This window comes from Bos grunniens, chromosome 15, assembly GCF_055505025.1.
Source record: "Bos grunniens cultivar Pamir isolate PY7600 chromosome 15, Bosgru_T2T1.0, whole genome shotgun sequence".
In the NCBI taxonomy this organism is placed as follows: domain Eukaryota; kingdom Metazoa; phylum Chordata; class Mammalia; order Artiodactyla; family Bovidae; genus Bos; species Bos grunniens.
In genome coordinates this window covers 29,520,952-29,787,710 of record NC_141179.1, presented here as the reverse complement: position 1 = coordinate 29,787,710, position 266,759 = coordinate 29,520,952, and the positions used below count along the sequence as shown (strand labels likewise).

The 266,759-nt window shown below is 42.2% G+C and overlaps 10 protein-coding genes and 2 non-coding genes across 52 annotated transcripts; 4 read left to right on the top strand and 8 right to left on the bottom strand.

Moving 5' to 3' along the window:
* Positions 1 to 3,914: 3,914 nt before the first annotated feature.
* Positions 3,915 to 33,762, bottom strand: ARCN1 (archain 1 coat protein complex I subunit delta). Its single transcript, XM_086339562.1, has 10 exons — positions 33,606 to 33,762; positions 20,925 to 21,188; positions 20,264 to 20,443; positions 19,929 to 20,134; positions 18,921 to 19,085; positions 12,969 to 13,134; positions 10,498 to 10,645; positions 10,092 to 10,200; positions 7,510 to 7,714; positions 3,915 to 5,856 (listed from the first exon to the last, which is right to left on the bottom strand). Exons 1-10 carry the CDS (start codon positions 33,606 to 33,608, stop codon positions 5,767 to 5,769), a joined length of 1,536 nt encoding a protein of 511 aa, XP_086195688.1. The 5' UTR covers positions 33,609 to 33,762; the 3' UTR covers positions 3,915 to 5,766.
* An 8,061-nt stretch (positions 33,763 to 41,823) lies between these two features.
* IFT46 (intraflagellar transport 46) lies at positions 41,824 to 55,961 on the top strand. 3 transcript variants are annotated; one of them, XM_086339530.1, is made up of 12 exons: positions 41,824 to 41,950; positions 42,883 to 42,979; positions 43,613 to 43,692; positions 46,859 to 46,989; positions 48,525 to 48,599; positions 48,756 to 48,849; positions 49,249 to 49,377; positions 50,448 to 50,569; positions 50,935 to 51,001; positions 54,346 to 54,406; positions 54,688 to 54,773; positions 55,478 to 55,961. In XM_086339530.1, the coding sequence occupies exons 3-12, from the start codon at positions 43,648 to 43,650 to the stop codon at positions 55,571 to 55,573; spliced, it is 906 nt and encodes a 301-aa protein (XP_086195656.1). In that variant the 5' UTR covers positions 41,824 to 41,950; positions 42,883 to 42,979; positions 43,613 to 43,647; the 3' UTR covers positions 55,574 to 55,961. The 3 variants fall into 3 exon arrangements, with proteins under 3 accessions (XP_086195656.1, XP_086195657.1, XP_086195658.1); XM_086339531.1 differs by having other exon boundaries at positions 42,766 to 42,979; XM_086339532.1 differs by having other exon boundaries at positions 42,721 to 42,979.
* Positions 55,962 to 58,382: 2,421 nt separating this feature from the next.
* On the bottom strand, positions 58,383 to 63,081 carry TMEM25 (transmembrane protein 25). Of its 20 annotated transcripts, none has more exons than XR_015141913.1 (9): positions 62,821 to 63,081; positions 62,180 to 62,273; positions 61,627 to 61,938; positions 60,907 to 61,197; positions 60,573 to 60,704; positions 60,242 to 60,272; positions 59,988 to 60,117; positions 59,762 to 59,848; positions 58,383 to 59,622 (listed from the first exon to the last, which is right to left on the bottom strand). XR_015141913.1 is itself a non-coding variant. In XM_086339523.1 (9 exons), exons 1-9 carry the CDS (start codon positions 63,079 to 63,081, stop codon positions 59,549 to 59,551), a joined length of 1,749 nt encoding a protein of 582 aa, XP_086195649.1. In that variant the 3' UTR covers positions 58,383 to 59,548. The 20 variants fall into 20 exon arrangements, 7 of the variants coding, with proteins under 7 accessions (XP_086195649.1, XP_086195653.1, XP_086195652.1 ...); XM_086339523.1 differs by having other exon boundaries at positions 59,988 to 60,088; positions 61,627 to 61,955; positions 62,472 to 63,081; XM_086339527.1 differs by having other exon boundaries at positions 59,988 to 60,088.
* Positions 63,045 to 67,726, bottom strand: TTC36 (tetratricopeptide repeat domain 36). 2 transcript variants are annotated; one of them, XM_086339533.1, is made up of 3 exons: positions 67,288 to 67,726; positions 66,153 to 66,341; positions 63,045 to 63,367 (listed from the first exon to the last, which is right to left on the bottom strand). In XM_086339533.1, the coding sequence occupies exons 1-3, from the start codon at positions 67,400 to 67,402 to the stop codon at positions 63,105 to 63,107; spliced, it is 567 nt and encodes a 188-aa protein (XP_086195659.1). In that variant the 5' UTR covers positions 67,403 to 67,726; the 3' UTR covers positions 63,045 to 63,104. The 2 variants fall into 2 exon arrangements, with proteins under 2 accessions (XP_086195659.1, XP_086195660.1); XM_086339534.1 differs by lacking the exon at positions 66,153 to 66,341.
* A 360-nt stretch (positions 67,727 to 68,086) lies between these two features.
* Positions 68,087 to 146,144, bottom strand: KMT2A (lysine methyltransferase 2A). Of its 10 annotated transcripts, none has more exons than XM_086339518.1 (38): positions 145,585 to 146,074; positions 143,383 to 143,481; positions 120,464 to 120,533; positions 114,979 to 117,632; positions 113,511 to 113,688; positions 112,424 to 112,658; positions 110,830 to 110,894; positions 109,820 to 110,197; positions 109,421 to 109,494; positions 108,314 to 108,445; positions 107,067 to 107,180; positions 103,250 to 103,396; positions 102,772 to 102,867; positions 102,447 to 102,567; positions 100,818 to 100,940; positions 100,204 to 100,388; positions 97,686 to 97,859; positions 96,897 to 97,007; positions 96,524 to 96,597; positions 95,720 to 95,913; positions 95,259 to 95,365; positions 94,278 to 94,415; positions 93,102 to 93,260; positions 92,734 to 92,851; positions 92,536 to 92,614; positions 91,314 to 91,474; positions 89,902 to 90,087; positions 86,870 to 89,688; positions 85,452 to 86,299; positions 84,694 to 84,774; positions 83,732 to 83,796; positions 82,317 to 82,487; positions 81,332 to 81,406; positions 75,805 to 75,983; positions 75,545 to 75,648; positions 74,149 to 74,232; positions 73,545 to 73,674; positions 68,087 to 73,080 (listed from the first exon to the last, which is right to left on the bottom strand). In XM_086339518.1, exons 1-38 carry the CDS (start codon positions 146,014 to 146,016, stop codon positions 72,805 to 72,807), a joined length of 11,436 nt encoding a protein of 3,811 aa, XP_086195644.1. In that variant the 5' UTR covers positions 146,017 to 146,074; the 3' UTR covers positions 68,087 to 72,804. The 10 variants fall into 10 exon arrangements, with proteins under 10 accessions (XP_086195644.1, XP_086195645.1, XP_086195646.1 ...); XM_086339519.1 differs by having other exon boundaries at positions 85,452 to 89,688; positions 114,979 to 115,115; positions 117,309 to 117,632; positions 145,585 to 146,070; XM_086339520.1 differs by having other exon boundaries at positions 85,452 to 89,688; positions 100,827 to 100,940; positions 102,772 to 102,864; ... (1 more) ...; positions 117,309 to 117,632; positions 145,585 to 146,070.
* Positions 101,632 to 101,765, top strand: LOC147357542 (small nucleolar RNA SNORA70). Its single transcript, XR_015142558.1, has one exon. It is a non-coding gene; the product is annotated as a small nucleolar RNA SNORA70 (small nucleolar RNA).
* Positions 146,145 to 151,061: 4,917 nt separating the features above from the next.
* Positions 151,062 to 176,391, bottom strand: ATP5MG (ATP synthase membrane subunit g). 3 transcript variants are annotated; one of them, XM_086339505.1, is made up of 6 exons: positions 176,279 to 176,391; positions 169,908 to 170,068; positions 157,759 to 157,900; positions 156,962 to 157,066; positions 155,403 to 155,525; positions 151,062 to 151,182 (listed from the first exon to the last, which is right to left on the bottom strand). In XM_086339505.1, exons 1-5 carry the CDS (start codon positions 176,328 to 176,330, stop codon positions 155,452 to 155,454), a joined length of 534 nt encoding a protein of 177 aa, XP_086195631.1. In that variant the 5' UTR covers positions 176,331 to 176,391; the 3' UTR covers positions 151,062 to 151,182; positions 155,403 to 155,451. The 3 variants fall into 3 exon arrangements, with proteins under 3 accessions (XP_086195631.1, XP_086195633.1, XP_086195634.1); XM_086339507.1 differs by lacking the exon at positions 151,062 to 151,182 and adding an exon at positions 153,439 to 153,664; XM_086339508.1 differs by lacking the exons at positions 151,062 to 151,182; positions 155,403 to 155,525; positions 156,962 to 157,066; positions 157,759 to 157,900 and adding an exon at positions 168,301 to 168,503.
* Positions 176,392 to 178,828: 2,437 nt separating this feature from the next.
* On the bottom strand, positions 178,829 to 221,520 carry UBE4A (ubiquitination factor E4A). Of its 7 annotated transcripts, XM_086339504.1 has the most exons (22): positions 221,451 to 221,520; positions 212,221 to 212,386; positions 211,317 to 211,478; positions 206,874 to 207,047; positions 206,150 to 206,262; positions 204,547 to 204,699; positions 203,890 to 204,049; positions 203,468 to 203,670; positions 202,942 to 203,133; positions 201,670 to 202,003; positions 200,494 to 200,614; positions 198,416 to 198,720; positions 196,721 to 196,853; positions 195,202 to 195,389; positions 192,932 to 193,032; positions 192,709 to 192,822; positions 191,069 to 191,243; positions 185,433 to 185,613; positions 184,809 to 184,956; positions 183,560 to 183,717; positions 182,953 to 183,012; positions 178,829 to 181,828 (listed from the first exon to the last, which is right to left on the bottom strand). In XM_086339504.1, exons 3-21 carry the CDS (start codon positions 211,435 to 211,437, stop codon positions 182,964 to 182,966), a joined length of 3,123 nt encoding a protein of 1,040 aa, XP_086195630.1. In that variant the 5' UTR covers positions 211,438 to 211,478; positions 212,221 to 212,386; positions 221,451 to 221,520; the 3' UTR covers positions 178,829 to 181,828; positions 182,953 to 182,963. The 7 variants fall into 7 exon arrangements, 5 of the variants coding, with proteins under 5 accessions (XP_086195630.1, XP_086195628.1, XP_086195627.1 ...); XM_086339502.1 differs by lacking the exons at positions 182,953 to 183,012; positions 212,221 to 212,386 and adding an exon at positions 217,308 to 218,172; XM_086339501.1 differs by lacking the exon at positions 182,953 to 183,012.
* On the top strand, positions 214,768 to 214,874 carry LOC147357539 (U6 spliceosomal RNA). Its single transcript, XR_015142526.1, has one exon. It is a non-coding gene; the product is annotated as a U6 spliceosomal RNA (small nuclear RNA).
* A 1,604-nt stretch (positions 221,521 to 223,124) lies between the features above and the next one.
* Positions 223,125 to 235,745, bottom strand: CD3G (CD3 gamma subunit of T-cell receptor complex). The gene is made up of 7 exons (XM_086339509.1): positions 235,627 to 235,745; positions 232,177 to 232,200; positions 231,260 to 231,475; positions 230,577 to 230,708; positions 229,438 to 229,481; positions 228,590 to 228,657; positions 223,125 to 224,769 (listed from the first exon to the last, which is right to left on the bottom strand). The coding sequence occupies exons 1-6, from the start codon at positions 235,685 to 235,687 to the stop codon at positions 228,607 to 228,609; spliced, it is 528 nt and encodes a 175-aa protein (XP_086195635.1). The 5' UTR covers positions 235,688 to 235,745; the 3' UTR covers positions 223,125 to 224,769; positions 228,590 to 228,606.
* Positions 235,746 to 237,665: 1,920 nt separating this feature from the next.
* On the top strand, positions 237,666 to 241,626 carry CD3D (CD3 delta subunit of T-cell receptor complex). Its single transcript, XM_086339510.1, has 5 exons — positions 237,666 to 237,797; positions 239,545 to 239,754; positions 240,175 to 240,306; positions 240,585 to 240,628; positions 240,872 to 241,626. The coding sequence occupies exons 1-5, from the start codon at positions 237,743 to 237,745 to the stop codon at positions 240,935 to 240,937; spliced, it is 507 nt and encodes a 168-aa protein (XP_086195636.1). The 5' UTR covers positions 237,666 to 237,742; the 3' UTR covers positions 240,938 to 241,626.
* Positions 241,627 to 246,161: 4,535 nt separating this feature from the next.
* CD3E (CD3 epsilon subunit of T-cell receptor complex) lies at positions 246,162 to 256,592 on the bottom strand. 2 transcript variants are annotated; one of them, XM_086339498.1, is made up of 7 exons: positions 256,508 to 256,592; positions 254,392 to 254,409; positions 249,622 to 249,639; positions 248,975 to 249,196; positions 247,963 to 248,130; positions 247,573 to 247,619; positions 246,162 to 246,832 (listed from the first exon to the last, which is right to left on the bottom strand). In XM_086339498.1, exons 1-7 carry the CDS (start codon positions 256,554 to 256,556, stop codon positions 246,776 to 246,778), a joined length of 579 nt encoding a protein of 192 aa, XP_086195624.1. In that variant the 5' UTR covers positions 256,557 to 256,592; the 3' UTR covers positions 246,162 to 246,775. The 2 variants fall into 2 exon arrangements, with proteins under 2 accessions (XP_086195624.1, XP_086195625.1); XM_086339499.1 differs by lacking the exon at positions 256,508 to 256,592 and adding an exon at positions 255,093 to 255,221.
* Positions 256,593 to 266,759: the final 10,167 nt, after the last annotated feature.

Genomic DNA, 266,759 nt, shown 5'->3' with positions numbered 1-266,759 from the left:
CTGTCTGCCCTCTGTCGCCCCTTCTCCTCATCCTACTCCAAGCCCCTCCGCCAGGACGAGCTGTAAATGGGGTTAATAACCGTCCAGATAGGGCGTCACAGATATTTCTAAAGATACATATAAAAAAGGCATGGTAAAATGCCACGCCAACTGTAAAGCATAGAAAAACCGAATGGAATTATCACCTTGCCCCCGTGTCACTCCACCCCCACCACAACGCGCGGGATTACAGTTGGGAGGCAAACTGGTGCTCAAACTGGTTGAGCACAGCATCCTGTAGCAGTTTGGGTCTCTGTAGGAGTAAGGGTTTAATAAGGAAGAAGTGGGTGGGGAGGACCTGAAAACCTTAGAGAAGCCTGGAAACTGAGCCTGGGAGAAAGTCATTCTCCTTTTCAACCACCAACCGAAATCCAAGCTGACAGCCGATCCTTACCTTGTAAAGCCAGCTCTTGCCCCAGGAGACTGATGGGGGAGGACCTAGGGATCTGAACTCAGCCAGACTGGACCTTTGAAACCTGCAATGGAGGGATCCCTGAGACTGTTCCTCCCTGAAGGATAGGAAGCAGAAAGCCCCCAAGGCTGTGACATTCCAGTGAGCAGGGGACAGCAGAAAATAATTTGTCCTCTTTGGGTGGACAAATCTTGTTCTGATTCAGTGCTTTTACTGTGCACCCTCCCTGTTTAACCCAGAAACAGCAGGAGGCTGAACTGCAGGAACCTTTGGTCACTCATTGACAGGGCCAGCACCAGCAGGGGGACCCTCCCCACACCCAGCTGGAGGCTGGAACCAACAGGACTAGAAGCAGGAGGGGGTGGATGGCTCTTTGCAGCTACCTGCTGTAGCTAACAGAGGTCAAAATATCAGGCTTCAGCATGTGCCAGGGTATCAGGAAGCCCCAGGATCTGTCTGGGGGTGGGGGAGCAGTGTTGAGAGTAGAAGCCTCTTATTCTTTCTTCATATCGTTTGAGGATCATAAAAGTATTTTAACTTTGAACACCTTTCATGAAGCAGATCACAACAGTAATTTTCAGGCTATTCTGTTAAATAAAAAGAAAAGGAAACAAACCCCAAACTTGTATCTTATGTGCCAAGACCCAGCATTTGAGGGAAGAGGCTCAGATTGGGGTGCCTCACAGACTTCACTTAACTGTGCTTCACAAATCCAACTCTTCCTTACTGTCTTGGTCAGGAGGAATTTTGGGGAATAATCAAGCCTGTCACGGATGCTAAAGCAGGGGGTTGAAATATCACCCAACTGCTGTCCTCCAGCCCAGCAGTCCGCTGAGCCCATGACAAAGGCTCTGTGCAGTGTGTCCTTGCTCCCGCTGTGTCGGGGCCCTGTGTTCCCACAGTTAGAGCACTCAGGGGACTTCAGACCTACCATCACCACCCTCCACCCCCACCCCGCTCCACATCTGGAGCCCATCAAAAAGACTCAGTGCTCTCACACAGTTACGCAAGAGGTCGAGCAGCTGGAAGCTCAGAAAGGGGGAGGAAGAGAGAAGAAAGCAGAAAACAGCTTTCCAAGCGTGCTTCAGACTTTCCGAGGTGGAAGCAGGGGGAGAGGGCAAAGGCTGGGTGTGGAAGGAAGAGTGGATTTTTGAAGGCCCTCTGCACTTGGTTATGAATGCCAGGAGTGGATTTCCACACCCACCCTGTCCTAGCCACAGCACATTTCCCAGCTGTCCCTCCTCTCAAATTGTACTCCCTCCAGCCTCAGAAAGAGGTGATTATTGCTCATTACAGCAAGCAACCCCTGTAGATACACACCCTACCCCAGGAAGCTATCCCTTCTGGCGTCTTTGGATCCTGAACTCGGGCATCATTAGTGTAGGTGTGGTGGCACCAATGATGCCAAGTAACTAACTCCTCACTGCATCCAACCTGGGGAGAAATTTCAAACCTTCAGTAGCTGAAAAGAGCAGAAGCTCTCTTCTCAGCCTGTTTTTGAAATTATGCAATCTACACTTCTATTCACAGCTAAGATACTTCCAAGCTGAGAGGAAATTTTGTGTAGGATGGAAGACTGGACTTGTCTACCTTCCGTGGCTCTGAACCTTCCTATGAGCAGAAACGAACAAGGATTCATTCCGGCAAAAATTGGGAAACAAGACCTATTTCCATTTCTCTCAGGGCTTTGAATTTGTAACACTTCTTTCCCAAACAGCACATCAACCTGATCACAGAATTACATCTATGGAAGTTCCCATAACCCCTGCCCTATGAACAGCAAGGCAAAAAACTTTCTGGCCTGTGCAGGTAGGGGATAGGGGAGTGGCCTAAGCTTTTAAACTGCCTGGTTGCTTGACCTCTTGTGTTTAGAGGGGACAACAGCTCAGTTTGGAAAAGTAAACTTCCTAAAGACTTGTCTCCTCATCAATCACTAACTCCCTAGGGTGAGAGGTGAAACTGACTCTTGTAAAGATGTCTGCTCTTGGGTTAGGAGCAGTACACAGCAGCCAACCTACTTGTGGATCTTCTAGGAGTTTCAGAGCAGCTCTACAGCTGCAGGTGTATTTACCAAAGGGGGCAAAAAGAGGGAATGGCAAGAAAGGATGGTTGCAATGAGAGTTGTGCATAACACAGGGGAGTCAATTCTGCATTTTTGCTTCCTTAATTCCTTTAAAACCTACCAGACTAAAGCCCTCACCCTTAGAGACCTGCACCGAGTATCCCGGGTGGCAGTTGATGTGTGTCTGCTTTAGCAAGAAAGCTACACTTTTAAGGAGGTACAGCTGTTGCTTCCAGTTCAATTTCAATCTTCTTGAGGATGGGGACTTTCTATTTTCCTCTTCCTCCAATGAGCCCTGCAGATATAAACTTTTTTTTTTGGATCTTAGCTCACCAACCAGGGCTCGAACCTGCAGCCCCTGCAGTGGAAGGGCAGAGTCTTAACCACTGGACTGCCAAAAAAGTCCCATGTAACTTTTTAAACAGCTATTCTGTATAGACTCTGGAAATCTCTGAGAGGCTACCTAGTGTGTGCGATGTTAACTGAGGGCAATGTTTCCTGCAGCGATGTATGGGCTGACTGATTTGGGGTTTGATACTGAGTAGACCAATGACAGACCTTTTCTTAAAAGGAACTCAATTCCCTCCCTACCTCCTCTATGTGGAATTAATTAACCCAGAGCAGGAACCACAAACCTCCTACATCAAACAGAATGCTCAGTCAGATCTAATTATTTTGTTAGTCTTCCTCACAAGCAGCCAACAAAAAGTCCACTCGACACCATGGAGGTATCAGCTGCCAGAGGGTGTGGTGTGGGTTTGGTGTGCTTCATTTCACTGGATTAACGTTACAACCTCAGGGAGCCAAGCTATACTTTAGCAACATTAGACAAGATACTTGCTAGTTCTCTTAAGGAAAAAAAATTCAAAATCTTCCCTCTCACCAATAAAAACTTATTCATTCCAGAAACTTATTATTCATCAGAGATTTGCCTTCCAATTTGGTGACATTCTATAGTTTTTAAATTGAAATAGAGAGTAAGGAAGCAGCCTGTTCTGAGGCATTTCCCAAGGCATTCATCACTCATGCCTGCATCACTTACTTACCACTGTTTGTCTAATGGGGAAGAGAATGCACCGAAATATCACCACCTATGTTACTCCTTCAAGACGAAGCTTCATTTTTCTGATTCTACAACTGCCCCTGACAAAATGAGGATCAAAAGCCCACAGTGTCATCAAATTCAAAAGCTACTGTCAGGAGTACATGTGTGTGTGTCTCAAATGTAGAAAAATACACAAGGAGGTACAATACTTGTTATAGGGAGAAAAGGTAATGAATACTCTTAGTATTTCCTCTTAAAAGAAACATATCATTAATTTTTAATCTTAGATCCCATTACATCATTCTGAATCAGCAAGAAGACACCAAAGTATGAGAGGGTCAACAGTCTAAAAAACATTCATTTTATAATACTTTATTTGATTAAAGAATCTGTCTTCTTTGTGTACACTGGAATGTTATATTCCCTATGTATTTTACAGGGTTACAAAATGTCTCTCATTTTAAATATTACCCCAAAAGTAATTTCAGAAAAAAAAGTTTTTGTGAAACTAAATCTCACTTTTTAAAAAATCATATGGACAAGCAACTCTCCAACAAAACTGAATTAATAAGATTCCTTGTCTACATAACTACATGACAGATTTCTTGTCCCAGTCCCCTTCCTCAAAAAACCTTATGTGGAAACCAAGCTAGAGATAAGGATTCTTCCCTGATGCGATTAAGGGGAAGGGAAAGGCCAGAAATTTCTTTGGCAAACAATTCCATCCATGGCCATTTGTGTGTGACTGCTTTGCTTGAAGTACAGGACACTCTTTGCAGGGAAGGCCAAATGTTGTTCAGAGTGGGAGTGGTACTCTCCAACCAGCTGAAAGTGCAGGAGGTCGTCTCCTGTCATCTGTCTATTCCTCTGCCTATGGCTGCAGCCTGGCAACAACTCTACCAATCCCCAGTGCAAATTAAAAGCCAACGCTAGGCTGGCTGATGCAGTCTTCTCCACTGAAGAAATAATGGATGAGGGGGGCGCTGAGAAACAACCACTACACGATGACACTCAACAGAAAAGACATAGGGGAGAAAGAGGAAGGGTTTCAGAGATGGGAAGGATAGGCTGCTGAAAAAAATGTTGAGGCGGCTAGAAAGGAGTATTATCAGCAATTCCTATATAGCAATATAATCAGCTGCATCTTGAGAGGCTAAAGACCTGGTGGTGAGACTGGAGTCTCCTTGACAGTTTAGGGCCCACGGGATTGGCACAAAGACTCTCTGAGGGTTCAGCCTCCAAAATCATAACCTTATTTCAGATGGAAAGGAAAAACTGATGACATTTAGAGAACATTCAGGAAGAGGGAGGTGGTCAATCTCAGGAATGTGAATGGATTACAAAGACCATGAGCTATCATGTATTAGCTGAAGTACCCAAAATGTGGAGAATGGAAGTCTGGGTGGCACCAGCAGCAAACATGATTACCTGCGGGTATGAAATCCCTAACTGGACATGACCCTTCTCCTCCCGGACACCTTGAAGCTGGGGGGGCTATGCCATCTGAAAGCTGCTTCTCAGCTGTCTTTACACAATAGGATTCACAGTAGTGTTCTAAAGCAGAGCGACAAGCCTGAAAGTAAAACAGCTTGGCAAAGGAATGGAGGGATGAATAGATATAGGAAAACGACATAAGACAACCTTATCTTTTAATGTGTAGACCTCATACTTCTCAAGCAGTTTACTTGCATAGTCCACAAATCAAGGCTGGATTAGATCAACCTGTTACGGGAGTGCCAAATACAATGCCTATTTGCAGATGATCCCAGGGCTTGATTGGATATACAAAAGAAAAAAACTGAAGGTAAAGAAGTGTGAAAGATTAAAATCTTCCACAGAGAATACTTTTTAAAAACAAAGTATGAAATATAATATATTTAAGGATTCAAATAAAAGAACAACTTAGGCAAAGGGAGAGAATGTTTAACTGGGGGCATTCTCTGGAGAGCTTGCTTTCCTGCTGGCCAGTAAATCTGCCAAAGAAATCAGCAGCCTTTCCCTTTATGGTGTGTCATTGGTTTGCCAAAGAACGTCTCTGTGACACTGAAACACTGAGGGTGAGTTGAGGGTCCTTGCGCTCAGAGAATCGTGCACTGTGTTTGAAAAAAAAGGGTCTCCAATGGCTTGTGGGTTTGGAAAAAACTCTTCAGCCACTGTTGGCTTCTTCTTTATTTGAAAATTTTCCTTTTCGGTTCCTTCTTCTTGGTACTACAGAATTTCATACTTATCCACTAGGAAAGTGGTCTCTGTGGAAAACCTTACAGGGCTGTTTCCATCTACCTGGGTCACTTTGGTAACCTAGGAAAACAAACAAGGAGTAAGGTAAAGCAGAACAGCGGGTCTTCAAGGTGCTGGCTAAATTCTCAGTACAGAACAGACCAAATTCACCAAAGCAGTATTAAAAGTTTAACTCAGAAATACTAAAAAAGTTCAATTCACAACTGTAGCTCACAGCATCACTCTTCCCCATCAACATGATTAATCTGTTCTTTGACAGAAAAGACAACTCCTGGGATGATATGTAGAATGGTATTAAGTAAAAGGTCCAGAGTAAGCAGCCACTGCCCAGGCCCTGCCCTATAAAACCCATTAGGTCACAGACATTCTATAAGGATGACCAATTAACATTTTGACCCAAAAGGCAGTATTCTAACAACTCGACATTACTTGTTAAAAGTTCTCTCAAAGTCTCTCTAAGCTACTCTATCATACTTATTTTCCAGATATGGCTGGGTTGTTCTAATGAGATTTCTTTTTATTAATAATAATAAACATCCAGTTTAATGAATTACCTGTAACAATGGTGCCTGTAATGGCACCAACATAAAACCTGAACCACTGACTCACATTTTCTAATGAAATTCTGATAGAGCAATTTATACTCTCCTGTTCTTCAAATGGTCCCTAACAGGAAAACGTCTCGGGTTCAACAATATGCTCCAATACTGATGGGGCTGAGCCAATAACTGAGTGGGGGCAGGGGAGAGAGAAAACTGACAGAGGAAATTATAACTTTCCAAGCACTTAAGAGGAGAGACAGAGACCATCTGGAAAGGTAAGAGTGCAAATCAACAAGTCAGAGGGGAAGATGACAATATAAACTCGGTGCTTGTAATGCAATTTCAAAAACTAGAAAAACAAGGAGTTAAAAATAATGACCTAAACAGTTTACAGGGAATTTCCTGGCAGTCCTGTGGTTAGGATTTGGCACTTTCACTGCCATGGGTCTGGGTTCAGTCCTGGTTGAGAAACTAAGATCCTGCAAGCCATGTGGTGCAGCCTAAACAAATAAATAAGGAACAGTTCACAAATTTCCACTGTTTTGTCTACCTAAAGGACAAAGTTTACAGCAGAAATGGCTTATAATGATCCATATTAATGATGGGAAGCAGTCTTTGGGTTCAAATCAAGTGACAATACTACAAAAGGGATTACTAAGTCATGTGCTAAATGCTTTGGTAAATGATTCTAAGATACATGAGATTATTGAACACACAGGCAACTAAGAGATATGACTCCTGCACAACCCATAACACTTTTATATATAATCACATTCAATTTCTTTATCTGATCTAGAGAAAAAAACTGAAATAAAGCAGGTGAAGAATCTGACCAAGACTGTGGCTCAGCATTAAAGAATCTGCCTGTAATGCAGGAGACTAGGGTTTGATCCCTGGGTGGCGAAGATCCCGTGGAGGGCACAGCGACCCACGCCAGTATTCTTGCCTGGAGAATCCCATGGACAGAAGAGCCTGGTGGGCTATAGTCCAAAGGGCTGCAAAGAGTCGAACATGACTGAAGCAACTGAGCATGCACGCAATACAATGAGACAGCAATGGAATCCATGGAGGACATCATTTTTTCTGATTTTCTGCTCTATGAAGTCATATTGCCTATTAAACATCTGTTCTACCACCTTCCCCGTGTAAGATTTCTATTAAAAGGGAATACCTGTATGTTACAGTAATTTTTTTTGGAGATGAAGGAGACTTGAACAGGGAAGAAGTCATTGGGCTGCCCAGCAATGCTGAACTCAAGGCTGCCACTCTTATTTTTGGCATCAATCACTGGCAGGCACCACTCCAAGGTATTTCGTCGACTGTCATGTCGATACTCGCCATCAATCTCACCAATCACTGGAGCGCCAACACCAGATCTGCCACAAGAAACATCCGTGTCAAGTCAGCTGTCCAGAGTTAGAAAAACTCTGCCAAGGAAAACCAGCCCCAAATTTGATTATGCTTCTCAAATTCTTCCTGCTTTTATACAGTCCTAGAAAAAATTAGACTCCTTAATAACCTCAAGGACCCTTACACTGGTTAAGGGTTTCACTCATCCCTTCTGTAGGTACAGATATATGCAACCGTAAGTAATTGGCACACAGTCATGAGCTGTTCCAACTTATGGACTAGATCTGGAGCTGGCAGGGGACCGAGACTGACAAATGTGTGAAGTGGGATATATTTCAAAAAATCCTGCACTGATGGTTTGCTGCACTGTCAAGAAGGAATTTTAACATAGTGTTGTTCTCTTTATAGATGCCAACGAGGGGAAAAACAGGTTGATAGTAACAGTGGGGGAGAACTTAAAATGCCTATGGTTATTTAGAATGGAAATGAATTTGGACCTCTGAGAATGTTTTCAAAAGATTTCAGAATGTTTCAAAACTTACTGTAGTTGATGCCAGTGGGTTTATTTGATTTACAATCCAGGAAATGAACTTTTATTTGGTAAGTGAAAGAACAACTGCCCCTGGGCAAAATGTGAGCATGATGGGAAAGAGAGATACACAGTTGTCCTAAATCTGCAGGAGAACCAGGGCTAGTGAGGATGTGTTTCACACCCCCACACATGGCTGACAGGCAGTGTCACCTACTCCTACACATTCTAAATTTACCACCTTTTAATTCACCAGTGACATCCAATGTTTGCATTAGGGGCTCCGTAAATAAGGGAGACCAGAAAAACTTTGATAAAGGGTGAGATAACACAATTAACTCTTTTATGGTCCCAGTTGTATGTATGTTTCTTCCCTTTGCCCTTGTTCCCATTCTGGTTCTGAGCTCTAATTTGATCAGTTCTAGACAAAAGGGTAAAGTGCTGTCCGAGGGTCTCTTCTGGAGACTGTTGCAAAATTGAACTAAGACACAGGAAACCACCATAACCACAATTATAGGGTAGATGGAGAGGCCCAAAACTTGTGGCATCCTAAAAATAGTCTCACAAAATAAATCTTGACAAAATAAAACCCACACCTGTCACCAACGCCCAAGTCTCAGGACGGTTCAAGGCAGACATCTACTGTTCCGAAACAAAAACCAAGCTGTGAAGAATTAAGATGATTAGCCCATTAAGGGGGACACTGGTAATAACTCATATTTTAAAAAATGGAAATAAGAATGACTAAAACCAGACCTGGCCATGTCAAGACCTGAATCAAACTACAAATTAATTTAATTTTAATTCAAATTAATTTAAAATTAATTTGAATAAACCTGCATATTAAATTAGAACCATTTTCTCTGTAATAATAACTGGGCAATTTAATAGTAAAAACACACTAAGAATATACTTACTAGGTATTCATTATTAAGGCCTATACTTAATCATGGGGATGCTGAGAGGCAGAGGAGAGGAGCAGGGATTCAATGGTGAAATAATAGTAGTTCAGTCACTAGAAATGCTAGTGAGGAGATACAGTAGAGTATTTCCAGGTGATCCTAGAAAGTATGCCATTTAAGCATACATCAAAACTTACTGGAACTAAACTTCTGGGGGTGATGGATTTTTTGTTATTTTAATTGTGATCATGGTTTCACAGGTGCATATAGGTCAAAACTTATCCAATTGTACAATTTCAACATATGTAGTTTATTGCATGTCAACCATACCTCAATGAAGTTGTTAGAAAACTTTCTGAAACTAATGCAAATATCTTGTTTCACCAAAATAGTACCCTGAAATCATACTCTCATCTTTAGCTGGTAACTTAGCAAAGAAGGTGAAAAAAGAAGAATTCAGTCTGACAGACTCAATTTCTTCTTTAAGAGTTGCAAAACAAAACAGAGAACTGGCTCCTCCTTCTGGAAACCTTCATTACTACAGGAACAAACTGAAGACCAACATCTGAAAACACAGCTTTAGAACTACAACCAGCTTTGTATGTTTGGCTTTAAAGTCAGTAATATGCACTCCTTCAAAAGTATACAGTTGTATACATTTTGACAAATGTAGCTTGTAAGCACATTACAATCAAGTCACAGAATATTTCCATCATCTCCAAAGTTTCCTTGTGCTCCTCTGCAGTCAAATGCCTGATTTCTCTCCCAAGAGTATTACCTTTTCAGAATGTCTTATACATGGAATCATACAGTTAGTATGCAGTCTTTTGTACCAAGCTTCTTTCACAACTGGCCTTTGTATCTTATATATCTTAGCATGGACAGTCAGCTAAGTGTGGCCTCCAAAACTGAGTTCTAAAAGACTAGTTCTATAAGCTCACTAGAGAAAAAGTGATTATGTGGGGAACTTACGGGAGTGGAATGGTGATAACCACATCATTCAGTTCTAAATTATCTTCTTGTAGCTCATATTCTATGTTGACATCACAACCATTTCCACTTTCTGAGGGCCAGCAATTAACTGAAGACAAAAGCAAAGCAAGTATACTAGAACATTAGGAAAAGAATGAAGCAAAGTTAAGACTGCAAATCAAAACTGATACCAGCAAGCCCTAAAACATTCTAATGTAAACTATTGGAAACAATGGTTTCAAAATTAAAGATATTAAAAATTAAATCTAATCATTAAAATACAGTCCATTTTAAAAGGTCATTTTGTCAAAAAGAATTACGGCAATAAGGATAAAAGTGCACAAGTCAGGGCTATTTCTAATTCTCAGTGCAGACTAGCTTAGTAGGACTGGCCAGAGGCACTTACTTGTCAGTGGAATAAAAGATTCCTCTGTGGTCTGTAGTCTCCACTTTAGCACCCCTACATCACTGTTGACTGGAAATGACTTCTCTGGATTCTTCAAACCAATTAGAGATTCTGCAGTGAAAAGTTTTTTATCCACATTTGGATGGGTCTGAAATGAGAAAGGAAAGAAAATTTCTGAGGTTCAGACATGACAAGACAGGAAATAAATTCCTTTTGGTCTTACATGGCCCATAATCTAAACATCTAAAATAGGGTGCCTAAAAAATTCCAATTATTTTTGATTTTGAAGAAAGATTTCCCTTCTTCAAAGACTGTGTTTTAAAAAATTTTGACTGCACTGGGTCTTCACTGCGGTGAGCAGGCTTAGCAACCCCACAGCACATGGGATCTTAGTTCTCCCACCAGGGATCAAACCCACATCCCCTGCATTGGAAGGTGGAATCTTAACTACTGAACCAACAGGGAGGTCCCTGAAAGACTTCTAAAGATTTAAGACACTTAAAAATAGCAATAAAGTAATTTTTACTCTAACCATTTTGTTTGTAAGTAACAAGTTAGTAATTTTGTAACTGAAAAAGTTAAAAGACCATCAGCCAAGTCCTTTACAAAAATACTTTAGGGGGAGCAGCCTCATGGTGAGGCCAAGCTTGCCAAATAGAAGAGCAGGGTCAGAGCTTGATCCGCTGTCTTTGTCACACAGTAGTGCTCACCTTACACTAACGAAGGAGAGGGAAAAGCTCTGTGCAAAGTTTACTTGCAATTTTGTGTAGAGAGCTAAAGTTGCTCAAACTCAGGCCAAATAAGATGGACCAATCTTTTTTAAAGAAGTCATATTAGGGGAAAAAAGGAAAAAGAAGAAACTTTTGGATTGATGACTACATACACTTTACAAGCCAGCAATGCTACTATCAAATAATATAAGCACTACTTCCAAAAGACAATTGTGTGTTGGTTATGCTTTTCAACTGTGGTGTTGGAAAAGACTCTTGAGAGTCTCTTGGACTGCAGTGAGATCCAACCAGTCATTCCTAAAGAAAATCAGTCCTGAATATTCATTGGAAGGACTGATGCTGAAACTCCAATACTTTGGCCACCTGATGCGAAGAAGTGACTCATTTGAAAAGACCTTGATGCTGGGAAAGACTGAAGGCAGGAGGAGAAGGGGATGACAGAGGATGAGATGGTTGGATGGCATCACTGACTTGATGGACATGAGTTTGTCAAGCTCCGGGAGTTGGTGATGGACAGGGAAGCCTGGCACGCCGCAGTGCATGGGGTCGCAAAGAGTTGAACACGACTGAGCTGAACTGAACTGAACTATGAAAGAGGGAAAAAAGCAGACAAAATCATCTTCTTCTCTGAAAAGGCTTTGTTCTTGTGACAAGAGATGTAAGATCAACTATCTAAATAAAATATAACAATCTTCCTTGGTGGACCAGTGGTTAAGACTCTACACTTCTAATGGAGAGGAGGTGGGTTTGATACCTGGTCAGGGAACTAAGATCCCATACTCCACACAGCGTGGCCAAAAATTTTTTAAAATAAAATAAGACAGGACTTCTGTGGCTCAATGGTAAAGAATCCACCTGCCAATGCAGGTGACCAATCCCTGATTTGGGAAGATCCCACATGCCACGAAGCAACTAAGCCCGTGAGCTACAACTGTTGAGCCTGTGCACCAAAACTATTGAGGCTATTTCCTAGAGCCTGGAAGCCTCAACTACTGAAGCTCGTGGACCTAGAGCCTATACTGTGAAACAAAAGAAGCCACTGCAATGAGAAGCCTGCACACCATAGCTAGAGAGCAGCCTATGCAGCAACAAAGACTCAGCCAAACCATCAATAAATAAAATTTTTGAAAATAAGTAAATAAAATGTAACAAGAACAACTGTTATAAAGGCTTCTTAGAAAGAAGCCACATAGGTGGAACATACTTATTTTTAAGAATTCTATGTACATTTCGAATATACCATTAGATACTACCCTTCAGCTAACAAAACAAGCACAGGCAGTTTATAGAGTAGCAGAATGTGCAGTGTCATAATTTGTTTTAATAAAATACCTGCCCATTAAGTTTTAAAACTTGTTGTTTCTTTAACTATACTTCAAGCAAAATCCTAAATGAATTTACTTTTGCATAATAGTAACAGATAAGCATCTCTTTGTACCTCTGTGAGTATGAAGTCATTTATTAGATTTCAAAATGACCTTTCACTCAATTTCAATATTAAAAGGCCATACTAATACAGCTGCTGTCAATCACTCACAACTGGCTTGGGAAGGCATTTATCGACTCAAGGCATCCACTGTAGACAACAGATTAACTTTTTTCCTATGCATTTAGAATGGTACTAGTTACATAAAATAAATAATCATCTGTGTTCTATGGTTCATACAGGAACTCCAGCTGAACAAGACTGTGCTAAGTAGACAAAACCTTAATAATCCCTTATTAAAAGCCTCTATGCACCTGTAGCTGTACTCCTTTCTTGTCTTCATTTTCCACATGAAGACGAATTCGGCCAAATTTATCATCTGAGATCCTAAGCATGATCATGCCGTGCAGCTCCATGTTCTGTAATCCTCCATCTCGGCCACAGGTTAATGTGATCTTTTCCTCAATCTTCATGTGCACACTGTAGAGAAAGAAAAATGAATTTGTTCAGAAAGGTAAAAACCAGAATTCCCTTTCTCTGGGGCTTAATGTTGATTAGCCACCAGCAACTTGTTTTAAGGTGTTGCTGCCATATGTATCAAAATTTATAGCATTATACAAACTATTACATTTTGTTAAAAATTTATTTTTGATTGCTTTGGGTCTTTGTTGCTGTACGCCAAACTATTACATTTAGAATGGATAAAAAGCAAGGTCCTGCTGTATAGCACAGGGAACTATATCCAATCTCCCAGGATAAACCATAATAGAAAAGAATTCCTATATCTATATATGCATAACTGAGTCACTCTGCTGTACAACAGAAATGAATACAACACTGTAAATCAACTACATTTCAATTTTTTAAAAAAGGAAAAGAATACTTTATCACTATAGAAAATAAAATAAAGCATTATATCCTTAGGTTTAGCGATTCTTCAGTGTACAGATAAGTCTGCACCTGTACAAAACAATGTATGTTATTCACTGAAAAACTGTTTGCAATATCAAAAGTTTAGAAACAAATGTCCATCACTAGGAGGACGACTTAAATACATAAAAGTATGTCGACAAAATGAATACTGAGCAATTACAAGAAAAAGAGGAACAACTGACAAAGTTTTTTATTTGAAAATAATATCAAAAATTAAAAAATCAGGGACTTTTGTGGTGGTCCAGTGGTTAAGATGCTGCACCCACAGGGAGTGGGTTCAATCCCTGGTCAGGGAACTAAGTTTTCACACGTTGCATGGTGTGGCCAAAAAAGAAAAAAAAAAAAAATTAAAATGGTAACACGAATATATGTATACTTTTTTATCTATTGCTAATATTTTATCCCATTTGTTTGATCATTTGCATCTCTATGTAACTATATTTTACTTTTTCTCCTGAATTATTTACATGCAGATCATATACATCATGGTCCCTTACCCCTAAACATTTTTCAGAATGTACTTTGTGAGAATACGATATTCTCTCACATAACCACAGCTCTGTCATTAACTTCATAAATTTATCCGTTCAGTTCAGTTGCTAAGTCGTGTCCAACTCTTTGCAACTCCATGGACTGCAGCACGCCAGGCTTCCCTGTCCAACACCAACACCTGGAGCTTGCTCAAACTCATGTCCATTAAGTCGGTGACGCCATCCAACCATCTCATCCTCTGTTGTCCACTTCTCCTCCTGCTTTCAATCTTTCCCAGCATCAGGGTCTTTTCAAATGAGTCACTTCTTCACATCAGGTGGCCTAAGTATTGGAGTTTCAGCTTCAGCATCAGTCCTTCCAATGAACACCTAGGACTGATCTCCTTTAGGATGGACTGGTTGGATCTCCTTGCAGTCCAAGGGACTCTCAAGAGTCTTCTCCAACACCACAGTTCAAAAGCATCAATTCTTCGGCGCTCAGCTTTCTTCACAGTCCAACTCTCACATCCATACATGACCACTGGAAAAACCATAGCGTTGACTAGACGGACCTTTGTTGGCAAAGTAATGTCTCTGCTTTTTAATATGCTGTCTAGGTTGGTCATAGCTTTTCTTCCAAGGAGCAAGCGTCTTTCATTTCATGGCTGCAGTCACCATCTGCAGTGATCTTGAAGCCCCGAAAATTAAAGTCTGTCACTGTTTCCATCATTTACCCATCTATGCGCCATGAAGTGATGGGACCAGATGCCATGATCTTGGTTTTTTGAATGTTGTGTTTTAAGCCACTCTCCTCTTTCACTTTCATCAAGAGGCTCTTTAGTTCTTCTTCGCTTTCTGCATAAGGGTGGTGTCATCTGCGTATCTGTTATTGATGTTTCTCCCAGTAATCAATTGATTTTTCACTTAATTACAGGAAAAAATTTCCTTATAACACCCCAAAAAGATGTCCTTTTCATCATAGGGGATTGGAATGAAAAAGTAGGAAGTCAAGAGAAAGCTGGAGTAACTGGCAAATTTGTCCTTGGAGTACAAAATGAAGCAGGGCAAAGGCAAACAGAGTTTTGCGAAGAGAACACACTGGTCATAGCACTCTCTTTTCCAACAACACAAGAGAAGATCTACACATGGACATCACCAGATAGTCAATACCGAAATCAGATTGGTTATATTCTTTGCAGCCAAAGATGGAAAAGCTTTATACAGTTAGCAAAAACAAGACTGGCAGCTAACTGTGGCTCCAATCATGAACTCCTTATTGCCAAATTCATACTTAAATTGAAGAAAGTAGGGGAAACCACTAGACCATTCAGGTATGACCTAAATCAAATCCCTTATGATTATACAGTGGAAGTAACAAATAGATTCAAGGAATTAGATGCGATAGACAGAGTGCCTGAAGAATTATGGATGGAGGTTCATGACACTGTACAGGAGGCAGGGATCAAGACCATCCCCAAGAAAAAGAAATTCAAAAAGGCAAAATGGTTGTCTGAGGCGGCCTTACAAATAGCTGTGAAAAGAAGAAAAGCTAAAGGCAAAGGAGAAAAGGAAAGCTGTACCCATTTGAATGTAGAGTTCCAAAAAATAGCAAGGAGAGTTAGGAAAGCCTTCCTCTGTGATCAGTGCAAAGGAATAGAGGAAAACAACAGAATGGGAAAGACTAGAGATCTCTTCAAGAAAATGAGAGGTACCAAGGGAACATTTCATGCAAAAATGGGCAAAATAAAGGACAGAAATGGTATGGACCTAACAGAAGCAGATATTAAGAAGAGGTGGCAAGGATACACAGAAGAAGTGTACAAAAAAGATCTTCATGACCCAGATAACCACAATGATGCGATCACTCACCTAGAGCCAGACATCCTGGAATGTGAAGTCAAGTGGGTCTTAGGAAGCATCACTACAAGCAAAGCTAGTGGAGGTGATGGGATTCCAGCTGAGCTATTTCAAATCCTAAAAGATGATGCTGTGAAAGTGCTGCACTCAATATGCCAGCAAATTTGGAAAACTCAGCAGTGACCGTGGGACTGGAAAAGGTCAGTTTTCATTTCAGTTCCAAAGAAAGGCAATGCCAAAGAATGTTCAAACTATCGCACAACTGCACTCATCTCACACACTAGCGAAGTAATGCTCAAAATTCTCCAACCCAGGCTTTAACAGTATGTGAAGCATGAACTTCCAGATATTCAAGCTGGATTTAGAAAAGGCAAAGGAACCAGAGATCAAATTGCCAACATCCGCTGGATCATAGAAAAGGCAAGAGAATACCAGAAACAATCTACTTCTGCTTTATTGATTATGCCAAAGCCTTTGACTGTGTAGATCACAACAAACTGGAAAATTCTTCAAAAGATGGGAATACCAGACCACTTTACCTGCCTCCTGAGAAATCTGTTGTCCAGAAGCAACAATTAGAACTGGACATCATACAACAAACTGGTTACAAATACAGAAAGAAGTACGTCAAGTCTGGATATTGTCACCCTGCTTATTTAACTTTTATGCAAAGTACATCATGAGAGACTCTGGGTTGGATGAAGCACAAGGTGAAATCAAGATTGCCGGGAGAAATATGAATAACCTCAGATATGCAGATAACACCACCCTTATGGCAGAGAGTGAAGAAGAACTAAAGAGCCTCTAGATGAAAGTGAAAGAGAAGAGTGAAAAAGCTGGCTTAAAACTCAACGTTCAGAAAACTAAGATCATGGCATCCGGTCCCATCACTTCATGGCACGTAGAAGGGTAAACGATGGAAACACTGACAGACTTTAATTTTTTGGGCTCCAAGATCACTGCAGATGGTGACTGCAGCCATGAACTTAAAAGACGCTTACTCCTTGGAAGGAAAGTTAGGACCAACCTAGACAATGTATTAAAAAGAGACATAACTTTGCCGAAAAGGTCTGTCTAGTCACAGCTATGGTTTTTCCAGTAGTCATGTGTGGATGTGAGAGTTGGACTGTGAAGAAAGCTGAGCGCCGAAGAATTGATGCATTTGAACTGTGGTGTTGGAGAAGACTCTTGAGAGTCCCTTGGACTGCAAGGAGATCCAACCAGTCCATCCTAAAGGAGATCAGTCCTAGGTGTTCATTGGAAGGACTGATGCTGAAGCTGAAAACTCCAATACTTAGGCCACCTGATGTGAAGAAGTGACTCATTTGAAAAGACCCTGATGCTGGGAAAGATTGAAAGCAGGAGGAGAAGTGGACAACAGAGGATGAGATGGTTGGATGGCATTACTGATTCAATGGATATGAGTCTGAGTAAATTCCGGGAGTTGTTGATAGACAGGGAGCCCTGGCGGGCTGCAGTCCATGGGGTCACAAAGAATTGGACATGACTGAGCGACTGAACTGCAGTGAAAAAAAGCAAGTAGAAAATGTGTCAAGTACACCACCACTTATGTATAACAAGAGAAAAACAGAAATTATACCATATTTTTATTCATCTATACATATATTATCTCTCTTGGAAGATACACACAAAAACTAATTAATGCTAGTTGTATCTGAAGAGAGAACCTTGAATGGCTGTGTGGGAAGAAGTTTTAGTGCAACATCCTTTGAACCTTTTGACTTTTGAACAACTACATGAATGTATAATCTAGTTTTTAAAATAAGTAAAATAAAAGGTACTGCTGTTATGGGCCATTATTAAGTACAATCTATCCATATTCCTCACTAAAACAGGTTTAAAAAACCGTGCTGGCATCCTACTTTATTCTGTTCCAACCTCTAAGTCTTCCCAGAAACAAAAGCATGAGACTCAAGACCACAGAGACATGTATCTAAAGACAATGCATGGTGTCATTTACCTTCATAAGCATTCGCTCCATGCTCAAGAAGTATTCCAACATTCAGAAAAGAGTTTCAAGCTCTCTCTAGTACATGATAGTCTCCAACACCTTATTAAAATAGTGTCAAACCTGTCTCCCTCAGAGCAACAACTAGGAATAACACAGGAACTTCAGTGATTTGAAAGATTTATCCCAGCAAAACACTGTTCATTTCATATAAAATAAGACACACAAAATACTCCTCTTTGAAGCACACCTGATAGAGGTATCCTCCCAGACTCATCTTTCACCTGACCTCAAAATCATCAGTAACAGTAGAAAGTCTGGGCTTCAAGACAAGAAATCTGAGTCATGAAAGTGTGAACTTGATAACTACCACTTAAAAATGTTACCAACCAGTACCATAGTCCTGCGATAAGAGACAAATCAAAATATTCTATACTGGCTTTAAATACTTAAAAAGCAAAAATAACACATTTGCTACTAAAGATATTTATAATTTTTGTCCTAATTAGAGAAAGACATGCCAAAATATAGTACAGAGTGAATCACTGTTCTAGTACTCCAACTCAAGTCCATTTTAAGAGACAAAGTATAAACTAAGCATGAAGAAAAGTTATTTTTTGTTTAATTTAACCACCACAGAGTTGGTAGAAAGGTTAAGTTCTAAACAGAAAACGGAAGGCTAAGAGTCCCCAGTCATGGTTCGAAGAGGGCAGAGGGGGAATATCTCATGTTCATACCTAAAATTTTACTCAAGTGTAGCTGATTTACAATGTTGTGTTTAATGTCTACTGTACAGCAAAGTGACTCAGTTATACATATTTATTTTTTTCATATTCCTTTCCATTATGGTTTATCACAGGATATTGAATGTAGTTCCCTGTGTGATAATATACAGTAGAACCCTGCTGTTTAGAATATACTCTTAAGTCTTTTATATCTGGAAAAATTAAAAAACACAAAAAGAATTTATAAAGTATTGAGATAAAAAAATTTTTAACACCATGTGGTCTGTTCCTACTGAACAAGTTACCACTTACCTCTCCATATTAATGGGTGGAGCATGCACTTTGGTTGCTTCAGAGGTACGCTTGCCCATATTGGAGGATATGATATTTTCGCCTTCAGATTTCAATTTGTCAACGAAGTTATCTACTTCCTTTCCTTTGGCTCCCAGTTTCAGAGCCTTGCTAGGGCCTGAAGGTCTAAGTGGAAGAATGCAAAAATAAAAAAAATACACACATGATTTAAAAAGTTAAAAACTAATTAATAATTCCCTATCACTAAAGCTTTCCCTAAAGCTGTTCTTTAAGAGAAATGTGAATACCTCAAGGGATAAACTAAAGTTTCCTAGTGTTTAGTGGACCACTAAACTATTTCTTGTTTGAACTGGCAGCTGGATCACTATTAACATGTAAGGTTCAGAGATTCTCTTTGGCCCAGTAGTTAGGATTCCGTGCTTCCACTGCAGGGCACAGGTTCACAGGTTCACTCCCTGGTTGGGGAACTAAGATCTTGCATGCTATAGGGGCATGACCGAAAAACAAACAAACAAAAGAACCACATAAGCTTCAAGTACCCAAAGACCAAAGGTATACTTTGATAAGCATGTATGATCCGAGGAAAACTTTGTACCTTCTATCCAGATAAATATACTTATGTACAAACAAACTTTTTCATATAACTTTAGGTAGTTTAGATTCTCCCTGAAATCCATTTATGAACACTAGATTAAAAGTATGTGTCCCTTTAACAGTTAAATAACTCTTCTTCCAATATAAGGCAACTCTCATAGGAAATTGAGCTTCAAGGTAAAATTTGTAGAAGAACTCTCTTTCACACAAAAGGAAAAACACCGCCATCAGATTTCTCCCTTATCCCCATATTATCAATATGCAGCCAAATTTAATATTACAACTTACTTTATCAAGGCACACATTATTTAATAGTTTGCCTAGAAATCAGATATTGCTCTGAGATACACACATATAGCCTTCATCTGCCATTCTAGAACCACCTGTACTCTAGGTGATTACACTAGATTATACCTGGCTGGTGCGGGTGCCACTTTTGGTTTGTCAGTTTCAATGATGGTCTCTGTGATCATAGAAGTTGTGCTGCCTCCAGACACTGTGGAGCTTCCAAAGCCCCCAAATCCTGGTGCTTTTTTGCCCTGTCTCTCTGCATCTCTTCGGGCCTGCTGTAATTCTTTTGCTTTACGCCGCATCTCAGCCTTGGCTTCACGCTCTTGAGTCTACGAAAAGAGACATACTTGGATGCAGCTTTGAATTCAGACCAGACTAGTAAATAAAGAAAGGAAAGTCAGACAGAGAAGCCTAAAAGAAAGACACAAACCAGCAGTCTCAAAGAAGACCCTATTTACCTCTCTGACTGCTCTGAACACCTTCTCCTCATGGGAATCCATTTCTGTGAAGGTTCTGATCTGTGCCAGGTTAACATTCTCCCGGTATCCCAAGGCAACAATTTCGTCAAATGCAAAAATCAAATCAAAACAGTGCTCAGATATTTCATTCTCTTCTAAGGCTCGGCAATATTCAGGAATCTAATCATGAGGAACAATGGAAAAGAAATATTTAGAATGTATCAGCAGTTATGCTTTCCAATTCTTATCCTATAAAATACATATATTTCAATATGCCTGAATCGCTTTACTAGCTCCTTCCACTACTCTTTAAGCAAGTCTCTGGCATAAGCCTTTGTATGCCAGATGTGTGGCTACATCAACAAATTTCATCGAAAAGAATATTATCTAAAAATATGACCAAACAAGTGTCAGAACCACAATGGCAGGTTATAGTTACCGCTAAGGAACTGGGAAACAAAAGAGCAATTTTCATATTCTCCTCTGTAATATTTACAGTCTTAGGATATCCAGTAAAAGGAGATGTGACATAAGATGCTGGGACGGGGACTAGGTGCATAGAACACGCAAAATTATAAGCATCAGCTGCTTTGGGGAAAAAATAGTTTCACACAAAAACTTAAACTCCAAAAACCTTAATGCAATATTATAGGACTCTTACCACTCTTGAGAAGAGCCTTAGGGTCTCCAGATCTTCTAAGATGTTGCTGTTTTTGGTAGTGATCAGTACCATGTACAATTTCTCCATAGGCTGGTAAACATATCTGACACTCTCTGTTTCCACAAATGTATGTTGTTTTCCAGTGTTCATGAGCTTTGGAAAAGCTGCTAACAAGCCCTCAATCCGAGTTCGAGTCATCTCTACAAACTGTCGAGAAACAATAGCTTTTCCTGCTTTTGTACAGACTGCTGCTGCCAACAGCACCTGCAAGGAACATGTAAATAAGTACTAATCATTTTTTTACATGTGTTTTCTCAACATCTTCAGATCCGTAGAATGCCACACTCAGTTATTTAGTGATATAACTACTACTAGAATGCTGACTTTCAGATTCTACTTCATTGCTCTTTTAATTACACTATGTCATTCATAAGATAAAGGTGAAGTAGAGGAAAATGAAGCTATTACTCCTATTTTTCAATAACACATCTAGAGAAAAACTTAGTAAAGAAATAATTTTTTCTAAGCCTACACACATTATTAATCGGTACCCTGTGACTCAAAACTGGATTGCTCTCTGCTTTGGCAGACCCATAAATAGCTTAAACTTATTCAAGGAAAAACAAATTTCTACAGAGGTCTGAGCAGGCAGGCTGAATAGTTATACAAGGCCCCAAAACTTTCCTTTCATTTTTACCTAAAACATGGAACCAATCTAGTGAGTCTAAATTTATCTTCTGCTCTTTGATTAACCCACACTAACTCACCTCCAGTCACACAAACAATCTGTAAAAGGAAAAACTAAGTGGCTCAATGTTTCACACAGCTTTTGACACTGGGCAATGATCAAGACCAACAGCCTTTTTTTCAGAGTCTGGCATTTCATTAAACAAAACAAAGCACCAAGGAAGATATGACCAAATGTCATTAGCAGAGTAGTAAGAAAATTAAGTATAGTGTTAACAGTCTCTTCATTGCAGGAACCCAGAAGTTTATAAGGAAGGACAAGTAACAGAAAGACTATTTACACATATCAGAAGCCTCAATACTAGGATACGATTTCTGAAATATTAACATTCTATTGGTCAGGTTCCTCAGTTTTACAGAAATCTTTCCTCTACAGGTGAGCAGCTGGAAAAAAAACAAGTTAGTCAATTTGAGTATTCTTTTAGTTTCAAAACATCAATATAGTTTTACAGTGATTACAGGAGAACATAATGTCCTTATTCATCAAGGATAGGTCATCAGGTTATTTGGGAGATAGTTACTATCACACTTATGTCCAAGCAGCTAGGTAAAAACAATTTATAGTGAAAAAGTGTTTGATCTATATCTTGCACAAATAACTTTCCTCTACCAAACAGATCTTTATTTTTACTGATTGATTTATTTCCCATGAACATTGTGCACATTTTCTCACATGAAATCTCAAGAATAAATCCTATCAACTGCTCTATTTCCCAAATAACAACTGCAAGTTTAGAAAGAAACACATTTAAGAGAGTAATACAATTTTATGCTCCTGAGTCTATCAATTCTATGTTGAAACTTACCTTAATTATGCTGGCATAAAGTTATGTAGTATAGAATTCAAAAGTTAAAAAAAAAAGTAGCTCTACTTCATAAATAAATACTTTCAGGAAGAATCTTGCTTTGTAAATTATATCCTTTTAAAAACATGTGTGCTCAGTCGCTCAGTTGTGCCCGATTCTTTGCGACCCCAGGAACTGCAGTCTTCGAGGCTCCTCTGTCCATGGGAATTCTCTAGGCAAGAATACTGGAGTGTCTCCCACATTGCAGGCAGATTCTTTACTCTCTGAGCCACCAAGGAAGCCCAAGAATACTGGAGTGAGTAGCCTATCCCTTCTCCAGGGGATCTTCCCCACCCAGGAATCGAACCAGGGTTTTCTGCATTACAGGCGTTCTTTACCACTTGAGATACCAGGGAAGCCCCTAAAATAGCCCCTGTATGTCTAAAATATATTTTTGTATTTATAAAATATAAAAATATATCTTTGTATCTTATATTTAAAAATATAAGATGATATTTTAGACATATGGAAAAGTAGAGAGTATAAAAATTACAGTTGATTACTTTAAAAATGGTAAATAAGCTCACTTAAAAGTCCCAGAACAGTCATCTTTCCCCAAAATACTTATAATTTTAAAAAATAAATAAAGAGTTTTGTACTTAAGAAATGTATCATTCACCATCACAACTACTTGGGAGGTTGCTGTTATCACCCAGGCAAGAGGCAAGAAGATATACTGAGGGGAGTAAAAGATCCCCCAAAAAGAATAAAAATGCAACAAGGTTATGACCTATTCTTTTCAGAAGAAATCTTCCACTCCATGTCTTTATTATTTTGTTGCTGTTGTTGCTATGTAATTTTTTTTAAATTCAGCTTTATTGAGGCAGAATTAACATATAAACTTATAAGTGTATATGGTGATTTCACATCTTTCATTTTATTTTTTTCTTCCAGTTTAACTGAAATATAATTGACATACAGCACTGAAAGTTTAAGGTATGTAGCATGATGATTTGACTTAATATACATCACAAGTTTGGTGAACATCTGTCATCTCATATAGGTAGAACATTAAAGAAATATAAAAAACGGAATTCCCTCATGGTCCAGTGGTTAGAACTCTGCACTTTCACTACAAAGGACCCAAATTCGATCCCTACTCAGGGAACTAAGATCCTGTAAGCCGCCTGGCATGGCCAAAAAGAAATAGAAAAAAAACTTTTCCCTTGTGATGTGATTCTTTTAACAACTTTCATATATATATGATACAGCACTGTTAGTTATACTGATCATATTGTACACTGCATGTCCAGTACTTACTTAGCTTATAACTGGAAGTTTGCACTTTTTTGACTACCTTCATCCAATCTCCCTCCCCCACCAGTCCCTGCCACTGGTGACCACAAATCTGATCTCTTTTCTATGAGTTTATTTTTTTAACAATAAGATTAAATTTATTTATTTTTAATTGGAGGATAATTGCTTTATAATATTGTATTGGCTATTTTTAAAGTATAACTGACCTACAACACTATGTTGGTTTTTGGTATACAACATAGTTATTCTGTATTTCTATACATTTTAAAATGTTCACCATGTTAACCTAGTCACCATCTGTTACCATATAAAAATATTACATAATTATAGACTATATTCCCCACATTGTCCCCATTCATTTCTTTAATAGTGTGAAATACAGATTTCTTCAAAAAAGGGCAAGGACTCCTATAATTCTTGGTACAACACGTGTGCTTAGTCGTTCAGTCATGTCCGACTCTTTGCAACCCCATGGACTGTAGCCCACCAGGCTCCTCTGTCCACAGGGATTCTCCAGGCAAGAATACTGGAGTGGGTTGCCATGCCCTCCTCAGGGGATCTTCCTGACCCAGGGATAGAACCCAGCTCTCCCGCACTGCAGGCAGATTCTTTACCATCTGAGCCACCAGGGAAGCCCAAGAATACTGAAGTGGGTAGCCTATCCCTTCTCCAGGGGATCTTCCTAACCCAGGAATTGAGCCGGGGTCTCCTGGAGAAGGACATGGCAACCCACTCCAGTACTCTTGCCTGGAAAATCCCATGGACGGAGGAGCCTGGTAGGCTACAGTCCATGGGGTCGCAAAGAGTGGGACGCTGAGCAACTTCACTTTCATTTTTCACTTTCACGCACTGGAGCAGGAAATGGCAACCCACGCCAGTATTCTTGCCTGGAGAATCCCAGGGACAGAGGAGCCTGGTGGGCTGCCGTCTACAGGGTCGCACAGAGTCGGACACGACTGAAGTGACTTAGCAGCTCCTGCATTGTAGGTGGATTCTTCACCAGCTGAGCTACCAGGGAAGCCCTGGTACACACACAGTAATACCTTAATCTTGAAGAAGAAGAAATTGACCTACAATTATCACCAGTCAAGAGACTTAGACTTGTTTAGAAGAATAAAACCAAATATACTCAAAAATTTGCTTTCACATTAATTTTTATCATATGAGGTTCGTGTTCCAACCATCTGCATATTTCTGGCAGAAAAAGAAAAAAGCAAAGGTAGTTGCTGCTTTAGCTTATGAGTGATCAGCAGGTATGTCTTTGTATGTGTCATATTTGACACATATATCCAAATAAAGTAAGATTTCTGTCCCAATAGGAGCCCTCATAAAAGAACTACGTCACATAAAAATTTGTACACATGTTCACAGCAGCATTATTCAAAATACCTACCTAATACATAATAAAAAGTGAACACCAGGAATTCCCTAGCAGTCCAGTGGCTAGGATTTGGCACTTTCACTGCCATGACCCATGTTCAATCCCTGGTCAGGGAACTAAGATCCTGGAAGTCACAAGGCAGGGCCAAAAAAACTAAAAATCTGTGTATCTAAATAAGTAAATAAACAGTGAAAACCCAAATATCCACCAACTTATGATTGGATAAACAGAATGTGGTACATCCATACAATGGCATATTATTCAGCTATAAAAAGGAATGAAGAATATGCTATAGTATGGATGAACTTTGAAAATATTACACTAAATGAAAGAAACCAGATACAAAAGGCAACATCTCACATGATTTCATTTTCGTGAAACATCCAGAACAAGCAAATTCAGAGAGAGAAAGTAGATGAGTGGTTACCAGGGACTGGGAAAGGGGAAATGGAAAGTGAAAGTGAAGTCGCCCAGTCGTGTCCAACTCTTTGGGATCCCATAGACTGTAGCCTACCAGGCTCCTCTGTCCATGGGATTTTCCAGGCAATAGTACTGGACTGGATTGCCATTTCCTTCTCCAGGGGATCTTCCCAACCCAGGGCTTGAACCCAGGTCTCCCACATTGTAAACGGACGCTTTACCATCTGAGCCACCAGGGAAGTCCGTGAATAAAAACAGGAATGGAAGGCAAACCCATAGATTAAAAGAGACTTAAGAGACAATGTCAACCAATCACATTGTATAATCTTACTTGAATCCTGATTCAAATTACTGTTTAAAAAAATTATAAGACAAATGGGAAAATATGAACAGTGAATGAACAGTTAATGACATTAAGAAATTATTGATAAATTTAAGGTATGATATATCCATTAAAAGTATTTTTTAATATAAATTTATTTATTTTAATTGGAGGCTAATTACTCACTAAAAGCATTTTTTAGACAAGGAATATTTATTTAAAAAAAAAAAAAAAAAAAGAGTTCTATAGATTCAAATTCTTCTAGTCTTTCATATTAAAGACTTTCTCTCAATCACTTTACATTGAACATCTACATGAATTGTGTAGGGTAGATTTTATCCTCAGTCTCAAACTGTGCTAGTTTTACATGTACTAATAAAAGACCATCTGATTTATAAATTATCCGGAGGATCAAAACTCACAATTTCATGTGTTGGATGTCAGTAATGATTTTTTTTTTCTTTTTCTGTACTATGAGGTTTGTGGGATCTTAAAATAGTTCACCAACCAGGGACTGAACCTGGGCTCTTGGCAGTGAAAGCCCAGACTCCCAGCCACTGGACTGCTAGGGAATTTCCAATAAATATTTCTTTTAAAATCAACTGCTCTACTGTAATACAAATGGGTTTTTATGACTCATAATAAAGCTTCCAAAAGTATCAATATGGTACATGGATTCAAAAAGTGCTAAATATTAAAAATTGTATGTCAAAGTTCTAGGAGACCGTAATTCAAAAAGCACACCTAGTGACAATGATGCCTGTGAAGAATTTGGATAAATCGTTTCATGAAGATAAGAACAGAAAAAAATGAATTATTTTTCAATTTAAAAATCAACAGTATATTTAAGTAAATTATTAAATACCTTAAGAACGTAAGTAAATTTTAAAATACTTTAAGAACGTAAGTAAATTTTTAAATACTTTAAATATTTGTGCTACAGTCCTAAAAGTTTATATACTCCAAAAAGGTTTCTTTAATATTCTCATCAGGAAAATGAAGAATTTCCTTATATTTGAGATTATCTCACATTGGTTTCTTCTTTTCCCAAAGACTATGTGAATTAGAAATAATGTTCTAAATTTGCAAAGAATCAAGTTAACATATCAGGAAAGTTAAATGACTGGAAGTGAGAAGATCTGGATCCTAGTTTTTGTTTTATTTACTATCTGTCTGATTTAAGTTATGTTTCAACCTCTCAGCCTCAGTTTCCTCCCTTAGAAAATGGAGCATCATCTGACAATCTCACAAGTTATTATGAGGACCAAATGAGAATAATAAAACTGTAAGCCAAAGCACTTATACCACAACACTTATATACAACTTATACCACATATACTCACAATGTAAAGCAGCATCACTATTAACTTGCCAAGAAATGTATCTTATTAAAACCTTTGTCATTTCAAAGCAATGGATTTTTACCTTTATGGATTTGGCAATATTTTAACAGATTAAAAATGGACACATACTCCCTAAAAAATTTTACATTTAATGTCAGAAAATTCATAGATCCTCTAGAGTAGTAATTCTCAAATGATCCATAGAGAAATCACTTTATGCAGTGAGAAATATTACTAATAAATGGGAGCACATTATAAATTTAATACTTACAAAGGGCCTCCTCACCAAAAAAAGGCTGAGAATCACAGTCCTACAAAGTATGATTCCCCCATCCGAGAATTTTGCAATGTTTTGACGAATAAAATAAGCCACAGTAGAAATACTAAGCACAGCACAATTTAAACACTTGAAGTCAAAAATCTACCCAGAGAAAGGATTGCTCAGACCAAACCTTCAGACCTATATATATATATATATATGCTGTTTAACTACAAAGCCCATATTTAATATATCTAATAACAGTAACTCTATTAGAAACAATGTTTATAGGCTTCAGGGTACTTCTCAGGCATCTAGAATTCAAAACACCTCCATACCATACGGATAAGAGTTTAGGTAAAAATTAACATCAAGGCAACATTTAAAGGGAAAAAGAAATTAAAGACAGCCTCTGACCAGAGAGGTGTATGCTATCCATTCAAACTTTGCTTTATCAATTGGGCATGGTCAAAGGCTAACTATAGTACTGGCAATCTCCATTTTGGCTGTATTACTATAAGAATTAACTAAACAATTATTTATTGGATACCTACTATACATACTAGATGCTCTCTGGGACTACAATGAGGAAATTAGTAGGACTGGCAGTCTTAAGAAATCTAGTAGGATCCCCAAAGTTCTTATCTCAAGAAAAATAAATTATTTTCTAACTATGTATAGTGATATTAACTAGACTTATTTTGATGATCATATCACAATATATACAAATATCAAATTATTATCCTGTAAATATGAAAGTAATATGCTGTACGTCAATTACACATCAGAAAAAAAGGCGGCAGCAGCCTAGCAGGGATAAGACACAAACTAGGCAGAATGTGTAAAGTAATGCACTATGGGAATTCAGAGGAAGAAGAGATTACTTCTAGCTCACAAGATCATGAAGATTTGATGGAACAAACACTACTTAAATTATGCTTTGATCAATCAGGAAACTTGACTATGTAAAGATGAAGGAGCAGTAGGGTAAAATAGTAGGTCCTCTCTTTTGAGTCATTCCATCATTCAGACACAAGCAAATAAGGCTCCCAAAGTAGGACCGAAGTGCCCAAGACTAAGTATGACTCTCAACTTCAAAACACCCAAGACATCACAATCACAGTTCGCACTAAGTTGACATAGGTTTCTATTCATTATTATTCATGTTAACGCAGCAGTTAATAACTTGGTTGGGAGGTATGGTCAACAAGAGAAATTTAACCTATTCTAAATCAACATTCGTCTTCTTAAATGCCTTGAAATAATTTTCTCTTCATATCAATGTTTACCAATTATTAAAATACAGTATACACTAAAAGGTAGGTTAATTTTTCCTACTATAATTTGACCTGATTTTCTTTGGGAAACAGTGAATAAGTATAATTCTCTATACAGTTATTTTGCTTGTTTTTTACATTTTTGGAAAAGAGCATTTAGACCTAAAACAAACTTTCAAGAGTCCTTGCGTTTGTTTTTTTAAAAAATATTTATTTATTTGCCTGTGCCAGGTCTTAGGTGACAAGGGATTTTTTTTAAATTTTCCTTGCAGCATGCGAGATCTTAGTTGCAACATGTGGGTTCTAGTTCCCTGACTAGGGATTAAGCCCAGGCCCCCTGGATCCGGAGCACAGAGTTTTAGCCACTGGATCACCAGGGGAGTCCCTCTGGGCCCAGAGTTATGGAGATGATCTCCTCAGGATTGTTTTAAAAAATAAAGTTCCCCAATAGGTTAAACTTTGTTAGACAACTTTTCTCTTAATATACTTAAAATACTTTGAATATATTATCATTTGTTTTTGGATTAAATAACAACACTCTCCTATTCAAGTTCCTTGAATAAAGAAAGCTGGAGAATTAGATTTTTGTTCTGCCTCTACCACTAATTATATTACATTGGATGTCACTTAATCGCTTCTTGAAATACACCTAAAATACAGGTTGAAGTGAAGTGAAGTGTCCAACTTTTTGCGACCCCATGGACTGTAGCCTGCCAGGCTTCTCTGTCCATGGAATTCTCCAGGCCAGAATACTGGAGTGGGTAGCCATTCCTTTCTCCAGGGTATCTTCCCAAACCCAGGGATCGAATCCAGGTCTCCCACATTGCAGGTGGATTCTTTGCCTTCTGAGGTTAGTTTATGTGAAAGTGCCTTTGCATCTCTATGATACTGTAACTCTAAGCATTTGAAAACTATAGCAACAGAAAATTTGCCATGTTTCCATTTCACACCCACTGCTCCAGTGACAACTACTTTGGAACCATGTTTTGCATTAATATTAAGCTGCCGAAAGGCAAACTGCCTAACCAAAACAAACCATATGTATGTTTATAGTGTACGTGTGTCAGATAGCTGCCATTATCATCCCTTCATCTCTACTAGCTATAGAGGTCCAAAAATAACAGGAAAAATATGACCAATTCCTTAAAGAAAAAAGTCAAAGACTTCCTCAAACCTCTAAATGCTTCAGTATTCCTCACTTCCACAATTAGCCAGTAACTCTGTTCTTTGTAATTCACTGTAATGATGATCTCTATATAATTCATGATCATATTAAGGCTAGTTTCTACAACTGTCATAAAGGATCATTTTGTCTTTCTTGCTTGCATGAAATGATTACAGATAATATCAAATCGGGGGAGATTACAATAAAACATAGAGCACAAAACAAAACCAAAACTTGAAGTTACTCAGTAAGAATTTTAAGCTCATCACCAAGTTCCTGTCCTAAAACAAAAAACTTGTAGTAGAGTATAAAAATAAAAGGACATTGTTCTCAGTTTCTGCACTGTACTTCCTATTTGGAGAATAGACAAGATGGCAAATCAACAGAAACTCAAGAAATTATTTTCATTCTTTGCTCTCCTCTGAAACAACAATCAAAAAGATACATAAAGAATACAACAGGTGTGCAGCTGTTGTATTGCATATGAAAAAGAAAAAATACCCCCTAATTGGGAATTAGTTATTACTGTGTAGGATTTCCGGAGAAGGTGATGGCACCGCACTCCAGTACTCTTGCCTGGAAAATCCCATGGAGGAGCCTGGTGGGCTGCAGTCCATGGGGTCACTAGGAGTCGGACACGACTGAGCGACTTCGATTTCACTTTTCACTTTCATCCATTGGAGAAGGAAATGGCAACCCACTCCAGTGTTCTTGCCTGGAGAATCCCAGGGACGGGGGAGCCTGGTGGGCTGCCGTCTATGGGGTTGCACAGAGTCGGACACGACTGAAGTGACTTAGCAGCAGTGTAGGATTTCAGTGCCCCCTGTCCCAGCCCCCAATCTCAGCCATAGAAACCCAAATCTAGCTTTCTAATAACTAATGATTCTTGAGAACTGAACATACTGTGATCACTGATATTTAATGAGATCACTACAATAGATTTACTCACTCCCCATACTTAGTAAATAAGAAAAGAATAGCACTCTGTAGTTAAGCAAAGACTTCACAGATTAGGGCTACAATGAGACTTAATATCAAGTTCATTCAAATATAAACTTATTAAGGAAAAAAACTGACTATAATGATACCAGACAAATGTTAAGAAAGTAAGAACACGTTCTCATTAATTTGATGAAAACTAGAAAAAAGATTTTTTTTTGTACTTGATTTTATAACAAAGTCATCATAAATCATTTGTTTTTCCATTTGTTCATTTTATTTCTCTACTAGGACTTTGCAGTGTAGGACATTTTGCACCAAGTTCAGTCACTAAAGCTAAAGGAAATTTACTATTCAAAAACCAACATTTACATACTGATATCTACAATTTATTTTAAAGTGCATTTTAAAAATATATATTTATTTATTTGGCTGTATGAGCTCTTAATTGCAGAATGTGGGATCTAGTTCCCTGACCAGGGATCAAACCCGGGCCCCCTCCTGCATGGGGAGCGTGGAGTCTTAGCCACTGGGCCACCAGCGAAGCCCCTAAAATGCATTAAAAAAAAGACGACCACAGGATGGATGAATAATTAGATGTGTGATAAAGCAAAAATAGTGAAATGTTAATTACAGACTAGCTGGTGGTTACATGCGTGTTCACTGTAAAGCTCTCAACTTTCTTACATGTTTGAAAATTTTATTATAGATCAATTTTTAGAACTCTGGATACAGCTTTTAGATTCAAGAAATCTTTGCAAACTGTTACCCTATTTGGACATTTCTTTGTCCAGGGATCTCTTTGTAAAGGAACGGAACCCATAAATATTACACAGAAAAATACTTAATAATGCCTTAAGACTCAACAGAGCAGAATGTACTGAGATAAGTTGTTCTCCAGAGTACACAAACCTGTAGGTATCTGGATCATACCAAGTTCCAAATAATTCAGAACTATAGGCATATTTAAATGTGACACATCTGTATGTATATGCAGTGTCCAAATAACATGCAAAATTTATGTTTTTATGTTTACCACGGAACACCTAGGGCCCTATGGGCCCTCTGGGTATCGATGAATTAAAAATACTACTGGGGAAAAAAATAGCACGACGTTCCCAAGAACTTATCAACAAACAAGGTTTTTGTTAAGATTATCTACATTTGGTTTATATAATAAAGCTTTTAATTTTGCTTTTAATGTTATACTCTGAAATGCACTACATGTACATCTAAGATGTAAAAAGAAAGTAGTTTTAAAATCACTACCCGAATACTAAGCCTTCTAGTGGAAATGAAGAAAGGAGTTTTTGGAAATTTTATGTCCAATATAAAAGTTTTATGAGACAAACCTGCTTGATGCAATTTATATGCCTGAAGCTGAAGAAAACTGTTCAGCCATTTAATGCCCAAGCCTGAATCTCCTCACCCACCAAGTTTTCATCTAAAAAGGTTGTGAACAGAACTTAGTATAACTGGCACCAAATTATATATTGTCATCTCTGAAATGTGTAGGAAGATGTTTTAAATCAAATTATTAATCTAGTGTCAAAAAGAGAAATAAGAAAAGCACACCCTTCAAAAGATTAAACGACATAAAGTGCACTTTAAAAATTACTAGCTTCTTTGGAAGCAAAAAACTTCTACTTCACAAATGTTCACAAACCGTAGTGATGAAGCCGGACGTAGTGGAGTGAGCACTATGTTTTGTTTCATCTCTCACAAGCATTGATTTTAACCTTCTCCACTACAGACGAGATGGGAGAAGAAAATGGCAACCCATTCCAGCATTCTTGCCTGGACAGAGGAACCCGGTAGTCCATGTGATCGCAAAAGAGTCAACTTAGCCACTAAACCACCACCACCACAGATGAGAACGCGAAGATAATTCAACTGAAGGCAAGTAACAGGTCCCAAAGAATAAACCCCTTCTCACTCCTGTGAGACATCTGATTACGATATGCCACATCCACACTTCACCTGAACTATAAGCTCCTTGAAGACAGAAAACCTGTGTTCTCCACAACTGGCTCTCATCTTCCCAATGCTCTATACACAGAGTATACCCAATCACACCGACAAATGGACACACCTAACATCTACAGAAGCGGGCAGCAGGTTTCTGGGTTACCTGGGTCCTACAATTAGTGCCGTATCACTGTCAGAAGTTACTCCTTCCCGTTCTGTGCCTCCCTATGCACTTTCCTCTATTTCTCCTTTTCCAACAAACCAAAGAAAAAGTCCTCAACACTAATGATTTAGATTTCAAACATCCACGGCCTACGGAACACCGGGGATGAGAGGTGAGTTGATTACAGAATGAAGTGAACCCCTGACAGAAGCCCAGCTTGGGGCGCCGAGGCACCCACTGAACCTGCTGGACACCAGAGGCCAGGTCAGCAGCGTGGGGTCCAAGACCCATCACTAAGAGGTAGGTTCTTGCAGAGCAAAAACCCCGGGCCCGCTTTAGGGCCCGAATCCCGGCAGAGGAGGGTGCCTAGCTGATGGCGGGGGAGGGGTGTGGGCGCGACGATAGAGGGACTGCAGTCAGGTCCCTCGGATCTCCTGCGGAGTCGATCACAGGGTGGAGAAGCCCCCAGAGCCCCGAGGAAGTGTCCGGCTCCCGGCTCTTGGGGCGGGGCTCCTCCACCCCCAGTACAGGCCGGTAGCAGGGAGAACGGTCGAGCAAGGCCGGACGCGGGAGGTGAGCCCGGCTCGGGTCTTACCATGGTGACGGCGGTAGTGGGGCGCACCCGCGCGCTCCGGCTCCACTGCGGCTAGGGCTGGGGTCGGGGGAAGGGGAGGACCGGCCGCTCCGGACCTGCTGCCCCCCTGACAGGAGCGCCGCCGACTCGCCTCTTACCAAGATGGCGTCCTCGAGCCACGTCTCCAACCGGAAACGGCGCGGGTCAAAGGGCGGGGGGCGGGGCGCCGTGAAGTGGAGAGACTGCGGGCGCCGGCTAGCAACGCAGGTTGTGCCGGGGAGGCCTGGGGGCTCGACCTCCAACGTGGAACCATAGGCTTGTCTCCCTTCCGTGTTCGTCAGCGCTTTTGGTTAACTTGCGACATCTCTTGCAGTTTATAAAGCTCTCAAAGAGACCGTATCATTTGATATACACGATAACTGGTGTTCATAAGGGACTAGTAGCCAGAATATACAAAGAACTTTTAAAATTCAACAATGAAAAGACAACTAATCCTATTTTTAAATGGCTAAAATAGCCATTTCTCTAAAAAAGGTATATAAATGACCGGTAGGCACGTAAAAAGATGCTCAACATCTTTAATCTTTAGAGAACCCCACTTCACATCCGTTAGGATGGTTGTAATAGAAAGTGTTGATGAGAATGTGGGAAAATTAAACCCTTATACACTGCTGGTGGAAGCATTAACTAGTGCTGCTGCTTTGGGAAACAGTTTGGCAGTTCCTCAAAAAATTAAACATAGTGTTACTGTGGGATCCAGCAATACCACTCCTAGGTATATATCCAAGAGAATTAAAAGAACATATCCAAAGAATTCACCTGTCAAGCAGGGGACGTGGATTTGACCCCTGGTCCAGAAAGATACCACAAGCTGCAGAGCAACTAAACCCATGTACTGCAACTCCTGAGCCTTCTCTAGAGCCCCCATAGGGCAACTACACCCTGTGCTCTGGAATAAGAGAAGCACTGCAATGAGAAGCCTGGGCCCCTCAACAAAGAGTAGCCCCTGCTTTCCACAACCAGAGAAAGCCCACTCACAGCAGCAACGAACAGCCAGCACAACCAAAAAAAAAAAAGTATATGTCCACACACAAATTTGTATTCTAATGTTCATACAAGCATTATTCATAATAGTAAAAAAAAGGAGACAGTCCAACCGTCCCATCAATTGATGAGTGAATAACAAAATGTAGTATATCTACTCAATGGAATGTTAGTCACAAAAAGGAATAAAGTATTGATATATGGCACAACATGGATGAACCTTGAAAGTATTACGTTAAGTGAAAAATGCCAGTTACAAAAAACCACATCTTACATGACTCAGTTTATATAAATTGTTCAGAACATACAAATACATAGAGACAGAAAGTAGGGCTGCAAGGGACTGGAGGAGGAGAGAAACAGAGAATGAGATTTGGTTTTTGCTCTTTTTCTTGGCTGCGCCTAGAGGCATGGGGGATCTTAGTTCCCCCACCAGGGATAGAACCTGTGTCCCCTGCTTTGGAAGCATGGAGTCTTAACCACTGGACTGCCAGAGAAGTCCCAAGGTTTGTTTTTTGGAGTGATGAAAATTTTCTAGAATTAGATAGAAGTGGTGGTGACACAATTTTGTGAATACACTAAACACCACTGAATTGTACACCTTCAAAAGGTGATTGTTATGGTAAATTATATCTTTTTTTAAAAAATGTGTAGAAAGCAGGGCAGTTACTGTACTTATGTCCATTTTGTAAATGAAGAAAATGATAAGTTTAAGAAACTATCTAAAGTTCTAGTTCTATAAAAGAAATTATTCAAATCTGGCCTTCTGATTGTATTGGTGTTTTTCCCTGACAAATGTCACACTTTACACATTATAGGTGATTCAGGGGTTCTTCCCTGTATTATTTTACCCCATGTTAGTAGCTTAACTCTTTATTCATTATTGCTACAATAATTTTATTGGGTATTTATTTTGTATCAGATACTTTACACACATTATCTCTAACCCTTGTAAACAACAATCCCGATAAGGACGCTGAGGATCAAAGAAGTTAAGCATCTGTCCCAATTAATACAGCCAGCAAGTGGTAGAGCCAGGATTCAAACTCAGTTTTTCTCGTTATGTCACACTGCCTCTCTGTATCTCCTGTGTATTCCTTAATGTTTATTGAACAGTTACAATGTACCAGGCTTACTTCAAAATCTTCACACAGATTATCTCACTTAATCCTCACAAGATTTCTCTGAGATATGTACCATTTAATGCCTCCCTTTTGCAAGTGGGGAAACCAAGGTACAGAAAGGTACATTTTACCACAGGTCTCAGGACTAGAAAGTAGCCAAGCCAGGATTCCAACGAAGGGTGCTCATCTTCACAGCCTGCACCCTTGAATACTGCATTTTCGAATTCTCACTCTTATTTATTTCAATTTCATTTCCAATGGCTTTCTAGAAGAATCTTAATAAAACAAAAACTTTTCAACTTTAAATGTCTGGAAGGGTATATCAGTTCAGTTCAGTTCAGTCACTCAGTCGTGGCCAACTCTTTGAGACCCCATGAACCGCAGTACACCAGGCCTCCTTGTCCATCACCAACTCCTGGAGTTTACCCAAACCCATGTCCATTGACTTGGTAATGCCATCCAACCATCTCATCCTCTGTCATCCCCTTCTCCTCCTACCCTCAATCTTTCCCAGCATCAAGGTCTTTTCTTTTCTTTTTTTTTTTTTCTCAAGGTCTTTTCAAATGAGTCAGCTCTTCGCGTCAGGTGGCCTAAGTATTGGAGTTTCAGCTTCAACATCAGTCCTTCCAATGAACACCCAGAACTGATCTCCTTAAGGATGGACTGGTTGGATCTCCTTGCAGTCCAAGGGACTCTCAAGAGTCTTCTCCAACACCACAGTTCAAAAGCATAAATTCTTCGGCGCTCAGCTTTCTTCACAGTCCAACTCTCACATCCATACATGACCCCTGGAAAAACCATAGCCTTGACTAGACAGACCTTTGTTGACAAAGTAATGTCTCTGCTTTTGAATATGCTGTCTACGTTGGTCATAACTTTCCTCCAAAGAGTAAGTGTCTTTTAATTTCATGGCTGCAATCACCATCTGCAGTGATTTTGGAGCCCCAAAAAATAAAGTCAGCCACTGCTTCCACATCTATTTGCCATAAAGTGATGGGACCTGATGCCATGATCTTAGTTTTCTGAATGTTGAGCTTTAAGCCAACTTTTTCACTCTCCTCTTTCACTTTCATCAAGAGGCTCTTTAGTTCTTCTTCACTTTCTGCCATAATGGTGGTGTCATCTGCATATCTGGGTTATTGATATTTCTCCCAGCAATCTTGATTCCAGCTTGTGCTTCATCTAACTGGGCATTTTGCATGATGTACTCTGCACATAAATTAAATAAGCAGGGTGACATTATACAGTCTTGACGTACTCCTTTTCCTATTTGGAACTAGTCTGTTGTTCCATGTCCAGTTCTAACTCTTGCTTCCTGACCTGCATACAGGTTTCTCAAGAGGCAGGTCAGGTGGTCTGGTATTCCCATGTCTTTCAGAATTTTCCACAGTTTATTGTGATCCACACAGTCAAAGGTTTTGGCACAGTCAATAAAGCAGAAATAGATCTTTTTCTGGAACTCTCTTCCTTCTTCAATGATCCAGAGGATGTTGGCATTTGATCTCTGGTTCCTCTGCCTTTTCTAAAACGAGCTTGAACATCTGGAAGTTCACGGTTCACGTATTGCTGAAGCCTGGCTTGGAGAATTCTGAGCTTTACTTTACCAGGGTGTGAGATGAGTGCAGTTGTGCAGTAGTTTGAGCATTCTTTGGCATTGCCTTTCTCTGGGATTGGAATGAAAACTATATCAAACAGTAATCTTTAGTTAAAAGCACAAAATTTCTTTTAAAGATGAGCACATTCTTTAAAAATATTTTATTTTATTTTATTGAAATATAGTTGATAGACAATGTTGTTTTAATTTCTGGTGTACAACAAAATGACACAGATATGCTTATATACTCTTTTTCATATTCTTTTCCATTATGGTTTATTATAGGACATTGAATATAGGTCCCTGTGTTACAGAGTATACTTTGCTATTTCTCCATTCTATATATAATAGTTTGCATCTGCTAATCCCAGACTCCCAATTCATCCCTTCTCCACCCTCCTTCCCCTTGGCAACCACAAGTCTTTTCTCTTTGTCTGTGAGTCTAAAAAGGTGAACAAATTCTTAATTTAAAAAAGTAAAAATTCTGCCTAGAATTATTGCTTTAAATGGCAACTTCCAGGGGCCTTTAATATAGACTGCTGACATTCACAAAAATCAATAGATGCTGGTTCTTTGAAAATATGAAATTAGCTGAAACTGCAGAATAGAAGCACCTGTGTAAGCATCCTTCTGAAGAGAACCTCAGAGGCACTATGTCATGATGATTAAAAGCAGAGACTTGGGAATTAGACTGACCCATTTTCACCCTTACTGCCTGGGTGACTTCAGGCAAGTTTTTTTAATTCTCCTAAACGTCAATTACCTAATTTATATATTGACAGTAACACCTCATAAAGTTATGAAGTTAGAGAACATCTTAATAAATAAAATTATCTACTCTAAGTGTTCCTATATATTAAGTGCCCAACAATACATACCCATTATTGTTAGCCATAACACGACAAAATATTTTTTTTGTTTTGTAGTTCCCTTTTTAACCAGAAGTGTCTCAGAAGAGGTGTCTCTGGTTTTCCTTTTCAAAGGAAAATAACTTTTTGCTTTCCTCTGGCAGGTTTTCATGAACAAATTTCCAAAATTCTTTTATTTTGTTTCTCTCCCTCTGACTCCCCAAATTAACTATGTCTGTAATTTTTAAATACTTGTTCCTTACATTTTCATTCACTCATTCCTTCATTCATCCACTCAATGAGCATTTTGAAAGAACCTAATCAAAAAAGCAAGAGAGTTACAGAAAAACATCTTTTTTGATTAGATGTTCCTGCTTTATTGACTATGCCAAAGCCTTTGACTGTGTGGATCACAATAAACTGTAGGAAATTCTGAAGGAGATGGGAATACCAGACCACCTGACCTGCCTCTTGAGAAACCTGTATGCAGGTCAGGAAGCAAGAGTTAGAACTGGACATGGAACAACAGACTAGTTCCAAATAGGAAAAGGAGTACGTCAAGACTGTAAAATGTCACCCTGCTTATTTAACTTATGTGCAGAGTACATCATGCAAAATGCCCAGTTAGATGAAGCACAAGCTGGAATCAAGATTGCCAGGAGAAATATCAATAACCCAGATATGCAGATGACACCACCCTTATGGCAGAAAGTGAAGAAGAACTAAAGAGCCTCTTGATGAAAGTGAAAGAGGAGAGTGAAAAAGTTGGCTTAAAGCTCAACATTCAGAAAACTAAGATCATGGCATCAGGTCCCATCACTTCATGGCAAATAGATGGGGAAACAGGGGAAACAGTGGCTGACTTTATTTTTTGGGGCTCCAAAATCACTGCAGATGGTGACTGCAGCCATGAAATTAAAAGACACTTATTTAACTTATATGCAGAGTACATCATGAGAAACGCTGGGCTGGAAGAAGCACAAGCTGGAATCAAGATTGCCAGGAGACATATCAATAACTTCAGATATGCAGATGACAACACCCTTATGGCAGAAAGTGAAGAGGAACTAAAAAGCTTCTTGATGAAAGTGAAAGAGCAGAGTGAAAAAGTTGGTTTAAAGCTCAACATTCAGAAAACTAAGATCATGGCATCTGGTCCCATCACTTCATGGGAAATAGATGGGGAAACAGTGGAAACAGTGTCAGACTTTATTTTTTGGGGCTCCAAAATCACTACAGATGGTGATTGCAGCCATGAAATTAAAAGACGCTTACTCCTTGGAAGGAAAGTTATGTGCAACCTAGATAGCATATTCAAAAGCAGAGACATTACTTTGCCAACAAAGGTCCATCTAAGTCAAGGCTATGGTTTTTCCTGTGGTCATGTATGGATGTGAGAGTTGGACTGTGAAGAAAGCTTCGCGCCGAAGAATTTATGCTTTTGGACTGTGGTGTTGGAGAAGACTCTTGAGAGTCCCCTGGAGTGCAAGGAGATACAGCCAGTCCATTCTAAAGGAGATCAGCCCTGGGATTTCTTTGGAAGGACTGATGCTAAAGCTGAAACTCCAATACTTTGGCCACCTCATGCGAAGAGTTGACTCATTGGAAAAGACTCTGATGCTGGGAGGGATTGGGGGCAGGAGGAGAAGGGGACGACAGAAGATGAGATGGCTGGATGGCATCATCGACTTGATGGACATGGGCATGGGTTTGGGTGAACTCTGGGATTTGGTGATGGACAGGGAGGCCTGGCGTGCTGCAATTCATAGGGTCGCAAAGAGTTGGACACGACTGAGTGAGTGAACTGAATGAAGTGACTCCTTGAAAGAAAAGTTATGACCAAGCTAGGGAGCATATTAAATAGCTGAGACATTACTGTGTCAACAAAGGTCTGTTTAGTCAAGGCTATGGTTTTTCCAGTAGTCATGTATGAATGGGAGAAGGCAATGGCAACCCACTCCAGTATACTTGCCTGGAAATCCCATGGACGGAGGAGCCTGGTAGGCTGGACTCCAAGGGGTTGCGAAGAGTCGGACACGACTGAGCGACTTCCCTTTCACTTTTCACTTTCATGCATTGGAGAAGGAAATGGCAACCCACTCCAGTGTTCTTGCCTGGAGAATCCCAGAGACGGTGGAGCCTGGTGAGCTGCCATCTATGGGGTCGCACAGAGTCGGACATGACTGAAGCGACTTAGCAGCAGCAGCATGTATGGATGTGAGAGTTGGACTATAAGGAAAGCTGAGTGCCGAAGAATTGATGCTTTTGAACTGTGGTGTTGGAGAAAACTCTTGAGAGTCCCTTGGACTGAAAGGAGATCCAACCAGTCCATCCTAAAGGAGATCAGTCCTGGGTGTTCATTGGAAGGACTGATGCTAAAGCTGAAACTCCAATACTTTGGCCACCTGATGCGAAGAGCTGACTCACTGAAAAAGACCCTGATGCTGGGAAAGATTAAGGGCAGGAGGAAAAGGGGACGACAGAGGATGAGATGGTTGGATGGCATCACCGACTCAATGGACATGGGTTTAGGTAAACTCCAGGAGTTGGTGATGGACAGGGAGGCCTGGCTTGCTGTGGTTCATGGGGTGGCCAAGAGTCGGACACCGCTGAGCTACTGAACTGACTAAACTGAATCTAAGCAATGCACTGATGCTATGAAAAGCTTAAAAAATAATTGGACACAGACCCTGCCCTAATGAAGTCCAGTCTTCTTGAGATAAAAATGCAATAGAATTAGTTAAATTTTAATCTCAGATAAATAATAATTTGTTAGTACTGTAAGTATATCCAATGCAATGGGAAACAATGGAGGGTAAGAAAGGACTATAATGTAATGCTGCTGCTAAGTCACTTCAGTGGGGTCTGACTCTGTGCTACCCCATAGACGGCAGCCCACCAGGCTCCCCCGTCCCTGGGATTCTCCAGGCAAGAACACTTGAGTGGGTTGCCATTTCCTTCTCCAATAATGTAATATAAAGGCTATAAAAGGTCGTACAAAGTGTGGGAATTTAAGCAAACTTCCGAGTTTGCCTAAAGTCTGTCTGGACTGATTTAGCAGGAATTGCAGCCCAGTGATCCTTGATCTGGGAAGAAAATACACACCTTATTTCCGTATGGGAAGGCTAACTCTGCTGCTAAGTCGTTTCAGTCGTGTCCGACTCTGTGCGACCCCATAATCGGCAGCCCAGCAGGCTCCCCTGTCCCTGGGATTCTCCAGGCAAGAACACTGGAGTGGGTTGCCATTTCCTTCTCCAATGCAGGAAAGTGAAAAGTGAAAGTGAATTCGCTCAGTCGTGTCCGACTCTTCGCGACCCCATGGACTGCAGCCTACCAGGCTCCCCGGTCCATGGGATTTTCCAGGCAAGAGTACTGGAGTGGGATGCCATTGCCTTCTCTCTAGACGAACCGAAATTCAGCCGTCAGCTTTGCCGCTCCCCGACGCTAGATGCCGCCACAGACGTATTTCTTGAAACTAGCCAAACAGGATCCGAGCCCCTCTGGATCTGATTCCTTTGAGCCTTCGCTGGAAGAGACGTAACGCGCTGGAGTGGAGAGGATCTCACGAGAGTGGAGGAAAGTCTCGCGATTTTTCCTTTTTTTTTTACCTTAGCAACTGATAACAGGCTAGTTGATCCGTGTAGAAGCCGTGGCTGTCTTCTAAGTAGAAGTGGCCAGGCCTCAGATTGGAGTGAAACCCCAGTCCTAGGCTGGGGTTCTTTCCATATAGACGAGACGGATTCAGAGGGGCTACAGGTAATTCGTACTCTTTCTCCCTCCCAAGAGGAATAGGAAGGACTCCCGTTCCCTCTTCCCAACCTCTTAAACCTTTTCCCGTCTTCTTGACAAATATTCTCTCCCCTCTTCCTTCACGCCGTCGCCAATCTTTGTTTCATTTACCCCCCGACAAACTTAAGTGGGATCAGACCTACAAGACGAGGGTGGGATGGTGGGGATAAGGGTGATGGCTTTCAGGATTATTGGATGGGACCAAGAGCCGAGTTTACCCTCGCTTTGCGGAACGCCCCTCCCCCACCCCGCCAGGTAACCCGAGAGACAGAACTTTTTCTAGAACCTCCACAGCCTCCCCTGAGAAACGCTGGCAGCACTGGGACACTGACCGAACCCGAGGAGAGAGCCATTATCTACAGAGGGATGCTGTATTGCCCTCGCGCGCGTATCTTAGCAGCTTTGGGTACCTGCTGCAGACACTGGCTGTCGTTTCTCTCCTCGATTCCCTGGTTCCCCAGGCAGCCTGCCAGCAGTCCCTAAATAAGAGCTGCAGCAAAATGACTTAACTGTGTGACCTGGGGCCAAGAAGCCTGAAGGAAACTTTGAGTGGGGGGTGAAGTGGAAGTGTTAGTCGCTCACTCGTGTCCGACTCTTTGCGACCCCATGGACTGTAGCCCGCCTGGCTTTTCTGTCCATGGGATTCTCCAGGCAAGAATACTGGAGTGGGTTGCCATGCCTTCCTCTAGGGGAGCTTCCTGACCCAGGGATCGAACCTGTGTCTCCTTCATTGGCAGGCAGATTCTTTATCGTCTAAGCCACCTGGGGGGTAAACGTTTCAGGTAAAACTGATGTCTTGGGTAAGGAAGAGGAACCATTGCTGGTTTGGAATCCACCTCTCCAAAGACTGCTTAATGTCCCGTGATAGAAGCTATGTAGTCATACTTCCTTTTGCTTAGACCAAGATTGTTGAAAACCAGACGTATGATGAGCGTCTAGAGATTAACGACTCTGAAGAGGTTGCAAGTATTTATACTCCAACCACGAAACACAAAGGTAAGAGAGGCATTAAGAGGAAAGAAGAGAAATGGTTGTTTTTTGTTTTGCAATTGTAAATCACTGGTTATTAAAAATAAACCAAAATTTGTAAAGTAAAAACCTGATTCAGATTCATATTGGTGACTATTGTATACCAGGACCTAGGTCCTATCCTTCCACATAAAGTTTTTTTGATTGATCCTTGCAACAATCCTGAGTGACAAATATTACTGACCCCATTGAGAGGTGGGACTACTGACACCCAGAGAGGTTGAATCGTTTTGTCCACGTGATAGAGTTGTCCTTTAAACTGAGTCTTCTGACTATAAATCCAGCACTCCTTTTGCTTCACTCGTTACTGACTTTATTTCAACAATAAACTAAGGGCAGATTTTATGCTATTTGTGTAATGGCAGATAATCAGTTAGTATTAATATAATGTCTAACCCAATGCCTTAAGCATAATAATACTTAGTAAGTGTATCTTGAATTGACAGAGCCATGCTAGAATTCAGTTTCCTATCTTTCAGTTAGCTATTCTTATCAATCCTGTTCCATAAAATGGTTAGAGCATAAAATATTATAAATGAAATATATCTGTCTTTAAAAATCATTTTAACAAAAACCTAATGGGAAAACTTTTCTTCTAAGGAGTTCCTTGTTCCTCGCATCTTTCTAACAAGACTATGGCTGATAACAGCAGTGATGAGTATGAAGATGAAAATAACAAGGTGCAGTATAATCCACAACTTCTTGTGAAATTGCTGCTTTGTGTATTTTGTAGCTAATTTAAAGTGACACGAGTTCAGTAGCAAACATTTCTTGAATACTCACCACTACTGGTTAGGTGTCTTTAAGCTCATGGAGAACAGTCAATGGCCAAGAGCCTTAAGACTGTGATTCTCCTTCAGGAATAAAGATTATTGTTATAGCTGACTTTTTGGCAAGAAATTTCATATAACACAGTCCGGGGTTTCTGAAACTTTTCTGGTCATTTTAATCAACTGGGGTACTTACGGAAAAAAAAAAAAAAAAAAAATGACCGGTCCCCACCCAGCACTACCTAATTGGATTCTTGAAGATAAAAACCTGAAAATGTAAATATATTTGAGCAAGCACTGCAAATAATTCTTATGATAAAGCAAGTTTGAAATGACTGGTCCTGGCCTTTGTTCATTGTCAACACTTGTGATACTGCCAGTATTTTGTGAAAGAGAGACTTTAATTTTGAAGTCTTAAGGCCCAGATGTCACTTATTGTTATTTTATGAACCAAGAGAATCACCATTTCTGAAAGAGAGATGAGAAAATGCCTACAGCTCTAGATGGCTGCTACTGCTGCTAAGTCGCTTCAGTCATGTCCGACTATGTGCGACCCCAGAGACAGCAGCCCACCAGGCTCCCCCATCCCTGGGATTCTCCAGGCAAGAACACTGGAGTGGGTTGCCATTGCCTTCTCCAATGCATGAAAGTGAAAAGTGAAAGGGAAGTCGCTCAGTCGTGTCCAACTCCTAGCGACCCCATGGACTGCAGCCCACCAGGCTCCTCCGTCCATGGGATTTGCCAGGCAAGAATACTGGAGTGGGTTGCCATTGCCTTCTCCGCTCTAGATGGACGGGGCCTTAAATTTGCACATGTGCACTGCCTAATAGCCCTTGTGGTTAGCCTTAGCACATTGTCCAATGCCTATGCTTTAATTATCCTCCAAGAATAGGAGTTTTGAGGACTCAAGTGAAGGAGAATATTCGAAGTAATGCAGAAAGCTACAGTGAGAGAGAGGGATTTCGTAGGAAGTCTAAAATGTAATGTTTTGAAATAGCTCTGCTTTGTGACTATGTGCTGTTTGACATCTCACCTACAAAGTAATTTTTTGGCCTTTTGTCTGGTATATAAAGTCTTCTGCCTTAGGTCAGAGATTTTGCAAAGCACTACTTTGAAGAAGCAGACAAAAGTGAACAATTTTCCTAAATTGACCTCCTAATTTTGTGTATTCATCCTGAATTTTTCATCTTCACATGATACAGTCAATATTAAAGGCTCATTTATCTTTCCAATTTAATATACACCCAGAATCAGTAAAAAGGATCCACTTTTGAATAATCTTTAAGCTGACAATATTCTTAAAAATCTTCCCTTGCCAGACTGCTTCCCATGTGACCCAAGAATAATTTGGGCAGATTTTGAATTAGTAAAGAACACTATGGGAGATCCTTACCAACTGTATACCAGTAAGACAATTTCTGCAACTGTCATCTATACCATATGTTACATATTAGTTAAAATACATTTTTGTCCACATGTATACCTGTGGCGGATTCATTTTGATATTTGGCAAAACTAATACAATTATGTAAAGTTTAAAAATAAAATAAAATAAAAATACATTTTTGTTGATGTATAATAAATCTGTGTTATGCTTAGAGGAAAATGTAACCAAAAGTTTTTTTTTTTTAAGATGTCCTATAATATGTCACAGTTTTATATGTCAGAAGCCACTTTAAAAGAATTGTTAAATAATTTTTAAAACTAGAACCAAATATCTCTTAACCTCAGTATAAGCCATATGGAAACTGAGCTTGAAAACCCATTTTTAAAGGGGGCCAGTTGGCCACCTTTCAGATCCTAAGTGAAGGCATACCACAGGCTCCAGGCCCTAGAGGCAAAGACAGGGACCCCCATCCCAACTGCCCTGGCAAGCCCAAGCACCACCAGACCCCTTCTCATGGACTGCAGCACACCAGGCTTCCCTGTCCATCACAAACTCCCAAAGCTTGCTCAAACTCATGTCCATCGAGTCAGTGATGCCACACAACCATCTCATCCTCTGTCATCCCCTTCTCCTGCCTTCAGTCTTTCCCTGCATCAGGGTCTTTTCCAGTGAGTCAGATCTTCACATCAGGTGGCCAACGTATTGGAGTTTCAGCTTCAGCATCAGTCCTTCCAATGAATATTCAGGATGATTTCCTTTAGGACTGACTGATTTGATCTCCTTGCAGTCCAAGGGACTCTCAAGAGTCTTCTCCAACACCACAGTTCAAAAGCATCAATTCTTTAAAGAAAGCAGCTTTCTTTGTAGTCCAACTCTCACATCCATACATGACTATCTTGAGATATAAGGTACAGTTATTTTATTTAACTTGTTGGGGAAGGAAGGGAGACCATGAGTAGGTCAGATACCCATTGAATGCAAAGGAAAATGCACAGTCTCTGGAACTGCTGGACAGAATCCAGGCACAGGGTTGAGTACGATTTTTCTTCCTTGGTTATAAGCAGCTTCCCCTGGGCAGTCTTGCAAATTAAATACTAGGTTTCCTCCCTGTGATCTTTGTGAGTATTAAGATCCCCTAAAATGTGTCTTCCCCACTTCATCTTCCCCCTATTTCCTCCCAAAATAACTATTTAGAGTTCTTCTTCAGAAGAAGTGCGTTCTTCTTCAGAAGTCCCTCAGTTTTAGAGCTGAAGCTGACTGGATAAAGTTTATGCAGAGTTCTCAGGATCTCCTAAGTGAGAGGTAAAAGAGAGATGTACTGAATAAAGTATACCCAAGCCACACACAGATGACTATGGTTATAGAAAGTGGGGACTCAGTAGCTAAGAAGGAGCGAAGAAGGTTCTTGGGGCCCTTCTGGGGAGGGCTTCCTTCTCTTTCCAGTGAATTGGTGCCAAGTGGGAGGGTTCTTGTTACAGCGCTAGGTGAGAACTGGGCAAAAGTACACTGCTGGTGGTGGTGGTTTAGTCAGCAAGTCGTGTCTGCCTCTTGTGACCCTGTGGACTGTAGCCCACCAGGCTCCTCTGTCAATGGGATTTTCCGGGCAAGAATACTGGAGTGGGTTGCAATTTCCTTCTCCCCAATTTCTCCTAACCGGGAGCTTTCTATGCCTACCCTGCTTTGTCTCAGGAGAAGAAGAAGACCTCACAGCTGACGCCTCAGCGGGGCTTTAGTGAGAACGATGATGATGACGACGATGATGACTCATCTGAAACTGATTCTGATGATGATGATGAAGAGCATGGGGCCCCTTTGGAAGGGTAAGGAGAGCACCCTCGCAAAGGAGGAAACTCTTCCTTCCAAACACTGGACAGGAGGATGTCAGTGAGAAGTGAACTTCTAGCAGCTCTTTTGATCTTCTCTAGGGTTATCAGATGCTCAGAAACCCAACATAATGAGTGTTCCTTCTTCTCTGGCTCCACTGCCTGAGTCCTGTGATGTCACTATGATGTCACTTGCACTGTTTGAAACATCTGTGGGCTCAGGGATTTCATGAGGATTTGCTGAGTCAATTTATCTGATGGTCTCTGACTCCAGGGAGTTCACATTTTAGGGAAGAGAAGATAATTATGTGGTGGTAAAGAACAATCTTCAAGGGACATTGTTACATTTTAAAAAGGTATAGAAGTCTTTGTGTTGTGCTAGCATGTGTATCAAACAGATACTACATACTACATAGGCAACACTAGGAACTCATAATACTGATTACTCTTGGGAGGGGAGCATAACTTTCCACTGTATACATTTTGTACCTTTTATTTCCTATCATGTGCATGCACCACTTATTCAATGAAGTAGTTTAATAAAAATAAAAATAGTTACATTTTAATTATTCACATGCAGGTAGACACTAAGTAAATTAGGCAAGTGTTTAATAGCAGCCTGACTTTTCATGCTTTGCAGTTTACCTCATGATCCTGCTTCCATAAATTATAATCTGGGGAAAGGTAAACTTTAAGTAATCTATTTAGTTTTTTTCTTAAGCAACTCTCCCCAGAAGAACCTTAAATCACTTTCCAAGTCACTTATATACTTTGTCAATTCATGGTTGTTTAGTCACTCATTCACGTCCAACTCTTTTGTGACCCCACGGACTCCAGGCTCCTCTGTCCATAGGATTTTCCAGGAAAGAACACTGGGGTGGGTTGCCATTTCCTTCCCTAGGGGATCTTCTCAACCCAGGGATCGAACCTGCATCTCCTGCATTGGCAGGTGGATTCTTTCCCATTGAGCCATCTGGGAAGCCCTATCAATTCATTACATTTTACTTAATTATAGTCATTAATATGCACTCTACTATTTCTTTTAACTGTATACATTTCATGTATTAATGCAAGTACCTTTCAATAACTGCAGTGTCCAGCTTGACCTATCTCTCAAGCGTTAGACATTTTATTTGTTTCCAATTTTTTACTTTTACAAATAACACTGAAAAACATCTTTGTAAAAACTCCTTTTTCTTGAGACAAACCATTTTCATGTCAGAAATTAAGATCTCATTCTATCTTTTCTCTTTATCCCCTTCATTTAAAAAGAAAAAAGGAAAACAATTTCTGCTACACTCTAAAATTTTTCAAGATTATGTTTTGGATTTTCTGTACCTGTTTTTCTTCATTGTCAGAGATAACTGAGAGCTGATTATAATCAGTTTTAAAGTTGCCTTGCAAGCCACTCAGAAGAGGCAGATGTGGGTGGAGCAGAAACTAGGTTTAGAGTCACATGCTCTGTGCTGAACCAGGACTCAGCAACCCCCACTCTTCTCTGGCCACCTTGAGCCGTGGTTTCCTTTCCCCAGGGCGTACGATCCTGCAGACTATGAGCATTTGCCAGTTTCTGCTGAGGTTAAGGAGCTCTTCCAGTACATCAGCAGGTGAGTACTAGGACCTCCCACCACAACCCCTAGCCCTGCCTTGCCCTTGCCTTCCTCTTATCTGAAACATGACCATTCCCCTTAGGTTTTTTTCATTCTGAATAATAAAATAAGTTTCACTGACGGTCTCCACCTTCTCATGGCAATATCTCCTAGGTATACACCACAGTTGATTGACCTGGACCACAAACTGAAGCCTTTCATTCCTGATTTCATCCCAGCGGTTGGGGATATTGATGCATTCTTAAAGGTCAGAACGTCCTAAAATGACTCCTTAGGTGTTTCTTCTAACCCCTCTATTACTCTAACAGTTAAACTAATTTCCTTGACTAACAATAACTACCTTAGTATATATTCTTCATTTCACTGGAATTCTTAACTTGCTCTCAACTCGAAATTATACTCATTGCTAATAGGTAAATAATTATCTCATTATGTGTTAAAAATTTGTCGTATATTTGCCTCCTAATTATCCATAACTTCAGCTTTATATTTAAGGTCATGTATTTTTTTTCTAGATAGTATTTTGGTACAGCATGATATATAGGCATGCTTTTTAATACTAGTAATAGTGATGACCAGAAAAGTTCTTCCTTAGCTTCTTGAAAACAAGTGTGCCTTTTCATGTTCTTACCTTTCTCCTTTCCAGGTTCCACGTCCTGATGGAAAGCCTGACAACCTTGGCCTATTGGTATTGGATGAGCCTTCAACAAAGCAGTCAGACCCTACAGTGCTCTCACTGTGGTTAACAGAGAATTCCAAACAGCACAACATCACAGTAAGCTACTGGCCTAGCACAGGCCCCAGCTCAAGGGGGCTGAGAGTAGAAGCCTCGCTAATATTTTAACAGTCGACTTACTCCCTGTAAAAGGGATGGCTATGATTTCAACCAGCCCTATTTTTTAGATAACAGTTGTATTAAAACATAATGTAATTATTGTGAAATTCACCTTTTAAAATTGTACAGTTCAGTGATTTTTATTTTTATTTATTTATTTTAGTTCAGTGATTTTTAGTATATTCACGGAGCTAATGCAACCATCACCATTATTTAAGAACATTTTCATATTCCAAAAAGAAACCCCTTGGTAATTCCCTAGTGGGGAATTACCCCACTAGGTGGTTAGGGCTCAGCACTGCTGTGGGCCCGGTTCAATCCCTGATCAGAGAACTACAATTCTATAAGCTACTCAGTGCAGCCAAAACACAGAAACAAAAACAAACAGAAAGAAACCCTATACCCATTAGTAGTCACTCCTCTCCTCATTCCCCCTGCTCCTAAACCCTGGTCACTACGCATTCCCTTTTTTATGGCTGAATAATGCTCCACTGTATGGATATATCACACTGTATCTATGCATTTACCTGTTAATCCCACTTCTGCTTCTAGGAACAGGTACATGTTTTTGCACGGACATATATTGTTATTTGTCTTGGGTATAGGTAAAAGTAGGGTTACTGGTCCATATGGAAACTATTTAATATTTTGAGGAACTGCTAAACTCTTTTCCAAAGTGGTTGAATCAATTTATAGTCCCATCAGCAATGAATGAGAGTTCCAATTTCTCCACATCCTCATCAACACTTGGTATTGTCTTTTTTATTCTAGCCATCCTACTAGGTTTAAATGGTCTCTCATTGTGATCATTCCTATCCTGTTGACTTGCCCCTTTCCCCTGGCTCCAGAAGACTTTAACAGGGTTTTCTATAATCTTCATTTGGCTACTGGCAAGCTTCCCTTTTCATCAGTTACCTCGAATATGAAATAGCAGCATATGATGAGCTTCTCTGTGAAGACAAGGGAGCTACTTCATTGCCGTCAGTCTGGCTTTCCTGTTGTTTTTCTAGCAACATATGAAAGTAAAGAGCCTGGAAGATGCAGAAAAGAATCCCAAAGCCATTGACACATGGATTGAGAGCATCTCTGAGTTACACCGTTCCAAGCCCCCTGCAACTGTGCACTATACCAGGTAAGAAATAGCACATTCTTCACCATAGTAACCCATGGTAATCTTCACCACCTAGGAAGTCATTGCTTCTGAGGAGGAGGTGCCAAGATTGGGACATATTTGAAATATATCAACGTCAGGACCTATGGATCCTGGCCGCTACTGGCTAAGATTGCAGACATAAAGATTATGGTTTACCTGGTATTTTTACTTAGCCAGCTTCTCCAAACCCTAGGTCTTGGGTAAGTGTGGCCCACTCAGTCTGTGTTCTCTTGAAATCCTAATGTGCCCAGGCTGAGAACCTCCCTTCAGCCTAGAATATCATGATGCAAAGATTGCTGATACCAGCCCATGTTTTCTGTTCACCCTTGCCGCTATAATTCTAGGCCTATGCCCGATATTGACACATTGATGCAGGAGTGGTCTCCAGAGTTTGAAGAACTTTTGGGAAAGGTGAGTGGAAGGTAGCAGGAGCTTAGAAAGTGTGGCATTCATTCTAGGGACCATAGTTTCTCTCTTCTTGTATTACTATTATCATTAACTTTTAAATTTATGTATAATATAAAATTGGAAACAAACACGTTAAGTGTTGATCAATTTTCACCAACCAAATACCTTTGTGTAGCCAACACATCAGATCAAAAAAACCAGAACACTGCTGGCATCCTGGAAGCCCCCTCAGGCTTCTATCTCCCAACTTAACTACCATCCTGACTTCTAACAGCACAGATTAGGTTTGCCTGTTTTGTATTTTATCTAAATCTAATCATGTTCCTTTGTGTCTTGTTTATTGCTTATCTGTATTGTTCATCCATGTAGAGATTTATCCATATTGCTTCTTAGATTGTGGTTATACATTTATTCTAATTATGGTATTCCATTGTTTGAATATAGGACAATTTATTTATCCATTCTGTGATAGCCATTGAGTAGTTTACAGATTTGAGCTGTTATAAATTACTCTGTAATATTATTATACTATTGCTTTGAACACGTAACTTTTGGTGAATGTATGTACCTAAAGTATTACCACTGTGGACTTACCCTTTCCACAGAGGCATATGTCCTGTTTTGAGTAGCTGATGTCCCATTCCTAATGATCCTAAATTTTTAAAAAGTGCCCAGGAATATATTTCATAAACTGTCAAGACCTTTTTGAAGCAAATTATACACCTTGAGTGGAGGGCAGCACTAGGTCGCAGTGAATGAGGAGTCAAACCACGCTCCTGGGAGGCACCAGCACTTGCCCCAGTGTGCCATGCAGTGGGCTGCCCTTGCAGTTCGGATTTCAACTGCATTGTTTTTTAGAAATTGAAATGTTTGTAACAAAGGTTATCTGAGAGAGTCAACTTTCAAGTCTAAATAAAATTTCAGGGAAAAAATGATGGAGGATTTGCCCTATCAGACAGTAGAAAATTATAGAGCTATAGTAAATAATAATGTTCTGGTTAGGAATAGAGCTAGATCAGCAGCACATAGACAACGCAGAAAAAACCCACATAAATGTGGAAATTTGCTGTATAAGAAAGATGGTTATTTTACTCTTTTTTTTGGCCATGCCTCACAGCATGAAGACCTTAGTTCCCCCACCAGGGATCAAACCCACACCCCCTGCAGTAGAAACAGAATTTTAACCACTGGACCATCAAGCATGCCCAAGAAAGATGGTTAAATGATTACAGGTAGAATGGGTTGTGATGAGATTACTGACCAGTCACTTGAGAAAAATAGATCTATGCCTCAGCCATATGCATGCTGCTGCCGCTGCTTAGTTGCTTTAGTTGTGTGAGACTCCGTGAGACCTCATGGACTGTAGCCCGCCAGGGTCCTCTGTCCGTGGGGATTCTCCAGGCAAGAGTACTAGAGTGGCTTGCCATGCTCTCCTCCAGGGGATCTTCCCGACCCAGGGATTGAACCTGAGTCTCTGCATTGCAGGCAGATTCTTTACCACTGAGCCACCAGGAAAGCCCCAACCATATGCATACGTGAATTCCAAATGAGTTAAACAATGAAGTAAAAATAAAGCTATTACAAGTACCATTTTTTTTATATAGGAGAAATATTCAGTTGTCCAAAAGGTTCGTTCGGGTTTTCCTGTATGATGTTATGGGAAAACCCAAACAAATCTTTTGGCCAACCCAATACTTACTACTGTTGGGATGGTGAAGTATTTCTTTGTGTAATAAGAATCTTAAAAGTCATGTGGAAAATGTGACAGTTTATAGACTCATACAAATAAAAAATTCTAATAGTTACCATAAACAAAGTTTAAAATATGATGGACTGGGAACTCCCTGGCTGTCCAGTGGTTAGGGCTTCACACTTTCACTCCCAAAGGCCAGGTTCAATCCCTGTCCCAGAAACTAAGCTCCTGAATGGCATGGCTGAAAAAACAAGTGATGGATCAAGAAGTTACTTACATATATATGTGACAACATTACTATCCAAGCAAAGAGCTTTTGCATGTGTGCTAAGAGATCGAACCTGCGTCTCCTGAGGCTTCTGCATCGCAGGCAGATTCTTTACCGCGGAGCCACCAGGGAAGCCCAAAGAGCTCTTACATATCAAGAAAATTGAGCAAAGATGGTAACAGATCCTTCCTGGTCATGGTATTTAAAACTGCTACCCCATGTTCCCCAAGCTCTTTACCTGCTTTTTCTCCATAGTACTTACCTTCTGACATATTATATACTTTATTTTGTTTTTTGTTTCTCTCTACTAAAATGTAAGCTAATGAAGACAGTTTTGGGGGGGTATATGTTTATTGAGAAATTACTGTAAAAAAGCAAAGAATTTGAAAACAATCTCTTTTATCACAGCATTTTAAAGCTGTAGCTGAGGAAAAAATGTCTGACTAGGGAACTGAATAGATAGATTGTGGTACATCCAGTCAGTGAAATACTCACCTGAGGAATCATTTGGCCTTATTTTGCTCTGATACAGAGAAGTATCAATTATATGTTGGAAAAAGGAAATTGCAGAAGCTGATTTTTATAAAATTACACCCTGATTTTTATAAAAAGAGAACAAAAAGTTTTTAAGATGCTAATGGTTTTTAAACGTACAGTATGAACTGGTTTTGATCTGGAGCCTGTCATCTGAGATATCATGTCACTTTTTCTGTTCCTGTGGTGTCCAAGGACCATTAGGCCTTGTAACTCCAAGTAACTATAAATACTTGCCCATAACCTGGGTCCAGTTTCTTCTTCACAAATACAGGAAGACTGCATGGCAGTGTATTTTACTTATAAAATATTTTAGCCCTATTATATCTTCTGCTATTTCAGTGGTTAATGAGTATAACCAATTCCATTTTACTGATCAGGAAAAAAAAAAAATTGTATTATTGCTCAGGCTGCCGTAACACAGTACCACAGACTGGGTGGCTTAAGCAAAAGAAATTTATTTTTTCACACCACTGGAAGTTGGACATCAAACTGTCCACAGCGCTGAGTTCTTCCAGAGCCTCTCCCCTTGGCCGTCTCCTCCCTGTGTCTCCATGTGGCCTTCCTCTCTGTGTGTCTGTGTCCTGATTTCCTTTTATAAGGGTTCCAGTTGCTCTGGATTAGGGCTCATCCTAATGGCCTCATTTTAACTCATCTCTTTTATGACAGTATCTCCAAATATACCACCTGACACACTTGGGGTCAAGACTTTAGCATATAAATTTGAGGAGGACACAATTCAGCCCATCACACCCCTTATGCTCGGAGCTCTTTTCCTTCAGATAAAGGGAATGATGCTAGGACCGCTGAAATGTCAGCCTTTGATTTGGGTCTGTCCTGTGCCTCTCCTAGGTGAGCCTGCCCACAGCAGAGATTGATTGCAGCCTGGCAGAGTACATTGATATGATCTGTGGTAAGCCCTCCCGTCCCTTTCTTGGCCGCCCCGTCTTTGGATAAATTCACTGTGGGCTGTTGAAAAGGCTTTTTTACTCTGAATTACAGCCTTTTCTTTAAGCCAGTTATGCTGTTTGGCAGCACTTGAGGGTGGTGTTTGGGTTTTTGTGACTACCTGCTGGGTATTTAACCCCTAGAGTTACAGTAACACATTCCATCTGGGAAGAGACTAGCCACCTAAACAGAAATGCCCCATATTCCCAGATTTTTGTTTCTGCTCATGGGAGTTCTCGATTTCAGCTATCCTAGACATCCCTGTCTACAAGAGTCGAATTCAGTCCCTCCATCTGCTCTTTTCCCTCTACTCGGAATTCAAGAACTCACAGGTAAGACCAGCACTAGAGATTGACTTCAGCTGTAGTGACTGCTGCCGCCAGTGTCCTCAACCTGCTGTGATTCTGCCTGTGACAATGGAGGAGGTCTCTGCCTGGAGTTATCATTGCCCTCCCCGTAACGGAGGGAACTGTGAAGCAGGCAGGGATGGGGCTTGTAAAGGAAGGGGAAATAGAACCCATGTGGGCCTTAGGGTAGGTGAGGATCTACAGTGGACACTCAGTCTTACAGAATTAAGTGGCCTAATGAATGGAAGCAGGAAGCACAGGAAAAAGGGGGTTCATGTTTGAAGGAGGCAGGGCACATTTCTAGCTACTTTTCAAAGACAATACCAAGGAATTGTTTTAGAAGTAGAATTGGGAGAAGAATGGAGCTTAAAGAGTTGTAAAGAGGTTGTATGTGCTAAGTTGCTTTAGTTGTGTCCAGCTCTTTGCGACCCCATGGACTGTAGCCCACAAGGCTCCTCTGGCTATGGGGTTCTCCAGGCAAGAATACTAGATGGGTTGCTATGCCCTCTTCCAGGGGATCTTCCCGACCCAGGGATCAAACCCATGTCTCTTACATCTCCTGCATTGGCAGGCAGGTTCTTTACCACTAGAGTCACCTGGGAAGCCCTATGCAGAGGTTAGTTCTTAATAAAGTGTCATAACTAGCATATCCCCAAATCCTCCATATTCCTTCTCCTTTCTCCTCACAGCATTTTAAAGCTCTAGCTGAAGGCAAGACAGCATTCACCCCTCCATCCAATTCCAACTCCCAGGCTGGAGATGCCGAGACGTTAACCTTCAGCTGAGACACCTCCCATGTGGCTGCTTCACGGCTGCGCCAGCTCCTCTGCCCCAGCTGAGGAGGGGTCAGCGTCAGCCTCCTGGCAGCCTTGCCTGCCTCACACTGACTCGGGCATGGCGCACGTGCTACTACGGTTTCTGCCAGAGAGCACTGCTCGCGGTCATCAAATGGCTAGTGCCTGTTTCAGGGCTCCTTCACACGGGAAGTACGCATTGACACCACTGTGGGGATTTGAGCTAGAAGCACTGGAATTCCTGGGGCCCCAGGATGCTCAGGATGGGAGGAAGGCTGAAAAGATGTTCTTTTTGAGATAGCAATAGGATTATTTTCTTTCATGCTCAAAGTCAATTGGCAAAGGTTTTACAAATAAAATGCTCTTATCTTTCAGGTTACCCTGCTGTCCTTTAACACAGAAGAGAGAAGGCAGACTGACCGTAGGCAGAGATGAGAAACTCGGCCTAGAGGCATTCAGTGACTTGCAGTTTAAGCAAATCCACCTTCAGAAATAAAATCAAACCCCAATCCTTCAGGGTTGGCAGTAGAGGGCAAACATTTTTCTCCCAGAACCTATTTTTCCTGGGAGTCTCCCACCAAGTAGTGCTGCCTGCCTGTCTGGCCCCAGACTGTCCAGCTGTGGTCTCAGGGAGCCTAGCTACTGCAGCCACCCAGGTGAAAGAGGATGGGGTCTTGGAGTAGGGTGGCAGTGGTAGAGGTGGACAGATTGGGGAAGTTTTCTGAAGGTTATATCAGCTAAATTCTACTCAGGAAGACAAATCCTAACAAAGGATGGTAAACACGGGCAACTGGTTACAAAAGTGCCTGAAGAAACAAAAGGGAGAATGGAGGGTGCTGAAGGAACAAGGGTTTAGCATGCACTGCGGGGGTTGGAAATGAGAGTTGCCACTGGGGTCAGGACTGCCGAGCAGGCCCACAGCCCCTCTTCCCAGGACACAGCCACCCTCCTTTCTCCCACCCTCTCCTGCTTTGCCAAGTGCTTCCCACTGGCAGAAATTAACAGCTGGCAAGGGAATCTGGAAAACTGGTCAGCATAGAGTACAGAAGGGAGGGTGTGGGGTAAGAAAACAGAGAGATAACCAGCAGAGGTGGAACCAACAGAACTTGGTGATAGAGTGGATGTGGGGCATGGAAGAGAAGAAATCAAGGACGACTTGCAAGTTTTTGGGCTTGAGCAGCTGGGTGGATAATGGCCATGAGAATATTAAGCAACTCTGAGGACAGGAATAAGGGGCCACGTTTAAAATAAGAGGATAAAATAGAGGAATGAGTGGTGACGCTCTCCGCCCTCTTCCAGGCTTATCCCTCCAAAGCAGGATATTGGAAGAGTCCCAAGCAGCCTAAGAGAAAAGACCTAAAGATATTGATGGGGTAATCTAAGCAAATGTCTCGGTCCCCCTACCTACCCATCAACTTATGTTCAGTGCTGGGGTGCCTCCCCTTGTGTGTATATATGTGTCTGTGTGTATACACAGAGGCATGCTTGCAGCGCTCATTCTTAAACAGGAATGTACAGTCTCTAGGCATTTGAAGAAACCCAGAAAGAGGCCAAAATATAGCAAAGGAAATCAGAGAAACTAAATTTTTTTAATTATTATATTCATAGAGAAGTAGTTCTTAAATTTGGTTGCATATTAGAATCAACTGGAGATCTTCTAAAGAGAAGTTTCCTCTCCCAGACAATACACCAGACTAATAAAATCACAGCCTTTTTTAAGCGCCTCAGATTATTTCAATATGCAGACAAATTTGAGAACCACTGTCAAAGAGAGATGAGGAAATACCACATCCATGAAATAAAGTAGGAACATACAATACAGCAAGAAGATACAATTATAAACATTTACACACCTAATAACAGACTAAGAATATATGAGGTGAAGTTGACAACTGAAGGGAGAAAGAGTTTTACAATAATAGCAAGACACTCTCAATAAGGGATAGAACACCCAGACTGAAGATAAGTAAGGAAATAGCCTGAACTGCACAATAAACCAACTAGTTCTAATAGACATAAACAGAACTCTAGCCAACAGCAGAGAATGCACCTAAGTGCACGTGGGACATGTTCCAGGATGGAACATGTGTTAGGGCACAAATTCTCAACAGGTTGTAAAAGGTAGACAGCACACAAAGTGCTTTCTCAGACCACCACGAAGAGCAGTTAGAAATCAATAACAAGGAAAACTGAAAAATTCTGCAGAAGTTAAACGATGCTCACCCAATGGGGCAAAGAAATCAAGGGAAATTGGAAAATACTTAGAGATAAGTGAGAACAAAAACACAACATTCCAAAACTTACATGCTACAGCAAAAGCAGTGCTCAGAGGCAATTCATAGTTATAAATGCTTACATTAAACAAGTACTCAAGGGACTTCCCTTGTGGTCCAGTGGCTGCTGCTGCTGCTGCTGCTAAGTCACTTCAGTCATGTCTGACTCTGTGTGACCCGAGAGACGGCAGCCCACCAGGCTCCCCCGTCCCTGGGATTCTCCAGGCAAGAACACTGGAGTGGGTTGCCATTTCCTTCTCCAATGCATGAAAGTGAAAAGTGAAAGTGAAGTCGCTCAGTCGTGCCAGACTCTTAGAGACCCCATGGACTGCAGACTACCAGGCTCCTCCGTAAGACCAGGCACAGCCAAATAAAGCAGTAAATTTAAGTACTCAGTCTGGCTTTACAACCCGAGGAATTACAACAAACTAAACTCAAAGCTAGTGGAAGGAAGGAAATAAAGATTAGAGCAGAGATAAATGGAGAATTAAAAAAAAAATTTTTTTTGAAGGAATGAAACAGACATGTAACATTCACTCAGTCAAGTTTATTGAACCTACTGTGTGCTCAGCACTGTCCTTGGCAGTATCAAGAAAAATTATAAAGGTATCAACAAGGGACAAATATACTTTGCATGCTATTGATTTGCAATCTGTTGCTTTTCAACAGTGAACTTAGGTTGTTCTGGGATACATGATCTCCCCTCCTTTCCCATGTCTCCCTAAGGTTTCCAGCACTGTCAAATTATGTGCTACTGTGACCATCCCCTAAAGAATGGAGGATGGGACAAGAACAGTTTCCTGCTGATGGGGAGGTCAGGGCTAGGCTCCCATGGAAGGGGGAGATATTTTGAGCAGAAACCCGTCAACCCCAAGGGCTCAGGGCACTCACAGTGAATCATAAAAAGGCCAAACTTGGGAAAGCCACAGGCAGGGCCCAGGGGCCCAGTCACTCCCTTCCCAGGAGATGTGCTTAAAGTGCTACCCCTGTAAGAAAACAACACATGGCTACATGCAGTACTGGAGGCACCAGACTTCTCAACTCCCTATCGTCTCCTGACTTGTGCTAAAACCAGGCTCTGACACCACTAGGGCCCAGGCCAGTGGGGAAGTCTAATGCCCAGTGAAGAACATCCAGCGTATAACCTATGATACCCAAGAGGGGGTGGGCACAGAGGGGCAGAGAGATGCAGCAAAAAGGACTGGTCTGTGCTTCGCCAGCACCCCTGGATCAGGGGTGGGTTCGTGTGGAAAGGGCAGGTTGGTTCTGTAGAGCTAGCAGGGTCCTAAATTTTCCCTGAGGGAACAAAGCTGCATAGCATGTGAAGGAAATCCAGGACGTGCAGGGCCCCCCGCCCCCCAACCAGGCATGCCCCATGCCTGCTATACATGGTGCTGAGGAGCACTGGTGCGGGGCAGAGCTGGCCCAAGCCGGCAGGGCCATGCCACACTTAGATGCTGGCTGACCTCCAGGCACACCTGGGCCCAGGCAGTCATGCAGGCCCCCAACTGGAGTCAGAACAGGTCCAGGTCCAGCCAGCAGCCTGGCCAAGAACACCCATGCCCCCAGGCAAGCAAGAGTGGCAGAGGCATGGCCTCTTCCCATTGGCAACATGGCCAGGCAGAGGATGCCTTGGACAAGGACCAGGAAGATGCCCAGGGGCCAAGAAGGTACCCTCTGTCTTGGCCACATCTCAGAGCCAGATTTCATCACTGCTCACACTGGACACCCGGTAAATGTAGCCCAGCATTGGAAGGCGGATGAAACCTGTGGGGTCAGAGATCCCAGGAGACTCAGTCACCCTCATTTCTTGGAAGATGGGAGACCACTCTCTGCTCTTGGGGACTTATGGGCCTTTGGCACACATGGGAGGGCAAGGGAGCAGGGCAGCGGCCGCTTTCCCTACCTCGGCTGGTGAGGAGGCCACCAGGCTCCGGGTCCAGAAGGTCTGGCCGGCTGTTGTCCTGAGCCGTCTGCCGGTCCGCTGGTTTCCCTGTGGGGTAGCAGAGGGGGTGGTGCCCGGGATGAGGCATGTGCCCGATGGGGCCTAGGCCTCCTACGGTCCAGCGTCTCTTTTTTTCTCAGAAGCACCTCTGAAGATAAAGCTGGGGCAAACAGCTTGCTGGGTGTACCTCTGCAGCCTGGAGCGAGGTCATTGAGCTGAAGGTTGGACGGGAGGGACATGTTCTCGCGTGGCAGGCGCACGTTGCTGACTTTCAGGTTGTTGGAGTCACTACAGGAGGACAAAGGCCCGGATGGGCCCTGGCACCAGTGGGCACACATTCCTGCTTGGAGGCCATTCCAGAGCCACCAGAAAGCCCAGGATCCCGCCTGTCCCCATGCCGCCTCTCCATGTGGCCCCTCCACGCAGCCCCAGGAGAGTTACCTAGAGATCAGGGATGGGCGCCGGGAGGGGCCTGAGGAGAGAGAAACCACAGCACTGTCTCAGTGCGCCCACCCGCTCTGGGCTCTGCCTCCTGCCCTCTCAGGCCCAGGTCCCTCAGGCAAGGGGCCTCTCAGATGACCAGACTGGGTTCTCAGTGCCCAGCACACTCCCTGGGACGTATGTGTCTAAACCATAGCCACACCCAGGAAGACCTGTCCTACCACTTCTTAGAGACCTGCCCAGCTCCAGTCCTGCCCGTGCCCTCCCCCCCACCCCTGACCTCATCTCCATGCTCCCAGCATCCTCTGTACCTGCCTTGCTTTGGCCTTACCTTTGGTCTTCTTCTCTTTCCTGCAGACCAGGCAGGCCACCAAAGTGCTGAACCCCACCAGGGTGCCTAGGGCAAGCCCTCCAGCCACAACGATGCCCAGCAGTGGCACTTCCACCCGGGTGGCCAGGAGCCCTGCAGGTGGTCCTCTGGTTAGTTCCAAGTGGGCATGACCCCTGACTTGAAGACACCACAGGTCCCTACTCTGTCCTCTTTGCCCAAGGTGGCTGGGGACAGCTTTCATGAGAACTTACCCAAAAGACAAGTCTTCCCATTTCTGTACCATGACCCTACACCCACCCGAGGCTCTGCTGGGCCCGTGGCTGGCAGTGCTCACCTGGGGCTGGAAGCGAGGAACTGGTGACACCCACGTCGTTTGTGGCCACCACTGAGAGGTTGTGTGGCAGGCTGCGGAGCTGCAGCTGCACGGTGTGGTTGGTGAGCCAGGGGTAGTTCTGGGCATCCAGCACCAGGAAGTCCGAGGTGTTGACAGTCACTGGCCCATCCTGGTCGATCCAGGTCACGTTGGCAGGCGGGTTGGCACGCACGAGGGCAAAGAGGATGACCAGAAGGCCCGGGCCCTGAGCTTCCTGGTACTTTGCCCCAACCTGAGCAATCTCCGGCTTAACTGGTGCAAAGCAGAGACCACTATGTTCCCACCACAGCCCCTTGCTTGCCTTGCCCTTTCTTCCCAAACCCAGAAGGGAGCCAGGGGCCTGGACCTCTCCTTAGGGGGCACCAGGAAAAAGGATGGCTGGGTCTGCCAGAGGTAGCATTTCATAAGGGCATAAACACTAGAACCAAATGTCCAGAATCCTGACTCTGCTACTTACCAGCTCTATGACCCGGGCAGATTGCTTAACTTCTCTGTGCCTCAGTTTTCTGATTTATAAAATGGGGACAATAGTAACTAACTCATAGGATTGTTGTGAGAATAAAGTGAGTTAATATTTGCAAAGTGCTTAAGTGTTAAAACATCCTAGCAAACTGCCTGCCTGGTGGCTGTTAGGGGTCCCTGTGCAGAGAACTCTTCTCTGTCCACCCAAGGGGCACTCACATTGCACATTGAGGATGACGGACGCATTGGCTGACTGGCCACTGCCTGGGTCCTGCAGGGAGCAGTTGAGTTCATGCTGGGCCCGCTGGGCAGTGACAGTGAAAGTGCTGGTGCCGCCAGAGAAGGCCTCCCTGCCCACACTCAGCAGTCTTGAGGTGCTGGCCTCCTGCAGCTGTCCATCCAGGTACCAGGCCAATCGAGGGGTGCCAAGTCCCCCTGCCACCCGGCAGGTGAAGGCATGGCGTTCATTCTCTCGAAGTGCCCGCTCTGCCCAGGTCTGACCATCAATTTGTGGCGCCAGCTCCCCCCAGCCTAGAACATAGTGGAGTCTGGGGAGAGCTGGTGGAGGGTTAGTGCTGTTGTGACCCGGGTGAGGTCCAGTTCCAGAGGGACCTGGGTTCTCTCACCAGGGACTGGCTGGAGCTTGGTAGGTGGATGAGGAGAGCCCAGTTCTGGTGCCTAAAGTGGGACCCAAACTGAAGATGCAGGCAAGGAGGGGAGAGACAGGGACTTGACCCCATAAACACATGCCAAGGGATGAACAGGGGTGTACCTGAGCTCAGAAGGGCCGGCAGGAGCAGAAGTGTGTGCGGGAGGGTAGCTGGCCATGCAGGCAGTGCCATGGTGGCCCAGGCCTGGGCCCCAGGCTGCCGAGAGAAGGGGGCGGGCCTCAATGTTAGTATCCAGGTGAGAGCAGGCAAGCTTTAGTAACTCCTCCAGGAATTTACTCTCAGAAACAAAAATGAACCATGCACGGAAACGCAAATGTAGAATGACCCACAGTGGTGAAGGCAAAGACGCAATGATCATCAAGCCCCAAGGTCCAAACCCAGGCTGGCACATACCTGTACACCCTGCGGGCGCAGAATTGAGCTCTGACTCCAAGGAACAAACAGGCACATGCTCGCAGGTACACAGAAACAACCAGCAACCGTGCAGCCCGCACCAGGCCAAAATACACCACACACACGCACGCACACGCACACACACACACGCAGACACTCGGGTATACGCGCCTCTTTCCAAAAGGGACCGTCTTTCTCCCAACCCCGGTTTTCTCCTGCCCGCTTCCCTCTCCCATCTACACCCCTCTTCCCATCCTCCGGATTTGGGCCGAAGAAAAGGTGATCCAGGACGCAGGGATAGAAAAGCATCCCCGCTCCCGCCTCCGCCCAGCCTTCCTGGGCGGCTCACCTGGCTCACTCCCCGAGCGCAGCCGGAGCGACTGCTCAGGCCTGCGGAGCACCGCAGTCCGCCGCAGGGGCCGGGGCTGCGCCAGGCAGGGCCAATCGATGCCCGATCTCGGCCCGACGGGCCCTTCTTCCAGGGCTGCTGATCCGGGGCCGCCTCGCGCGCAGGGGGCCCTTGAGCGCCCATCCCTGAGAGGGATGGCGAGCGGACGCGGACACAGGCTGGGGTTGGGCGAACCGACAGTTTTATTGGTTGCTGGCGCATCTCCCAACTCCTTGCCCTCCCGCTCAGCGCTCGTCGCGGGGCCGGCGCAACTGCCCCATCACGTCGGCCAGCATGCGGTTGCACAGAGCCGCGTACGGGTTGAGCAGCACCAGCTGGCGGCGCGCAAACGGGCTGCCCAGCCGCGCCGCCCGCTCGAAGTCTCTGCGGGCGTCGTCGTCCCGGCCCTGCAGCCGCGCCACGAGCCCGCGCTGCACAAAGCCCTGGCGGGCGGTGCGACCCCGGCCGCCGCTCAGCGCCAGCGCGCGCTCCAGGTCCTCCAGGGCGCCTGCGGGACGGACGGATGGGCAGGGGTCAGGGCCGCGGCCAGCAAGATCCGGCCCTGAGTGCAGGCTCCGGGGCTCAGCCATTTACATTGGGCCCACACACGACCCTCGAGATCGGGATTGTTATTCCCGTTACACAGAGATAAGACTGAAAGAGTGGGCAAAACTCAGCCTAGACTGCACAGTTAGTGGCAGAGTTGGGACTGAAGTCCAGGTCTCACCTTGTCCGTGTTATTTTCCACCATCTGATACATCAAAACAGGGGTGGTCACTGTATTACGAATCTGCTCCTGTTGCCCGGCACAAAGCAGGTGGTTTCTTCCACACATACATTATTAAAATTCTACCCTGTGCCAGGTGACTGACTCTGAATCCCAGGGTCCAAAAGCATTAGTATTAACCGACAACCATTTCTTACACAATAAAGTCTGTTTTTTGTTGTTGTTGTTGTTGTTTTCCTTTTGGTTGCACCAGGCGGCATTTGAGATCTTAATTCCCTGACCAGAGATTGAACCCGTGTGCCTTCAGTGGAAGTGCAGTGTCTGGACCACCAGGGAAGTCCCTTGCTAACGTTTTTTTCCCTTTTAATATGTATTTTTATGTATTTATTTGGCTGTGCCCGGTCTTAGTTGTAGCACGTGGGATCTAATTCTCTCACCAGGGATTGAACCTGGGTCCTGTGCATTGGGAGCACTTAGTCTTAGCAACTGGATCACCAGAGACATTCTTCTCTAACTTTTCAAGACTTTTCTCTCCTCTTTGCCACTATATGCCTTAAAATAGCTCCTCTCACCTGTGTTCTCTACTGCCTGCCTCTCCTTATTCTTTATTTCCATGGTTTTCCTTATCTTGTATCTAGTTTTCTTTGAAGGAGGTCTTGGAGCCAGAGCTGGCCTGCAGCACTTTTATTTTTGTCACCCTCATAAATACTTGGCTTCTTAGGCATCAGAGCTCTGAACTCAGCCTCAGGCAGCCAGTTGGTACCCACTGTAGGTCCCCCGAGCTGCATTTGTTCTGGGCTCTGCTTCCATTCACTCCTGTCTTCTAGTCTATAGAGCCTGTCAGGGCAGGGCGCTAGGGGAGTGCCGGCAGCATCCTACACCAAGGCCGATCTCCCTGGTCCACTAGATTTTGGTCCCCGTTAGAACGCAGCAGGGGCTCTGCTCCCTACCCTAACTGGTTGAGAAGCTCTTGAATCACAGCATTTGTTGATTTCCCTCAGAGGAGCTGATCTGGAGGAATTGAAGGCCTCCAGGCAGAAACCCCTTGGATGCTCTCTGGGGTTCTGGTCTATAGGCTTTCCTCAGCAGGCTTTATGGCCCTGCTCTGCCAAACTGGTGGCAGACAAGCCTGGGAAAGGGGCCCTTGGATATTCTCAGAATGGAGTCCAACCTCCCCAGCCTGGCATTCCTGGCCCCAGGAACACCTCCACTACCACGAGTTCCCTAGTAGTTCCCTACTACGCTTCCGTGGTTTACTTTTCAGTAATTCCTGGTGTTTTCAAGACAGAGTCCGATCTCAGTCTCATATTACTAGTTCCTTACTCTCTTGGCCTCTGTTTACCTCTCCAGGCTCTGAAGAGACTCCATCCTTCCAACCCTCCCTTTCCAGCCAGAGTAGAGATCTGAAGCTCCCTGTTCCTGTCCGTGACTTCTGGACTTCTACAGGCCATGCCTTCTCCCACTTGCTGCCCTCCAACCAGCTAACTCCTACTCGTCTTCAAAACTCACCCCTCAGAAGCGGACCCCAAGCTGAACCATCTCAGCTTGTTATGTGGGTATTAGATTTGTGTGTGTCCTGCCCTCTAGGCTGAGCCTCACGAAAAGCAGTATCACATGGGGATTAAGCTCTGCCACCTGAACCAAATCCCAGCTTTGCCACTTCTCAGCTATATTACTAGCAAGCTATTTTACTTAACTTCCAAGATTCAGTGTATCATCTGCCAAATGGAGACAAGAAGAGCATGAGCCTTTTTAGTGTTGTCATGAGGGCTAAACAAATGACAACTAAAACGTAAAGTGCTCAGTCAGGGGACTTCCCTGGTGGTCCAGTTGTTAAGACTCTGCACTTCCACTGCAGGGGGAATGAGTTTGATCTCTGGTCAGGGAACTAAGATCCCATATGCCACAGGGTATGGCCAAAAAAGAAATAAATTTAAAAAACCTTTATTATTATTATTTTTAAAACAGGACTTCCCAAGCGGTTCAGTCCCCTTCCAATGCAGAGGCTGGGTTTGATCCCTGGTCAGGGAACTAAGATCTCACATGCCATGGGGCAACTAAGCCTGTGCACCAAACTACTAATAGAAAAGCCCCTTCCATGTGCCACAGCAAAGACCCAGTGCAAACCAAAAAAAAAAAAAAAAAACCACAACCCAAAAAACGCAATCTCTGAATCCGTGATTAGAGGAAAGACAAGATGCATCTTGTACAGCACGATGTTGGTTAACAGATTTAGATAAAGTAGGAGAATAAAGTTACCGTTAAGAAAATACATACAGGTGCTTAATGCCTGGCACATAGTAATTGCTATGAGTCCTCAGCACCTAGACCACTGCTACAATATAGGCTCTCATTAAATGTTGCACATAAACAGACTGTAGTCTCTCTGACTCACAATATCCCCAAGAGATTAGCAGGGCCCATAATGTATCTCTTGTGAGGAGGAACGTAGGTTCCAGAGGAGCTCGGTGACTTCCCACACTCCATGTCCAAGCCCCACGGCCACACCATCTCTGGTCTGTGTCCTCCTAGACCCCCTGCACAGACTCCAGGGACCCTCCCTCACCTGCCACATCTCCTTGGAGACGCCGGGCCTGGGCTCGGTTATTGTAGGCTGAGGCCCTCTCAGGCAATAGGTTGATGGCTTGGCCAAACCTCTCCAGGGCTGTGCTGAGGTCGCCAGCCTCAGCTGCGATCACCGCCTGCAGCTCCAGGGCCTTGGACTGTTCCAGCTGTGCTCGCGGAAAAACTTCACCTGTGCCAGGGAGGGAGCCAGGAGACAGCTGTGTGGTTGGCAGCAGGAAGCAACAGTCCCCGTGCGCTTTGGGAACCTGGGACATGAGCCAGGGCTGACCAGGCAGGGTGTAGGTCACTACAATCAGGTGCAGTGTTTGGGGCAGGGGGAGCAGAGGTCACTGAGGCAGAGCCCTGGCACTGCTTAGTTCCAAAGAGGCCTGGAGAGTGGCCTTGGTTGGCTCCCCAGTGCCAAGAGAATGAAAACCAAACTCTCTAGCCTGTAGCTAAATCACTGGTTGAAGGTCACACCCCCCAGAAGTTGCACAGATTGGACTGGAACCAAGGTCTTTCCGACTCCTTAGTCTGTCCCTAGTTTGTTCTACTGCATTGCTTCCAACAGGAAGGCCTCCAGGATGCAGGGTCATGAAAACCATTTCCAATGTTTCCCTCAGCTTTTCAGCCTAAAGTTTCATTAAGACGTAGGCTTTGCTCCTTTAGAAACAAAGAGCATCAAAACTTTGGGACGGTGACAGTCCCTCTTAGGGGCCAGTGGAAAAGCCAGTGAGCACATTCAATCTGGAAGCATCAGCTCAGGGCTTGGCATTTAAAGGTAACACTGAATGCTTGCTTAGTTGAAACTGGTTAGCTGAGCTACCCGCTGCCCTGTTTCTGTCTTCCATGCTATGGAGGGTGATACCCTCTGTTCTGACAAAGGTGTGTGAATTTCACATGGCCCTGCTCCCCGCCACCACAGTTAAACTTGGGGCAGGATTGAAGTACAAATCCTGGCTTTTTCCTCTGGGCACCGTGACTCTTGCCAAGCTTCCGTCAGTACACTGAGGATCAGCAGTCATCATCCAAGTGTCGGGGAACAAGGAGCCTTATAAGACCACCTACTTCTGCCACCCCAGCAAGGTAGCAGACCAGCCAATGTGGAAAGCTGGATTCCAAGGTCAAATACTCACCTTCGTCTACTTCCTTCTCTGCTTCTTCTCCCAGGTCCAACCCAACAATATCTCCAAACGGGGAGTCAGGGTTGAAGATGGCCTGCAAGACGGCCTGATCATTTGGAGTCCCCATGGTATTCAACTCCCAGATCAAAAAGGTGACTCACAATGAGGGAAAGGAAAAAGGGCTCAGGGCCGAGCCTCTTGCTAGTTTTAAGCCTCTACCTGATCCAGAGGGAAGAGGTCTGTTTGAGGACCAGCCCCCAAGAGGAGTGTTGTCCAGTCTTCGGCTGGAGTGTAAACTCAACCCCCTTCAGCCTGGGGACAGTGACCCTGGCTTGGCCAAATATTTACAAATATTTCTTAACTGCTTCTCTACCCCCACCCCAGTCTGAGGGAGAAACAGAAAAAGTAAATCCCATTTCAGCTTTAAGGTGGAGTGGAGCCAAGAGAAAGGGTACTGGTTCATCTCCCTGAAATACTTTCTTTATACTCACAGATTTAGGAAGAAATTGTTAGAAGCCAATGCCTGACTGCCTGTGGATGAAGATGGGGTATTTGTAGGAAGTAAAGGAACTATTCTTTTGTTCTCTTGACCCCTTCCTCACATCCAGAGTTAATTAGGTCCCAAATATACATCACTGATAAATAAGAGAAGAAAATATGATTAAGAGAAGCAGTATAGAGTGAGGCCTGACAGAAGGGAATGATTTCAAGATTCCACCTTAAAAGAAAGGATTGTGGAAGGGATTTTGTAATCAGGTCATGGCCCATGGCCCTCCCACCTCAGCCAAAGCCAAAAGAAAGTTCAACCATGTGCAGCAATAAACTTGACATGTTTATTAATTAAACTATCACTTAAATAAAAAAAAGTGCATAGAAAATAAACATGTTTAAAAACTCCTTTTTTTTTACAACTATGTACACTTTTTACTTTTACATTCAGTCTTTCGTAGACAGCTTTCAGCATTATTATTTTTTGAACTATTAAAGTATTTTCCTTCTTCCCTGTCACAGGGAGTTAACACTGATGGACTTTAGACACATTTTTTTCCTTTTTTTTTTTTTTTTTTCTTTTTCTCTAACCAGAAGCTTGGAAGAACACAAGGGAAAAAAAAAACAAACCGAAAGATCTGTTATACATGATAAAGTTGTCAAGAAATGTCTTATTCCTAGAAAAGAAGCTTGTCATCTGTTGAGCTTTTGAAACAATTATTCAACTACCTGTATTTACTAAAGAGACTGTTAAAAGTTCAATAAAAGAAACACCACAAGTCTATTTTCTTGGTTGAAAGACAGAACTAGAGTACCTCGGAACAAGATACCAGGAAAGCACAGAACACAATTTTCCCCTAAATGCAGGTGGTAACCCCAACATTCATAACCAAAAATAGAGAAACAAGGAGTACAGGTACTGACTGGCAACATTCACAGGCAGAAAAAACCCAGGTGACACCATTTCTGCATTTCTCTCTGATCCCGGGAATGGACTGTTTTGCCATCCCCTTAGAGCTGGAGTCTCCTCCCATGTGGGGGATCAGAGGAGCGCCAGACTGACAATTTCCTGCCACTACTAGCAACTGTAACACAATCCTTATCTATAGTGTTAAGAGAATTAAAAGCCATGGACTGAACTAGGCTTTGTTACATGGTGCATTACTATATTAGTTCCTATATATATCATATTTATATTTATTTGAAAACCAAAACAAAAAAGTTGCAAGGTTTCAGAGTGTGAGACTTGACTGGTATTCATGATTCGGCACAAAACCATCTGCTCAATAACCTTGTATTGCTTTAAAATGAAGGAAACGAAACATAAAATTACACCCAGCCCTTTGCAATGACCCGCTTTTCCTTTAAAAAAAAAAAAAAACAAACACCAAAAAACCCATAACTTGATTTCTATTAAAAAAAAAAAAATCCCAAATCAAACTTAACATCTGACAAGGTTTTGACCTTTAGTATTTTCAGATATTTGATTGAATGTCAGTCCTTTAGAAAGATACATTCATTAGAAGGTTTTTTTTTGTTGTTTTTTTGTTGTTGTTGTATTTTTTTTTTTTTTTTAAATCAAGGGAGCTGCATGGTGCTCACAGCATTGGCCCGGGGGTTTGACAGAGGCAAGCGGGGTGGCAGAGTGGATCCCGGCAAAGGAGTCTGGTTGAAAACTTTTATATATATATATATATATATATATATATATATATAGCTGCCAGGGCTTCCCCCTTGATTCTGGTTATTGGTCTAAAAACAGGAGGGGCTGGGCTGGAGGTGGCGGACGGTAACGGGGAGCCAAAGGGACCAAGTTCCGGCCAAAAGGTCAGCGCCATGCAGCTCCTCTGGTTACACAGTTGTCACTGGCCACCAGGAAATGCAGCCACAACAGGTTCTAGCAGCAAAGCTGTAAGTGAGCTGGCTCTCTCACTGAGAACTGACCAGGTTTGCAGCTGTGACTCCTTAGGGATTTGGGGTGCCCCTTGGGGGATTCTTGGGAACAACCCACCACAGTTCCTCAGTCTGCACTTTTGTGCGGAGATTCCCTTGGTCACTTTCACAACAGACTCAGAGGTGTCTTGGAGATAGCTATGCCGGTTTTGTTTTGTTTTTTCCCGCCTTCTTTCCCTCTTGCAGGGAAAACCTTAGCTTAATCCCCAAGTTGCTGGCAGGTACGCTGAATTTTGGCAATGGACTCAAGGCTGAGATCTAGGAGGAACTCCTCATTTCTGTGGTTGACAGTTAGGGAGTGGAGAGGCAAGGCAAACCATCTGCAGCTGGCAGGAGAGGAAGCGGGGGGCTCCTCCCCTGGCCTCAGGGTTTGGGGTTGGTAGAAAGAGATGAGGAGGGGGCTCACAGTACAGCACGGCCTAGCAGGGCAGTCACTAGGTCTACTGAGCTGAGTTTCCCCCACTCCCGACTGGCCTTTGGGTCTTCCTCAAGGTGAATTCATGACCCGTCAGTGCATTAATCATTTCAGTAACAAATGCAGCTTAAGGTTTTTTTTTTTTTCTTTAAAAAAAAAGAAAAAGAAAAAGGAATAAAAGGATATACAAAAAAACCTCACACAGTGCAATAATAAAGGAAACCAGACACCAGTGGAACCCCTTGGGCCACTGTATCTTGTTCACGGGCAAAAGGAGGAAGGGAGGTGAGGTCCGGGCAGACTGCTTTGCCCCAGGCCCCTGCTGGCACTTCTCTGAGATGACAGGGAGTCTCTGCCATCCTGGCCACAGTGCTGGGTTCCCTGCACAACAGAGAAAACAGTGACAGTGTTCCAGCAGAGCCACCAAAGTTCTTAATTAAGGTCATGGAAGAACAGGGAGCCCAGGGTGGAAGGCACAGCAGAGCCGTGAGTCCCGGGGCAGAGAGCGCTGGGCTGAGTCGTATTGCTTTGCTAGACTTCCTTCTGGAGGAATGGGCTTCTTGTGGTGAGAAGAGGCGCCCTGCCCTCCACTGGGCTACGCTGCTCTGAAACCTCATGGCTGACAGAGGCCGAGGAGCATCTGCATTATCGTGAGTGGTCAGACTGTGCTTCAGTTTCAACGAGCTGCCCCAAAAGAGGGCATGGGGGGGACCCAGGGGGTCTTTGCAGGCGTGAGGACTTGGTGGGCAGAGAGAGAGGGACGAGGTGACCTACGAGGCAGATGGTGATGGAAAACATCAGGTTGCCATTCAGCTTGGTTGCTAACTCTGAAGGAGGAAAGACAGGAAGTGCTGGCGCTCACCTCTCAGCACTGGGCTGTGCCAGGAAGGAGGGAGAGAGGCAGGCAAGAGGAGAAGGAACTGCTGTGTCGAGATCCTACCGCAGCCATTCAGGAGCTTTGACTGGAGAAGGAGGGGAGTGGCCCGATGGAGCTGGGGGCACCTTCCTTTTCCACTTATTGTCAAAGAGCAAACCCAGGAAACGTTTATGTCAACAGGGCACAAACAAGCTACACATTAAACAACGAAAAGGACACCTTCCAGGGGGAAGTTGGGCAGGAAAAACCAGACTTTGTGTGTACAGCTGAATATTTTCTCTAACTTCATCCTATGAAAATAAAAAATTATTAAAAACCGATCTTCTTTTAAATTAGGATAATACCGCGGTTTAAAAAATAGCCTTGTCATAAGTGCTTCTCCCTATGAAGTGCTTCTCATAGAAAAATATACAAAATATATTTACATTTATAAAACCTTAAATAGTAAACTGTAAACAGAACCGAGTAAAATCCAATGACTTAATTTAACAGGTTCAGGAACCGTCTTGGGGAAGAGAAGAGAAGAAACATTTGATGCTGTTTTGACCACATCCTAAGGAGTAATCAGGGCAGTAGTGTCATTTCATTTCATTTGCTTTAGCCACAGATTTTGCACAGGTGGCAGAGGTCCCTCGATACAAGGTGGTCTAGTCCCCAAGTTTTGGGCCTTGAAATCTGATTAGTGTTCTGCCTTCAACTGGACACTGACCATTTAAAAATTAAGTCTTCCTATGTCTTAACAAGGGGAAAATAAAGTTACCATGTCCTAGGAATGGGACCCAGGGGTCATCCTGGTTGTGAAACTCTGACTGTTGCATGATTCAAATCCTATTTAAATAATCTTCTTCTTCTACATACATTTCTTTAAAACTCTCAGTGGAGCTTTATGAAAACATCTCCAAATTCTGTCTGGTTACGGCCAATGGCTCCTGTCCACTTTCCCACTGGGAGTGCTTACAGGCTCAGGGAACGTCTTGCAGGCACATCCTATGCCCAACAGGGAGTGTTCTTACACAGGGAGTCACTCTCCCCTACCACCCAGAGAGAACGGGAAAGCGGTGGGATGCAGAATGGGGAAACGAGAAAGTGGAGTGAAGAGAAGGAATGAGAGGGAAGCCGCTCCTATTGTCTAGGAAGGTGACTGACTGAGATAAGGCTCATGGGGGTAACACTCCCACTTAAAGCCCACAGGCTCAATGTTTGGTAATGAATTGGCACAACCCCAAGACAGCTTTTGACACCAAAGGTGCTAAGAATCCTGTCTCCCAACCAGAAGGGAACTCTCAACTGGGAGGATAGTAGGGAAAACCACCAGACCGTCTCTCTTTGTTCAACACATGGCTACAGGCTGGGCCGGGCTGGCAAACTGTCAGGTCTCCAACCAACCCTGCACCAGGGCTGTGCCTGACCCCTCGCTTACAGTGCTTGGGAAACGCCAAGACGAGGATGGCAACTTCTGAGGAGGTGCTCAGGCCAATCTCCCTACACAACTAACTCTCTACAGGCTCCTTCCAGGCAAGTCTGCTAGGGACCCCTTCCCCACTTTTTAACGGCACACAATCAGAGGGGCCCCAGTAGAAAGCCGATCGCGGATCTTTTCTTCTAGACCTCATCTCTCTCCAGGACTATGATCACATGTAGAATGTGAATATGGGACCCAAGGGAGCCCAGCCGTCACAGAGGCCCCTCAACTGTGCCCGCTCAATCCTGGAATACCTGGCTGCTGGCAAAGGCCTTCGGCATCACTGTGGAGGCCCTGGGTCCTAGTACTCCGACACTGGGGAGAAGAGCAGCTTTAGTTTAGGAACTTCCGGCATTTCTTGGCACCACAGTTGCAGGGGAGCTTGTTGCTGGCGTCCTCAATGGGGAATTTATAGTCGTAAGTGAGTTCCTCCCCTCGGTAGATCTTGCGCATGGCGAAGATGACAATGTGCTTCTGCCCGTCGATGTTGATGACCCGAGAGTAGCAGTTGGGCTCACATGAGTGGTTGATGAAGCGGGCGGCGTTCCCGTGCATGGTGGCATCCACCACCTCAGAGTCATCGATCCGGAACATGTAGCAGCCGATGCCCTGCAGGAAGGAGGACAGAGAAGAGCCTGGCTCAGGCTGGACAACACAGAACCGTTTTCTGATGTGACCTTAGCCACTGACGAACAAAGTTCCTTCTGGTAAAATTTCTGGATTTCTTGCATCTTTCAGGATGCTTCCATGAGAAATTCCTAGATTATGGGCACTGGACCACAGGTTTATTAACGTCTCCACAAGAGAAACCTGTGGCAGGAGAAACCTACAGCTTGTGTCACAATGTGCTTTCGATCCTGGGATCCATTCAGACAAATCTTCAAAGAGTATCTTTGTGTGCTAATCCCTACAGTGGACTGGGCCCACCACAAATTCAGAGATGTTAAAGTGTAATAAAAACCAGTGTCTAATTAATAAAATATACTAATTTCTCTGGGATCTAGGGACCATCTTTGTAGGTGATGGCCCCTTCTAAAACGAAAAGAACTGGAGAGTACAAGTGTGGGACTCACCTTGCTGTCATAGTACTTCTCTCGCTTGTCAGTCTGGATGGAACGGATGACGTTGCCAGCATACTCAATCACCATCTCACCTGCATCAATGTTTCTCTTACAAAAAAGACCCCGGCCGTGGATGGGAGACCTAGGACATAAAGATGGAAAAGACATCAGCTGCCGATTCTGCAAATAAGGTTAAATGTGTGAATACATGAATAAAATCTTCAGGTCTATGAAGAGATTTATTGGTCTCTATTTCTATTGGTTCTATTTAATAGAATCTATCGGCCTCCATTTCTCCAGGAGAGACAGATACTTAGGAAAGAAAAACTGGACCCACCTGATCTGAGTGAATATACTAATCATTCTAACAAATGGCCAAGGATTAAAGATTTCTCCATTCCGTAACCCACTAGAAGTAGCAGTACATTAATGCCCACTGTGTTAAATTCCTTGTTCAACATAAGGAGCTCCAGGATCCCAGGACATCAGGTTCAATTAGCAATACTGACAGAAACCTCACTTGCTGAATGAAGGAGGTGACTTCAGCATTTGGTCCACTTTGATTTTGGAAAACTTCATTAGTTTTCTAGAATTCTTTCTATAATTTTCGCCATACCTGTAGACACCAACTGCCTCCTTAGAAGTCTTTTTTAAGTGCCGGAAACGCATGGGCATTGGTAGATCCATACTAGTTGCCCTCCTAAAGAAAGAAGGCTCGTTATTAATAAATTCTCTTTAGGAAATCATCAGTTTTGAGTCTTGGATTGAACAGTCCTAGACCATATGACTACACTGTGTGTTCAATGCTAAGTATAACAACTGCCTTATAAAAATGTATCATTGCGTAGTTGCTAAGTCATGTCCCACTCTTTTGTGATCTCATGGACTGTAGCCCGCCAGGCTCCTCTGTCCATGGGATTTCCCAGGCAAGAATACTGGAGTGGGGTGCCATTTTCCTATTCCAGGGGATCCTTCTGACCCAGGGATCAAACCCGAGGCTCCTGAATTGGCAGATGGATTCTTTACTACTGAGCCATGAGGGAAGCCCACCATATAAAATTATGCCTATACTATGTTATATATGAAGTCTACGGTGGTACGCCCAAAGCTGACAGAGTATACCACAGTTGAATAAAATATACATCTTTTAGTTATTTGAGTTTCTCCTCTGTTAACATATTCCTCTCTCTTTGCTAGCCAGTTACTGCTACTTCAACACAAACTATATTCCTCTTCTTAAATATTATTTGGGATATTCTGATCCAAGCAAAACTGGAAAGAGGGAAGCAAAGAGTATTTCTTTTTTATTTTTTAATATAGTTGATTTACAATGCTGTATTAATTTCTGGTGTATAGCAAAGTGATTTTACTTTATATTCTTTTACATATTCTTTTCCTTTATGGTTTATTACAGGATTGAATATGGTTCCCTGTGCTATATGGTAGGACCTTACTGTTTACCTATTTATATATAGATATATAGTAGTAGTAGTTTGGATCTGCTAATCCCAGACTCCTAATTTATCCCTACCCTCTTTGGAAAATCCCATAGACAGAGGAGCCTGGTAGGCTGCAGTCCATGGGGTCGCTAAGAGTCAGATAAGACTGAGTGACTTCACTTTCACTTTTCACTTTCATGCACTGGAGCAGGAAATGGCAACCGACTCCAGCGTTCTTGCCTGGAGAATCCCAGGGACAGGGGAGCCTGGTGGGAGGCCGTCTATGGGGTGGCACAGAGTTGGACACGACTGAAGCGACAGCAGCAGCAGCGGCTGCCTTTCCCTTTTGGAACTGTAAGTTTGTTTTCCATGTCCGTAAGTCTGTTTCTGTTTAGTAAAATAAGTTCATTTGTATTGTCTTTTAGACCCCACGTAATATAAATGCTATCGTACGGTATCTGCCTCTTTCTCGCTTCACTGACTATAATCTCTAGGTCCATCCACATTGCTGCAAATGGTATCGTTTCACTCGCAAAGAGTATTTCTGGTGACCCCACTCCACTCCAGACTTACCGAGCTGACTTCAGCTGCACCTCCTCCTCTTCCTCGTCATTGGGGTTGTACTCAGGAGGCTGCCGGTGTTTAGAAGCCAGGAAGTTAAACATGTCAAAGGCTGACTTCCTGGAGCCAAAAGATTAAGATATGTTTAGAGAGACAGTTTAGTAGAGCCAGCGAAGGACAGTGTTAACAGGAAGTCTCAGAGGTTAAGTGGGAAAATACACCAGTAGACAATAAAATCAGGACCCCAAATTGCTTAAGGACAAGAACAGAACTTGCCTCAGGTGGACTTCAGCCCTGGCTGAGCCATGAGGGTTCAGTGGGGGCTCATTGGCCTCCTCTGGTTTGTGGAAACGGAATTTGTAATTCCTACAGTGCTTGGCACCAGACAGTTGCTCAATCAGGAATACAACAGCGTCATGGAGAATCCCCAGCATCCGCAAACCGTTCACACCTGTAGGATTGAAGGCACCAGGGTAGTGAGGAGCCCAGCCAACAGAAGCCACATACAACCACAGAAATGCCTAAGCTAGGGAAGAACTCTGCCAGCGGCTGCTCAAGAGTGAATTATATAAAGACGAGCTAGAAATGAGCATTAGGTAGCCAAAATAATAATGTGGCTACAGATCCATATGGAAAACACTTGTGACAGAGAAAAAAGCATGCCATCAAATTCTGGACTATGTTCCTTTCTATGTTCCTATGTACATGGGAAATGCTGTGTTATTTCATTACACGGGCATAATGACCATGAATTATGAGATGAGGCAGGAATTACTAGCCTCATCTCAAGGAAAGTAAATCTAGATTCACACCTAAGGTAACCTAGCTAGTGTGACAGGATTTGAACCTTGGACTGTGTAACAAAAATGATTCCATTTTTGTTTATAGCTAATGGAGCACCTGAATTCTATAAGTTCATACACATACACACAGGCACCTCACTAAAATTTATAAGGAATGTTGGTAAACCCTAACACAGAACTCTCTTCCATGTTATTATGGTGAATGAATGGAGAAACACACAACAGCCACTTTGTTTTACTCTAAGTCTTAATTCATTAATGAGCACTTATTTCTTTTTATTTTATAAAAAACAACATTTATGTAAGTCTGCTGGCATAGATGGTCAAATGCTTTCTGAAATTATTGTCTTCCTCCATTAACAAATGGGACAGAGTAATAACTGCCATCCCTCTTTTTAACACTAGCAAATAGCTAATTAAGTAAACAGTATTATTTCATTTACAATGATTGGTTTTGGTATTATTAATAGATAACAAAATAATAATGGTATCTGTTGTAGACAAGATATATATTTCACAGGCCTAACTGTGCTAGAACACATGTAATTCCGATGGAATACATGTAATTCCAATGGACACATTGCTTAAATATAAAGCATATTTTTAGAGATGTAACCCTAGTGTAATTTTGGGGCCTTATGTTATGTCTCAAAGGATATCTGTGTTTAAATGTTAACAATCACTTCTAGGAGGTGGAACCTCATCCTACCTTTGAATTTGTTATTGTGGTAGTTAGTTTTTTCAACTTGTAAAATTTTACATCTTGGATAATTTTTCTAAAAAGGGAAAAATTATTATTAGATGCCTAATTTCCACTTAAGAGAATTTCTAAGGGATATAATTTGGTTTTAGAAGCAAGCAGAAAGTTAAGTCTCCAGATAAGCAACATTCTTATGATAAAATTATTGTTCTTTTTTTTTCTTATATGATATTATACATGTTTTAATGCCATTCTCCCAAATCATCACCCCCCTCCCTCTCCCACAGAGTCCAAAAGACTGTTCCATACATCTGTGTCTCCTTTGCTGTCTCGCATACAGGGTTGTCGTTACCAAAATTTATTGTTCTGATTATAACTCAACCTATACAAGTATAAAACACAAGTTGACAATATAAGAGCTCAAGCCATAAAAGGCAATGACAAACATTTTAAATGTATGTATTTATTTATTGGGCTGCACCAGGTCGTAGTTACAGCACGTGGGATCTTCAGTCTTCACTGTGGCACGAGGGATTTTTAGTTGCAGCAGGCAAACTCTTGGCTGCAGCATGTGGTATCCAGTTTCTGACCAGGGATCAAAGCTGGACTCCCCGCACTGGGAGCACAGAGTCTTAGCCACTGAACTGCCAGGCGAGTACCACTTTTTTTCTCTAAAAACACTGATTTTCCCCAAGAATTTCTTCCTAGGAGTTTTAGATTCCTATACATTCTGACAGAAAAAGCCATTAAAAAGATACTTATGGGTATTTTCACAAAATGCATTTTAAGGTTTAGTCTGAGTGTTTAGCTCTGCATTTACTAGAGGGCTTACAATGAGATTAGACATTGTGTCAATAACAGGAAAAGAAAGATGATTTATGCATGGTGCCTGGTCTCAAGGAGCCCTTGGCAGAGGGAGATATATTACGTATACAAACCTCGCAATGTGAAAGCAACCAGATAAATGTGTAGGATACAGGACACATGTGTAGGATACTGTGGGAACAACCTAGTCTCTCGTGGGCGATTCGCTTACTCATCCAACAAATATTTCCTGATCACCTGCTCTATCACCCACATTCGTTCTATCCACTGTGGCAGAAAGAATCTTGGGAAAACAAAGGTGAACATAACTGGAAGGTACCTGAGACTGGAAGGTCTCAGTTTTAATGTCACCTCAAGAGACGCCTTTCCTGACCACTCGATCTAGAAAAGACTCCCTGCCACCAAGTACCTACCCTTGTATCAGAGTCTTTCGTCACTCCATTTTATCTTCTTCAGAGCGCTGACAGCTGCCTCTAGAATATAAGCGTGTGGGGACAAGGACCAGGCAGTAGCCTGGGAGATGGAGACTGATGGACAGGCTCTGGACTATGGAACACAGAGATCAGTGTGGTTCACTCCCAGCATCTGCTACTTTGTTTTCTATGTCTGTGTTTGCTAAGTTGCTTTAGTCATGTCCGACCCTTTGTGACCTTATGGACTGTAGCCTGCCAGGCTCCTCTGTCCATGGGATTCTCTAGGCAAGAATACTGGAGTGGGTTGCCATGCCCTACTCCAGGGGGTCTTCCCAATCCAGCATTTCCTGCAATAGCAGGTGGGTGCTTTACCACTAGCGTCACCTGGGAAGCTCTGTGTCTGTGGGTCTATTTCTATTTTGAAGATAAGTTCATTTGTATCATTTTTTTTAGATTCCACATGGTGGCACTACTAGTAAAGAACTGGCCTGAAATGCAGGAGACCTAAGAGATGTGGGTTCGATCCTTGAGTTGGGAAGATCCCCTGAAGAAGGAAATGGCAACCCACTCTGGTATTCTTGCTGGATCCCATGGACAGATGAGCCTGGTGGGCTACAGTCCATGGGGTTGCAAAGTGTCAGACACGGCTAAGAAACTTCTTCACATGTTCACAGCACATTCATAAGTGATATCATATATTTGTTTTTCTCTGTCCTCTCTTCCCTCTTTAAACAAAAATATTATAAAGAAAATTCCTCTAGGTACTCATTCATTTTCCTTTCTAGGACCAATTTGAAAAGAGATTGTTAGAGAGGTGGCTAGATACAGAACAGCCAGAGTGAATGGAAGATTAATTAAAATCTGTAATTGTAATTGTGCTTGAAACTGTGTGATATATTTTTATACTGCCTAAATTTAATTTGAAATCTAATACCAATGAATCTATTTCAACTTTAAAAAGAAAGTGTAACAAAAACACAATGAGACATCATTTCATACTCACTAAGATGTCTATGATCAAAAAGACAGACACTAACAAGTGTTGACAAGGATATGGATATTGGAATCACTGTATATTGCTGGTGGAAATGTAGAATGGTGATGCCACACTGGAAAACCAATTTGGCAGTTCCCCATAAAGCTAAGTACAGAGTCACCACAGACCCAGCTGTTCCACTCCCAGGAGCAGAATCTTACATGTATCATCAATATTTAGTTCAGAGTGACCCTGGGAAGAGGCCATATAAAAAATTTTAATTATAGTTCACCCAATGACCACCACAGTTGGACAGAGCAGAATCTATGAACCATATTTTGTTGCCCCCAAAATATCTCCCTCACCGATCTAAAAAACAAAAAAGACGCTATCCCCAAAGTAAAAAAGAAGGCAGCCCACAGAATGAAAGAAAATATTTGCAAATTACATATCTGATAAGGAATTATTATCCTTAATATACAGAACTTATGAAACTCAACAACAAACAAAAAAACACCTTACGAAGAAACAAAGGACTTGAATAAACATTTCTCTAAAGAAGATATATAGATGGCTGATAAGCAAAAGAAAAGATGCTCAACATCTCAAGTGATTAGGGAAATGTACAGAAAACAACAAGTATTGGTGAGGACGTGGAAAAATTGGAACTTTTGTGTATCACTGGTGGGAATGTAAAATGATATAGACACTGTAGAAAAGAGTTTGGCCGTTTTTCATAAAATTAAAAATAGAATCACTGTAAGATCCAGCAATTCTACTTCTGGGTATATATCCAAGAGAACTGAAAGCAAAGTCTTGAAGAGATCACTGTACACACATGTTAATAGCAGAATTATTCAAATTATCAAAAACTGGGAAGCAATCTGAGTGCCCACTGATGGATCAATTGATAAAGTAAATGTAATATACATTAAATGGAATAATATTCAGCCTGAAAAAAGAAGTTCTGCAACATGCAAGGATGCACCTGGAGGACATTATGCTGAGTGTACTAAGCCAGGCACAAGAGGACACTCACATGAGGTGCTTCAAACAGTTAAAATCACAAAGATGGAAAGAAAGAATAATGGTGGGTACCAGAAGTTGTAGGAAGGGGAGAATAGGGAGTCAATGGTTAATGGATATAGAGTTTCAGTTTTACAAGATGAAAAGTTACATGGACTTCCCTAGTGGTTCAGTGGTTTAAAGAATCCGCTGGCCAATGCAGGGGACATGGGTTCAATCTCTGGTTTGAAAAAATTCCACATGCTGCAGGGCAGCTAAGCCCATGCGCCACCACTAGTGAAGCCGCGCGCCCTAGAGCTTGCTCCACAAGAGAAGCCACCACGATGAGCAGCCCGTGCACCGCACCCAGAGAGGAGCCCCCACTCGCCACTAGAGAAAGCCCACACACAGCTACGAAGATCTGGTGCGGCCAAACACATAAATAAACAAATAAGATGAAGAAAAGTTAGAGAGATGGATGGTGGCAAGGGCTGCACAACAAGGTGGCTGTATTTAATCCACTGAAGTGTATACTTACAAATAATTTTAAAGTATTTCTAATTTAAAAATTTTGTTATGTGTATTTTACTACAATAAAAATTGTAAAAAAGGAATAAAGTACTGAGGTGATGTTACAGTAGAGAAATCTTGAAAGAATTATATTAAACGAAAGCAGCCAGGCACAAGAGGCTATGACCTGTATGATTCATTTCTGCAGGAAATGTATGAGTAGGTGCATCGAGAGACAGAGCAGAGGAGCGGCTGCCAGGGGCTGGGGCTGAGGCATGACCACTAATGGGTATGGGGTTTCTTGTAGGGATGATGAAAATGTTCTGCAATTATACAGTAGTGATGGCTTGCACAGCTCTGTGAAAACACTAAAAGCCACTGATTTATATGCTTTAAATGGGTAAACTGTGTAGTATAAGGTTTATATCTCAATAAAGTGTGAAAAATGATTTTTTTTAAAAAAGGAGGATGATTTTTTTTGGGGGGGGTAGAACCACCCCTGTAGCTTACAGTTACAAGCTACCAGAGGATACTGAAACAGGCGGAAGATGACCTCTGTAGCATTACCTGCAAATGAGAGCTGCTTCAGGCGGGCGTTGGACCGAGCCTCCTGGACTTTGTCTGTCAGCGACTTCCAGGCATCTGTAAGGAGGTAAGATACTCGGTTTAAGTGTCGCTCTGCGATGGACCTGAAACTACCACAACACTGGTAGTTGATTATACTGCAATTAAAATAAGAAGTTGTTTTTGTTTTTTTAAGATATTCAGTCAAACATCTCAATACCAATGTAGTGAAAATATCCCCTGCTAAATCAGCTTTGTGTTGTTTTCTTAGTTTAAATCAGTTCACTGAATAAGAATGCTGGGAAGGTGTCCCACCCAGCAGGGCTCCTTTCTATTACAAAGGATGCAAAAGCAGTGAGGAGATGCCTGTCTTCTGAAAATGACCCCTGATCCCCAAGCACTCACTTCCCTAGAGGGTAGTTCAGGTCCCAAACCTGAATATGTGGTATGAACTCTGCTCCCTGTACCCCTAACCAACACAATAACAGCAGCAATGGTTAACCAGGACTGTGGGAAGATCACAACCTCTCAGCTCCTTATAATTAAGGGGTTTAACCAGAAAACCTTCACAATCCCTTCCACCTCTAACTTGAGTCTGTGATCTCTCTTCCCACGCTCTGCATGTAATACATCTTACATAGAACTTGCACTCTTATTTTTTTTTGTTCGCTTTACAGATCACTTTTTTTAGTCACCCAGGCCTGAATCTTCAGTCATCTTTGACTCATCTCTCTCTGCCCTCTACATCCAAGCAGTCATGAATGTGTCCGTTCTTCCCTCCTTTGCTTTCCTCTCCTTCCAGAAGTGGACTTTCTTACCTGACATCTCTACTGCAGCAATACTCTAACTAGGGGCCTCTTGCCTTCTGGTGTCTCCAGTCCACTCTGTCATATGCGGAGCTGCCTGCATAGATGGCGCTCCTACAGATGAAGTGTAGCCCCGGTTGACAGAGCCTGCGCTGTCAGCCGACCTAACGTAACCCACGCACCTTCAATACTTTCTGCACATATCTGAAAGCCATCATCACTTGAAATTTCAAAAACAAGTCCTTTCTTGGGCTTTTTCTCAGCAATGCTTTCTTTCCGCTTCTGTTCTTGCTGGAGCCAAAGCATCAGTGGAGAGCTGAAATTACTTTCTTCCTCTTCCGCCGTTTTAGGTTCTGTGAGGGAGAAAATGGGGGCCAGAGTGGATGCCACAGCACACACATACTGAGTCCTTTACACACGTCATCTCTAAGCCTAACAACATTTCACAGCTGGCTTCATCATTCCCATTTACAGATAACACACCTGAGGCTCAAAGAAGCGGAGCAGCTTGCCTGAGGTTAGAGCTAGAAAATGACAAAAACAAGAATATACACACATATTTTTATGTGAAGTTATATTGTCTCTCTAGTGAGTTTCTATAATCACAATCTAACTGTTTTACACTAAGTAATTGCCTTCAATAGAGTCAAAGCTAAAAAATAACAATGGTTAACATGTGTGAGGAATGCTTCCAGGAATTTTCTAAATTAACTCAGATAAACCTCGGAACAATCCAGTGAGGCAGGTGTCATTATTATCTTAATTTTAAAGGTGAGAAAACTGAGAGGGAGAGAGGTCAAGGAATCCAAGTTCGTACAGCGAATGTGGTAAAGCTGGGATTTCCACCTACATGGCTCCAGAGTCTGCACTCAGCCACCACCTCTCATACTGCCCACTGACACAGAGATGTGTCAATCCCCTCCAGGAATCAGCAAATAAGCAGAATGTGACTACTGCCCAAACCTTATGCCTAAGCATTTTCTCTTCCTGGTTTTCTTCCAGGAATCCCCTCAAAGGAAAAGGGCAAAGACTTATATCCAGAGCTCTCTAGTCTTGAAGTAACTACTTGTTTATCAATGAAATGTATCAGGACAGATGAAGTGCTAAGGAGATGTATCTGGCTATATTATATAATAAGAGTGGTTCTTGGTTTTCACTAGTGACAAGTAAAGGCTGAGGGCAGCTCCTTGTGAGCTGTTTCAGCCACACTGCTGTTACAACAAGCAGGGCAGTCGAGTCTTTACAGTGTACGTCTTAGTCTGCTGTCCTTTGGTCAATGACCACGTTTTTTAGAGTTTTAACTTCTTTTTCCTTTAATCTAGAAAATCAGTAGGTGGAGAAGGAGGTTTTTTTTTTTAACATTTAGCTATTTATTTGGCTGTGTGGGGTCTTGGTTGTGACGTGCGGGATCTTTAGTTGTGGCCTGTGAGGTCTTAGCTGCGTCGTGTGGTATCTACAGAGTTCCCTGACTAGCGACTGAACCAGGGCCTCCTGCATTGAGAGCACGGAGTCTCAACCACTGGAGAAGTCCCAAGGTGATTCTTACAGTGCTTCTGGCTTTGAAATTCTGATTCTAACATGTTACCCACCCACATACCTGAATTTTCTGGTTCATGTGCTGGATTCTGTGTTGTCTGAATCTCAGGAAGAGCAGCCACTTGCCTACATGAAAAGAAAACCAAACAGGAGATGCAACGCCAGCGAGTTCTTCAATTCAAAGATAAAAACTGTCAACAACCTGCCATTCGGCTGTCAGTTACACCAGACATGAACCACAGGATGCTTTGTGTACAACCTGCCGAATGGATACACCACCACACTACTGTATGATACACAACATCAACTATCTTTTGAGAGATTCTTCCCCAAACACTGACATTAAGTTTCTGCTTTTGGAACTGTAGATTGTGTTCTTGAAATTCTTCTCATACCCTTAAGTGTCAGAAAAAAAAAAAAAAAGACACTCGTTAGAAGCAGTTCTGGAGTTGCTTAAGTGAGCTAGCTGGTTTAATTAAAAACAAAATCAGGCTGCATGAGCCAGTAATCCACACCAATTTTCACTTTTTAAAATTAAATAAATTGTGCAAACAATCCAGATGGAGATCAACAGGAGACTAGTTAAATTACTGTAGTGTCTACACAATGGACCTGGAGACAGTCATTAAAAAATGAAGTGGCATAGAAATATGTATACAATACAATATAATTAGGCAAAGCAAACAAGTACAGAATGGTATGTACAGCATTATTCATTTTATGTAAAAAGGTATGTACACATTCATACATACACCCTGTAAATCAATATGTACAGATATGTTGGCATGAATGAAAACAAATTACAAGCAATGATTACCTCTAGGCAATAAACTGGGAAAGGGGTAAGCAGGATGAATGTGGAATCTTCATCTACTATTTAAGTAATTCTATGTTGTTGTTTTTTAACAAGCATGTATTAATTCCATTAAAAAAAAAATCAATACAAATCAGGAAGGACTGTTTTCTAAAATGAGGTGGACAGAGCTGAGGGTTTCATCTTAGGGAACTAAGTTTTGTACTCACGCTGCAGGCTGCCCACACTCCTTCTGTGGTGACTGCTCCACACTAGCTGTATCCTGCTGCTCAGCCTCTGCTCCTGGAGTCCTGGAACAGAATCGTTTGGATCTCTTCAGGAAAAACAAGAGTAAATATGTACCCAACATGGAGGTCAGTCTAAAGAAATGACTCCACCAGGATCACATAAAATGTATGGGCTGGGAAAACTAACCTGTGGTGATACAGGTCAGTATGTCTAACCAGCCAGTGAGGAGGGGGCACTGACTGAAGGGAGGGCACCGTGGCCTTCTGCGGCCTTCTGGAACACTAGGAATATCTTATATTATGATCGAAATGGCAGCCTTGTGGGTGCATACCTAGGTAAAAATTCATTTGTGTACTTTACGTATATCTTAATAATAATGTTTCAGAAAAGGACACCAGGAGGATCTCCAACAGGTGGTTTTGCCCTCCAGACAGGAATAATCATCCCTTAGTCTCCTAACTGAGCCTCAGCAAAAAGAAACATGAGCAAACAGTAGCACTGTTCTAAATCAGAGCAGAGAGTGATTAAAGATGTGGTTCTGTTCACGGGACAAACTGCCATGAATGGAACTAAATATTACTCTATAAACTACCACTGTGAGAAAAAAAAAAAGCCCAGAAAACCTGAGTAAAGCAACTTGGGCAGAGGCGTGTCCCTCCCAGAAGACCACTTCAACAGCCTCTAAGCCAGAGCATGAAATCCCTCAGACCCCGCGGAGCCAAGGTCCGCAATCTCTCACCCTGTGACTGAGGTCTGGGGTGTCGTGTTGGCTTCTTGGTCTGGAATGTGTGCTTCAGAAGAACTGGTCCGCAAGTGGGAAACTTTGTGCTTCTTGCCACTCCCTTTGTCCAAAGGCAGCTGAATCCGTTTGATTTTTGGTTTGGGTTTCGTGGGCCCCGGCACTGAGGGACTCACTGACCGCTGTCCGGAGGATGGGGAACCCCCTGGAGAGGCTGAGCTGGCTTGCATAGCTGAGGGTAAAGCCTTGTTCTGCTCCAGGCCGATGGGATTAGGAGCATCTACTGTCTGGGTAAAGCTGGATCCCTGGGATCCTGGAGCAGAATCAAGATCCCGTTGGGAAGAGAGAACCCCAGTTTTGCTGGCGAGGAGCTGGTTCACATGGTGGAGCTGATAGTGTTCTTCTGCTTCCCCAGAAGGCGAAGCAGCTGTGACACCCGCTGTCTGGGTAGAGGGGAGCACACAGATGCTGGGTGCAGCCGTCATCGCGCCCGTGGAGGGAGTCTGTGACGTCCCCAGTGGTGGAAACATTCCTGAACTTGGCGGTAAAGCCACAGGCTGGTCTTGAATCCCCAGGCTCTGCTGGCTGGCTTTGATTAGAAGATTGCTTATGGAGCCGATATCCGGTGTACCCAGCAACCTGGGGTTGGTTAACGCGACGTGTCCTGGAACAGATGCACTACTTGTGGGGGCGGTGGTAGTTTGCATGGATACAACGTTCAGGACGGAGGAACCGGAGGCCAGGCCAGACACGGGCCCTGTGGTGAGGTGGCTGGTATCCTGGCTTATGGTGGCAGTGCCTGCCGCCGGGGCAGTGGTCCCCCCCACACTCTGCGGTAGCAGGGGTGCCTGTTCAAAATACATAATGCCAGATTTAGACCTTTTTATGATGTTGGGGACAGTTCGGTGAGATGAAGTATTCAGTGACCCCAAGTCTAAGAGATTGGGATGATTCGGAAGTTGGGAGGGAGTGAAGTTAATCAGTGTCATGTTGGAAACCACGTCTGAAGGGGCAATGTTGGAAGGGGTACTAGAGGGGGCAAGTTTCTTATTCTTTCGGGTCTGCAGGCGAGATATGGGTCTTTTCTTGAGTCCAGAGGATGGAGTGGCTACCGTGGTACTGAGGTCTGTCCTCTGGCTGGCTTCTGAAACCAAAAGCTGGGGGTCTGGAGAAGGCTGAACCCCGATGAGTAGGCCCGAAGGACTGCTGATGTTGGGGGGGAAGCTACTCTGAGTAGCAGCGGGGAAGGAATGTAAGTGCTGGTGATGAGACATGGGGAGCAAGCCTTTGGTAGCAGGAGGGAACAACGACTGAGAGGCTGGCAGGTTCGGGTTGAGTCCTGTGGTGAGGGTGAGACCACTTCCCATGGGGCCCAACACGGACGTGTTTGTCTCCATCACACTGGGTGCTGAACTTACAGACGAGGTCAGCTGGATTTTCTGGGTCACTCCATTCGGAAGGGTTTGGAGGACGTAGAGTGGCTGCATGTTCTGGTTAACAACAATGAGTTTCTCAGTGGCTGGCTTCAGGTGGGGCGGAGTGGTCTGGACAGCGGCATTGGAAATCTGAGACGGGCCAGGACTGTCAGTGGAGTTGGGCGCGTATTTCTGATTCTGGATGGGAACGGTAGGGGAAACGGGTACCTGAAGGCCAGGGGTGTTGCTGTTTCTAGTTAAGTCCTGATTGTTGCCATGACCTTGCTCCACAGAGCCACAGGGAGGGCTGGAGATGTGGTCCGCATCCATGTGACCCTGGATAAAGTGGTCGGGAGTCATGTGGCCCTCGGGACTGGGATCTACTCCTGGACTCAGCAGGGAGGAGTCGCCTTCAGAGGAAGCTTTTTCTGTGATGGTTACTCTCTTCTCTCCTGAGTCTGAGATCACGGCTAGCCTACTGGAGTTCTGGCTAGGGACCGTGGGACTCCGGGTGGTCAGGACGGAGAGATCTGATGGCAGCTCTAAGGGCAACTCAAACTGCTCCTCCGCTGAGATGGAGGAAGAGACACTACTGTCCACAGGCTCTGTCGTTGGCAACTGCTGGGAAAACACTTCAAAAAGACCCATGTCTTTTTCACGATTGCTGTCAAGACCCAAGCCTTCACCAAGGTTGAGGAGTTCTGACGAAGAGGACTCTGGGCTCTCACCCAAAGCCTGCATGGACGGAGTATTCTTTAGGACAAAGTCCATAATGTCCGAGGGCAGGATGTTCCCACAGTCGTCACTGTTGTTGTTATCCGAATCTGACTTCAGGAGCTCGGTGTTATAGGTGTCCAGCAAGTTTTTATCTGAAGGGGTGCTTGTGTGGACCCTGCGGCTCGACTCCAGCGAGCTGAGCTGAGCCTCCAGGGAGTCCTGCCCCGGTGCTTTCACTCTGCTCACGGCGTGGCAGTTATCCACCTTTGGCTCATTCTTGTGGCCAACTGAGCTCTTAATGACATGTTCCTTTTCCCCAGTGTCTTCAGGCCGATCCATCTTCAAGTTCTCTGTTCCGTTTTCTTTACTGTTTCTTTTTGGAATCTGGCTGCTCTTCCGAGTTGTGGCTGTGACGCTGGTATCACTCTCTGTCCCATCGTCGATGCCATCCAACTGTGAGATTTTTGGAAGATCACACTGTTCTTCCTCCCGAAATAAATTATGGGGTGTCAGCCGTTCCTCTCCACCTGAAGAAATCACTGTCCTAGAGAAGTTGTAATAGTATAAGTCGTCTTCATCTGAAGTGCTCAGGTCATCTGCCCCGTCCACCTGTCCTTCAGCGGACCTCTTGCCTCGCTTCTTCCCAGTTGAGCTGCTGTAAAATGGAATGTCTTCTTCGCCATAGGACCTTACTCCATAGAGTGGGGTGAGCCCAAAGAACATGTTAGAGCGTGCCCGGGCACTGCGGCGGGGGTATCTCCTCTTGAAAGAGCCATCTTCCTGAGGTTTGGGGCCATCCGGAAGCATCAGGTTTCTGTCCTGTACTGGAAGATTCTGATAGTTGTTACTTTGAGAATCCTGGGATGACGTATTATTGGGGCTTGGTTGGGCCACAGGACCATCTCCTGGGCTTTCTGAGGCAGAAACTGGTTCTGTTGGAGACACAGACTCTATCTGCAAAGGGGAAACGGGACTACTTTCTTTCAGGGTGTTCTTGGACTGACCCTCACTCTCCATTTTTAGAGGTGTCAGTGTTACTTTAACTGTGCGTTTCCGGGGTGTCTGTAATTCCTTTGCAGATCCTTCCACTTGCATGGATGGAGCTTTGGGGACTCCTGGAATAGGATGGACTTTGTCCCCAGTCTTCTCAGAAGAAACATTATTACATGATCGTTGCCCCATGAAATCAGGAGTCAACATTTCATCAACAAACTCTGGCTTTAGGTTTCCTTCCTCACCAGTTGCCACCTGACCAGGTTCCAAGAAAGGTTTACTGGAATGCTTTTCTTTGAAAGTTTCTTTACAAGATTTTTTCCCTTTCTGTCTCCTATCTCTGGAGCTGGCTCCCACGTGTTCATTGATAATGGATGATCTGCTGCTCACTCCAGACAGCTTCAAGGTTTTGACTTCAGCATCTTCATCGGGATTGGGGTTTGCTGACTGATTGCCATTTGTCTGTTGGTCTCGCTCGTTTCTCTGCCCTCTCAAATGGAGTGGTGGGAAGGGGAGGCCCTCTTTAGAAGAAAATGGCACTGAAGAAAGGTCAGCAAAAGTGCCCATTTTATTAACATTTAATTCTCCAGCTGTTGCATTATGAACCTGCGGAGCCAGTTTCGGAATGCCAGGGTAACCAACATTATGGGCCGATCCCTCTGAGTTCTTGGAACTCGGCATTTTGGTCTTCTCTCCCTTCAAAGAGGAGCTCTTGGATGTCAAGTCTGAAGCACTGGAATGCTTCGTTTCTAAAGATGAAGAGCCATCCAAGTGACTGGTTTTAGTGCCCACAGTAACCGCTGTCCTTTGCAAATTTGAAGAGGTGGGAGTGTTCTGCCCTAAATTAGCATTAGAATTCAGTGGCCCTAAGACATGATCGACCGCTTTGGCACTTGACTCCAGATCCGCAGTGGCCCCTGTGGTGGAGACAGAGGAGACACTGTTCCTGGAGTAAGTGCTCCCAGTTCTCATCGGAGACATTATCCGGAGCTTAGACCGCTGGGGTGACAAGGAAGAAGTACTGTGACGCCTGGAGCCAATGCTTCGAAGTCCAGAGGAGAGTAAAGGGTCACCCACTGTGACTATTTCATGAGTGGTTGGGGTAGGGCTTCCTAAATGAAAGAGAAAAAGTAACAAAATCTATTACAGATAGGATAAATGTGTTGCAGTCTCTGGTTTCAATGACTTGGCTATGTATGTTAACAGGTAACAGAAAATCAACATTTTCAATTGGCAAACATCATTAAGATAAAGTTTCCTGAAAGAACTACAAACTAATCTTGAGCTGACCTTGTTGGGTCGAGTAGGTCAGTGAAGTCCTTTACCTGCAGAAGGCAGTGGTCTACAGCCAGGAGATCTCTGTGTTGGAGAATAGCTGGGTGTTCGAATCCTAGGGACCTTTGAGATGACGTGATAGAAACAGGAACCAGAGGTTTGGGAATGAGGAGGTCGATCTGGTGATGGAGGACTTACAATTTCTGCTGTGTTTTGACTTTCCTTGGGTGAAATTTCTGTGGCAAGAAATAAAAACTCTAACTAAAAAAGTTTAATTAAAAACAAAAAATCAAACAAATGAGTCAAGAAAAAGCCAGCTATTAGATAAATACCAAAACAGAAACAAATGCCACCTTACAAAGCAATGCCTTTTCCCTATCCTTCAATCACAGTATTCCTCCAAATCAAATTCAACTTCCAACTTTTTTGCAAATAAAATGAAAAGACAATCCTCAGAATAGGAGAAAATATTTCCAAATGAAGCAACTTGATAAGGTATTAATCTCCAAAATACACAAACAGTTCATGATGCTCAGTACCAAAACAAACAAACAGGCATTTCTCCAAAGACACACCGACGGCAAACACACATATGAAAAGATGCTCAGCATCACTAACCATCAGAGAAATACAAATCAAAACTACAACGAGATATCACCTCACACTGGTCATAATAGCCATCATCAGAAAATCTACAAACAATAAATGCTGGAGAGGATATGGAGAAAAGGGAACACTCCTACACTGTTGGTGGGAATATAAATTGGTACAGCCACTATGGAAAACAGTATGGAGGTTCCTCAAAGAACAAAAAACAGAACTATCATATGACCCAGAAATCCTACTCCTGGGCAAATACCTGATAAAAACCATAGTTCAAAAAGATATGTGCACCAGTGTTCACTACAGCACTATTTACGTAGTCAGGATATGGAAGCCACCTAAGTATCCACCAACAGAGGAATGGATAAAGAAAATATAGTACATATATACAATAGAACATTACTCAGCCGTTAAAATGGAATGAAACAGTACCATTTACAGAGATGTGGATAGACCTAGAGACTGTCACACTAAGTGAAGTAAGTCAGAAAGAGAAAAACAAATATTGTATCACTTATATGTGGAATCTAGAAAAATGGCACAAATAAATTTATTTGCAAAGCAGAAATAGAGACACAGAGGTAGAGAACAAACCAAAGGGGGAAGGGCGTGGGATGAATTGGGAAATTGGGATTGACATATATACACTACTATATATAAAAGAGATAACTAATAAAAACCTACTGTATAACACAGGAACTCTACTTAATGCTCTGTGGTGATCTAAATAGGAAGGAAATCTAAAAAAAGATGGGGGATATATGTATACCTATAACTGATTTCACTTTCATGTATGGCAGAAACTAATACAATATTATAAAGCAATTACATTCCAATAAAACATTTTTTAAAGAGTAACCTGCAAAAGACGGTGGACTGTGAGCGATGGTCCTGTTTTCATCATGTTCAACAGTGCTGTTGATATCTGGCTCCACCACCGGGGGACGGCACTCGACGATCTTGCACGTGTACACGCAGCGCTTGCGGGCGTCCGTGGTGCTCCAGTACACCCGAGAACACCTGCACGCAGATGGCCACGATCACCGTCAGTGAGCGCACAGACGCAGGTACCGAGGCTGTCAAAACCTCTTCTCAGCCAAGGTTCCCTGGCCTCCTGCATTTACAGAATTTAGCTTTCTTTCATGGATTCTTATTAGAGAGTCCCCTAGTTAGGGTTTTCTGAGTTTTTTGAAGTTCTTGATTTTTTTTTCTGGCCCCTTGAAAACAGCATCAAATTTTTTTTTATTGTGTTGTAAGCAGGGGAAAAATTAGTAAAATATCCTAAAATGCAAAGAAAAAAAAACCCACTAACTATTACAAGACATAGTTGTGGGCCTTCAGGAAGGGATAACTGGCCCACAATGTATACAAGTGAGGAAAGATCACACCTGACATGTTTCCTTTGCAAGGAAAGTCCCATGACACAAGAGAAACATAACTGCTTTAAATCAGCTAGATGCTGGTGGACCCTACTGCTTTACACAAAGGGCTGCCAGCTAGACGTGGAGCAGAGACTGCTGAAAGAACTGAAATGCAGAATAAACTGGCATATACATAGAACAAATGAGACTCCAAAGGGGAAGAGAGAGAAAGGGAATTTTAAATTTATATTGCCAGTTTGCTACAGGTTTAGACAATTTGCTGCCTGTGGGAGCAAATTGTTACTATAAATTCTTAATGAAGAATCTGATTGTTATTGTGGGGGTTTATATTTTCAGAAGCACCGATAAAATGTAAGATGTAAAAGGAGGACAGAGGCATAAGGTGTTTGATGCCTGACAACAACTGGACTTATGAACTGAGGTGAATGGAATTTAGTGGATTCTTAAAAGAGACTGACCTGGTGTTTTCTAGGTTTTATTTGGAAATGATTCTGAAATTATGTCAATTCTTTCCTTCTACAATTGGATCTAGCTGACATAAAACGATACCTGAGTCTCAATCTACAAGATGTTGCAAACAAAAAAAAAGCAATTACTTAAAACCTGCTAACAAGTATGGCTCTACATCAGATGACCCACTTACTGCCTCAGGGCATTCATGTGGTAGGGCTGCTGTCTTCTCTCCACAGAGTTACTTACTGATATCCAATAGGAAAGAGCTTATCCTCACAGTCAGAGAGATCATTCAGAATCCCTAAGCAGTCAATTGTCATGGAGCCTGAGTAAGGAAAGAAGAACTGATTAGAGGTGACTATGAGAAGGCCCACTTTGTAACTGAAGACTTAAGTACCTCAATGACACAGCCAGCCTCCCCGACAACCAAGGCCCATGTCCTACCAATCATCATGTGGATATTTTCTGGTTCTAATCCATTGAGAAACTTCCTTCTCAAGCTGATTCCTTCAAAGTCCACAAACACTCTTCTAAAAACTTCAAATCCATTCTCAGGAACCACCTTAAATGAAAGGCCAGGGTAGCTGTTAGGCTCTCCCTTTATACACTATTCTCAGGATATTGACTCAGCGGGAAAGACAAGGCGTATCTCTAAATCACTCTTCTGTTTCACTAGCAGGGCCTTTGATAATTCTCCCAAGAGAAGGTGATTCTAGGAGCACCTAGTAGGAAGGTGTAATACAGCTCACCACCTTGCTATTAATATCTTCAGCCTCTTTTCCCAGAGAACTCAAAAAGCAACTAAAGCTCACCTCGCCTTTGATCAAATCCCGATGTCGTTGGCAATACACTTTTTTATCATCCAGAAACACACAGTTCTTGGCTCGGGAACACATGAAGTGATAGTTGCTGGTGCAGGATGTAAGGCAGCAACCCACAGTGGCTCCTGGCTTTTGGCAGAATTCACATCTCTAACAATCCAGAAAGAACAGAGCCTGAGTCAGACTTTCAGATGTTTTAGCCATTCTCCATCTTCTCTACAGAGTCACCCCATTCTGGGTTTCCCACAGTTCATTTTGTTATTGTAATCTGCTGAATTACAGAGAAGTGATATGAGCCATAAAGCCTCCTCTATAAATCCTTTCTTTCCCACAGCCCATGGGGCCTAGAATGATTAAATTTAAATATGATGATTTGCTTTAGAACTTGGATCAAAACAGGTTTTTCTAAGATGCACAACTGATTCAGAGAAAACGAAACTCTGAACATCATTGTTAAAAACATTATCTTGGAAGAAAGCTATTATAGCCAAAAGAACTCAGTTCTAGAACGATTATACTAGTCAGAAACATAGTGGTTCTTAATTAGTAGGCTTAATTGATGAATTTATATGATGCAAAGATTTTCTTCAGCCAGGCTGTATGTTGCCACCTCATTCTGTCACAGTCACAATCTGGGTTCCTCTCCAGGGAAGACTTTTGCTTTGTGCCCTCCACACATTTTACTTATGTTTCTTATGCATGTGCTATTTTTGTTGCTTTCTGATAATCCTTCATTTTCTCCCCTCCTTCAAAACACAGCTTTAAAAATTCTACTCCTTCATGGCCTTTTCTGCTTACTCTCAGCTGCTACTAATCATTTTCCACAGCCCCTCTTTGTATATGTACTTTGCGGGTTTATCCTAAGAAGCCTCAGAGTGCTGATTCAACTGGAACCTTTGAGGTCATTTTGTCTAAACCACTTAAATGAATACCTTTCCTGAGCATCTGAATTATCTCTCTAACCAGATAAGACTATTTCCTATTTCTTTTGCACCCATCTTCCAAGGGTCAGAATAGCAATCTGCCTACAATGCACACCAATATTTGCTGCTGGCTAAACCATTCTGAAGAAACCAAGAGAAACATCAGCGAGGCAGCACTGAGCCTCAGAAAGAACATCTGGAAACTGAGAGGGAGTCCCCGTGACATTCACCCACAAGTTCTTACCAGCTGCTTGCCCCTGATCACAGCCATATGCACATTCTTTAGTGATCCATCATCGTCTTCAAACACTTCTGCTGACCACAGAGCGCAATTTACATGTGTCCATTCATTCTGGCCAATGTAAAGCAAACGGCCAGCATCCTATGAAACAAAGAGATTTCCTTTTTTCTTTAAAGAATGTAACATCAAATAGGGTTTTCCTTGGTATTGGCTTTACCTGAGTCAGGATAACTTCAGTAAATCAATTCAAATTCTTTAACTCATGGGTGAGAACAAAAATCACAATTCAAAGTTTCTTTTCACTTTTCAACTCTTTACCTTTTCCATAGACTAGAAATAGTTTATAAACATAAAGAATTTAAAACTAAGCAATGTGTTAAGTTTATAGAAGTGCCCACTGACTTCTTTAAAACCATTTTTCAAAGCCAGTTCTCTCAGCTTGCATTAAAAATGTTTTTTAAAAAAATTATAAGCTTACTATGTGCCAGGCAGGCCCTACAAAAGGCTTTACATACATTATTTCCTTTAATCTTCATAACCATTCTGAGGTAAGAATTACTATCCTTATTTAAAAAATGAAACTGAGGGTCAGAGGTTAAGCTCCTTGCCAAGGTCAACAAGTAGGCGGCCAAGCACAGAAGTGAATCCAGGCAATCTGTCAGAACTAGGAATCTTAACCACATTGCTAACTACATCAGACACAGTTATTTAACGTGGAACTTCTATTCTATTGACTCTCATAAAAGTCTTTTTTGAGAAACTGCCTATAGACGTTTATGAGAAATCAGCATATTAATATAAGGTAAGTCATCTTTTAAATCAAGTAAATCAGTTATAGAAAAAAATCCTAAGTACCACAAACTAAGTGACAAATATTCATTTTATTCATTAAATAAAAAGTCTAAACTGGTCACCAAGTTTAGACAGAAATAGTTCATCATGGGTTAGTCTATTAAGCACAACTCAGTGCACCAAGGTACTTACATTAGCACTGTCGTCACCATACGTCAAACACAATGCACACTGTCTGTTATCTTCTATGCCTGGGGGTGGGTTCAGTTCCGGACTATCTTCTCGACTCCTATCAGTACCTTGGAACCCAAAAGACATCCAGTTAAAACTGTTAACTCCATGTCTGATTACCAGTAAAAAAGAAAACAATATAGCTTAAATAGTCTATAGCCTATGAAACACTTTCAAAGTAATGCTATCTTACTATCTGCTTTCTGTTACATTGTAACAGAAATGAATACAATGAATACATTGTAACAGAAACTGATACTTGTATCAATTCTTTGGTAACATTCCAAGTGAAACAAAAATGATTTTATTACCTTTAAGGATCACCTGAAAGTTTCCCAGTATGGAATTACATTAAATTTAGATTCACAAAGTCAATCATTTGCACTTAGAAATGGATAATATGTCTTCATTTGGTGTCTTACTCAAAATTGGTGGTGTAGGAGGATGCAGAGGAGTTGGTGAGTCTGGTTCTCCAGGCCCTTTAGGTTTGGGAGCTGGAATGATTTTCTTCATTAAAGGAGGCTGCTCAGTGTGGCTGTTTTCCTCTCGCTCCTGCCACTGAGCATAATTATGGTCAAGTGAAGGTGGAAGCACTGCGTTTGGTAACATCCCACTGCTGGAAAGAATCAATTCAACAAGTATTTATTGAACTCCTACAAGATACCCAAAACTGAACTAAACAGTCAAATTCTTGATATCATCAGGTCTTGAGACTGTGCAGTATATAAGAACAAATCACAGAATTTGGAAACTGCCTACACAGGACTTTATTATTTTTAAAAATAAAATCCTGATGTATTGTGACTCTTGGTTAAACTTCTAGAAACAAATGATAACCCTGAAAATCAAAAGGATTTACTGGAATAAATAAAAGTTTAAGGTTAAATATGGAGAATCAGAAACCGCTGAGAGCATCATTTGAAGCAAATAAAATAGAACGTAGTTATAATTAGCCCAATTACTAGGATATATATATATATATATATATAGGACATGTACTGTACATATGCCACAAGTTCCCTAAAACATAACAAATACATAAAGAATAAAAGAGCAACAGATTACAATAAACAGTAAATGTTGTCTCTAAACCAGCAATAAAAAGGCATTCAACTGATTAATCTTCAATAATAAAATTGAGTCTAAAATAAAACCTCAATCTAAAAATTTAAGAAAACTCAGATTTCTGATGAGGAGAAAAAAAAGTAATAACTGAATGTACTCACTTGCTTGATACTTTATTTGGCTCCCAAAACCTGGACTTTTTGACACTGAACCATGGAAAAACACGTTCCATTTGCTAACAGAGAAATAAACAAAATATAAGCATGTGACCATTCATTTGGAAAGCACATAAAAACTAACAACTTCACACCAGCTTCTTTGTCAATATAAGGATGATTTCAGGCCACACCAAGAGAAAGTCCATCCTCTCTGGGACCTCACCAATCTCCTCCCAAAAAATCAGAGGAACTAATTAAACCAAAATAATTTATACACATGGCAAAGCAAAACACAGACAAGAACAAGTCTGTTCTGTTCCTGGGGTAACAACTCACAGATTAAGTATCAAAGACATGAACTATTAATATCATTCACCCGAATAAAGAAGGACTTGACCATGCTGTTGGCTTTTTTAATCTCTGGCTGCCCTCCATCTGAATTAATGGCTGCTTGAATGATCTTCACGATATCGTCGCTGAACTCCAACTGTATACAAAAACAAAGTATTAATTATTCATAGAATAGTATGCTCTCAAAATCACTTCCTCATCCAGCAAAGAGATCCAACAGAAAACGGACACCCTAATATAATATGGTATCATTTCTCTTTAGTGGAGGCCTCTGGGATTTAGTTCATAGTTAACTTGCAGCAATCAGGAGATGCCAGACTAATAAGGCAAGAATGCAAATAAGTTAGCTGCATAATGGTAAGTTATCCATACTGGGCCATGATTTTTCACTTAGACTGAAATGAATAAACAAATGAACAATGGATATGAGACAACAGACAATCATTTCCTACACATTCTTCAAACCATAAAATTAAAAGACTTCTATCTTCAAATAAACATCCAATGTAAAAAGACACATTATTCAGGTGTATCTCATAAGAGGCAAACCCGTTATCTTCACATTAGCATTTCTGCATAAACAGTGTTAATATAAAAATAACTTTAAAAGAACTCAGATGAAAGTCAAATCAAAAGACAATACCCTCTCTATCATAACCCATCTTCCAAAACACAGAACTAAAACAACACACATATTTTTATTTTTTAATGCTAATAAATTGTCTTTTAGTGCTAACATCCAGCCTCACCCCTAGAAAGACTCAGGAAGCTAAACTGGCACTGGAAATTTGGGTAGTTTGCTGTATAGACATACCACAGACGTGTAGTTCCCTTGGTCCATTTTCCTCTTGACTCCTTCCAGATCTAAAGGCTGTTGATCTTCCTGTTTGCTGACCTCAGTGAGCACTGGTGGATCAGGTCCTTCTGGGGAGCTACGAGAAGGTATACTCTCCTCTGTCTCAGGATTTAAGTCCGGAGGTTTGGCAGCCTGTTGTCAGGAAATATGTTTATTTTATCTAACACTGAAAATGAGGTATACCCATGGAAATTCTATTTAAAAAATGAATAGAGACTGGAAAAGCAAAGACATCACTTTGCTGACAAAGGTCCGTATAGTCAAAGCTACGGTTTTTCCAGTATTCATGTACGGATCTGAGAGGTGAACCATAAAGAAGGCCGAGCACCAAAGAATTGATGCTTTCGACTTGTGGTGCTGGGTAAGACTCTTGAGAGTCCCTCAGACAGCAAGGAGATCAAACCAGTCAATCCTAAAGGAATCAACACTGAATATTCATTGGAAGGACTGACACTGAAGCTCGAATACTTTGGCCACCTGATGTGAAGAGTTGACTCATTGGAAAAGACCCTGATGCTGGGAGATTGAAGGCCAAAGGAGAAGGGGGTGGCAGAGGGCAAGATGGCTAGATAGCATCCACTGACTCAATGGACATGAATTTGAGCAAACTCCAGGAGACAGTGAAGGACAGAGAAGCTTGGCGTGCTGCGGTCCATGGGGTGGCAAAGAGTCGGACACGATTTAGCAGTTGAACATCAACTGGATGATGCATATTATAAAAACCCAAAGAACTTGAAAATAATCAGAGATTTCTCAAACAATAGAAAAGGAAAGTTAAAAATGAGCCAGCTATCTAATAGCTTGGCTAGCTAACTTAGGAGCTTTGCTTGGTAACTCCCAACCTAGTATGAAGAAACAGAAACCGTCTACTTGCTTTTGAGTAAGACAGCAACTAATTTCCTATTTAAAAAATAGACTTTATTAAAAGATAAAGCAGGATTTCCCTGGTGGCTTGGTGGTGAAGAATCCACCTGCCAATGCAGGAGACACGGGTTCAATCCATGGACTGGGAAGATCCTACATGCCACGGAGCAACTAAGCCTATGCACAACTATTGAGCCTGCGTTCTAGAATGGAAAGCCACAACTACTGAGCCCACGTGCTGCAGCTACTGAAACCTGCGTGTCTAGAGCCCGTGCTCCACCGTAAGAGAACCCACTTCAATGAGAAGCCTGTGCATTACAACTAGAGAGCAGCCCCTGTTTGCTAAATCACAGAAAAGCCCATGAAGCAGTAAAGACCCAGCAGAGCCAACAATAAATAAATACATAAAATTATTTTTAAAAAAGAGAGAGCAGCGGCTTAGCTCTGAGTTAAAGTTAGCTATGTGGTTCTTCCAACGTTATACCTGTGTTCCCAATGACAAATTTATGTATAATTCATGACTTGAATGGACAAAACATACTGATTTTCAAATTGTGTCCTGAGGAGACCTGGAACTGTCCTGGAGCCAAAGGGCCTCTGGTCCCACTACCACCCTCGTACATCAGGTCACCACCCTGCTCCCTCTAACCTAAAGCACTATACCTGCTTCCCAACCATGGCTCCCACCTCTAGGCTCAGTCCTCGCCAATCTTCTGTCTCACTCAAGTCATTGTTACAGGTATTTTTTTCCCTCCTCTAAAAAGCAACCTAGACAGCATATTAAAAAGCAGAGACATTACTTTGCCAACAAAGGTCCATCTAGTCAAAGCTATGGTTTTTCCAGTAGTTATGTATGGATGTGAGAGTTGGACTATAAAGAAAGCTGACCGCCGAAGAAATGATGCTTTTGAACTGTGGTGTTGGAGAAGACTCTTGAGAGTCCCTTGGACTGCAAGGAGATCCAACCAGTCCATCCCAAAGGAAATCAGTCCTGAATATTCATTGGAAGGACTGATGCTGAAGCTGAAACTCCAATACTCTGGCCACCTGATGCGAAGAACTGACTCATCTGAAAAGACTCTGATGCTGGGCAAGATTGAAGGCAGGAGAAGGAAGCAACAGAGGATGAGATGGTTGGATGGCATCACCGACTCAATGGACACGAGTTTGAGTAAACTCCAGGAGTTGGTGATGGACAAGGAGGCCTGGCATGCTGCAGTCTATGGTGTCATGACTGAGCAACTTAATTGAACTGAACTGAACTGAACTGAAAAAGTAACTCTCATCAGGTTACTCTTTTGAGTGAAGTCCTTCATGGACTCCCCGTAGCCTTCAGAATACAAAGTTCAGATTTCGTATTACAACAACAAGACTTTTGAAAGAGACATGGCCCCTTCCTTCTTTTTACCCCAGAGAAGCATTTTACTCTTGGTGCTGAAGTTTTTCTTACTGGCCAAAGGCCAAAACAAGGAACTCTACAAATCTAAATGAAGAATGAAACAAAAGAAAACAAATTAGGAAGCACACAGGCACAACAACCAACACATTCCACAATGAGGTCAAAACAACCAAAGAGCAAGTTCTCAGGATACAGAACGACACCTGGGCCTACCTGTCGGTAGCGCAGCAGGTGGCTGGTGGTCCGAGAGTTCAACAAGGCTGTCAGTACTTGCTTCAGCGAGATCTGGAGCTCTTTCTCAAGGGCCAGTCGCCACTCCGCAGGGTGCCGCTCTGTGCAGTTCACACACGTGTAGGCCACACTCTCTGGCAGATTAGACAGAATCTCATACATCTCATCTGGGGAGACAAAAACCTACTGTGACAAGGTGCTCTCAGAGTGGAAGAGGGGGAAAAGAGGAAGTTATTCCACTGAACTTAACATCAGGCTGTATGTTAGAAACGTTAAGTCTCTCACACCCCCTAAGAACTCCTATGTACTGATCTCCAAAGGGACAGTATTACCACTAACTCAGGATTCAGCTACTGGAGAGCCAACAGGTTATGGTATCCACAAAGGACAACATTTAAGTATTTTAAAGAACGTGTTCAAGGTAAATGAACACAATGTAATACAATGATCTTATTTTAGAGACCAAAAAATAAACTTAAAAAGACTTCAAGTAACAGCACTACTGTAATGTTATGCAGTGTTATATTTATAGTACTTTGGGGCTACTAGTGCAGTGTACCAAGAAAGAAGGAAATTGTAATAAAAAAGACTCCAACCTTCTGTACCTGAAAGATTCTCACATTTGGAATGGACCCATCGATCACATTTCCCACACTGCATCATCTTACTCTCATAGTCATCATCATCATAACACTTATCACAGAGAGGGCAGAAGTTTCCTGAAAGCAAAGCAAAGTTTTCAGCAGGCCCTTGACTAACATATGGTCAATCTGATCTAAAATGTAAGCCACCACAGTCTGCTTCTGAAACTACTTACAAATGCCAGCCTGCATCTACCATGAAATGTTCACACATGTGTAATCTGTCAGGATTATTCTGAGCTCACAGAATATTCCACTAGTTCTCTTCTTTAGACCCATTTTTAAAGGTCACAAGGTAGCCTTTTATAGATAACATAATAGAAAAAGAATGGAAGACAGAACTCTCTCTCTTAAACATTCCAAAGAAATGTTTAAGTTTTTTAAAAAAGAGAAGGTAAAAGACGCACTTAATTTATACTTCTCCCTTATTCCTAGTGCTTTTACATTAGTTTAGAGCAGTGTTTCCTAAAATTCAGAAAAGTATACAATCTTCATCAGTTTGTTTTATCTGTGTATCCCCTATTATTTTTACTTAATATACAATGTTGACTTGCTTAATTTAAGTAACTTCAACAGTGAACTTTGTATCATTATTATCCTAAGTCAGTTTAATGTATTGCCTATAATCTTTTTCTAACACAATTGTTAAAATCCTGGGCTCGGTATCACCTAAAATCATTTCTGAAACAATCAAATGTATATTTACCTCACTTTGGGAAGTAATGCTTTAGAGCATTTCTTTGTGGTGAGTTACTATAAACAGTCCCCTTTGCAGCCAATTAAGCAGACTGTGCTCTTCTCCCATGGGGGCCCAGTGTGCGATGGCTGCACACAGCAGCCTCCTTGGTGGTATAGGTAGTCTGTTACCTGTACAGGTTGCCCTAAAGGATCTTAGAGACAGCCCTTTCCAGTGGACATTCATGACTGGCATGTTGTTCCCAATCCATGCTCCAGACAACTGTATCAGGAGCCTCTGGAGAGCCCCAAGGCACAGTGCCCAGGGTCCACAGTGGCCAATTATAATGTCCATCTGCACCAAGCTGCAGAACAAGAAGCCTGTGATTGAGGCCCTCTGCAGGGCCAAGTTCAAGTACCCTGGCTGCCAAAAGAGCCACATCTCTAAGAAGCAGGGATTTATTAAGTGTTACAGGGATGAATTTGAAAGCATGGTTCCAAATGTTTTTCTGTTTCTCGACTGAATGGCTCTTCTTCCTCAAAAGCAGCTTATCCCAGATGGCTGTGGTGGGGGTGGGTCAAATACATCCCTAATTGTGGCCCCTTGGATAAGTGGCGAGTCTTGCATGCATGACAGCCTTGGTGGTGTCCCATCCTTACTCATGCCCACCAGTAAATCCAACTTTCCTGTCAAAAAAAAAATCTCCTTAATTCACACCCCAAAAGATAAGAAAACCTTTTTAGTTGCTACAATTCCGTGTGTCAAGAAAAGAGCAAGACCAGAAACTCAGGAAATGTGTCTAAACGGCATCCTTGACAAGAATGGTCCTTCCACTGCAGTGTCCACTTTGCCTCCCAAACGCTAAGAACAACCTCTAAAAGTTGACTAAGCTAGCTTTTCTGAGTTACCTTTAGCAAAGAGTTTGGCACAATCATGGCACAGTGAGAAATCGTGAGACCACTGTGCATCCCACCCTTTGCCGGGAGTCGTAGATCCACAGCTCTTGCAGCGAACACACTTCGTACAGATCTGGAAGAGATGGAAAGTCAATCGGAACTTCTTATTTTTAATATCTCTTCTTATTTAAGATCTTTAAAAAATCCATTTCCAGAGTTGACTTCTCGACTGGAACGGCTCCTCTTCCCTCAAGCAGCATATTCCTCTTACAGCTTGTGCAAGCCCGACAGCCTGGCCCCAGGACAATTCCTCAAAGTTCACCTTGTGTGTACTCACCCAAACCTTCTTTTTCTTTGTGGGTTTGGTGGGGTAATTTGGTCCCAGGCACTCAGGGTGATAGCTGTTTCGGCACTTGTTACACTCCAGCAGCTGCTGTAGGAAAATAAGAGAGCAAAACGGTGGATGTCATCTCACCTCCAGTGAACACCTACCACTTAGTACCCCATTTCATACTTCTCAGGTAAATCCAGCACATCACTGTAACAGTTTAAACTTCCTCATAAATTACTCTCAAGGCATAGGGATTTATTTCCTGCCAAAGGTACTCAGTGATAAACATTTTGATGAAGCAGGTTTGAGGATTTTATCAAATATCACATTTTCTGCTATATTGATGGCAAATGATTACACTGGGTTAAACAGTCAAACCAGACTAAGCCTAGAGAGAAAAAATATAGACACAAAATTCTAAATTAAAAGGCAGAAATGGAGAGAGAGAGTAATACGCTAAGTGACTCCATCACCAGCTTTGTACCTTTGCAGCCTGATGCTGCCTCCCACAGACATGACAGAACTTGCAGCGGCGACAACACCAGTTTTCCAGCTGGTCCTCCAGAGGGCGCTCGTTCTCCTCCAGACAAAACTTGTGGAAGGGCTCACAACAGACTTGGCAATACACAAACTAGGGTAAGACAGCACAGAGGTTATCAAATACCATGCAGAAATACCAACCAAATCCTACCTGCTTATCTTGACCTTTACAAGTCCAGTAGTATATACTTTTTATTCAATATGTTCACTAAGCAGTGATTATGTTAAAAAAAGCAGAATACTGGGAACTGCAGGAGTTTCCGAGGACTAAAGCAGTAATAATAAAATTATAAAATAACCAAGTGGGGACTTCCCCCAAGGTCCAGAGGCTAAGACTCTGCACTTGCAAGGCAGGGGGCCCAGGTTCCATCCTTGGTCAGGGAACTAGATCCCACGTGCCACAACTAAGAGTTCACGTACCACAACTAAAAAATCCTGCATGCTGTAACTAAGACCCGGTGCAACTAAATAAATAAATACTTTTAAATAAAATAGAATAATTAAATAGATATATAATCTAAAAATTTAATAGAATGTGCTAAGTATCATAAAAGAAGTTATCAATAAAGCACTAAGGCAATGTAAAAGACTGTCGTACGGGGACATAGGGAGGGTTTTAAAAGTTTTCTACAACCTTCTAAACAACTGTAAGTTCTGGTTTGTCCTTCCCATCTCTTATTTTAGAAACATGTTATTCTCATTCTGAAACAGGGATTTTCAAAAATTCAAATGAGGGTGACTCATAATTTTCTTTTGCCATGAAAGAATTAGTGGGCCAAAACTATAAAGTCTACTTAGATAACTGTAACATACCAATGTTAATTTGCTGATTTTGATAATTATACTGTGATTATATAAGAGGATGTCCTTGGAAATACACCATGTAGTATTTAGAGGTTTTTAAAAGGGCCTATGTCTGCAACTTACTCTTAAATTTAAGAAAAAATGTCTACATGTAAAACATATACATTTTATTTCTTATTCTGTAAAATACATATACAAAGAGAAAAGGATAAGGTAAATTAAAAATATTAATGTTTGGAGAATCCAGGTAGAGGGTATATGGAAATTCTTTGTACCACTCTTGCAGCTTTTCTGTAAATCCGAAATCATGTCAGTAGAAAAGGTTTCAATGGTGGGAGAGCTCACCAATTACTGGTTGTGCTTTAGGAGCGCAGTGTGGGCAGTGGGCTGTTCATTTGCTAATTCAGTTTTTAGGAATCCTGTGGGACTGCTATGCACAGCTATACAATTTAAATTTGAGCAATTATACTCTGGGGAAAAAAGCAACCTGTTTTAACACAGAAGCTGAAGTACTGGTGTTACAAAAGTAAGTTATTCCTGTGGGGAGCATGTGTGTGCATGCAAAGCCTTAGATTAAGTAGGAAAAGAGATACAGTAGATGCCTGGCACTTACAGATTGAATAGTCTTAGTTTCAATGCTATCTAAAGCAACCTCAGCACTTAGAACAATATATTGTTTGTAACAGGCACTAAGAAAATATTTCCTTAAAGAATGAATTGATGTTATTCAGTCGCTGAGTTCTGTCTGACTCTTTTGCGACCCCATGGACTGTAGCCTGCCAGGATCCTCTGTCCAGAAGGTTTTCCAAATAAGAATACTGGAGGCAGGTTGCCACTTCCTTCTCCAGGGGATCTTCCTGGAACAGGGATTAAACCTGCATCTCTTGCATTGGCAGTCAGATTCTTTACCACTGAGCCACCAGGGAAGCAAAGAATGAATGTGCTGTGCTGTGCTGTGCTTAGTCACTCAGTCATGTCTGACTCTTTGCAGTCTCATGGATTAGAGCCTGCCCGGCTCCTCTATCCATGCGGATTCTCCAGGCAAGAATGCTAGAGTGAGTTGCCATGCCCTTCTCCAGGAGATATTCCCAACCCAGAGATCGAACCCAGGTCTCCTGTATTGCAGGCAGATTCCTTACCATCTGAGCCACCAGGGAAGCCCAAAGAATGAATACCAGGCAATAATTTGTAATATTGCTAATGCATAATTTAAAATAGCAAGTGGGCAGGACTGAATCTCTTAGCCAGTGATTGTTTAACATCTGGTTACAACTTGGCTTTGGGTTTTATGACCTCAGAATACATATGAGATAATAAGCTAAGGAGGTATTCAGGAATTGAGAATTACATGAATGAAAATATTACTCTTTCCTATTTAGAACTGTGCTATCTTTTTCTCCTTTATTGTACACGTGGCAAATACTCACTGCGAAAACACTCAAAAAAATAAAGAAAATAATAAAAGTCACCAATAATCCGACTACATGCTTAAGATTTTGGTGTAAATCGTTCAGAATTCTTCCTATGTATATATTTCAAAAACATTTTTCCAAACCAAAATGGGATTGTGCTTTACATACTATTTTGTGACCTGCTCTTTTAACTCAGTGCTGTGTCATGGACATCTTTCCATGTCAATATGAACCTATATTATCTTAAGGACTTCATATTTGCCATTATATGCGTGTCTTATAATTATTTTAACCAAGGTGCTGCTGCTGCTAAGTCACTTCAGTCGTGTCCGACTCTGTGCGACCCCAGAGACAGCAGCCCACCAGGCTCCCCCGTCCCTGGGATTCTCCAGGCAAGAACATGGAGAGGGTTGCCATTTCCTTCTCCAATGCATGAAAGTGAAAAGTGAAAGTGAAGTCGCTCAGTCGTGTCCGACTCTTAGTGACCCCATAGACTGCAGCCCACCAGGCTCCTCCGTCCATGGGATTTTCCAGGCAAGAGTACTGGAGTGGGGTGCCATTGCCTTCTCCGAACCAAGGTAGCAGCCCCTTATTGATAACTTCTGGAGTTGTCTCCAATTATTCATTATCATAAATACTGAAATAAGCCCTTCTGTTTATCATATGTACATACAAACATGTATACATATAGAAACACATATATACATACCTATACGTATTTGCCGGGTTACCTAATTATATCCTCAAGATAAATGCCTGGAGTGCAAGTGCTGGGTTAGAGGGTATATCCATTCTAAAGACAAATACATATTTCCAAACAATCTTCTCAGAAAGATTCTAACTAGATTTTCAGAAACAGGAAGTCTCCATTTACACTTGATCCTTTTTATCATGTTTTAATTTACAGTGTATGGTAATAGGAAAGTTTGACATTCCCCGCACACCATGTTTTTACTTCTCATTTTGTGAATTATATATTCCTGTCTTTAGACTATTTTTTTAAACTGGGTGTTACTCCTTTTTCTTATTAATTGCTGAGAGCTCTTTACAGACAAGGTAGTTTTGCTATTCAAAACTATAAAATGACTACCAAGAGCAATTCTTTTTCTAGAAAAGCATTTATCATTTGTGTGGATACCTAGAAGAAAAATCAGAACTCTATATTATAAGAAATGAAACTGTTAAAACTTTCACACTCAGTAACTGCTACTCTAATAAAAAGCAGACTCCTTTTGTATACCTGTGGCGGATTCATTTCGATATTTGGCAAAACTAATACAATTATGTAAAGTTTAAAAAATAAAATAAAATTTTAAAAAAATAAAGAGGATAAAAAAATAAATAAATAAATAAAGTATTTTCTGGGAAAAAAAAAAAAAGCAGACTCCTTTCTGAAATTTCTAAAAAACAAAAACATTTAAATTGCTGGTTTAAACAGGGTATAGTGCCTGCTATAAACCAACGAAACAGAATATAATGATTTGTTTCATCACAGCAAAATAATCTCTCATACTGTCTGGCGTACCAAGAAGCAGGAGATCTTACCTCTACGTGGCCACTACTGGCACAGAGAAAGCAAACTACCCTGGGTGTTATAGGGACAGAGGTCAAGATTCCTAAGCCTCCCATCTCCCACACATTTTCTGCTTCACAATCCTCCTGTGGAGAGAGAGAAAGATCATTTACAAGAGCCATATGACACAACACTACATGGAAAATAAGGACGAAAAGCAGAAAAAGAGAGAGACACCAAAACGTCAAGAATACTTCATTTCAATGAGTTCAAAACTGCTGCTTTGAAACTTTTAAATCTCAAACACAATCTCTTAAAAGGATCACCTGTTAACCACAATGCAAAAATGTACTGGGACTAGATTTCCCTTAGAGTTTGGCTTATTCAAGTGATCATCATGGTTTGATAATTTCTATGTGAAACAATCACTTCCTCAGACACGGTTCTCATCAAAATGCACTTTAGAGCTCAAGATGGGCAGGGCTGTCTCCATGCCTCTGCCCTCTAGTCAGTTCACAGACTGACCTGGTAACAAGTGACCAGAGCTCTTACACACTTGAACCCATCTATTAATGGCAGGTCTTCACCCACCCACACTGCCCCCGGCAAGGACCTAGAGGAGTGGGAGGGAGGCTCAAGAGGGAAGGGATATATGAATACACACAGCTGATTCACACTGTTGCACAGCAGAAACTAACACACCATTGTATGGCAATTGTGTGTGTGTGTGTGTTAGTCACTCAGTTGTATCCGACTCTTTGTGACCCCATGTATTGTAGCCCACCAGGCTCCTCTGTCCATGGGATTTCCCAGGCAATAATACTGGAGTGGGTTGCCATTTCCTTCTCCAGGTAACATCATTTTCCTGATTTAAAGTCCACAACACTTGGACTTGCCCTGGTGGCAGGGTAGTTAAGCATGTGCCTGCCAATGAAGGGGACATGGGTTCAATCTTTGGTCCGGGAAAATTCCACATGCCACAGAGCCATGAAGCCCATGCCCCACAGATATTGAAGCCTAGATACTCCAGGGCCCATAAGTCACAACTAATGAGCCCCTGTGCCACAAACACTGAGGCCTGTGCGCCTAGAGCCTGTGCTCCACAAGAGAAGCCACCACAGTGAGAGGCCCGTGTACCACAACTAGAGAGTAGCCCACTCTCCGCCAACTAGAGAATGCCTGCATGCAGCAATAAAGACAGCCAAAAGGACAAAAAATTAAAATAAGTGCATAAAGTCCATAGTACTCGATATACTCTGTGGTCACGGAACACTTTTACCTTAAAGTCCACTCTGATCCTGTGGACTCCATCTGCTGGAACTTTCTGCTTGGAGCTATTGCCATTGGAGAGAGTGCTGAGGATGTTCAAAGTGCCTGCATTTTCCTGCTTATTGACCGGAGGTGGTTTCTCCTGCAGGGACAGAAGATAGATAAAGAACAAATCCACATCCGGCTTGCCTTCACTCTCACAACAGATAACAACGCAAACAACAAACCGTACTACTAGTTCTGGAAAACATGCTTCCCATTTAAGTATCCTATAGAGACAGAGAAGCAATCTTCAGTTTCCCCCCCACCCCCACTGAGGCATTTTACTGGCACGTATGTATTATATCCCTGGAAAAAACATGCCAGGATTTTCACTCTCATGCATCTTCGTCTTGCTTCCTTGTGGTCCATGATGCCTGCTGAGGCTGTCAGTACAATGAAGCCACGCTGATGAGAAGGGAGCAGGTTATTCTGCCACTGTTCTAGATCTTTGGAGTTGCACACATCAAATCTGGAGCTGATCGCTCCACATCTGTGTAACCCGCCTATGAGATTCAAGACAATTTTCCCAGCTCTGTGATCATCAGTGATTTCAAATTTGCAGCAGAACCACGCTTCATCATCACAGTTAGAAACAGACAATGACTCTGGAGCACGACTTAATAAGAGCTTGGCATTTGCCTCTCTTTTCAGCGCTGCCCATGTGCTCCAAAGCGTTGGCCTAGATGTGCATGCACACCATTATGGGGGCACAGAAAGAATCAGAAGATTCTTAAAGACCCGTCTTCACATAATAAAATAAAAATAGTGGACACAGAGAATGGTGATTGTTATAGACAAATACTGCTAAAGGAGGTTGAGGGGGGAAAAAATTGTACTAAGCAGCCTGTAATGTACACATAAGCATGTGGGGTTACGAAGAAAGGGAAAACAACCAGGGGGAGAAAAGAGAGCTAAAGCTTAAACCTGAAGTATGCTAATTTTAAGAAACTCCACTGCCATCTACATAGAAGCAAAAATGCAGTATCACTCAATCCTGTAATTGTTCAGGACTGGGCCACCTTCCAGAACAGAACCCATGCTTGAGAAATAGCAGAGAAAACAAATCTCTCCTCACCTTTTCTTTTGGCTTTTGTTTTACAGGAATACTTGGGCGAGGAGCCACTTTTTTCTGCTTGCTTTGCTCTGGACCTAAAGGATTCAAAATAAATTGCAGTCAGATGCCACTCAACAGTTAATGTTAAATAGCAATGATGACTCTAGGACTGATGGCCCTGTGAGGAAGGGGGCATTAGAAAAAACAAAAAACTATTTAAACTCTAGGCTTTAAATGGGAAATTAACACAGTATCCCCAACTTAACTGGTTTTCGCTTCTATTTTTTATTATCATTTAACAGTTAGAAGAGAGCTAATTTTCCTGTACCGAAGACTTAAAAACAGACACTTCAGGTTTCCAGATGCTGTTTAAGACTCCAGTGTCCTGTGTTGGTTGCTCCATCTGCCGTCCTCACTCACCTGACTCTGGAGGTGGAGGTGGCTTTTTCTTGGGCTCACTGGGAGTGGTCTTGGGAACTTCTTTTCTCGGTGGTGCTGTGCTGGGGGGTTGTGGGGGGATGGCTGGTGCCGGCTGGGAGACCTGCTTGCTGGACTTCCTGGAAGCGGGTGTGGCCACGTGCTTGGCCTCAGGTCCTGGGGTGGCGGTGTTCCCTTCCTCACTCTTGTCCTCCACGGATTTGCGGGGAGGAGGGTCACTGTTGCTTTTCTTAGGGGCAGGATCCTCTCTTGCCGATGGGGTAGATTTCTGACTGGAGTCCACCGAGTTCTTCACAGCGCTGCTCTCTTTGCTCTCCTTCTTTTCACTGGTCTTAGATTTCTTCTCTTTCTTTTTCACAGCTGGAGGGGGGTGCAGAAAGCAAGATTTTTTACACGAGAAAATTTATTGCAAATATAAGTAAAAGGACTTCCCTGGCAGTCCAGTGGATAAGACTGCACTACCAATGCAGGAGGCTTGGTTTTGATCCCTAAGATTCCACATGCCACAACTAAGCCCACACGCTGCGACCAGAGAAGTCCTCATGATACGGGCGCTAGAATTCTCTAGCTCAAGTGCCACAAAGAAGGCCCAGCATTATTTAAATAAATAATGATGATAAAAATAAATAAAATATAAGTATAGGAATGTAAAAATCTTAGTCTGAGTTTCCTACAGCTAACATTGACCCTGAAAGGCTCAAGAAAGTTAATGCCAAGTTGGCAAGTCAAATCGGTATACTTTTAGTACTTTAAGGAAATGAAACATAATGTAATTTTATATGATTTTTTAAAAATTTTTATTAAGGAAATTTTCAAACATATTCCAAGGAATAGTAAAATGAACATTCATGTACCTATCACCCAGCTTCAACAACCACCCTGGGAAAGAGCAGTTCTTGAAAAGAATCTCGTGTTCTCTTTACACTAGGTATACACAACTACATGACATTAAAGCAGGAAGCATTTTGGAAACAATCTTTTTATAACACTACCTTTTGCTTGCTTCTGAAGGTAGGCTTTGGAAGGCATCCATTGTAGATTCTGACATTTTCGCATCCTAGAATAACAAGGAATACCATAAGCAAACTTCATTTAGGAGAAGCAACTGAAACAAGTGTTCAGTTGAGGGCAAGAATCAGTTAAACTTTATCCAGGGTCATTCTGGGAGTTGAAAAAAGGACTGCTCATTATTTAGATTAAATCCAAGTCTCTGAATCCTTTGATCAGCAATTTAACCCACCTCGAAAATTTAAAGGAGAAATTATCAATTTATTTTTGAAATGGGACTCAAATATCTTGCTTCCCAGTACTGACTAGCACCACATAAAACGATCAGTCATTATTTCTTGTAGTCAAATTAGTTCTGCTTTCTTATGAGATTAATATTCATAGTAATCTGAATGTAAAATGGACTGAAACTACCCAACAAATCCTTTGTCTACCACTATAATGCTACAGGGTCTGTCTTAGGGCTTGGATATATATAATTCAGTCCTCAACTTAATGAAACTCAATTTGAAATCTAAAATTAAACTGAATCCACTGCAATGCCTATTTTAATGCAAGTTTATCTTGCTATCATGCACCTTTTTTGTTGATCTGTGAACTGTCTCACTTCTTTCCACTAAGGGGACCAAGACAAGATTCTTGCTCAGGGCCAGACTACACCAAAGCCCAGAACTACCTAGTTTGTCCTAGAAACTGTCTCACCTTAAGTAAATAATGCAGCATTTTTCCCAAGTATATTTTATATAAATCATTTATGTTATGTTATTTATGTTATGTTATGTTATGTTATTCATTCATTCAGCAAATATTTATGGATAATATCTATTCCTGGTGCCAGGCACCTGATGAGATATTCAGACACCAAAATTTCTGTTTATGCAACCCTCTGGATCCATTTTAAACAAATTATCCCAGAGAGTATAAAGTGCTTTTACAACTGACTAAAAAAAGAGGGAAAAGGTAGAGTAATCAAAACTTCCAGAAAATTCCAGTGGTTAGGACTTCCACTCTCACTGCCATGGCCCGGGTTCAGTTCCTGGTCAGGGAACGAAGTTTCTGCAAGCTGTGTGCAGGGTGGGAGAGGCTTCCACAGGCATGAAAACATTCTGAGAGTTAGACAGCAGAGAGACTGATGTCACCAATATTTCCTGAATGCCAAAAAGGTAATTTCAGCTGACCTAACAAATACTATGCCTAAATTTGTCAGCATTTAAGTAGTAACCCATCAGAACTGCTCGGATAAATGGTAGCTCTAGGTGCATGTGGCTAAGTTTAAAATTAAATGAAAATTTTAAGTGTCGTTCCTCAGTCACACCAAACACGTTTTAGGTGCTAACCAGCCATGTGGCTAAGGGCTACCTGATTGACCTGAACAAATATAGAGGGTTCCCAGCACTGCCCCCAAGGTTTTCTTATTTAAGCGCGACCCAAACCTAGCACAGCACAAAGTCCAACTGTGCAATTCATTGTGCAACTCGAAGAGACTCAGCACAAGCACACCGGGTGTTGGGACGCGTTTTCTCTGCGACAGGCCAGGACAGCAGCCAAGGCCAGCCCCCCGGGGGGACGTGCACTCACTTGCAGCACTGCTTCTTTATGTTGCGGCCACCAAACTTGGGCTTATCCAAGCAGTTAGTGCAAACACCACAGTCCTCAGGCACCTGGCAGCCGGGACACTGCCCGCACCGCCTGGATCGCCGTCCCTTCTTCACCGGAGGTTCCTGAGGCGCCTTGTTTCTGGTGACAGGCTTAATTGGTTTGATGGGTGGAGCAAGAGGTTCAGCATCTTCTGAGCCAGCGATCGATGACTTGTCTGTTAAAGGAATGCGTCATCAGCTCTGAGGGAGTATCTGGTTCCTTCCCGTGAGCAGAGGGGAGATTCTCACAACCTACTGATGTCAGTATACACATTCAAACCTTCTTTTAACTGGAACACCAGAAATGAAATTCACTATAATAGTCATATGCAGAACTCAGAGCCTGTTTTAAGTAATTACTTAAAAGTTTCTAAATGCCTACAACTTGCAGCTTGACAACAGCAGAAATCCAAACACTGAAAACAAAATACAGTGTGACCAAAAGTCAAGAATATGAACTGAAAGCTTCTGAAGACTCTAACCTCTAAATTTCATTTCAGCAGTCACCCAGAGTTTAGGTACGATATAAAACCATGAGAATATGTCTTAGGACCTCCAACCACAGAGAGCATAACTGACCACGGGCCCCAGCTGCGGCACTCTGAAATCCAGGGGTACAGAGGCCACACTCACCACAAGGGCTGCTCTCAGTCTGTGATGAGTATGGCAGTGACACTAAGGTAGGCCCTGCTCCGAGGGGACATGAGACTTCCTGACAGTCCGTGTTCTCCCTGACAGCCTTGCTGAGCTGTCTCCAACTGCACGGCCTCCAGGAAGATTCTGCCAGGCCTTCCTTTCCACTCTCCTTTACTAGGGTCAGACCTACAGAGTAGGCTGACAGCTCCCCCAAGCTTTCCCAACTCCCTCCCCGTATTTCAGGCATTTCCTCTAATAAGATCTTTACCTGGTCAATCCTCCCATTGACATCTGGTTCCTGGGGGGCCCAGCCTAATATACAATGCTGTGCAGAACCCACTACGTACCCGCAGGATGATCAGCACACAAACCCAAGGTCATCCCCAACCTACCATCATTTCCCATGGAAGACAAAATCTTTTCTCGTTCTTCCCATGGTAAGGCACTCAGGGTGGGCATGTCATCAGGAAACACAGCTCGTTTTCGGCCAAGGGCAACAGCAGCTCTTCTGCAGACATGTTTAATCCGGGGTCCTCGCACAGAGGTCTCCGAGGAGTCACTTTCTTGACCCTGAGAGGGAGGCAAGCCCAGAACAAACAATAACAACCATCTGTGTTGAAAACAAAATTGAATGAAGCCAAGGTATAGTTGATTAACTTATTATAGTCTAGAGTCAACACATACAACTCTAGTTATCCCCAGCTGATATGCCATATCAATACATAGAAATCACCTACTTCTAAAATTGGCAGAAAAGGATTCTAATAAAAAAACAGAAATCAACTAAGCTTCTATTCCCAATTATACTACTTTAAAATTCCCCTCAAAAAAATTCAAGCTGCCAGTCTGTATTATCAAGGAGTTCAGTCTCGTTTAAATAGAGCGTATCAAACAACAGACTGTTTCTCTGATCAGCAGAGAAGTAGGGGGAAATAACTTACAAATGGAGGCATAAAAGGCCACAGCTCCAAACAGAAATGTCTCACATTTTAGGGAGCTGCAGCTCCTATCACTAGGAGGTTAACCAAAAACATCCAAAATGGTGTCAGAAGTCTCATCATATTCCTGCTAGACCTCCCAAATGGTAGAATTACTAAATGTAAGTGTGCCACTACACTGAATTATATTAGAGCCTAAGTTTGTGGTCATTTTAACCTTGATGTGTCAATATAAGCATGCAACTACTACATGACCATTTTAAAAAACAATCTAAAGATTGGCAGGTTTTCTCATAAAAGGCCAGTGTCTAGCTCATTTTGTAAAAAAATAAAAAAGTGCTGCTCTTTACAAAGATCTGTTTGTCATCATCTTAACTAACTGAATTGTACAGCTTTTCTGTACCACAACTTGAGGCTAAGTGTTTCTCATATGAATTCTCCAAACACCTGTTACCTACTGTTCTAGTCACTCACTACTCAGGGGAAAAGATTCCCCCCCTCCCTGTTTTCTATAGCAAACAACAGTAAAACAATTAGACTGCAAAAATGTACCTTCAAAATTAAGTGAGATTCCATCACACCAAACCCATTAAGTACAAACACCTTGGCATTCGATGTAATATGGCCCCATGCACCTCTGGGTCTTAGTTCATCACTTGCCTTCATGAAGCAGTCCAGCTATTCCCTGCTCTTCCCATATATTTTATACTTTTCTGTCTCTATCTACACTGTTCTTCCTCTTTAAATTTTCCTCTATCATTTTCTACCTATCAAAATCCTATCTGTTCTTAAAGGACCACTGCAAATGCCACCGTCTTTTCCTGATTCCCATAATTGGATGTTAACTGAAACAGCCTCAAACCTGCTCCTAGAAGCGGCTCGAGAAACTGTTGACTTTAACAGGCAAGATGGAAAAGAGTACCTGTGCTTTGGGCTGGTCAGTTTGTTTAAGACTCTTACTCTTCTCAATCTTGCAGAGCTGGGCTTTGGCCTTTTTTAGGAGGCTGGCAACCCTCTTGTCAGTCATTGGAAGCTTGTCTGCCTGAGCCAACATGGAGCCTATGGAGGAAGTGGAATGTTTAACAGTGCTAGATGAAGGAGTGGAAAGGCAGAGGGTTTTCTCCTTCTCCAGGGATGGGGTAGTTGGGCCGAGGTCCAAGTTGCTTTTTTCCAGATTTCCTCTCCCTTTCTTTATAAGTATTTTGGTTTTGACAGCTGTCGTATCCCCAAGAGTCACAGAAGCAATATCAGTCCCAGAATCGAGTGATGAAGACTTCTTCCGCCCGGTTGCTTTTTTGGCAGAAGATGAAGTGGCCACATCTTCACCAACAGCCTTCTCTTTGGAAACTCTACCCATAGGATACAAAGCCGAGCTACTCTGAATTTCTGATCCCTTTTTCCTTTTCTCTTTCTTGGACTCCCGCTTATTCTCCTTTTCTCTCTCCCGGTCTCTCTCTCTACTCTTGTCCTTCTCCACGCTCTTGTCAGCATCTCGCTCTTTGGACAGCTCCTCGGGGGCCTTGTCTTTATTTCTCCCTCGTTCAGTCTGGGAGCCTGGGGTGAACCAAGGGAAGAGAGGAGTGGGACTACTGGATGAAAATGGCTCTGCTGGAGCACTAGTCTGCTTCCTTGGTCTCTGGTTTTTCTCTGCAGATTCCCCAGACTGAGTCAGGGAATGAGAAGGAAAAGTAAAAGTTGGGTTTAAGGCACTAGTGGCAAGAGGACCAACAGAAATGCTTAACGAGGAGGAGACAGAAGACGGTGGGGTGAGAGGTGACAGCTCAGAAGTGCTAAGCCTTCCACTTCTTGTCCTCATAGAGTGAGAAGGAGATCTTGGTTCGGATCGAATAGGGCTAAACACCTTTCTTTTCCTTTTCCTGTTAGATACTCCTGAAGAAGATGTGCCAGCAGAAGTTCGATTACTAGGCAAGGTTACAGACTCAAATATCCTAGAGTGAGCCTCACTCGGAGTAAACCTCGGCGCTCTCAGAAGCGGGCTCCTTTTGTGCATATCGAACCTTGTTCCAGAATGGAGAGGTGAAAACAATCGGGCTGAAGCAGCAGGACCAGACGTAGAAAACCCGGACGCGAAGCCGACATCCTCAGGAGTGAGTGGAGGGGGGCGGAAATTATCAAAGATTGGTTTGCGAATAAGACCTTCTTTGGCATACTTTGCTGAGGAAAAGTACTGTGGCTCTGACCTAGAGTGCTTTAGAGAAGTCCACCTAAACGTCGGTTCCCGCAAAATAGATTTTCGCTTCCCTTGCATGGGAGCGGCGGAAGTAGGCAAAAATGGTGATGCTAAGGGGATGGTTGGAGGCATGAGCCAAGGTGTGTGGTCAGAGATACTGGAGGCTGGCTGCAGTGGGGGCGGTGGTGTCAGCAGGGGTGGAGGGGGCGAGGAAGAGGTCTGCTGCTGGGGGGCACTTTGCAGAGTGGATAATTTTTTTGTGGTTCTGGATCCGAAACTTCTCTCCGACACCGAATACCTTCTGCTTCTCCGGTCACTGCTGTCATCTTCTGGGGACTGGGAAATAGGCAGTGGCGTATGGACTTCGGGGGTATCGCTCCGCTCTTCAGGAAGGACCTGAATCTCCTCAGAGGCCTGAGAATCCGTGGAGGTATCGACACTGGGGCTACTGGATCGGGAGGAGTCTGAAGACATTTGAGAGGAGTGCTGAGATGCTGCACTTGATTTTTCAGAAGATCCACAGGATGTGGCACTGAATCTACTGTTCGGTGTAGACTCCAGTCGGGCAATTTTAATTGGAGGGTCATAATCTTCATCCTCTATGAACCGCCGAGGGGTTTTGATGATCCGCGAGGAGATGGCACTGACAACAGGCATAATGAACTGTCGGATGTTTTTGACCTGTGTCTTCACCTTTCTTCCTTGCAGCTGAGCTGCTTCTTTCTCGATCTTCTTTTGAGCCCCCTTTTTCGCCCTCTGCAAGAGCTGCTTAGCAATTGTTGCATCTGTCCTTTTAGAAGAAGGAATAATCCTAACCGGCTTAATCCTTCGAGGGCTTTGTCTGACTACTGTCTTATCTTCTTTTGTGAGTGGAGGTGTTCCTTCCTTGTCTTTCCGGACCTTCTGGGGCTTTTCCAGTTCAGAGTTAATGAGGAGACCTGAAGGGGTCTTTATCCTTTCTGTTGATGGAGGCCGTCCTCGCCGGCGTACAATCTGTACCCCCTTCCTTCCTATTTGAAGCTTCCCTGTCTTAAACTTGGACTTGAGAGGAGAGAGTTTACCTGCTCTTAATTTTTTAATCTTTGTGGCTTGCTGAAATGTAGCGGAAGGCGTGCGCTTCATTTTCTTCAGGCTATCTTCTTTGTTTCCCTTTGGTAACTCGGAAATGTCCTTTCCGTGTGTTATTTTGAGTTTTACTCCAGGGAAGGTGGGAGGTCTTCCTCTCTTCTTTTCTATACTTTTAGAATCTCTCTTCTTGATCTTATCTCCAGATTTGGTCTCTGATTTATTTAGAGGGGAGAACACAGATGGGTCTGAGAGGAGAGCTGAATTTCGGTCAGAGCCACTTCTAGGTCTCCCGCGAGGTTTTCGAGGACTAGTTTTAACTGTGTATAGAAATTAAACAATGAAGAGCATATATTTAGCTTTGCAGTTTAGGTCTTAACTAAACTGAAGATAATTTAGCAAAAGTCATTCTGTACTGAACTCTATCTGGGTTTAATCAGTCAATAAAACATCTTTATTGTGCTTAGTTTCTTTTCACCAAAAACCAGCCTTAAATAAATCAAGTAAATAACATTCTACCTAAAAGAACCCTTAACTCCTTTTTTGATAGAAAAACTAAGATAATCAAAGAGGTTTTCAACTGAGCAGTTAATATACAAAACTAATTTTCCCACATCTTTAGGTGAACAAGGCTTTTTTTCTGAATTTAAAAAAAAAAAAACTGTTTTAAAAAAACTGTATGACCTTTTCCATATTCTAGTCATCAAGAGTAACATTTGAGAACACATTTATAGTAAAGTCATCCCATTTTTTTCAACTCAGAATTTTGGCTTTAATAAATATGAACAAGGTGCTCTCCAATCAATAATATACCAACTTCCATAGGCTACAATAATACACCACACCAATTTCTACAGGCTGCTCAGCTATATTTTCAATCTGCTTTGCCAAATTAAGTTAAGAAAGTTTCACTGAAAAGAAAAATATTCATTCATGAGACATCAGAAAAAGATCATTGAACTCAGTGGCAGGTGAACTAATCAGTGAAATGGCATGAGATATCCGTTAATCTACTCCCCTACCTACAGGTTCTTGAACCAGTCTTAAATTACAAAAAAGATTTAACTATAATTGATGTCAAGAGCAAACTGACTATTTAAATCAGATTTCTTCTATTCTAAATAAAAGGAATCTGCCAACTTTTAATCAACTCAATTTGCTACGTATTAAGAGTCTTCAGAAAACCAAAGTTTTCTAAAATTCTTTTCTTTTGGGTGGGAGGGGGTGTTGCTGAGGGGTCTCAGTTTCCTGACCAGGAACCGAACTCTGGTCACAGCAATGAAAGCCCAGAATCCTAACCACTAGGCCACCAGGGAACTCCCTAAAATTCTTTGTATTGTCTGTACTTTCTAAATGTATAAATAAGAGTTGCCTCGTCTGTCACATCTCTTCTCTCATGACTTTTCAATGTTTTATATGACTCAACATTCTTCTGAGGTTAAAACTTCCCCTAACAGGCACCAGAAGAGATTTATGCCATTATGATGAACATTTTAGACTATGGAACCGGCTTCCTAACAGAACAGAAATCGACAAAGGTCTGATTGTTGAGCTTTCTAAATATAAATGCTTTCCTCACCAATTAACTTGAGACTTCTCTTAACAGATTAAGGATTCACATATCTGTTCTCAGTATATACTAATTACAACAAATTACAACAAAATGGACTGGGGGACAGCAGAAAAACTATGCTTCATTTCTTTAAAATAATAATGTATATAGATGGGTTTTTTAAATTAAAAAAAAAAAAAAAAAAAGACTATTCAAGATACACTGACAGCCAAGGGAAAAAAAAACAAGAGGAAACCATCAAGGGTTGTGAATCAACAAATTAAACTCTACCCAGATGTACATCACAAGATTCCTTATAATCTTGGTAAATCTGAATGTGGCCACTCACAGGCCTTTATTAATTCTGAAAACCTCTTCAATCCATCTTTTACAAGAAACTTTTGGTGGACAAGTAGGAAAATGCACAACAGAGAAAAGTCCAACTCTGCTGCTAACTTCCTTAATCCTCAATATACTCAAAGAACTCATAAGTCAGAAGTAACTGCTCAGCGTGTCTTTTCCTGGCCTCATTTTGTTATCTGTAAGTGAAGGGTTAGACTAGACAATCTCTAAAATCACCTTCTGATATGAAGTTTTAAGATTTTATCACACCTTAAAAAAAAAAGATTTTATCACATCTTAAAAGAGAAAACTGCTACTCTCTAAATGGCACAGGTACAGGAATACTAATGGTTAAGTCCTTCCAGCTAGAATAGCAATACTATCACCACTTGGGAAAGGAAAAATTGTTAACGTACTGTTTGAGTTAGATTACTATATAGTACATGATGACTCTTGAATGAAATGCAAATGATAACAATCACAAACGTCAATGACAAGAACCAAAAGCACAGCTAACATCATATTTAACTAGCCTGTCTACCCACATAAACTCAAAGACAACCATACAAGAAGTCAGAATGGCAGCACAAATGGGGAATTTTTTTTCATCATAAGATCTATCTCCCTCTCTTATACAGAACAGAATTCTGCAAGCCATTAGATGTTATTTCCACTGAGGATCATCTCGCAGGAAACTGCTGTTAAGTCTAGAATTTCAACTCATTCTAGATATTTTCTTGGTGAGAACAATGGCAAATATTGTTAATAAATGGAAACACCCATGTCATTTTTATTTTCTTTAACATAGTTTTTCAAGGATCAGGTAAAACAGTTTCATAGAGTGCCAATATTTTGTTTTTAGTTCTTTGACAAAAGTAGACCAAATTTCATCTGTTTAAAACAACGGTCAAATTATCTGTACAATTCAAAATGCATAAATCTGAGGATGCTATCATTAGTAGGTAGCCTTCATTTTTGCTTACCAAGTTTTATAAGTATTCGAGAGAAACCTAGCCCCATGCCACAGGTGGTTCCCATAGAGAAGCATAATTAAAGATAAACCACAAGTGACCTAACAGAGAGGAGCCCCATAAAGAGTGCTAGTTCATAAAGCCACTTCCTACTTAGTGTGAGGGAAAGGGAGCAATTTCTCCAAAAGAAATCTAAGACCACCTTTTACATGCAGAGAAGGCAAGGGGAAGTCACAGTCTCTTAACAAACAAAACTTCAAGGTGTCATGTGTTTAAAGGGTCATACCTGAAGGAGACCTTGTGGGACTTCGTACTCTGACTTCTTCATCTGAGCCAAAACCTAAGAACTGCTCATCCTACAACAAAGGAAAATTATTTTAAAATCAGGGAAAAAAAAAAAAAACAACAACCCATAAATCTGAACATATCCCAAAGGAATGCCCAGAGGAGACACACATGAATTTGGAAAATTTAGCCTCTATATATCAAACATCATCATTCCTATAGATATTTTATTATAAAATAACTTAATACTGAAATAAATAAACCCAGCCATATGGCTTCAATACAGACATACAGGAGCTGTGTAATAACTGAACATTGATAAGTCACCTTTAGTGCACAGTACACAGGGGACAGTCCTAAATTTCAACCTATAGATACAGCCCAAAACAATTAAAGGATGACTGTAACTCAAGTAAGCAAATCAGTACAATGGCAGAAATACACAGCCCCAATAAAAAATATTTTCAACAAGTAAAGCTTACAGACACATAAGGAACAACCTACAGTACCATAATCTCTTGTCTACTAAATACTAAGAGACTGAAATTGCCAAAATCGTCAGTTCCTTAACTCAGGAATTGACATTTAGATGTGATTTCTATACATTTGAGATCCAAAGATTCTCAACATGCATTTTATGGCATTATTTTTAAATGCCCTGTGATAAGAGACTTAATGGTGGGCAGCAGCATTTGTGAAAGGATGGTGAACTGACCACATAAAGGGTGAAATGCATCCAAGGATAGCTGAAGAAAGAAAGCACTTTAATTTCAGTTGTACTTAGAGAAGGCAAAAGGCAAAAACTTTTCTTTCCCTCCAACTTTTAACCTACTTAAAAAAAATACTAAGGATTTAACCAATTTTGAACAAATTCTCAAGAAACACGGTCCATTTAAACAACTTGATTAATAGACATTCACCAATTCAGAGACTAAGAGTTCTTTCTAGAAAGAGACGAGAGAGATAATTTCAGATGCTAGAAACAAAATCCACATAAAAGAACAAATTAAGGAATTAAAGACAGATTTTCTGGTACCTCCAACTGATACTGATAATCCCCAAATTAAATTCGAACAGTTAAAGCCCCCCCACTTTGAGAGGGGACCAGTTCGACTCTTGTTTGTGGATGCATGGCACCACTGAAGAGAGGGAAGGGTTAGTCTGAGGTCTCAATGTCTTTATTTATTGCAGTGTTACAAGGAATAAATGAAATAATTTATGGAAATTATGTAATTTATGTAAAATCACTCAGAAAACTATAATGTGGCATCCACATTATAGTTATTATTACTGATGTGATTTTAGAAACTGAAGCTCCAGAAGGCCAGATGACTTACCCAAGACCATACAGTTAGTTACAAAGAACTTTGTACCATAATGGCCACAATCTAAAACTAGAAAATATTTGGAGGAATCCAATAAATTATCTATACTACAAAATTCGATAAATTTTTTCAGCTACTATTAAAGTAACATGAAGCCCATTTTCAAATCCTTAAAGTTTCTGATTTAATTCATTCTTTTCCGGCATTATCCTTATGGAACAACCTGGTAGTCTATGCATTTCACAAAGACATCCGGGGATTTCCTAACACTTACCAGGGGACTACACTGCTAAATGCATAAATTCTATGCTCTGAGAGTGTTGCAACAAGAGAGTTCTACCAACTATACACACACTAACCAACAGGCAAAGTAACCAAAGCAGAAATAACGAAAGATGATTAATCTTTAAAAGAAACATGAGATTCACATAGCTATGTTCTATATTTTAAACTTTCACAATATGTAACTGTACAACCCTAATTCAATCTACTCCAAAACAGAGTACTACAGAGCTGTCAAGCAGTCATTAAACTAACTGCCAATGTTTAAAGTTTCCAAGTACTTCCCCAAATGACAGAAAGCATTAACTCTTTCTCTGTGGCCTTGTAGTTGGAATAAGAAAAGACTGACTTTCCTTCTATCCAAGAACTTTCTTTTCACTTGAAATATATTGACAGGTTGACTTCTTGAAGCACACTTAAAAACATAAGCACCCATTGTTTAAACAATCCAGACAGTTTAGTCAAAAACAAAAGCCATCATTGTTATGTTAAAGAGCTCTGGTCCACTAACTGTGAAATTCCAATTCCATATACAAGTCCCCCAAGCTGAGAAAGCATTGGGAGAAAAAATCCTGCAAAAAGGTGCTACAAGTGAAGTTCTTTCTGCCTCTCCAGTCTCTCCCATAACCCACTTTAAACTCTTCAGTTCCTGGAAGATGCAGTAAACAAGGTAACAGTGCTGGCTTTCCAGGGAATCAGACTTGCCTAGAAATCAAAAGACTAAGTCTAAATGTCTACAAAAAGATAACTAAGAGGAGCTGCAATTAAATCCATGGTGGCTCAGATGATAAAGAATCTGCCTGCAACGCGGGAGAGACCAGGGTTCAATCCCTGGGTCGGGAAGATCCCCTAGAGAAGGGAAAGGCAACTGACTTCAGTATTTTTGCCTGGAGAATTCCACGGTCAGAGAAGCCTGTAGGGTGACAGTCCATGGTGGGGGGGGTGGGGGGGAGGGGTTGGCGGCCAAAGAGCTGTACACAATGAGTGACTAACACTTTCACTTTCTTTCACTGGGCACTCCGGCATCATAAGCCTGGAGAGCCCTGAAAAGAGGAAACGGGAGACACCAGGCTACACGGGACCAAGTATTTCTGGAAACTGGGCCCAAACAGCCAGCTACACTTTTCACTCTGGCTTTCTCTGATGAGCACAGCATTCCAAGACAAAGTATAGGCAAGAGGCAACAAACCTATTCCTTCTGGATAATGATGTCCTTGGAGAATAGATCATCAAAATTGTTATCCTTTCCTTACCACCAAAGATAGAAAAATACCCTTGCCAAGCTAAGCCCTTAAATCATATTTAGCTTCCAGAGATTAGGAATGCAATGAAGCTAATGTCATTTCCTAAGTGAAAGTTAATTCTAAAATAATAAGCGTGTAGAATTTATTACCCCCACCCTTATCTCTAGGGGTTATTTGAGAACTTCCAAACATATCTTTAACAGCAAATTCTACATTACCCATAAATATCCTAACATTTGAGGATTTTTATTTTATGTTAATGGCAGGATTTTAATCCTTTAATGGCTCTTATATTTGTGATGAAGCGATAAAGAATATTTTCCACAGGAGAACCTAAGTAAACCCAAAATAAGTATTACAGACAATAATGTTTACATATAAAATGTAATGATGAAGACATTTTAGAAAAATACATGAAGTTCTATATTTCAAGGAATTATGTACTACTAGGACAATTTTGCAAACAAAGCACTATTTCTTTTACTTGTCCATTCATTCAAAAACCATTTATACACTATCTATTCCTGATGCAAAGAGGAGTAAGACATGATGACTCTGCTCCCAAGAAGTATCTAAGGGAGATAGGCAGGTGCCCAATCTCAGTCTTCCTTTCAAAATCCTTTCAAATGTTGGTGAAGGATAAATTACTAGTAATTCATACTCTGGAATTAAAAAACTGGCTTAAATCTTAGAATAGTTCATTCTTCCTCTTGTATTAGTATTAGGTTCATGGAGAAACATTCAACACATTTCAAAATTCTTCCGAAGGATGGCAATGTCTATCTCCATGCCTCAGTGTTGTTCTAGGCACCACTCCAGCATTAGAAATCGGAGAGAGTTTAAGTAATCGAGACCTAAATCATCTGCGGTGATTAGATGTGACACAGTTCCTAGGAATACCAGTGATATCTGATCTAACTTGCAACTGATAGAGGCTGATGTGTTTTTCCTCCCTACTCCCAACTAAAATGCCTAGATTTTATCTCCTTCCCTAAATTCCTCCTGATTTACCCTAGAGCAGAAATCACTCACCTGGAGTTTTCCCATCTCCCAATTTTATGTTGAGATTATTTTGAATACTACTCTAATAAACAAGCTTGGGCACATCTGGCCTTCAGTTAATAAGGTTTTGGGTGCCTGTTCATTGCTCCTTTCTTTTCTTGTGAGATTCCTCAGCACTCCAGAGCACTGAACTAGGTGGCAGGTAACTTAGCACCCTTCTGTCTCCAAAATGTTTACTCTTTTGGGTTTAAAAATACCAAATTTCTTCAACTACAAAGGTTTTACTGATGGATCAACTCACAAATAACATCCATAACCACAGACTGTATCAAAAGCACCCTGACACCTAACTGTTTGAAATTCCTTGTTTTGAAGGCTTATAATTTTTGATATCATCATATGTGGTTCCATCATATGAGGAGGCCACAGAACTAAGAAAATTACTAAGAACTAAAGAAGATGAAGATACATCAAGGAGGCATACAGTGCATCTCAGTAGCTCTAGTTAAAGAGTAACACTTCTCCTTCGGGAATTTATCCCCGTTAGTTATCACTTCTTCTGCCACATTTCTCTGTGTGTCACCGGCTACAATTCCCTGGTGGTCCAGTGGTTAGGACTTGGCACTTTCACTGCCGAGGGCCCAGGTTCAATCCCTCGTCCAGGAAGATCCCACATCCGAGGGGCAACTAACCCTGCATACCACAACTATTGAGTCCCTGAGCTGTAGAGCCCATGCTCTGCAACAAGAGAAACCACAGAAATGAGAAGCCTGTGCGCACCAAGGAAGAGGAGCCCCAGCTCGCCACAACTGGAGAAAACCTGTTCGTGGCAACAAGACCCAATGCAGCCAAAAATAAAATAAAGAAACAAGTAAACCTTGGGGGGAAAAAAAAAAGAATACACAGGGAGATTGACCTCAGGCTGGTGGTGGTAGTTTAGTTGCTAAGTCATGTCTGACTCCTGCGACCCCATGGACTGTAGTCTACCAGGCTCCTCTATCCATGGGATTCTAGGCTAGTAGGAGAGATTAAACCAATTCACTCACCCATTCATTCATTAAAATATATATATAAGCCCGTTTCTGGGTTAAGGGATGAATATAGAGATAAAAGACAGTTTCTGCCTTCAAGGATCTGCTAGTCTGTGACAAACAGATCTTTCAATCAATGGAATAAGTAGCCAATATTGTATAATAACTAGGAATGGAGTAGTATAACCCTTAAAAATTATGAATCATTATATTGTACACCTGTAACTTAGTACTATACAGCAACTATACTCTAATTTTTTAAATGTTAAAAATAAATGAAAGATTTTTAAAACTTAATGGAATGCAGTGTGTTTCCTGCCATGCCAGAGGAATACACATGCCAGAGGAATGAATATGAAAGCACAGCAGAAAGGTGACTCACTCAGTCAAGGAGAAGAGCCAGGAAAACCACTGCAGAAAGGATGAAAAGCTTACTCCAACTTCTGAAGGATAATAAATTAGGGTTGAAGGGAGATACTGCAGGCAGAGAGAGTAACACATACAAAGGACAGAGGTACAAAAGAGCATGGCATGGAGTGAAATTACACACAGTTCAGCAGAGCTGAGGCCCTCGCCGATGTGGGAAAGAGGCATAAGATGTTGAAGGGCAAAAAGGCCGAGGGAAATCATGAAAGGTCTTAAATGCCTTTATGAGTTTGAAGTCTCTCTTCAAGGAAGTACAGGCCTCATCCTGACGGCTCCAGCTCATCAGTAACATTTTCGGGCAGCAGAGAAGCATGATTAGATTTATATTTTCAAAAGATCACTATGACAGCAGTGGGGAAGCAGAGATTACCTTTAAAGCCAGAGGCAGTAAGAACAGTTATAAAATGACTGCAGTGGCACTGGGGATTGAGGAGAAGCACAGATTACATAGACGGCTAGGAGGCAAAACGAACATGGCTTTAATATGAAGGGTTATCTGCAAAGACGTGCAAGTTTATGGTGATATTTGTAAGACTGGGACTAAAGAAAGAAGTTTCTATGAGGAGGAAGGGAAATCACTTTAGACAACTGAATGTGAAATGTCTGTCCAAGTTGTTAGATAGAACCATCTGGAGGAAATGCATCTGATTCAGTGAATTTATCAATGTTGAAACTGTACATATAAATGCAGTCACCTAGGGAGAGAATACAGAGAGAAAAGGGGGACCCATGGCGAGTTCCCAGGGAATACCCACTCTTCACCTACAGGGGAAAGGGAATCTTAGGGAAGAGAAAGAGATGGAATAGCCAAGGAGAACAATCTTGTATCTAAGTAAGTAACAGTCAAGAGAAGAACACACATCAAGGATGGCAGAGCTGGGGAAGGACTGAAACGTGTACAGAGGTTATCAAAATTGGGAGGTCACCTACGACCTTTCTGAGGTCCAGGGCAGTGTTAGAGGTAGGAGGAGCCCAAGTGCAGCGGGTGGAGGTGTGACTGGAAAGTGACTACAGCAGAAATGAGTATAGACCACTCTTTTGAAAAAAACTCAATTACACAGGAAAGGAGAGAATGGACACAACGCAGGGACGCGCCTGCGGGGATGACTTTTTGAGCTGTTGTGTTCATTTGCTTAAGGAGGACACAGCAGTCAGGGAGAGGCTGAAATTTCTCAACAGCAAATCAGCAATAGATGGAAAAGGGATGCGAAGGCGGGGTGGACTCTGAGAGGAAATGAAGACAAAGTGCAGTGGAGGGGAGTTCTCTCCCATCAGTAAAGAGCCTAAGCGTGCAATGAGCAGTGGACAAGTTGACAAGCAAGAGAAAGCTTAGAGATTTCTCTGAAATCACAGGCAAAACTTGTTTACATGGGCATCTGGCAGACGGAGAGACACAAATTTCTTCAGATTCTCAAAGAGGCTCTCAATCCACAAAAGTTTTTTAGCATGCTGCTCTGAAGGAAATAAATCATGGAACAAGGCTGACTTAGAATAAATGGGATGGGGTAGTGGAGAGAAATAGGAAATAAGATGCAAAGACTTATAAAAACTGATTTGGTTAGAAAGGGGTAGCCACAGCAGGGCCAAGATCAAAGATAAATTAACTATCAGAACCTTGTTAATTCTAGAATGGTATGGTCAAAATTCAGCCACTAAAGAGTAGGAGCTACTTTTGAGTCTCAAATGTAGAAAAAGTATAACTCTGAAATTTGTCTCTTCTTGACAGGCTATTTAAATTTATACATATGAAATTAGAGTAGGAAAGAGACTGAATAAAGGGAGACCAGATAGCTGGCAGTCTACAGTTAATATTCAAATGTGATTGGTATTCAGTCATTCCAGCAAGTATTATATTGTCAATAAACACTGTTTGAGATGCTAAAGATACACAGGTGAAGAACTGACAAAATTTCTGACCCATGAGAAAATAAATATATAACAAGAAAAGGAGGGCACTCAAGATTGATGAGGGGTTACCTGTGGAAGTTATTTTCACTCGGATGGTCAGGAAATGTTTTTCTAAAGTGACAGTTTTCCAAAAACTGGCAAACTGTTGGCCACAGTCCAAATCTAGCCTGCCCCCTGGTTTGTTCAGTCCATGAACTAAGAATGCTTTTTAAACATTTTTTATATAGTTTAAAAAAAAAGAAAGCCTTCCTCAGTGATCAATGCAAAGAAATAGAGGAAAACGATAGAATGGGAAAGACTAAAGATCTATTCAAGAAAATTAGAGATACCAAGGGAACATTTCATGCAAAGATGGGCACAATAAAGGACAGAAATGGTATGGACCTAACAGAAGCAGAAGATACTAAGAAGAGGTGGCAAGAATACACAGAAGAACTGTACAAAAAAGATCTTCACGACCCAGATAATCACGATGGTGTGATCACTCACCTAGAGCCAGACATCCTGGAATGGGAAGTCAAGTGGGCCTTAGGAAGCATCACTATGAACAAAGCTAGTAGACGTGATGGAATTCCAGTTGAGCCATTTCAAGTCCTAAAAGATGATGCTGTCAAAGTGCTGCACTCTATATGCCAGCAAATTTGGAAAACTCAGCAGTGGCCATAGGACTGGACTGAAAGTTCAGTTTTCATTCCAATCCCAAAGAAAGGCAATGCCAAAGAATGCTCAAACTACCGCACAATTGCACTCATCTCACATGCTAGCAAAGTAACACTCAAAATTCTCCAAGCAAGGCTTCAACAGTAATGTGAACTGTGAACTTCCAGATGTTCAAGCTGGATTGAAAAAAGACAGGAACCAGAGATCAAATTGCCAACATCCGCTGAATCATCGAAAAAGCAAGAGAGTCCCAAAAAACATCTACTTCTGCTTTATTAATTATGCCAAAGCCTTTGACTGTGTGCATCACAACAAACTGTGGGAAATTCTTCAAGAGATGGGAATACCAGACCACCTGACCTGCCTTCTGAGAAATCTATACTTGGGTCAAGAAGCAACAGCTAGAACTGGACATGGAACAACAGACTGACTCCAAATCAGGAAAGGAGTACATCAAGGCTGTATATTGTTACCATGCTTATTTAACTTATATGCAGAGTACATCATGAGAAACGCTGGGCTGGAAGAAGCACAAGCTGGAATCAAGATTGCCGGGAGAAATATCAATAACCTCAGATATATAGATGACACCACCCTTATGGCAGAAAGCGATGAACTAAAGAGCCTCTTGATGAAAGCAAAAGAGGAGAGTGAAAAAGTTGGCTTAAAACTTGACATTAAGAAAACTAAGATCATGGCATCTGGTCCCATCACTTCATGGCAAATAGATGGGAAACAGTGGAAACAGTGTCAGACTTTATTTTCTTGGGCTCCAGAATCACTGCAGATGGTGACTGCAGCCATGAAATTAAAAGACGCTTGCTACTTGGAAGAAAAGTTATGACCAACCTAGGCAGCTTATTAAAAAGCAGAGACATTACTTTGCCAACAAAGGCCCATCTAGTCAAAGCTATGGTTTTTCCAGTAGTCATATATGGATGTGAGAGTTGGACTATAAAGATAGCTGAGCACTGAAGAATTGATGCTTTTGAACTGTGGTGTTTGAGAAGACTCTTGAGAGTCCCTTGGACTGCAAGGAGATCCAACCAGTCCACCCTAAGGAAATCAGTCCTGAATATTCATTGGAAAGACTGATGCTGAAGCTGAAACCAATACTTTGGCCACCTGATGCAAAGAAGTGACTCATTTGAAAATACCCTGATGCTGGGAAAGATTGAAGGCAGGAGGAGAAGGGGACGACAGAGGATGAGATGGCTGGATGGCATCACCAACTCAATGGACATGAGTTTGAGTAAACTCCGGGAGTTGGTGATGAACAGGGAGGCCTGGCGTGCTGCATGTAGTCCATGTGTCACAAAGAGCTGGACACGACTGAGCAACTTAACTGAACTGACTGATATGGTTAAAAAATCCGAAGAATCATGCACATGAAAATTATATGAAATCCAAATTTCATGGTGCACAAATAAAAGTTTTATTGGCACACAGGCCCTTGTGTCACAGTTTCTGTATCGTCTATGGCTGTTCTTTAGACTACAACAGCAGAGCGCAGTCTGGCAACAGAGACCATTCAGCCCTTTGCAGAAAAAACTGGCTGAACCCTGGTTTAGACCTAAATGATGAGAAAAAGACAGCCGTATAAAGATCTAGATGACACAGTTTTCTCGCTAGATAGTAAGTGCAAAGGCCCACAGACAACAACGAGCGTGACACGGATGACAGACCACAAGGCCAGTGTGGCAGTGGAGCAGAGGGAGAGAGATGAGAAGAGGTGGTGCTGGAGAAGCAGACCCGACCAGAGGCCAGACCACGCACAGCTTTGCAGGACAGGAGAAGGAACCTGGATTTACTCAAGCAGTTGGGGGAGAGAAGATGGGGAAGAGACACCCACAGGTGTAAAGGAGGGAATAGTAAGAACTAATGGATTTACATTTGGAATCCACAGTTACCATGTGAAGAACAAACTTAGTGAGGTAAAAACACAAGCAAGGAGATAAGGGAATAGTCCAGCCAAAAGATTGTAATGGCTAAGACTTCTTGTGCTGGAAGAATGAATGAGAGGAAGTTGCATTTAAGGTATTCTGAAGGTAATACAGATTTTCCTGATGGGTTATTTGGAATATGAATATAGGGAGAAATCAAGGATAACTCCTATATGTTAGACCCAAGCAATTGGGTAAATAGCAGAGTCATTCTGAAACAAGGAGAAAGGAGAAAATCAAGACTTTCTGGACATGGGAAGTGTAAGATACCTACTAGATATCCAAGCACTTCAATGGATACCCATTTCCTTGTCGGGGAATAATAGTGGCTACCGCAGTGGATGGGCAGGATTAGGTGAGATAATACCTGTGAAGAACTCAGAATACTGCCCGGCGTACCACAAACACTCAGTAAATGCTAATCACGCTTATTCTTATTATGCAGATGGAGTGTCAAACAGGCAGCTAGAAATATAGGTCTGGGACTCCAAGAAGTAGTCAACGGTTAGAGACAAAGATTTAGGAGTCCTCTGCATACAGATAAGGCCTGGATGAGGTCATCTAGGAAAGCGCACAGATGAAGAAGGTGGCCAAAGGCAGACTCCTAGGTGACTCCAACATTCAGGTGAGTTAAGCAATGGAAGGAAGCCATAGAGAATACTGAAAATTAGTAACTGATGAAAAAAAATTGATGAGTGTGGTGTGACAGAACCCAAGAAAGGAGTGTTTCAAGACAGGAGTGGTCAGCTGGTTCAAAAGGTGCCCAAAGTTGAATAGGAGGAGGACTGAGAAATTAGCTATTCAATCTGGCAAGAGAGACGCCCTTGAGGATTTTGATAGGAGCAATTTCAGAGTCATGAGGATAAATAAAAGCCAAACAGCACGGGATGAGGAGTGGCTGAGAGGTGAGAAAGTGGCACCTGCAAATACACATCGCACTTTCAAGGAATTTTATTGTGAAAGGGAACGGAAAAGCGGGGAGTGGCTGGGAAAGGACGTGGGGGTCCACGGTTTTTTAAAAGAACTATTTAAGTCAGTTAAACAGTTTTATATGTTGATGAGGCTGAAACTGCCGATGGAGGAGGGAGAGGAAGGGATAACTGCAGGAATGACCCTACTCTGAGTAGATGAGAGGGGATGAAATCCAGGGTACAAGTGGAGAGTGACACTTCTTCAGCTGTAGAAGGCAATGAAAGATGTGCTAGTGACTGTGTGTGTGCACGCTCACTCAGTTGTGTCTGACTCTTTGCAACCCCATGGACTGTAGCCCACCAGGGTCCTCTGTCCATAAAATTTTCCAGGCAAGAATACTGGAGTGGGTTGCATTTCCTAACTTCAAGGGATCTTCCCCGCCCAGGGACTGAACCCACACCCCTCGAGTCTCCTGCATTGGCATCAGATTCTTTACCACTGCACCACCTGGGAAGTCCGTGTGCTTCAGTCCCTTTTAACAGGAGGGGAAAGGAAGCTATAAACACACGGGGTACAACTGACACTCAAGAATCAGTAAATAAAGACTACTACTTGAATTGCTCCCAAGAACAATTCTGTTAATATTAGCTTCAAGAGCTTCAACCTTCAAATGACCAATATCCAAAGTATCTTGCAAGGTATTATAATTTTAGTACTTATATTCATGCTATATTTTAAGCCAAGCTTGGTAAAGAGGAATTAAATGTAAGTTTCATGAAGGAAGAGACTTATTCAGGGCTAATGCCCCAACACTTGGTTATCTGCCGGGTACATAAGACATTCTTAGAAAAATAGCTAAGATAGCTAAGTTGCTATCTCTTACTTTGTGGAGTGCTATGTTTATGAATGCCACTGGGGGGAAGATAAGCCTCTTTACAAGCTGTTCATCATTTGTAAAAGAAAACTATATAGTGACACTTGTAAATTATTTCCAAATGTGAGTGTAACAATAATTTGACTGAATTTATAAGAAAAAGAATATAAAATATTCAAGCATAGTCAAATACACAAATATCAGGAGATAAACTTCTTAAGCCAAGATGGTTTCTGAAATCCAACCAGCTGAGAGATGTATACAGTTATTGAACTGACATCATCATCTCTCGTCAACAAACTGGCAGTGGCAGGGCCAAGGCCAGATTCTCTCTGGCTCTTGGTGCATCAAAGAGAACTATGGCTGTTTGAATGTGTAACACAAAGGAAGAGATTTCAACTGTTTTAAATATGTTCTCTATCTGATACTGAACCCCCAAAAGTCACCTAGGATTAAAGAGTGCAAAGACAGTAATACACTGTCCTCAGTAACAACAGTTGGTTAAGTTTTCACCTACACAGGAATGAAAGCGTTTTCAAATGTTTAATTCAATTCTACCTAGCACTGTTACCTACAAAACACAAATGCTGCCCACTTTGTAATCAGAGAAAGAACTGTCTCCTTATCCTCACTCCTTATCAACAGGAGCAAGAAGCAGAGATGCTCAAAACAGCACAGGTGAGCTCCACCCATCCTGCTCTGGAAAAGAAGCAAACATAAAGCAGCTCAGCATCTTTGAAAAAAAAAAAAAAGACAAGAGACAAAATGAACCCACTACATCAGATAGTAAGCTATACAGATTCTTGGCAATGCTCCAAATTACTTTGCAGGATCTTTAAAAACAAAACAAACCCAAAACAGAACAAACAAAAATTAAAGACTTTCAGTCTTCTAGGTTCCAAGTCTGAACTGGTTTGTCTACTTGCTGAAGTAGAAGAAATAAAGCCCACTTAACTGATATACTGTAGACATTAAATTAATCAACACAATGACAGGGTTTCTTCTTTGTTTAACAGGGAAGTACCACAAAATGACTAGATCCACTTGAACGCCTGGAAAAATTAAACAAACAAACACCAACACTGTTTTCAGAGATGGTTCTTTTTATTACAAGAAGTTCTGGTCCTCCATAGGCCAACTTCCAATAGTTAACTTCATTTTGAGGTGTATGTTCGTTCAATTATAAATTTCTACTAGAATATTTCATTTTTTTTTTCTTCCAGCTTGTTGTTCTGATCTTGGTATAAAAGTCAGATTGCATCTTTCCTTCTGGGCTGTTGAATGACCAACAACAACTAAAGTAACACTGAGGAGTTCACAACTTTCTTTCCTCTAAAGGTAAATAGAGTTATCTCTACAAAGAGTCAGTTTTCTAAAGGAACAAAGTGAATTCGGACACAAAAGTAAACATTATCTTTGGCAAAACAACAAAGCTACCAAATCAGTCAACAGAATATGACCTAACATTTTTGAAGATTAATGTTCAGTGTATGAATTTGGAAATTTTGTGTTCTTATTATCTTAAAAAACCAACTGACTTCTACATCATATTTGGAAGTTTATCGTCACATTCTGAGAAGCTCACTAAAGTTTACGTGGCATTAACTCACTAAAACAAAAAAGTCCCTGGTATTTTATTACTCTAACACTGGAATCTCTCAAGGAGAATGAATAGACAATCATAAGAAGTATTCTTTGCTTTTGTAATCTCTTGCTTTCTTAATTTATACCTTTATGATAAGCAACTAAAAGTTACAGAGAAAACTGTTGTTTAGTCACTACGTCATCTCTGACTCTTTTGCAAACCCGTGGACTACAGTCCGCCACGCTCTTCTGTCCATGGATTTCCCAGGCAAGAACACTGGAACAGGTTGCCATTTCCTTCTCCAGGAGATCTTCTGACCCAGGGACTGAACCCAAGTCTCCTGCATTGGCAGGCAGATTCTTACCGCTGAGCCACCAGGGAAACCCCACAGGAAAAGTAGGACTCTCTTATATTTCCAATTCCCAGTTTCTCAGATGGCACCAATTTTACAATTCGGTAATCAAGCCACCATTCACTTTGCCACCACTTGCAGAATCCCTGCAACAATCCAGCTTCACCTCTGAACTCCAGTCATTTTGAGATGGTCTGGTTAACAGTGGACAGCATTCTACATGAAACTTAGAAACTACTCATTACATTTATATCACTTAAGGCCAGATAACCTTAAATAAACCTAGTATCAATTTACCTACAAGAAGGAGTTTATACACAATTCCAGTACTAAATTCCAAAGTCCTAAACCTTCAGTAACCCACTCAAGGTTGTGGGACTAAAAGCTAGCAGGAAAAAGAGCTGGTGTTAATATCAGTTCTGCCCAGACTCTTGGTAATCTATATGAATAATCCCAATTCAAAGTTTTCATTCTGACTGTGCCGGAAATGCTTTTTGCAACCCAACATATTTAAAAAGGTTTCATTCTGAGTAATGCAAGCCCTCCTCCCGGCCTCAAAAGCCAAGGGTCAGAGGCTTTTGTAATCCTCATTCACATGAAGCCAACCTTATTAGACTGGAAACGATATACAAAGCACTTGTTATAATGCATCCATAAGCAGTGATACCCTTAACAAGGAATATTCTGCAGCACATCTCTTTAGACTACAACTGAAAATGGATATAAAAGCTATAAATATTTGCTTCCTATATTGAGACCAGAACTACTATCTCCCCTAGTTTCTCTTGACTTTAAGATTTCCCTCTTAGCTCCATTTACCAAGTTTTTATTCTCCTATAAAACCACTATAAAATCATTTCATAAAGACCTTTCTCTAGAGCTTGCTACTGAAAGTTAATTATTGCCATAAACTGACAATTCAAATAAAATACGTCTCAGGGAGCCAGTGAGACCCTAGGACCCCTTGGGGAATATTAAAAAGTATAGAACATGATCCACACCCTCCAGGATCTGAATAAAAAAAATTATTGATTCAGAGAGTGAGAAGGTGGCTTGAGAAGTCATTTTACACATATGTAAGACTGTACTTCAAAATTCACCTCCAGAGAAGATCATAAAATTATTTCAGTAATCTTTTCACCATCATTATCATGAAAATTATCATTAGCATCAAGATCTTTAAACAACTATCCTTTGCTTCAATTTAAACCTATTTTACTCTTATTTGAGCATCAGTGGAGCTGGAAAACAGCTGGTTACCATTCCTAATAATGGATCCATTCATGTTTTTTGAAGAGTTATTAAGTTGCCTCTTAACCTTTCATTCTCTCAACCTTTCCTCACAGGACTGACTTCCAATCATATAATCATCTTTTGAGTCTCCTCGGAACGGTCTCCAAGGTCTCCTCATCCCTTTAAGTTGAGGAACCTAGAAATGGAAACAACACTCCAGTAAGGGGGTGACCAGTGCCAGCATTATCTATTTAAAGATGATACCACCCCATCCAGATTCCTCGACATCACTTCTAAAGCCCCGACCACTACTTTTACAAACGTGTCCTCTGATGGCTCTTGGACTTTCTTTTGCTGTACTTAAGTTAGATTCAGAACTATCCTAATAGTCTTGAACAACATAATACCTTAGGCAATATATCCTTACAAAGTATTTCTAGAAGTTGTATGTATAACAAATTTTCAATTCAACATTCACTGGTCACCTTCTAAATGAAAAGTCACCATTGTAAACAACATAAAACACAAATGATGACTAGAAATGGTCCATGTCTTAAGGAAATCATAATCTAATGGGGGAAAGACAGACACAATCAAAAGTATGTACAACAGAAAGTATCCTGGAGTGAATTCTTTAAGGGGAGGATAAAGAACACTAAGAAAACAGAAAAGGAAAAGCTGAATTTCAGATAGTAGTGGTATCTTGAAAGCTTCACGAAGAGTGGGATCTGAACTGAGCCATGAGAGATGAATAAGTCAGAGGCAGGTCAAGATGGGAAAATGCTGTAAGGCAAAGGAGAGGCATTAGCAGATGTATAAAGGCAGGCACAAACACTGCGGAGAACACCTAACAGACTGGTAGCTCAATGTGGCTGAAGCACATTAAGTGAAAATGTGTGTTCAGGAGATAATGTTCAAAATGTGGGAATGTAGGCCAGCTAGATTATGAAGGGCTGGGAATTTTAAATCTTATTTTACATTCAGTGAGAAGTCAAAGAGTTTTAGGAATAAAGTGACAGAATCAGATCTATATTTAAGAAAACCACTGGCAACACTGTATATACAGTGAAAAGGAAAGCAGAGAGACCAGTTAGGAGATTACGATTATAATCCATGCCAAGGTAATGGAAATTTAAAGTAGGATGATAAAAACAGAAAAACAGTGACAGATTAAAGAAACACTACAACAGTATCACAGACAAGCCCCAGAAAGTGACTGGATGGGGTGGGAAGAGAAAGGGACAGAAGGTAGCACAGCGCAAAGAGCATGAATGAGCCTTCAAATAATTACAGGTCTGGATTTGAATTCTAGCTCCATCACTTACGGGCTTCCCTGGTGGCTCGGCTGGTAAAGAATCCACCTGCAATGTGGGAGACCTGCGTTCAATCCCTGGGTTGGGAAGATCCCCTGGAGAAGGGAAAGACTACCCACTCCAGTATTCTGGCCTGGAGAATTCCATGGACTCTATAGTCCATGGGGTCGCAAAGAGTCAGACATAACTGAACGATTTTCACTATCTGTCACTTACTAGCCGCAAAACTTAAGGAAATCTATTTAACATGTCTGTACCTTGGTTTTTTTCATCTGTAAAAAAAAAAAATAGTATATCAGGTATTTTAGCAAACCTATTTTTTAAGTGAGATAAAACTATATTTTTCCTCCTTAAGCATACTATCCTCTATGAACGACTCTTAAAGCTTAATTTATTTTTTGACTATTCTACTTGTGGTTATTTTTATGTCTCAAGTTTAAGTTCCAGCCTATAATTTAGCATTTTTTCTGTAAATAAACTGTAGTTGCATTGATCTCCATAGGCCTAAACTTACTCTCCTTAAGCTGAAACTTGAGAACAAATGTCAAACAGTTACCAAGTACAGACTAATGAATCTGAACCTGGGGGCCAAGCACCCTGAAGAGCCTCAGAGTTGTTTCAGGAAATCACCATGTACTCACACTCGAAAAGATAAGCAACACCAGTTATACAGACCAAGAGTAGCAACCCCAATACAGCTGCCTTGGCCTGATAATTATGCAACTCATGAAGGCAATGCCTTCCTTGGTTACCTACCTGCCTATTTACTGTCTTGTTTTTTTTCTCGCTTTTTGCCTTATCTCTAATTATATTCTAGTTAGATACCAATGGTACCCACTGTTAGCAAGATGTGTGGCTGGCTTCAGTTTGGTTCCACCTAGCTTAGTGATGAACTTGACACCTATATCAAAAGCAAGAACATTCTTAAATCAAGATTATAGCACTCGAATAGATATATATGTACACACATATATATGTATACCTCAAAGTAATAAGAACCTGTTATCTTGGTGGGAAAAGAAGCACTCCTGTCCTTTAAATCTGAGTCCTAATAATAATGAAAGATTGCTATGTACCAGGCAAAGTGCTAAATACTTTGCATGCATAATAATTTCAATTAAGCCTCACAGTAATCTTATGAAGCACAATTACCACTAATTTACAAATGAAAAAACTGAAGCATGGAGAGGTTAAGAAAGTTTTCCAAAGTCATTCAGCTACTAAATGGCTGAGCCAAGATTTGAACCCAGCCAGTGTAAATCCAGAGCTCATGGTCTTAATAGCTCCTAATTACTGTGCTATACTATCTCACACAATTACAGATTAGATAATAAGATTCTACCTTTCCTTTGTAAAGGTATTTATACATGCATGAATAAAAAATCCTTGCTGGAGAGATTACAAAAGGATTTCCTCATTAACTAAGCTTAAAGAGATGCTATCCACATGGTTTTACTGCTTATAATTAAAGGCAATAATCTAGGGACAATGTTGTATGTTTATGTTTGATCTAAAAAATCAGTCAATAATCATGGATGGACAGAGGTTGAATACAAGCATGTGTAAATATTTATTCCTCGAGGTGTAGATACTTATTACAGATATGTGTGATTAACTACTCCCCAGTTTTTAGAACTGAGAGAGTACAAAGGAGAGCTTCATTTTAAAAAGGTTGTCTAAAACACTCCTTACAAGTAATATTATTCCCCTAATTCAAGACAGAAAGCCACAATTACTTTGATGCTGTAAAATGAGAATGAAACAATGATGCTTCAGCAAAGTGTGGATTGTAAGGGTTGGATCTCTCTGAAACAGTCCAAATGTTAGAAAGGTTCATAGCTCTTACTGATGAAAGGCATCAAAACGTCTACACTCAAATATTCCAACCAAACACAAAAAAAGAAATGCAAGAAAACAGATAAAATATATGGGGAAAAAACTCCAACTCCAGAAATAAATGCCAGTTGAATAGATCCTACCCACTGGTGCCACACAAGGCACTCCTGTAGTGATAATTAAAGGTAAAAGAGCTGGGGAAATCCCTTCAGTCTATTTGTCAAATAGAAAAACAACTACTCATTTCAAAGAAAAGGGGAATTTTCATACACAGCACAGAAAACTGCCAACTAACTCTTACATTTATATCTTTAACTGTTTCCTTAAAACTAAAACACATCAGAATAGTTATATTCAACATCTAAAAAGTTAAAGCAAGTTTGGCCTCTAAGAAGTTTCAGACTCAGCTTACAAGAGGATTTACATCATCCAAAACAACTACAATAAAATTCACACAACAGAATTCTTCTTTCAAATATCTTGCTTTTTAGAAGCAAATGCCTGGCAGTGCCTCCAACCTTCTCCTGGTTGGCTTCCCCTGGAGTGTAACCTGACAAGGTACAAAGCTCATTGAAATATTTAACAGTGGTGGTATGGATTTCTTTGGATAGGTCAAGAAAAGCAGCTCATCTATTTTAAAAACGTAAAGAACCATTTTATGGGATGTCATTCCCTCAGTCCAAGTGTCTCTGTATTTCCTCAGGGCTTTCTCAGAGAACTTATTGAGGGCGAAAATGAAAAGGCTAACAAAAGGACCCCTTTTCTCTCCCTATTCCCAACATAATCCACCTCAGCCACAGGGCCAGTTGCATCCACACTGTCATAAATGCCAGCAATTAGAGCATTAGGCCATAAAACCACCCACTCAGGTGTAAGAGCACAGGCCTCCAGCTTTATTTCATGCATGCCATAAAGATCCCGAACTTCCTTCTTTCAGGCCTTCTTCACAACCAAGGAAATGACAATAACAACAAAAAAGTAGCCCTTTGTCCATCTTATACCGATGTGATCAATGAAACCATCTGGATCCAGGTGAAGGAGTCAAGATTCCTTTTTCTTAATAAAGACTGCAGTTCCTCTAACATGCCACACATAAAGGACTGTATTGTGAGCACTTACACAGTAGGAACTAGAGTAAAACTACATTTTCCAGAAAAATTACTTTCCCTTATTCTGAAACTACTCTAGAAGCCTAGCCAATTCCCGATCTTCTCAAGAGATACTGGAGACTCACAAGAGTATTCTTAATTAACTCAACAATTTCGAGACCCTCCGGAAATCTTTTCTAATCAAAAAAGTTAATTCAAATATCAAAGTTAACTCCATGTTTTAAAATCTGATACAGTGGGCTTCCCTGGTAGTCTAGTGGTTAAGACTCGGAGCTCCCAATCCAGGGGGTCTGGTTTCAATCCCTGGTCAGGGAACTAGATCCCACACACAGCAACTAAAAATCCTATGTGCTGCAACTAAGCCCTGGACCAGCCAAATAAATAAATAAAAATAAGTATTTTTTTAAAAATCTGATACAATTTAATCATTTCATTTGATTGATCATCTTCGAAACCACAGAAAGCCCAAGTCCGTGATTTACTCCATAAGATTTTGTTCACCAAGCTTTAAACCAGTGTAGATAAGACCCAAACAAATACTTTTAATAGTAAACTCTTTAGCTTCCTCCTTCCCACTAGTGCCTACAGGGTTAAGAATCTGACTTAAATGTAGGTATCGCATGTCAGACTCATTAGTAATTTAACCTTTCTTAATTCCTGAAAATAACATATGCAAACAAAAGTAGGTCCCATCCCAGCAATCCAAGAATAAATTCCTCCCAAAGTAGTGACAGTCACAAAGCTTCCCCCAGTCTCATAGGTCTCCGCCGCTGGGCTCTCCACCTTGGCAGAAGAAGAATGGAAAGAGACAAGATGTTCACAAAAGGCCTGACTGAAGGCCTTCAGTTAAGTGCTAGAAGGAAGCTGAAGTTCTGTGCCAACACTAGTGGAATGTGGGCAGGCACAAAGAGATCTTAATTAGGAGACCTACAATTAAAACAGTGAGTCTCCAAAGGAGAGAGAGGCAGTGCAGTCTGTTTTGCCTCAGAGCAAGCATAGCAGGGCTACCCACCCCCTTTAGCCACAGGGCAAGGAAGGCAGTAGGTAGTAAGTCTGTCCGGCTGCTCTGTGGAAGGCTCTGTGGAAGGCCGGATACCAGGTGAGCAGACATGGGAGGGGAGTCAAGATGAGTGTTTTCTCAACTTCCAGTCAAGATCAATCACTGTTTTGTGACCCAACAATTTCCTACAAGAGCAAGTGCCTTAAGATAATTAGATGGAAAGCAAAGGTGGAGACAAGTGATATGCCTTTCAGTGAGAGGTGAAGAAAAGTTCTAAAGGTTGCATTTGGGATGCTCAGTAAAAACCAGAGTATGTTTCTGAGCCTATTAACAACTACTCCCTGCAATGTGGGCACCATCACTTTGGACTTATAAATACATTAGTGTCTTGAATTTCTTTTTTCCATTTAAAAGCTCATACACCTAAAAGAATATACAACCTAGACTGAAAATAACTTCTTTTCGGACAGTCAAGAATCAACAATATTGAAAACATAGAAACAAATCTAGCCAAACAAGAGGGCGTCTAAATATCAGAAAATGAGTTATACTCAAAATTGTATCTTCATTTTTCTCATAAATGAAATTGGTCAACTTCAGCTAAGAACTTTCCCCATAGAGTTCTTACATCTTGTCCATACAAAGAAAACTTTCCTACCGAGTTCAAATTTCTCTTCCCAATAATAATGGCAGTTAAATGGCAGTTAAATGGGCTAATGTACACTCTGATATTAAAAATTACCAAACAGGTTCACTGACTCTGACTCTTAAAAAAAATTAAGAATAAGTTCTGACCTGAGCAAATAATTAATATAACAGAAAGGAATGAGAATACTGGAGCAGAAAAGATTCCTGAACTGACATGTGGCCCAACCTTCTCATTTTACAGGTCGGAAGTTTCAGGCTAAAAGTGAAATTGTCCAGACTGGTGAGTGAAAGAGATGAGTACGAGGACTCATGTCATGTCTACTGACTTCCACTCGGAGGGGTTTCTTCTAGCCCACCTGTTCTCTGCTTCACTTTCCTTCTGCCCAGCTCAAGATTAGCTGTGAGGGCAATGAAAGAGCAACTTCCACTCTTGGCACATATACCCAGAGACCATTAAAAAAAAAAATCACAGATGCTCTCCCACTCCACAACTACATCTTTTCTAATCCCCACTCAAGAGCCCACCTGGGGCTACCTGAACTAAACTGCCATTTCAAGAATAAAGACAAATACATAACAATGTTGTGATTCAGTTTCCATTTATAGCTGATCAAAGTCTGCCATGTTCAATCAGAATGGAAATACTGCTTTTAATCTTTTGTGAGGTGGTATGAACAGTAACTGGAGTATGAAGGTAATAAAGACTACATGCTGATAAGTGGACCATTGAGGGATTCATATTAAAAAGTCCCAATTCTAATCAACAGAGAATGCTGAACTATGTATATTTAGATGGCAAAGTAGACTCACATAAACACCACCTGAGACAATCCTCAAAAAGTAGGACCCTGACACCATTCAGGGCAGAGGGAAGCAAAAAAGCAGACCGCTGAGATTTCTTACAGTGCACAATCAAATAAAACTCAAATTAATTCTATTTCACAATTGTCACAAAGAAAGCCCCAACAGGAGACCAGCAACACTATGTAGATTTTTAAAAAAAATAATCCCATCTGACAGAATTTGGTCATGAAAAACTCTTACATGTAGTTATTACTCAGAGAGAGATTCAGTCCCCAGGGAAGTTCAGAACGTGTGGCAGTAAGGGACAAATCCGCAGCTACAGGAGCTGCAGGCGGGAACTGACCTGGAAGTTCTGTCATCTTTCAACCACTTGAACTTAGCAGTTCAATGAGTGCGCTTTTGTTATGGAGAAATTATAGTCATTATTCACTTAAAGCGAACCAGAATATAAAGAGGCCAGAATCACTCTGGATCACAATCTATGCCTTCATGAACCAGAAAGGGCTTGATGCAGATCTGTGAGCAACTTCTGAGAAACAACCCTTAGAACTTCGTGTTAGCCCAGGGAAACCCTAAACCTCCTTTTTGGAACTTTTATCATTGATTTGTTAAGACTCTCTAACAAAACTCTTGGTTTCTACACTGAAAACAACCAGGTCCAAGGCTGTAACCACTATGGTTTAGTACTAAACCATACCATGAGTGAGTACTCATGAATATACACCATTAACCCGTCCTAGAGTAACTCAAACTACCACATGAAAGGCTTCCCAATGGAACAACAGCTCATTCTAGCCCAATTCAGAAAAAATACTGAAGTTTAACATAAGGAGTCAACCATTCGTCTCATACTGAAGTAGCAACTACTGTTCACGCAAAAGTCTTAAAGAAAAAAAAAATTAATATGCTCTTAGTTGAAATTACTGCAACTCTTTGACAGGCTTTACACTACATACTAATGCTAAACAAAATAATGCCAGTGGATAAGAAAATGTTAGCACCTGATTAAAACTTTAAAGGTGACTTGTCAAAGACCAACAGATAAAATATTCTGGTGCCCAGACATTAGGTCCCTGAATCCAGGTGGCTCTCTTTCTAACCAGTCTCTTGAAAAGCTATGATTGGAAGCTGTCAGCATAAAACTTTGCTTTTGAATATGTGATAACATTTGGAATGTGAACAAGTACTTGGTCCTTCAATACAAAATATACAAGCATGCTAAACAAGAAGAAAATGCTTCTCAGGATCCCCTTAAAAATAGACTAACTTCTCCTAATAGAGACGTTCTTATTATACTCAAGTATACATGGGCTAAAATTCTACATATAACCAGGCAAGTCTCAGTTTTGAAAATAAGAAGGTAAATGAAATGTCAGTAAGTCTATTTTTTTTTTTTTGCTGCTGTATCTTTTAAAAAAGCAAAATCAACTCACATTTAAGCACCAACTCCATGCAAGTAACCTGAACGGTTCAGTCTTTTTGTCATGTATGAGGCCTTTGGTTCTCCAACTACATGGGATCTGTGTTGTTAGCTTAAAAAATACAGAATTGGCCTTTCAAAAAAAAATAATAATCTACAGCAACCAATAAATAGTCTCAAACAACCCTGCTGACTGCAGCTGCCTTCTGAAGGCTGGGAAAAGGAGGTGGAGAGAGAGCAGAGAGAGGCAGGGAAGAGGGACGCTGCAGCTAGCTAGAGAGCAAGGAACACGCCCCCATCATGTCCTCCTTGCTCTGTCAGAAGGCGGGTTGTTGTCAGTCTCCTCATCATGCTGCCTTAGAAACGATTTAAAAAAGGAGGCAGGAAGACTAACAACTAAAAAATGCCAGCTCCTTGAAAGGAGGGGCCAGGGTCCCTGGGATCTCCTCCCTCCCCTTCCTCCCAGGATCTTTCCGTAGATCTAAAGGGGTGCAGGGCACAATAGGGGACCAGGGGTTTGCCCAGGATATTTTGTGTGCACCAACGGCAGAGCACGCAGGAAACGGCTCGTTGTTATCTTTCCCTTTCTGTTTCAATCAAGAGCACTCCAGAGCAGCAACCCCCTACCCACTCAGCTTCAGCCCCAAGCAGCTGCTCTTCCTCCTTCTAGCACCCCCCTCCATGCCATTCTGCCCCTTTCCCTCCAATTCAAACTCCCCCTTCTGCACCCAATGGAAAACAAATGCGCAACGCCACTGGCTGAACCTGAACTCAACTTCCCTTCCCAGGGCAACTTTCCTTTTGGCTGAAGGGGGCCGAATAATGCCTACCAAAGCCTCCCCATTCTCCTCCCGATACTAATGTGGAAAGAGCAAAGCTCGAGACCCTTCATCCTCCCTGGGTCCCCCTTAAAACAAATCAGAGAGAGCCCTAACTCCTTCCAAGGATAACTTTGCTTCATAAGCTCTTCATAACCCTCTTTCTCTCCACCAGAAGCAGCCACCAGTAAAACTGTCCCTTATCTACTCTCCTCACCCCAACCCTGCTTCCCCCACCCCTTCCAAGCCCCAGGATTGGCCTAGGAAAAGGTGGATCAATAATGAAATGACGGAGAAAAGAAGGGCGGGAGGGAGCTAGGGCTAGAGACTGCGTGCTCTCAGGCACAGTGGGTGGGGTAGGAGAGCAGCAGCTGCTTCCCCTGGGAGGATGCTGCCCAAGTCCCCCACAAACACCTCCCCTCACGGGGGCCCCCTTCCCCAGAGCTGGAGGGGAAAGCCTGCCTCCTCTCCAGGGGAAATGGTGGAGAGCTGCTCTTCTCTGAGCCTGAGGGACAGTGGACTATTTTCCCCCCGCAAAGATGCCACTAACCCTTCATTCTAAAGGAGGGAAAGGATGGAGTGAAGGTAGTGTAAGCCCCTGCTACCCGTAGGCTAGAAACTGCAGCTCTGTAAGATGGGGGGAAACAGACTGCTGTACGAAGAGATCACCGTTATCTTCAGAGGGAAAGGAGGCAAAGGGAGAAAGGTGGAGAGGAAAGTAGCTTTTTCCCGGTGGGGTGGGGCGGGATGACGGGAGGACCTCTCTGCTGTGGGTGGGTGGGGGGGGGGGGGGGGCGCGGGTGGAGGTGAGGGAAGGGGGAGTGGCTGCTGGTGTAGGAACCTGGCCCGGGGACCGGGCGAGGGTTCACCAGGTCTTCGGAAGCAAGGTGCTGGAAGGGACACCGATCCCCAAGGGTGGGAGAAGAACGTGGCTTTGGATGAGGCCATCACCCGAGAGATGCCCGAGAGGAAAACTGCCCCAGGAGTAAAACATCTGCCCAGAGAGGGAGGCGGGGATGTGGCGGGATCAAGTCTCTAGGAAGGGAGGGAGGGAGGAATCTTGCTCGGATGAGGTAATCTGTGAAAGGGAGGAGGGGTTCAGTCCCGGGATGGGAAACCCGGGAGGGGGGTCTGTGCCAAAGGATTTGGGGAAGGGTCAGGGCAAGGAGGGTCGGGGGCAAAGGCCCTCGGCCAGATGGGTCCGAACCCCGGGGTGGGGGAGCCTTGGGGTCTGCACCCCGGTATGGGGGACCCGAGATGGGAGGGCCGTCTGCCCCGGGTCAGGGACCCAGGGATGGTCCCCGAATTGGGATGCTCCACAATCCCGGATGGGGGAGGGGAGGGGGGATCCGCAGAGGGTCGAGACCCCGGACCTGGGGGGTTCCTCGCCCCCTTACCTCTCCGCTGCCGCCTCCCCCGCCGCTCTCCCCAAACACGGCCCGGAACCGGCGCAGGTTGGTGCCGATGGCGGCCGAGACCTGCAGCGCCGCGTCGAAGCCCGGGCCCACCCGGAGCAGGGCCGGCCCGGAGGAGGCTGAGGACGATGACGAAGACGAAGACGAGGCGGACGACGAGGAGGCTGCTGAGGCGGCGGCCGCTCCCCCTGGAACCCCGGCCCCGCCGCTTCCCGCCGCCGCCGCCGCGGCCGCCACAGCCGGGGGGGAGGGGGGCGCCCCGGGGCCGCCGCCGCCGACCGGAGGCCCGGGGGGAAGCAGCAGGGCCGGGACGCGTTGCCGCGGGGCGCCCCCTAGGCCCCGGCGCCCCCCGCCGCCGCCACCCCCGGTGGTCCCGGGTCGGGCGGGGAAGCGCCACCGACAGCTGTGCGCCATGTTCGCCCCGTGAAGTGAAGCAGCGAGAGGGAGAGGCGACAACACAGGGGGGCGGGGAGGCCGAGGGGGGGGGGCCGCGGGCCCCGGAACCTGCCTGGGCCGCCCGGCGCCGCCCGGCCGCCAGCAGGCCGCCGCCGCTATGCCGAGCGCCGGGCCGCGCCAGCCGGCCCAGCGAGCTGTATAGCGGGCTCAGGCACGCCCTGCCGACGCCGGGCCGCCGCTATGCCATCCCGAGGCCCGGGCCGCAGCCTGCCGCCCGCCCTCTCGCCCCGCAACCTGGATAACTGCGTGCCCCGCCCTCCGGGAGCGGCAGACTCGGGAGAAGGCGGGGGGAAGGAAGCCCAGGAGCCCGACGCGGAGCGCGGGTTCCGGGGAGAGGGGGAGGGGCGAGGGCTACGGGGTGGATGGAGGCGGAGGGAGCCACACTGCCCGCAGCCTCGAGAGCCGAGAGGCCGATTACACACGTTCCCGGGATGCGCTGGGAATCGAACCGCCCGCGAGAGCCGCTTCCAGTCTAACGCGGCTGCCGGGCCGGGGAAGAGTGCGCCTTCTCCGCCTCGAGGCACGGATGCGAGATGGGTTAGCCCGGATTTAACACTTCTAGAATAAAAGAGCCCTTATTGTGCTACAGGCAAGACGGAATTGTTGCCCAGTTTACTCTATGCAAAATAGGAAGGCCCTCAATGAATGCGCTTTAAAAAATAAAAAAATTTTTAAAAGAGCCCCTCCCATTTTCATGCTGGAGCTCTCTGCAAAATGCGTACACCGAGTGGTTCGGGCTCTCGCCACCTCCTCTTCCTACTGTGCACTCGGGGATGGGGAACGTCTGGTTTGGGTGCCCTTCTGCACAGAGTTGGACTGTTTCTCCCGCCCGGGCACTGGGGCCCCGGCGTGCTCCGCTAACGAGGCGGCGTTACAACGAAGCTGAAACTGGGTGGCTAACGGGGCCTGGAGGGAAGAGGCGGGCAAAAGCGCCCCCGCCCCTTCTTCCTCCGTTCTCTGCCTGCCGCTGCATGCAAAGCAGACCCTAATATATGCACGCGGAGGGAGGGGGGCTCGCGAGCACGTTTCTGATTAAGAGAGGGGGAGGAGAAGAGCGTTGGGCATTATGATACACTGGGTGGAAAGGGGCCCGCCGGCGGCGAGCTCTATGCGCGGGGTTAGTGGGCAGAGGGGGGAGGGGGAAGGAGGAGGGTTAGGGCGGGGGATGCATATCCACCCCGTTTACTTTATTGCGGGAAAGAAGGGAGGGCGCCTCAAGCTAGGCGTTAGAAGCCTGCGAGGATGGGAAAGCACAGAAGGGAGGGAGGGGTTTGTACTGGGAGAACTTGCGTTGGCTGAGGCTGGGGGATCGATACACAGCCTGCAGGCCCCGGGGCAGCCTCCATCCCCACCCCCCCAAACCCCCGGCCGAGGTGGAGTTCGCTGGAAGGTCACGCAGCCTTCCTGGACTCCCGCACCCGTACGGCGCCCGGCCAGTAATATAACAGCCTGGGGCGGTGAATTTGGGGAGGAGGGGGAGGGTCGTGGTGAGCAGGTTGCAATCAGCTCTGGCCCTCTGGAGGGTGCTCTGCACGCCTCCAGAGAAGGTCCACGGCCTCCTGGTGCTGAAAACGTACGTCCCTCCACCCGCGAAACGTTTGTGCTGAGCGAACGATGGGGTGGGGGCCTAGAGGAGCGGAGAAAGGGAGGAGACACAGGCAAGCTTCAACTCCCCCAACTCGTCCCGGATCGATCGTGGTTCCAACCGCGCAGGATGGAGCCCAGATGGTTTGCAAAGCGCACACACACAGAGCGCACACACAGAACCAGATTCCGTTGTTACATCGCGTGGTTTACTAGGTGCAAAAAGGGTGGGAGCAGGGGAAGGGTCTCTTAAACGGCAGCCCCAGGACTCTGCGAAGGACATAGACACCCCATTGTGGACGGTTTCTCCATTGCAATATATTTAGCGTTAGGCGCTGGGGGTTTTGCTTCAGTGTCGCTGCTCTGATCAGTTACAGATTGGCGACCACGTGGATTCCCGCAAGCATCCTGATTTGTTCCCCCTCTCACTCTCTCTCGCTTATTTTTCTTTTGTATTTGCCGCCCCCCCTTCTTTAATATGCATAACGGTCTATAGAGGTAATAGGCAGGGGACTGAGTGACAGGCTTTACAAAACTGTGTCAACAGGATTTCTTCCCGTCCTCCACCCCTGAGAATACATAAACCTGCTGGGTTCTGAGTAACCTCTTCATTTCAAACATACTTCTTAGGGCACAGGTGGGAGGTCTGCAGGTTCAGTGGGGACAGCAGGAAGGAAGAATGTCCCTGAAGATTGTGTTAAGTCCTCAGACTCAAGCCTCCAAGTAGAAAACTTGATAAAATCATCTGATTTGTCTCTTTGCCTCCTGACTAGTCCAAAAGGAGCACGAGCAAGTCAGAATTTGGTTTATTGTTGGAGCTCTTAAGGCAGAAACAATAACATCTGTCGAGTGCTTTCTGTGAGCCTGAGTACTTTATGCACTTTCAGTTCTCACCAACCCTCCGAGATGATTCTGATTTGATGAATGGGGAAACTGGTGTATTGTCCAAAATCACAAGGCTAGTAAGTAAGTGCAAAACTAAATCTCACTGGGGTCTAACCATACTGCTGATTCCCCGAGAGACATACTATGCTACCTCACACTCATTAGGATGACTATTATTATTTTTTAAATGGAAAACAAATGTTGGTGAAGATGTGGAGAAATTGGAACCTTTGTGCACTGTAAGCAGGAATATAAAATGGTGCCACCATTGTGGAAAACAGTATGGTGGTTCCTTGGAAAAAAAGAATTACTCCAGCAATTCCACTTCTGGGTATATACCCCCCTAAAACTTGAAACCACAGTCTTGAGGAAGTATTTGTATACCCATGTTCATGGCAGCATTATTCACAATAGCCAAAACATGGACACAAACCCAGTATTCATCAACTAATGAATGGATTACCAAAATGTGGTATGCTCATACAATAGAATATTATTTGGCCTTAAAAAAGAAAGGGAGTTCTGAAATATGTTACAAGATGGATGAATCTTGAGGACATTATGCTAAATAAAATCAATCAATCATAAAAAGATAAATATTGTGATTCCATTTATATGGGGCTTCCCAGGTGGCTTCCCTGATAGCTCAGTTGGTACAGAATCTGCCTGCAATGCAGGAGACCCGGGTTTGATTCCTGGGTTGGGAAGATCCACTAGAGAAGGTTCGGGTACACCGAGTGGTGGAGTGGCTACCCACTCCAGTATTCTTGAGCTTCCCTGGTGACTCAGCTGGTAAAGAATCTGCCTGCAATGTGGAAGACCTGGGTTCAATACCCTGGAGAAGGGAAAGACTACCCACTCCAGTATTCTGGCCTGGAGAATTCCATGGACTGTATAGTCCATGGGGTTACAAAGAATGAGCAACTTTCACTTCACTCCCAGGTGGCACTAGTGGTAAAGAACCTGCCTGCCAGTGTAGGAGACATAGGAGATATGGGTTTGATCCCTGATCAGGAAGATCCCCTGGAAAAGGACATGGCAACCCATTCCAGTATTCTTGCCTGGAGAATCCCATGGACAGAGGAGTCTGATGGGCTACAGTCCATAGGGTTGCACAGAGTCAGACACAACTGAAGTGACAGCACACACACTTATATGAGATACTTAGGGTAGTCAAAAACGTAAAGACAAAGTAGAATGGTTGCCAGAGGATGGAGTGAGAGGAAAATGGTGTGTTATTGTTTAATTGGTAGAGTTTCAGATTTATAATATGGAACGAGTTACGGTGATGGATGTGGTAATAGCTGCACACCAATGTGACTGTATATACATATATATATATATATATTTTTTTTTTTGCTGTACCAGGTCTTAGTTGTGGCACACAGGATCTTAGTTGCAGCATGTGGAATCTAGTTCCCTGCCCAGGGATCAAACCCAGGCCCCCTGCATTGGGAGCACAGAATCTTAGCCACTGGACCACCAGGGAAGTCCCAACAATGTGAATGTATTTTTTAAAAGAAGACATTCTATGCCTTACTCATAAGTTACTGTAAACTGCATGTGCTTTATTATTTTTTATTTTAAATTTTAATTCAGTTTATTTTTCTTGAATACCTAATATATACATATGGTTACAAATTTAAAGAAGTTTTCACTCTACTCTTAACTTCCCTCCACTTCCCTCCCACAGTCATACCTTATCCTTTCTTAGTGGCAACTAAGGTTATCAATCTCTTGTATATTCTTCAAAAGATAGTCTATACCTATACAAGCAAATACATATAGACGTTTTTCCACAAATGAAAGACTATCAAACCCATTTCCTGGATCCTGCTTAGAAATCTTAGAAATCATTCTGATCAGTAGACAGCATTTCCTTATTCTTGAAGGGGGCTGTGTGGAATAGATGAAGCATAATTTATTTAACTAGTTCTCTGTTAGTGTACACAAGTTATTTCCAAACTTTCAAACAATCCTGCAGTGTACAACCTTGAACATATCTTATTTTGCAAATGTGTAACTATGTCTGTAGTATAATTTCTAGAAGTGGAATTGCTAGGTCAAAAGGTATGTACACTTATAATTTTGATAAATGTTGCCACATTGTCCCCTGTAAAGACTGAGTTGCCCCCTTGTTAAGATTGTACTAATTCATACTCCCAGGGTTCCCAGGTTGCTCTAGAGGTAAAGAACTCACCTGCTAAGGCAGTAGTCTTAAGAGACATGGGTTCAATCCCTGGGTTGAAAGATCCTCTAGAGGAGAGCATGGCAACCCACTCCAGTGTTCTTGCCTGGAGAATCCCATGGACAGAGGATACTGGCAGGTTGCAGTCCATGGTGTCCCGAAGAGTCGGACATGACTCAATCAACTTAGCACACATGTAATTCTTACTCCTACCACTCTAATGGCAGAAAGTGAAGAGTAACTAAAGAGCCTCTTGATGAGGATGAAAGAGGAGAGTGAAAAACCTGGCTTTAAACTCAACATTCAAAAAACAAAGAACATGGCATCCAGTTCCGTGGCAAATGGATGGGAGAAAAGGAGAAACAGTGGCAAATTTTATTTTCTTGAGCTCCAAAATCACTGCAGATGGTGATTGCAGACATGAAATTAAAAGACGCTTGCTCCTTGGAAGAAAAGTCACCACAAACCTAGATGGCAGATTAAAAAGGAGACACATTACTTTGCTGACAAAGGTCATTATAGTCAAAGCTATAGTTTTTCCAGTACTCATGTATGGATATGAGAGTTGGACCATAAAGAAGGCTGAGCACCAAAGAATTGATGCTTTCAAATTGTGGTGCTAGAGAAGACTCTTGAGAGTCCCTTGGACAATGAGGAGATCAAACAAGTCAGTCTTAAAAGAAAATCAACCTGGAATATTCATTGGAAGAACTGGTGCTGAAACTGAAGCTCCAATGCTTTGGCCACATGATGCTAAGAGCCGACTAATTGGAAAAGACCCTGATACTGGGAAAGACTGAAGGCAGGAGGAGAAGGCGGGCAATAGAAAGTGACGTGGTAGGATGGCATCACCGATTCAATGGACATGAATTTAAGCAAACTCTGGGAGACAGTGAAGGACAGGGAAGCCTGGCTTACTGCAGTCCATGAGGTCACAAACAGACATGACTGAGCGACTGAACAACAACAATCGTATGCTCAGATTCAGTAGTTGTAGTTATGTGATCTTGAACCGGGCACCTAGGCTCATGATGCCTCAATTTCCTAATCTGCAAAATAAGAATATCAATGAAGACTGAATGACCTAATCCAAGTAAAGTGTATTCTCTCTCATTCAGATAGAAACACTTTCTTAGTCACTGGTGAATATACCTCCTCTCAGATAAGCAATTTCCTTTCTCCAAACAGGTCCCCAATGGAAAACATTGTGTTAGTTGTCCCCAAAGTCCTGGAACTAAGAAAAGAATGGTAGCTGGGTCATTCAGACTTGCCCATAGGAAGACTTGATCATCACTGAATGGCGGACAGTTCAGAATCCTTAGATGTTGCTTTCTTTGGTGAAGGAAGGGCCAAGTCCATTACTCTTCTATGGGTTGTCATTCCCTCCTCCAGGGAATCTTCTGGACTCAGGGATAGAACTCAGGTCTCCTGCATTGCGGGCAGATTCTTTACAGTCTGAGCCACCAGGGGAGCCTTCTGTGAAGGCGCCTATGCATTAAGGAGGCAGTGATTACATTTCGCTACTGCCCCTTTCATGAATTTCCATTCCAGAAAAAGTAAGTATAGCTGCATCTATGACTAAAAGGACTTTAAATAATTGCCCCAGCATGAGCAGCTAGCTTTCTGTAAAGGATTAGGCTGTAGTCTTGGCCAAAGGCAAAGACTGGATAATTCGGGAGCCTTGAGCTCTTTGGGAACAGGCACTGCATATTGCTTTGCTTTGTATCCCCTATGCTGAGTAGTGTCTATATCAGCTCAGTTAATGTTTGTGGAATAAATGACCCTTCCCAGCTTCACTCTTGGACCTTGGGATTTATACCCAAAGTGTTTTATTTTGTCAGAGTTGCATGTCCTGGATTTTTATAAAAATACGTTTTATTTAAAATCAGCTACATTGTCTCCATCTGAAATTGTACAAAGTGAGTATCAAAGTGTGCATCTCTCAAAGAGAGAAAGATGATAGGAATAATTCCTATTTGATAATTACCACTTCACCCTGTTGAACCTTGAAGGAAATGTTGCACTAAAGCGTTTCCTTTCCCTTTCTTCCTGGTCACCTCTAACTTGTACTCTTATATAGTACTCTTCTGGCCACTTTGACCAGCTGATGAGAACTGACTCAATGGAAAAGACCCTGATGCTGGGAATGATTAAAGGCAAAAGAAGGGAGGTGGCAGAGGATGAGATGGCTAGATAGCATTACTGACTCAGTGAACATGAATTCGAGCAAACTCGGGGAGACAGTGGAGGACAGAGGAACCTGGCGTGCTGCAGTCCCTGGGATTGCAAAGAGTGGGACAAGACCTGGCAACTGAACAACAACAACAAAGTCGTCTTCTGATTGGTTTCTTTCTTTCTTTCTTTTTTTCTGATTGGTTTCTTACCTTCAACCTCTGTGCGCATCTTTATTCAATGAGCATGTACTGAACATCTACTTTGTACCAGGTATTATGTTAGATCTGGAGGTACAAAGATGCTATGTTACAAAAATTCCACAGAAACTTGAAAAGGAAAGAGGCCTTTGAGAAACAAGGCTTCAGTATTGCCCACACATTAGGTACATGAGGCAGTGTCAAAAAATGACTGGCCAGGGAATTACCTGGCGGTCCAGTGGTTAGGACTCCACGCTTTCACTGCTGAGGGCCCAGGTTCAATCCTTGGTTGGGGAAATAAGATCCCACAACCCATGAGGCATGGCCATAAAAAAAAAATGACTGGTAAGATCATATTAAGGAGTTTGGAATTTATTCTAGAAAGATTAGGGGGAAATGGATAGATTTTAAACAGGGACTGATATGATGGAATTTGTGCCACATCACTTGGCAACTGGGTGTAAGGAAGCAGGCTGATCTTGAAACTAGAGGTAGAAGATGAAGTGATGATATTTCTGACCTCTTCCCATGGCTTCAGACTCATTTGTCCACACGTAGTAGTCCAGATGAAGCGTGCCTAGGTAGTGAACATAACAGGAATGAGCACAGCTTCTGGAGCTACTTAGCAGATAGAATGACTTTTGGTGTCCATTTTGATCTAGAGGATGAAAAAGGGGTTTGTCTCAGGTTGTCAGCTGGGTCAATCCAGCAGGTGGTGATACCACCAACTAAGATAAGGACAACAGGAGGAGGAAGGTATTTTTGCTTGCAGATGATGAGCTTGGTTTTATTTATTTATTTTTAAAATAAGTTTATTTACTTTTATTTTGGGTTGTGCTGGGTCTTTGTTGCTGTGTGGGCTTTTCTCTCATTGCAGTGAGGAGGGGGCTACTCTTCTTTGTAGCTCACAGGCTTAGTTGCTCCGCAGCAAGTGGGATCCTCCCAGGTCAGGGATTGAACCCCTGTCTGCTACATTGGCGGGTGGATTCTTTACCACTGAGCCACCAGAGAAGCTTGGTTTTAGAACAGTGGAGTTTGATATCCTGTGAGATCTGCAGGTGGAGTTGTCTAATAGGCAGTTGGAATCGTAGACTAGAGCTCAGGAGAAAAATCTAAACATACAGATCTGGGACTTGGAAGTATGAAGAGGGTTGCTGAAACTATGGGCAGGAATGAGACCACACAGAAGGGTGTGTGTGGCACACAGAGGCAGATGGGTCAAGAATCGAATCAGAAGAAACCTATCTTCCTATTGGGTAAGCTAACAAAGAGTAGCCAGTGGAACGAGACTGAGAAAGGACGCTCAGGGTGGGACTTCTCTAGAGGTGCAGTGGTTGACTCCATGCTTCCACTACAGAGGGAACTAAGATCCCACATGTTGTACAGCAGAGCCAAATATATATATATATATATATATATATATATATAATAATTCAAAAATGAAATATATTAAAAAAAAGAATGATCTGTGAGTAAAAGAGGGCAAGAGGGAAGCCAAGGGAGAAGGAGCTTCAAACAGAGGAGCTATAAACAATGTCAAACGTAGCAGAGGGGTCCAAAAGCAAAAGGACTGAAGAGTGTTCCTTACGGTGCCAGGGAAGTCACAGGTGAGCCCAAGGAAGATGAGAGTCTGGAGTCGGACTGTGTTTGGTCGAAGAGAACAGGGAGAGGGCAAGAAGCTGGTGGAGGCAACTTTGGAGAGGCTCAGCCATAAAGGGAAAGAGGATTTTAGCTGGATCCCCTTAACACCTGGTTAAGAGTTTATTTCTTTTTTAGCTATTATTATGGTTATTATAAAAGTAACATACACATGGTAAAATTTTTCAAACAATAGGAAAGAGTATAAAATAAGAAGTGTAAATATCCTTTCCTTTCCTCAGAAAGGAATCACCCTTTTAAGTTTGTCTATTACTTCAGAATATAAACAAATATATATTTATTCATTTATCTGTATGGATGTACACACGGACACACTCACATTCTTTTTTACTCAATGTGATTGATTATACCATACAAACTATGTACTATGCTTATCCCTTAATCTTTTTCACTTAACCATACGTCCTGGAAGCCTTTCTGTATCTTTCCAACCTTATCTCCCACTCTAGTTCACTCTGCTCCTGCTGCTCTGACCTCCTTGCAGTTCCTGGAACACACCGGCACACCCACACCTTAAGGCTTCTGCACTGGCTGTTCCCTCTGCCTGGAATGTTCTTCCCTCAGATATCCTCTTGGCTCACTTGCTCACTTCCTCAGACCTCTACTTAAATGTCACCTTCTCAGAGAGGCTACCACTGTCATTCATGATACCTTACCCTATTTTGTGTTTCTTCACAGCACTTGTATCTCCGGACTTGTTTCACATCAGTCTCCCCCACAAGGACATGCACTCTGTGAAGGGAGGGACCTGGTCCACTTCACTGCTCTGTATCCACAGCCTAGAACAATGAAAAGTCACTCAGTCATGTCCGACTCTTTGTGACCCCATGGACTGTATGTAGCCCGCCAGGCTCCTCTGTCCATGGGATTTCCCAGGCAAGAATACTGGAGTGGGTTGGCATTTCCTTCTCTAGGGGATCTTGCTGACCCAGGGATTGAACCTGCGTCTCCATGTAGGCAGATTCTTTATCGTCTGAGCCACCAGGGAAGCCCATGCCTAGAACAGTACCTGACCTATATGTACTCAATAAAATAGGAAAAGGCATATACACCTGGCATAGTATCATATTATGGATAACAACATAGTGATTAAGAGTGCAAGCTCAGGATTTCCCTGGTGGTCCAGTGGCTAAGACTCCACTCTCCCAATGTAGAGGGTCAGGGTTCGGTTCCTGGTCAGGGAACTAGATCCCACATGCCCCCAACTAAGACCGGGGCATCCAAATAAATTTTAAAATAAATAAATATTTTGTTTTTTAAAAAAGAGTACAAGCTCAAACAATTTGGGTTCTAATCTTTATTTCTCAGTAGGTGGGTACCCTTGGATAAGTGAAAATATTCCCTCCTTGTAAAACAGGGCCATACTAGTGCCTAACTTCCTGGATTGTTGTGAGGTTTAATGTGTGAAAATATGGAACATGCTTAGAACAGTAATGGCATGTAGCAATTTTTTTTTTTTTGGCCACACTACTTGGCTTGTGGGATCTTAGTTCCCCGACCAGGGAATTGAACCTGGGTCCCAGCAATGAAAGTGCCGAGTCCTAACCATTGAACCACCAGGAAGTTCCCAGCAAATTGCTAATAATTTTGTTCACTGCTATAATTGTTAGTAATATTCTGCTGCTGCTGCTAAGTCGCTTCAGTTGTGTCCGACTCTGTGCGACCCCATAGACAGCAGCCCACCAGGCTCCCCCGTGCCTGGGATTCTCCAGGCAAGAACACTGGAGTGGGTTGCCATTTCCTTCTCCAATGCATGAAATGAAAAGTGAAAGTGAAGTCGCTCAGTCGTGCCCGACTCTTAGCAGCCCCGTGGACTGCAGCCTACCAGGCTCCTTCATCCATGGGATTTTCCAGGCAAGAGTACTGGAGTGGGGTACCATCACCTTCTCCAGTAATATTCTAGAAAGATAAAATATTAATAGTAGCTGCAACCTCAGTGAGCTCCTCTTCTTATCTTTCTTCCATTCTTCCAGCCTGTCTTCACATCTTCTTCATGGCTGCTTCCTCTGTCCTTCACCCGTTAGACGCTGGTGTCTCCTGAGTGCTTTTTGTTTCTCACATTCTCTTAGAGTGAACTCATGGTTGTAACTACTACCCCGGCGGGAGAGCACCCGAACTGCTACCCCAAACCGCACTGCTCCCCGAGGCCTAACTCTGGCATCCAGACTGCTTTGAGTATTTCCATTCTAATTACTTGTTAGGTTGGATGACTCACTGAAGTGTGGGTTCCTCAAGGGCAGGAATAGTTTCTTGGTTATCTTTGTCTCCGCTTCTCTAAGGGAGGTGCTCTTGGTAGGGACTGTTTGTAGGTGCTCAGACTCTGGTGGAAAGAAACAGACAACAAACAAGTCACCATCGTACAAGTCACCATCGTAAGTCAACTGGTGACAAGTGCTGTGTAAGTAGGATGAAGAGGGTGGAGAACCGGGAGAGACTAAGGTGCAATTGTGTATGAAGGCTGGCCAGTGGAGACCTTTGGGTTAAGGGGCTATTTATTTGAACAGTGTGCTGAGGAAGTGAGAGGGTAAACTAAATGATGTCTGTGGGAAGAGTGTTCTGAGTATAAACTGAAAAATGCAGATGGCCTGAGGTGGAGTGGGTTTGGGACAACAAAGAGGCCACTGTGGCTGGAGTAAGGTCAATGACAGGAACAGTGGGAGAAATGAGTTGTGCCAAGTAATGGGCGAGGGGGTGCTTCAGATCCCACAGAGAATTAAAGTGAGATGATGTGCTACTGGAGGGTTCTTCACAGTAGACTGACCAAATAGTCAATTTATACTTGAAAGGATCACTTTGGTTGTTGGTGTAAGAATAGACAATAGAGAGGCAAGGGTGAAGGTGGGGAGGTCTGCTGGCAGGTGACTGCTGCGGTCCAAGTGAGAGGTGATGGAGTCTTGGCCTTGGGAGGTAATGTGGAGGTGATGAGAAATGAGCAGACTCCAGATATATTTTGAAGCTAGAGTAAGGGTTTGAGGGGGGCTTCCCAGGTGACACTAGTGGTAAAGAACCTACCTGCCAATGCAAGAGATATAAGAAATTTGGGTTCAGTCCCTGGGTCAGGAAGGTCCCTTGGGAAGGCGTGGCATCCTACTCCAGTATTCTTGCCTGGAGAATCCCATGAACAGAGGAGCCTGGCAGACCACAGTCCATAGGGCTTCAAAGAGTAAGACACAACTAAAGCAACTTAGCATGTACACAGGATTTCTTGATGTATTAAATATAGGGAGTGAGAGAAAGAGGAGAAACAAGGATGAATAGATAAATAAATGAATAAGCGAATTATATATATATATATTCATTATAGAGTGATACACTGCAAGGGCTGCCTAGGTCAGAAAATAAAGAAAGGAGAAATGCTAGGAGAATTAACAGAAGAAAGAGGATTCAAGATACAGTCACATACTTCCATTCACTTAAGAAGTGTAAAGAAAGATAGGTCAATAAGTTGAGAATGATTAAAGGGAAAGTATTTTTTCTTGTTGTTTTTTGTTTTTAAGATCTGTAGCTTGAGGAGTAGTATCAATGAAAAAGGAAAGAAAAACTGCTTAATGAAGATGCTGCCAAGTTTCTGAAAAGATCACCTACATTCATAGCCTCACTTCCTTCCTATCTTCCACATACTCTACAAACACTATCATCTGCCCACTCACCACCTGCATTGAAACCACTGCCATCATAAACTCCCATGACCTTCTAGTTGCTAAAACTCATGGAGACTTTGTAGTTCTTGTTGTACCTGGTCTTTTGCAGCATTGCTGAACTTCTGGAAGCTCGCTTCCTCTCACACTCTCCTTCTGCTTTTCCTCCTACTTCTCTAACCTTGCTATCTCAAATCCCTTCGGTGGCTTCTTTTCTCTGTCCACCCCTAAATGGTGACGTTTCTCAGAGTTATGTTCTCATTATTCAAATAATGAACTCTTTTCATTATTTCATTCATTTATTCAAATACTGAATGCTGACTACATACCTGGCGCAAGTTGTAGGTGCTGGGGGTATAGCAATAAACAAAAGCTGCAGAATCATCTGCCTTCAACTTCTGGAGCTTACTCAGTCTTCCTAAGCAATCTCATCTCATTAGCCAGGCCCCAGTCCCCCCACCCTGTGCTTGTCACTTCCAAATTTACATCTCCAGCACTAATCACTCTTTTTAATTTCAGACACACAGAACCAACACTTGGTCAGGCATCTTCACTTGTATGTCCTTAAACTAAATTCCTGTTTACCCCAAAGTATGCCTCTTTCTGTATAGCCTCCACTAATTACACCACTGTGCACTCCCAATTGCTCATTTCTCTTCAGGATAACTGCAATTAGTTCCCAGTCTAATCACCCTCTGATAGAAGACTGATCTTTCTTAAATGCAAATCTGACCATATTACTTCCATCCTTAGAATACTTTAATAATTCTTATCATCTTCATGATCCTTTGTTATTTGGTCTAACTTTCCCCTCACCCCTTGCCTCCAGCACATCTATTCCTTTTGTTCCTGTCTTATGGACTTTAAATTCTCTCCTACGATCACGCTTTGGTGCATGTTATTCCCTCTGTCTAAAAAGTCCTTGTTTCCCCTTTCGGTATCTAACTTCTAGAGCCATCTCAGGTGCCATGCTCTCCACCCTAGCCTTCTTCAACCTCTCTTGTGTACGCAACCATAGCATAATATGCAGACTTCTATCACTGATCTTTACATGGTGTATCATAATTGTGTGATCTGTAATTGTTTATTTTGCTACCGCTTCCCTTTGAGCTCTTTGAAGGTAGGAAGTGTGTCTTTTATTTTCGGTATCTCAAGCACTTAATGACAAGAGTGTAATACATGTTTGTTGAACAAATAAATGAAACAACTGAAAATGGGGAATGGGTGGGTCTCTTCAGCTGAAGCGTGGAAAGGCAGAGCATCAAGCGCAAAGGTAGAAGGATCGTTTCGGACAGAATGTTTTAAATGTTCTCCTCCAGGAGGAGAAAGGAGGGAAGAGTATAATTAGAAATAGATCAGCTGAAGAGGGGGAGGAAACTGAAGGCGTCTGTGCTAGATAGTTTCTATTTTTTTCTGAATGTAGTAGATAAGTCATTCCTCTTTTCTTGAAGACTTGCGTGTGAACAGAGGTGCATAACAGTTTCTTTGAATCTCAACTTGCATACCTACCAAACACTGGATTCTCTTCTCTATCCCATAAACCTAACCTCTTGTGAAGTTGTAAGAGCCAAGGGGATCACGTAATATAAAAGTCTTTGAGGTCTTTAGGTAAGTCAGTGGACCTACTGAGTCTCACTTAAATGACTTTAAATCCATGCAGTTGAACGCTGCTAAATTCCAAAACCCTTCTCATTTTATCATCTTTTAATATCTTCTGTGTATTATCAAGGCTGAAGTTCCTAGTATTAAAAACATTTTGCTTGTCTCCAGAACTACTTTGAAAAAATTCACTAGACTTAACATTACCATATAATTTTTATTTTTTTAACTACAGGCAGAAAGAGGGTAAAACTGAACAATGTTATCCTCCCACTGAGATGTCTATCTTTTCTTGAGACATGCTTAAAACCTAACTAAATGGTCTGAAATTGGTTTAGGATTCCTTTCAGTCACCAATGCTAACCCATCTTAACACACAAGACTAGAATTCAGTTGGTCTAAATAAGAACAAATTTTATCCGTAGATGGGATGGAAACTTTAGGTGAGGATTAAGGTCATGGCCAAGGTACAAGAGGAGGAAGTCTGAGTTAATTATAACCTAGGTTCTTCAGTCTTAATTCTAGGAAGCTGTCCCTTAGCTAGATGGACAACTTGTTGATTGAGGGATATTCTCAGAGGAGCTGGAAGCTACCAATTCCTGAATTCTGAGATCAATTTCCACAATTGAAGATGTTAGCACTGAAAGACTAGAATTTATTGTCACTTGAAGAAGCCTTTTGAGTCACAAACATTTGGTTATTTTCTCTCCAGCAATCATGACTGTCCTGGAAGATGTCCCAAAGGTAATTTTTTTTCAAGGCAGGTTGAGTAAGGCTGTTTTGATATGTTTTTTACTCTATAGTACAATGCAAGCATTATGCTTAATTTATTCCTAGACTTAAAAAAATACCCACTGTATATCTTTTGGTAGATAATTAAGGTAAAAAACCAAACAAGCAAAAGCATGAGAACACAGCCATCACTGCACAAGGCAAAGACGTCATAACCTGTGACACAACAATGTAAGCCTGCTTTAAAAGCTGCATTTATTAATATCTCTAATGGGTGCAGTTATATATCAAGTTTAAAAACTGGAAATTTATTTTGAAACATTATGGGTAGAGACCTGTAGTTAAAGGATCACTGGTTAATTTGACTTTTAAAATAATTAGGATTAGCATTTAGCATTTTCTCTTTAGCCCTATTCTCTTCTCGGAGTTCTGTCTAGTGACATCTAGAAAATCCTATTGCTTAAGACCCAGGAAAAATTATGGGACTCTAAAACAAATGATACATTATGAATCATTACTTGTTCCTGCTGAAGTTGAAGTGTCTAGTGAAACTCACATAGTGCCTCACGTAACTCATGAGTTAGAGTTCAGATGTAAGTTTGTGAATAAACACATAAAAAGCAAACCATCCCCCTCTCCCATTCCTGCCCTCACAGTGCAATAACCGGTTTAAATATCCGAGCATAGAGAGGATGTAGTTAAGAGTTAGAAAACCAGGAATCAGGTCCTGCATTCCAGTTCTCTAACCCTGATTCACTCATCTCTGGCCAACGGTTCCACTTCATTTCATTCTACACTGAAAAGTGAGGAGAGCAAAATTTTGTTTAAAAACTTCTAAGCTAAGGGGCTTCTGCCAACTTGCATAAGGCCTTTGCCTTAGCTGAGGCCGGCAAATAAGGAAAACATGCAGCGATAGATGCCATTTTAAGAGAAAAGAAAGAGTTTTGCTGCTGATGTGTCCTTTATGGAGGCCTTCCCATAGACTGCTTTGAGAGCCTTGCTTCTCAGTCTTCAGAGGCAGCTTTCTTCTGGGATGGGTTGATGGGGGGCCAGATGGTGATGGTGGAGTAAACAAACTCCAGGGTCTCAAATCCAGGGCCATTTGGCTCGAGTGTTTACCTTCAGTGCAGTGGGGTGAAATTTGGAGCCTCCAGTGAAGTGGAAATTAGTTTCCCTCATGTAGCAGTAACGTGGCTATCATGCAATAAGGCATCCTTCTACTAGAAATATTCAATATTCAGATGAAATCATAACAGGATTCAAAGTAAGGCAATGATGATCAAAACATCACTGCTGATAATATTTACTTGGCTAACATTACTTTAAAAACAAAAACAAAAATCCTGGGCTTATATGGCTTTCTTTCTATGCCTCCACCTGAAAGGTCATTAGAAATGGTAACCATTTTTCTACCATCACGTTGGAATTCACCGTTATCTCAGAACTATATCTATTCACTTGTTCTATTAACTTCCTTACCCTCTTGAGACCTAAAGTGAGATGACGTCAAGGTAAAAATGTAAGTGATCCTTAGGGGAAACAATAGCCATTTTAACGAGGCTGTAATTCAAAAAGCATCCAACAGTGTTTTAATTGCTTTTGGACTTGACAACACTGGAATGTATTACAACTTCAAGGCTCTAAACTTTTTTACTTTGTGCCATGAGTTCAACATATAATTCCTATAAAAATCCTTTCATGGTCTGCGTGTGTAAATCCTATCAGGAAGAGTATGGTGCTACAAACTTAGGTATGATGTGCTTCTTTCAGCTCTATGAAGGACATAAATCCTGAAAGGCAGGCGTGGCAGAGAAAGAGGGAGTTAAGATGATCAATGCCGAAGGAGTTTCTAGGATTTTCAGATTTCAGGCTAGGTCTTCTGTAAAGGAGCTTCTGCTGCCACACTCTCACTCTTCCCTCCGAGGCCTTATGAGAAGGCAGCCCTGGGTTAAATTAACCTTGCTTGGTAGTGAAGGTCTGCTAATCAGAGGTCCAAACCTCTGAGGTTCAGAGTTAGAGGTTGAGATGCAGGAGTGACTCAGCTGGCATCAGCTTTGTAGCAGTCTGAGCCTGCAGGCTTTCAGGAAATGAGTCCCCCAGGCCTGCATCTCCCTCTGTGGCAAACTGCCACTAAACTCTGCTGTTTATCAACCTAGCACCAAACACAGTAAGTTAGAGTTTGCTGATTTACTGTTTGAAAACCTATGATATACAAGCCAGATAGACAATGTGATAGACTAGGATTACAAAGCTGAATTAGACACTGTACCTTCCTTAAAAAGCTTATAGTTTAGCAATGGGAATAACAAATGTTAAATGTGTCATTAGGGTACAATGCTGTGTGCTGTTAAGAGGCCCAATAGGAGGACAAAGGGAAGCAGTTTACAAAAATCAGAAAAGACTTCTCGAAGTACAACAGAGATATACAGGTAGAAAGAGGATAAAGGCAGAGGGAATAGAATTTATAAAGGTACATATTCATTAATGGATAAATTAAATTATTCATCACATCTGTATTGAGTGACTATGTACTTGGGATGTATCAGTGAACAAAATAGATTTTTAAAAATTTCTGGCCTTTTGGGGTTTGCATTTATTTTAGCCAGGTAAATCAATAAACATAACAAACCAGTAAATCATGTGGAATGTTAGAAGTTGAAATTTTTGGAAAAAGGCAGGGCAGGAGAGGGGTATTTGGAGGGAGGTTTCTGGCAATTGTAATTAGGATGTTTGGGGAAGCTCACACTGAAAATACTGAGTGAGGCGAGGAAGCCAGCCCCGGGAGTACCTTGAGGGAGAGCATTTCAAGCTAAGTAATCAGTAGTGCTAAGGCAGGAGTTGCCTGGTATGTTTAAAGCGCAAGGGGGCCAGTGGAGCAGCATGAGAAAGAAGGTGGAGGGAGGTGAAAGCCAGATCTTGTTGGGCCTTGTAGCCTACTGTAAGCCTACTCAGATTTAGCTTTGAATCTGAGCAAGGCAGGAACCACTGAAGTATTCTGAGCAGAGGAGTGACATAATCTGACTTACCTTTTGATAAGATCACTTTGCCTGAAGTAAAGAATGGACCACAGACAGGAATCTTGGAAGTGGGAGGCCATGTATAAGGGCATTTCAGCAGTCCCCGTGAGAGGACAGCACTTTGGTGTTAGCAGTTGAGGTTGTAAGAGACAGACATATTTTGAAGGTAGAACCAATAGGACTTCTTGAAGGATTGATGTGGAACATCAAAGACAGGAATCAGGGATGACTCCAAAGGTCTTTAGCCTTGGCAACCTGAAGGACAGAGCTGCCATCAGCTAAGAGGGAGAAAACTGTGGAGCTGGTTTGGGGTGGGAATGGGGAAGAAAATCAGGAGTTCAGTTTGGATATATTGAGTGTCTATTAAACACCCAAGTGGAGGTGGAGAGGCATATAAGCCTAGAGTTCAGAGGAGAGGTATAGGCTAGAGCTATAAATTGGAGAGTTGTCAGTTAATGTGTCAAACCCTAAGCCTAGATGAGATCTCCCTTTAAGGGAAGTTTTTAATGGAATGATGGCGGGGAGGGGTGGGCGTGCACAGGGAGAACTGAGCCTGATGTTTGGAATAGTTCAAAGGAAAGGAGACCAGAAAAGGAACTGGAAAAGTGAGCAAAAAGCAAGGAAGGAGGAAGGCCAAAAGAAAGCTCTGGAAGTCTATCAGAGAGTGCATCAAGCAGGAGGAAATAGCTGAGGCCAATTTTACTGAAAGATCAAATGAAGTGAGGATTGAGAAGTGACCCATTTAATGTGTCAGAGCTGTTTCAGTGGAGGAGTAGGAATAAGTGCTGGATTGGAATGGGTTGAAGGGAGAAAAGGATTTGGAGATATTGAATACTGATAACTTTTGAGGTGTTTTGCTGCAAAGAGGGGCTAATTTTGTAAAAAAAAAAAAAAAATGGGTTAGATAATATATATATACACTCTTAGGAATAACAGAATAGGGGGAGAAACTAATGATGTAGGAAAAGGGCAGAAATGATAGCAGCACAGACCTTGAATAGAGGGACTGGCTTTAAAAAGGAGCATAATCTAGGCAAGGTAGAGAATACTTATGAGTGCAGATAGCGCTATGTGAGATGATGCTGTGGGTCAATGGAAGTTCTCCAATTGTTTCGGTTTTCTTAGTGAAGTAGCAAGCCAGGTCATCAGCTGACACAAATCGCAGCCCAGAGAAACAGTGTGGTTGTCTGGTAGCACTAAGCGCCTTCTTAAGGTTTTGATCATGAATATAGTGAGGCTAGCCACCTTGGCTGTTTCCTCCAGCTGCACTCAGCTACACGGGCGCAAGTACAGACTAAGACTAAGCGGATTTGGCCAAGGATGTGGTTTTGGCAAATGAATACAACAAAATGAGAGGCAAGGCAGTTCAGGGTTTAAGACAGAGATCCTGAAAAGACTATGGAATATAAATAAACTGGGTAAGGAAGGAAAAGAGGGCATCAAGTGTGAGGGAGGTGTCAATTTATTGATGGTCATGGTGACTCCAAATTAATAGTTGGGCTATTAGAGGGAATGGGCTGGAAAGATAAGTAACAGGTGATCAGAGAAAAGGATGTGTGAAACTGGAACTATGGACTGGTTGAATTTCTTGGTAATGACAGGAATGAGTGCCCAAGGCAGGTGAAGACATAACTGTTGGACTTTTTAAGGGAACTGAGGATAGTTTGTTGGAAGCATCAGTTATGTCAAACTTTAGCATGCATCAAAAATTACAGAGAGCCAGTTGAAACAGATTGCCAGATCCCACACCTAGGTTCTAGGTAGGGCCTGAGAATTTTAAATTTCTATGTTTCCTTTCTCTGAAAACTACTGATCCATGTGTATGTTGAAATTACCCAGAATTAAGACAGAAATAGTCTTGTAGAGTGACATACAGTCAGGAGAAAAAAAATTACCAAGAAATATAGAGCGGCCTGGTGAGTGGTAGAAAACCATGACAATCAGGGGCAATGGGTACATAATCTGAAAATTAAAGCTTCGAGCCTTATGGGGACTGGTTAGAAACTGTGGCTGAAACCCTGATTGGTAGCTCAATGAGATTAAAGCAAGGCTAAGGCATATTGTCAAGGCTAAAGGCCTGGCATGTATTTTATCAGTATTTTAATAGTATCAGGGCCTTTCATTTGGCAAACAGGCCTGGTAAGGGAATCTCTGGTGGAAGTGCTATTGTATTCATCTGAAAAGTGATCATGGTCATACCCAATTATATTTCAGTAGAAATGAAAACCACACTAATTAGGAAATATTAAGTCTCACAAAACTAGGTATCACTTTACATAAGATTAAGTAGCCTGACATCTAATGGGATAAAAAAGCTTAACAGTTTGATAGCAGGGCAAAGGACTGAGGATGTACAACACAGAATGGAACTGTGATTCAACGGAGGAAGTATGTAAGGAGTAAAGGAGGGGCAGAGACTACGTGGGATCACCCCTGGAGCCCAACTGTGGTCCCATTGATTATGGGATCCTAGCCAAATCACCAAGTGTTTCTGATGCTTAGTTCCTGACTTCTTAAGTAGATCTACCATTTATGCCACATGTCTCAGAGGAAAGCTGAGGGCTAAATGAGATAGTGCTATACAAATATGATATGTTCCCCACTATCTCTGGTCTCACTTCACTATCTCTGTAATTGGAGTCAGCTGTACTGTGCTCAGAACAACCTCAAATGCACCAGATCTTCTCTCATTCACTAGTTTTGCAAGACTGTTTTACCTGCTCAGTATACTTGTTCCATTTTTCTTGGTTCTTACTTTTCTGGTTTACTTTAGATATTAGGTCCTCTGACAGCCTCCCTTTCTTTGGGACTCTGGGTTGAACTCTTCCATTCACACCTTGCACTTTCTTCATTACAGAACACCACACGTTACCCCAACTTAGAGGGTAACTTAGAGTAACCAGACCAAGCTCTGTGAAACAGTCAACAGTCTTGTTCATGAATGTTTCGACCATTCAGCATACCTGCATTTAGGAGGTGCACCATAAATATCTGAAGTACACTGAAGTTGCCAACGGCAAAAACCTGACACAAAAAACTTCAGTCAAAGACAGCCTGAACGGTTCTGTGCTACGAGGCAAGACATTTGGGGTTTAGGAGGTCAAAATCAACAGGCCTGCAGAAATGGCTGCTTCATGGAGTCCACTGCTATTTTAACACAAGAGAATGCTGTACATACACTGTTAGCCACCACACACCAGAGGTATGCCAGATGGCAAAGGAGGAGGAAGTAGTAGTGAAGTGAGTAGTAAATATTTATTTTGAGGACTTTCTGGTGTGACCATGTGGTCAAAACAAAATCACATTACATATCATGAATCAACTACACTCTGTAGGTTCTTACTAGTGCCAGCGGACCACATAATACCTTTATATTAAAAAAAAATTAATTGCACTACTCACTCACACATGCACTAGAGAAACTCATGAAAATCACCATTATTGTAGTAGGGTTTTCTCAGTCTTCTGCTATGCATATTTTAAGTTACTGAATGCTTTTGAAAAGAGGTAGTTTCAGTTTTGACCACCTGCAGCAAGCTAGGCATTATCTCACAGTTCAGAGTAGCAGTGTCTCCGTGGAGAGTTCTTGCCTATCATGAAGAAAAGCTGTGCCCTTTACTGGCTGAAGCAGCAGCATTCTGAGCCAGCTGGTGAATTTGGGATTGACTGGATAAAGGTTCAATACTGTTAAAGGATTAATACTATACTGTGTGCCATGCTTTTCCAACAGGCAATCATCTTTTGGTTATCAACAGCTGCTATTCCATGTTGTGCAGTGGCTGCAAAAGAGTCACCACAGATTCAGAAATGTACCAGTGAGCTATTCATAGATGGTAAGAACCCCAGGAAATGCCAATGAATGATTAAATCATTCCCAATCCTCAATAAAATGGCTCAAGATGACAGACTTATACCAATCACTTACATTTATTTCAGGACATAATATACTATTTAGACCCAAGGACAGTGCTAAATCATAACTCTGTTAAATACCTACAGGATATTTCATTTTTGCGAAGATAGGTCCTTAAAAACTGGACAGATTAATAATATAACAAATATCAAAATCAGATGAAAAATACGTTATTGCTCTCATTCACTCTGTCCTAATGTTAAAGATGTTACAAAGATATACAGATTATCATCATGCTGTTCTTTTGGGAGCCTATATTCAAGCTGATAATAAGGTGTTGTCAAAGGGATCTTTCTCTGATTTTTGCAAAGAAAAACAGCCCAAATTGTATTCTTAATGCTACGTGATTTAACTGTATCATGCTTGGCACATGGTATTATTTCGCCTACTGGAGCAAGTTCTCATTTTCTCAAAGCCTTCCCCCCAGCTTTTCTAGAAATAAAGCTTAAATATCATTTATTTCAAGCTTTCAGAATAAAGTTAACCTCATTTATACAGGTACCAGGTTGGTGTACTCATATATATCTTTTCCAATTGCAGGCTAAGCAAAGGCATGCATTTAGAACCGTATTAATATATTAAAGCGAAAGACAAACCAACTTAATGTCAAGAGAAACTGTGACCTTCCATGTAGTGTGTGATAGAGAAACACTGATTCTGACACATTGTCTTATTTTATTCAAATAGCAGTCTGCTCACACGTGGTCCAAGAACACTTGAATAATAAAGCAAATATAATCACATGTTAAAAATTGGTCTTCAAACATCATAGCCAATGATGCCACGCTTGCCTATGATCTCGCCAACATAAAACCACATCCACACCTCAGTGGCCACCAAACCATTCAGTAGAGCTTCCTGAAAAAAGAAGCACAAATTTTAATGTACTTTTTTTTCCTTATATATTTAAAACTATTCTTTTCCAGGATTAAGTGACAGAGAATATAAGGTTGCTATTCAAATTAGAGGGCAGTTTTAGTCAAAGTCAAGAATTACTGATGTTAACTTTAACTGCTGAGAACCCTTGAACTTTCAATTATGTAAGGTAAATAGTCCAGAGCTTATAAATTCTTTCAAAGCATTCTTTGAAGACCTGAACTGACTTAACCCTTTCATTATTAGTTTATGAGACACTTTATGAGCCCTGAAACAACCCACATCCTGGAAATAGCTGCCACATTTAGAAAGGGCATTCATATGAAAGGATGGCTATAGGAAGGCAAGTCTCTGAACAGACATTTCTGTCTGGCCAAAGAAAATCTGTTGCAAGATGAAGTATTCTCTCTTTCCCTTTAGACATCATTTTTATTCATTTATTATTTGGTTTAATTCTTTCCAGGTATTCAGCAGTTACTCAGTTTCAGAAAATGTACACAGTTACAGAAAACAGTGTTTCATACAAGCACAAATATGGATCTTGAAACTCAAGTTGAAAAACAAAACCTTTCCACAACAAAATCGGGCCTTTTTCTTTTAGCACCTGGAAGTGAATTTTCCCCTTCAAATGAAACCAGAAATACTGGAAATCTCTTGAAAAACAAATATATTTTCTAGAACGCAGGTTCTAAAGTCAGCAATAATTTATTTCGGCTTTTTGTATCCTGTGCTTAGATCAAGCAAACATAAAATCCCAGTTCCAACTCTTTTTTGGGGGGATGGTGGTGGGGGGAGTGTGCCGAGAGGCATATGGGATCTTAGTTTCCTGATCAGGAATCGAATCTGTGCATCCGACACTGGGAGTATGGAGTTTTAACCATCAGTCTGCCAAGGAAGCCTGCAAATTCTAATTTTATGGTCTTTAGATTTTATCTCCACTTTTCATATCATATGCTTCTAGGTTTTGGTGTTTTTATGTCCCATGAGTGTTAGTTACCTGATTGTGATATAGTCCAAGAAATCTTTTGGCCAAATTGGGGAAAGTTTTAGGACTACAGACAAAAAAGTACAGAATCAACAAAGCAAGTCATCCTATTTTAATGCACTAACCCCAAATAGGAAACAAAAAAAAGCTACCCAGTAAAAAACCACTTCTTCATTATAAAATTATTAAGAATATAAGACATAAAACAGTCCAATTATTTCAACCCAGATGACAAAGTTAGAAAGGTAAATATCTTTCTCTGCAGTCAAAAAAGAGATCATCTCTCATTATGCTGGTCCCAGCCTCACTGAAAAATACATATATTAATCAAAACAATCAGAGAAATCCCAAGGGAAGACATTTTCTGTACGCACATACGTTTTCATTTAGCCCATAGTTACCTTAACAGTGAGCTGTTTGAAGCTACCGGTTTTAGCACTGTTGATAATTTTTTTCAAGCTCTGAATTGCTGTAGGGATCTCAGCAGGGGTTGGAGGAACCAGCTCAACCTTGGCATAGTACCAAAACGTGGCCAATCGAGGCTTCGAGTAAGTCACAGCAGCTGGAAAACAAAACAAAACAAAACACCAGGATGAACTCACTAGAGACCGAAAGAAGCAGATGTGTGGGCTGGACACAAATATTTATTCATGCATCACATTCATTCACTGCTTATACCAAATGTGCACCCGGTGTGAAAAGTCAAAGCTGCTCCCTGGTAACCAGAGGCTTTTAAAGATACAGAACACCTGTGTCACAAGCCAGTTCAGTCAAGCAGGCAGCTATAAGCACATCCAATTATGCCAGGACCTCACCAGTGGCCAGTACCAGAATACTGGTACTTCATTTATTAATGGCAAATCTAGTTAACTACAAAGTTACTAGAGTTGGATTCAAAAACAAGAAAAGAGCAGCAATGTAACCATATTTTCCTGTAGAGACAAAAAATTGGGGGGAAGTGGTGAAGGGGAGGGAAGAAACTAAGTAGAATGGCACCCTTAGGAATAAGATTAAAACTTGTCACAATATTGGCCACAAATCCAGATGGAATTATACCAATTAGTACCCATTTTGGGTATCCTCATCAATGTGCTGGATTAACAAAAGCACAGCTGCTCTTCCTTCAAAATACCACAAATAGTAAAAATAAAACCTACATGTATTGTTAGGAACAGCCAAAACTTGAATCTGTTATTAAGCTGAAATTCCTCAGTAATAGTAAACAGTATTTACTATTGCAGGAAAAAAAAGATTTTTAATGAGGTTAGATGGGAGACTATGATAGTGATTCAGGAGGAGAAAGGTATTTCACATAAAAAATTACAAGACAGCATAATAAAAACTGCACAAATACATAAGCATCCATCAAGTGTCTGCTGTTCAAAGACTGATAATCCAAAGCTCCTGGCACTTCCCCTATTATTAACTGCCTGTATTTAGATATTTCGCTACTCTTAAAATTACTATTTCCATCATCCTCTGGCTTAGGGCCATGGGTAAATCTTCAAGCAGACACAAAGCTCTAAGAGAGAATTCTAAATAGAACTGCCAATGCCTGTAAAATGGTGTTATCAAGGAGAACAAAGTCTTAACAGTCAACAAACTGTCTTCAGGTTCGATGCACGATACTGGATGCTTGGGGCTGGTGCACTGGGACGACCCAGAGGGATGGTATGGGGAGGGAGGAGGGAGGAGGGTTCAGGATGGGGAGCACATGTATACCTGTGATGGATTCATTTTGATATTTGGCAAAACTAATACAATTATGTAGTTTAAAAATAAAATAAAAAAATAAAATAAAATTACTGAAACACTTGGAAAAAAAAATTATCTTCAACACACAGATATAATACTCTTAAAAAATACAAACAAATCAGTACAATGTATACAAACACTGTACTTAAGTTAGTAAATTTGCTTCTCAGGGAGCATAGGTTAAAAAGTTTGAGACTGCTTTTACATGTATACAAGGGATGAACAAAAATAAGTCAATGAATGGTGGATGATGGCAGCTAGGTTTCTTACTAAAATAGAGGAGTTTTAGATGAGGGAAAAACATATCCAGTGGTACTGGATTAGAGTTGGAGACATTCAGTATGAATTCATGTTTAGTTGATATACAGGTGGATCGATATAGAAACAATTACAGTTGACCCTTCAACAACATGTGTTTGAACTGTGTGGGTCCACTTATATGTGGATGTTTTTCAATAAATATGTAATACGGTATTTCATAACCTGAGGTTAGTTGAATGAATGGATGTGCAACTGTGGATATGGAGGGCCAACTGTAAAGTTATATTAGGATTTTCAATTGCATGGGGGTCAGTGTCCCTAACCCCCACATTGTTCAATGATCAACTGTGTGTGTCTACACACCCATGGGTGAGTATACAGATGGTCCCCAATTTCAGATGGTTCAATTTACAACGTGAAAGTGATACACAATCAGTAAAAATGAATCTTGAATTTTCATCTTTTCCCAGGCTAGCCACAGGGGTACCATACTTTCTTGTAATGCTATTTCAATGCTGGGTACTGGCAGCAAGCTGCAGTTGACAGTCAGTCATGTGTTATGGGGGTAAACAACCAACACACATTCTGTTTTTTCACTTTCAATACAGTACTCAATAAATTCCATAAGATAATCAGATTTTTTTTTTTTTAATAAAAACAGGCCTTATGGTAGGGGATTCTGCTGAACTGTAGGCTAATCTAAGTATTCCAAGATTAAGGTAGGCTAGGCTAAGTTACGATGTTTGGCGGAATAGGTGTAACACATGCATTTTCAACTTACAATATTCTCAACTTGTGATAATTTTACTGGCATGTAATTTTCTTATTAGTAGAGAAATACCTATATACAGATACCTCCTTGTCCACTGTCAGGGCCTACAGGCAATGATATTCTAGTACAGCCGTCCCCCCTTATCTGTGATTTTGCTTTCTAGTTTTACTGTCTGTAAATATTACGTGGAAAATTTCAGAAATAATCTCTAAGTTTTAAATTGTATGCCTTAAGTATGATGGAATCTCATGCTGTCCCTGCTCCATTCTAATGTGACATCACAATGCCTACATCATGCTCCTCACCTCATCCCATCACATACACATAACATCTCACTCACAAGAAGGGTGCTGCTGCTGCTGCTGCTAAGTTGCTTCAGTCATGTCTGACTCTGTGGAACTCCATAGACGGCAGCCCACCAGGCTCCCCTGTCCCTGGGATTCTCCAGGCAAGAACACTGGAGTGGGTTGCCATTTCCTTCTCCAATGCAGGAAAGTGAAAAGTGAAAGTGAAGTTGCTCAGTCGTGTCCGACTCTTAGCGACCCCATGGACTGCAGCCCACCAGGCTCCTCCACCAATGGGATTTTCCAGGCAAGAGTACTGGAGTGGGGTGCCACTGCCTCAGTACAAAAAGATATTTTGAGAGAGAGAGCCCATGTCCACATAACTTTTATTGCAGTGTTAGTCACTCAGTCGTGTTTGACTCTTTTCGACCCCATGCACTGTAGCCTGCCATGCTCCTCTGTCCATGGTATTTCCCAGCAATACTGGATTGGGTTGCCATTTCCTTCTCCAGGGGATAATCCTGACCCAGGGATAGAACCCAGGTCTCCCACACTGCAGGTGGATTCTTTACCTCCTGAGCTACAAGGGAATTCCTGTGGCTTGAAGCCCTGAAGCCCTTTATCACAGTATTTTATTACAATTGTTCTAGTTTATTATTGTTGTTAATCTCTTACTGTGCCTAATTTATAGATTAAAATTTATCATAGGTATTATAGGAAAAAACTAACATTTAGTACTATCTGTAGTTTTAGACATCTGTCAGCGGTCTTAGAACTTATATTCTGTGAGTAAAGGGTGATTAACACAGTCGAGTAGCAAGGAACATACCCAGTATCTAGATCTTAGCTTCAAAATGCAATTGTCCAATAAAAGGAACTAGGGGTCCTTGGAGAAAGGGCAAATTCTAAGGCTGGGGCAGGAAATACATGAGTCTGGGAAATTTCCTGGCAGTCCAGATGTCAGGACTCAGTGCTTGATGGGGCCCAGGTTCAATCCCTGTAGGGGAATTAAGATCCTACAGGTCATTTGGCATGGCAGGAGAAAAAGCTGCAATTATCTCACAGTACTGGAAAGTACAGGGGGATGTCAAAGGGGCAGAAGTGCCAAACTGACAGGGTTCTCAATGGCCAAAGCTGGAACAACCTGAGAAACAAAATAAATAATGTACTACTGGAGGTACAAGGTATGAAATAAATGTACCTGAGTCCATACAGTATGGACTGAACAAATATTAACTAATGGGGAACAGACATATCTTTCTCACAGAAGAAATTCTATTTAAATATATGTAGATATTCCCTCCTAGAGGAGATAGAATCCTGACTCTGCCTCCCCCAATTTAGTTACTTTTTAGAAACTTAGTGAAACTGCCTTAACCAAGTGGTGAGAACTAACTGCACTAGTGAGCACGTACGGATATCACTTGTTGATGCATCCTGACATGTGATTAGGGGGCTTCGCGTCTGTGGTATTCTTTCTCAAAATCCATAGCTCCATGGAGCTTCCCTGGGGGCTTAGTGATCAAGATGCCACGTTTCCTCTGCAGGGGGCGCAGGTCTCCCTGGTCTCGGAACTAAGATTCCCCCAAGCCACGAGGTACAGACAAAAAAAGAAAAAGAGAAAAAAGAAAAAAAATCCATAGCTCCAGACTCATTATGACAAGAACACCAGACAAATCCAAATCGCGGAACATCTTTATAGGACAGATACCTAGACAGAGACCTACATAAATACCTTGAGACTGTCAAGGTCATGAAAGGTAAGGAAAGATTGGGAAACTGTCACATACACAGGAGACTAGGGAGACTGACAACTCATTGCACTGCAGTACCCTGTATTGGCTCCTGGAACATAAAGAGATTAACTGGAAAAGCTGGTGAAATCCAAATAAAGTCTCAAGTTTAGTAAGTAGGAAAAAAAATAAAAACAAAAATCCCCAGACTCTATGATCTTTTTTGGGGAAGTCCGATCAAAAAAATTACTTATTTTTGTAAGCTTCTTTGTCCTCCAGGAGAATTAACAGATAAAATCAGTAATTTTTTTAGACATTTAACATTAATACCATAGAGTTAAGTGACAAAGCAGCTCCAGTTTAACATTCTGGCCCAGTTGAGTTCTCCTGAGTACTTCTGAAAGGATAACAACGCTTATCTTTAAATTATTCATAATAATAGAGGAAATGGTTGATATAGCTCACAATTAAAATTATCTTCACACTACTTTTCTTTTTGTAAATTATTATTAAAATTAGTTTGCAATTCCCCAAGATGCTCCACCAAAAAGATGTGAAAGCCATGGAAAGTGAAAGTGAAGCCGCTCAGTCGTGTCTGATTCTTTGCGACCTGATCCGTGGACTGTAGCTCATCAGGCTCCTCCGTCTATGGGATTCTCCAGGCAAAAATACTGGAGTGGGTTGCCATTGCCCTCTCCAGTGAAAGCCATGGAAGGAGGGTAAAAAATCCATCTGAAATTTGTGATTATAAATATTAGCCTCAAATCATCCATAAAGTCCAAATAATGAAGCCACTACTACTTCTCCTTGTATTATGTAAAAAAGTAGAGCTTTATCTTAGTCAAGTTGCAAACGTAAGTTCTTTGGTAAAGTGTGTAAACTGATAGTAATAGTAGTGGACCATGGGTTTCTGTAGGAGAGGATCAAGTATTTATAGTATCTGACACTGTCAGGCCTTCAGTAACTCATTGTTCCACTGCTGATGAAGAAAACGGAGGAGACAATGAATAAGAAAATACCGATCGCAGTAAAATAGGTTCAAAAATTTACACGTATTAAAAAATTCATTCTATTTACTTTCATAATCAAATCTGAGCGAAAGCCATTCAGAGATCTGTGTTTCAACCACTTACTAGAATACAGCACATACAGCACATAGCGAAGAAGCTTCCGTCTACTTAAGTGATCTCATTTGGGGGATAAAATGAACAGCTTGCAGACATGAAATATTTACTGAGAAGACTACCATTCTGGGGTATGACTATTCAGGGTTGTTCTCCAATACAGCGTTCCACCCGTGAAGGACGCATTCAGCTTTTTCAGAGTATCCCCACGAACGCTAAGCAGTGATAATAAACATTACTGTTTACACATATCCCTTTCTGTGTTTACCGGAGCAGGAATACTCGACCGTAATGCTCAGTTCCACCTAAAAATTTCCTTAAAGGGGAAGCATTTCAGTATCCGGTCAAAATAAAAAGCAAAGGCAATGTTTCGAAGGTCATCCATCCTTAGAAATTCTGCAGCCTTCCAAATACTCCAGTGAGAAGCAGACAAGAGGATGGGACCGTTATTTCCACGCTTTCACGTGTTTCTGCCCGCCGTCTCCCTCGCTCTCGCAAAAAAGCCATCCCTTCCGTATTCCTCCTCCTGGAGGTCGAAGGGCGTCATGGCGGCTGCAGATGGGCAACCCCGGCTGTCTGCACATTCCCTCCCCTCACGGTCGCGGTCAGAGTTCAGAACCTCTGGGTAGCAGAGAGAACCCAAGCCGCAGGCCTGGCCAGCGGAAAGGTAGAAAAGAACCGTAAATCTGTCTTCTCCCTCACCTCACCCCACCCCTCCCTCCTCACTTCAGGCCCGGCCAGCGGCGGCTCCCTCCGGCCGCTCGAGTCCTCTCCTCCGGCCCTCGCAGGCCTCCCCGGCGCCTGCCCGGCTACCCGTGCCGGCTGGCTGACGCCCCCGCTCACCGTTGACCAGCGCCGGGGCCTTTTCCGCGAGGTTACGGACAAACTGGGCCATGGTCCTAGGACGGAGAGCCCGTCACCCCGACTGGCCGGCTGAATGTCACCCGCCTGGAAGGACCTGCCTCAGGACCCCGGTCCGCTTCCAAGGTCAGGCCTCCCCTTTCCGCGCCGGTACGAGATATTTAGGTGTCCCACTGTCTTTCCGGCATCCAGTGGGCCAGTTTCTTTTCTTTAGTCACAGAGGAGAAAGTGGGTACGAGAAGATGAGATCATAGAGCACGTAAAATACAACGGAGTTCCGCGGAGAAGCAGGCATTTCTCTGGGCAGCCGCTCGCAGAGGTCCGGGAGGCCGGCACGAGGAGGGAATGCGCATGCGCCGTGCGCCTCCCGGGCAGCCCGAGGCGCAGACCTCGGGTGTTTGGGGTAGGTCTGCAGCTTTTTTGAGAGAACGAGACGAGTTAGGGCCGGAAGGCACCGCTGCAGTTTTTCTAGGCCAACGTACTCGTCTTACAAAGGCAGAGAGGGTCCTAGACCAGACACGTAAAGTTAGGGGCGGAGCAGGCGCCACAACTTGTCACCTGACTCAGCCCATTGCCTTTAGTTGACCTTTTGTAATCCCTGTCTCCCTTGACTCCTGTATCAGGATTGGAATCCAGTTCCCCTAATTCCCTAACCAGCCGCAAGGAACTGTGCAGATACAAGGGACAAAATCACATTTACCTAGGGCCTCCAGTCTGTCAGCTTTTTTGGAATTTAAAGAAAGCCTGTGTGGCCTCACTTAAGACCGGCATTGGTAAATAAATGGCTACAGAGCTATTGAGTGGCAGCGTTGGGATTTGAAAAGGTGGCAATGGAAACAGAAGAGGCATTAGTACAGGATTATGTGTGGTGCTGATGTGGGAAGATTTCTTAGAGGAAGGGATCCTTGGGTTGATATACAATGGAATAGCTATGTACTATAGAGCTGAACTTTGCGGTTATTATGACTCGAAGAAAAGATACACGTAGGGATGTGACCTTCGATGAAGAAAATAGAATAAGTAATGTACCCGGGGAAGCGTAAATAGAAGTAAAACTCTGATTGATGAAATAGTTAGAGGTGAAATGAAAAATCAGAGTGCTATCAAGGAGTCAGGACAGTGCTTCAGCAAAGGAGTGATTCAGTTGCCTAGTACTCTAGAGTGAAGTAAGCCAGAAGGAAAAACACCAATACAGTATACTAACGCATATATATGGAATTTAGAAAGATGGTAACAATAACCCGGTGTACGAGACAGCAAAAGAGACACTGATGTATAGAACAGTCTTATGGACTCTGTGGGAGAGGGAGAGGGTGGGAAGATTTGGGAGAATGGCATAGAAACATGTAAAATATCATGTAAGAAACGAGTTGCCAGTCCAGGTTCGATGCACGATACTGGATACTTGGGGCTAGTGCACTGGGACGACCCAGAGGTATGGTATGGGGAGGGAGGAGGGTTCAGGACGGGGAACATATGTATACCTGTGGCGGATTCATTTTGATATTTGGCAAAACTAATACAATTATGTAAAGTTTAAAAATAAAATAAAATACAAAAAAAAATTAACGTAGCTATATAGAAACATTAACCAGAGCAGGTTCAAACAATTAGGATAGAAGCCAGAGTGAATGAGTGAAGAAATATGGCTATAAAGGGATAATGGTCAGAAAACCAAATATGAGTGATAGGAAAATCAATGGAGATTGAAGATGGAGAAGTGGGATTGACAAGATTCTGAATGAGACCGAAGTAAAGTTGGAGTGATTAGCCTTGGAGTCTTGGGACCTTTTCCACAGATGGGATGATGAAGTTTTGAAAGTGGAAATTCTGCAGGCTATGAAGTAGAAGGCAAGGTCACCCGAGTGTGAAGGGCAAGGGGGAGGATGGGAGAAAATTTAAGAGGTTGAAATTTGGACTAGCTGTTGAAGTTAAGGACACACAGAAGGGTCGTTAGGGAACATTAGTGACAAGTCTTCGGTTGTACCACTCTAAAGATGGTGTTATTTATCTCCAACAGTAGTCTGGCTGGGATACTGGAGCAGAGGGGAATGCTTGGGTTAATCTGGGCTGAGGTTTTGCATAGCAGGGGTACCGAAACAAGGGGCAAGAAAGTGGAACTTGATAGTGAATGATTAGAATGAAGGACCTGGGGGACTTCCCTGGTAGTCCAGTGGTTAAGACTCTGAGCTTCCAATGCAAGGGGCAAGGGTTCAATCCCTGGTTAGCAAACCGAGATTCCACATGCTGCAGTGTGGCCAAGGCAAAAAAAAAAAAAAAGACTTGGGCTTTAGGCCAGATGAAAAAAAGTGAAGCCAAAAGTGATCTGCTTAGGAAAAAACATGCCCCGAGACTCATCTGAAGATAACTCCAGCGTCTCGAGGCCTGGTAAGTCAGGTTAGGTCAGCCAGGCCAGACATTTGTTACCACTTTTTAAAAAAAGTAATGTTGAGAGCCCTGTAAATTTTCAGAGGGATTTCTGAAACTGCTCCTAGATTTTTAATACTGTAATAAAGGAAATGATAACAAAGGTTTTAAGTCAGATGTTCATTTATTAAATACAAGCTTTGAACAAACACCCCCAGGCAAGTTTGACAAGAAGTAACCTTCCTGGAATGTTTCAAAATAGTTATGTTGATCAAGTTTTATTTCAATCAATCTTTTTGTCATTTTGTTCATTTTCTTTGTTTCCAGGTTCTTTTTCCTGTTTACCAGTTAGAGCATGTGCATTATTTCCTCACATGACATCAACAGTGCAGCATCAGCCTCTGGCTTGTAAAGGCACCCAGTAGACTTATGCTCTGTGCAATGGCTGCTTAGCAACCAGCATCAAATAAAGTAATGAAGCTTTTGTAGAGTGTGATACCAAATAGCAACTGGCACCTTCACCTGCACCATTAAAAAAAAAAAACCTTTGAAGTTTCTTTCGGTTTTCACATATCCATTAAAAACTATATTAAAAACAAACAAATCCAGATTGCTTGATAAAGCCTACTTAAATAATTTTCCAAGTTTAGTATTACCCTCTTAGTAAGCAATACTAGAGCTGATTAAAGAGTCTTCATTTTTCTATCATACTCTAGCAAAGTCAACACATAAAGCTAGGTATGTCAGAAAGTCTGCTCTAATAGATTTAGAGCTTGCTTCTGAGTTCTAGATACCACCACCCCTCTTTAAGCTTCCAAGTGTCCATATGCACCATGTACCAAGATGAGAATGTTTTAGTCTCATTTTTGCGATGTTCTTGAATTATGTCAAGGAAAGGAAAAAGGCACAGAGGACACTTGGTTTCCTTACCCACAGTGGCCTTAAGCTATGCACTTGCCTTTGTGATGAGTTTAAAGATATTCAGCAGCATTCATGGTGCCACAGCCACTCATAAAAAGTTTCAGGAAAAGAGCTTTAAAAAAAATTGCCAGAAAAGACTTACAATCTGAAGACTTAATACAGAAGTGGAATACAGACACAGATACAAGAGGCAGCATTAGGTTGTTAACTAGAAAGCTGCTGGGAACAGCTGCCTTCTGAGGTTTTGTGCCCGTTTTTTTCCTTCCTTTCTCCTATAAAACTCTGGTCTTTTCCTCACTTCTTTTAAAAGTAAAAATATCCTATTTGATTGGGTTTAGAAGATAAATGCAAGTAGACTGAAGCTTATTTTATACAGTTCATTCTCAGAGAAGTAGAAGATAATAAATAGGAAATGAAGCTCATTTTCAGAAAATAAACAAATCCTGTCAACCTGTGCCTTAGAGGCCCAGGGAACACACTGATTTAGTAGCATACGTTCTAGTATTTGTGAGAGTCCTGGACTGCCTTATTCAGTTATAAGCACAGTTGACAGGCAACATCTATTTTTTATCTAGTGTGGGATGCCCTCTAACTTCAGAGTTTCCTGCTGGAACCATCAAAAACACATCAAGGACTGCTTATAACAACTTGTATTGGATTACCATAAAACTACCGTCTTATTTGAAAGAGGCTATGGTTAACAATAATGTCCTTGAAGTGAAGCAATGACCTCTACTTCTAGATCATATCACTCTTGTTAGTTGTATTTTCGGGTTTAGAGGGATACTGGTATAGACAGTCCATAGGGGAATGAGACTTACTCGGCATGTTAAGCTGCACGATTTAGTAGGGAGCTCAAGCTCAACTTGTAAAGTGAGGGGCCCATCCACCTGCTAAATAACTATTTAGGGCTAAGTGGATATTTAAAATGGCTTGTGGACACGGTTGTGCTCAAATTCCTATTCTGTTAATTGATGACCTAAGGCTGAGTTAGAAGCAGCTCTTATCAGGTCATAAGTCCAAACGAACATGAACTATATACATTTTACAGTCTCAGAATTCTGTCTAGAGTAAATGTTAGTAAACACGGCCACATACTGCATACATCTTACCACGGAAGAGACAATATAAAGTGGTTCTCTGTATTACACTAGGCCAATATAAAAAAGTACATGGTGTGTGTGTGTATATATATATACACACAGATACACTGCTGATATTAGTGTCTTGAAATGACATGTCTCATTGGTTACAATATTTGTTGCCTAACTTTTCTACACAAGCCTGGTCCTTGATTTCCAGTAAATAAAAAGGGCCCCAACAGCCTTCTTTTTTCACCTTGGAGTTTTCTGAATAAAGTGTCAAAACTGCAAATTTGTTCTACCAATCCTCCTAAAAATATCATAGGGCTAAGTTTCCTGTGTAATGACAACTCCACGGAGGAGTGTTTGCCCTCCAAGGCATCTCTGAGTTAGAAGAGAACACAAAACTGAGAGCTACCCACCGAAGTTGCATAAGATTCCTATTTTCATCTCATCTGTCATCTTATTAAAAAAATCTACTCAAACATCAAGGTATCTGCTTTTATATAAAAAGTTATTCTGTAACAGTGTAGAGCTGTAACAAGGAAAGGGGCTGAAGTCTGGGTCATGAAGACTAGTAAGTACCTTGATAACACAGGACTTTCTGATACCAGCTGTCACTGAAATATGTGATATCATATACTTAAAAGCAGTGCTCACCAAAGATGTTTGAGCAGTTCTTGGAGAAGAAATAGTAAGGAGGCGGGAGGTTTTAATAGCTGAAGTTAATATAATTTAAGGAAGGAAAAGGGAGAAGGAACAGGAAGAGATAACAAAAGGTAAAAATTAGTGATTTCTAAATGTGGTGATGCTATAAGAAGTATAATTTCCTGTAAGCTAGGTGCATTGTAAAGTTCTTAGGAATTTTAATTATCATAATTTGAGCAAGAGCAGTTCTCTAATTCAGTAAAGGGGAAAAAAAGTAAAAAATAAAAGTCAAGAAAAAGGAAAGGAAGAGAATCAGAAAGAGAGAAACCACAACTGTTTATCTACACTCTGGGGTTGGTTTTTGGTTTGCTTAGGTCATAGTATTTATTCAAGTTGCTCCTTCTGTTGTTGTTTCCTCTCTGCGAGCCACCGTTGGATTTTTTCTTTTAGTTCTGTGTTTGGCCGGATCTGGTCCATGGTGAGGGGACTACGGTTAAAGGGATCTGTTTGGTCACTGGGACAAAGAGAAAAAAGGAGACGGGGTTATTTCTGTAAGTTCTCACATCCTCAGCCAAAAACAGAACACCTGGGCATCTCACCCTCAGACTGAAGCTAGAGGGTATTACTCTAATTCTGAATCAAGTGCCAGCTTGAGGTTAGAAAGAATGAGATAAGAGAGAGAGTGATTCGGAAGAGGTTTCTTTGCAGATTATTTACTTACTTTGTCTCTGATTCTGAATCAAGTGCCAGCTTGAGGTTAGAAAGAATGGGATAAGAGAGAGAGTGATTCGGAAGAGGTTTCTTTGCAGATTATTTACTTACTTTGTCTCTCTGCTTAACAAACATTATCTCAACAATGCTCTTCAGATGGGGGGTGTGTGTGTGTGTGTGTGGGGGGGTGTGTGTGTGTGTGTGTGTGTGTGTGTGTTAGCTGCTCAGTTGTGTCTGACTTTTTGTGACCCCATGAACTGTAGCTTGCCAGGCTCCTCTGTCCATGGAATTCTCCAGGCAAGAGTACTGGAGTGGGTAGCCATTCCCTTCTCCAAGGGATCTTCCTGACCCAGGGATGGAACCTGTGGCTCCTGCATTGTAGGCAGATGCTTTACCATCTGAACCACCAGGGAAGCCTCACTCTTCAGATGGTATTTGATTCCATTTCCCTAAGACAGAGACCCTGTACAATCATGTCAGCATAAAGAGCTGTTTGGAGTTTTAGTGACAGACTCCTGAAACAGTATAAGACGTTAAAGGATAAAGCTTTGTAGACTGACACTTGATTTAGTTAACTGACTACTCTTCAACTAATGCAGATTATGGCTTCCTCCCAGGTAAGATGATTTATAACATATTTTAAAGGCTAATATATCTTCTTTCTGTATTCTGAAGCCACAATAAAAATATAAATTCTCAGTGACACTTTGGAAAAGACATACTGCCCAGCACAGCATCATGCATATAGTGAGTGCTTAATCACAAACCATCAAGCAAAACATCCTTTTTTCCAATATTTAAAAAATATTATTTCCCTAGATCTGGTCAGCTTATATAACTTCATTTTAAATAGGCAGAGTCTCCCAGGACCCATTTCTATCTAATGTTGTACTTAGAGAAGGTAGGCTGAGGAAAACTTGAAGTCACCATGGCTGAGTCTAACAGCTGGAGCAGAATGTCGGTACTCCCATATGATGAGTGTAAAACCTGAATTAAAAACAAAAAAACCCAAATAACTTGTCTTTTATATTTTTACAACTAAAATTGAAAGTGAAGGTTGCTCAGTCGTGCCTGACTCTTTGCGATCCCATGGACTATACAGTCTATGGAATTCTCCAGGCCAGAATACTGGAGTGGGTAGCCTTTCCCTTTTCCAGGGGATCTTCCCAATCCAGGGATTGAACCCAGGTCTCCCACACTGCAGGTGGATTCTTTACTAGCTGAGCCACAATTTCCAATCAACTTATACTCCAGGTTGACATATTTTCTAATAAATATTGATAGGAATCATTTCCTTGAGGAAGAAGAGGTAAGGTTAGCGCCAGCATTTCTTAACAGAGTGTCTTATATTGGATGTTGACATCCTTAACACTCAAGTGATATACTTCCACCAAAATGCCTCCTCCACACAGCACGTTAATAAACGAACAATCTGGGGTACCTACTGGGTGCACAGTACTGCAGTGGGAGAAAAAGATGACAGCAGATAAAGGTACATGTGTACTCCTGAGGCTGCTTCTGGGGGCTGGCTCACCTGAGCAAATGTCTGGCAATGGTGGATCTGTCCACAGTCACTCTGGAGGACGGCAGCACCACAGGGTCAGACATCAGTGTGCTCATGATGGGGTCCAGGAACTCATCGCAGGCATCAGCATAGGTCTCCTCTTCCTGCTGTTGGAGGTCTGCTAGGGACTGAGTGTAAGAACCAGCCAGTTAGGGGGAATTAACAGAAGCAGCTGAGTTCAAAATGCTCTGTGACGATTCCCTAGTCTTAAGGGGTCATTAATAACCCTGTACAGAGATAGGAATAATTTTTAGCTTTATGGTCTAAACAAGCCAAGATGGATGTTACAGGAGCAAATTTAACATTTAGCCCCAACTCTGAGTCTTCAGTCAGTTTGGCTCAGCTGCTAGTGGTCATGACTGGAAATGAGTTTAAGTGTTAACAGGGAACAAAACAAAACAAAACACCACAGACGACATCCATACTTCCGACAACAGCTCTGTTTTAAGGGGATGCGAGGTTGCCGGGGTTCTTATTTGCATAATTACAGAGCCATTCATGCAGTCTGTGTATGAAAAGCAGTTTCCGGTTTTAGGTACAAACAGGTATAGGAATTTAAAAGTGCCTTCAGCATTTGATTCCTTCATGACTCTAGCTCCTCAGGGATCCATCTACCTAAACTCTAGGCAAAGATGAAGCCCAATTCAATAAAAAAGTAACTCAATGAAGGGAAGACTGTTATCAATTAGGAAGGTTTTCCATTAGACTCTGCCATAATTTCTCCTTTTTCATAATTGTTAATGAAGCTGCTCCCACCAAAAGAATTAGCTGAGTACAATATAGTATTTTAATCTTTAAAATGTATGGCTATTCCTATATAAGCCATTTACAGAGAACAGAGAAAAATCAATAAAAATCAATGACCAGAAGCTACCAATCTTGAATTCTATTCTAAAAAGTTCTGCGTTAATATCACAGATTTTCAAATCTATTGGTAACCTTGTACAGAGAAGTTTTCATAAAAACAACCTATTAAAAATCTGTTAATTCTTTTCTTTTAGCAGAAGCTTATTTTTCTGTGCTCACCTTCATATTGAAAAGAATATTACTATTAAAGAATATGGTCGTTTTACTTATCGACTGGCCAGGAGGATTCATTCATTTATATTTTCTCAACACAATGCTCTTTCCCCCCATAAAGTTGGGTAAAAAAGCAAAACAGCTGAGATGACAACATGATTTTTATTGAACATGTTAATAAGCAAATTATCCTCCTCACCTTGATTCTCTCTGCTAAGTTGCTGAAAGCCACAATCATATTCCCAGGCTTATTTATTTTCTTCAGGACTCGGACTGTCTGTGCAAAGAGAGTTGGGGAATAGGAACGGCCATCCTTGGGCACAGTGGCACAGAAATTCTCCTCATCCCTGGAAGGTCAGAATCAGAAAGAAACTAAGCATCAGAGGGTAGATCAAAGAGGGCAATAACGGAGTGCTTGAGGAACAGAGTTCCCCATTACTTAGGTATCATGAATGTTCTTTTGTTATAGAATGACCTCTTCTTATTTTTAGGAAAGAAGTCTTATTAAGTACCCGGTGACCATAAAAATATACTGGTTTAAAAAAAAAAGAAAAAAAAAGTACTGCTTTTCCAAACAATGAAACAATTAGTAAAGTTTATCTTTGAACAGATCAAGGCAGAATACTGGAAATTCTAAATAACATCCCACAGGTCATACGAAATCTCATGATTTAAAACTGCAGAAGACTACTTCGTCAGCCAACTAGAAACAAATCTTTTCTACTTCCACATAATTACCAGCTAGTTATTTCATTCTATTAGCAAAACCCCCAGTTAAAACATGAGCAAACCCTCTGGCCTGCCCCATTTAAATCTCAGGTACCCAAGATTTAAGTAGATGGTGCAGATATCTGAAACGAGCTGCTGGGGTTTGAAGTCAAATTCACTGAAATCCTTGACTTTTAAGGCCCCCATCTTGGGGCCAACCAGGTGCTGCAGGAAGTAGTTCAGCATGGAGATGATGCGCTCGGCCAGGAAAGGATGCACAAAGAGGGACTTGATCTCTGGAAAAAAAGCCAAAGCCCGTGAAAACCCAATCCACTAGAAATCTTCAATTTACTGTGTCCTAGAGTTTTACTCGGAGAAGGCAATGGCACCCCACTCCAGTACTTTTGCCTGGAAAATCTCATGGATGGAGGAGCCTGGTAGGCTGCAGTCCATGGGGTCGCTAAGAGTCAGACACGACTGAGCGACTTCACTTTCACTTTTCACTTTCATGCATTGGAGAAGGAAATGGCAACCCACTCCAGTGTTCTTGCCTGGAGAATCCCAGGGACGGGGGAGCCTGGTGGCTGCCATCTATGGGGTCGCACAGAGTTGGACACGACTGAAGTGACTTAGCATAGCATGGCAGAGAGTTTTACTTAGAGACCTCTGGGGACTGCTTTTTTTGAAATACATTTTCAGTGCAGTAATATTAGAAAATATTAGATAAGCAAAGCAAACAAAATACAAAAACAACCACTCAGAGTAAACACTAGTTACATTTTGCTAATATGTCCTAGCTTTTCTGTCCATATTTACACACACATACATTTTTAAAACAAAGTGATTATCATATTATATATACTTTTTTCATTAACAGTATCATAAATATCTTTCATTTATAGGTTCCTGTGCTGTCCAACATGGCAGCCACGAGCCACATGTGGCTATTTAAAATACCCAAAACTAAGTAGAACACTCCAGTTTCTCAGGTACACTAGCCACATAGCAAGTGTTCAATGGTCACGTGTGGCCAGTAGTGGTAGTATTGGACAGTATAGATTTACACATTTCTATCACATAAAGTCGGCTTCCCAGGTGGCTCAGTGGAAAAGAATCTGCCTCCTAAGCAGGAGAGGTGAGTTTGATCCCTGGGTTGGGAAGATCCCCTGGAAAAGGAAATGGCAACCCACTCTAGTATTCTTGGCTGGGAAATCCCATGGACAGAGGAGCCTTGTTGGCTACATTGGCGGTAAAGAGTTGGACATGATACAGCAAATAAACAACAATCATATAAGGTACTATACGACAGTGATGATTTATACCCTTAATGGCACCCCACTCCAGTACTCTTGCCTCGAAAATCCCATGGACGGAGGAGCCTGGTAGGCTGCAGTCCATGGGGTCGAGAAGGGTCGGACATGACTGAGCGACTTCACTTTCACTTTTCACTTTCATGTATTGGAGAAGGAAATGGCAACCCACTCCAGTGTTCTTGCCTGGAGAATCCCAGGGACGGGGGAGCCTGGTGGGCTGCCGTCTATGGGGTTGCACAGAGTCGGACACAACTGAAGCGACTTAGCAGCAGCAGCAGCAGCAACAACCACCAATATGATTGCAGCATGAATTATTTATTTACTCTATCTTTGTTGCTGGATATTATGATTGTTTTAAATATTTTCCTGTTAAAAGTATTATACTAATTAATGAACTTCAGTGTGTATACATACACCTTTTAGACTTATTATATCCTATAACAAATTTGTAAGAAACTGACTGCTAGGTCACTAATTCCAAAATAATTACATACATGCCAAGTGCAACAAGCCAAGTAGAGTACAGCCTGTTTAGTATTGCTGGTTCTTAATTTTTCCATTTTAGTCATTATATATTGACTCTACTACTGGTGAGAGTTTAGTTCATATTCTTGTCCCTCTTCTCCTAATATAAATTTCCCTAATATATAAACAGATCTTTGGAGAAATAATTTAATTTTTCATTAAGAGCGTGAAGATATCACTTACAACAGAGCCACACAGTATTCTAAAAATTATATAAATAATTATATATATATATATACACACATATACATACATACCTTTTTTTTGCTGATATAGCAAGATAATTGGAAAGGGGTGCATGGGTGGAGAGCAGGAGGGTAAGGGAACCCAGGACGACTGCTCTGCCATGTGGCTCACAGTCTCAGGTTTTATGGTGATGAGATTAGTTCCTGGGTTTTCTCTGGCCCATCATTCTGACTCAGGGTCCTTCCTGGTGGCACATGCATTGCTTAGCCAAGATGGATGCCAGGGAGAAGGATTCTTGGAGGGGGTAGGGCACGTGGCATCTCCTTTTGACCTTTCTCAAATTCTTCCGGTTGGTGGTAGTTTAGTTTCATGCTCCTTACCAGGACCTCCTGTCATAAAATAACTCACGCTAATTGCTACTATGGTGCCTGGCCAGGGTAGGCAGTTTCAGTCAATATGTTTCCCCTAACAACTCCCAATTCAGAGACTTCATACTCAAGATACTTCTTGGGAATTGGGGTAGAGGCCTCTTTGTTCTGTAACTTGTTTCAGCGGACAGTGCTGCTGCTGCTAAGTCGCTGGGGTTGTGTCTGACTCTGTGCAACCCCATAGACTGCAGCCCACCAGGCTCCTCTGTCCCTGGGATTCCCCAGGCAAGAATACTGGAGTGGGTTGCCATTTCCTTCTCCAAGGCAGGCATGCATGCTGAGTCGCTTCAGTCATGTCCAACTGTGCAAGCCTATGGACAGCAGCCCACCAGGCTCCTCTGTCCACAGGATTCTCTAGGCAAGAATATTGGAGTGGGTTGCCATTTCCTCTCTAGTGAGCTGAGTGGGTATACTTTTAATAAAAATTTTAATCATTTTTTTGCTTACTTTCAGAGTACCTATCATTAAATCTTTCTAAATTCTCCACCAGAAATGCAGAATTCTAAAAAACAGTTTTTAGAGATGTTTTTTGGAAGTTTCCATTCATCACTCCAATCTGGACTCCAATTTTATAGGCCTATAGTGTGGTGGTCACACAAGCTACCTCCACCATCAGCCTGGGAACTTCCTTTGCATCTCTCTTATGGGATTCCACTTTCCTCCTTCATTTTGATGGAGTATGTTTATCTCTCTGTAGCTTCTCAAGAAAGGGTACACTGGAAGTAAATTTGATATCATCACCTCTGAAAATTTCCTTACATTTACCCTCAAACAGGATTGACGGTTTGGCTGGCTATAGAATTCTAGGCTGAAAAGATAATTTTCCATCAGAACTATGTTACAGCTTCAAATGTCACTGTTGTGATATTCGAAGACATTTTGATGCTTAAACCATTGCACATTACCTAATTTTTCTTGGGGACCTTTTATTTTTTTCTAATTTTGTTTTATTTTTAAACTTTACATAATTGTATTAGTTTTGCCAAATATCAAAATGAATCCGCCACAGGTATACATGTGTTCCCCATCCTGAACCCTCCTCCCTCCTCCCTCCCCATACCATCCCTCTGGGTCGTCCCAGTGCACTAGCCCCAAGCATCCAGTATCATGCATTGAACTTGGACTGGCAACTCGTTTCTTACATGATATTTTACATGTTTCTATGCCATTCTCCCAAATCTTCCCACCCTCTTCCTCTCCCACAGAGTCCATAAGACTGTTCTATACATCAGTGTCTCTTTTGCTGTCTCGTACACCAGGTTATTGTTACCATCTTTCTAAATTCCATATATATGCGTTAGTATACTGTATTGGTGTTTTTCCTTCTGGCTTACTTCACTCTGTATAATAGGCTCCAGTTTCATCCACCTCATTAGAACTGATTCAAATGTATTCTTTTTAATGGCTGAGTAATACTCCATTGTGTATATGTACCACAGCTTTCTTATCCATTCATCTGCTGATGGACATCTAGGTTGCTTCCATGTCCTGGCTATTATAAACAGTGCTTCGATGAACATTGGGGTACACGTGTCTCTTTCCCTTCTGGTTTCCTCAGTGTGTATGCCCAGCAGTGGGATTGCTGGATCATAAGGCAGTTCTATTTCCAGTTTTTTAAGGAATCTCCACACTGTTCTCCATAGTGGCTGTACTAGTTTGCATTCCCACCAACAGTGTAAGAGGGTTCCCTTTTCTCCACACGCTCTCCAGCATTTATTATTTGTAGACTTTTGGATCACAGCCATTCTGACTGGTGTGAAATGGTACCTCATAGTGGTTTTGATTTGCATTTCTCTGATAATGAGTGATGTTGAGCATCTTTTCATGTGTTTGTTAGTTAGCCATCTGTATGTCTTCTTTGGAGAAATGTCTATTTAGTTCTTTGACCCATTTTTTGATTGGGTCGTTTATTTTTCTGGAGTTGAGCTGTAGGAGTTGCTTGTATATTTTTGAGATTAGTTGTTTGTTGGTTGTTTCATTTGCTATTATTTTCTCCCATTCTGAAGGCTGTCTTTTCACCTTGCTAATAGTTTCCTTTGATGTGCAGAAGCTTTTAAGGTTAATTAGGTCCCATTTGTTTATTTTTGCTTTTATTTCCATCTTGGGGACCTTTTAAAATCTCCTCTTTACCCTGATTTTCTAAAATACCTCAATGATATACCTTAGTGTGGGGGTCTTGAAGATTCCCTGTGTTGGGCACTTGGGGGCTCCTTTTGATTTAGAACCTCTTAGTTTTGGGGAATTTGGAGGGTATTATTTCTTCGCTCCCTTTCATTTTTCTCTTTTGAGACTTTCTAGATTGATATTTTCTTCTCTTCTAATTTCCACCTTTTTTTTTTTTTTCTGTTCTGCTTTTGTTGAAGAGTTCCTTGAATTTATTTTCTAACTGTCCTACTGACTTTTCAAAATTTCTGAAGTTGTATTTTTTCAACTTGTTCCTTGGATAATCTCTGGTACTGCCTCTTTGTTCTTGTCTTAGGTATGCTGTATCTTCTTTCATCCCTCTGAGACTTATAAAGATATCTGAAGGCGTTTTCAGCTATTATTTGTATTAAGAGGATTTTCTCAAATGCCTGGTGATCCCTAGTTGTCATTTCATGTGTGTGTGTGTGCGCTTAGTCACTCAGTTGTGTCTAACTCTGACCTCATGGATTGTAGCCCGCCAGGCTCCTCTGTCCACAATTTTCCAGACAAGAATACCGGAGTGGGATTCTCCAGGGGATATTCCCAACGCAGGTCTCCTGCATTGCAGGGAGATTCTTTACCATCAGAGCCACTAGGGATGCCCCCATTTCATATATAACCAATATAAATTATTAATGGAAGTTTTTACTTTTAGATACAAAGTTTTGCAGTGTGTATTTTCTACTTACAGCACATCTCATTTCTGACTAGCTGCAGTTTAAATGCTTGACAGACTCATGTTGTGAGTGGCTACTGAACAGGACAGTGGAGCTACAGAGGGAGTGGAGATAAATGTCTCTGATCTACCACATTTAACAAGAGTTCAAGGATATTTTTTCAAGTTAACACAAACATCCCCAGATATATTTATATGGCTATGTTGTCCTCAAGAAAAATGACACTAACATGCTTTCTGGCAGCTGTGTGAGGGTGACCATTTCCTCATTTCCATGTCAACAATGGGCAACATTCTTTCTGAAGCTTCTCTAGTGATTCACTTCCTCTCAGACTGTGGAGGAAGATACGGTCACCAGAGCCTCAGTGGGGCTGATCCCCCAACTGAAGCAGATCTTAACCACTGCGTTTTTGGGGAAAGCAGTGTGTTGCGTCTTTACCTGATGTCAGAAACGCAAGGGTACCGATTGTTTCATTGGACATGATGTTATGGAAACGTGCTAACTGTCCAAACATCTGTAGGCCTGCCTCCTTCTCTCGGCGGGCTTCTGGAGTCAGATTGTCCCATTCACCTCGGTCCTTCTCAATTTGCTGAATCTTTATCTTGCTCAAATACTACAGAAAGCAGAGGTGGAATGGATCAGAGGACAAAGCGTATTGAAAGGAAGATGATATTTAAGAGGTCCTATTTAAAATCTAGTCCACTAAGCTGGGAAAACCAAGGACTACAGAAGAGACAGGAGACTATTAAGTTTAAAAAGAAACTGTGGAGAGATTTCCCTGGTGGTCCATTGTTTAAGGTTCTGTGCTTCCATGGGTTCCTGGTTTGGAAACTAAGATCCTACATGCCGCATGGCACAGCCTTTAAAATTTTTTTTAAAAAAGAAACTGTGGAAACATTGTTTCAGTCTGGGGAGAGTAATGGGTTATTCCCCTGGAAATATTATAGTCTATGAAACAGAAAGGAGGATAAACAGTATATGAAACATTGATAAAAGCAAACAGGCTACAGGGAAAAAAGGTTGACCCCGTCCTGAAAGAAGGAAAACAAAACCACCCCCCAAAACTGCTTATGAAAAAACAAAGCTCTATCAAATATGCAAGATGTCTGGAAGGAGAACCATAAATATTTAAAACCCTCTACTTCTCATCACTCTTGCTGTTGCAGCAAGCATGTTATGCTTATAGTCCCATGGAGATGCCATCTGTGTCATCTGTTCTGTTATATAGCTTTTGCCGAGAAAGGTCTATTTATTACAGGACTTGTTTTCTAAGGCAACAGATCTAAAAATCTTCAAGTATGGGATTATGATCAAAGCAGAAGCATTTTTTCACAATTTAAATACAAGTTACTGGGAGACCGCTAATCAACACGAGGCCAGTGTGGGCTATCCGACAGGCTACCCTCATGACTTACCTGCTCTGTCTCCCTCTGGGTCACTGCCCTGTCTTACACCTGTTGCAGATAAAGGGAATTTTTATAGGAGCAAGTAGCAGCTCCACAAGAGATGGTTAAGCTGAAGGAGCTGAGTGGCCTCTGGTGTATGTAGTAAAACTCATGTTTCAGATAGAGCTAAAGATTTGGGAAGCAGTGTACAAACGAAAAATACTGATGATTTGGAGTCTCTATGTGAAAAAAATTACCCAAACCAGAGACTTCTTTCAAATAGTGGCATAAAAGTCAGAGTCTTTTAGGAAAGAGGGGTAAGGATCATTGCTTTAGTTGGTCACTGTTACCAATGTCTTGCAATGGAAGAAAGCTGAAAGTCACTAACTGAATGAAGATTCTCTGATTTCTTTCTGTAGTGCTGGACTGATTAGTTGGGCCAGTCTGGCCTTTTTTCACACTTTCTTTTCCACTCTGCCAAAATCTCATCCTAGCTCGTAAGGCTTCGATGACCCTTGATCTTGGTCTCTAATGGAAGAATATCTATCAAATTAAAACGGCAAGGTTGGCAGTAATTACTACTTTCAAAATTTTGGTGTCCAAGACAGGTGCTTGGGGCATGAGGATTGCTCTGTTATGACTAAGAGGTAAAAAGTATGTATGATGGTATAAGAGCAGTTAAATCTGTTTTACCTGTATGGCTTCATCCAGAAGGAAGATGGCATCATTCATTAGCAGGTTAAGAAAGCGGAGGAAGAGTGGGGGATTCATGGCTTCTAAATTCTTAGAGGCATAGTCAGCCAAATCCTGTAAGACCCAGCCCAAGAGAAAACCAGTTTAGTCTTGAATCACAGCCCACTGGGGCTTATCTGCAGCGAAGATAACTCAGTTTTGGTTTCAACAAAAACACTCTCACCTTAATGCTCTCTCGATAGGTATCTGTTCCCCACATGTACTTGAGGATGGGATACATGGGGCGGCGGTAATTAAACTTCTGCTCAAACTGATGGGGGTCTCCTGGAGTAAGGTACAGCAAAACATCAGCAAAGCCAGTGCCATTAGAGAAAGAATACGAGCTTATGTCTATGTGCGGACAGATGGATATCAATCCTGTCTAACTCTTTGCGACCCCACATACTGTAGCCCACCAGGCTCTTCTGTCCATAGGATTTCCCAGGCAAGAAAGATGGAGTGGGTTGACATTTCCTCTCTCCAAGGGATCTTCCTGACCCAGGGACTGAACCTGTGTCTCCTGCACTGGCAGGTGGATTCTTTATCTCTGAGCCACTGGGGAAGCACTATGTCTATGTGTAGCCATTTTTAGAAAATTCTGAATGTGTTAAGGATACTGGTAAAGCCAGTCCTGGGAGTTTATAAAGATCTAGAGTTGTAGCCAAGTGTTTACTTATTTCCTTATTGACAGAACAAGAGGGAGACAGATATAAAGGATACAGACCTCAGAAAAGGATGAGGACTGAGCTGCAAAATAAAAGCCAAGGGAAACAAATGCTTTCACATCCAAACATAGAGTGCTTATCTGACTCGGAATGAGGCCTCTGAGCTAGCCATTGTGGCAGTGACAGCCACGTGCAGCATGGGCCACTAAGTAATCCCCACATTCTTCATGGATAACATCCCAGCTCTGGGGCCAACTGGGTCCTGATTACTCTGAAAAATCAGGCCAGGAGCTGAAAATCTGAGGCTTGTACAGCTTTTGACATGCCAAAGGTACCACTAGAGCTCTACAGGCTGGGTCATAATAATAAAGGAGGAGTGTGGGATTTGGAGTCAGAAGACTTCGGTTTTCCTTCTGGGTCCACTTAATGCAAGTCTCTTAAATCTTTTTCAACTTCTATTTTCTCAGAAAATAAAAGTTATTATAATTCACCCTTGGGATTTCCCTGGTGGCCCACTGCTAAGACTCTGCATTCCCAAGGCAGGGAGCCCAGGTTCATTCCTTGGTCAGGGAACTAGATCCCACATGCCTCAGTTAAGAGTTTGCGTGCTGCAACTAAAGATTCCACACGCCACAACAAAGACTGAAGATCCTGCAAGCCACAACTAAGACCCTGAGCAGCCAAATAAATAATTATTTTATAATTCATCCTCTAGTATTACAACCAAAGAGTTGTAGTGGCCATAAAATAATTGCAATGTTCACTGTGAAACTTCTTATATATATATATATATATGTATATATATAAAATTAAAATTTACATATACTATCTCAATCATCACTTCAACCCCATTTTATAAATGAGGAAACGAAGTCTCAGAGGTGAGCAAGTAACGAAGTCCAAATTCTAATACAGAAAAGCAGTCAGTAAAATGCTAAATCTCTCTTTAATGTTAACTGTATTTATCACCAGATGGTAGGACACTCCCTTTAAAGGGGTCTTAAATAACTGCTTTGCTATCTTGTTTACTGCTTGAGATGGGGTAATGCTTAACTCAAACACAGCATCTCAAGGTTAGAGCTCAAAAGGCCATGAGAGAAATTAGGCAATGTTTCCTGCTGTTATTCTTAATCTAACAAACTAGGTGAGTTAAGACTGTCTGGACAAGGTAAAAGAATACGTCAATCAGTACACTGTCTTACTCTTCACCATTCTGTCATTTTGAGGCAAGAAAAATATACAGACTCAGGTTTTAACTGGACAGCCATCAGTCGTGTCCGACTCTTTGCGACCCCATGGACTGTAGACTACCAGGATTCTCCATCCATGGGATTTTCTAGGCAAGAGTACTGGAGTGGGTTGCCATTTCCTTCTCCAGGGGAATCTTCCCAACCCAGGGATCGAACCTGGTCTCCCACATTGTAGGCGGACACTTTACTGTCTGAGCCACCAGGGAAGTCCATCAAAAAATACAGTAAAGTTATTAAGAGTATATGTCTTTCTTTTTTAAAGTGAGATAGATCTGATTCTACCACTTAGTTGTATGACATAAACAAATAATCTTTTTTAAGTATCCATGTCTTCACAGGGAAACAGGGATAATACAGTAAAACTTTCCTGTATTTTTGACAAGGAAATTTTGACAAGGTGGTGACAAGGAAACACTGTGAAAAAAGCACTTAGCATCAGGTAACACATGGTAGATATTCAGTAAATGATGGCTTATGGTATTTTCCATTTAAAAACTGATTAAGCAATGCATTAGCTTCTTGGTTCTAGATTGCTTTACCTGTAAACTCAATGTCCACAAAGACCTTGATGAGAGCTTCTGCAAGGTGGGATGCATAGGGAAAGTTGCAGAACACACGTTTCCGGTGGAAGACACTGGATACTAAAGGATTTGGGGTCTGATCCATGTGGGGCATCACTGCTTCCAACACCTCAGCCAGTTTGGCCCTTAGGTGGGGATTCTTCATCCTATGAATAGGACAGAAAGCAAACTGAGCAAGCAGAAAACTTTACTCCCAAATTTATAACTTGTTTTTCTCCACATGAGGAATCAAAACATCATATCATCATATAATATCTGTAGAGAGAGTTACAGGAGAAAACAGTACTGAGCAGTTTTGAGTCTGTCACTTTCTTGGGGATACGCAGAGTATACCATTCAGTTCTTAAGATCACAGCTTACCAATCATGAGGGTGAGTATGTAAGTTTTTATTTAATGCTTTGCCTTTCTGTTTATTTCTCTTTAATAATGTATTACTTACTGTTTACTATTCTCTGACAGCTTCACCTGGGATAAACTTGCCTTTCCAGGCTTTCTGGGGGTAAGGACCAGGATATAATTAATTATTCTACATTATTTACAATGCATACCAGGTGTGCCTAACACTTGTTGGTTTAGAATTTCTCACTAGGCCCGTTCAGTTCAGTGGAGGAGTGGGTTCTATCTACATCTCCCCTACATGGCTCAGGGGACTGTGGCTCTGTGCAGAAAATTCTCACTTACGTACACATTGTTTCCTTTGGTCTACCACCACCAGGAAATCAGAGAAGCAACTCTACAGGAGGTCAGTGAGCATCTTCCTTTGGGAAAGAGGACTGCTGCTGCTGCTGCTGCTAAGTCGCTTCAGTCGTGTCCGACTCTGTGCGACCCCATAGACGGCAGCCCACCAGGCTCCCCCGTCCCTGGGATTCTCCAGGCAAGAACACTGGAGTGGGTTGCCATTTCCTTCTCCAATGCATGAAAGTGAAAAGTGAAAGTGAAGTCACCCAGTCATGTCCGACTCTTGTTGACTCCATGGACTGCAGCCTACCAGGCTCCTCCGTCCATGGGATTTTCCAGGCAAGAGTACTGGAGTGGTGTGCCATCGCCTTCTCCGGGAAAGAGGACTAGAAGCTGTGAATGTAAGTCTTGAGATCAGAGAGCATTTACCCAAGTTTACTGCTCATCCAATTCAGGACTGTAGAGCAAACTTTGTTATCAGATATTAGAAGATCATCAGCGCCTGGCAAGTTCTCTGGCATGAAGGTTAAGTATTTTAACCAGGGACTAGCAGGGGAATTCCCATCTGGTACCTTATATGCAGGTTCAAATTCTCTGTGGGCAAAGTCCTTTGTTTATTATGCCTCTCAAGTATGGGATTTTGGGCTACTCATAAGGATAGTCAGGTGATTCATTAATGTTAACACAACTTCTGAAGGCAACCCCTTATGAGTCAGGCTTGTTTATTTCTTGGCTTAGAAGTCTTCTGAATGTTTCACAGCTCTGCACTGTGACAGAGCCACGCTTTCAGCACTTCACCTTTCTATGCTTCCAGTGAAAATGGTGATAAAATGAAGGACATGTTCCAAGGAATCTGCCGATGTCTCCAAGATGTCATCGGCAAAGCGACGGAGAAAAATGAGGAAATCACCCAAGTTATCTGCAAAAAATTCTGAGAAAGAAAATTTTCACTGGAATTAGCCAAACATCTGACTCTCTGTATTAAGCAATATTTATATTCTTCTCTTTTACTCTACTTAGTGAAGGTTTACAAGAACCCCAAATGTTTTACAGGTACTAGGAAGGATGATAAGTTAAAAAAAATGAAGAATCTCCTTTGAATATAAGGCAATTTTTAGTTTTATCCAAGTAAATTGAAGAACAGTAGAGATATAAAACGTTAACATACCAGTGCAGTTTAAGAAAGTACACTGATGGATATATATTTCCACACTCAAGGTTAACTGTGAGTTAAAATAACCCTTCAGATGAAGAATCTTGAATAGAGATGAAAACATTAGATGACTATGGTCATCAGTCTCTGGGGTGCTCCACTGATCCTAGCCTTCTTGTATTTATGCCCTTGTATATCTCCTCCTCCACTACTCCAGAGATGATGGCATGTCATTTCCATAATTAGGTTATAAAAGCCTACAGCTTCCATTTTTTCCCCTGATCTGAGAGACGACAGCTGCCATACCATGAATAGTTACTAAAGAGAGTCCTGTGTGGCCTGGAAAAGAAGCCAGCAAGCAACTGCGATCTGCCAGCAACCACATGACGGCTTGTAAGCAGATCCTCCAGCCCTGGTCAAGTCTTCAGGTTCCTATGGCCCTGGTGGATAGCCTGGCTGCAACTTGGACCATGTAGCTAAGCTGATCCTGGATTGCTGACCTGAGGGAACTGTGTGTAATAATGTTTGTTGTTTGAAGTTGCTATGTTTGGGGTAATCTGTTACTCAGCAATAAATGACTAGTACAGGGATTAAAAGCATGTAACCTGTACCAAGGGGAAAAGAAGTGCAAGCGGATAAATGAGGAGTTTGGGATTAACACATACATACTACTATATGTATGTAGGACATACTGTGTAGGTCCTGTGCTATACAGTAGGTCAACAAGGACCTACTATAGCACAGGAAATTTCTCAAATTTTCCAATTATAAGGAAAAAAAATCTGAAAAAGAATGTATGTATGTATATATATAACTGAATCACTTTGCTGTACACCTGGAACCAACACAATATTGTAAATCAACTATATTCCAAGATAAAATAAAAATTAAAGAAAAAAAATGTAACCTAAATTTGATGGACAATATCTGCTGACCTCTCAACCAATATAACAGACATACACACTCTCCGTTCTGGGTTAACCAAGAGATGACTTTTTTCCCCTAAAGACTAGCACAGTGGGGAGGGTTAGACAGATAAATTTATAAGTTGAATGACAAACTATATTAATGATAGAAACTAACAGCTCAGAAAACCCTGACTGCACTTCACCCTCTGAAGACTATTTTCTGATCTGCAGAGCAGTGGCAACATAACTGAGGAACCAGCTGTCAGTTCTCCCAGGCTCTGACCACAGATATTATCTACGAGTTTGAGTTGTTTCTCCAAAAACAGCTGAATGATACCTAAGGTAGGATATTTTGTGTATTATACTTTCAAAGTGACCCAGTTAAACTCAGATGGCTATAAATAGGAAGTTCCCAAGGGACAGCCAGCTCACCTGGCACGTAAGCCAAAGAACTGTAGCCATCTGGCAAAGGAAAAGTCAGCTCCATCAGCTGTGAGCCCTCGTTGCCTATGGCCAGCTGAACCAGGAGAACAGCCATGGACACCTGCAAGTTTAGGCAGTTTTGTAGCATCTGCGGCTCAGTCATGGCCGTCTTGGTAGAAAGATAGACGGTCATCAGTCGTTCAAACTGCTCCCGGAGGTTGTCAGCAGCAGGGCTGGAACTTTGCTGAGCGTCCCGCCAGGCTACCTGCAGCCGATGCAGATTCTGGTTGATTTTTACCATCTGATCATGCAACCTGCCCTCAAGAAAGCAGAAGAGACTGGGTCAGAAGGCTCACACACAGATGGCTGAGTACAGACTGTTTCTGAAAAACAAATCCTCACGTATTTATTCTTCCCTTTTAGGATGTAGGGCTGCAGTTGTGATGACACAGATATCACAAAAGTTACTGACAGGATCGGGCTGGGAACAGAGCACTGGAAAAATGTTATTCAACATATAGTTAGTTGCCTTTGGCTGAAATGCACTATCCAAAGAATAGTGGCTTGGCTGAGCAGGGTGTAGACTGGGCTTTTATTATGTACGATATATAATGATTAGGCAAGGTACAAGACAGTTTGACACCACCCAAGGGCAATGATTGTAGTTGGATGTGGGTATATGGACAGTCTTTTCATGGTTAGTAGAGAACTAAAGCTGGTGAGAATGGAGTCCAGATCAGCAGTGGTGGTGATGGTAGTAGTGGTTTAGTCACTAAGTTGTGTCCGACTTCTGCAACCCCATGGAATGAGGTCTGCAAGGCTTCTCTGTCCTTGGGATTTCCCAGGCAAGAATACTGGAGTGGGTTACCATTTCCTTCTCCAGGGGATCTTCCTGACCCAGGGATCAAACCCAGGTCTCCTGCACTGCAGGCAGATTCTTTACAGATTGAGCCACCAGGCACGTCCCAGATTAGCAATGACCACATGTAAACCAGAAGCCACCTGGAATGCAACCTGACAGCAGCTTCCAGTTCTCGGATGGTCAATAAAAATTAAATGATTCTTCAAAAAGGGTCATCCAAATGTTCGCTAATGAAAGGAAGACCCAGAGTTCAATGTCATGGAGAGTTGTGTCTGCATGTACAGTCCAAACTCATTCTCTCTGGCCCCGTGGACGATGTCTAGTGTTAGCTAGCCAATAATGAGAAACTAGATGACTTTCACTTTCCGTTTTAATAGGTTAATAAATACATGGTAAGTTGTTATCTACTGCCTCATTTAAAATATCAATGACAGAGACAGAAAGTAATCTCTAGTAAAGATATAATTTCATTTTTTGAAAAATCTGATGAGCTTTGAAAAATGCTATGTCATTTTAAGTTTCCCAAAAAGGCATTAAAAATTGCTGTCCTCAATATGCCTTCCTATAGGCTATAACTATGAGTGAGTAGCTATTTTCCCCCTTACTTATAAAATGTTCGTCAAATTCAGCTAAATCAGAGCAGGGAAAAAAAAATCATAGAACGACATGCGGTTAGCCAGAACCAGACCATTTTCCGAAGTTACACACCTTAGCTTTCAAATTTTCACACATCCAGAATCCTCTTTGATACACAGATTTTTATGATCATTCTGAAATCTCTTAAAACACTTCTTTTTGTCAATTTTGTCTCTCTATACCACAGAATAAAGCTTTCTCTTTTTTCATCAGGCATAGTAAGTAATGAAAATTGAAGAGCAGAATGTGAAATATTAAAGGAAAATTCCACTTGTGGGGATGACAAAAGGAAGATAGTGATTTAAAAATGTGCAGATCAAAAGAAATATATAGTGTATCTTTACACTATATTTATATAATATACTGTATCTTTAATAAAAAAGTTTAACAGGTCAAAAATGTAAAATAAATTCAAGGTACATGGATAAAGCCAGTTGATCTAGACACAGATTAATGCGTATAATGCCTTTTCCTTTTAGATCCTAATGTAAGCCTTCAGAATAAAGTGAGATTATTATAATACTCACTTTTAACCTTCTGATATCAACACAACCAAACAGTTCTTTCCTAATGACATCAGAGGAGCTACCTGTGAAATCCCAAGTACAAGGTGTACTCTGTCAGGACAAGGTTCTCTGTTACAAGGTTGTAGTTCTGGGGAAACTTTGGCTCCTGTACAGCTGGAATCAAACAGGTCTCTTTGTCCAAACCTCAAAGAAATGAAAAGGAAGAGTAAATGTCTTGCCATAGACATCTATCTTGGTTCCAGTGTCCCCTTATTCTAGTTCAACTTCCATCCTGCTTCCAGTGAACTGAGTAATATCTTCTTAAAAACAGATCTTGTAACATTCCTACTCTCTTGGTCTAAAAATGTCTTTTAGCTTCTGTCTATAGCAATGCAGTTAAATCTTTTTAGCTTGGTCATGAAATCACCAAATATTAAAAGGAATGATAGACAGCACTGTAGATTTTTCCAGGAGATAGGTAATCATTTGTTACTATTTTGTGCTTTTTTGTATATAAGATTATTTGCTTTTGAGCATGTGTTATTTTTATAATTAGAAGAGCTAAAAAACTGGGAGGAAGTACATAATAATTAAGAGTGATTCATTCTCAGTGGTAGAACTAAGAGTGGTTTATTTCCTTCTTTTCACTTCTCTGTATTATTTGAGTTTTCTCCAATTTGGCTTCAACATTCTTTCTCCCCAGGCTTATTTCCTGCCAGTTTCCATACCCCTTCCCCCAGCTACCCCATGTTCTAGCCATGTGGAGCTTCCCACTGTTCTTAGTTGTTTCACAGCTCTGTACCTTCACAGTTATTTCCTCTATAAAAGGGATTCCTTTGCTTGATAAACCCAACACATTTTGCAAGACTCAACTATGAAGACCTCCACCTTCTGCAGAATTCATCATTTACTCCCTTCTCTGGATTCCTAGCCCTAGACCGTATTATGATGATCTGTTAACATATCTGCCTCCTTTTGGAGCCTTTGAGTTCAAAAAGGACAGGGACTGTCCTTTATTCATTTTCCTAAGAATGAATGAATGAGTGAATATCCAAGTCTGCCAAATTCAGAGAGAAGGTCTCAGTAAAGCATAACATCTAAAACTATCAGTTTTTAAAAGTCTGCCTTTTAAAAATTTATAATGGCTTTTCTTTTTGCCTTATCTTCTTTGAGAATGAGGGACCTTTGTGGAAAAGGATATGGAAGTGAAGGCCTTATGTTACACACACACAGTTTTGAGAAGACCAGCTCCCCCCTACCTCTCATGTGTACATTTTTAATTTTTCGTTCTTCATCATTCAACTCCTTCAGGGCACAGTAAGTAGGATTAAAGGTGAGGAGCCGAGAGGATCTGGGTTTGCAAAATGGCTGGCATAGCTTCAGGAGAGCAGCACCCAGATTCAGAAAGAAGGCATCCGAGGCATACATTTGGAAGAAGATTTCTGGCATCTGATTGGCCCAAATCTTGGTGCGGCCTGCGTTTGCATGCAAACAGTTTCCGAGCCAGGACAAGATACAGTGTTTGGTTTCTGGAGAGAGCTGGAGTAGGTTCTTCAGCATCTGGTAGATCTTTTCATGGTACCGAGCCATGAACTGTTTAACCAGAAAACACAACCACAGAACATTCCAGTTGCACAATCCTAATATTTGTTACTCTCAAACCTTAGCCACTGGCAATTTCCAAAAATGAATCCTGATATTTCCCTTACTCTCCCTGTGCCTTACCCTGCCCCCCACCATTCTGATTTAAAAAAAGTAATAATAATTCTGGGCATGTGTAAGTCTTCCTGATGAGCTGCCAAACTACAGCTAGCATTTACATAGCTTTAGAGTAGGGGCAGAGTAGGGGCTGGTAAACTTTCTCTTCTGAAGGCCAGATGATAACTATTTTTGGCTTTGCATGCCATATGGTCTCTGTAGCACCTATTCAACTCTACCACTGCGGCATAAAGTCAAGCCATAAACAATACACAGAAATATGTCTAGGTTCAATACAACTACTTACAAAAGAAGGCGGCAGGCTGGATTTGACCACTGCTATAATTTGCCAACCTCTGCTTTAGAAAGGTGTGATGATGGCAGATTTAAACTGCCCCCAGTTCAACCACTGATTGCCGTATGTTGGCCAGACTTATACCATATAATTTATGCTAGGAAGCCCAAACAGAGATGACACAGGGGAAAGGAGGAAAAGGAAAACGATTTGGCTTTTAAGCTGGAGTTCATTCAGAAGATTTTAGGACCTGAAGTTTTAAGAAATACCTTGGTGAGGAAAATGAGAATTGAGAGCAGGTGACTGTGCTACAACACAGGGCAAAGAAAAGTAGCAGCTCATTCTGAACCAAACAAGGGTCTGTCCTCTGCTCTTAGCGCACGCTAAAAAGAGGGCCATTTCTTTACACGATTACGTAGAGAGTCACCCAGATCAATCTGCTTTCCCAAAAGGCTCAAGTAGCCTTGTCTGCATTTGCTTCCTGAGGAAACAATACTTAAGAGATTGGGGACTGGAATGCACCAGGAAACAGCTCCACCTGATGAATGTTGGCCTCTTGTACTTTGATCTCCTGGGGACTGGAACGAGATGGGTTCAGGAAGTAGCCATGATTTTCTATGACTCCCGGTGTCTTTAATAAGCAGGAGATATTCAAGATTACTCCTAGCAAGGTCTTCTGGTACATCTGTCCATTACTTGGATCCTTGGGCTGAATGTAGTCTACAAAAACCTGTAGGAAAAGACAAGTCCTAGTCAATTGTCTGTATGATGAGGTAAGTGATGGGGTGAGAGAGCTTCAAAGAGTTAGGACTATACAGCAACCAGGACTTCCCTGGTGGTCCAGTGGTTAAGGATCTGCCAATGCAGGGGACGTGGGTTCGATCCCTGATTGGGGAACTAAGATCCCACAAGCCACATAGCATAGCCAAAACAAAACAAAACAAAAAAAGACTATGTAACAACCAATGTACCTTTCTTATACAATAGGTAATATTACAGTGCCCTCAGGACAGGGAAGCATAAGCTTCCAACTCAACTGAACACATGTGAACTTTCAGACCTACCTTGGCCATATCCTTCTGCTTAGTGAAATAGAGAAGAATGTCCAGATACGCGTACAGTAGAATCTGGCAGAGTTCTAGATCTTTGATTCGGCTCGATAAAATGTCAAACACTGGAATCATGACTTCTGGAAATGTTCGAACTTCCTCATCTAGTATCAAAGCTTCGATGACCTCATCCAGAAACTCAGCTACACTTTCAAAATCTGATGGAAGACAAACAAGAGAGAGGAGGCCAAAGGAATTTCTATATGCCTTTACACACAACTCTTTACTTTGCTGAACTTTTGATAATTCTACTGGTATTGAAACCCATTTTGTTCATTTATGCTGGAACCATAGTGCCTCTGAGGCTTTTTAATGCAATCAGAGGAATGTTACAGAAATCAAATGCAGACGCTCACAGATCTTGCTTATGTACTCACGGCCTCCTAGGATGGCTTCCACCATCAAATCTACCAGCTGCTCGTGGATGTTTTGGTCAACATAGATCTCTGGGGTGAGGAGGACTGTTCGGGTATTGGACACAGTGAGGTTCCTGCACTGTACTGCAAAGGGTAGCAGGTTCTCTGGAACTTTGGTAATCTGGAAACAGCAACAAAGAGAGGGAAGATGCTAGCTCTGTGACCTGGCACAAAGGCAGATACAGCAAACAGAAGGGGAAAGACACTGTGTCTCAAAACAATAGGGCTTTGGTATGGATGCTTGAAAAGCCATGAGAGTTCATTCCTTGGGTTAAGGAATCACCTCTTAGAAATTCTATTGCTGGAAGTGATCAAGCTTAGTCTACTCTGTTATACACACCTCAGTAGAAATGAATTTATCAGATTTTTTTTTTATAAAGGTGTGATTTTTTAAAGACATTTGTAGAAAGAATAATAAGAGGCATTTGTTAACTGGGGAATGGGAAGACCCCAAGCCACAGAAAAGGAGAGATTAAAACTTCAGAAAACAAACTAACAGGACCTCTGATATCCAGTTTCAGATACACTGTGATGTATACAAATTAATATAAAAGACACTGATCCAATCCTCTGGGTTACATCATACCCAAGAGTACTTAATGGCAATGATTCCTTTACCTCTTCCTTGGCTCTTTGAAAGCAGGAATGAAGGTAACAAAAAATGTGCTTCTCCCCTGCATCTCGATCAGCAGAGAGATTCAATGTTGTAGAAGAAGTCATGTTAATCAAGTGGTTGCCTGGATCTTGAAGTAATAAGCGAGTGAAGACAGCCTATTAGGAAAAATAAATAAATGAGAATACTAAATCACTGCAAAGTTAATGTAACTTTGCATTACATTTTAATTTATTTTACATAAATAATTTTTAAATTTTTATTTATTTTTACATTTTATTTTTTTACTGAAGTATAGTTGATTTACAATGTTGTGTTAGTTTCAGGTGTACAGGAAAGTGATTTAGTTATACACACACATACATATCTATTCTTTTTCAGATTCTTTTCTATTATAGGTATTATAAGATATTGAATGTAGTTCCCTGTGCTATACAGTTGGTCTCTGTTGTTTATCTATTTTGTATACAGTAGTGTGTATCTGTTAATTGCAAACTCCTGATTTATCTGCCTCCATCCCTGTCCACTGCAAAGTTAGTTTTAGAACATCAAGACATAAAAGATAATTTTGACACAGGTAATTATGAGAATCACAGAATGTAAAAGGGAAAAAAGGGCAGGAGTATAGATGCAGACATAGAGAATGAACTTGTGGACACAGGGGAGGGAAGGGGAAAGTGGGGTGAATTGAGAGAGTAGCACTAACATAATACTGCCGTGTGTGAAATAAAACGCTAGTGGAAGCTGCTGTGTAACACAGGGAGTTCAGCTCAGTTTCAGAGAGGTGGGATGCGGAGGGTTGGTGAGAAGGCTCAAGAGGAAGGGGATATATGTATATAATACTTACAGATGATTCATACTGTCGTATAGCAGAAACCAACACAACATTGTAAGGCAATTATCCCTCAATTAAAAGAAATTATGTATACAAATTTAATTGTTTATATCATTATCCTAAAGCAAGCTTAAGTGTCTAGCATAGCCCCAAGCACAGAGTAAGCATTAAAAGAATATTTGTTGAATAGTGTGGAGAATGAGAGATTAAACTTATATGTGAAATCTACTACTCTTCATGATTGCTGATTTCATTCAGACTTTATATAGACAGTTTAAACGTATGAAGTTAAACTACAAGTTGTCAAGTGTCTTCCCTACTAAACTTTCATCCATTTAATATTAATTAAGCACTTGTAAGGTAGAATGTAGTTTTGATTTTGAAAAAGATATAAAGAAAGAGAGGGGCCTTGGCCTCAATAAGTTAAGTGTCTATGGGAGAGAGAAGAGAGGTACATAGAAAAGCCACAACTTGGGATGGAAAGAGACAATTCTTATAAGAGATGCAAGAGATTATTACTGTAAGTGCCCAGAGAGAAAATAACAACTTATACCTGGTGAAACTTTGTAAACGGGATGACTTGTTAACTGTGTCTTGCAGGATGGGTAGATTTGGACATGGGACCATGGGTAGATGAGCACATCCAAAAGAGGGACAACACAGACAGTGTAAGAGACAGAGCTAAGAAAGCCATGGTTGGAGAATGGAGAGCAGAATTCAGCTGCATGGCTCATTTTTACTGAAGGCACATGTAAGGAATGGAAGAATGGTACCTGCTCTACGTTGTTCATATCAAGCCAGTCTTGATCTTCCAGGTCTACTGCCATTTCTTCCAAATACACACACCGGCTGGGGATGCCATTCCCACTTTTCAGGCTTGGGTCACCTGAGAAATGGTTTTAGTCTGATAGGTTAAGAATAATGCTTCTGCCTTACACAGACAACTGATCTTGACAGCATTTCTCTCGAATCCGAAGTTTGACTCAGGTAATATCAGAGTGATCTTGACACACAGAACAGTATCTACAGATTTAACCCCCCCCACCCCAACCCCAAAGAGCACGTGCTTTGTTATAAACCTAACATCATGACATTTAAAGAGTAAATCCCAGACATCAGGAGTAGTTTGGGGGTTTAACTACAGACAGCGCACAGAGGGGAAACATTATCTAAATCTTCTTGGGGCTTGCATCAAAATGTTTAGATCACCTCTGAGAAGAAAACAGACTTGGCTACCATGCCCATCACCCTTTTTAAAGTAGAAAAGGCAGCAGAAGCTACACGGTCCAGTCAGAATCAAAACAGAAATGAAAGTTGTATGTGTGTCAAAATACTGCTTTAACAAAAGCTTCCTGGAAAATATAAATAAACCCTGTGTTCCTGGGAGTTTGGTGGGTTTGTTTAACCATCAGATACAGTAAGTTTCTAAGACTGAATCCTTAGCCCAAGCAGGAAAGGCAGAGTAGTGAATCCACTGGCTGCAAATCTGTAACTCACTGTTGTCCAGAGTGATGAGGAAGATCCTTTGGATCATGTGATTGATGTTGAGTTGCTCACATATTTCCTGCTGTGAACGGAATGAGCGGCTGATCTCAGCCACAGAGTAATCAAATTCATCCAGGCTCTCTGACACACTATTATCCGAGTCATCTGGGCTGGCTGGGAGTTCATCTGCCAGAAAATGTAAGTCATTAACAGTTACAATCCTCTCTTTAAGAGAAAACCAAGTATACATGATAAATGTCACCAAGTGGGGGAGGTTAATTTTGGATGTTAACTTATTAGTGAACATCTCAAGTCAGTCAACATCTTGTTTTTTTTTTTTAATTAAGGTATCACTGACATATATTCATTCCAGGTGTACAACATTACAATATTTGTATACATTGTTAAATGATCACCACGATAAATCAGGTTAACATCTGTCACGGTACGTGCGTGTTTGCTAAGTCACTTCAGTTGTGTCCAACTCTTTGTGACCCCATGGACTGTGTAGCCCGTCAGGTTCCTCTGTCCATGAGATTCTGCAGACAAGAGTACTGGAGTGGGTTGCCATGCCCTCCCTCAGGAGATCTTCCCAAGCCAGGGACTGAACCCACGTCCTCTTGTGTCTCCTGCGTTGGCAGGTAGATTTTTTACACTAGCGCCACCTGGGAAGCCCCTATGTCACCATAAATAGCTACAATTTTTTTTCTTATGGTAAGAACTTTTAAGATCTACTTTCTTAGCAACATTCAAACACTCATGTAATACAGTATTGTTAACTACAGTCACCATGCTGTTCACTGCATCCTTATGACTGTTTTATTACCGGAAGTTTGTACCTTTTGGAAGTCTTCACCCATTTTGTCACCCCCAACCCCTGCCTCTGGCAAGCCCAAATCTAGTCTGCCTGGTTTTTTTTTTTCTTTTTAAATATTCCAATATAAGTGAGATCATATGGTATTTGTCTTTCTCTGACTTATTTGCCTCACACAATGCCCTTAAGGCCCATCTACTGTCCACCTGAATAATGCTGCAATGAACATGGGGGTGCATATATCTTCTCCAATTAGTGTTTCTGTTTTCTTTGGATAAATACCCAGAGGTAGAATTGCTAGATCATATGGTAGCTTTATATCTAATCTTTTTAGGAACCTCCATGCCGATATTTTCCACAGTGGCTGAACCAACTTAAAATCCCACCAACAGTGCACAAGGGTACCCTTTTCTCCACATCCTTGCCAACACATTATTTCTTGTCTTTTTGATAATAACCATTCTAACAAGCATGTGTGGTTTTGATTTACATTGCCCCAATTAATGATGTTGAGCACTTTTTCATGCAGATGTTGACCATCTATATGTCATCTTTGGAAAAACGTTCATTCAGATCCTCTGCCCATTTTTAAATTGGATTGTTTGGCGGTTTTTGCCATTGAGTTGTATCAGGAAACATCTTAAGTATAGAATTCTGAAATCCCTGGTTATAAAATCTACCATATTTCAAAAACTAAGTTTTATTTTTTCTACTCATAATTAATTGTATTCCATAATGCCAGAAGTAGCAACACTATCTTCCCTAAAGAATCCTAGTGAGCAAAGAATTATCTAATAGATCAATAAGCCTTTACTTATATTAAATATATGGCTTTTCCCTGATTTTAAGAGAACACGTTTTTCTTATTTTTAAATTTTTATTTATCTATTTTTGGCTGTGATGCTTGGCTTGTGGGATCTTAGTTCCCTCACCAGGGATCAAACGTAGGTCCTTGGCAGTGAAAGCAGAGATATAACCACTGGACTGCCAGGAAATTCCCTTGCCTTTTAAACTTAATCAGCACCAACACATCTCTGTTAGGTCATTTATAAGCCAACCTAATTCTTTTCAATAGCTGCCCTGTATTACACTGAATGCATACAATGTGATCTATGTAGCGACTTCTCAACTGATGGACATTTGTATTGTTTCCAAATTCCCATGATTTCAAACAACACTATACCACATATAACTTATTATTTTTGTGCACCTGTATAAGTACTTCTGTAGGATAAATTCACAGAAGCAGAACTGCTGGATTAAAAAGCCTGAATATTTAAAAGTTAACATATATGTATTACCAAATTACTTTAAAAAAGACTACTCTGGGATTTCCCTGGTGCTCTAGTGGCTGAGATGCTCCCAATGCAGGGGGCCAGGGTTTAATCCCTGGTTAGTGAACTAGATCCCACATTTGTTGTTTTTGTTTAGTCCCTAAGTCACGTCTGACTCTTCGTGACCCCCAAGGATGGTAGCCTGTCAGGCTCCTCTGTCCATGGGATTTCCCAGGTAAGAATAGTGGAGTAGGTTGCCATTTCCTTCTCCAGGAGATCCCACATGCCACAGCTAAAGATCCTGTGCAGCTGGACCTCATGCAGCAAAAAAGAAAACCAAAACCACTACAATTTACATGGCTACGAGTATATGGGGCTTCACCAGTACTCAGTGGTAAAAAATCCACCTGCAAAGCATGAGACTAGGGTTTGATCCCTGGGTCAGGAAGATCCCCTGGAGATCTTCTCCTAGAGAACGAAATGGCAACCCACTCTAGTAATCTTGCCTGGAAAATCCCTGGACAGAGGAGCTTAGTGGGCTACAGTCCATGGTCACAAAGAGTCAGACACAACCTGGCAACTAACAGCAGCACCAGTGTATGAGAGAGTGCCTGTTTAAAGCTTCACAAACTGCACAGACTAAAACTATCTAATTGTTGTCTTAATGGGCATTTCTCTAATGATTAGCTAGATTGGATTTTTTAAAGTAATTTGAGTATATATAAATTGTCCCCATTTTCAATTAGTTATTTTTTTCTTATTGATAGAATCCTTTTACTTTTTTATAAAGCAACTTAAAAGAGAGCTTCTCAGAATGGTGCTGATGCTAAAGGGGTGTATAAGTAGTGTTGCTCACTAAAAGGCACATGCAAGCCTGTATCTGCATTTTCCTTTGCTGATAAAATGGTTACTCTGAAAGTCTGGGCAAAATTCTCAGGTGCAAGAGTTGCTTCAGTGTGGTGAACTGAGCAAAAGTGAAGCTCAATACAGGAGGTCAAAGGTTTTGCTAGAGTACTAACTGCTGGAGGAAAACAGGTTAGACCTGGTGACCTGGCAAACTCAGTGTAAACAAACTAAGACAATGAGGTGCCAAAATAGTAACAGAAGGGCATGCACCTGACTTGTTCCCACTGCAATGCTCCCAATCCTAGCCAGCCTTACGTCTGTTTATGGCCAGAAGGATGAGTGTTCAGTTGCTCTGTTCCTATACCATTAAGGTCTCCTCTGAATTCCAAGAGTGACAAGCGCTGATTACCAAAACTTTCCTCAACCACATACTTAAAATTTCTCATTTCCTTATTTTCCCAATTCCACACTTTTCAATCTCCTAATCCAAGGGTTCCCATTCTGAGCCTATATTTTAGAAATCTGGGAAAGTTTTCAGAGACTGAGACTCAGAGCTGCCTCTTTCCATCACGTTAAAAGGTCAGCATTACATGTATTTCTTCTGTTTCATCTGTCTCTGTCTACTACTCATCTGTCTTGCTCTCACTTCCTTTTTATTCAATCCTAATCAGAGAGTAAGGCCATATGTACACAGTAGTATATATATCTGAACACTTCTGAAATAAACACAATAAAGGCAAAGTATAAATGTTTCTCCTTTCCTAAAAATAAAAACACATCTTTTTTGGAGGGAGGAGAAAGGGAGCAATTTCTGGCCTGAAAGTTTGTGTATACGCTCAGAAAACTAATATATTTGGGAAATAGCATCCTAATTCTTCTAGTTCATATATTACCTATAGGGCGGAAGCCAGACTTGATCTTTACTTTGGTCCCAGATGAGGAAAATCACTTTTCTGATTAGTGAGATATTGTCCTAATTTTCTTCACATGAAGGGTAAGGATCAGATTTTCCTACAAGTCTGTTCTAAAAGCAGTAAGCTATGAAAGTGTAATGAAAAAGCATTCTACTTGAGATAAGACTCTGAAGCACTGGGCTTAAGAACAAACCTCATTTCTCTATAGGCTAGAAGGCTCTAAGTCTTCCTTTAACACACCTGCTGTCTACAGCTGCATGTGACTTGTTTCCCACACCTACAACTATAACCTGTTTCTTATGTTAAAAAAAATTTAGCATCTTTGTTAAGAATCTTTCGCTAGGTGATTTGTAAAACAAGAAAGCTTGACAGCTTTGGGAGCATGATGGGCATCTGTTATTCCAGAACCACCTGTTCTCTGGTCTTTTTAAGCCAGGGATAGGACAAGGAGAAGTCCCCCAAACCAAACAAACAACAAATATGAACAAAATGCCAACTTCTGCCCTAAATATAAATTCCAGTTGCAATTAAGGACCCAAAGGATATTTAATTTGGGAAGACCCCATTCTAGGTCATCTCATCCACTGCTACTGGCTCCTCCACTTACCAGACTGCTGCTTCAGCTGCTCTTTTTGGATTGCTGCAAACTGTTTGGCATCAGCCAAGGAGCCAAAAAGAGCAGCAAAGGGGTTACTTGAGATGTTGTTGTTATTCTCCTGGTCTGTCATTTCACTTTAAAGTATCCTCCATCCAGACCTAGGGGGAGGGGCTATAGAAAGGACAGGTATTAAGACGTGGAAGGGCAGATAACACAACAGTTGTGATAAAATCATTGTTGTTTCTTTTCCCATTCCTTGACTATGGTACATTTTAAAAGGCTTTGGGTAAGACTTGCCAACTTTTGTTCCAAGATTCAAGGCATTTTTGGCAAAATGGTTACAAACCGACCAACTGGACAAGCTGGCCTGATTTGGGGTGGCTAAAACCAAGAAACTTAAAAGATGCTCAGGAATGCATTTATCTGTTGACATGTTCTATTTGCTATACCTTTAAAAAAAAATAGGTTAAATAGAGAGGATTATTAAAGTCAAAGAGGAAACTGAGCTACTAGTTGTAACAACAAAGTAGCACTTAAACATGACAAAAATTTCCCATAAATCTCTAGGCTGGTTGACTAGTTCTCATTCAGCATGAGCATAAAGTGGTGCTTGTGCTTGCTCAGGCTTCTGTGACTTAAGGGTTGGAGCCAGGAACTCCTCAGCTACACAGAAACTAAATGGAAGCCTATATGTCAGAAGTGGAATTGCAAACCAGGATAGGAATCATACCATGGGTTTTAAATCTATATTAAACAATCCATCTCTACTTCCTGGCTTATGACTACTGATGTTTCTTCCTCCAAGAACTAAATGGTCTTTGCTTAATTCTACATTTAACCTTCCCTGTTTATATGGTTTTGACAATACTGAAGAAACACAATTCCTGCTGTGTAATATGAAATAGATATATACCTCAAAGGTATTTAGAGGAGCTGACTGAGCCTGCATTTGCACTCTTCTGATAAAATTTCCTCATCCAAGCGCCAAGGGGACTCAGGGGTATAATGGGATGAGCAGAGCTCCCTGAAAGGCTTTCTCCCCTTTTGAAATTTTAAGCCCACAGCATAGAAATACAACCCTGAAAAGGGTGAGAAGAGACAAAGGGTATGAATATTCTGCTCACGAGGATGCTGAACTGCTACAAGGACAGAGGTTCTTAGAAGGAGTGGGGTCAGGGATACAAGGCAGGAGGCAAAAAGAACATTTGGTTTACCTTTAATTGAGGTAAGACTCCTTACGGAATCACACTAACAAAAGCTAATACAAGTTGAAAAGTTACTCTTTTTTGGAGAGAGACTATAACACTTTTTTTTTTGGACAGTGCTGAGGCATCTCTACCTGTTGCTTCGTGCTCCTCTGTTGAGCTTTCTGCCTAAAAGCTAATGGTTACTGAGCTGTAATGACAGTCTAGTCTCGTCTCAGCATGCTGCTAGTCTTGACTACTTCAAAGAACTCAAAGGTTAGATGTTGCTCTATATATTTTACTTTTTATTATGTATAGTTTAGTTGAGCTTAATCATGCAAAAAAGAAAGACAGCATAAAATTGGAGTTAACAATCCTTGCGAGGTCTTTCCTTCCCTTTAAACACTGCAGTGTTGTTCAGTTGCTAGGTTGTGTCTGACTCTGTGACTCCAGGGACTGCAGCACACCAGGCTTCCCTGTTCATCACTATCTCCCGGTGTTTGCTCAAACTCATGTCCATTGATTCTGTGATGCCATCCATCCAGATCGTCCTCTGTTGCCCCCTTATCCTCCTGTTCTTAACCTTTCCCAGCAACAGGGTGTTTTCCAATGAGTTGATTTTTTCCAACAGGTGGCCAAAGTATTGGAGTTTCAGCTTCAGCATCAGCCCTTCCAATGAAAATTCAGGGATGATCTCCTTTAAGATTGCCTGGTTTATCTCCCTGCTATCCAAGGAACCCTCAATCTTCTCCAGGACCACAGTTTGAAAACATCAATTCTTTGGCGCTCAGCCTTCTTTACAGTCTAACTGTCACATCCATACATTGCTACTGGAATAATCACAGCTTTGAATATATGGACCTTTGTCAGCAAAGTGATATCTCTGTTTTTTAATATGCTGTCTAGGTTTGTCATAGCTTTTCTTCCAAGGAGCAAGTGTCTTTTAATTTCATGGCTGCAGTCACCATCTGCAGTGATTTTGGAGCCCAGGAAAATAAAATCTGTCACTGTTTCCAATTTTCCCTCATCTATTTGCCATGAAGTAATGGGATCAGACGCCATGATCTTCGTTTTTTGAATGCTGAGTTTTAAGCCAGCTTTTTTACCCTCTTTGTTCACCTTAATCAAGATGCTCTTCAATTCTTCTTCGCTTTCTGCCCTTGGGTGGTGTCATCTGCATATCTGAGGTTCCTGATATTTCTCCCAGCAATCTTGATTCCAACTTGTGCTTCATCCAGCCTGGCGATTCCCATGATGTACTCTGCATAGCAGTAAAATAAGCAGGGTGACAATATACAGCTTTGACGTATTCCTTTCCCAATTTTGAACCAGTCCTTTGTTTCATGACAGTTCTAACTGTTGCTTCTTGACCTGCACACAGGTTTTGCACGAGACAGGCAAGGTGGTCTGGTATTCCCATCTCTTGAAGAGTTTTCCACAGTTGTGATCCACAGTCAAAGGCTTTAGCACAGTCAATGAAACAGATGTTTTTCTGGAATTCCCTTGCTTCTTCTATGATCCAAAGGAAGTTGGCAATTTGATCTCTGTTTCCTCTGCCTTTTCTAAATCCAGCTTGTACTTCCGGAAGTTCTCGGCTCACGTACTGTGGAAGCCTAGCTTGAAGGATTTGAGCATTACCTTGCTAGCATGTGAAATGAGCGCAACTGTATGGTAGTTTGAACATTCTTTGGCACTGCCCTTACTTATTTCCCTTAATTCACATAGAAGCACCAAGAATTGTGTCACTGTTAGCTGACCACCACCCTACCTCTATCCTGAGGTACCCAGAAGAATGCAAAAAGTGTAGTGAGCTCTTTTTATTTTTCTGTCTCCAAAATATCAATTTCTTTTCAACATGACACCCCCAGTTTTCCTTTGAGGATCCACTCTGCTCCCAGTCCATGTGTTCAGAAGGGATGAGCTCGCCCATTAGCTCTAGGAATGGGCATATGAATCTGGCTTGGCCAAAAAGAATACAGCAGTCTCTAGCCAAAGGGACTGATTCAGGAGTGGGCACTGATTCTCTAGCAAGGCCTGTTATTAGATTGGTGCAAAGGTAATTGAGGTTTCAGACCATGAATTTTGTATCATTATAACTAGGCTCTAATACATCTTTATTAATTAAAATAGGAACCATTACAATCAACACATTTTTGCCAACAAGAAATAAATGTTTGTTCCTGTGGCATAAATGCTTCAGGATTCGATGAACTCTTGGGAAGCATTTTCTGCATCCTGCAGGTTGTGGAAATGTTTTCCTTGCAAAAAGTTGTCGAGTGCTCGCTTCGGCAGCACATATACTAAAATTGGAATGATACAGAGAAGATTAACATGGCCCCTGCGTAAGGATGACATGCAAATTTGTGAAGCGTTCCATATTTTTTGGACACCTTATCTTTGACAAAGGAGGCAAGAATATACAATGGATTAAAGACAATCTCTTTAACAAGTGGTGCTAGGAAATCTGGTCAACCACTTGTAAAAGAATGAAACCAGAACACTTTCTAACACCATACACAAAAATAAACTCAAAATGGATTAAAGATCTAAACGTAAGACCAGAAACTATAAAACTCCTAGAGGAGAACATAGGCAAAACACTCTCTGACATACATCACAGCAGGATCCTCTATGACCCACCTCCCAGAATATTGGAAATAAAAGCAAAAATAAACAAATGGGACCTAATTAACCTTAAAAGCTTCTGCACATCAAAGGAAACTATTAGCAAGGTGAAAAGGCAGCCTTCAGAATGGGAGAAAATAGCAAATGAAGCAACTGACAAACAACTAATCTCAAAAATATACAAGCAACTCCTACAGCTCAACTCCAGAAAAATAAACCACCCAATCAAAAAATGGGCCAAAGAACTAAATAGACATTTCTCCAAAGAAGACATACAGATGGCTAACAAACACATGATAAGATGTTCAACATCACTCATTATCAGAGAAATGCAAATCAAAACCACTATGAGGTACCATTTCACGCCAGTCAGAATGGCTGTGATCCAAAAGTCTACAAGCAATAAATGCTGGAGAGGGTGTGGAGAAAAGGGAACCCTTTTACACTGTTGGTGGGAATGCAAACTAGTACAGCCACTATGGAGAACAGTGTGGAGATTCCTTAGAAAACTGGAAATAGAACTGCCTTATGATCCAGCAATCCCACTGCTGGGCATACACACTGAGGAAACCCGAAGGGAAAGAGACACGTGTACCCCAATGTTCATCGCAGCACTATTTATAATAGCCAGGACATGGAAGCAACCTAGATGTCCATTAGCAGATGAATGGATAAGAAAGCTGTGGTACATATACACAATGGAGTATTACTCAGCCATTAAAAAGAATACATTTGAATCAGTTCTAATGAGGTGGATGAAACTGGAGCCTATTATACAGAGTGAAGTAAGCCAGAAAGAAAAACACCAATACAGTATACTAATGGATATATATGGAATTTAGAAAGATGCTAACAATAACCCTGTGTACGAGACAGCAAAAGAGACACTGATGTATAGAACAGTCTTATGGACTCTGTGGGAGAGGGAGAGGGTGGGAAGATTTGGGAGAATGGCATTGAAACATGTATAATATCATGTATGAAACGAGTTGCCAGTCCAGGTTCGATGCACGATACTGGATGCTTGGGGCTGGTGCACTGGGACGACCCAGAGGGATGGTATGGGGAGGGAGGAGGGAGGAGGGTTCAGGATGGGGAACATATGTATACCTATGGCAGATTCATTTTGATATTTGGCAAAACTAATACAATTTGTAAAGTTTAAAAAAAAAAAAAAAGTTGTCGAGATGCTTGAAGAAGTGCTAGTAGGTTGGTGTGAGGTCAGGTGAATATGGTGGATGAGGCAAAACTTCTTGCACTGTGGTGGGAATGTAAATTGATACAGCTACTACAGAAGACAGTATGGAGATTCCTTAAAAAACTAGGAATAAAACTACCCTATGACCCAGCACTCCCACTCCTAGGCATACACCCTGAGGAGACCAAAAGTGAAAAAGACACATGTACCCCAATGTTCACTGCAGCACTATTTACAATAGCTAGAACACGGAAGCAACCTAGATGTCCACTGACAGATGAATGGATAAAGAAGTTGTGATACATATACACAATGGACTATTACTCAGGCATAAAAAAGAACACATTTGAGTCAGTTCTAATGAGGTGAATGAACCTAGAGCCTATTACACAGAGTGAAGTAAATCAGAAAAAGAAAGATAAGTACTGTATACTAATGCATATATATGGAATCTAGAAGGATGGTCGGAGAAGGCAATGGCACCCCACTCCAGTACTCTTGCCTGGAAAATCCCATGGATGGAGGAGCCTGGTAGGCTGCAGTCCATGAGGTTGCTAAGAGTCGGACATGACTGAGTGACTTCACTTTCACTTTTTAGTTTTATGCATTGGAGAAGAAAATGGCAACCCACTCCAGTGTTCTTGCCTGGAGAATCCCAGGGACGGGGGAGCCTGGTGGGAGGCTGTCTATGGGGTTGCACAGAGTCGGACATGACTGAAGCGACTTAGCAGCAGCAGCAGCAGAAGGATGGTACCAAAGATTTATTTGCAGGGCAGCAATGGAGAAACAGACATAGAGAACAGACTTATGGACATGGGGAGAGGGGAGGAGAGAGTAACATGGAAACTTACATTACCATATGTAAAATAGATAGCCAATGGGAATTTGCTGTATGTCTCAGGGAACTCAAACAGGGGCTCTGCATCAACCTAGAGGGGTGGGATGGGAAGGGAGATGGGAGGGAGGTTCAAGAGGGAGGGGACATATGCATACCTATGGCTGATTCACGTTAAGGTTTGACAGAAAACAACACAATTCTGTAAAGCAATTATCCTTCAATTAAAAAAAACAAAACAAAAACTTCATAGCCCAATTCATTTAACTTTCGAATCGTTGGTTATGTGATGTGTTGTTGGGAGCTGTTGTGGAGAACTGGGCCTTTTCTGTTGACCAATGTCAGCTGCAGGCATTGCAGGTTTTGGTGTATCTCATCGATCTGCTGAGCATACTTCTCAGATACAATGGTTTCTCTGGAATTTAGAAAGCTGTAGTGGATCAGGCTGGTAGCAGACCACAAAACAGTGACCATGACCTTTTTTTGGGTGCAGGTTTGGCTTTGGGAAGTGCTCTGGTGCTTCCTCTCAGTGCAACCCCTGAGTTGGATGTCACTGGTTGTCATATAAAATCCACTTTTTGTTGCATGTCACAATCTGATCGAGAAATGGTTCGTTGTTGTTGCATAGAATAAGAGAAGACGACATTCCAAAAGGACGACTTTTTTGATTTGTGGTCAGCTCATGAAACTTTTCAACTTTCCAATTCGTTTCAAATGCTGAATGACCACAGAATGGTCAGCACTGAGTTCTGTGGCAACTTCTTAAAACATGTAGTTGTAAGAGGATCAGCTTTGATCATCCTCTCAATAGGGTGCTGTAACTTCTGACGGCTGGCCACTACGCTCATCTTCAAGGCTCTCAACTCCTTTGCAAAACTTGAACCACCACTGCATTGTACATTTATTAGTTCCTGGGCCAAATGAGTTTGATGTTTCGAGTTGTCTCCACTGCTTTACGACCCATTTTGAACTCGCATAAGAAAATCGCTCGAATTTGCTTTTGTCTAACATCATTTACATAGTCTAAAATAAATATAAATAAATAGCAAGTAATAAGTCATTAGCAAAAAAATTAAGGGAGAAATGCACATTAAAATGATGTATCACATAACCATATTTAAGAATGTATTCCAATATCAAATGGTAAACTTCAACAATGCAGAAACTGCAATTACTTTTGCACCAACCTAAAAGAATCAATGAACACTAGCTTCAGACCTTTGGATAAATCAACAGAAAAGGGAACTCTTTTTATTTTTCCTGCTTAGGTTGCTAGGCTGTAAGACAGGAACCTGGAGTTGCCGTCTTTCCACCATCTAGAGAAGGCCTAGCCTAAAACTAAACCAACATGCAGGAAAAGACATGTGAGATGGAAAGAGAGCCTTCTCAGGTATAAAAAAGCCAGTAGATTTCCCTACACTGTGGGAGCCAGTTCAAATGGGTTTTTAAAAATACAACTGAAAAGAGTTCAGATTAGTACAAAGGAGATGTATCATCTGCACCATGCAGAAAGGAAGGAAATCAAAAGCCAAGAATTAGCATGTAGGACACATATGGGCTCTAAGACTATCAAGAGACATAAAGAGGATTTATCATCATAAATGGCATTATTTCCTCCTTTCTCAATACTACACTGTCACATTACATAAAGCTAGCTTAAGACTTCCCTGGTAACCCAGTGGTTAGGACTTCACCTCCCAATGCAGGGGGTGTAGGTTCAATTCCTTGTCCTCCCTGGTCTGGGAGCTAAGATCCCACATGCCTCACAGTAAAAAACAAAATATAAAACAGAAGCAATACTGCAACAAATTCCATAAAGACTTAAAATGGTCCACAAAAATTAGCTTCCCATGACATTTTATCTATATCAACAGGACTTATAACTTTCTACATTGTATTTCTAATGTAGATCTTCTTTTTTACTAGAAGGTAAGCAAGCTGAGTACAGGCTCATACCTAATTATTTTTTTCTTGTGTCTGGTATATTCCATAAACACAAAATCCCAAACATGCATCAAATGAGTCAATCTTACATGTAATTACTCCTGACCTTCTTGTAATCAATAGCAGCACCCATAATCCTACTTTAAGTTAAGGGTTTTACTGTTTGTCTTGGGTTGCAGTGGAAGGTCAAGGTATCAGGCCAGGCACTTGTGGCCCTTTGTTATCTCAGCACGTGTAGAACAGAGAATGGAAATAAATCTCTGCTGTCATCCATGATGAAAGATAAAAAGAGCTTTGCCTACCTCATTAAGCTCATCTTTCTCATATGTACTTCAAATCTGTGCAACAACTATTTTCATGGAAAAAGAGCTAACTGTGCAACCAGGAAAGTTTTACACGAAAAGGGAGGACTGATCATTTGATGGAACCTTTGTAGGGATGTCAGTTTAGATTTGGTCAAGGATCTCACAAATGTAAAAAGAGCACCCAGATGTGACCCACTCCAAAAGAAAGGTCTGATAAAATGGAACCTTGATATTGTTTAATATTCAATATCACTGGGAATTTATAATCTCCTTTCAACTACCATACAAAGATAAAGCACTATCTTGTCGTCAGCCTTTGGCATGACACATCTACCAATTCTTAGAAGTTTTTGGATTTGATTTTAAAAATACATCCTCTTTATTTATTTATTTACTTTTGGCCGTGAGGCTTGCAGGATCTTGATTCTCCAACCAGGGATTGAATCTGGGCCCTTGGCAATGAAAGTGCAGAGTCCTAACCACAGGACTGCCAGGGAATTCCCCCAATACATCCCCTTTAAAAACACATTTCTGATAGATGTGCTGCAAGGCTCTACATTTATAAAAGTTGTCTACCTCCAGTCCTATATAATCTTTTTGCCCTCGCCTGAGTTAATCTTTTGTTTATAAAGAATATGGCTAATCCTCTCAAGGGGGCACTGTCAGCCTTTAAAGAGATGACCACATAAATGTTTTAACATCAAATTTGGTATTGCTTTTAAACAGAAATACTTGGAATACTTCACAAAAATGAGACTGTCAAAATCAAGCTTTTTTAAATCATACTCCACAAGGTTTCTTTCCTGGCGAGTAATACGTGTGTGTGCATGCAATCGCACGGCTGCCCAGCTGTGTCTCACTCTGGGACCCCGTGGCCTGTAGCCCATCCAGATCCTCTGTCCATGGAATTTTCCAGGCAAGAATACTGGAGTGGGTTGCCATTTCCTACCCCAGCGGACCTTCCCAAGGCACGGATGGAACCCGAGTCTCCTAAGCCTGCCTGCATTAGCAGGTGGATTCTTTACCACGGCACCACTTGGGAAGCCCCGAGTAATACATAGATCAAACCGAAGAAGAAATTGTAAAAATGATTTCACCGTTACATGCTCCACCCAATAATCCTTTCAGGCCTCTACGTGCCAACAGATCCTTCCGTTACATCAAACTAGAAGGATCTCATCAACTCACAAAGCAGACAGCATTCCTTCCATTTTTAAAAAATATTTATTTATCTTATTTATTTATTTGGCTGTTCCTGGCCTTAGCTGCAGCATATAGGATCAAGTTCCCTGACCAGGGATTGAACCCTGGCCCCCTGCATTGGGAGCACAGAGTCTTAGCCGCTGGATCACCAGGGAAGGCCCTGGGTCCCATTTTCTATGAGGGCTCCCATGTGAGACCAAAACAGCCTATGGCAGTGAGACTAAACATACATATCCTTATTCTTGGAGTGAAAAGCTGATTCCAAAGAGAATACCCATCAAATATAAGCTTCTGCGCTCGGTTACTTAATTTTAGCAGTGTCCTCTAAACCCAAATGTTGAGGAAGCAAGAAGCAGAGTAACAGGAGAGTTTTGAGGGGTGAATGATCACTTGCCTTAACAAATGTCAACACCTTGCCATATGGATTCAACTGGTTTGACTACAGGGACCCAAGTTTAATTTTCTCTTCTTTGGTACCAGGGTATCTGTTGTCTACTCTTTATATTTTACCCCCCCAGGTTCCATAAGGGATTCGCGGCGCACAGGGAGACCTACCCACTAGGCGCACGTTCTAGAGAAAGAACGCCAAAGATAATGCAAGGCCAGGATTCTGGCCTTTTCCAGGAGCGGAATGGCAACGAGGGGCAGAAATGCCAGAAACAGGAGCACTGTAAGGGGTTCCCAAACCAGACAGGGTCGAAGTTCATGAAGGAGAGCCAGTGTTCAGGAAAGGACAGAATTTGGAGGAGGTAAGCGTGCAGAGATTTGGACTGGTATCCGACTAGGAGAAAAAAAAAGTCCCACTGCAGACTCAACGATCCCCTCCCCTCCAGCTATACCCTCTCTTACCAGAGCCTGAAAGGCCAGCAGCGACGACACGACAGAGTCTCAGCGGCCGAAGAGCTCCCACTTCCGATTCAGCAAGGCAACCGGAGCTGACGTCATGATTAGGCGCCAAGCCTTGTGCAATCTCATCCGGGCGCCGGAAGCTGGGTGTGTCGCCCTGTGCTGGGAGCGGGCGAGCAAACATTCCCACAGCGCATGCACTAACTGGCTGCTGCCGGGCGGAAGCGGCCGGAAGCGGCCTTGGGGTTGGTTATATTCGGGGCGGGTCGCGTTGAGCTGGCAGAGGGGTGTTTTGGAGGTCGGTAGGAGTAAACGGGCCTGCAAAACCTATGTATCGGCAATAGCTATGAGGTGGTGAACCCTGGCGCTGCTAAGGCTTCTACGGACTTCTGCTTTCTATTTTTCCCACCGATATGCCTTACTGAAACACCTTCTATGATTCTTCATAGATCATTTTTGTCTGTGAAGCAACAGTAGCATTAACTGAAACTTGTGAGCTCTTATTAGGTGCCAGGCAGCGTGTTCAAATATGCTTTGATTGAGTTTCAGTTTTCCTGTTTGTCAGGTGAAGAGGATGCAGATCCTCAAGGGTACTTTGAAGTTACACAGAGGGAAAAAATGGAGCATACTTTTCAAGTGCAAGTGAAAAGACAATACCTAGAGTGATGGAAAGTATCTGTAAATCACATTACTGATTTAAAAAATTATATCCAGTTATATTAAAAAGAATATAACTCAACAATAAAACCTCAAACAACTTGATTAAAGAATGGACAATAGGCTTGAATAAATATTATTATATAGAAGATATGCAAATAGCCAATAAGCCCATGAAGAGGTGCTCAGTGTCACTAATCATTAGAGAAGTGCAAGTCAAGACTACAATGAAGTACCACCTCATCCCTCTTAGGAAGGTGATTGTGAAAAAATAAAAAGAAAATAAGTCTTGGTGAGGACGTGGTGAGATAGGGACCCTTGTGAATGTAAACTACTGGAGTACTTCAGAAAAAGTTTGGTGTTCCTTAAAGAGTTAAACAGAATTATCATGTGATGCTGCAATTCTACTTCTGGCTAAATACAAATAAATAGTTTTTTTATTTATAAACAAATAGTTATTTGTACAGCACTGTTCATAGCAACATCATTTGTATTAGGCAGAAGGTGCTGCTGCTGCTGCTAAGTCGCTTCAGTCGTGTCCAACTCTGTGTGACCCCATGGACAGCAGCCCACCAGGCTCCCCCGTCCCTGGGATTCTCCAGGCAAGAACACTGGAGTGGGTGGCAGAAGGTGGAAACAACCCAAATTTCCATTGACAGAGGAATGCACATACAGAATATGGCACATACATACATGTGATTATTATTAAACCTTAAAAGGGAAGGAAATTCTGATACATGCTACAACATGAATGAACCTTGAGAACATCATGCTAAGTGAAATAAGCCAGACACAAAAGGACAAATACTATATGCCTCTACTTATATGTGGTACCTAGAGTAGGCAAATTCATAAAGACAGAAAGTTAAATAGAGGTTATCAGGGAGAGGGAGGAATAGGGAATTATCTTTTAATAGGTAGAGTGTTTCTTCAGTATAATGAAAAAGTTATGAAAATGAGAGTGCTGATGGCTGCACAACATTTTGAATGTACTTAATGCCATTGAATAGTACACTTAAAAATGGTTAAAATGATGTTTTACTTTATTTTAACACACACACACACACAGACATGAACATGTACACACCAAATGTTGAGGAATCTTTGAGTGCCTATTACGTTCTAGCATCGTTTTAGCTTCTCAAGCTACAGTAGTGGAAGGAAAAAAAACAAGTCTTCCTTTTTGGAGCTTACAATCTGGTGAGACTGGAGCATTTAAAATCAATGTGCACAAGATGGATTTTTCAATAAATAGTTCCAGAGTAAGTGGGTAGCTGTGTGATTTAAAAGTTAGCCAATATATTAGACCTTTACACCTTGGATTAAATTAGTCTAAGATGGATCAGAGATTTAAATATATAAACCTGGAAAATGCTAGAGGAATTAATGGAAGAAAAGTTTTAAAAGAATACTCTTAGAATGGGAGAAGGCATTTTAAAATATGAAACAACCTAGAAGCCATAAAAGAACAGTGAATTCTACTACATGCAAATGTTTGTAAAACGTGTGTAGAAAACCAACCATATGTAAAGTCAAAACCCAAATAACAACACTGTGAAAATTTTTGCAACTAATATTGTAAACAAAAGGTCTAGTTTCCCAAATATGTAAAGGATTGTTGCAAGTCAATAAGACGATCAAAGGATATGAGCCTATATTTCATGAGCAGGAAAAGCAAATGATTCACTCCCATTTTTAATTAGAAAAATGCAAATTAAAATTAAGCCAAGATACCATTTTAACTCATCTTATTTACAAAGTTGAAAAAGCTTAGTAGTGCATTTTTGGATTGTGTATGAAACAATAGGAACTCTTTAGAATTATGTATTGGTCCAAGCTCTGTGAAGTGCAATTTGGTACTATTTCATTAAATGACAGGTGAAAATACATTATGGTCCTGCAATTGCATTTATTTGTATTTGTTACAAATAGTCTTAATGTTCAACATAATATTTATTGTTAGAACTAAAACTATAAAAACATCTTTGTGATCTTGGGTTTGGCAAGGATTTCTTAGACATGACACCAAGCACACAATCCATAAAAGAAAAAAAAAAAAGGGTAAAACAGATTTCAGCAAAATTAAAAACATTTGCATTTCAAAAGACACCATTAAGAAAATGAAAAGATGAGTCATAGACTGGTAGATATATTTGCAAATCATATATCTGTTAAAAGACTTGTATTTGAAAATATATAAAAACTTTTACAATTCAATAGTAAGAAGAAAAACAAATAACTGAATTTTAAAAGTTTTGAATACACGCTTCACTAAAGATATGATGAGAATAGCCAATAAGCACATGAAAAGGTGTTCAACATTGTTAGTCATTAGAGAATGTAAATTAAAGCCATAATAAGATACTGTTTTACATCCCCTAGAATGGCTATACTAAAAAAGATAGTAACAAACATTTGTGAGGATGAGGAGAAAGAGGAACCCCAATCACTTATCGCTGGTGGGAATGTAAAATGAAACAGCCAGTTTGGCAAACACTTTGGCAGTTTCTTAAACTGTTATAGAAAAATTTACCATACCACCCAGCAATCCTTCACTCCTAGGTAGCAATCCAGAGAAATGAAAACATATGTCCACATGAAGACTTGGCACGAGAATGTCCAGAACAGTGTATCGTATGATTCCATTTTTCCAGAAAAGGCAAATCTAAAGAGACAGAAAAGAGATTAGTGATTGCTGACTGAGCTGTGAGGGAAGCCCACAAAAACAGCACAAGAAACCTTAAGAGACTGATGGAAATGGTCTAAATCTGGATTATGGTGATGGTTGTACAACTGGGAAAATTTGCTAAAAATTACTTGGAACAGGTGAAATCATGTAAGGTGAGTGATTTTATAGCATGAAAATTATACCTCAGTACAATTTTTAAGAGCTTCCTTGGTGGCTCAGATGGTAGTCTGCCTGCAAAGCAGGAGACCCAATTTGATCCCTGGGTCTGGAAGATACCCTGGAGAAGGGAATGGCTACCTACTCCAGTATTCTTGCCTGGAGAATCCATGGACAGAGGAGCCTGGAGGGCTAGAGTCCATGGGATCATGAGTTGGACATGACTGAGCAACTATGACTACTACAATTTTTAAAAATGACATTTCTACAGTCATTGTGGCATTGTAAGAGCAAAAGAACCAACTTAAACGTCCATCAGTAGAGGACTAGTTGAGAAAATTATAGGGTATCTGTACAAAGTGGCTATATTTTTTAAAAAGGAGCTCCTTTATATGTTGGTATGAAGTAGTCTTCAGATTTTATTGAGTAGAATAAAATCTTGAGAAGTGCAAGACGTATAAGACAACATTTGTGTGAAAAATATGGGGAGAATAATGCGCACTTGGCATTTGCTTATATATGCCTAGAATATCTCCAACATAGAGTATTTTATATATCTTGTAAGACTGTATTGTTATTGTTCAGTCGCTCAGTCATGTCTGACTCTTTGCAACTCCATGGACTGCAGCACGCCAGGCTTCCCTGTCCTTCACCATCTCTCAGAGCTTGTTCAAAATCATGTCTATTGATTCCATGATGCCATCCAACCATCTCATCCTCTATCATCTCTTCCTCCTGCCTTCAATCTTTCCCAGAATAGGGTTTTTTCTAATGAGTCGGCTCTTTGCATCAGGTGGCCAAAGTACTGGAGCTTCAGCTTCAGCATCAGTCCTTGCAATGAATATTCAGGATTGATTTCCTTTAAGATTGACTGGTTTGATCTCCTTGCAGTCCAGGGGACTCTCAAGAGTCTTCTCCAACACCAGTTCAAAAGCATCAATTCTTTGGTGCTCAGCCTTCTTTATGGTCCAACTCTCACATCCATACTTGACTACTGGAAAAACCATAGATTTGCTAGACCTTTGTTGGTAAAGGTCTTTGCTTTGTCTCTGCTTTTTAATATGCTGTCTAGGTTTGTCATAGCTTTCCTTCTAAGGAGCAAGTGTCTTTTAATTTCATGGCTGCAGTCACTATCTGCAGTGATTTTGGAGCCCAAGAAAATAAAGTCTATCACTGTTTCCATTGTTTCTCCATCTATTTGCCATGAAGTGATGGGATTGGATGCCATGATCTTAATTTTTTGAATGTTGAGTTCTAAGCCAGTTTTTTTTGCTCTCCTCTTTCACTTTCATCAAGAGGCTCTTCAATTCCTCTTTGCTTTCTGCCGTAAGGGTGGTGTCATCTGCATATCTGAGGTTATGGATATCTCCTTGCAATCGTGATTCCAGCTTGTACTTCATCCAGCCCAGCTTTTCATATGATGTACTCTGCATAGAAATTAAATAAGCAGGGTGACAATATATAGCCTTGACGAACTCCTTCCCAATTTTGAACCAGTCCTTTGTTCCATGTCTGGTTCTAACTGTTGCTTCTTGACCTGCATACAGGTTTTGCAGGAGGCAGGTAAGGTCGTCTGGTATTCCCATCTCTTGAAGAGTTTTCCACAGTTTGTTGTGATCCACACAGTCAAAGGCTTTAGCATAGTCCATGAAGCAGAAGTAGATGTTTTATTTTCTGGAACTCTCTTGCTTTTTCTATGATCCAATGGAAGCTGGCAATTTGATCTCTGTTTCCTCTGCCTTTTCTAAATCCAGCTTGAACATCTGGAAGTTCTCAGTTCATGTACAATTGAAGCCTTGCTTGGAGAATTTTGAACATTACTTCAATAGCATATGAAATGAGTGCAGTTGTGCGGTAGTTTGAACATTCTTTGGCATTGCCTTTCTTTAGGATTGGAATGAACACTGATCTTTTCCAGTCCTGTGACCACTGCTGAGTTTTCCATATTTCTTGGTATATTGAGTGCAGTACTTTAACAGCATTATCTTCTAGGATTTGAAATAGCTCAACTGGAATTCCATCACCTCCACTAGCTTTGTTCATAGTGATGCTTCCTTAGGACCACTTGACTTCACATTCCAAGATGTCTGGCTCTAGGTGAGTGATCAAACCATTGTGGTTATCTGAATCATGAAGATCTTTTTTGTATAGTTCTTCTGTGTATTCTTGCCACCTCTTCTTAATATCTTCTGTTTCTGTTAGGTCCACACTAATTTCTGGAAACTAGTATTATTGTTTGCCTCTGGAGAAGGCAACTGGATGGCTGGGTAGGGAGTGAGAGGGAGACCTTTCACTGCGTATTTAAACAATGTGAATTATGACTTACACTGAAAGTAAATAAAAGTGTAAAAAAAGATATTCAAATAAAGGAGGTTGTTTGCCCTTTTCATTTTCCTTTTCTAGAAAAATTACTTTCAATAGGTGGCGCTCCTGAAACACCATACGAGTTCAGTCACTGAGCTGTGTCTGACTCTTTGCAACCCTATGGACTGCAGCAAGGCAGGCTTCCCTGTCCTCCACCATCTCCAAGTTTGCTCAAGTTCATGTCCATTGAATTGGAGATGCTATCTAACCATCTCATCTTCTGCTGCCTTCTCCAGGCACCCAGTTACCCAGTTAATACAAATTTTGCTTTTACTTTGAGAGAAACCCAAATTTGCTCTGATGGCCTTTCTTCTCCATTTGTCACCTTTGGGAAGTCTAGATTTAGGGCTGAAAATTTCTCTGCTAGGATTGCTCCAAAATGTATTGCTTTGTTTCTGAGAACTGGATAGAAGGGAAAACACCTGGATTTAAAAAAAATGCAGTTGGTTCAGAAAATCAAATATTGCTTGGGCCCTGTTTCCCTGATTGAAGTTTCTGTTTGATTGAATCAGAACTTCTGATTGATTGGAAGATTAATATAGGTCAGTGATTCTTTTTTTCCCCCAAATATATATATATATTTTATTGAAGTATAGTTGCCTTACAACGTTTCAGGTGCACAGCAAGGTGATTCAGTTATACACATACACAAATATTACTTTTGAAATTATTTTCCGTAATAGGTTATTACTTGGGCTTCCCTGGTGGCTCAGATGGTAAAGAATCTGCCTGCAATGTGGGAGATCTGGGTTCAATCCCTGGGTTGGGAAGATCCCCTGGAGGAGGGCATGGCAACCCACTCCAGTATTCTTGTCTGGAGAATCCTGTTGGACAGAGAAGCCAGGTGGGCTACAGTCTATGGGGTTACAAAAAGTTGGACACGACTGAGCAAATAAGCACACACAGCACAAACATATTATTTATATATATGTATACAAAAGTTTTCTACTATGCTTAGTAATGGCTTGAGAATTATAGATCAGTGATTCTTAACTAAGGGCGACTTTGTTCCCGAGGGGATATTTGCAGTATGTGGAGATATTTTTGTTGTCAGGACTTGGGGGTGCTACTGGCATCTGGTGGAGAGAGGCCAGGGATGCTGCTATAAATCCTACAATGCACAGGAGAGTCATCCCCCTCCACCTCCGAATGATCAGTCAACTCTCCCTACCCTCCCGTCCTTATAGCTGCTTGGGGAAAGGAGATAGGCTTGGCAGTAGTTGGGAGGGCAGGTAATGCAAAGGTACTTCCTTAGAATTAGTGTAGAAAGACATACCTCTCTGAGTCTTGGGTTCAGTTCTTCCTCAGGTGGCTGTATTGGTCATCTTCCCGTTCCTTAAGGGGCTACAAAGGACATTTTATCATCATCCTCTATGAATTAATTTGATATGTATTTATTTTTTAATTTAAAAAATTTTATAAAATTTTTTAGCTTTTACTTCCAATGTCTAATTTTTTTCACCGTTTTTCAGGTATACATATTTGTGCTTTTTGTCATTTTTTTAATATTTAAGTTTTATTAGAATATAGTTGATTTACAATGTTGTGTTAGTTTCAGGTATCAGCAAAGTGAGTCAGTTATGCATATATCCACTTCTCTTTTTTTAAGATTCTTTCCCATTTGGCCATCACAGAGTACTGAGTAGAGTTCCCTGTGCTATACAGCAAGTTCTTATTAGTTGTCTATTTTAGATATGGCAGTGTGTAAATGTCAATCCCAATATTCCAGTTTATTCCTCCCCACGTTACTCCCTGGTAACCATAACTTTGTTTTCTACTGATGCATACTTATTGAGTGCTTAAGTTCAAGGTTTTGGAGTGGTTTCTTCATGGTCCTGGGGGCAGAAGAGGACAAGGATGGAGGAAGGCGCTGCATCTGGCTTCTCTGTGTGGCCCTCTCAGTATGTTCTTCAGCTTTTCTCACTAGATCCTTACCTCAGTCTCTCCGGACCATTCTCTTTGTTTCGTCCATTCTACCCAAAGGGATAACGATGCCATTGTCTGTTATGTCCTAAGCAGTTTTTGTGTACATAGTAACTTCCAAATAACTTGCCCACCCCACCCCCGTTCCAAAATTTTACCACTACTAACTAGCACTGTCTCTTTCATTTCATATTCACGTACCTGGTAGAGCTGGTCATTGTTCAACAGCGTCTGCTTGTCTGAAGCTGCACAAAAAAATAAACAAAATGTACACATAAACAAGACAGAATGAATAATAAACTGGAGTACTGAATAGCAACAAGAATTTGTGAACTACATCTACACACCACATTATGGATGGATCTCACAAGCATATTGTTGAGTGAAAGAAGCCACACACAAGAGTACTTAATGTGTGAGTCTATTTACATAAGGATCAAAACCAGGGAGAATGAGTCAATGTTGTTAGAAGTCAGGAGAATGGTTGCTTTGGGGACTAGGTAGAGGCTGGAAGTGACCCCAAGGATTAATTTACTTTCTTTAACTTGGTGCTGAATGCATGTGTGTGTTTGCTTTGTTAAAAAAAATTTTGAGCTGTATATATGTGATTCATGCACTTTTGTGAATGCAGATTTTACTTATATAAAGAGATTTTTTTAAAGTACAGAGGACAGGGACTTCCCTGGTCGTCCAGTGGTTAAGAATCCATCTGTAAGTGCAGGGGACACAGTTTTGATCCCTGGTCTGGGAAGATCACACATGCCACTGAGCAACTAAGCCTGTGAGCCGCAACTACTGAGCCTCTGTGCCCAGAGCCCATGCTCTGCAGCTAGAGAAGCCACTGCAATGAGAAGGCCTCGCACTGCAACGAAGAGCAGCCCTGCCTGCCACAACTACCAAAAGCCTGCATGCAGCAATGAAGACCCACAGCCAAAAATAAATAGATAAAATTAAGTAAACAATGAGTAATTTTTTTAAAAGTACAGAGGACAAGTCAGATAGAGTTGTATCTTGAAACAGGCAAATATGCTATGAAAACACCAAGTGTCCTTTTCCTCCTGCCTTCAGAGTCAGAGCCTCACTGGACCATGCTCATCAGCAACACTTGCCAACCCAGCCTCTTCTATTGGGTCTCTTTTGGTAGGAAGGAGGCTGAGGGTCCCAGATAGCCTCAGCTTTCATCTAAGAACATTATTTTGTTTTGTTTTTTGATGTATTTGACTGCGCCGGGTCTTACTCGTGGCATATGGGATCTAGTTGCCTGACTGTGGATCAAACTCTGGGAGCTCAGAGTCTTAGCTACTGGACCACCAGGGAAGTCCCTGAGAACATCCTTTTACCTCTTGACTGGCGAACTCCTTCCTGTCCAGCAATGAAATAGACCCCAACAGCAAGGAGGAAAATGCTGACGATTTCAGTGAAGATAAAGCCAGCCACAGTAGATGGATTCAGTTCAATGCAGTTCTGACACACTGTGGGGAGAGGGAAGGACAAGAATTCCTTCAACTCTGGATTTTTTTCTCTTGAGATAATATTTCTGTCCAGGGCAGCAGGCCTCTCTGTGGGTGGTATGGCAAGGATATTGCCTGGAAGATCCTTGGACTAAGAACTCAATGCTTTTTCATGTTCCTCTATTGTGCAGGAGTCCGGGGGAAATCCATGTGGTTTTACTACCAGCAACTATTGAAATAAAAGGAAGACCATATCCCATTCTCCATGCTACAGTCGCTCAACTTGTAATCTCCCCTGTCTCCTTTACCTATCTTAACTTGGTTTATATAAACTGCTGACTCCTCCAAGCAGTGGGGCCTACATACAGGTGAGCCAGGCTTTATAAGACAGGCTACGCTTTTTCAAAATGTTGGAGGAACTGCTTTGTTAAATTAAAAGTAAGCTGAGATTAAGAAAGCTGATTCTTACATTACTGTTTAGCATCTATGTCTATACCCACCCCAGACAAGAAGCTCACCAGAGCACCCAGTACTGCTTAATTTCACATAAGCAAACCAAAGGGGATACGTACTTCTATAATATATTTGGAGTGATTTTGATTGGTTATTTGATCCTTCACATTTATATATTCCTCGAGGGTCTTTGGTACTACTTCCAAGATTCCAAGTATTTTTCTTTGTGTCTCCAGAACCTATTTGTTCCACATCTTTAAGCCATGTGATCGTTGTGTCATTCGTGACACAAATCAGAATTACGGAACCATCTTCTCGATTGTCATCCACTTTTACTGAAAAAGGAAATGCCTGTTAAGATCTTGCCTCTGAAATTCTCCTTGTCTTGGGGCACACATGATTCACATGGGAATCTGGTTAGAATTCCAGGTTCTATTCAATAGTGCTGCTAAGTCGCTTCAGTCGTGTCTGACTCTGTGCGACCCCATAGACGGCAGCCCACCAGGCTCCCCCATCCCTGGGATTCTCCAGGCAAGAACACTGGAGTGGGTTGCCATTTCTTTCTCCAATGAATGAAAGTGAAAAGTGAAAGTGAAGTTGCTCAGTCGTGTCCGACTCCTAGCGACCCCATGGACTGCAGCCCACCAGGCCCCTCCATCCATGGGATTTTCCAGGCAAGAGTACTGGAGTGGGGTGCCATTGCCTTCTCCGGGGAAAGCACCGAGAGTTGGCATTTCTAACACACTCCCAGGTGAAGCCAATGCTGTTGATTCGTAGGTGGTGCTTTGAGTAATACCTAGCTGCTAGGGACCCGTTTCTCCTCCAAGCACCAGACAATTAATTGTTTAGCTCTAGGAAACCCAGGGAGATCAAGACTGGCCACTGATTTGGTTAACAATGGAAGGGTTTGCTCTCTATCCTTTATCATCCCACCCCTTCTAAGCTGTTCACTTGCTCCTATAGGACTGCTGTTGTGAGAGGCCATATTTCCATGAATTTCCCCAGTTTGATGATAGAAAGAAGACGTTTCCCCTACCTTCTTTCACATGGGCCATAGTACCTGTAGAGACAGAAGACAGAGGATCAGCTGGGCATGGAGTCCTTCAGATCTCCTGATGTATCATTTCCACAGTCATTTGAGGCCAAGATGAAGAGAGAGAGCCTAATCTATGTGAGTGACAGTATCTATACTTATTTCCCTGGATGGTAGCCTAAACCACCAAATTGAATTTAGGGTGTTGTATAATAAGGAATTTGTCTAGTCTTTGTTCTGGGCTTCTTGGAGGGAGTTTCTCAACCCTTGGAATTTTATGAATGATAGGATTGCCTTTGTGATTCTTGGTGGACCCTTGGATCACACATGAATTTATGTTAAAGAGATGACTCAGGATGAGACAGGTCAAGACCAAACATGTGTTTAGAGAATTGGGACTTTGAGCTCTAGGAGGTGGAGGAGGGAGTGGATATTGAGTTCAGTCACATGATCAATGATTCAATCAATCATGCCTATGTGATGAAATCCCAAGAAAAACTTAGTGGCACTTCCTAGTTGGTAAACATATCAACATGCCAGGAGGTTGATGTATTTTAATTCTGGAAGGAAAAAGCATGGAACCTCTGTGTTCAGGAACCCCAGACTTCACTCTATGTGTCTCTTTATTTGTCTAGATCTAATTTTTTTTTTTTCATAATGAAACTGTACTAGTGAGTATAGGACTTTCCTGAGTTCTGTGAGCTGTTCTAGCAAATTCTGAGGGGGTTCTTGGGAATTCTCCAGATTTGTAGGCAGTTCATCAGAAGTGTGGGTGGTCTGAGGATCCCTGAACCAGTGCCTGCCTTTTAAAGTGAGGATAGTCTTTTTGGGGACTGTGCCCTTTACCTTTGGGGTCTGATCCCAACTCTGGATGGTGAGCACTGCGCGATAGTATTGCACTATATGTAAGGGTATTGCCTGTACAGCATGGGATGCTCTGCTCCTTTAGCAGCTAAAGCCTTGGAAAAGATTGAGTGTGTACTAGCTAAAGTCTTTTAGAGCAGAATTACTTCTATAATGTTCAGCTTTGGTGATCCATTTGTGTGTGTGTGTGTGTGTGTGTGTGTAAATCCTGAATGTCCTGAAGGAGTTAGCCACTAAATAGCCCTCAAATCTGTCTCAAAACTCAGAATAGTAGAGTTGCATGCTAGACATACTATAGAGAGCCAACACTGGAGTTCAATTCAGTTGGATTTAATCCAAACACTTACCGATCACTATTATGTGCCTGACATGAATAAGGATTATGGAAGAAAAGGGTGGTGATACAAATATTGTTGCTTCTGAAGAGTTTACAATGAAGTGGAAAATAACCCACAAATGTAATAAATGTAGTAGTACTTATAAATTATCATTTAGTACTTGTATAAATGCATATGGAAGGGGGTAGAAACTATTGATTTTGGCCAAGGGTGAGGGACAGGGAAAGCTTGACAGAGAAGATAGCAGTCTTAGAACTTCACACAGAGTTGAACTGAACTGTTTCTGAATACCACTTAGCACAGTGCCTGAAACATGGTAGGAGCATTATATATTTTGAATGAAAGTATGAATGGATAAATGAAAAAAAAAAAAAAGCAAGGCAAAGAATTAAGCAGATTTCTAACTAGCTCTTCTCCCCAGCAACCTGGTCACTGTGAGAGAAACAAAGAGTCCTCTCATTCTAATCCTGATACCATAGAAAAGACAGTACGATTGATTGCTGACATTTAAAATTTTGATTATCTGAATTCTAGTTCTTCTAGGACTTGAGAACTCATGTAGCTAAATGTCCTAGGTTGATGGCTGAGAGAACTGAGCCCAGAGGAGGAGGCATTGCCAAGTTCACCTGGCTCATTGGTGACTGAGCTGCACATAGAACTCAGGTTTCTATGGCTCAGTCCAAGCCTTTTTTTTGCTCTACAGAAATAGCTGCTACACAAGCTTTCAACACTGCCCCTAACTCTGTGTTGTCTTCAGTTGGCTCTTTCTCTATTCCTCTCAGAAATAAGTCTAAACTCCAACATCTCTTCTAGTCCCCCACTCAGTCATCACCCAGCTCAATTTTAGCGGGTTACACTGCTGCCCACTTAGTTCACTGAAAACATGGATGCCATAATGGCTCTTTCTTCTTCAGCTTCTTTTCCATCCACAAGCGTCTCTAAGGCTGGAGCCATCTGCGCTTCCTCTCTTCTAGTCTCAGAGGGGGAGATTGCCTTGTGCTCTGTGCCCTTGATCCCACTCTTGACTGCAGCCTTCAGTATCAGTTCCAGGGCCTCCCTCTACTCACTGTCTTCTCCTTTAGCTTGGAAATGTGCTCAAGTTTCTTTCACACACACACACATTTCTTCTTAGAGTCTGCTACTTCTCCACTTACCACTCAACCTCTCCAGCCTTCTCATCCAAACTTCTTTAAAGAACATTTTACACTTGCTGCTCTTTCCCCCCCTTGCCCTCCACTTTCTACACATTTCCACTTGGCTTCCACTCACACTGCTGCTGCTAAGTCGCTTCAGTCGTGTCCGACTCTGTGTGACTCACACTACCTCACTTAAACTCTTTTAAGTCATCCATGACCTTTGTTTTGCCAACTCCCACAGACTTAAACTTTTAAATATATTCTTCTATCAGTGGATGTATCTTTAGTATTTCATACTTTTGGTGATTCTCTCCTGGAAGTTCTCTACTCCCTTTGTTTCTATGGAATTTCACTCACCTGATTATTTCACCTCTTTGATCATTCCTTTATCTCTTTCCTGACATTTTTTTCCTCTAACTTTCCTTAACAGCGATACCCTCACAGTTCCATCTTCGGCCTCCTCTTCCTCACATCTCGCATAATACTTGAATGATGTCAACAACTTTCAATGTCTAGAGTCCATATTCCAGGCATCGAGCCAGTTCATCCACTTCCTACTGTATTTCCAAAAGAATATTCATACAAGTACCCTATACTGTGCGTTATACTCAGTCTGGAAATGTTTAAACTTATCACTGCAATCAGACTATGAGCTCATGGGGGGCAGAAGGTTATTATTTACCTTTATGTTCTCCTAGCCTGATACATACTAGGATTGACCTCACACATATTTGTTGACCAGCTGACCAACCGAGTAAGTGAAGGCTCTACAAGTCTACTCCTAGCCGGAGCTCTGAGTTAAGGAATACAAACTGTTTCTCTTCAGGCTCCTGGCCTGTGCCCTTTGGGCTACATTCAAACCTAAGATGGTGGCATCCGGGTCCTCTCTCAAGTCAGTAAAGTCCTCTGTTTTGATTTCTTAAGAGACAAGCACTCCACCTCTCCCATGGAACACTGCTTCTCTCTAGCAGAGAAACTTCATTTTTGCCCTTCCTTCTCTGAACTTTAGGGTGACATCTCAAGGTTAGGGGATCCCAATACTCTTGTCCCCCTGGTGATGGGCTTCTTCCCTTGAGCCCTTCTCCGGGCTGTCAGACCCCCTAGCGGACCCTTACCTTGAAGAAGAAAGACAGCCAGGATGAGGCCAGCCAGACGCTTCCCCTGCTCCATATCCATCTCTGTTCTCCGCAGAAGCACTGAGCGGCCTGCAGCAGCCAGCAGCCAGTCAGCCTGTGCTAGCAGCTAGCCTGGCCCCGCCCAGCATCCTTAGGGCTGGGGCCCCTGTGAGCCTCCACCCTGGGCTGCTAATGTGGGCAGTGGGTGGGGGCAGGGCTCAGGAGGGCTGCAGGTGCAGATGCCTCTGACTTTCCGTTGGGGAGAGGAGCGTGGGAGGTGGAGGAGAGGGAGCGGGACAGAGTGCTGGATTTCCATCTTAGAGACTCAGCTTATACAGAAAGCGCCCTTGGGTGCGGGGTGGAAGGTGTCCTGGGCCCCTTTCTTCATGAGGAGGGTAAACACTTCCGCCATCATCTGTTACTCGGAGCTCAGCCAGTTGTTGCCTGTTGCTAGCTGTTGTTAGAACTGATGAACTTAGCTGGGAACCCTTAGGTGCTTAGGGCTGGAGCTCTGAACAGAGAGCCACCTCAGTCCAGGGATTTTTTTCCACTGCTCTTTGAAGATGAGATCATCAAAGTGGTGCCTGCCTGGAAGGGAATAGGTAGGATTATTCCTCCAGGACAGGAAATGCATTTCCAGGGACAGGGGCCTCAGCTGAATTCCCAGGATCTCAGGCCCCTCAGCCAGTTAGCCAGTGAATCAAGGAAAACATACAGAGCTCTTGTCAGGTGTTTGGAAAACAAAAGCCAGCAAGGCATGTACAATCTCTACCCTTGGGTAAAGAATGATCTAACTGCAGCAGTTTTGGATCTCCATATCCCAAAGGGAAAAAGTCCATTTGTCTCCTGGGGAAGTTCAGTTGTGCCTGAGAGTTAATCATATTGCTATTATTATTTTTAATATTTATTTATTTATTTGGTTGTGCAGATCTTAGTTGCAGCACGTGGAATCTTTGGTCTTTGTGGCATGTGAACTCTTAGCTGTGGTGTGTGGGATTTAGTTTCCTGACCAGGGACCGAACCCAGGGCCCCTGCATTGGGAGTCTTAGCCACTGGACCATAAGGGAAGTCCCAATCATATTGTTATTAATAACTCTTACTTAGCACATGTGAAGTGTCAGTATTAAGTGTTAGTTGCTCAGTCATGTCCGACTCTTTGCAACCCCACGAACTGTTGTCCTCCATGCTTCTCTGTCTATGAGGTTCTCCAAGCAAGAATACTGGAATGGATTGCCATTCCCTTCTCCGGAGGATCTTCCCGACCCAGGGATCGAACCCAGGCCTCCTGCATTGCAGGCAGATTCTTTACAGTTTGAGCTACAGGGAAGTCCTATGAAGTGTCAGGCACAATAAAAGATTCTGTTTGAATTCTTTTCCTGATACTGAGGGAATTAGTCTCTGGAGAATTCTGTGACTGGCGCAGATGCAGCAGGTAGACAGTATTGGAGCCAGAATGCAAATCTCTCATTAGGGGGCCCCCAAAGGCCAACCTCCCACTGATAAGAAGCTACTTAGTCTGGTACCTCAGGAGGCCCAAGAAGGAGCTTGGGCAGGGTCCCAAGAAAGACCAGAAAAGGAAGAAACCTAGCTGGTCTGGCTTATAGAATGGGATTCACATCTTCTTTCAAGGGTTTTGAGAAGTGGCAGTTTTCAGATGGTGAGTAAATGTAATGATGTTGCTGACAGGAACTTGCTGCTGCTGCTGCTGCTAAGTCGCTTCAGTCGTGTCCGACTCTGTGCGACCCCATAGACGGCAGGAACTTAGTTTCTTATTTTTCGTCAGCAACTCAAGAAAGGACACCCTGAATCTCCTTCTACTTCCTAGAAGTCCCAGCATCCTTTTCCATAGCCTCCGCTTCCAGCTTCTACCCCACCCCCACACTCCATACTCTGAGAGAGAGTGATTTGCAGCTGCTTCTTTCCTACCCCACCCCCAGCCTACCTCTACCCCAGCCGCTCCTGTCACCAAGAGCAGACAGAGAAATAGGCGTTTTCTAGTTCCTCCCCCACCCTTTACTTTTTCCGGGTACCCATGAGTCAGTTGGGGAAAGGCGGCTTTAACCCCGGCTGATAGTCTGTGACCTGTGTCGGTCTCCTGGATGAATTCTGCTGGGAGATGGAGCACAGCAGGTTTCTCTCTTGCCTGATACTGGCTGCCCTTCTCTCCCAAGGTAAGGCTTCTCCGAGTGCACCGGGGCATCGTGGGGAAGGGACCTGAGAGGGACATTACCACCTGGAATGAGGTCCATTCGAAAGCGCCTCAGTACTCCGGTGTTGTCAAGGAGGGCCGTGTTGGGATGTAACACAGGGTCTGGGAAGCACAGGCTCTTTTGGCTTTGACTGACTAACTAGGGCGGCATCTTGGCCTTCAATGTCTCTCTGAAGACCTCAGGCCAGAGGTCTATAGGAAGTTTTGTAGCAGATGTGCACCTGAGCCTAGGGCTGGTACTGGGAGCTTTGTTCCGTCTAGGGTAGATAGCCTCCGGGGTCCAGGACTCCAGGTCATGTGGACACCATACATCACCACCTGGGGCCATGGCCCAGCACTCAGGGGAATGCTATAAGAGAGAAGTTTAATTGCGGCTGAGCAGGAGTGAGGGCAGATTTGGGGTGATAGCATGATGCACTCAGCCCAGTTTGCATGGTTTTAAAACTGATAGTCTGATGTTCCAGGAATTCCCTCAGTTCCAGGCAAACCGGGATGAGTGGTTACCTTAGTAGTCAGCTTCTTTGGGAGATCCAGGATTTCCACTGGAAATGGATCCCCAAGGAAGACATGAGTGTATGATGTGGAACATCTGATGTTCGTGTGTCTCCCTGAGAATATATGCATGCTTTCTTGACAGGCACAAGGAATGGCTCTGTGGGGGATTTTCTAAAAGATGCTCTTCTATCCAAATTGGTAACTGACTATGAATCTCAGGGACAATGTAGATTCCACTTTTCCCTGGGATTGGAGATACACATTCCAGTGCCTCTGTGGGCTGTGGAGATATTCTCAGTCATAGCAATTCAGCGGTCCTAAAAAGATGCTGTGCATACATCCAGCCCTTAAACTCCCCACAAGACTTGACTTGTGTGGAGCCCCAAGAAAGGATTCAATAAAAAAAATTTTTTTCTGACCCTCTCCCCCAGGCATAGATAGAACAACTAAAAATCTTTACATGGGATTTGCCTTAGGTCCCCTTTTGGACCACTGGAGTGGTAATTCATATTAGCTTCGCTCCTATCCCCAGCCATCACTGGCCCTGGGAAAGGCTTTGGTAGTACCATTCTCTGGGCAGTGGTTGACCATGAGTGAGGAGGAGGGAAAGAATATGAGAAGTTGATGTTGGAGTGTGGCAGGTGACTGGGAAGTAGAATTAGAAGTTTTCTTAGAGAAAAATAATGTGGACATCTCCAATTGAGAACCATTCTTCTGCCTTTCAATATCTCTTGGGTGTTTTAGCATTCTGGGCTCCCTTGCTACTTCTATTCAATGATCTGAACACATTTCCATGAAGGTTTTGGATTAACCCAACTCCATGATTTCCTTTTTTGCTCTGTGTTCATCAGGGCCTGTCCTCTGTTTGGATTACATCATGTCCTTCTCTCTTTTTTTAAATGGAGGATAATTTCTTTACAATGCTGTCTTAGTTTCTGTTGTACGATGAAGAGAATCACCTATATGCATATATATGTCCCCTCCCTCTTGGACCTCCCTACCACCCCCCTCTGTGTCCTTCTTGGCCTCGGCAGTTTGTGGGGTGCCTGCTGAAGCCTTTCTCTTGTGACTTCCGTCTCTCTCAGCAGAAACCTCGAACTGTTCTAGACTTGGATAGTGGTCCTTCTTAAGTAATGAGCCTCAGCAGAACAGTGGTCTGGTGCAGACTAAAGAGCTGGCTCCAGTCGTGGTATTTTTTTTTTTTTTTTTCTTAGTGAATCCCCGCATTCTAAAAGTGCTGGAACCTGAGGACAAAGTAATGTTGGAATGCAATTCCAGCATCACATTGCTACAAGGAACAGAAGGACAAGAGGTGTCAGGCAATAATAAAACTCGGGACTTAGGAAAACGTATCCAGGACCCAAGAGGAATGTATCAGTGTGGTGAAAACACCCAACAACTTATTCTGCAAGTATACTATCGAAGTATGTGCTTCCAGGATCCTTTGGGGGTGGAATAAGTGGGGGCTTCTGGACATGGGAACTTCCTTGCTGGAGGGAGCTCCAGTGTACCCATCTGTGCTCTCAACAAACTGGCTTGCTCTTGTAAGGATATGAACCAGATTTTGAAGCCTTGAGTGGGAAAGAGCTTAATGGTAAAAGAGCAATAGTAGTCTTGTGACCCAAGCAGTAGGGGCTTGGTCTGGAGCGTGGTTGGCCTACTGCCTTTTTAAAGTTCCTACAAACCTGAGACTACTTCTTGGACTGAAGGTTAAAAGTGGATGGAGCAAGGCTCTTTTTCCAAGTTTGGGTCTTGACATGAGAGCTCCTAGGGCTGCCCTAAGAGGCATGGTTCCCTGATCTTGAAGACCCTCCCCTTCTCTTCTGGCCTCCCTTCCCCCACAGTGTGCCAGAACTGTGTGGAGCTGGACACAGCCACCCTGGCAGGCATGATCATCACCGACATCATTGCCACTGTGCTCCTTGCTTTGGGTGTCTACTGCTTTGCTGGACATGAGACTGGAAGATTCTCCAGGGGTAGGTGGAAGGGACCGAGCATGTATATGTTGTGGCATGTATATGTTGTGTGTATACCTGCTAAGGAATGGGGCTGGCATTGGGTTGTGCCTCATCTGGGCGTCACCATTGCAATCTCCTAAGGATTTCTACAACTGGTTACTGACAGCACTTGGGTACCCACAAAGCTCATGCAGACTTCTGAGGGTGTTTGTAGCTGCAGTCCCCCGGCAGCATTCATGGGCCTCCCTGTGCCACCTCTTTGGCTTTTGCTGACCCTTTTTCTCTGGTTCTTCTAGCTGCTGACACTCAAGCTCTGATGGGGAATGACCAACTCTATCAGGTGAGCCCTGAGGGGAGAAAGATGAGAATGGGGGTAGGAGTGAGTGGGGATGGAGAGCCTGACACTAAGTTTAACGTGTGTGTGTGTGTGTGTGTGTGTGTGAGAGAGAGAGAGAGAGAGAGAAGGTCCTAGTGGGGAATTCATCACTGGGGAGTCCCATGAGCTCTCATCTCTGGGGTCTGCTGGGATTCCCCATGGGAGAGTTCTGACCCTGCCTCCCTGTTCCCCCTTCTCATCTCTTAGCCCCTTCGAGAGCGCAATGATGCTCAGTACAGTCGTCTTGGTGATAAGTGGGCTCGGAACAAATGAACCTGATGCTGGTGGCTTCTAGGCCCATCAGTTATCAACTGGACCTTCTCTCCTTGCTCAGCCAAGAAAGATGTCCTCCTCTGCTTAGCAGGCGCCTGGATTTTTGAAGGTTCCTGGGCATGCCGTGAGAGTGGCCCTGACCTGGCTGGGCCCTTGCCCTCACTGCCCACCTGTGTCCTTCCTTCATGACTTGCGTCCTCTGCCCCCCCATGGACTGTGTGATGGGTGACCTCTCACCATATCCTGACCCACTGGTGTTTCTGTCCCACTGGTGGGCTCCCTGGATGCAGGACCAGCCCTGCTGCACTCTCTTGGCTCTAGTCCCCTGTTACAATCCTTCTACAGCTTTGACTTCCTCACCACAGGCGAGGACAGGCTGCTGTCTTTATGTACACACAGGCCACATAGAAGTTTCCATGACATCACAAGCAGAGGTAGCAGAGACATCGAGGGCCCTGGAGAATCACTCCTAATCAAGGCTCTGAGAATGTGTATGACAAAGTCCCACTTCTGCTAAGGGGCTTTATGACCCCATGTGGACCTGTGGCTACCAACTATGAGGAAGTTTCAGTCAAGGCCTCTTTAGTACCCATTTCCCTGTATAGAAGGTACCATTCTGTTTTCTTTCCCCAGAACCTGTCCCTGCTCCACCTTGCCTTCTGCATAATAAACTGGCATCAGAAACTCTTCATCAGTTAAAACATGTGATCTTTTTCCACCCACTTGGAAAGCTGGAGTCTGAGACTGGGTGGGGAATTGGGATATTTTCAATAGATGTCATCTTTAGCCATTGGGTTAGTAGTTGTTCTGAAACTTTGGGATTTGTTTTAAAAATACAGTGACTTCCCTGGCAGTCCAGTGGTTAAGATTCTGCACTTCCAATGCAGGGGGCCTGGGTTCAATCCCTGGCTGGGAACTAAGATCCTGCATACTGCAAAGCCAAAAAAAAAAAATTGTAAGCACAACTTGAAAAAAAATCAAAAATACACACTTGGGTCCCACTTGGGAACATGCTTGGGTCCCCAGGTAATTCTGAAGCAGCTCCAATTCAAAGACTCTCTGGTTTAGGGAAGAATTGAAGCCACTTCTTCTTTTGTGTCCTTTATGCCCTTTCCTGTCTACCATGGGTGGGAAACCCTCTTTCTATTCTCTGTATAAGAGTAATTCAAGGAACTTCAGGGCAGTTTAATGAGAGCGGGGGTTTCTTAGGCCAGGGTTCCCAAAAGAGAAAATTATTAACAACCACATAGCCAGAGATATGGATAATTCTTCCCTATCTCCTTGACATACATACAAACTCTGACTTTGTTAGAGACTGAATGAACTTCCAATTTACACATGCTTCATTCATGGTTATGAGTTATTCCTTCCCTTTATACCCTCTGCTGCAGTCCTAGCCCTAGATCCCTCTTTTACACAGGATCTGTCCTCCCTGGGCAAGGCTTCCATGGCTTGCACTGCACCGATGCTCATGTCCTTCCCATGCACTGCACACCTCCTCTGACCCTATGCGCCTCATATACCCTTACATCCCCCCTCTATTACTCACCAGTTCTCAACATTTGCTGGACATTGGATCTCCTGGGGAGCTTTCGAAGTCCTGATGCCTGTGTGCCACCCTCAGAGAGTCTGATTATATTGTGCCTCAGGTGATTCAAATGTGAAGACAGGGTTGAGAAACACTGACATTCACCCGAGCCCTTCTGGAAACTTGGGTCCCTTCAGCTCCCTCCCTTTTTGTGTGCTTTTAAAACATAGCTTTATTGAAGTAAAGTGCGATGAATAAACTACATATATTTAAAGTGTGAAATTTCATAAGCTTTGGCATACGTATACATTTGTGAAACATCATCATGCTTGGTAAGTATGAACCTACTCAACACTCTAGACAGTTTTCTTGTGACCTTTTGCATGCAGATTTTCCCTTAGCCATTTATCCTCCAGGCAACTACTAGCTTTCTGTCATATAGATCAGTTTCCAATTTTCTAGAGTTTTATGTTAAGTGAAATAATATAATATATACCCCTTTTTGGTCTGGCTCCTTACATTCAGCATAATTATTTTGAGGTTCATCATCTTGTTGCATCTATTAATAGCTCATTCCTTTCTAATGTTAGTAGTATTCCATTGAATGGATATACCACAAGCTGTTTATCCATTCACCCCTTGATTGTCTTTTGAGTGGTTCTTTGTTTTGGCTATTACAATTAAGTTTCTATGAACATTCATATATAAGTCATTATATAGGTCATACATACAAGGACATACACTCTTATTTCTATTGGATAAGTACTCAGGAGTGGAATGGCTGGGATAAAATTTTTAAAGAAAGTAGTCTAACTCTTCTCTTTTCAGTCCCATATGAATTGGCTTCTCAGTTACTACAGAATGCCTACTGAGAATTTGATCGGGATTGGTTCAAATTTATTGATCAGTTTGGTGTGAACAGATATCCTAGTGATATGGAGTCTTCCAATCCATGAACACATCTTTTTTATAAATTAGAAGGCAGATCTCCTTTTTAAAAATAATTTTATTTTTTTTGGCTGACCTGGCTCTTTGTTGCTGCAGGGGCTTTTCTCTAGTTCTCTAGTTATGTTGAGCAGGGGCTACTCTAGTTGCAGTGGCTTCTCTCGCTGAGGAGCACAGGCTGTAGGCCGTGAAGACTTCAGTAGCTGCAGCACGTGGGCTCTGTAGCTGCGGCTCCTGGGCTCTAAAGCACAGGCTCAAGAGTTGTGGTGGACGGGCTTTGTTGCTCCGAGGCACACGGAATCTTCCTGGATCAGGGATCGAAGCCCTGTCTCCTGCATTGGCAGGCTGATTCTTTACCACTGAGCCACCAGGGAAGCCCCCGTGAACACGTTTTTTGGTCAGATTTATCCTTGAGTGTTTTAATCTTAATTCAATTTATTTACTAGCTAAAGGGCTATTTCGGTTCTCTATTTCTTCCTAGTGGGTGGAATGCCTTCTCTTTTGTCTTCAGATTCTATCTATCCTTCCCTTCAAGACCCAGCTCAAGTCTCCCCCTCTCTGTGGAGCTTTCGCCGACCACCTCGATTCTCCCAGTACTTCTTAGGAACACTGATAATACCATCTGTAGTACTCCTATGCAAACTCACATTTGTTCTGTTGTTTTTTGCATAGTTGGCCTCTCTTACATAACTGTAAACTCCCTAAAAACAGAATCCATTTGTTTCCTTTTAGTACTTAGCAGAGTGCTGGTCTGTCACATGAATGATTAGAAAAGCGCTCATAGGAGGAATACCTAAGCAATTCAATACAGAATTTTTAAGTCAGGAAAATGGAGAGTGTTTCTAATGATCACAGTCAGCACTGGGTACCTGTTGGAAGCATAGGAGTTGGACAGCCTGGGTTGCTAATTCCAGCTCTGTCCCTGACTGACTATGCACTTTGGGTGAGTAACTTCACCTCTTTGAGCCCCATATCCTCATCTGTAAAATAAAGACAACATCTATCTTCTCAGTTGTCACAGGATGAAACAAGGTAACTCTTATAGAGTGCTAAGCACGATTTCTGTTGTTGTTGTTTCGTCACTAAGTCGTGCCCAACTCTTTCGTGACTCCATGGACTGTAGCCTGTCAAGCTCTTCTGTCCATGGGATTTTCCAGGCAAGAATACCTAAGTGGGTTGCCATTTCCTTCTCCAGGGGATCTTCCTGACCCAGGGATCGAACCTAAGTCTCCCACATTGGCAGGTGGATTCTTTTCCACTGAGACACCAGAGAAGCCCTCAAGCACAATTTCTGCTGCTGCTGCTGCTAAGTCAGTTCAGTCGTGTCTGACTCTGTGTGACCCCATGGACGGCAGCCCACCAGGCTCCCCTGTCCCTGGGATTCTCCAGGCAAGAACACTGGAGTGGGTTGCCATTACCTTCTCCAATGCATGAAAGTGAAAAGTGAAAGTGAAGCTGCTCAGTCCTATTCGACTCTGCGACCTCATGGACTGCAGCCTACCAGGCTCCTCTGTCCATGGGATTTTCCAGGCAAGAGTACTGGAGTGGGGTGCCATTGCCTTCTCCTAGAGCAGAGGAAATGCTTCCTAAATGTTCGCTATTATTGCATTCACTATGCTGAGCCACACCTCCCTTGGTGGGCACCATTATATGCACCTGGGACAGAACTACCACCCTTGGACCAGCCTGCTGATCAGCAGCTAGTCACCGTCAACGTCATGGAGATTCCTTTTGAGCCTAAGTGCTGCTTACAAGGACAGACGTAACTTCAACGCAGGCCAGTAAACAGAAACAGCAGCCACAAGACCGAGGCTGAATGTGTACAGTATATGGGGGTCTGCAAACCACAGAGGACTTTTCTGAGTCGTGGTCACACTCTTAAATAGTCCTGTGGTCAGCAGGGTTTTCTGAGTGCAGAAAGCCGGCTGATTTGAACTGGGCTGAGAGAGCCTCAGTGCTCCTGTGAAGGCCCTTTGCAAGCTGAGCATGTGCCTTGGGAGGTCGAAAAGGAAGGCCTCCCACATGGGCCCTGCTGCTCTGCGCCCATCACCCTCACTCAGAGCGCAGCCCACATCCGGGCGGCTAGACCACAGCCGGCTTCTGGCTGCCTTGCACTACTTCTCGCAGCAGAGGCAGAGATCCCTGCTCTGCCGCACCTCCACCTCCTCCCTCCCCTCCCCCAGCACCCGGGCGGCTCCTCCTCTCCTCGGAGGGGCTTCCTTCTCGAGGCAGCGTGGAAATCTGTATTCCCCTCCCCCACATCCCAACACCCGCTGACACACACCCCTTCACCTCCTCTTTTCTTTCCGCTGCCTTCATCTGCCTTTTAAGACCTTTATTTCTGTCTCACCCGTTTTCTGAACGGAGCATTCATCAGGCACTCTTTGTTATTCTTGCTGTTTTTCTCCAAAAGGGATTAGTCAAATGATTCTTTTTCTCCCTGTCTTTCTTTCTTTCTCTCTTCCCTCCTTCCCTTCCCTCCCTCCCTTCTTTTTCTTTTCCATCTTCATTTCTTTCCTCTCTGCCTCCTTCCCTTTCTCTATATCCACCCCCCACCCCCTGCCCCTCTTTGAGTTATTCCCTGATGCCCTTTTCAAAGAGAGCTTCAGGTAAGGCCTGTTCCAGTCGTGGAAACAGGTAGTACTTGCATTTGAGGTCATAGCTAGGAATACAGTCAAAGGTAGGGAGGACCTGTGTTGTTCAGGAAACAAGACAGCCTGAGGGCTTCCCAGAAAAGAGGGACAGCAACTCTTTCAGCCAAATACACTTTATTTCTTTTCTTTCTCAGCTGACAAGGAATTTAGCACATTCATGGAGCTACAAATGACCATCTAGGAGTCTGCAGTGGAGACAGGGAGGGAGGGGGCACAGAACGAGCTCTGGGTTGGGGTCTGTGAACAGGGCAGGACCTCTGCCAGCATTTACCCAGTCCATTCCCACCAAGGGTTTCCAAACAGAGAGCTAGAAACAGAGAAAGGTAGGTGGAATAGTTAGGGATGGGGCAATTTCTCTGCAAGAGAAAGAGGGAACCAAGGGGAATAGTAATATCCACTGGGGAAGGAACAAATGGGGGCAGGGTGGGGTGAAGAATGGAAATAAATATCCTGACAAGAAGGCCAACCAGGTGTGAAGGGGTGAGTAGCTGTGATGTTTCAAAGGATAATAAGGCAGCAATATCCTTGGACTGGGCGCCAGCAGAGAAGGCAGGAAGGAGACTGTGGGGACAAGGCTGAGGGTGGAAGCTTCCCACAAGGCAGAGGAACAGTTCTCCTGTGGGGTCCAAGATTTGCCCAGGGAACAAACAGGGAGTGGCAGGCCTGGAGAGGAGGCAGACCTGGGTCAGTGGGAGATGGTGTCAGGAGTTGTCAGACGCCTCTCTGATTCAGGCCAGCATACAGGTCCCGCTGGCCTTTCCGGATGGGCTAGAGGTGGAATAGAGAGCGGGTGGTCAGCAGGGTGGGAGGAAGTCATTCCTGAGAAAGAAGGGCTTCTGCAGAATTAGCTTTAGAGCAATGGGAAGATCCTAGGCTAGGAGGCAGGAGGTGGGCTCAACTGGTAAGAGAATTGATCTGGTCACCTCCTGTGAACCTTAGTTTTCCCATCTCAAAAATGGGAAACTAAAGGACCACTTCTTAGGGCTTTTGTCAGAATTAAGTGAAGTCACTCATGCAAAAGTAAATGCCACATGCTTGACTGGTGCTCAGTAAATATTTGTTGAGTTTTTCCAGGTGTGACATGCAAAATATTTAACCATTGGTGGTGCATACACACCGATCAATTAGAACAGTCCTGGTGATTCTCTGCCGTGTCAGGCAGTAACTCTTTACTTGCCAGATCAGCTGGTAGGTACATGCTGGTGGGATGGCAGTCACGAGTTTATGGTGTTTGAGTTGTGTGTATGGTATTCCCCATGGCTGCTCCTGAGCTAATTAATGAATAAACCAGAGAAAGAGGAGTGACACCGCCACCCCCACTGCTTGTGGCTGTGGGAACCCTGCAGCCTTTGAGATGACCGCGTTCTACCATGATAGAGGCGGGCACATTGTGGGTTGTCCTGGAGCCCTGAAGGAGGGGCCTTGAAGTGTCTGACAGGCCAGGTGGACAGTCCCACCTGTCCCTTTCTCCCCTAGAAATTCCCCTCCCCCACTGTGTCCCTCATTACCTCATAGTCTGGATTGGGTACAGGGGGTGGCCTCCCCTTGTTTTGTCCTGCAAAGGAGGGAAGGGAAAACGATTCATTTCCAAGAGGACACACCAATCTCGTGAAAATGAGACCCAAATCCAGGATGGCGAACTCCCCTCTACTTCTCAGTTTTTTCTGCTCCAGCTGCTATTTTTCTTTGCCTTTTTTCCATCCCATCTCTGATGACCCTACACAGTTCTTATCATTTTGTGACCTCTGCTCAAGGTCCTTCCATGGTTTCTGAGTAATCTGAGATGGGACATTCTGTGTCAAGATCTTGGCCATACCATGACTGTTCTAGAGAAGCTGTCTTGACCTGGTCCAGGCCAGACATCCCCTCCTTGGTGGGCATCTCCTCCGTGATCTTACCCCGAGGCCTACCGCCAGCACCCGCTCCTCTAGTCATAGGCGAGGCTTTGGCCTTTCGGCTCTTGCTCCAGTAATACACCAGCAGCAGCAAGCCCAGAGTGACACAGATGTCAACCACGATGATTGTGGCCACCTCCATCAGATTCACCTCCATGCAGTTCTGACACACTGTGAGGCAGGGGTCGGGGGAGAAGAAGAGAAATCCCCCAGAAAGGAAGACACAGGACACCGGAGATGAGGAAGGAACAAATGAAGCTCGTTCTCGACCTTTAGTACTCACGTACCTGCCGTGGCCAGACACCCCTCCCTCTGCCCCCAGGCTGCTTCAGCACCTTTATAACAACAAACGAAGTGTGGTGTTCATGGGTAGAGACTCTGGAGTCAGTCAGACAGTCCTGGGTTCAAAGCCCAGCTACATGACTCACTAGTTGTGAGAATTCGGAAATGTGTGTTGAACCTGCAAAGCTTCTGTTTCCTCATATATAAAATGGAAGTAAAATAGCACTGAACCCATATACTTGGTAAGAGGATTATATGAAATGCCCAGGCAAGTGTTTGATATAGTGCTTGAAACTTAGTAAGCATTCATTGATTGTTAGCTGTCATTATTGTTTATGATTATGCCTCAGTTTATGACATTTTCATAGAGTAGCTTTGAGTCCTTTTTGCAAATCCTGAAGAATTCATGTCTGGATAAAGCATCAGATAAACTAATATTGGGGTTCCATGTTTTCTGGACAGGATGTAATGCAGACAGGATACCCAGTCCTGTCTCTTGGGAAGTTGTTTTGGATCTAGTGCTAAGGTTACCCTATCAGCCCTATATTGATGTTTAATCTATATTTCAGAAAACACTGATGATGTGTGGCCCCAGATAGTCTTGGATTGAGTACAGGGGAAGCACAAAGTTGCCAGGGAACTGTAAGTTGGGTAAGGGGAAATCCTGAGAATGCAATTTTAAAATATCCTCCCTGAAGAGTCTAGTAGAGCTTGCTCTGAAGACCTGTATTACCTCTTGCTTTCAGGTACAGCGTGTGTGCGGCCTCCTTGTTGCCTTCGGTCATGTAGCACTGATAATAACCACTGTTATCCATTTCTGAAAAGTTTTCCAGTAACAGCTGTTTCCCAGTATAGCCTTTCATTTGTTCATCATTTTGTTTCCAATGTATTTCACCTTCAAACTCTCTAGGGCATGTCAGCTCAACAGTGTTTCCAGAGATGGAGACTTCATATGCTGGGGAATGGGAGAGAAGAGAAGGGAAATTTAAAAAGAGAAACCAGTAACATTTAAGGCAAGTTAGTAGCCAAAGAAGCAACCAAATGCAGAAAGTCATCTGACATCCTAGATCTCAGATTTTCTTGTCAAAAGGCGACTCTGTTGGCTAAAGGATATGAAAGAGGAGAGACGCAGGAGAAGGGGCCCTAGAGAACCTCCTGAAGATGACTTCAGAGTTTAGGCATGGACATGGGGACTTGGAAGGAGAGGGTGAAAATAAAGAAAATCTATAGAAGTCCTTATTTGTAATGTTTCTAAAATGGGGAGTTAGAAATGTTGGGAGGGCCTCAGTTCTTGGGGTTAATCTCCCTCAATCAGGTGCTTCTTCCCAACCACAGATCTGCATCATTGATAGGGCAGGCGTAAGAGACTGAAAAACTTACGTTTCTGTTCATCAGCATCTGAAAATGAAAAAAGGAAAGAATGGTAAGAAAATAACCTTGGTTGAAGTTTAAATTGTGGGTAAAAAATTTTGAGTGGAGTTAGACACTGTCTCTAAGAATTCCCAGAGAATTTTTTGGGAGCCCCATGTCTTGAAGATGAGTTATGTACCTGGCCTAAGAGATATGCTCATAGACACAACTCAGGTGTATCAAACAGAGAATGTATCAGCATGTAAAGCTCAAAAAGTCTTAGAATCCTAAAGCTGAAAAATTCTAGACGTCTTCAAACTTATTCTCTTGCATTAGCAAGGGCCATATTCCAGATAGATATGAAAAGGATATCATATCCTTCTCAGAGATGAAGACCTTCATTTCTTTGAATCACTGATTCTTATACTCATCTGTTTTTCGTTATTCAGAAGTTCTTTCTTATAACTAACAGAAACCCTCATAGTAGAGATCAAATATCTTTCTTCTTATTCCATGCCACTTTCATGTTATTACCCTTAAACTATGTGAAGTTCTGTATACATTTTAAAGAAATAATTCTTCTAATAAAAAGTGACAGTATTTTAAATTATATCTCAGTGCAATCAACTCTTAGTTATATATGTTGGAACTATTGGTGTGGACAACTGAAATCCACTAATAAAATTTGGGGATCCAGCCAAATTCCCCAGAGTAGGTAATTTTGCCCTAGGAAATAGGGATGGGGAGACCCTGGTTTCCTGGAAGACCTGTGGCTGGGACCCTAGGCAGCACTGGGCTATGCTTGAGCCTGAATATATAACAGTTGGAAGAGCAGAGCGTGACGCTCAGAGGTACCGCTCTCTCTGTTGGGGGTGTTTTGCTACAGTGTGCTATGGGGACAGAACGCTGGACTGAGTCAGAAACCCTATGTTTGAATCCCAGATCTGCTTTAGGCTGTGTGACCAAGGGAAAATCATTTAACTTCTCTGAGCTTCAGTTTCTTCATCTGGGAAACAGATAAAACATCTACCTCACAAGGTATTTGTGAGAACTAAATGGATTATGAAACCGAAAATGGATGGTGCATTGCAGATGCTCAAGAAAAATGTTTTTTACTTTCTTTCTTTCCTTCTGGGGGTCCTGCTAATGGAGAACAGAGCAGAGTACTGACCCACTTGCTTAGTCAGCACTCCAGCTGAGATCAAATGGAATGTAAAGTCATTCTGCAGGTTTACCTATCTACTAATAATGGGGAGTTGAGTATAATGACAGTAGATCATCTGTAATATTTTGACTTGGAAATAATTTTTCAGCATTGATATTTCTTAGAAATATTAAACTAGAAATCATAAAATAATATAGAAGTAAATAGAAGTTTCACTCTGCATGGTATGTTTGTTTGGAAAAGCAATGTGAAAGAAATTGCTCACAACTCTTTTTGGCATAAATTCAGTAGTGAAGCGCAGACCAATACAATCTCATACGAGGGCGTAGATGTCTATGCTTAGAAGCACTTGTTTTATTATTATTATTTGGCTGTGCTCCATGGCATGTGGGATTTCAGTTCCTCAACCAGGGATCGAACCCATGGTCCCTGCAGTGGAAGCACAGAGTCTTAACCACTGGACCACCAGGAAATTCCCTTAGATGTCTGTACTTAGAAACAGGACATATGCTCACAAAAATTTTGTACATGTTCATAATGATTAAAAGAATGAGTTTCAGGGACTTTCCTGGTGGTCCAGTGGCTAAGACTCTGTGCTCCCTGTGCAGGGGGCTGGGTTAGACCCCTGGTCAGGGAACTAGATCCCACAAACTGCAAGTAAGGCCTGGTGTAGCCAAATAAATATTTAAAAAAAAATGAATTTCAGCATCAGATAAATATGCATTTATATTTATATCTCTGATTGGACAATATATTTATTTTCTAAGTCTTGGTTTTCTTATCTGTAGAGTGAGGATGTTAGGAGAATTATGTGACAAAATTCAGGTAGAATATTAAGGGCAATACGTAGAACATGTATACTTAGTAAACTATAATGCTTATTATTTAGTCTGCATATTTCCCGTATAATGATAGCTAAACTCTACCAACTGCTTTCCGCCCATCAGATGATATTCTAAGTAAATCAATCAATCCTCATAACAACTCTACAAGCTAGGTATCATTATTATTTATATTTCACATGTAATAATGCTATGGCACAGAGAAGTTAAGAAAATTATTCAGACACTCAGCAAGTAAGAAGTTGAGCCAGGCTATGATGCTCTAGTTTCAGAGTTAGACTCTTAGCCTCACACTCCACAACCTTCTTCACTGCCTGAGATATTGTTCCTCATAAATAAGGTTACTCTTTAAAACTCAACTCAAGAATCACCTCCCCTGGGGAGCTTTTCCCAACTATATCCTTTGTAGAGTTGGCCGCTCTTCTCTTTATATTTTATTTTACTCTTTACTCATAGCAGGAAACAGACTACATTATCAATTATTTATCTTTCAAATAAGACCATCAGCTTTCTTTTTTTTTTTTTTTTGCCGAACCATGTGGCTTGTGGGATCTTAGTTCCTTGACCAGGGATTGAACCCAGGCCCTCAACAGTGAAAGTATGAAGTTCTAACTGCTGGACTTCCAGGGAATTCCAAAGACCTTCAGCTTCTTGAGGGGGAAGGAACTAGTGATGCAGTCATATGCATGATCATTTATTCATTTAAAAAACAGGTATTGAGCACCTGTTCACACACACACACACACACACATTGAGCACCTACCATGTGTATTAGAAGTAAAAGTAAAGTGTTAGTGGCTCAGTCGTGTCTGACTCTGTGATCCCATGGACTGTAGCCCACTGGGCTCCTCTGTCCATGGGATTCTCCAGGCAAGAATACTGGAGTGGGTTACCATGCCCTTCTCCAGGGGAATCTTCCTGACCCAGGGATCAAAACCAGGTCTCCTGCATTGCAGGTGGTTTCTTTACCGTTTGAGCCACCTGGGAAGCCCATGTGTATCTGGCCAAGTAAATAAGGTGTTGTTTTGGCCTTCAATGAATTCATGATATACACAAAAATTCCAACCCACACCCGCATATATATTCTTTCCTGAATGGATGCTCAGGAATACACATCACTCAGCTGTAATCGGACCTGACAGTTAGCAACAAACATAGGCACATCTCATACAGATTCTATTGAAAGATAATTATATTTTCTCTCTAATGGTTCTGGCTCTTAGTATTTATTACTGTGACATGTCATGATCATTTTGATCCACATTTGAAAGGAAGTTGTACAGAGCGAAAATCCTCTTACCAATTTCTTCTGAATCTGAAAAAGAAACTATTCGGAACACTTCTATCAGCTAATAAGATCAGACCCTTCCACCTTGGGTTAGGACTCTTCCCTCAATCTTCAGAAAACAATGGACATTTAAATTTTCCATGGCTGCATATGGAAAAACTCTTTCATATTCTACATTAAAAAAAACCTGGTGGCTAATTAGTTATAAAAAAAGGGTCCTAAGTAATCATTTTGAATATAATGTCTATTCGATACATAAATATAAAAATATATTTATAAAATTAAAAATACAATTGGCACTAGTGGTAAAGAACCCACCTGCCAATACAGAACACATAGAGATATGGGTTCTGTTCCTGGGTCAGGAAGATCCCCTTGAGGAGGAAATGGCAACCCACTCCAGAATTCTTGCCTGGAGAATCCCATGGATAGAGGAGCCTGGCAGGCTACAGTCCTTAGCGTTGCAAAGAGTTGGACATGACTGAAGTGACTTAGCAGGCAAGCATAAAATTATTACATTGTACCCCTTAAACTTATACCATGTTATATGTCAACTGTATTCCAATAAAGCTAGCAAAAAAGGAAGGTCTGTATTGGGCATAAATTAAACGATAAACAAAAACCAACCCCAAATGACCAATAGCATGCAGAAGAGATTAGTTTTTCTGGAGTTTATCAGGGCTCTCAACATATCCCATCTGTCAGTAAGGTAACATTAACACATTCTCCATGATATATTTTTTAAAAAGGATTCTAAGGACACTACAATTTAGGCAGATTAAGGCTACGTAATGGAGACTGGCCCAGTGCCTGCCTTTTAACACAAAATTGGTTCACTCAATTTGGAGGAGCTGACTGAAGAGAAAGCCTTCCAATACTGGGATATTCCTGCCTCTCTGCTATGACTGAGGAGGTAAGTCCAGGCCAGGCACACTCATATGCATGTGCACACATGAACACACATGCACACACACACACTTTCAGAGTATTTGGACGTGTCATTCTTCTTCTTTTTTTTTTTTTACTTTTTGGTCATACCCCACAGCATGTGGAATCTTATTGCCCTGACCAGGAATGGAACCTATGCCCCCCACACACTGGAAGTGCAGAGTCTTAACCATTAGACCACTGGGAAGTCCCTGGACATGTAATACTGAATGTGGACTCAAATGCTGCCCCAGAGGCCTATTTAGTGCATCTCTAGGCATGCATTCAAGCCACAAATCCTCCACAAAAAAACTCACATCAAATAGGAAACAAAAACTTGGCATTGTTTTAGTTGGCTCAATTCTTTTCTTCTGAATAGTTAACACTCATTATTTCCTATGATCTCTGTTGTATTCCTCCTCTTGGCTAGAACTATCCCTAGACTTATGGCGAAAAGGCAAAGGAGAAGATGAGAGAAACCCCTTTTATTGGTCTCTGTAGGAGGTCTAGTGAAAACATTCATAAATATAAAACAGATGGGCTGATTTGATAACAAGGAAAGAAAAAGCATAACTCACCTTGTGCCCAAGCACCAACTAGAAAATAAATAAGAAGAAAAGAGTTAGTAAATGTTGTGAGTGACTGAAATTCCAAGCAGAGAAAGTTCTATAGTCTAGTCTGACCATTTCTGAGCATCTGCGGTCCTTCCCACCCATTTCTGGATCACAGTTAAGCCTATACCCAGTGAGTGATATGGACTTCTGGGTACCGACCCGGGGTTTCTGGTCCGTTTGGGATGAGACAGAAGAAGGAAGCACCTAGCGTTAAACATGAACACACAGCATTTGACAAACAGATGTTAGAAAATGTTGAGGGGTGCTTCTGGGGAGACGGAGAAATAGCGGGAGAGTTTTGCAGCTGAGCCTCCATTTTAAAAAGAAATCTCTTGACTGTGGAAGAAAAACAAGCTCTGGGTTAGGTGCAAAGATTGAGATTCTTGTTCCGTCTCTGACTCCTGCTAGTCTGATAGTTCGGTTTTTCCATTTGTTTTCTACTTGAGACAGAGATGAGAATACTTGAAACCAATTACTCATTAGCTAGCTAGCGCCTGTGCATTGAAGAGTCCGATCATATTTCCACTGGGTCCTCCAGAGTCCCTGCACTCAGCAGTAATCCGGATTCTCTGTAATGACCAGTTTCCCTGACATCGCCTTCAAGTTTCATGTGTACCTATTTTATCAACAGCCTGTATATTGGATGAAACACCCCTCCCACTCACCATAACCAGAGCAGCCTGGGCACATTCTCATGAGGCCAAACCTCTAGGGGTGGTTGGGTCTTTGGTATTCCCTCTCTCTCCCTCTGCAGAGCACAGTATATACTATGGGGCTGTAACCCAATGCCTTGAGGAATCACACTCTGCCCCTTGACACTCCACATGTTCCCTGGTAGGAGACAAATGAGCCAGAGAGCTCATTATAAAGGCAGAAGGGCAGCCCCACTCCAGACCCACTGAAGCAGAAGTTGAAATTTAACAAGATTCCCCGGTGACTCGTGTGCACGCTCAAGCTAGAGAAACCCAAGATGAAGCAGGAAGTGGAGACGCCATGGCTATAGCTCTGAGATGCAAGCCCCAGCTGTGATAGTGTTTTCTAGATTTCTAAAATAAAACCCTCATGAGCTATTTGGCCTCACATCGTGCCATCATTAAGAGCGCGGGTTGTAGGCAGTTCTGAGTTCCCAGATCAGCTTCAGCACTTACTAACTGTGGTTTTAAACAAGCTATTGAACTTCTTTGAGTACTAGTTTTTCACATCTGTAAAATAGGGCGGAGGTCCCCAGCCTCTGGGCCACAGATGGGTACCTTCGTCAGATCAGTGGCAGCATTAGATTAGAAACAAACTGCACAATAAATGGGGTGTGCTTGAAACATCCTGAAATGAACCCCCCACCCCAGTCCGTGGCAAAATCGTCTTCTACGAGACTGGTCCCTGGTGCCAAAAAGGCTGGGGACCACTGAAACAGGATACATATAACGTTTACCTTCTAAGGTGGAGGTAAAGATTAAATTAGTTAACACAGGTAAAGACCTTTTTGTAGCATGGTATCTGGCACTCTTACTGAGTGCTGTTTACTACAGCAACCTTAAAAGAAAAAAAATCTTTGTCTGATATGAGCTATGGAAAGCCTCTTAGTTACTTATCAATTTATATTCCACCTTCCTTCCAACAGGACTAAAGTAATCGAAAGCACTTGGTCAACTGAAAAGGACTGGAAATTATGAAGTGCTTCATTGTCTCAGATACTAAGCTTGCTGTATAGTTGGTGCAGAGTTTGGGATCAACTATCTATTCTCCTCGCAATAAACAGTGAAGGCTAACTCCTCTAATCTCCTTTGTGTTAGTTCACAAGGGCTGGGCTGTTCACTGACAGAATGAGGTTTTTCTCGGAGGCACAAAGATCTCCTTGCTTTCGGTAGATATGATCACCTCAACTGCTTTCCTTTAGCTGTTCTCTGAAAGGTCTTCTGGGAACACACTAGCCTAGCCCTCATTCCCTGTGCTAACACTGCACAAACATTTCCTTACATTTTCTAGAAAATGAGGCTCCTTGATACCCTGGGCAGTACCAGGTTAGGCAGTGAGCCTTCCATGGTCTGGAGAAACACCCATCTTTTCATTCCATCCTACTCACCTAATAAGAGGCAGAGTCCCAGAGCTCGCCAGAGATTCCCCGACTGCATCCTTCCCTCACTGGACGCTCACTCTACCTAAGATGGCGGAGGCCAGTTGGCTCACAACTTCTGAAAAAGAAACCAGAGGACTTTTTCAAAACCCCTGCTGGAGTTGAGGACCCTGGGGCCATTGCTCCCAATGCTGGGATGAAAAAGGGGGCTTTGTAAGAGAGAGACTCACCATTTTCCGAAGCAGGCACCTACGGCTGGGAGGGGAGGCGGGTTTCTGAACCCCACACAGGAAGTGTGAAGGGGCCTCTGGGCCTGAAGGGTTCTACGTTTGAGACGGAGGCAGCCACCTGGGTTGGCTGGGGAGAGTTGGGCCCCGTGTCCTCCCATTGGATGAGGGAGACCTGAGGTGCTGTGAAAAAATACCTGCAACTCAGCTGCCCAGGCCTTGGCACACTGGGGGCTCCCTTCTCAGATACCCCTCCTCACCACACAAGCTGTGACAGGAAGAGAGAGGAGCACCAAAGAGTTGCTTTCTTTATGGCATACGTGGCTTGGGCCAAGGTTGTTGGTTTGAAAATATATGTTGATTTAAAACCATGAGATGCCATTCTTTTTTTGCCTGTAATATTTACAAAAATATTTTTTAAATGTAATATTCAGCATTGGAAAGGGTAAAGAGTGACAGTCTTAGAATCTGCTGATGTGAGTATAAACGGTTATCAGATCAGATCAGATCAGTCGCTCAGTCATGTCCGACTCTTTGCGACCCCATGAATCGCAGCATGCCAGGCCTCCCTGTCCAGCACCAACTCTCGGAGTTCACTCAGACTCACGTCCATCGTGTCAGTGATGCCATCCAGCCATCTCATCCTCTGTCGTCCCCTTCTCCTCTTGCCCCCAATCCCTCCCAGCATCAGAGTCTTTTCCAATGAGTCAACTCTTCACATGAGGTGGCCAAAGTACTGGAGTTTCAGCTTTAGCATCATTCCTTCCAAAGAAATCCCAGGGCTGATCTCCTTCAGAATGGACTGGTTGGATCTCCTTGCAGTCCAAGGGACTCTCAAGAGTCTTTTCCAACACCACAGTTCAAAAGCATCCATTCTTTGGCGCTCAGCCTTCTTCACAGTCCAGCTCTCACATCCATACATGACCACAGGAAAAACCATAGCCTTGACTAGACGGACCTTTGTTGGCAAAGTAATGTCTCTGCTTTTGAATATGCTATCTAGGTTGGTCATAACTTTCCTTCCAAGGAGTAAGCGTCTTTTAATTTCATGGCTGCAGTCACCATCTGCAGTGATTTTGGAGCCCAGAAAAATTAAGTCTGACACTGTTTCCACTGTTCCCCCATCTATTTCCCATAAAGTGATGGGACCGGATGCCATGATCTTCGTTTTCTGAATGTTGAGCTTTAAGCCAACTTTTCTACTCTCCTCTTTCACTTTCATCAAGAGGCTTTTGAGTTCCTCTTCACTTTCTGCCATAAGGGTGGTGTCATCTGCATATCTGAGGTTATTGATATTTCTCCCAGCAATCTTGATTCCAGCTTGTGTTTCTTCCAGCCCAGCGTTTCTCATTATGTACTCTGCATAAAAGTTAGATAAGCAGGTGACAATATACAGCCTTGACGTACTCCTTTTCCTATTTGGAACCAGTCTGTTGTTCCATGTCCAGTTCGAACTGTTGCTTTCTGACCTGCATACAAATTTCTCAAGAGGCAGGTCAGGTGGTCTGGTATTCCCATCTCTTTCAGGATTTTCCACAGTTTATTGTGATCCACACAGTCAAAGGCTTTGGCATAGTCAATAAAGCAGAAATAGATGTTTCTCTGGAACTGTCTTGCTTTTTCCATGATCCAGAGATGTTGGCAATTTGATCTCTGGTTCCTCTGCCTTTTCTAAAACCAGCTTGAACATCTGGAAGTTCACGGTTCACATATTGCTGAAGCCTGGCTTGGAGAATTTTGAGCATTACTTTACTAGTGTGTGAGAGGAGTGCAATTGTGCGGTAGTTTGAGCATTCTTTGGCATTGCCTTTCTTTGAGATTGGTTATGGTCTTTCTTAATTTTTGAGTATGCATCAATCAAATGGTTATGGTGCTAGGCACTGTGCTAAGAGCTTTAACCAACAGTTCTCTAAGGACTTCCTTGGCAGTCCAGTGGTTAAGACTCTGTACTCCCAATACAGGGGCACAGGATAGATCCCTGGTCAGGAGCTAAGATTCCACATCCTGAGTGGCATGGCCCCAAAGCAAACAAACACAAACAAACAAAAAACAAACTTCTGGAGTAGATATCAGGGTTTCCCTGATGGCTTAGTGGTAAAGAATCTGCTTGCCAATACAGAAGATGTGGGTTCCATCCCTGGGTTGGAAAGAACTCTTGAAGAAAGAATTGGCAACCCATTCTAGTATTCTTGCCTGGGAATTCCCATGGACAGAGGAGCCTGGCCAGCTATAGTCCATGGGGTCGCCAAGGGTCGGATGTGACTTATCAACTAAACAACAACAAGGTAGACATTAGGGTTAGGGTGTGGCCTCAACACAAGCGAAAAATGACCCTCTAAGACAGGTATGGTTTTCATCCTCATTTTATGCTTGAGTAAACTGAGGCTCAGATAGGTTATCTAAGTTGTCACAGATTACAGAGTTGGGGTCCTCAAAAATATTTTGGTGATATTCATTGAATTAGTAAATATTTGATATCTACTTGGTATAGTATGTGCTGGGTGCTAGTAATAGAACAGTCACAAGATAGATAGTCCTCATGGAGGATGAAAGGAAATGTGGACTTAAGCTGATTATTTCAGGAGATTGATGCTGAGAAAGAGGAAATACAGGGGCTGTGGGAGTGATAGAAGGAAGGCCTAATGTAGTCTGGGGGTAGGGAAGGTCTCCCTTCTGAGGGCGGCATCTAAGCTGAAACCTGCTGGAGGCCTGGAGTGAACCAGGAATGGGGGAGGACAAGGAAAGTATTCCAGACAAGAGGGAGCAGCATGTCTGGGGCCTGGGGATGAGGAAGAGAGACCCATTCAAGAAACCGGAAACTCAGAAAGGCAAGTAGCAGAGGTAAGAAATGGAACTGGAAACTTGGCAGGGGCCAGATGGAGAGGGATTTGCAAGCCTTGTTAAAGATTCTTTTTTAAAAAATTTTTAACTGGAGGATGATCGCTTACAATATTGTGTTAGTTTCTGCCGTACAACTAAGTGAATCAGCTATATGTATACATACATCCCCTCCCTCTGGGGCCTCCCTCCCACCTCCCATCCCACCCCTCTAGGTCATCACAGAGTGCCAGGCTGCCCTGTGCTCTACAGCAGCTTCCCACTAGCTATGTATTTTACATACAATAGTGTATATATATCAATGCTACTCTCCCAATTCATCCCAAAAGATTCTTAAGGATTATTTTAAGGGTAATGGGAAGTGATCGAAGAGTTTAAAACAGGAGGATGACAGCATCAAATTCTTTAAAAATTTTTAAATGAAAAAATTAATTGTGGAAGTAATATATGCACGTTACGGACGAAGGAAGAGCACAGAAGAGTACATACAACCATCTCCTGACTCACCTTGTCTTGGCCCTATTCCTCTCCCTAGAGAAAACCACTTTCAACTTTGTAAACTGTTTTTCTGGTGGTTACCTTCTTATCTCTAAATGTGAGCTGTCATCATTTGGGTTCTCTGGGAAACAAACTGAGATGGAGATTTGTGTGCAGGTGGCTCACAGAGGGAAGCACAGGAACAGCTCTGGTCAGGGAAGGAAGTGGGGTTGGCCAAGGGAGAAGGGGAACTACAATGAGAGTTCAGCCAAACCAAGGGGAGATACCAGGCTAAGATTGTGTTGTAATAGGGAAGAGCCTCAATTCTATAATGAGTTAATCACTAAAGGAATGTTACCTATAAGTTAAATTATACATAATGGCTCATCGCTGGGAACCCTGGCTCCCAGGTAATGAGAGTTAACATGAAATACCTTTGTTCAGCTCATAGGAAACATCCTGACCAGGTTCACCTGTGAATGACTGCAGGAAGGAAGAAATTAACACAATCTCTCCTGACTCTGGCTGGAACCAGAACTTTACACCCTCCCCTTTGGGAAGATGGTTCTTTGGGATGCTAACCTGCCATCTTCTCAGTCTTATGGCTTTTCCAATTAAATAGCTATTCCTTGCCTCCATAACTCCTCTCTCGATTTATTGGTCTGTCATGAGGTGGCTTTCTGGTATCTCTGTGGTGGCTCAGATGGTAAAGAATCTGCCTGCAATGCAGGAGAACCAGGTTCAATCCCTGAGTCGGGAAGTTCCCTTGGAGAAAGAAATGGCAACCCACTCCAGTAGTCTTGCCTGGAGAATTTCATGGACAGAGGAACCTGGCAGCTACAGTCCATGGAGTCGCAAAGAGTTGGACACAACTAAGCAACTAACACACACACACATGAGGTGGCACTAGTGGTAAAGAACCCGCTTGCCAATGTAGGAGACCTAAGAGATGTGGGTTCAATCCCTGGGTCAGGAAGATCCCTTGGAGGAAGGCATGGCAACCCAATCCATATTCTTGCCTGGAGAAGCCCACGGACAGAGAAACCTACAGTCCATAGGGTTGCAGAGAGTTGGAAGTGACTTAGCATGCATGCAATGAGAGGTACAAGCTTGGACTTGTTAACAGGGTGACCCATTAGAGCAGTCCTGAATTGAGGCCATAGGCATATCATCTAGTTTTCAGTATGAATTATTTCCAGAGAGGTGTGAACTCGGGTGTTGCAGCTGCTTCCGCTGAGAACAAGGCCTGTGAGAGGGCTCTGCTGTGAGCTCTCAGAGGACACAATCCCAGCAGATGGGTGAGTAAGTGGTCCTCAAGCGGGAATGTGGGCAGCATCACGCGGCATCCATGCAGGTCACCCCTCGGCCTGCTTATCCACTTGCTGTATAATAACTTCACGCCATTCTTTAATCAATGTTTTCAGGATTCTGGTTGATCTCTTTTTCTGGAGAAGCTTGTGAAAGAAGAGTTAGGTCCCCACTACAGCTGTTCTAGGGGCCCCATCTGATCATCATAATCTCCCTTCTTTGTTACTCATTCTAGACTGCTCCTGGCCTTAGATGTTAATAGCACTTCTGCTAATCTAAGGGAAGACATAGGGGGAGCCTGAGCCCCTTGTTGGCATGGCCTTCTCAGGCTGTGAGCCCTCGGTTTCTACATGTATTCTCCCTGCTCCCTGCAGCCCTGACTCCTCCTGATGGTAAGGAGAAATTTATCCTGCTGGGAGAGTGAATTATTTTTTTGCCTACTGCCAACTGCTACATCCCTTGGGCCATTGGAAAGTCATATGTAGGACAATTTTTTTGTTTTGCTGACCTGTTCTCTGCACGGCAAGATGCCAGCATTTGGTTGGCTAAAGGCCTCTAGCATCCCACACAAACAACCACACACATTTCCAAAATACCCTCTAGAGAACAGTACCATCTTAATTGAGAGTCACCATTTAAGAGCTTTCTTCCATCTGTGTTTATAGAACCCAGTCTCCAGTTCCCTCTCAAACTGAACAGAAGGAGGCAACAGTTGACTAGGAAATCAGCAATGTGGTCACATGAATGCTCCAAAATCACTGCAGATGGTGACTTCAGCCATGAAATTAAAAGACACTTACTCCTTGGAAGAAAAGTTATGACCACCTTAGACAGCATATTAAAAAGCAGAGGCATTACTTTGCCAACAAAGGTCTGTCTAGTCAAGGCTAATGTTTTTCCAGTAGTAATGTATGGGTTTGAGAGTTGGACTATAAAGAAAGCTGAGTGCTGAAGAATTGATGCTTTTGAACTGTGGTGTTGGAGAAGACTCTTGACAGTCCCTTGGACTGAAAGGAGATCCAACCAGTCCATCCTAAAGGAGATCAGTCCTGAATATTCATTGGAAGGACTGATGCTGAAGCTGAAACTCCAATACTTTGGCCACCTCATGCGAAGAGCTGACTCATTTGAAATGATGCTGGGAAAGATCGAAGGTGGGAGGAGAAGGGGACGACAGAGGATGAGATGGTTGGATGGCATCACCAGCTCAATGGTCATGAGTTTGGGTAAACTCTGGGAGTTGGTGATGGACAGGGAGGCCTGGTGTGCTGCAGTCCATGCAGTCGCAAAGAGTCGGGCACGACTGAGCGACTGAACTGAACTGGATGCTCGGAATGAAATGTCTCTACTTTTCTGAACTTTGCCCTCACTCAGCCTGCACTACAGCCACTAGACTGGCCTAGGACTCCACTCTGTTTCCTGGGAGTCTCTTAGGTCTGTTCTTCCCTCTGGCTTCCCAAATGGTCTCCATCTCTGTTCTAGCAAATTCGCAGTCCCTAAGCAGTGTTCTCATTTTTTACTTTTGAGGATTAATTTTAAAATTTATGGTAAACATACATAACATAAAATTTACCATCTTAACTTTTTTGGGGGGTTGGGGATGAGGCATGCGTGATCTTAGTTCCCTGACCAGAGATTGAATCCATACCCCTTTCAGTGGAAGCACTGAAATGCAGTCGTAACCTACTGGACTACCAGGGAAGTCCCCATCTTAGCTACTTTGAAGTGAACAGTTCAGTAGTGTTAAGTACATTTGTATTGTACAACCAGTCCCCAAAGTCTTTTCATCTTGCAAAACAGAAACTCTATATTCATTAAACAACAACTCCCCATTTCCTTCTCTCGTCAGCCCATGACAACCACCATTCTGTTGTCTGTCTCTATGAATTTGACTTTCTCATTTAGGTGAAATCACATAGTATTTGATTCTTTGGAACTAGCTTAATTCATTAGCATAATGTCCTCAAGATTTGGACTGAATAATTATTCTATGTATGTACCATGTTTTGTGTATCTATTCATCTGCTGATGGTCTCTTGGCTTGCTTTCACCCTTTTGGCTACTACGAATGATGCTGCTGTTAACATGGGTATTCAAATCTCTCTTCAAGACACTGCTTTCAATTCTTTTGTGTCTGTACCTAGAAGTGGAATCGATGGATCATATGGTAATTATGTATTTAATATTTTTGAAGACCTCATATATTATTTTCCCCAGCAGTTGCACCATTTTATATTCTCTCCAACAGTGCATAAGGTTCCAATTTCTCCACATCTTTATCAGCACTTGCTTTCTCTTCTTTTGATAATAGTCAACCTAATGTCTATTGTAGTGGGAATTCCTAATAACGTACTTTCCCAGCCTTGAGAAATTCCATAGAAGTAGAATCTGGAAAAACAGCATCCATTAAGAAACTATGCTAATGATTATCTTTCATGTTTTTCTTAGAATAATAGCCTTGTTACAAACCTCAAGGCCAGATCCAGAAGGGAGTATGACTGGGATCATGAAAGTATGGACTTTGGAACACCAGGTCAGCGCCAGGCATGAACGCTGCCTACGCACTTGCTGATTGCTCCTGAGACTAGCCCGGAAGGGAACAGCCTAGGGTAAAAACCAAGGAGATCTGGACTATGTCAGTGTAATCCACGACATTAAGGAGTACATGATTAAAACAGCGTATGTCTTGAGAAAGATAAGATTAAAGAAATTCTTGTAGTCTGCATTTAGGAATAAAAGCTGGACTCAGAGTGGGCTCTGCACCTCTGTCCAAGAGAGGCTGCAGGTCCCCTGAATCATTGCACCAGATTTCATGTTCTGTCTTCATTCTTGTCACTTGTTCCCAGACCATTAAGGCAATAGGGTATGAAGTGGTATCTCATTGTAGTTTTGATTTACCTTTCCTTGATAATTAGTGATGTTGAGTATTTTTTCACAGGCTTGTTGGCCATTTTATATCTTCTTGGGAAAAATGTCCATTCAAGTCCTTTGCTCATTTTTAAAAAGCTATTTTATTATAAATTTTATTTATTTATTTTTGGCTGTGCTGGGTCTGTTGCTGTGCAGGCTTTCTCTAGCTGTGGCAAGTGGGGGCTACTCTGTAGTTTTGGTGTTCCGGCTTCTCATTGCTGTGGGTTCTCTTGCTGCAGAGCACCGGCTCTAGGGCATGCAGGCTTCGGTAGCTATGACACATGGGCTCAGCAGTTGTGGGTCCCGGGCTCTAGAGCACAAGTGCAATAGTTGTGGTGCACGGGCTTAGTTGCTCTGTGACATGTGGGATCTTCCCGGACTAGGGATTGAAATTGTGTTCCCTGCATTGCCAGGCAATTCTTAACCAAAGGACCACTAGGGAAGTCTGTTTGCTCATTCTTTAATTGGGTTTTTTAAAAAAGCTATAGTTGTTTATATATTCTAGATGTTAATCCCTTATCAGACATAGGATTTACAAATATTTTCTCCCATTCCATATGCTGCCTTTTTGTGCTATTGTGAAACTGGATGCACAGCTTTAAATTTTGATATAGTCCAATTTATCTGTTTCACTTTTATTGTCTATGCTTTTGAAGTCATGCAGTGGCCCCCTTTCATGGCCAGTCTAGAGAACCCTTCAGGCTGGGGAACAGGAGGAGGAGGATTGGATTAATCTTTTGAGTCTCACTCAGTTATTGCAATGGTGGTCTTTCTGCCTCCATGCTTAATCCCACTAATCCATTCTCTGTAAGACAGTGAGAGTGAAGTTAAAACATACTAAAAAGTGTGATTTTGTCACACTGCTTCCTGAAGTTTGAAACACCCATCATTCTCAGGATAATTATAAAGCCCTGGGATGGTGGTGAGAGTGGGAAAGGAATTTTGTCCCTGATTCTCTTTCCAGCTTTATCTAGCCCTCTATTTCTTTCTCCTTTTTCATGCTTTTGCTGTACTAAATTATTAATAGATGCCTAACCACTTCATGATTTTTATTTTTCTTACTTCCAAGCCACTATGTACTCTTGGGTTTTCTGCCTAGGAAATTCACCCTCATCTAGGTCAGCTCATACTCAGGCTTCAGATTTCAACAAGATGCATCAGCCTCTGGGAAGTGTGCCCTGAACCCCAAACAAAAAATTAGGTTAGGCAATACTCCTCAACACAGCACTCATTATAATTGCCATTTACTTTTCTTCTCTCTTCTAGACCACTGTAAAATACTGTGTCCTGTAAAATAGTGTTTCCCTGTCCAACACTTTGTTGAAGGAATAGGTAGGCAGCTGGTGTAACAAAGGTCTTAGTGTTACTGAATCAAACTTGTGTCTGCTCGTCCATGCTGAGTGAAGCCAGCCTATTGACACTGAGTTGTAGTGAAGTACAGTACACTGTTTATTGTACAGGGTCAAGCAAGAAGTCAGGCAGCTAATGCTTAAAAGACCTGAACTCCCTGATGGCTTTCAGGGAAAGGTTTTAAAAGACAAGGTGAGGGAGGGAGATTGTCGGGTATGTGATCAGGTTGTAGATATTCTTCTGTTTTGCTGGTGGTGAGGTTACTAGGAGTCAACATCATCAACCTTCTGGTTTCAACCAGTCTGGGGTCTATGTGCTGTGGTTAACATACGGTTAACTCTTTCCACCTGGTGGGGGTTTCAGTATCTGCAAAACAGCTCAAAGGATACGGTACAGAATATTATCTATAGCCCTTGAAGAGGAGCTAAAGGTCCTTGACTTTGTTTAATGGCTAAACTATCATTGTTTTGCTTGACTGTTTTCCTTTATTTCTGAATACTCTGACTTCTCTGATTGAACCCCAGTCCTCTGCATTAGAATTACCAAGTCTTAGCACTGGACCACCAGTGAAGTCCCAAGCTCCATATTTTTAAAAAATGTCTTGATTGATTTATTTTGGCTGTGCTGGGTTGTCATTGCTTCATGCAGGCTTTCTCTAGTTGTGGTGAGTGGGGGCTACTCTCTAGTTGCGGTGCTCAGGCTTCTCAGTGTGGTGGCTTCTCTTATTGCAAAGTACAGGTTCTAGGGCCCATAGGCTCCGTAGTTGTGGTGCATGGGCTTAGTTGCCCTGCGTCAGTGTGAGATCTTCCCAGACAAGGGACTGAACTGGTTTCCCTTGGATTGAAAGGCAGGTTCTTAACCACTGGACCACCAGAGAAGCCCAAGCTCCATGTTTTTAATAGTCTGACCTTTCCCCACTTTTTTGACATGTTACCTGTATTATATTCCAAAGTTTCATATGTGTAAAGGTCTAACTAATGGCCTATGATTGTTTCACCGGTTAATTTTTCCATCCCCACATGAATACCACATCATCTTTATTGTTTTCTCTCTTTTTAAAAATTGAGGTAGAGTTGACTAACAATATTGCATAAACTTTAGGTGTGCAACATAGTGATTCACAATTTTTAAAGGTTATACTCCATTCACAG

Bases quoted from the DNA above. Each gene is read 5' to 3' on its own strand.
- ARCN1 (XM_086339562.1), bottom strand. The intron at 20,444-20,924 runs GTAAGAGTCCTA...CCTCATGATTAG, and splicing joins TAAGGCTCTTCTCAAGAGTG to ATTCCTGAATATTGCCGAGC. The intron at 20,135-20,263 runs GTAAATAGGGTC...CTCTTTTCGTAG, and splicing joins TGTTCAGAGCAGTCAGAGAG to ACTCAAGAGCGTGAAGCCAA.
- IFT46 (XM_086339530.1), top strand. From the start codon at position 43,648: ATGGCTGATAACAGCAGTGATGAGTATGAAGATGAAAATAACAAG. The intron at 48,600-48,755 runs GTGAGTACTAGG...AATATCTCCTAG, and splicing joins CTCTTCCAGTACATCAGCAG to GTATACACCACAGTTGATTG. The intron at 54,407-54,687 runs GTAAGCCCTCCC...TCTCGATTTCAG, and splicing joins GTACATTGATATGATCTGTG to CTATCCTAGACATCCCTGTC.
- TMEM25 (XM_086339522.1), bottom strand. From the start codon at position 63,081: ATGCGCCAGCAACCAATAAAACTGTCGGTTCGCCCAACCCCAGCCTGT. The intron at 61,956-62,179 runs GTACACCCCTGT...AGCTCTCCCCAG, and splicing joins GCCGGCCCTTCTGAGCTCAG to ACTCCACTATGTTCTAGGCT. The intron at 60,273-60,572 runs GTAAGGCCAAAG...CTCTCTCCTCAG, and splicing joins GAAAGAGAAGAAGACCAAAG to GCCCCTCCCGGCGCCCATCC.
- TTC36 (XM_086339533.1), bottom strand. From the start codon at position 67,402: ATGGGGACTCCAAATGATCAGGCCGTCTTGCAGGCCATCTTCAACCCT. The intron at 66,342-67,287 runs GTGAGTATTTGA...TCCCTGGCACAG, and splicing joins AGAGAAGGAAGTAGACGAAG to GTGAAGTTTTTCCGCGAGCA. The intron at 63,368-66,152 runs GTGAGGGAGGGT...TCCGTCCCGCAG, and splicing joins TCTCCAAGGAGATGTGGCAG to GCGCCCTGGAGGACCTGGAG.
- KMT2A (XM_086339517.1), bottom strand. From the start codon at position 146,016: ATGGCGCACAGCTGTCGGTGGCGCTTCCCCGCCCGACCCGGGACCACC. The intron at 112,659-113,510 runs GTAGGTTGGGGA...TTCCTTTAACAG, and splicing joins GTCTTCCATGGGAAATGATG to ACAAGTCATCGATCGCTGGC. The intron at 94,416-95,258 runs GTAAGTACCTTG...TTTGTTTCATAG, and splicing joins ATGGTGACGACAGTGCTAAT to GATGCTGGCCGTTTGCTTTA.
- ATP5MG (XM_086339505.1), bottom strand. From the start codon at position 176,330: ATGGCCCAGTTTGTCCGTAACCTCGCGGAAAAGGCCCCGGCGCTGGTC. The intron at 157,901-169,907 runs GTAACTATGGGC...TACTCTTTGAAG, and splicing joins TCAAACAGCTCACTGTTAAG to CCCTATGGACTGTGGTCTGC. The intron at 157,067-157,758 runs GTAGGTTCTTTA...TCTTTCCACCAG, and splicing joins TATATCTCTTGCATTGGCAG to AGTCTGAGCACCTACAAACA.
- UBE4A (XM_086339502.1), bottom strand. From the start codon at position 211,437: ATGACAGACCAGGAGAATAACAACAACATCTCAAGTAACCCCTTTGCT. The intron at 204,700-206,149 runs GTACCATTCTTC...TTTTCCTAATAG, and splicing joins ATATGAACAACGTAGAGCAG to GCTGTCTTCACTCGCTTATT. The intron at 198,721-200,493 runs GTAGCTCCTCTG...TCTTGAGGGCAG, and splicing joins TTGTACTTGGGATTTCACAG to GTTGCATGATCAGATGGTAA.
- CD3G (XM_086339509.1), bottom strand. From the start codon at position 235,687: ATGGATATGGAGCAGGGGAAGCGTCTGGCTGGCCTCATCCTGGCTGTC. The intron at 230,709-231,259 runs GTACGTATCCCC...CTCTCCCCACAG, and splicing joins ACTCCAAATATATTATAGAA to TGTGTCAGAACTGCATTGAA. The intron at 229,482-230,576 runs GTAAAAGGATGT...TTTTTTGTGCAG, and splicing joins AGGAGTTCGCCAGTCAAGAG to CTTCAGACAAGCAGACGCTG.
- CD3D (XM_086339510.1), top strand. From the start codon at position 237,743: ATGGAGCACAGCAGGTTTCTCTCTTGCCTGATACTGGCTGCCCTTCTC. The intron at 237,798-239,544 runs GTAAGGCTTCTC...TTTTTTTCTTAG, and splicing joins GGCTGCCCTTCTCTCCCAAG to TGAATCCCCGCATTCTAAAA. The intron at 240,629-240,871 runs GTGAGCCCTGAG...CTCATCTCTTAG, and splicing joins GGAATGACCAACTCTATCAG to CCCCTTCGAGAGCGCAATGA.
- CD3E (XM_086339498.1), bottom strand. From the start codon at position 256,556: ATGCAGTCGGGGAATCTCTGGCGAGCTCTGGGACTCTGCCTCTTATTA. The intron at 248,131-248,974 runs GTAATACAGGTC...CCTGCCTCACAG, and splicing joins GCTGTACCTGAAAGCAAGAG to TGTGTCAGAACTGCATGGAG. The intron at 246,833-247,572 runs GTAATGAGGGAC...TTCCACCTCTAG, and splicing joins TACCCAATCCAGACTATGAG to CCCATCCGGAAAGGCCAGCG.